Source organism: Hippopotamus amphibius, chromosome X (genome assembly GCF_030028045.1).
Source record: "Hippopotamus amphibius kiboko isolate mHipAmp2 chromosome X, mHipAmp2.hap2, whole genome shotgun sequence".
NCBI classification, from domain to species: Eukaryota; Metazoa; Chordata; class Mammalia; order Artiodactyla; family Hippopotamidae; genus Hippopotamus; species Hippopotamus amphibius.
In genome coordinates this window covers 46,725,634-47,013,991 of record NC_080203.1, presented here as the reverse complement: position 1 = coordinate 47,013,991, position 288,358 = coordinate 46,725,634, and the positions used below count along the sequence as shown (strand labels likewise).

The 288,358-nt window shown below is 38.2% G+C and overlaps 5 protein-coding genes across 10 annotated transcripts; 3 read left to right on the top strand and 2 right to left on the bottom strand.

Moving 5' to 3' along the window:
* The first annotated feature begins 48,310 nt into the window (after nt 1–48,310).
* BEX5 (brain expressed X-linked 5) lies at nt 48,311–50,542 on the top strand. 2 transcript variants are annotated; one of them, XM_057717441.1, is made up of 3 exons: nt 48,311–48,464; nt 49,580–49,646; nt 50,081–50,542. In XM_057717441.1, the coding sequence occupies exon 3, from the start codon at nt 50,110–50,112 to the stop codon at nt 50,446–50,448; it is 339 nt and encodes a 112-aa protein (XP_057573424.1). In that variant the 5' UTR covers nt 48,311–48,464; nt 49,580–49,646; nt 50,081–50,109; the 3' UTR covers nt 50,449–50,542. The 2 variants fall into 2 exon arrangements, with proteins under 2 accessions (XP_057573424.1, XP_057573425.1); XM_057717442.1 differs by lacking the exon at nt 49,580–49,646.
* A 20,247-nt stretch (nt 50,543–70,789) lies between these two features.
* Nucleotides 70,790–71,900, top strand: TCEAL2 (transcription elongation factor A like 2). The gene is made up of 2 exons (XM_057718802.1): nt 70,790–70,818; nt 71,185–71,900. The coding sequence occupies exon 2, from the start codon at nt 71,211–71,213 to the stop codon at nt 71,889–71,891; it is 681 nt and encodes a 226-aa protein (XP_057574785.1). The 5' UTR covers nt 70,790–70,818; nt 71,185–71,210; the 3' UTR covers nt 71,892–71,900.
* An 18,760-nt stretch (nt 71,901–90,660) lies between these two features.
* On the bottom strand, nt 90,661–92,691 carry TCEAL6 (transcription elongation factor A like 6). The gene is made up of 3 exons (XM_057719093.1): nt 92,557–92,691; nt 91,912–91,981; nt 90,661–91,546 (listed from the first exon to the last, which is right to left on the bottom strand). The coding sequence occupies exon 3, from the start codon at nt 91,517–91,519 to the stop codon at nt 90,917–90,919; it is 603 nt and encodes a 200-aa protein (XP_057575076.1). The 5' UTR covers nt 91,520–91,546; nt 91,912–91,981; nt 92,557–92,691; the 3' UTR covers nt 90,661–90,916.
* A 29,342-nt stretch (nt 92,692–122,033) lies between these two features.
* ZMAT1 (zinc finger matrin-type 1) lies at nt 122,034–283,838 on the top strand. Of its 5 annotated transcripts, none has more exons than XM_057719166.1 (9): nt 122,034–122,103; nt 123,379–123,517; nt 192,554–192,638; nt 265,651–265,757; nt 269,513–269,614; nt 269,692–269,866; nt 271,461–271,745; nt 280,314–280,413; nt 281,653–283,838. In XM_057719166.1, exons 3-9 carry the CDS (start codon nt 192,596–192,598, stop codon nt 282,974–282,976), a joined length of 2,136 nt encoding a protein of 711 aa, XP_057575149.1. In that variant the 5' UTR covers nt 122,034–122,103; nt 123,379–123,517; nt 192,554–192,595; the 3' UTR covers nt 282,977–283,838. The 5 variants fall into 5 exon arrangements, with proteins under 5 accessions (XP_057575149.1, XP_057575150.1, XP_057575151.1 ...); XM_057719167.1 differs by lacking the exon at nt 122,034–122,103 and adding an exon at nt 122,111–122,245; XM_057719168.1 differs by lacking the exons at nt 122,034–122,103; nt 123,379–123,517; nt 192,554–192,638 and adding an exon at nt 251,785–251,876.
* Nucleotides 225,970–226,875, bottom strand: LOC130842507 (glucosamine-6-phosphate isomerase 1-like). The gene is made up of 2 exons (XM_057719171.1): nt 226,737–226,875; nt 225,970–226,637 (listed from the first exon to the last, which is right to left on the bottom strand). The coding sequence occupies exons 1-2, from the start codon at nt 226,873–226,875 to the stop codon at nt 226,006–226,008; spliced, it is 771 nt and encodes a 256-aa protein (XP_057575154.1). The 3' UTR covers nt 225,970–226,005.
* Nucleotides 283,839–288,358: the final 4,520 nt, after the last annotated feature.

The window sequence follows — 288,358 nt, the reverse complement described above, 5'->3', positions numbered from 1 at the left end:
CATAGATGCCAAACAAATCTTTGGGAAACCTCAACACCCATTCATGTTAAAAAAAAACAAAAAACAAAAAAAAACCCTCAAGAAATGGGAATCAGGGATGCATTCTTAACACGAGAAAAGACATATAATTAATTCCTCACGCAAGTATTTTATTTAGTGGGGGACTACCAGAGGTTTTCCAATAATGTCAGGAACAAGAAAAGTATGCCCACTATATCATTCCTGTTCAGCCTTCAAATATAAGCATTAGTCAGCTGACTAGGAAACCAATTAGATCTATAAGAATGGATAACAAGAAGTAAAGCCACCTCTATGTGCAGATGATATTATAGTACACCTGAAAAGCCGTATGGAAACAATGACACATTAAGTAAAATAATAAGAGAAATCACTAGCTATATATTTTACATTTGGTAGTGTATATATGTCTATGCTACTGTATAACAAAGGGAGATCAACTCCATGATGGGTGATGCCTAAGAGGGCCAGGATAGGGAGGGTGGGAGGGAGTCGCGGGAGGGAGGGGATATGGGGATATATGTATAAATACAGCTGATTCACTTTGGTGTACCTCAAAAACTGGTACAAGAGTGTAAAGCAATTATATTCCAATAAAGAGCTAAAAAAAAAAAAAGAGAGAGAGAAATCAGCAAGGTAATAGGATACAAAGTTACATACAAAACTCAAAACTCTTTGTGTACACACACACACACACACACACACACCTGGAGGGCACTTTAGTAGAGAAAATCCCATGGACAATAGCAACAGCAAAGGTTAAATGCATAGAAATCAACTTCATGAGAGCATCTATATGAGGAAAACGACATAGAAGGAAAACTGAATAAGTAGACAGACACTCAACATCCTTGGATAGAATAACTCAACATTAAAAAGATGTCGATTCTCCCTAAACTAGTATATAAATTTAATATAATCTCAAAAATATCAGCAAACGTTTTTATGGAATTAGGCCAATGGATAATAAAGTTAATATTTTTAAGAAAACATACAAGAATAGCCAGGATATAAGTGCAAAAGAAAACCGATAAGTGGAGAGTAATGATACCAGACATTAAAGCACATTATGAAGCCTCGGTAAGCACAACACTGTGGTACTGGTACATGAATAGACACATAGTCCAGTGGCATAGAATCGAAAACCCAGAAAAACACCAATCATTATGTGTAAATTTTAGTATATGATGAAAGGGCATGTAAAATCACTGGGGCAAAGATGGACATTCAATAAATGTTGCTGGAACAACTGAGACATTTGGGAAAAAACAACGTAGATCCATATCACACACCATACACAAAAATAAACTGTAAACAGGTTAGGAATCTAAACAAATGAAACCATAACAAAGTCTGGAAGAAAATATGGCAGAACTCTTCTGTAACCTCAGTGTAGGAAAAGGCTTTCTAGCTATGACTCAAATTTCCAGAGGCAATGAAAGAAAAGAATGCTCTACGTGACTTTACAAGAATATTTTTTTTAACGTACGGCAAACACATCATAAAGAAATGAAAGGGCAACGAACAAACTAGGATAAAGTATTTGCAGCATACCCCCACAGACAAATGAATAATAGCCAAAGTATATGTAGAACTCTTAAGTGTCGAAGGACAAAGGGCTAATATTTCTACAGAAAAATGGGAAACGATATGAACAGATAATTCACCAAAAATATATAAAACAGTCCTCAAAACGTAATGAGTCAAACTTTCTCATAATTAGACAAATGCATACTAAAACAATGCTGAGATATCATTTCTCACCTACCACGTCAACAAAGGTCACAAAAGTAGGGCAACATGCTCTGTTAGTGAGGCTGTGGGAAAACAGTCACAGGTGCTAGTGGGGATGAAAACCAGTACAACCCTTCTGGAGAGAAGTTTGGAAATGCCTAACAGAACTACACACGCACTTAATTTTTGGCCCAACAATCCTACCGCTGGGAAGAAAACTTGAAGATCCATTTCCACCAACACAACAATACTTATGCCCAAGGTTATTCACTGCAGCATTGTTTGTAATTGCAAAATATTGGAAACAACTTAAATGCCTCTCTATAGGCCAGTGGAGTCCAGTGCAGCTGTAAAAAAGAACAATGAAGCCCTCTAATGGGATGAAGAGCTATGTTATACAATGCTGTACACTGAAAAAGGAAAGCGCCAAGGAGCATTATAAAGTGCTGTCCTTCCTTTAATAAACAAGGGAATATAAGAAAACATATATGCATCTGTTCATTTGTGCAGTGAACTCACACTGAAATACTGGTTTCTAAATGTCATTTTCCAAGAAAAGGAAACATGGCTCTTTGCAGAAGTGTTTTGATTTCAGGGCTGTGTTGGGGAAAAAAACACAAGATGAACAGGAATACCTTATAATGCCAGCAAGGAAGTACACAAAAGAGGATCAGATCATGCTGAAAGAACACAGACCCCACCAAAAGGAGCTTGCAATCATCAAAGCTGCAACAACTCAAGAAACTAAATAAGGATATAATTTGATTATGTCACAATATAACATAGGTATTCATGATTCAGTACTGACATAATTTGATTATTTGATTCAATAATTTGAAATAAATTTTATAAAAGTTTTCATAAATAATTTGAAAATTTATAAAGAAATAAATGGGGGAGAAAAAACAGCTCTTCAGAATTCCAATGAACCAATGTAGCAGGAAAAAGGAAATAGAAAGTCACCATTAAGTCATAATTGTAGGCAAGATCAACAGATGGATTGTAAAATTAGTGAATAAAAGTCTGAGAAGAAATAGGATACTTTCGTAGTCTGAACGTACTTCCTACACGATATTTATTACTTCCAAATAGGAAAACAGGACCATTACAATGGAGTAACATAGCTGTCACTACCTTAATCAAGTGTTGAAAATGAATATCATCATTAATACAATATATGGACATCATGTACCCCTGAGATGATGCTTGGAGAAGGGAACGGAATCGCTTTTGCAGTGCTGTGGTATGAGACCTAAAATTAAGGCACAATGACATGTATGCCTCGACATCTGGGGGAAAACCCAGAGGGTCTCAAGTGGACTAACCACAAGTTCCCATCCCCCTTTTGTGCTCCCAGGAAGAAGGTCCCCTAGCCTAAAAGCCAGCCTGATCATGGGAACTAGCCACAGTGCCTGCTTTTGCCCCTGACTATCTATCGGGTTTCAGTTCTCCACCAGCTCACAGAAGTATTCCAACAAGCCTGTCGCATCCTCCCACGTGAACCAAGGGTCACCTCGTCCTCTTGTTACTACAGACTGCCTCCCACAGCCCCTGCTTCTTCACTCTCTTCCAGAGCATGACTCCTGTGAGTTACTAACAGTAAACGTTACTAATAAGTTTACTAATAATGCTGCTGTGGGTAGCACATGTCCAGTGTCGGGTGTCGTGTGTTCAGCCACCCCCCAGAACACTAGGGTGGAAACCCCTCCATCGCCAGTGGGATGAAGGGGAGGAGAATAAGACAGGTGCTGTTGCCAAAAATGTGTAACTTTAATCATAAGAACACAACAGACAAACCCAAACTGACAGACATTCTATAAAATACCTGACCAGTAGCTTCAAAATCGTCAAGGTTGGGGAAGACCCAGAAAGCTTGAGGAACTGTCAGCCTGGAGGAGACTGAGGAGAAATGATGGCCAAATGCAATGCAGTATCTGGAACGGGATGCTGGAATAGAAAAAGGAGATTACTGGGACGAATGGTGAAATTCAAATAAAATATGTAGATTGGTTAATAGTACTGCATCAATGTCAATTTCCTAATTTTGATAATTTTTCTATGGTCATATAAGATGTCAACATTAGGGAAATCTGGGTGAAGGCTTTCTATACTATGTTTTGCAAACTTTCTGTGAGTCTAAAATTATTTCAAAATAAAGAATCTTAAAAAAATTCAGTGGTTAAAGGAATGGTTATTGTATAAATGACACTGTTTAATAATAGTTTAACAGAAATACGGTTAGGAGCATGGATTGAAAGATGGGTAAATGTTCATGCCACATCATCCATTAAAAAACTATTTCAAACTGCTTTAGAGAGCCCATTAAAATAAATGAAAGTGCAGTCATCACCAAGATGCAGATGACTATTTATCTCTCTTCAGAGGAGAAAACTTACTTATATTTTAAGTATAAAATAAATGAAATACCATATATATGTATATAAAATACACACACACACACACAGACATTTCAATACTTAAAACAATTTAAACTTTGGGGTATCAAAACGAACCGCAAGCAAAACTAAGATGCAAAAGAGAACTACAATTTTTTTTTTAAGAAGCAGAAGGCTGATCGAGGGATTTTAAAGAGAGAGCATGAAATGATTAGCCACACAATTGAAGCGAATCACAGGTGAGGAAAAAGGGATTCACGCGGCGTGGACAGGAGAGAGGACCCTTGAGCAATCCATTCAATTGCCTTTCTTACTCATCCCCAGACCTCGATCCTGAGTAATTTAATTTAGGTCAATAGAGGCACAGTTTATAGAACGAACACTGTTGTAATTTACCTGATTGGAAGAAGAGTTGGAAAAACCTTGAGCCGTCCAGGACCCCAGGAATAGGAGCACGTTCCTCCCTCTCCCGAACCTCGCAGCCAACAAGCCTCAGTGTCGGCGGTGCCTGGCGTCTTAACGGTTCCCGCTCCCACACGCTGGAAGTGGACTTGGATTGGCGCAGCTCAGGTCAGGTGGCCCCCTATCACGCAATCATCTCTGCACTGGGAGGCGGGGCCACATTCCCGACCCGCCCAGAGGGACCAAGCGGAGAGAGGCTTATGGGTGAGAGGGTTCCGCTCAGGCGCCAGCCCCACCCTCCTAGATCTCCTTGGCACAGTGTTTCTCTGTGGGGCCTGGGCGCCGCCTGGCCAGGGTTTCTGCCAGGCCGGGTCTCAAACCCAGAGAACTGATGTCCAAACTGATGGGCTACGCAACAGAGGGTGTGAGCTTCAAAACGAGCGGCCGCTGGATGGCAAAAAGTCGTCAGACTTTAGTGGCCCTGGGGCTCTGCTACATTACACAAGCGGTCGGGTCCCCACCAGAGAGAGGAGAAAACCTACTCTGGCCTCTGTGCAGTAAAGCCAGCATAGCGTTTACATTGACATTTGACAAAAGCAGCGTAATGGAGAAAAATGCCACCTGCTAATAACTGCCTATCAATTGCAAGGATAGCTAATAGTATTTATTTCCAACCCTCTCCCTGGACTCCTGATTCCACTTCTTCCCTGTCTGTTTCCTTTTCTGTTACAATTGTTTACCACCTTTTGGAAAGGATACATTTTATTCACATGCTATTTTGTAAATTGGCCATCTCCTGTGGTGGAAAAATATAAATTCCAGGAGGGCAGGCATCTTTGTTTATTTGTTCATTAGCATATCCTGAGTGCCTATGGTAATGCCTGGTGCAATGGGTACTTGAGTATTTGTTGAATGATTTTTTTCTGCAGGCACACTAGCCTCTTTTTTGTGCCTTTAACCCTAACTCACCAAACATGGTCCCCTACAATTGTGTGTTTTCCTGTAACAGCCTGCCCCCAGATATCCCTGTACCACCTTCCTTACTAAATTCACATCTCTGGGCACTTTATCAGACAAGTCTGACTTTTCTTCATGACACTTAGCATTTGATCATAGCTTTGGTGGGTTTTTTGTTTGTTTGCTTTGCTTTGGTTTAGTTTGGTCTAGTTTTTATTCTGTTTTCTTTCTTCAGCATCTCTTCCTTATACCCTAATTGCAGGTAAAGAAGTAGACCAGCCACGGCTGTTTTAGCTTTTGCAGTACAATGTCATCTTTCAGTAGGTGGGGAAATGGCATCAAATATCTTAAGACTGGATCCCTGGTTTCATGGCTTTACCACTTACCACTACGGGATCTTGACCAGACGTGTTAACTCTTCCAAGGTTTCATTACCCATCTTCAAAAGGAGAATGGCAATTGATGTGACTTCTTAAGACTGTTGATTGGGTTCCATTCAGATAACACATATATAGGGCTTAGCAGAACACCTGACAGTTTTAATATGACCAGTTTTACACTTGGAAAATGGTACTTGCCTCTTTTAGGTCTTTTCTGTCTTTAACCGCCCCCGTCTCCATCTCAAGGCCCCCTTCCTAATTGCAGCAATAATCTCTTGAGAAGCAATTATGTAATAAAATGTCCCAAATCTTAAAAAAAAAAACAATTATGATCATTATCATTGACTGTATGTTGTCAGAATTGAGTGTCAAGAGAACTCGGGTTCTTCCTAGTCTCTATTGCTTAAAAATAGTTTGCGATTTCCAAGAAGTCCCCTTAAACCACCCTGCGCTTTAGATTGTGTTTCAGTCCGAAGGAATAATAACGCCTGCCAATACTATCTACCAAAAGTGGTTTAAGGAAAATCTACGTGTTTAACTCATCTCGAATGCAGAATCACTTTTTTTTAATGGGTAATGGCCAATTGAAGTGCTTAGGGTGTCCAGAAAAATTTCTAAAGAACCCCAGGCAAGGATCATGAGAAAGCATGTTCTCCCTCCCTCAAAGGACAAGACATTAGCCCAGCCTAAGGTCAGGTTCTGCCCAGAGAATCCTGAGCAGAAAACAACTGAGGTCAGATTGGAGTGCCACCTATACAGACGGCAGCCGGGCAGGGTGCAATGGTAATGCACTTAACATTTTGTCTAGGTGGACCATTGCTGGGTGAAGATCAGAACAGCAGAAACTTTTCAAAAGGAGAAATTTAAGAGAATGTTTTCCCTCTCATATCCCCTAAAAGAATTTTGAAAACAGGTTTCTCCTATTTTGAATTTGCAAAGGTTGTGATTTCTGGTATATTGTAGATATACACCAGGTAGATGTGTTTTAGATATCATTTTTTCCAAATCTTGGCACTACAAGTACAGTTCACTCAGTTTATGGAAAATGTTCACCATATGACTGAACAATTGGAAGTCTAGTTATCACTGAAAAAGAAAGTTCAAGTATGAAGAGAATTACGGTTTATAAGTAAAAGCCTGACTTCAATTTTCAACTTCAGTAAATGTATAAATGACACTCTGTGGTATCTTCCCTCTGAATTCCAAATCTAATATTGATCGGTGGATAGTAAGATAGATAACAAGGTAGAAGAAGCCCACTTTGCTGTCTCAGAACTATCTCCCAGAATCTACGCAGTTTCAGTAAGAGATACCCTATTTTTGAGTTCTATGATTTCCACTTGTTCTCTCTTTTAACTTCCACTTCTTTGCTGAGCTTTTCAATTTCTTTCATTCCTTTTAAGAATTTGTAGCTGCTTGATAATTACTTTGAAGATGGTCACTTCGAAATTCTTGTCGTTATTCCAACTTTATGCACTTCATGTTGGCATCTGTAGACTGTCTTTCGTTACTCAAGCTGTGATATTCTTGATTCTTGGTATTGTGACCTCTATCATATCCTGGGCATTTTGAATGCCACATTATAAGACTCTGAACCCTATTAATCTTTATTTTCTGCATGATTCTTGGGTGTAACACAGAGTGGTATGGGTTATATGTTCAGATTCCTGTTCTGATTCCACCCTAGCAAAAGTGGATTACTGACTCACACTGCCTCAGTGGTAGCTGAACTCCCACCCCAGCCCTGGCTACCTTTCCAATGAATGAGAGGCACCAATTCACAACAGTTTGTTGCCTCAGAATGGGAGTATAAGCTCAGTTCCCCTCTGGACGCTGCTGACACCATGGAAAGGGGAAGGGAATGGCAGACTGAATAATTTGTGGCTGGCGGCAGGGCTGGAGGAAGACACTTGGCTAGCTTGCCACCGGTCTCTGAGACATCAAGGGGAAAAAGGGGAAAGCTGAGTGCTAAGCAACCCTGCCTCCCGCTACAGGGTTTTGTCTTGATGATGGGTGGAGGTGAGGTAAGGCTCTCAAAAGGGCCCAGCACACAAAGCGGGGTGAGGGAGAAAGTGGAGCGTTGAGTAGTCCCACCTCACACCACCTATTAATACTGGGTGGATATGGCGGTTCAGCTAACCACTGGCATCACTGACACCAGAAATGGGCATAGATGGGATGCTTACTAGTCCCAGTCTGCACTGCCTCGTTCACTGTCACCGTTGTTGCGTGCAGGTGGAGCCTCAGCTTGCTGCTGGACCCCTCTGACATTACCCTGACAGGTGAATTGAATGGTCATCACCTGCTTCAGAGAGGCAGGGTGGAAGATTAGCTACTCCACCCCACCCCCACTCCGGCCTCTGAAACCTCAGGGGTTGGGCTGAAGTTTTTCCACTGGTGTTTGTCTGGAGAGGAGGTACATTATTACCAAACCGGTTTTCTGTGTTTAGACTACCCTTTTCATGGTCCTGTGGCTAGGGAAATAGACTTTTCCTAGAGCTTTGTGTCTGTCGTTGCTGGTGGTTCTGAGTTAGAGGCTTCTGCCTCGCCCTATGTGGGACATTTGGGAGGAAATAAGAAAAATGAGGGAACTCACTCTTGTGTCCTTGTTCAGCTCCCAAGGACACCAAGCAATTCGTCTTCTCCTTTCTACCGTTTACAGTTTCCTTTGCTTGTGTGCTATGCTATATCCAGGTTGTTCTGATGTAGAGAGACTACTCAAGCTTGGCCGGCACTGGAAGTTTCGAGCACATTGATTTTTATCATTATATTTTGATGACAGTAGTGAGCCTACCAAAATCTGCTCATCTTTTGATTGCCCACTGTATTGGAGAGCAGCTCCTCGGTAAGAAAATATAACATCGTTTTCCTTTGAAGTCCTTTGGTGCTGCTTGAACTTCCCGATGCCTGAGCTGCTATGGTCATGATGGGCTCTTTCTGACATGTGGCAGATCACATTCATTTTCTGTGTTTTCAGGTTTCCAAGTATGATGCTCATTTAACTCTCCCAGTTATATTTATCTTTTTAAATATGTTTCTCCAAGTAGTGAGAGAATACTAGTGGCAAACCACTGAGCTTTGCTTATCCAAAAGTTTTCTTTACAAGCCTAAAAGTCTAAAAGATCTGGCCTGGTGTGCTGATGGAATTCATGAATGAAAGTTTCAGCTACAGAGAAGAGACTGGTAAACTTTTCTTTCAGTGTAGAGACTGGTGTCCTAGTTTTGAAAACGAGGTTCGAGACTGGAAGCCTGTGAAAGCATCAAAATGTGAAAAACAGTACTATGTTTTTTTGTTTAATGAATTGCATGGGTTAGGAAGGAGGGTGGGTCACGAAATTCCTGAGTAAATGGGAAAGAATGGAGAGAATACTATGTGAAGAACACATATAGTTCCTACGCAAATAAGTAAAAAGGCCAAGTATTCATTCTCTGTCATCTCCTTGCAATGATTATTATTATTTTTTTCCCTGCAGAGCTTGTTTGCATATGTATTTGTATCTGACTTTGCTTTAGACTCCTTGGGAAGGTTGTGGAGCCAAAGCTGTGAGCTCTCTGAGTGTCTGTGAGTCTGTAAATGAGAAGCCTTTCCTCCTAAGGTGGTGAGAGTGTAATATTTTTATACTTAGAAGGATTTAATAAATCTGATTATTTTCTTAAACTTAATCATATCCCAGCTTGTTTGGATTGTTGCATCTGAAAAATTTTTTAAATACTTTTAATAAAAAGAAATACAATAAGTCCCAGAAAAATACCTGATCTTCCACTACTTTAAATTTGCTGGCCTTTCAATATAAGATCAATATACAGAAGTCAATCGTCTTTCTACACACTTCCAATGAACAATTTAAAATGAAATTTAAAAAAAACAATTCCATTTACAATGGTATCAAAAAGAATAAAACACTTATGAGTTAATTTAACAAAAAAAATCACAAAATCTACATCTGAAAACTGCAAAATATTGTCGGAATTAAAGAAGATCTAAATAAATGGGAAAATATCCCATGATCATGGATCAGAACCCTAAGTATTATGAAGATGGCAGTACTCTCCAAATTGACCTACAGATATAACGCAGTGTCTATCAGAAGCTAAAGAGATTGCTTTGTAGAAATTAACAAGCTGACTTAAAAATGCATAATATGGAATTGCAAGGAACTCAGATTAGTCAAAACAAAGTTGAAAAAGATACAGCAAGAGGACTCCCAGTTCTCTATTTCAAAGCTTATCGCAAAGCAATGGTAATCAAGATACTGTGATACTGGCACAGGGATACACATACAGCCCAGCAGAATGGAGTGGAGAGTCCAGAAACAAAACCAAGCATCTTTGGTCAACCAATTTTTGACAAGGGTTTCAAGGCCATTCCATGGGGTAAAAGAAAAGCCTTTTCTGCAAATGCTGCTGGGACAGAGAGCCACATGCAAAAGAATGGAGTTGGAACTTTGCCTCACACCACATTTACAAAATTTGACACCAAATGGATTAGAAAACTAAACGTGGAATCTAAAACCATAAAATTCCTACAAGAAAATATAGAGGTAAATCCTGATGACCTCGGATTTTGCAAAGAATTCTTTGACACACTTACAAAAGCACGAGAGAGAAAATATAGACTTAGCGTCTTTATCAGAAGTGAAAATTTTTGTGCTCCAAGCAAGTGACAGTAGCACACACGGAATTGAGGGAACTGTTTGCAGATCATATATCTGACAAGAGACTTGTATCCTTAATATGCAAGGAACTCTTACAACTCATTAATAAAAGGACAACCCAGTTTCTGAAACTGGGCAAGTGATCTGAACATACATTTCTCCAAAAACATAAAAAAGGGCAATGAGATGCTCGACATCATTAGTCATTGGGGAAAACTCAAATCAAAACCACAATGAGATGATACCACTTCAAACCCACTAAAGTAGCTGGAATGAAAAAGTCAGGTAACACCAAATATTAGTGAGGATATGGAGAAATCGGAACTCTCATACACTCCTGGTGGAAATATAAAATGGTACAGCCACTTTGTAAAACAGTCTACAAGTTCCTGAAATGAACAGAGTTACCATACAATCCAATAATTCCACTCTAGGTATATATCCAAGAGAAATGAAAACGTACGTTCACACAAAAATTATAGATTAAAGTTTATAGCAGCATTATTCATAATGCCCCAAATTGGAGACAATCCAGTTGTCCATCAGCTGACTGACAGATAAGCAAATTGAGGTATATCCACACTACAGACTATTATTCAGAAATACAAAGGAGTGATTTACTGATCTATCCTACAAAACGGATCAACGCCACAAACATTATGCTAAGTGAAAGAAGCCAGTCACGAAAAACCATATATTATATAATTTTCATTCACACCAAATGTCCAAAATAAGCAAATCTATGAAGACAAAGTAGATTATTAGTTGCTTAAGGCTTAAGGGATAGGAGTATAAGGGGTGACAGCTCAAGGGTTGGGTGTTTCTTCTTGAAGAGATGAAAAAGTTTTAAAATTGACTATGGTGATGGTTGCTGTGGATATCCTAGAGACAGTTGAATTGTACACTTTGGGTAAATTGTATAATATGTGAATTATATCTCAATAAAGCAGTTAAATACGCAAAACAAAACAACCCCCCCGAAAGACATAAATCTATGCATTTCAAACTTCAAATATATTTGAAGTAGACAATCTTTATAAGCCTGTATCTGTTAAAGAAATTGAATCAATAATTAATACCTTTCCAAAACAGAAAGCATCAAGCCCAGATGGCTTCACTGGTGATTGATACCAGCACATTTATGTAAGAAATTAGACTAATTCTCTATAATCTCTTCCAGAAGATAGAAGCAGAGAGACTATTTCCTAACTCAGCCTATGAGGCCAACATTACCCTAACACCAAAACCGGACAATGATGTTACAAAAGAAGAAATCTACAGACCAATATTTCTCATGAAGATAGATGCAAAAATCCTCAACAAAGTATTAGCAAATAGAATCTAACAATATATTAAAAAATTATACACCATGACCATGTGGGATTTATTACAAGTATGCAAGGTTGATGCAACATTTGAAAATCAATTAATGTAATCCTTCACGTCAACAGCATAAGGAAGAAGGCTCTCATGATTATATTAATGGATCCAGAAGTATTTGACATAATCCAACACCCATTAATGATGAAAACTCTCAACAGACTGGGGATAGGGGATGATTTCCTCAACCTAATAATGAACATCTGTAAAAACCCTACAGATATCATCGTACCTAATGGTGAGAAGCTAGACGCTTTCCTGCTAAGATCAGGAATGAGACTAGGCTTTCCCCTCCCACTACTCATTTTCAACTGTGGACTGGAAGTCCCAGATAATGCAATGAGGCAAGAACTGAAAACTAAAGGTATACAGATTAAGATGGAAGAAATAAAAATGTCTTTGTTCACTGGAAACTCTGAAAGAATCAGCAGAAAACTCCTGGAACTAATAGATATAGCAAGGTTTCAGGATACAAGATTAAGATACAAAAGTCAATCATCTTTACAATATGAAGAAATCTACAACACTCTGATGAATAAAATGAAGAACTACATAAATGAAAGTATTCCATGTTCATGAATAGGAAGATTCAATGTTATCAATATGTCATTTCTCCCAAACTTTATCTATGAACTCAACACAATCCCAATCAAAATACCAGAAAATTATTTTGTGGCTACCAGCAAACAAATTATAAAGTTTATATGGAGAAGCAAAAGACCCAGAATAGCTCACATAATATTGAAAAAGAAGAACAAATTTGGAGGACTAACACTACTCAGCTACAACACTTATAAAGCTACAGCAATCAAGCTACAGTGAGGAAATGGTGAAAGAACAGCCAAATAGATCAAGGGAACAGACTAGAGAGCCCAGAAATAGACCCACATAAATAGAATCAACTGATCTTTGACAAAGGTGCAAAGACAGTACAATAAAGATTGTCTTTTCAACAAATGGTCCTGAAACAACTGGACAGCCACATGCAAAAACTGAATCTAGACACAAACCTTACACTCTTCACAAATATTAACTCAAAATGGATTACAGACCTAAATGCAAAAGGAAAAAGTGTAATATACCTACAGTATAACACAGGAGAAATTTTAGATGACTTTGCACTTGGCAATGACCTTTTAGATAAAATACCAACAGCACAGTCCATGAAAGAAATAATTGATAAATTGGACTCCATTAAAATTAAAAACTACTACACTGTGAGTGACATTGTCAAGAAAATGGTAAGACAAGCCATGGACTTGGAGAAAATATTTGCAAAAGATATATCTGATGAAGCACTGTTATCCAAAATATACAAAGAACTCTTAAAACTCAACAAAAGGAAAATAAACAGTGTGATTAATAAGTGATAAAATATCTGGACACTTCACCAAAGAAGATATACAGAGGGAGAATAAACTTGTGAAAAGATCCTCAATACACTATGTCATTAGGGGATTATAACTTAAAACAGCAATAGCATACTACTACACAACTTTTGGAATGGCAAAAATCCAAAACCCTGGCAACACCAATTGCTGTCAAGGATATGGAGCAGTAGGAACACTCTTTTATTGCTGGTGGGGATGCAAAATGGTAGAGCCACTTTGAAAGCTAGTTTGGCAATTTCTTTCAAAACTAAACATACTCTTAACCATATGATTCAGCAGTTGTGTTCTTTGGTATTTACCCAAGTGAATTGAGAACTTATACCCATACAAAAACATGCAAATAGAAGTTTTTAGCAGCTTTATTCCTGATTGGAGGCAACCAAGGTGCCTTTGGTAGGTGAATGGATACATAAACTCTGGTACATCACTATGATGGCATACTTCTTAGCACTAAGAAGAAATGAGCTATCAAGACATGAAGAGATGTGAAGGAACCTTAAATGCATATTATGAAGTGAAAGAAGCCAGTATTATAAAGCTGCATAATGTATGATTCTATTTATGTGAGATTCTAGAAAGGGCAAAACCATGGAGACAGCAAAAAGATCAGTGGTTGCTAGGGGCTGGGAGGGACAAAGGGATGAGCAGGTAGAGCACAGAGGATTTTTGGGAAAGTGACATTATTCTGTATCATACTATAATGTTGTATACATGTCATTATACATTCGTCCAAACCCCACAGAACGTACAATACAGAGTGAACCCTAATGTAAACTATGAACTTGGGTAATAATGATGTGTCAATGTAGATTCATCGATTACAAAAAAATGTACCACTCTGATATGGGATGTTGATAGCAGAGGAGGCTGGGGGGTGGGAGGTATATGGGAACTCTCTGTCCTTTCTGCTCAATTTTGCTGTGAACCTAAAACTGCTCTAAAAAAATAAACTCCATTAAAACTACATTTCACAACTTCAAATTTGAGATCTCTTCCTCAAAACTGAACAAAACAAAAATAGAGACAGAAGAGAGGTAAAATTATATAGAAAAGTGAAAAATACATTTGCAATATTCCAAAGAGAAAGTATGAAATTATGGAAACAAGCTGTGAATATAAGAAAAAATACTCTGAAAGGATATTGAGAAAGTGGAAGAGCCAATGGCATTGACCTGGAAATCCCAACTGTATTGAAACATAATTATGAGTAAGCACTTGAGCAAGCCAGTTTGAAGGAGCAAAGGCTATGGCCAGAGAATGGGAAGTTTGAATTCATTGTTTCAGAGGTAATGAAGCAGTTTTGAGTTATTTTCATTCACTCATTTAATACGTTTTTATCAGATGCCTAGTATGTGTCAGACACTATTTAAGGTGCTTGAGATACGGTAGTAAAACAAACAAACAAAAAAACAAGCACATAAAACAAACAAAAAAACAAGCAAACAAAAAAACAAAGATTTATGCCATCGTGGAGTTGACATGTTGATAGCCTTTTGCTTCCTGACAAATTACTTCAAAATGTGTCAGCCTGCAACAATAAACATTCATTATTTTACACAGTTTATAAGGGTCAGGAACTCAGGGGAAGCTGAGAATCTTTCATGAGGTTACAGTTCATATATCTGCCAGGGCTGCAGTCATCTGAAGGCTTGATGGGCAAGAGGATCTGCTTTCAGCTTCACTCACATGGCTGTTGGAAGTGGCCTCATTCCCTTGCTAGCTGTTAGCCAGAGGCCTCATCTCCTCACGATATGGGCCTTGGCTACAGGGCTTCTCATGACAAGGCAGCTGGCTTGCCCCAGAATAAATGATATGCAAGAGAGTGAGAGAGAGAAACCGAAATAGAAGATGCAAGTTCTTTTAGAACCAAATCTCAGAAGTAACGTACTAGCATATCTGTCACTTCTAGATACTGGGGATGCAACAGTGAGCAAAGAGGTCAATACCCCGGGCCTCTTTCAGGAGAGTCAGCAGGCATGAGGGCCTAGAGATGTACACACAGTTATAGTAGCTCCAGAGCAGATGAATTAGAGGCAGTCAAGGCATTCTCTTTAGACTGGGTAAATTTGGAGGAGGGAAGGCTTTGGTCATGAAGATTTCTCTATGCCCTTTGGTATTCAGGCCCCGGATCTTAACCTTCAGAAGGATTAACCTCTGAAGGCTGGGAATTGTCAAGTGATGGCCCAAATAAGATCAAGGACTTATTGCTGTCCTAACACAGAGGTGAGGCATACCCTCATCCCTAACTACAGTTTATGATCAGTCATAAGCTCTTATTTATTTATTTATTTTTTGGCTGCATTGGGTTGCAGCATGCGGGATCTTCATTGAGGCATGTGGGATCTTTCGTTGTGTCACACAGGTTCTTTGTTGTGGTGCCCGTGATTCTCTCTAGTTGTGATGTGCGGGTTTTCTTCTTCTAGCTGCGGCACGTGGGCTCCAGGGCACATGGGCTTTGTAGTTTGCGGTGCACGGGCTCTCTTGTTGAGGTGCGTGAGCTCAGTAGTTGTGGTGCACGGCCTTAGCTGTCCTGCGGCATGTGGGATCTTAGTTCCCCAACCAGGGTTCGAACCCATGTCCCCGGCATTGGAAGGCAGATTCTTTACCACTGAACCACCAGGGAAGTCGCCAGTCACAAGCTCTTTAAGAACAAAGCTTCTCTCTGTCTCCATAGTGCCTAACACAGGGAAAAACATTTATTGAGCACAATACAATGTGGAACATGAGATTGTATGATCCATTCCACATATTAGATGCCCCACCAATATTTGGTGGACAAATGAATCAATGAATGAAATCCAGTAATGCCTACATAACTCCTACATAACCTGTCTCTGCTGCATCAGAGAAGAACCCAGAAAGGACAGGCAAGATGAAGTCTCTACGTGATTTCACGAAGTGAATGAGGTGAGCTAGGCAGCACCACTGAAGCTGTCTTTTTGTTTAGGAAGTCCACTGAGACAAAACGTAAAATATAAAAGTGAGTTGTTACCATACACTTAATTTTATTTTTTTCAAACTATCTTTATTAATATGGTCCACATCAATATGTTGCAAAACGGTGGGGAACATATTAGCTAGAGCCACTAATTTAAAGATTTGTTGGCCACAACCTATAACAAAATTGACATTGGAATGTAATTGGCATGCCTTTAGAGTTCTAACTCTAGTAAACTAAATATGCCAGAAATATCAAATACATCTCATTTGATATCCAATTATCATCTCCAGAAGTATTTTCCAAATCAGATTGCATTGTCTAGTAAAATAATATATTGTCTCCTGAGTTCATAGATCCTGACTGGAATTTTCCTTACAAAAACATTTTGATATGAATCAAAACTACACTTTGAAGTGAATCAGTTTAAAGATATTCAGTAACCTTATCTGTAATAAAATAAATAACAACTGAACCACTTTTTATATAGCCACATTTGGTGGATTTTCTTTGGATGTAAACATTTCTCAATGTATATAATCATGTGATTGCAAATAATTTTGTTATTAGTATCTATGTTAGTTCAGGTTCCCTGAGAAGCAGATACCAGGTTGAGGCTTCCAGGAAACAGATTAATTGGGGGAAAAGCTTGAAAAAGATAAAAGGGAAAGAGTGAAAGAGGGCAGGAAGAGCCTTAAGACCACAATGCAGAGATGATATCTGTGAAAAGAGAGAAAAAGGATCTGATAGGAAAACTCTCAGACCGCCACACTGTTGTAAAGTTTCTGACAGGCTAAAGGGGGTACCATGAGCCAAAGTTGCCTGTTAGAGGAGTCCCCATCCCCAAAGAAAGGACCTGCATTGGTAGCCCCCACCTATACTATTACTTCCCACTTAGCGATCATTCGGGAGCAGTTCAAGGGAAGCATGGCTTTGATGCAAAGACAGTGGTGGATGGAGAGGGGCAGCAGCTGAGGCTGTCAGTCAGCTAGGCTCCAGCCACCAGACCTCGTAAGATCTGAATGGCACATTTTCTTTCTTCTTTTTTTTTTTTTAAAGCTCTTTATTGGAATATAATTGCTTTACACTCTTGTACCAGCTTATGGGGTACACCAAAGTGAATCAGCTGTATTTATACACATACCCCTATATCCCCTCCCTCCTGCGACTCCCCGCCACCCTCCCTGTCCCCGCCCTCCAAGGCATCACCCATCATCCAGTTGATCTCCCCTTGTTATACAGCAACTTCCCACTAGCTATCTATTTTACAGTTGGTAGTCTATATACGTCTATGCTACTCTCTCACTTCATCCCAGCTTCCCCTTCGCCCCCCGCCCCCACAACCCCGTGTCCTCCAGTCCATTCTCCGCATCTGCACCCTTATTCTTGCCCTGTCACTGGGTTCATCAGTACCATTTTTTTTTTTTTTTTAGATTCCGTATATCTGAGTTAGCATACAATATTTGTTTTTCTCTTTTTGGCTTACTTCACTCTGTATGACAGACTCTAGGTCTATCACCTCATTACATATAGCTCAATTTCATTCCTTTTTATAGCTGAGTAATATTCCATTGTATGTATGTGCCACATCTTCTTTATCCATTCATTTGTTGGTGGGCATTTCGGTTGCTTCCACGTCCTGGCTATTGTAAATAGTGCTGCAATGAACATTGTGGTACATGTTTCTTTTGGGATTATGGTTTTCTCTGGGTATATGCCCAGTAGTGGGATTACTGGATCATATGGTAGTTCTGTTTTTAGTTTTTTAAGGAACCTCCAAACTGTTTTCCATAGTGGCTGTACCAACCTACATTCCCACCAACAGTGCAGGAGAGTTCCCTTTTCTCCACACCCTCTCCAGCATTTATTGTTTCTAGATTTTTTGATGATGGCCTGAATGGCACATTTTCATAGCCACCACCGTTCATCTTTGTACTGCACAGATCTTCTCCATGCAGGTTTAGAGAACAGCTCCTCCCTCATTCTTGCAGTCCTGACTTCATGAGGAGAACCTTTGAAGGGAGAGGTTAATAGGATAAACTACTGCTGCATTTTGTCTTTGGGAACTGGTAATTATTCTCTTCCTTTTCCACTATCCATTTTAAATTTCTCTCACCTTCAGTTATTATCTTAACAAGTCTTGGAAGCTTATATAGTTGTGTGAACCAAACCTTCGTTCCTGAGGGACCTGAACCCTTAGCAATAATATTTACCTCAGACTGGGATTGCTGCATAACCATTAAGTTACAATAGGGCAACAGAGTACCAGGAGGCACCAAAGTAGATCACCTGGTTCCACATGCATTTCTCCCTGACCCATTGCATAACAGCAGCCCTACTTCCTCCTATTGATCACAGTCGATTATTCCTGCCACAGTGTGATTTCTCTTCTTGCCTGCAAGTCCAGTGCTTATCATTCAATGGGATACCTGCTGTGACCCCATGGATCATTTTGGTGGGAAGTAGAGACTCCTGCTTCCACTCTTGATTCCAGATCTAATTCTTCCAATTAAGGCCAAAGCCCAATATTGTGGACTATATACTGCATCCTAGAGAATGATACCTACATTTTTCAGTGTTACTTTTGGTGCTTTAGCTGTGCCTTTAAACGTGGTCTATGTGGTCAGGTGCTTCTGGATAGTGTAGCATGTTATATGACCAATGGATCCTCTTGTCATGGACCCATTTCTGCACATCCTTTACTGTGAAGTGGCTACCCTGTGCAGAGGTTATACTGGGTGGGATTCCATGACTGTGGATCAGGCACTCAAAAAGCCCCCGGTTAGTGGTGCTTACTGAGGCTGTGCAAACAGAAAGCAAAATCTCATACCCTGTCAGCATGATCCTCTGATCCTTCCAGGATAGAATGGGTGCAATGCAGTCAAATTGCCACTAAGTGACCTGTTGGTCTCCTTGAAAATAGTGATATATTTGGGAAGCAGCCTTGGCCTTTGTTGCCACAGGTTGAATATTCATAATGGGAAACAGCTAGAATATCTTGGTATATACATTTTTATGCTATTGGGCCCATATATAGGCTCCGTTTCTGCCACCATGGCCACTCCTTTGAGGTGCCCATTATGCCACTCCTGAGGTAGCCAAGATGGGTGCTGGTTAATGTCAATTAGCCAAATCATTTTGTCTACTTAGTTGTCCAGTTACTCTTTTATGCTGGATGGTTTCAAGTAGCCATTAAAGTAGAACTAATACAAACATCTTCTCATTTCATGACCACTCCCATGTGTCCATTCACGTGCCTCTACTCCAGACTACCTTTTATCTGACCTTTTCTTTCCAGGCTCCTGATCAGATGGCCAGATCATTGGTTACCACCTATAAATCTATGTAGACTCTCACCTTGCGCCACTTCTCCTTCCATACGTAGTGAATGATCAGGTGCACTGCTTGTAGCCCTACCCACTGGGAACGTTTTCTGTCTCTGCTGCTTTTCAGGACCACCCCTAAATGTGGCTCTAATGCATTCACTATCCATTTTTACTTGCATCCACATACCAGGCTGGTCCACCTATAAACCAACCTTGAGCTTTTCTTCCTTCCTCCTTCAGCAGGTTATATGGGTCCACACACTCTCCCCCTGCCCCCATACAGCTAAAGGTACAAGCCAGGAGAGAGGCACTGGTGCAATTGTGGTGGGCAACATGGAGATCTAGGCTACCTGCTCATTCACCTCTCCTGTGCTTTCTGGTCCTCTTTGCACCTAATTCAGATGTTCTGTTTCCAACTTATGATGGCCTGAAAGAATTCTGTGGATACTGAAAGAATCCACATTAATGGGTAATTCCATATGTATGGCCACTTGGTGCTGCATGGTCAAGCACTCTGTCTACCAGATCCTGGTACCAAACCAGGAGCTCTCTCTCAAAAGGTATATCATTATCAGCTGTGGATGGCATGGCTTTACTCTAGAATCCTGGGACTTCCCATAAGGTCCACATTGCATTCTTTTCTACCCAAAGCACAGAGACTACAGAATCACGTGGCCCCAAAAACAAAGCTGATGGCAGCATGGGCTGGACCTACTGCAGAGACCCTTCCTGCACAGAAGACCCCACTGAAAGCTGGAAGCCTTCTAGGTCACCTAGGATATGGGCCAGAGCAGTATACCTAAGTGTTGCTTCCAAAACCCAAAGAGACCTCCTAAGTGCTGTGCTTCCTTATTTGTTGGAGGGGATGCAAGGTGCAGCAACTTGTCTTTTACTCTGGAGGAGGTATCCTGGCATTCTCTTGACCACTGTAACTTGAAAAATGTTGATAATGTAATAAGTCTCTAAATCTTCTTAGGCTTTCTCTCTCACCCTCTAGAGCACATGTGTCTTACCAAGGCCTAGTGTAATAACCCCTATTGTCCTTCCTGTCCAATCAGTATAATGTAGTGGATATAATGGATCCGTGTGATGTTCTGTGAGATGGCTTGGTGGTTCAGATCTTGCTTGTGGTGGGCAAAAATCTATAAATAAATATTGTATCTGTTCCAGAGGTGAATGTGAAATGTTTCTTTTTCCCCCAGATTTATTGAGATATAATGGACACGTAATGTTGTATGAGTTTAAAGCTTACAACATGGTTATTTGATACACTTTTATACTGAGAAATGATTACCACCATAGAGTAAGCTAACATCTCCGTCACCTCACATAATTACCATATTTTTAGAGTGAGAACATTTAAGATCTAGTCTCTTGGCAACTTTCAAGTATATAATACAGTATTATTAACTACAGTTACCATACTGTACATTAGATCCAGAGAACTTATACATCTTATAACTGGAAGAGTGTGCCCTTTGGCACATCTCTACATTTCCTCCCCACGCCAGTCTTTGGCAATCACCATTACACTCTCTGTTTCTATTAATTTGGCTTTTTTAGATTCCACGTGTAAGTAATAACATACAGTATTTATCTTTCTCTGTCTGACTAATTTTACTTAACATAATGTCCCCAAGTTTCAATCATGTTGATGCAAATGGCAGAATTTCCTCATTTTTTATGGCTGAATAATATTCTGTTGTACATATACACCACAAAATCTTTAACCATTCATCTTCGACAGACAGCTAGGTTATTTCCATGTCTTGGTTACTATGAATAATGCTACAACGAACATGGAAGTGCAGATTTTTTTTGAGGTATTGATTTCATTACCTGCCTTTGTGAATTGATGGTTTTCCATAGTGGTATGTTCTGATCCCCTTAGCTTTATCTTTTGTGTACCTTCTGGAGGCTTTTTGCTTTGTGGTTACCATGAGGCTTACATAAAATACACTTATAGATATAACAGTATATATTAAACTGATAGCAATTTAAATTCAACCACATACAAAATCCAGTGAAGTTATCTTTCAGAAATGACAGTGAGGTAAAGACTTTCCCAAAGTTAAGAGAGTTCATCATCACTAGACCAGACTTACAAGAAATGCCGAAAAGGGTTCTTCATGGTGAAATGAAGGGACACTAATTAGTAACATGAAAACATATTAAAATATAAAACACACTGGTAAAGGTAAGCATATAGTCAAATTCAGAATACTCCAATACTGTAATATGGTATTAGGTTAATCATTTAACTATAGTATGAAGGTTAAAGGACAAAAGTATTATAAATAGCTATAGCTAAAATAATTTATTAATGAATCCACAATATAAGAGAAAAAGTGTGATGTCAAAAACATGAGATTGTTGGGGGATACATTGGTAGAGCTTTTGGATGTGGTTGAATTTAAATTGTTATCAGTTTAATATATACTGTTATAGGGAGAGAAAAGATGGCGGCGAAGTAGAGAGACGTGGAGTGCATCCCTCTCCACAGATGCATTGGGAATGCACGGAAGGACGCAGTAATTCCCACAGAGAACCAGCTGAACACCAGAAGACGGCCTCGGACACCAGAAAGGGCTGCGGGGAGCCCGACATAGCCGGTAGGGAGGCATCTACAAGGGCTCAAAGAGGGTGAAGCGGCGGAGCTGTGGCAGACGGCAGAGAGTGAGAAACATACACAGGGTCCGCAGCGCAGCTCAGCGTTCCCGGACCGAGACATCGATCCGCGGCTGAACGGAGGGTCCAGGAGCGGGAGCGTGGGAACCGGAGAGCTGGTTCAGGGTGAGAAACATTGTTGCCGGTAGGGTGACGGACCAAGAGGACAGGAGGGAGGAGGTCCGCGGAGAGGAGTGCCCGTCCCTGAGAGCTGCCCGGCCATGATGGCGGCTGGAGGCTGCAGGCTCACGGGCGGGGGGGAGGAGCCATGCACGTAGCCTCTCCCTCTCTTTTGGCGCCTCTGCAACAGGCAGTGGAGAGACACCCTGCGGGCCACCTAAGGTGCTCAGGGATAACAAGCACCCTCAGGCACTCGGGCGGGGCTAGATTAAAACCCCTTGCACCGCCAGCAGCAGGGAGGCTGCCGAGAGAAAAAAAAAAAAAAAAAACAACAACAGCATCAAAAAGAAAAAAACCCCGAGAGAGGCCCAACTCTAAGACTTTCTGTTTACGCCTGAGCCACCAGTGCCCTCAGCAACAGGCACCTCCAAGCCTGACTGAAACAACAGTGCGCCACTGCTCACTCACTCCCAGGAGAAGGAGCCACTATTGTACCCTCTCCCTCCCCACACACTAACGCTTACAGACGAACAATAAAGGAACCTCTGCTGGTCACAGAATAATGCAAAAAAAAAACCAAAGGCAAGGAGAAGGACACTTACAGCTGAGATGCTAAGGAAAAAGAAATAGTGGTATCAATACCTATTGAACTGGTCCATTCTGGGATCAGTTCTGGATTTTTTTTTTTCTCTCTCTCTCTCTCTCTCTTTTTTTTTTTTTTTTTTGATTTATTAAATACGATCTTAGCCCTAAGGGATCTACAAGTTTTATAACATAATTTTTTAATGATTTTTTTATTCTTTTTTTTTTTTGCCTTTTTATATACTTCTATATCTAGCTAAGTTTTTGGTAGTATGGACAAAATATCTCTCATACTTTCCTTTCATCCCTATCTTTTATACATTTCTATTCCTTTCTTTTTCTTTGCATATTTCCAACCACATTACGCTCTTCTGTTCCCCTTTCTTCCAGCCATTTTAAGTTTATTTTATCTTAACATACTTATAAGCAACACTAGCAGTCTGCTCAGACTCCTTGCTTTATTCTCCAGATGACGCACTGCCTTGGTATTTAATATTAGGCTTTTGTCTTTATCTTAGTTCTTAGTACAGTTGTCTAATTACATTCTGAGAATCTCCATTCTCTCTGGTGGTACTCCAGCTCTTTTCTATATTTGATCCTAGCTTACAAAATCTCCCTGGATTGATGTTTGTATGTGTAGGGTGTTATTTGTTGCTTGTTTGCTTTTGCTTTTGTCTCTGATTTATTCTGTTTCAGTTGTCAATTTCTGCTGGGTTTCTCTTTGAATATCTGATAGCACACTGGGGTTCTGTCAGGTCTTTCTAGAGCCTTATGTCCTAACGGATTCAGTAATTGTGTGTTTTATACATGTATGTGTTTCCTAGACTGAATATTCGTTTAATCCAATACTTGGACATTAGTCTGAGGCTTGGACAGTCTTCTATAAACACCTCTATCACCAGGACAAGCAACCCCAAAAGTTCGGACAACCATGAGGAAACAAAGAAACACCATGCAGGCAAAGGAGCAGGAAAAAAACCCACAAGACCAAATAAATGAGGAGGAAATAGGAAAAATGCCTGAAAAAGAATTTAGAGTAATGATAGTAAAAATGATACAAAATCTCAATAACAAAATAGAGAAAGTACAAGAAACAGTTCATAAGAACTCAGAAAAACAAACAGCAATGGATAACAAAATAACTGAAATTAAAAATACTCCAGATGCTATAACCAGCAGAATGACTGATGCAGAAGAACGAATAAGTGAGTTGGAAGATAGAATGGGGGAAATAACTGCCACAGAGCAGGAAAAGAAAAAAGAATAAAAAGATTAGAAGACAGTCTCAGAGACCTCAGTGATAACATTAAGTGTACCAACATTCGAATTATAGGCATCCAAGAAGAAGAAGAAAACAAGAAAGGGTCTGAGAAAATATTTGAAGAGGTTCTAGTGGAAACCTTCCCCAACATGGGAAAGGAAATAATTCACCAAGTCCAAGAAGCACAGAGAGTCCCATACAGAATAAACCCAAGGAGAAATACACCAAGACACATATTAATCAAACTAATGACAATTAAACACAAAGAAAAAATATTAAAAGCAGCAAGAGAAAAGCAACAAACAACATATAAGGGAAAACCCATCAGGATAACAGCTGACCTTTCTACAGAAACTCTGCAGGCCAGAAGGGAATGGCAGGATATACTGAAAGTCCTGAAAGAGAGAAACCTGCAGCCAAGAATACTCTACCCAGCAAGAATCTCATTCAGGTTTGAGGGAGAAATCAAAAGCTTTCCAGACAAGCAAAAGTTAAGAGAATTCAGCACCACCAAACCAGCCTTACAACAAGTGCTAAGGGAACTTTTCTAAGTAGGAAACACAAGAAAAGGAAAACACCTACAAATACAAACCCAAAACAATTCAGAAAATGGTAATTGGAACACACAATAATCACTTTAAAAGTCAATGGATTAAATGCTCCAACCAAAAGACACAGACTGGCTGAATGGACACAAAAACAAGACCCTTCTATATGCTGCCTACAAGAAACCCACTTCAGACCAAGGGATACATATAGACTGAAAGGAAAGGGATGGAAAAAGATATTCCATGCAAATGGAAGTCAAAAGAAAGCTGGAGTAGCAATACTCATATCAGACAAATTAGACTTGAAAGTAAAGACTATTAAAAGAGACAAAGAAGGACACTACATAATGATTAAGGGATCCATTCAAGAAGAACATATCACAATGGTAAATATCTATGCCCCCAATATAGGAGCACCTCAATACATAAGGCAAATGCTAGCAGCCATAAAAGGGGACATCGACAGGAACACAATAATAGTGGGAGACTTGAACACCCCACTTACATCAATGGACAGATCATCCAAACAGAAAATAAATAAAGACACACAAGCTTTAAATGACACATTAGACCATCTCGACTTCATTGATATTTATAGGACATTCCATCCAAAAACGACAGAATACACTTTCTTCTCAAGTGCACACGGAACATTTTCCAGGATAGATCACATCTTGGGTCACAAATCAAACCTCAGCAATTCAAGAAAATTGAAATCATATCAAGCATCTTCTCAGACCACAATGCCATGAGACTAGATATCAATTACAGGAAAAAAAACTGCAAAAAATACAAACACATGGAGGCTAAACAATTCACTCTTAAACAACCAAGGAATCACTAAAGAAATCAAAGACGAAATCAGAAAATATCTAGAAACAAATGACAAGGAAAACACAACAACCCAAAACCTATGGGATGCAGCAAACGCAGTTCTAAGAGGGAAGTTTATAGCAATACAGTCCTACCTTAAGAAACAAGAAAATGATTGAATAAACAACCTAACCTTGCACCTAAAACAACTAGAGAAAGAAGAACAAAGAAACCCCAAAGGGAGCAGAAGGAAAGAAATCATAAAGATCAGAGCAGAAATAAATGAAAAAGAAAGGAAAGAAACCATAAGAAAAATAAATAAAGCTAAAAGCTGGTTCTTTGAGAAGATGAACAAAATTGATAAACCATTAGCCAGACTCATCAAGAAAAAAAGGGAGAAGATGCAAATCAACAGAATTAGAAATGAAAAAGGAGAAGTCACAACAGACACCTCAGAAATACAAAACATCATGAGAGACTACTACAAGCAACTATATGCCAATCAATTGGATAACCTGGAAGAAATGGATACATTCTTAGAAAAATACAATCTTCCAAGACTGAACCAGGAAGAAATAGAAACCATGAACAGACCAATCACAAGTACAGAAATTGAGGCAGTGATTAAAAATCTCCCAACACACAAAAGCCCAGGACCAGATGGGTTCACGGGCGAATTCTATCAAACATTTCGAGAAGAGTTAACACCTATCCTTCTCAAACTCTTCCAAAATATTGCAGAAGGCGGAACACTCCCAAACTCATTCTACGAGGCTACCATCACCCTGATACCAAAACCAGGCAAAGATGTCACAAAAAAAGAAAACTACAGACCAATATCCCTGATGAATATAGATGCAAAACTTCTCAACAAAATACTAGCTAACAGACTGCAACAGCACATTAAAAAAATCATACACCATGATCAAGTGGGGTTTATCCCTGGGATGCAAGGATTCTTCAATATATGCAAATCAATCAATGTGATACATCATATCAACAAATTGAAGGATAAAAAACATATGATCATTTCAATAGATGCAGAAAAAGCTTTTGACAAAGTTCAACATCTATTTATGATAAAAGCTCTCCAGAAAATGGGCATAGAAGGAAATTACCTCAACATAATCAAAGCCATATATGACAAACCAAAAGCCAACGTCGTTCTCAATGGGGAAAAACTGGAAGAATTTCCTCTAAGAACAGGAACAAGACAAGGGTGTCCACTCTCACCACTATTATTCAACATAGTTTTGGAAGTTTTAGCCACAGCAATCAGAGAAGAAAAAGAAATTAAAGGAATCCAAATTGGAAAAGAAGAAGTAAAATTGTCACTCTTTGCAGATGACATGATATTATATATAGAAAACCCTAAAGACTCTACCAGAAAACTGCTAGCACTCATTGATGAGTTTAGTAAAGTAGCAGGATACAAAATTAATGCACAGAAATCTCTTGCATTCCTATACACTAACAAAGGAAGAGCAGAAAGAGAAATTAAGGAAACTCTCCCATTCACCATTGCAACCAAAAGAATCAAATACCTAGGAATAAACCTGCCTAAGGAGGCAAAAGATCTGTATGCAGAAAACTTTAAGACATTGATGAAAGAAATCAAAGACGACACAAACAGATGGAGGGACATACCATGTTCCTGGATTGGAAGAATCAACATCGTGAAAAGGACTGTACTACCCAAAGCAATTTACAGATTCAATGCAATCCCGATCAAATGACCAATGGCATTTTTCACAGAACTAGAGCAAGAAATCTTACGATTTGTATGGAAACGCAAAAGACCCCGAATAGCCAAAGCAATCTTGAGAAGGAAAAATGGAGTTGGTGGAATCAGGCTTCCTGACTTCAAACTCTACTACAAGGCCATAGTGATCAAGACAGTATGGTACTGGCACAAAAATAGAAAGGAAGATCAATGGAATAGAATAGAGAACTCAGAAGTAAGCCCAAACACATATGGGCACCTTATCTTTGACAAAGGAGGCACGAGTATACAATGGAAAAAAGACAGCCTCTTCAATAAGTGGTGCTGGGAAAATTGGACAGCAACATGTCAAAGAATGAAATTAGAACACTTCCTAACACCATACACAAAAATAAACTCCAAATGGATTAAAGACCTACATGTAAGGCCAGACACTATAAAACTCCTAGAGGAAAACATAGGCAGAACCCTCTATAACATCCATCAAAGCGCCATCCTTTTGGACCCACCTCCTAGAATCATGGAAATAAAATCAAGAATAAACGAATGGGACCTCATGAAACTTAGAAGCTTTTGCACAACAAAAGAAACCATAAACAAGACTAAAAGGCAACCCTCAGCATGGGAAAAAATAATTGCCTATGAAACAACGGACAAAGGATTAACCTCCAAAATATACAAGCAGCTCATGCAGCTTAATACCAAAGAAGCAAATAACCCAATCCACAAATGGGCAGAAGACCTAAATAGACATTTCTCCAAAGAAGACATACAGATGGCCAACAAACACATGAAAAGATGCTCAACATCACTAATCATCAGAGAAATGCAAGTCAAAGCCACAATGAGGGATGACCTCACACCAATCAGAATGGCCATCATCACAAAGTCTGGAAACCACAAATGTTGGAGAGGGTGTGGAGAAAAGGGAACTCTCCTGCACTGTTGGTGGGAATGTAAGTTGGTACAGCCACTATGGAAAACAATTTGGAGGTTCCTTAAAAAACTACAAATAGAACTACCATATGATCCAGTAATCCCACTCCTGGGCATATACCCAAAGAAAACCATAATCCCCAAAGAAACATGTACCATCATGTTTATTGCAGCACTATTTATAATAGCCAGGACATGGAAGCAACCGAAATGCCCATCAACAAATGAATGGATAAAGAAGATGTGGCATATATATACAATGGAATATTACTCAGCTATAAAAAGGGATGAGATGGAGCTATATGTAATGAGGTGGATAGAACACAGTCTGTCATCCAGAGTGAAGTAAGTCAGAAAGAGAAGGACAAATATTGTATGCTAACTCACATATACGGAATCTAAAAATGGTACTGATGAACTCAGTGACAAGAACCAGGATGCAGATACAGAGAATGGACTGGAGAACTCGGGGTATGGGAGGGGGCAGGGGGTGAAGGGGAAACTGAGACGAAGCGAGAGAGTAGCACAGACATATATATACTACCAACTGTAAAGTAGTCAGTGGGAAGTTGTTGTATAACAAAGGGAGTCCAACTCGAGGATGGAAGATGCCTTAGAGGACTGGGGCAGGGAGGGTGGGGGGGAATCGAGGTGGGGGGAGTCAAGGAAGGGAGGGAATATGGGGATATGTGTATAAAAACAGATGATTGAACCTGGTGTACCCCCCCCCAAAATATATATATATACTGTTATATCTATAAGTGTATTTTATGTAAGCCTCATGGTAACCACAAAGCAAAAAACCTCCAGAAGTTTTGATTTTAGTTCCTCTAATAATTAGTAATGGTGAGCATCTTTTCATGTGTTTACTGGCCATCTGTATGTCTTCTTTGGAGAAATGTATATTGAGGTGTTCTGTCTTTTTTTGATCGGGTTATTCACTTTTTTGATATTAAGCTGCATGAGCTGTTTGTATATTTTGGACATTAATCCTTGTCAGTTGCTTCGTTTGCAAATATTTTCTCCCATTCTGAGGGTTGTCTTTTCGTCTTGTTTATGGTTTCCTTTGCTGTGCAAAAGCTTTTAAGTTTAATTAGGTCCCGTTTGTTTATTTTTGTTTTTATTTTCATTACTCTAGGAGGTGGTTCAAAAAAGATCTTGCTGCAATTTATGTCAAAGAGTGTTCTGCCTATGTTTTCCTATAAGAGTTTTATAGTATCCAGTCTTACAAAATGGGTCTTTAATCCATTTTGAGTTTATTTTTTTTGTATGGTTTTAGGGAGTGTTCTAATTTCATTCTTTTACAGGTAGCTGTCCAGTTTTCCCAGCACCATTTATTGAAGAGACTGTCTGTTCTCCATTGTATATTCTTGCTTCCTTTGTCATAGATTAGGTGACCATGGGTGCGTGGGTTTATCTCTGGGCTTTCTATCCTGTCCCATTGATCTATATTTGTGTTTTTGTGCCGATACCATGCTATCTTGATTACTGTAGCTTTGTAGTATAGCCTAAAGTCAGAGAGCCTGATTCCGCTAGCTCCATTTTTCTTTCTCAAGATTGCTTTGGCTCTTTGGGATCTTTTGTGTTTCCATACAAGTTGTAAAATTTTTTGTTCTAATTCTGTGAAAAATGCTGATGGTAATTTGGTAGGGATTGCATTGAATCTGTAGATTGCTTTGGGTCATATAGTCATTTTCACAATATTGATTCTTCCAATCCAAGAGCATGGTATATCTCTCCAACTGTTTGTGGCATCTTTGACTTCTTTCATCAGTACCTTATAGGTTCCTGAGTACACGTCTCTTGCCTCTTTAGGTAGGTTTATTCTTGGGTATTTTATTCTTTTTGTTGCAGTGGTAAATGGGATTGTTTCCTTAATTTCTCTTCCTGATCTTTCATTGTTAGTGTATAGGAATGCAAGAGATTTCTCTTCATTAACTTTGTATCCTGAAACTTTACCAAATTCATTGATTAGCTCTAGTAGTTTTCTGGTGGCATCTTTAGGATGTTCTAAGTATAGTATCATGTCATCTGCAAACAGTGACAGTTTTTCTTCTTCTTTTCCAATTTGGATTCCTTTTATTTCTTTTTCTTCTCTGATTGCCATGGCTAGGACTTCCAAAACTATGTTGAATAAGAGTGGAGAGAGTGGACATCTTTGTCTTGTTCCTAATCTTAGAAGAAATGCTTTCAGTTTTTCACCATTTGCCATATATGTCAAACGCACACCACACTTGCTGTGCGTTTGACATATATGGCCTTTATTATATTGAGGCAGGTTCCCTTTATGCCCACTTTCTGGACAGTTTTCATCATAAATGGGTGTTGAATCTTGTCAAAAGCTTTTCCTGCATCTATTGAGATGATCATTGGTTTTTATTCTTCAGTTTGTTAATATGGTGTATCACATTGATTGATTTGCATATATTGAAGAATCCTTGCATCCCTGGGTTAAATCCCACTTAATTATGGCATATGATTCTTTTGGTGTGTTGTTGTCTTCTGTTTGCTATTATTTTGTTGAGAATTTTTGAATTTATGTCCATCAGTGTTATTGGTCTGTAATTTTCATTTTTTGTGGTAGCTTTGGTTTTGGTATCAGGATGATGGTGGCCTCATAGAGTGAGCTTGGGAGTGTTCCTCCCTCTGAAATTTTTTGGAAGAGTTTGAGAAGGATGGGTGTTAGTGCTTCTCTAAATGTTTGATGGAATTCACCTGTGAAGCCATCTGGTCCTGGACTTTTGTTTATTGGAAGATTTTTCATCACAGTTTCAATTTCAGTACTTGTGATTTGTCAGTTCATATTTTCTATTTCTTCCTGGTTCAATCTTGGAAGGTTGTATCTTTCCAAGAATTTGTGCATTTCTTCCAGGTTGTCCATTTTATTGCCGTATATTTGCTTTGTAGTAGTCTCTTATGATCCTTTGTATTTCTGCAGTGTCAGTTGTAACTTCTTTTTCATTTATAATTTTATTGATTTGAGTCCTCTCCCTTTTTTTCTTGATGAGTTTGGGTAAAGGTTCATCAGTTTTGTTTATCTTCTCAAAGAACCAGCTTTTAGAACCAGCTTTAGAATCAGTTTTTTTTTAATTAATGTTTTTTATTGTTTTCTGTGTCTCTATTTCACTTGTTTCTGCTCTGATCTTTGTGATTTCTTTCCTTCTACTAACTTTGGGTTTTGTTTGTTCTTCTTTCTTTAGTTGCTTTAGGTGTAAGTTTAGGTTGTTTATTTGAGATTTTTCCTGTTTCTTGAGGTCGGATTGTATTACTATAAACTTCCCTCTTATAACTGCTTTTGCTGCATCCCATAGGTTTTGGATCGTTGTGTTTTCATTGTCATTTGTCTCTAGGTATTTTTTGATTTCCTCTTTGATTTCTTCAGTGGTCTCTTGGTTATTTAGTAGCATATTGTTTAGCCTCTATGTGTTTGTGTTTTTTGCAGCTTTTTCCTGTAATTGATTTCTGAGCTCATAGCATTGTGGTCAGAAAAGTTGCTTGATAAGATTTAAATTGTTTCAACTTACCAAGGCTCTCTTTGTGGCCAGCATGTATGTGGTCAATCCTTATTGATGCTGGTGCCCCTCTTCCAATACATTCCTGATAGTCTAGATGAATGATGTGTCCTCTGGGACTTTATCCTCAGCTGCATCTTTTCGTCTCCCATAAAATAGACATTCCATCTTGGCCACCTCCCTGAGACTTTGTATTTTTTCCTCTATTGTATGCCAGGGTGCCTCAAGCATTTCTACCTCATTAAGCATATGTCATTGTGTTCTCCAGTCTTCTAGGTATCACACCAACAGCAAATTTGCCCTGTCTCCTGGGGTCCTTGCTATTCTTAAGTCCCGTGTCCCTAGAAAGTGTTCCCAAGTTAATGAATTCTTGCGTATCCAGTCTTATATTCAGGTCACCTTGATCAAGTACCTGCAAAATCCAATTCTGGGAGTATATCCCTGACTCCTGCTGGTACATGCTAGGTAATTCTTACATGAAGCAACTTTGAGGTATAATAGCTTTTCTTCCTTATCATTCCTTCCTCATAATGTCCCCAGATGGGTCATTCTGTGAGTTAACACTAATTAATTTGAGGCAGTAAGGGCAGGTCCTGAGGGTAACATTTATTGCATTGGTAGGGCAAGGACTCTGTAGTATAGGGGAAGTGCTTATGCTTACTAGACAATCATGGGCCATCTCTACAACTTCTGAGGGTTCAGAGTAATCTGCAGAACCAACATCCTCAGGGATACCATCAGGGACATCAATCCAGATGTACCACCCCCCCATGTTTCCATATTTTGGATTTTTTTAACCAGGGTCCTGACATTAATATAACACACTTGCTCTGGTTGAGTACTTAAATGTCTCTGAAGCTCTGAAGCTCTATCAGGGCCCAAGTCTGCTGTTCATCTGTTTCTGCTCTTCTACTGAAGGTGATAAGAGCCTCTTTAAAAGCTACCAGAAAGGACTCAGATTCTCATACTTAGCTTTAATTGCTTGTTGATGACCTTCAGTTTCTCATTATCCTTCTGCAGAGCATCAGTAAAACTTAGGCAACTATTAACAGCCAACTCCACTCTCCTGATAGACATTACCCCTCTTCTATCTTTTAAATGTCTGTACACCAGTAAGGGTGGTCTCATACAGGATTTGTTTCCAGCTCAAGACTAATGATATCTCTGGCCATTTGGCCAGCATCTTGTGCCAAGGACTGTGTCCCCATACCATTCAGGATATTGTTTGATTTGCCTATTGGGCACTAAGTGAGCCAGAACACAAATTCCACCTTACCCTCAATTTTCATGAACAATTCCTGACACCATTTTTTAAATTTTATTTATTTATTTATTATTTTGGGGGGGGTACACCAAGTTCAATCATCTGTTTTTATACACATATCCCAGTATTCCATTCCTCCCTCGACTCCCCCCCCACCCTCCCTCGAGTCCCCCCCACCCTCCCTGCTGACACCATTTATGTTAGCACTGGTCCTCTGAGAAGTAGCCACCCAAATGGGAATAGATAATCAAGAGATTAATTGGGGTAAACACCGCTAAGTGTAAAAGGGAAGGAGTGGGAGAAGGTAGGGAGAGACTTTGGATGGCAATGCAGATCTAACATTGATGAAGAAGAGGAGGAAAGGATGGAGGATTTAATAGGAAGAGGCTTAGACTGTAGTACCATTCTAGGGTTTCATCTAGGCTAAAGGGGAGTCCTGGAGCCAAGACTCTGGTTAGAGAAGTCTCACGTCTCACAGAACTACAACTACATTAGTACAATTTATCTGAAAAGATTAGCCCATGGGATGCATGGCCTCAACATGATTGTGGTGGTGGATTCAGAGGGTCAGCAGCTGGGGCCATCAGTCAACAATGCTCTCCATCATAGGAGATCTGTGGTGCATTTTCATGGTTGTTAATAACAGAGGTAAAAAAAATAATAATAAAAATAAATAAATAAATAAATAAATAAACAGAGGTAAAATTCCTGTTATATGGCTACTTCTACTTATGATTCCTTTAGTTTTTTCAGTTTATATTTATCAATGATGCATTATTCCAATCTTGTAAGAATATCTAATGTATTTATGTGTGAATTTACATTTGAATTAGCCACCAAATCGTACATGAAAATCATCTCATCACAGATATGACATAAACTAAAGGTGTCATAAAAGCAATACTAGAACTTTTATCAACTTGGATTATAAAATATATACCAGATTATGTGTGTTCTATAGCAAAATAAATTCAATGAGATATTGTGTTATATGTTGTGATAATTTTAATTTATTCAAGTTTTAAACCAAAAATCTTATGCACCATATCCAGATTGGCTGGTCATATGTTATTTCAGCAGATGTTATGCCATTTTCTCTTTTGCCACACAATATGGAACTACATATGGCAATGATAAAATTTTCTCACAACAGTCATTTAGCAATTAGGAAGAAATCTAAGAAATCCCAACATGTTCATGTCTTTTTCATTTTTGGGTAGTATATGCAAGGCTTATTGACAAGCTTAGCCTTCTGTGTTTTCAGTCATTTTTAAATTTTGAAGGCTTTGAATGTTCATTTGTAGAAATACCATTAAACATATGTTAAGGCCTTCATTTTCTTTGGGTTTTGTACATTTGAGAAAGCATGTTTTAAATAATTTTAATATAAGCATGTATTTTTTAAGGAATGATCTTCAAAGTTGAAGTTTGCTGTCTATATGGGAAAATGTCCTTGGTGTTTTGTTTTTTTTTTTAAATTTTCTCATCCAAATCCAGAATTTGAACACGAGTGTGCCACTTTATTTTTTCCTTCATCATTAAAATCATCCAATATAAGGATATTTGTATTAATTAAATTAAAATGTTACTGAGTCTCAAACATGAAAAACATCCCATTTGATAAGCCTCATTTCTTAAAAACCCTAACATTTCAAAACTGATATGTTGCCAAAAGTGGGGGGAAAAACCTCCCCCACACTTTACTTCACAAGTAACTGAATTGTGTTAATGAAAATCAGACTCTGCCTTTTTAATTCTCCCATTAAAGTGATGTTTAAATTGAAAAATAGAGACACTAATGAGCATCCTATGGAAAAGCAGGCATTTATCATACCACTGCTTTGAGTCTCTCATTGGCTTAGATGTCTGCAGTATTTGCTGCAATGTGCACAGTTGTTGCCGCACCTGTAATGATTTCTAATTTTCCCCTTTTCTATTGTTTTAGAACAAAATCCTAGTCATCACCTGCTACTTTGGTTTAATGGCCCACTAATGGGTCTCAACTTGTACTTTTGGAAAAGTCTCTCCTGGAAAATGGACTACAAGTTGCCAGTGTTTGGCAAGCTAGTATATCACTTACATTTAGGAGAAGGAATGCAGGTTTTCCTGGCAAGGTAAATAAGTGAAAATTGGTTAAATAGGCTTCTACTATACTTCTATTTAGAAGGATTCTTCCCCCGCTTCTCCTCTGGCTAGTGTCATTCTGGGGATGATATCAAGCAACAAAATAAATAAACTCATAACAAACTAAACCCAGCAATGGTTAAAACAAATAATACAGGATGACAAAGTTGTGCTTATCCTAAGTGTGCAATGTTGATTTAACATTAGTGAATCTATAATGTAATTTGCCACATTCATAGAATAAATGAGGGGAGGAAAAGATAATTTTCTAAAAAAAGCAAAATTTCTATAAAAAAAGGTATACAATGAAATTAAACAACCATTCTTTATTAATAAACAATTTAAAAACAACAATAAACTTCAGCAAACCAAGAATAGAAGGCTGGTCTTTAAAATGATAAATGGACAGTAAAAAAACTATAGTAAACACCATACTTAATAGTGCAATTAGAAACATTCTCTTTAAACAGAAGGATGACTGCTATAGCCATTTCTGTTTAACATGGTACTCAGTGTCCTAGCAAGTGCAGTAAGACAAAATAAATATATGTATAACATAATACATTATGAAGTGTATAAAAGTGAAAAGAAAGCTGTCTTCATATAAAACTCAAGAAAACCTACAAAGAATTATAATAATAGTATACATTAGTAGCTTTCTGAGTATGACATATGCACAAAACAATTGCAACAAGTACAACTTTCATTGTGAATATACCATTTACAATAGCAAAAAAAGTTTTTTAAAGAATTTGAAATATACCATGAGTTAGCCCACTTGGAAGCTATTCCAGCCCTCTTATTTGCTTTCTTATACCATAAAGTCTGGAAAGCAAAAAATAAGAGAGTAGACCTATATGCGTGAGTGTGTGTGTGTGCATGTACAAATTAACCAGAACCCCTTACAGATGGGGTTCTAAACGCGATCTCAGTTGTATCAAGCATATGCACCATCCTGAGACTTGGAGGGGTAGCTGAATGACATGGGAGCCACGTGTGGCTCAGTGACATGTCCAACTGTGTTTGATGGGAGGAGTCTCTGGTGCTCATGCAGCAAGCAGTCACAGCAGAGCACCTAGAATGCATGCATGTCAGCACGCAGGCTGCAGTGGTGTTTCAGCTATAACAGTCCGATAGCATGAAGGGGCTTCCCCTGGCTGTGTAGCATCCTAGCCCACTTTTCGCGCCATCACAGAATTTTTGTCACCTATGTAATGTATTTTATTAAGGACATCTTATTTTTATAAAATAGCTATTAGAATGAATAGCTGGCATAGGCAAGTAGGAACTTTGATTGATAGGAGTACTTGACACCAAAATTGGTTGCAAGTCAAGGGCCCTGAAGGAAGTGGGTATCTGAGAAAAGTTATCTGCCTTGGGTGGATCTGAAGACAGTAGAATCTAACTGACACTAGAGGATGAAATATTGGCCCTCCATGGCACACAATGGTGGAACACTTGCAGGAGTTGTCACCTGTGGTCACTTGAATTGAAATGTCTTTGAAGTCAATGTGTTGGTGGACCAAGCAACTGCTGTTTGGGACTCAGAGGACACTCTCTTCCCCACAGCATTGAGAAACACATTAGTGCAGAGGGCATCATATTTGAAGTGTTCTGAAGAAGCTGACTTGTGTAGGCCACAGATGAGATGGAAGAACCTGCCATTGACATGGTCACCCTCATTTCAGTGAGGATGATGGAATATAGAACAGTTCCATCAGGTCAAAACATTTCCCCATGCCACTTTGTAGTCACAACCTCTATCCACTGGTCAGTTTTCTATCCCTATAGTTTTATCTTTACCAGAATGTCTTATAAATGGAATCATAATATGGCTGTTTTAAATGTGTCAACCTGGATAGAATGGACTACATTTTCTAGGATTCACTTACCTGTATGTCTGTGATTAGAGTTAGTCACAAGAGAGATTATGATGGGAGATTTTGAGGGTGGAAGTGAAGACATTGCCTCTTTGTAGTTCAAAGACATTGCTAATTGGCTGGCTCACCTCAATGGTGTGAGACATTGGCCAAGCCTGCAACTGCTCCAAATTTCCCCTAGATCCTCTTTGCTTTTCTGACTCCTGGGTCTGGAATGTATATTTAGATATATGTTTAAGGGCCCCAGATTCTGTTCTCAAGGGCTCTAGCTTGTGCTTATGCATTATGGCTTGTTCTTGTTCTCCCCCAGGTTATACCTAGCTCCTCTTTCTGACTGTTTGCACTTTTGTCTTCAAGCTTCAGCATCAGATGTGAAAAGACAGCCTTACAGAAACTACTTAGCTCTCACAGTTGTGTGAGGTCAAATATCTGTAGTGATGAGCTGATTGCAAGGAACACCAGCCCTGAAGAGACACGCAGTAATTTCTCCAAGTTAGCACCCACACCTTCCTCCAGTTCCATGCCTGTCTTCTCCCATGAGCAGCTAGAAATGGTGCAGGCTATCTCCACTCAGTCTAAAATAAAATTTGTTTGGTGTTAGAAGAGAGTGATAGGAATATACAGGGATAGGAGTGAGTTGGGAGGAGGCAGGGGAGTAAATAATGGGAACTCATAGATTTTTTAAAAATCTTTATAAATACATCCAAATTAAATTATAATATATGTAAGCAAATTTTAAACTAAAAATATATCCCACTATTCATACTACTATAGTCATTCCCTTTTTCATCACTCAGTACCCAGAACATACTTCTCTCTCGGTACAAATTAAGGTACCTTTGTGCTCTGAATATGTGTACAGTAATGTTCTGAATTCCATGGACCCTGTTCCATGATTGACATTTAGATTTACACAAGTTTTTCCCCAATGCACACTGTGCCACAGTGCCCATTCCAGGGTATATGTCACGCAAATTTGAAGGGATGTTTTTGTCACATAGATTAGGAAATGGCACTGTGCATCTCCACTTTGGTCCTAATGGATGCTGTCTGTCCTTCATCACTCCAGATGCCTCATGACAACCACTGGACTACCTCAGAGCTACAAAATTTCCTGCTCTGCCCAAGGTGAGATCTGGGAATTGAATTGAAGAAAGTGGAGGTTAGATGGCTTAGGGATGAAACTCAGGGCTCCTGGCACTGATGATCCCTAACTCCCTCCTTTCACTTCCTACAAACTATAATCAAGGTCCAAGAAAAGGCTTTCATGAAATGATCCATGGTCCTGAAAACAAAAACTCTAAAAGAAGTGCTGGACTTGTAATCATCATTCTAAGCTTTCTTTTTTCTGTGGCCTGTGACTGAAGTGAGAGGTACAACTTGTCCAGAAAGCAAAAGCTTACCTTGGAGGACTGACACTCATCCACCCAAAATGTCAGCTGTTTTGTGTATTTGTTCTACCCAGAATCCCTACTTCTTTTCAAAATAGTGATGTTTTTTGTTCTATAAGTGATATTAAATGTTGTACGTTGTATATCCTGGATTACTTTTTCCAACCATGAGCCAACAGGGCTAGGACCAAAAGGGCCTGCCTCACCACTCAAACTTGGGCAATCCCTAGCATTCACATTACTTTGGTGTAGTCCCAGAGAGTTGTAAATAAAACCTGATGAACGAGGACACACCTTGTTCTGGGGAGGAGATAAAAGTCAGAGTTTTATTATGTTTTTGGCTTGTAACTCCTCTTTTTTTCTCCCACCATGATTTAAAAGACAAATGCATAAAATAATCATTATAAATCTATAGTAATGGGCACAAAATGTATGTAGATATAATCTGTGACAATAACAACATAAAGGGAAAGGATAGAATTGTGTAGAAGCAAAATTCATGTAAACCATTGAAACTAAGTTGGTATTAATTCAAACTAGATTGTTATAAATTGAAGCTACTAATTGTAATCCCCACAGTAACCTCTATGAAAAAAAAATGTATGTAAATTACTTAAACAGAAAAGAAAGCAATGGGGGAACTGAGGAACAAAAAAGGCATAAGATATATAGAAAACAAATAGTGAAACTACAGAGAGAAGTCCTTTCATATTCATAATTACTAATTAGTAACTAGTAAATGTGAATGGACCAAACTTTCCAATTAAAGTACAAACATTGAAAGAATGGGTAAAATAACATGATCAAACTATATGCTGTCTACCAGAGACTCATTGTAGATCCAAAAACACAAATAGTGTGAAAGTAAAATGACAGAAAAGATAATTCATGAAAATAGTTACCAAAGAAGAGCTGGGTGGCTATGCTAATATTAGACAAAATCAACATTAAGTAAAAAGAAAAATTACAAGAGATAAAGAAATATATTGATAAAAGTGTCAACACATCAAGAAGATAACAATTATAAACATGTGCACACCTAACAAAAGAGCCCCCAAAATATAACAAGGAAAACCTGATAATTGAAGGGAGAAATAGCTGTAGAATAATAGTTGGAGAATTTAATACTCCATTTCCACTAATGGATGGCAAAACTATATAGAAGATCAATAAGGAAAACAGAGGACTTGAACAACACTATAAAATCCAGTAGGCCAAACAGATATATGCAGAATACTGTACCCAACAACATCAGAATATGCATTCTTCTCAAGTGCACATTCTCCAAGAAAAATTCTCCAAGGTAGACCATATATTAGGCCAGAAATGCTGGAGAGGCTGTGGAGAAAAGGGAACCCTCCTGCACTGCTGGTAGGACTATAAAGTGATACTGCCACTATGGAAAACAGTATGGAGGTTCCTTAAAAAACTAAAAATAGAACTACCATATGACCCAGCAATCCCACTACTGGGCATATACCCTGAGAAAACCATAATCCAAAAAGATACATGTACCACAATGTTCACTGCAGCATTATTTACAATAGCCAGGACATGGAAGCAACCTAAATGTCCATTGACAGATGAATGGATAAAGATGTGGCACATATATACAATAGAATATTACTCAGCCATAAAAAGGAACGAAATTGGGACATTTGTAGAAACATGGATGGACCTAGAGACTGTCATACAGAGTGAATGAAGTAAGTCAGAATGAGAAAAGAAAGAGAAAAACAAATACCGTATGCTAATACATATATATGGAATCTTAAAAAATGGTATTGATGAACTCAGCGGCAGAGGAAGAATAAAGATGCAGATGTAGAGAACAGACTTGAGGACACGGGAAGGTGGGGAAGGAGAAGCTGGGACAAAGTGAAAGGTAGCATTGACATTTATATACTACCAAATATGAAATAGATAGCTAGTGGGAAGCGACTGCCTAACACAGGGAGATCAACTTGATGATTGCTGATGACCTAGAGGGGTGGGATAGGGAAGGTGGGAGGGGGCTCAAGAGGGAGGGGATATGGGGATATATGTATAAATATAGCTGATTCGCTTTATTGTACCGCAGAAACTGGCACAACAATGTAAAGCTATTATACTCCAATAAAGATCGAAAAAAATCAAAACATTTAAAAAGATTAAAATCATACAACATATCTTCTCAAACAACAATGGATGAATCTAGAAATCAGTTTCATTTTCAGGAAAATGAAAAATTTACAAGTATGAGGAAATTTTGAAAAGCACTTATAAAAAACTAGTGGGTTAAAGAAGAAATCACAAGGGCAATTAGAAAATATTTTAAGAATGAAAACAAAAACACAATATAGCAAACTCATGGGATGCAGCTAAAGCAGTGCTGAGGGAAATGTACAGCTGTAAACACGTACATTAAAAAAGAGGGGCACACTAAACCCAAAACTAGCAGAAAGAAGGAAATAATAAAGATTATATTAGAAATAAATAGTGACTAGAAATCAATCGAATAAATCTTCAACATGGAATTACCCTATGACCCAGAAATACCTTTCCAGACGTACACAAAAAATAAATTGAAAACACGTGTTCAAACAAGAATTTGTATACAAATTTTCATAGCAGCACTATTCCTGATAGCCATTAGATGGAAATAATCCAAATGTCCATCAGCTGCTGCACTGATAAAGAAAATATGGCATATCCATACAATATTATTCAGCCATAACAAGGAATGAAGTAGGGATACTATATAGGTGAACTTTGAAAATATAAAGTGAAAGAAACCAGAAACAAAAGGTTATATATCGCATGATTCCATTTATATGAAATATCAAGAAAAGGAAAATCCATAGAGACAGAATGTAGATTCGTGGTTGCCAGAGGTTGTGGGGAGGCAGTAATGAAGAGTGATTGTTTAATAGATATGGGATTTTCTTTTGAGGTGATGAAAAAATTTCTGGAACTAGACAGGGGTGATGGTTGCAAAACTGTCAGTGTAATAAATGCCACTGAATTGTACACTTTCGAATGGTTAAAATGTTGAATTTTATGTTAAGTGTATTGTATCTCAATTTAAAAAGAAAAACGGTTTAGGTACTGCAGTAGAGAGAATTCTAAGATTCCCCCCCCACACACACACACAGACAAGATTCCTGACCCCCGGTTATTCTATCACATGCTAATCAAGGTACTTCTGCAATTTGATTTTGCAATGTAATTAAAGCCCAAATGAGTTGACATTAAAACGTTAAGATTATCTAGTTGGATGGGACTTAATCACATGAGCCATTCAAAAGTAGACAATTTTCTTCAGCTGGCAGCAGAAGTGGAAGTCAGAGCAACACTAAGTGTGAGAGGGATTTGAAGTAAGGGCAGTTCTCTCTTGCCGGGATGGAGGGAACCACAAGGTAAGATATAAGAGCAATCTGCAGTTGCTGAGAGCAGTCCCTGGCTGACAGCTAGTAAGAAAACTGAGATTTCAGTCCTACATTCCCCAGAAACCGAATTCTGACAGTAACAAGAATGTGTTTAAAAGTAGATTTCCCCTAGGTTTGTCACCAGATGAGGACACAGCAAGCCAACTTCAGTCTTGTGATTCTCTGAGCAGGAAACCCAGCCATGTTGTGCCTGATTTCTAACCTATAGAAACTGAGATGAATTTTGTTGTAGTTGTCCCTAAGTTTGTGATAATTTGTTACACAGCAATAGAAGACTAATAGATGTTTTACTATATTTACTGAGGTGGAAATATGTCCAAATATATTGTTAAGTTAAAAAAAAGTCTCAGAAAACTATATGTGGTTTAACTAAAATATGTGCATATATATTGTGTTATTTTAGTAACATATTTTAATAAAGAAAACAACTTTTGTAATGTGTTTAAGATGGGGAAAGCCATTAGAATCGCCTTTATTTCTACTACAGAAGGGAGATTTATCTTAAAACATTCTTATTAATAGTATCAAGAAAAACTGAGTTTTAGTAGCATATGGGTACAAAGCTTTCTTTAACAAAATCTTACTAAGCTTAACAAAGGGACACTTTATATTAGCTGATAGAATTTTTTAAATAATAATTTTCCCAGTAAATCTTTGCTGTATGACTCATGTTGTATTATAATGTTTCAAATTTTTAAAGCATTTGAAGTTAACAAAAGAATAATCTTTTATGACCATGAAATTTTTACAACTTTTAGCATAAGAAAAAAATTGTAATCATAAAAAAAAACTTAGTTGACTGGTGAACAATAGTTTCTTGTGCTGAGTAAATGGGGAAAAATGTAGTAATTTAAAACTTTATTTTTCTTCAAACTTTCATCTTGCTGTTAAGTATAGTTCTGCACCTTTCTTAAAGGAGAAGCTTACATTTATATGTCTTCCCTGATTTAATAACATTTTCCTTTATATAAGTATATGCATAGAAAATGATTTCCAATAATATATACCAAAGTGGATGGTTTTATTTCTGAAAAGCAACTCAATCATTAAAATTAAACAATTTAGAAAGAACAGAGACTGAAATAAAAATAGAAGAAATGGAAATTACAGATCAATGAGAGATATGTGTGTGTGTTTGTGTGTGTATTAACCAATTTCAGGGCTTACCAAAATAGATTGTTTGCTTGCACAGAAATCTCAGGGAAACATATTCAGTTTGAAACTTTTCCTGTCAACCTAAAAATCTGTTAAGTGTTACTCTATTCAGAAGCTATGTATTAAATATTAAAGAACAATTTTAAGTATTATTTCATCCTTGCTTGAGCAAAGAAAGTATTCCTATATATAAATATATACAAAATAAAACTTCTGAAAGAATGTATAGCAAATTCATGCACTTTCCACATTATTCATGTCTGTATTACTTCACTTTTTAAAACACAATCATTAAGGATAATAAAGATATTTAAAAACAGAAACTGAACCACACTAAGAATTAAAGAAAATAAATCAGCAAATTAATGGGATGATTTTTGAAAACCCATCAAAGTGTTTCCCAAAATAGCCTGATCTTATAAATTACCTGGGGTACTTCTTAAAATACATTCTCAGGTCCCATACCAGACTTACTAAATTAGAACTTCCAGAGGATGAACCTGTGTATCTAGGTGTTATTTACATACCTAGAATGTCATCCAAAAAGGGGCAGATTTGGAAAATCCTGGCAGATGAGGCTTAACAACAACAACAACCCTAAAAACTAAAAACAAATAAACGCAACAAAAACAAAACTTTGCTATTTAAATAAAGGAAGTACAAAGGAGTCATACACAAGGATGTTTACTGAAACTATGCCTGTATTAGAAAAAAATAGAGAGAAAAATCTAAATGTGCATCAATAGAAAAACAAAAAATGAATTACAATACAATTATACAATGGAATACTATACTGCTGTAAAAATAAAGGACCTACATCTATATAGAGATCTACATAGATGAATCTCAAAACATGATTTCTAATAAAAGTAGGTTGTATAAGAAAAGTGTGTTGTGTGTTTGTACATGTATATGTGTGTATATATACACACATTTAAAGTACATAAAATAACCATGTATGTGTTTATATATATATGGACACACATGTATGCATTTACTATATATATTTTCAAACTATATATACTATAAAAGCATGGATATATGCTACATTCTCTCAATCTAGTTTTATATGATTCCAATATTTCATAAATTAGTATGATTGATTACAACCTGTGTTGATGAGGGTGTGAACAAACAGACAAATTTTTTGGAGGGCAATCTGCATATACACATTTATTGAAACAGTACTAGTAACTGTAAATATATGGAAATAATACCCATATGAATCAATTGAGATTGGTTAAATAAATTATGATAATTTGAACAGTTTTGAGACATTAAAAACAGGACAGTAGTAAAATTGTTACTAACCTGAAAATATTTTTCAGCAAATAAATAAGCAAGTAACAGAACAGCTTATGGTACATTATTCCATTAAAATAGAAGCATAAATAAATTATGTATAATAGAGGACACGGGGTGGGGGGGCGAAGGGGAAGCTGTGATGAAGTGAGAGAGTAGCATTGACATAAATACACTACCAAATGTAAAACAGATAGCTAGTGGGAAGCTGCTGCATAACACAAGGAGATAACTTGACGATGGGTGATGACTTAGGGGACTGGGATAGGAAGGGTGGGAAGGAGTCGCGGGAGGGAGAGGATATGGGGACATATGTATAAATACAGCTGATTTACTTTGCTGTACAGCAAAAACTGGCACAACAGTGTAAAGCAATTATATTCCAATAAAGAGCTTAAAAAATAGTAGAGCACACTTAGTAAGATTATACACTAAAATGTTTTTATACAAGTTTTTATATATGTATATATATTTTTAATTTTACATAAGAAATCTCCAAAGACCAAAACACAGACTAATCTTTAAGAAAATTTTATATGGAATAAACTGAAGTAAATATTTTTTTAATTAATTTTATTTATTTATTTATTTTTTGGGGGTACACCAAGTTCAATCATCTGTTTTTATACACATATCCCCGTATTCCCTCCCTTCCTTGACTCCCCCCCCTCGAGTCCCCCCTGAAGTAAATATTTTTAAATGACCATTTGATCTTCAACTGACACAAATGGTTTAGAAAAAAATAATATGTCTTTCTACAAGAAGAGAGAATGATAAAGCAAATGTAGCAAAATGTTAAAACTGGGGAATACAGTGAAGGACACATGGGGGTTGTGTGTGCTATTTTCAAAACCATTCTGTAATTTTGAAAGTATTTCGTATTTTTTTTAAACAAACTACTACATAACAGTGGGAACGTTTTTGTTTGTTTCATTTTGAGTTTTTTTGCCTATGGCATCGATTCCCAACTCTACCTAATGTTAAGAATTGTGTAAAAAACCTAAATGCAAGTTCTCAGGCCTGGCTCCAATCTACTTAACTAGAATCTTCAGAGAATGGTCTGGGAATCTTAATCTCAGGTGTCTGTTATGATGTGACAGGTATAGAAAACATTACCTGATGACTTTGGCAACAGTTTTTAAAGAATAAATGAATAAGACAAAATGAAACAAAAAATAAAATAAAACAAAATTTAAAAAATATAATAAACCAGCGTTGGTGAACACATAAGAAAACAGGAATGCTCATATATTATAGATGCAAAATTGGGACAATATTTTTCAAGGCCAATTTCTATGACAGTTAAAAAGCATCCATAGTCGGATGGACCTAGAGACTGTCATACAGAGTGAAGTGAGTCAGAAAGAGAAAAACAAACATCGTATATTAACACATATATGCAGAATATAGAAAAATGGTACAAATCAACTGGTTTGCAAGGCAGAAATAGAGACACAGATGTAGACAACAAAGATATGGACACCAAGTGGGGAAAGCGGGGAGGGTTGGTGGGGGATGAATTGGGAGATTGGGATTGCCATATATACATTACTAATAAGAAAAAAATTTCAAATTGTACACTTTAAATATATGTAGTTTATTGTATGTCTGCCGTATCTCAATAAAATTTCTTAAAAACAGTCAGTTACAAAAACAAAAAAAAAGCATCCATAGTCATATACAGCAATGACCATTCTAGGAATTTAATACCTTCATATTAGTATCAAAAATTTATGTACAGGGACTTCCCTGGTGGTCCAGTGGGTAAGACTCTGTGCTCCCAATGCAGAGGGCCCAGGTTCAATCCCTGGTTGGGGAACTAGATCCCTCATGCATGCCACAACTAAGAAGCCAGCATGCCCCAATGAAGATCCCATGTGCCGCAACCAAGACCAAGTACAGCCTAAATAAATAAATATTTTTTAAAAATTTATGTACAAAGGAGTTCAATCGACATTGTATCTCATAATGAAAATTATGAACAGCCCAATATCTATAAACATTGGAATGGATGTGTGTGTGTATTATCTTTATTTTGAAGGTAAATATTTGGATTGATTTAGAGTAAAATGTGAATAGTATAATTCTTGAGACAGGGATAAAGATGATATTATCCTTCCACTTTATCTTATTTCTAAATTTTGCTGAGGGCTTTTTCTGGCACCTTGGGAGCTTGCTCAGCCCAGGCTTAGGACAACCTAGATGTGCCAGAGATTTTAATATTCCCAGGGTAACATCCCCCAATAAAGGACCCACATCTGTGGATAAATACTCCACTTTCCCATCTCTAATTGGGATAATTCTGAGGAGCATTTTACATGGTTCCTTAGACCTAGAGAGTCCCCAGCAGGATTGGACCAATTGCCTTTTGGCTATGTCTGTCTCTGGTGCTATATTTAAAAAAAAATTTTCATCCTAAAATTATACACAAAATAACATTTGTTGTACACTATTTCAATGATTTATGTCTTTTTATCTAAACATTTAGTGTCCATATTTAAGTGTATAAGAGGAATAACACACTTCATTGTTTTTCCAAATAGCTAACTGATTATCCCAGCACCATTTCTTCAGTAATCTAAATTTTCCCCACAGATTCAAAGTATTGCAATCAGATTACTAATATTTCTCCATATCTGGGTTTGAAAATTGGCTTTCTCTTCTGTGTCATTTGTTCTATATTTATTCTGGTATAATATTGTTTTAATGTTGTAGCTTCACAATACTTTTTACCTGTCAGCAAATTTTTTACTTTCCCAAATTATTGTTCTGAATTGTTGGAAGACCTCAGTGTTGCTCTATTTTAGGGGCTATGCTAGAGTCTTTTTGTAAAGTGAAGTTGCACTAATATAATTTAAATATAATTTAGAGGAGATGACAAATTTGTCACAGGTTCTCAAGATCTGAAAACCCACCATCAAGACTCCATTAGACTCACTGTCTCAACTCATAAAAGGACTGCACAGAGGCCCTTCATAAGGGAAACCAGCAGCTTAGGTTTATATTTCAAAATCCTTAAAAGGGAGTGAGGGTGCTGTCCGAAGGGTCTATATTTGTAGGATGCTTCAACAGCAGAAACAGATTGCCAATTTTTTGCAACTTGAATCTTAGTTTTCAGATGAAAATAACTGTATTGTCTAATTATATCAACCAAAAAATGAATGTATGCTATGGAAAACAGAACAAAAACAATCACCCACCCCTTCAAAAAAATAAACAGGGAAATAATTAGGGTGAAAGTTTTCTTTTTTTTTAAATGTTTAAAATGTTTTAAAAGATCTCGAGGTTTGGGGGGGCGGGGGGGGGGTGAAGGGGAAGCTGAGACGAAGTGAGAGAGTAGCATAGACATATATATACTACCAACTGTAAAATAGCCAGTGGGAAGTTGCTGTATAACAAAGGGAGTTCAGCTGGATGATGGATGATGCCTTGGAGGACTGGGACGGGGAGGGTGGGGGGGAGTCCAGGGAGGGAGGGGATACGGGGATATGTGTATAAATACAGATGATTGACCTTGGTGTACCTCAAAAACTGGTATGAGTGTAAAGCAATTATATTGCAATAAAAAAAAAATGTTACCTCCTATTTTCCAGACTTCCAAGCCTCGCACCCCACTCCCCCATCCCGGTTCCAGCCTGGGACAAAATCAACGAGACTGACAGGGGAAATTCTAGGCTTTGCTTGCTGGGGAGTGGAAGGGAGAGAAGTGCGCATTTAATATTATAGAAGAGAAAGAAGCAATTCTTTAAATGCTCCAGCTGAAATCAGGAAAAAGGCAAATACTAACCAGAAAATATTATGACCCGTTTGGTGTTGAAGATGCTAAATAGGAAAATAAATAAATAGATAAACAAACAAATAAATAAATAACGGATGTGTACTACCCAGTGGTATTGGTGGGGAGAAGGTGGGAATGAGGAGAAAGGTGGCCCCGCCCGGCCCCGCCCACGCTCCCGCCCCCAACCCACTGCAGCAACTCAGGTACGAACCATAACTGGGGATCTGAGCTCACAGTGACGTAGCCCTTACCAGACCTAGAGCCCGCGCTTAGATTAGTCTCTCCTCCCAGTTGCAGTTCATAGTCATTTGTGGCTGTGCGCCGGCTGGCTATTGCCTTGAAGGCGGGCGAACCTATACCCAGGAAGGAGGAAGTTGTAGAAGCTGACCCCGATCCTTGGCAGGTTGTATGGCGCTGTTTGGGGAGGGGAGCGGGGGCCTTAGGGCAAAGACCAGAGCGGGTCCAGGACTGGATTCTCTCTACCCTTTCCCCGATGTCCACACGTTCGGTTCAAGAAATGGAGGGCTTGGTGGGAGGAGATCAAGAGGGGCCACGGGTTGAGAATGGGTACCAGTTGGTATCTCCAAGGAAGTGGGCGATCGGGCGACGTCTGGAAGGGAAGGGCCAGAAAAGGAGACAGCGAGGAAACGGCCTGATTCCTGCAGGGCGACGGGGAGGGGCGCGCAACCGGTGAGGTTGAGGATGGCGTACTCTGCAACGGGTCTAGGCCTCCGTTCCCAGTATTTGTTCTCCACCCTCCTTCCATTTTGGAACCGGAAATGCTGGACTGCGGGAACTCCTTGGAGGGGTAGGAGGCGGGGACCCGGGCGGCTACTGCAGAGGATAGGGTCAGGGATTAGGTCTGGGAAGCGCGTCCCTTTTGTGGAGGAGGCAGTCGATCGGGCGGGCTACCGACTTTGGGATAAAGGCGGAGAGCGAGAAACAGTTTCTGGTCCCTGCAAGTCGGTGTAAGCGTGGGCGCTGTGCAGACCCTGGGATAAGCCTGACAAAGCGCTGACCCCGCAGCGGAGACAGGTTTGCAATGCCCAGGTTACGTCTTCGCCCTTCGTCCATCTTGATGCATAAAATGGTGGGCAGTGGCAGAAAGTCCACTAGGTCCCAAAAGGTCCTGACTGATACCCAGATTGAAATTCTTTATAAATGAACCACGTAGCCACCCAGCAAGCTCTTCGGACTCCCCTGCCTGGCAAGTTGTCCATCCGCGTTCAAGAAATGGTAATTAGATGGCGGGAAGGACAAGACAGTGGAGATAAGGGGCCTAAAGAAGAGGTGAGGCTGGTTTGGAAATAATCAGCTTTGATGACAATGCCTGTTTCTGGATGGCAGGATAGCGCGCCACAGGGCCGGAAAAGAAGCTGTGAGGCAGGATAGAGGAGAAAGAGAAGGCAGCAACATATTTCTAGCAGAGTCCTAAATCAGCAACGGAGCTGGTGCCCCCCTATACTGATCCTTTAATCGAGTGATCAGTCCTGGCCATTGTCGCATTTCTGCCTGCAGGTCTTTAGGTCCGTTGGTGCAGCAGATTTCAAGGCTAAGAGAGGAAGACTGCTTCTGATCCTAGCAGGTATGGGAGGTGCCCTGGAACCCTCTGGTGTAAGGGGTATCAGGGATCTGAACAGACTCTGAGGGACTCCCAACCCTCCCTACCCGAGTTAAGTGCAGCAGAAACCAGGCTGAGTCTTTAGAAACTGTGGGCCTGTGGCTGGTGAGGGAAGAAGGGAGTAGAGGGGCAAGCTCTGGTGTGCCCCTGGAGGGCTTATCAAGATCCCTGGAGGCTGAGGCCTGTTCTTTCAACCATGGTCCAGCCCACCACCTGTCCTATGTTTTTGTGCCAGGAGTGGCCCTGGGAAGGATTTTCAGGGAAATTGGTGGGCTTCGGTGTAGGGCTGGATCTGGGGTGCCCCTTAGAGGGCACACAAAGTCTCTCAGTGGGAAAACCTTTGCCCACAGAGCTCTAAATCCTGTTGTTACAAAGCATTCAATCCTTTTATCTACTAGGAAGAAGAAGCAGGAAAAAAAATCTCAAAATGGAAAATGCCCCCGAGGAAAGCAGAGGAGAGGAGCAGGCTCCAGTGCAGAATGAAGATGCCCACCCTTTGGGAGGTGGTGAAGGCCAGGAACCTGGAGGAAACATTAGAGGGGATTGGGCTCCACCTGCCCAGGATTTTAGAGAGGATATGCCCAATAGGCTTGTCAATAACATTGACATCATAGATGGAGATGCAGATGATATGGAAAGGTTCATGGAGGAGATGAGAGAGCTAAGGAGGAAAATTAGAGAGCTTCAGTTGAGGTACAGTCTGCGCATTCTTATTGGCGATCCTCCTCACCATGACCATCATGATGAGTTTTGCCTTATGCCTTGAATGCTGAGGTTAATAATCATAAATCCCCTGCTTCCCAAACGTGCATTTTCTTGATGTACCCTTTACTGTGAACCTTTTGTGTTCTGTCATTTTTCTGATTGGAGATTTCATTTTCACTTTTAACTTTAGTCTGTAAGTTTTTCTGTCAGCAGGGGAGATTTTATCAACTTGCATGGATAGATGTCTATTACATATTGTAAAGCTAATAAAGCAGTTTAAAAAGCAGTCTGTAGATATACTATCTCACTTGAAAGCATGCATATTATTTACACATATATATATATACACATCAGAATGTGTTTTTTCTTATTTTCTTTATTTTTTCTTGATTATCTGTTTTCTTTTCATTTTTCCAAAATGAATACACGTGTCAGGAAGAAAAGGTAAGACTTAAAGAACTTACCATCAGCTTATAAAGGAAATGGAGACAGTTAATAAATACTTGAGACACAATTTAAAGACATAAGTCATATTATCTCTGAATCTCTTATTTAGAAGCACAAACCTGGTAATTATTACAGATACGTTTCTGTAAAATCAGCCTATTCGTCAATGAAATGAAGATAGTACATGCTTTACAGAGCTACTGTGGGAATCAAATGAGGTAATGACTGAACTTGTGGCTGGCTCAGTCGACACATGCAAGGCCCAACCTTCTAGGTGTTTTTATTTAGGGATGGATCCAAGGAGTATGTCTGCCAGCAAGTCCAATTGACTGCCAGGTAGGAGACGCCTTTCTACACCTATGCTGCTGTGTCTTTTCCCTGGATAATGCCATGACTGCTAGACACTGCTTCCCCTTCTGTAGGTTTTCCTCCCTCCCCTGGCTCCCACCACTGCTGATGTGCTGGAGTCTTAAAGCTGACAAAGACCCACTGATTTTTTTGGAGCCCTCGGTGGTCTGAATCCCCGGTTTGCCCAGTCATCACTGCTCCCTAGACTGCCCTTCTCACAGTAAATGCATTGTCTCATTTGTCATGGTACCCTCAGTGCCTAGCACAAGGTCTGATAAGTTGTAGGGCACCACAGTTAATCATAACCAAGTTGAAAATCCTGCAAGCTGAGCCCAAGTTTGTCTCTGATCATTCGTGAGCAAGTGACTTCTTTTCTCTGCAGACTGTAGCTTGCAATTGAAAAAGGAACACAATGGAGAAAGCAGTATACATCAGTTTCAACACATGGACATTGTAGTATTATATATGTCAGTGTTTATCAACATGTGTTATACACACCAGCTGCATCAGACTCACCTGTGAACTGGTTAAAAATGCAGGCAACTAGGTTTTACTCCACACCCACTGCATCCTACAAGTGTGTCATACATCTCTGGACTTAAAAGGGAGGCCCCAACTTTAGTTCAAGTTTGGACACCCCCCTCCTCATTACACACACACACACACACACACACACACACACCAGACTTTATTTTACCACTAGGCCATCCCCTCTTTAAAGAGACAACTGTTTTATTTTCATGCTGTTATCTTTAGTACATAGGTTGTAACCTTGGCTGCAGACTTCAGTTACCTGAGATTTTAAAGTAGAGCTCAGGACCCAGATCCAACCTTTTGAATCAGACTCATTAGAAGTGAAATCAAGGGATCATTACATTGTAAAAGCTCCCACAATGATTCTGATGTACATGTAGAGTTGAGAACAACTGGATATAATTTTCCACTAAAATATCTGGTTTATTTTCTCTGCACTACCCTTGATTGACTGTGTAAGCCTAAGGAAGTCATTTCATTTATCTAGAATATTTTTCTTGTGAAAGACACATCAGAGAGGGAGAATTACACCCCAAAATCAACACAAGATACTTTTAAGATAGTAATGTCATTGCCCCTCAAAGTTTGCTAGCCTATCAAATGCTTCAGAAGCACTTGTGAAGCTTACTTAAAGTACAGAATCCTAGCCCCACAACGAAGAACCACACTTAGGTAATGGTGCCCAGGTAACTGCATTGTTAACAGGCTCCCAGGTAATTCTGATGCACATTGGAGTTTGAGAATTACCCATGCATATATTTTTATCCCAAGTATATCAAGGACAAACCAATAAAATAATTAAAAGAAAATACAAATATATGTTAATCTGAATCCAGGGAAAAGATCATAGAAGAGAAGGCCTATCTGAACATTAGAAAAATAAGAAAAGATGAAACCATAAAGGGAACAATTGGTATATACTATGTAAAAATATTAAATATTCTGTAAAGCAAGACTATGAAAAGTTCAAGGGGAGGGTCTGTATGTCTTAATAAGATGAACTGAACACCATGTAATGCCTTTCACTCCCATTACAATATGGGGAAGTATAAACAATAAAATTAATAAAAATCGCATTCCTCTTGCACATTTAAAACCTTGATTGTAAAAGTCTGTCCTAGCCATTTTGAATTTATCCAGTAACAAAAGAAAGTTTATCTGCTTGTCTCAGGTAAAAGGTAGTAAGGTGAAAATAAGGATGAATACTTATTTGCCACAGAGCCTGCCACTCACCATTGGTATTGGTTTCCTGTGGCTGCTGTTAAAAAAAACAAAACAAACAAACAAACAAAAACCACAACAGAAATTTATCCTCTCACAGTTCTGGAGAATGGGAATCAGAAATCAATATCTAGGCAGGGCCAGGCTCCCACTGGAAGTTCTACAGGAGAATCCATTTGTTGCAATGTAACCCCTATCAAAGTTACAATAATCAAAACAGTGTGGTAGTAGCATAAAGAAAGACATATAGGCCAATGAAATAGAAGAAAAATCCCAGAAATAAACTTGCACAGATATGGTTACATGATTTTCAACAGGGTGCCAAGAACAAAGGACAGTCTTTTCAACAAATGGTGTTGGAAAAACTGGATATCCACCTGCAAAAGAATGAGGTTGGACCCTTATGTTACACCATACACAAAAATTATTTCAGAATGGGTCAGAAACCTAATGTAGGAGGTGAAACTATAAAACTCTTAGAAGGAAACACAGGGGGAAAGCTACATGATATTGGATTTCTCGCTTTGGGGAAAAGAATGTCTATTTTATGCCTGTCACACCATTGAATTTGGAAGCACATAATTTCTTAATTTCACAGGTTCATGACTTGAGAGGAGTTTTGCCTCAGAGTGAATTATACCTCAAGTCTCACCCAGACATGATTTAGATGATACTTAGATGAGACTGAACTTGGAGTTGATGCTAGAATGAGTTAATGCTTGGAGCCTGTTGTGATTGGATGAAGTTTGTTGTTGTTGTTGTTGTTGTTTAATGAAAAGGACATGAATATTGGGGAGCCAGAGGGTTAAGTGTTAGGTACTGAATTATGTCCCACAAATTCATAGGTTAAAACTCTAACCCCCAGTGTAGCTGTCTTTGAAGATATAGTCTTTAAGGAGGTAAATAAAGTTAAATTAGGTCACAGGGTGGGGCCATAATAAATTGTGCCTAGTATGCTTGTAAGAAGAGGAAGAGAAAAAGGCCATCTGAGGGTTTAGTACGATCTGGAGAAAGCAAATCTGCTGACAACTTGATCTTGGAGTTCCAACCTCCAGAACTGTGAGAAATTAATTTCTGTTGTTAAAGTAACCTAATCTGTGGTATTTTATTATGGAAGACCTAGAAGACCAATACAAGATATAACACAGATTGGTGGCTTCCAGGGACTAGGGGGAGAGGGTAAAGGAGGAAAACTGCTTAGTGAATAAGGGGTTTTACTTTGGGGTGATAGAAATGCTTTGGAACTAAATAGAGGTAGTGGCTGCACAACATTGTGAATGTACTAAATACCACTGAATTGTTCTCTTTAAAATGGTCCAATTTTTTGGATATTTTTATTGTGGAAAAATACACATAATACAAAAATTACCATATGTAAGTGTGCCTTCAGGGGCATTAAAGTACATTCACATTGTTGTGGAATCATCACCACTATTCATCTCCAGAAATTTTTCATCATTCCAAACTGAAACTGTGTACACATTAAACAATAACTTCCCATTATCCCCTTCCCCACAGCCTCTGGTAACCACTATACTACTTTCTGTCTATATGAATATGACTCTTCTAGGGACCTTATATAAGTGGAATCATATAATATTTGTCTTTTTGTGTCTGGCTTATTTAACTTGGCATGTTTTCCAGGTTCACCCATATTATAGCATGTAGCAGAATTTCATTCCTTTTTAAGGCTGAATCATGTTCTATTGAATGTATATACCACATATTATTTATCCATTCATTTCTCAGTGAACAATTGGGTTGCTTCTCCCTTTTGACTATTGTGAATAATGCTGCTATGTACATGGGAGTACAGATATCTGTTTAAGCTTATGCTTTCAATTATTTTTTGAGTATACACCCAGAAGTGGAATTGCTGGTATATATGGTAATTATATGGATTTTTTAAGGAAATGACATGTTTTCCACAATAGCTGCACCATTTTACATTTCCACCAGCAGTGTACAACTGTTCCAATTTCTCCATATCCTCACCAACACATTATTTTCTGAGTTTTTTTTTATGGTAGCATCCTAATGGATATGAAGTCATATTTCACAGTGGTTTGGGTAATCATTTCCCTAATGATTAGCCATGTTGAACATCTTTTTTATGTACTTTGGCCATTCATGTATCTTCTTTAAAGAAATGCCTATTCAAGTTCTTTGTCCAGGACTTCCTAAGTGGTGCAGTGGTAAAGAATCCACCTGCCAATGAAGGGGACATGGGTTCGAGCCCTGCCCTGGGAAGATTCCACATGCCACGGAGCAACTAAGCCCGTGCGCCACAACTATTGAGCCTGTGCTCTAGAGCCCGTGAGCCACAACTACTGAGCCCATGTGCCGCAACTATTGAAGCCCATGCGCCTAGGGCCCATGCTCCACAGCAAGAGAAACCACTACAATGAGGAGCTTGTGCACCGCAATGAAGAGTAGCCCCCACTCTCAGCAACTAGAGAAAGCCCGTGTGCAGCAACGAAGACCCAATGCAGCCAATAAATAAATAAAAATAAATTAATTAATTAATTAAAAAAAAGTTCTTTGTCCAATTATTAGTTGGGTTCTTTTTGTTGTTGTTGAGTTGTGCGAGTCCTTTACATAGTCTCGGTATTAACCCCTTATCTGATATATGATTTGCAAATATTTCCCAATCCTTTTTGTTGCTTATTCACTCAATAGTGTTCCTTGATGCACGAAAGTATTTAATTTTGATTAATTCAACTTGTCTTTGTCAGTCCTGCTTCTATAACAAAATACTATAGACTGGGTAAATTAAACAATAAATATTTTTTTTTCTCACAGTTCTGGAGGCTGGGATGTCCAAGATCAAGGTTTTGGCAGATTCAGTGTCTAGTGAGAGCTCTCTTCCTGGTTTGAAAATGGCTGCCTTCTTGCTGTATCCTTACATGGTGAAGAGAGAGAGAACTCCTGTCTCTTCCTTTTCTTATATGGACAGTGGGCTCATTATAAGGGCTTCACCTTTATGAACTCATCTAAATCGAATTACCTTCCAAAGGCCCCATCTCCAAATGCCATCACATTGGGGAATAGGGCTTCAATATATGAATTTGGGGAGGACACAAACATTCAATCCATAGTATCGCACCCCTGGCCCCTCAAAATCTGATCTAAATAGTATCTAACTGAGATATGGGTGAGATTCTAGGTGTGATTCATCCTGAGGCAAAATTACTATGCATCTGTGAAACTGTGAAACCAAATAATTTATGTGCTTCCAAAATACAATGGTGGAACAGGTATAGGATAGACAATCCCATTCCAAGGGAGAAATACGAAAGAAGAAAGGAGGGATGGGTCCCAAGCAGGTCAAATCCTAGCAAGGTAAATCCCATTACATCTTAAGGCATGAGAATAAATCTCTTTTGTTCCATGCTCTATCCTTTGAAGTTTTGCTATTTTTGTGAAAAGTTCATCAGCCATTGTTTCATGTTTATTCCTGCACTGTGTCTTCCCAAAGCACTTGTTTAATTATTTTAGTTTTGAGTGTGCTCTTGCTGTATTCTGTTCTAAGGTACAGACTTTAAATTGGAAATGCATATGGACACCAAGTGGGGAAAGCGGGGAGGGTTGGGGGGGAATGAATTGGGAGATTGGGATACCAAATTGTACACTCTAAATATATGCAGTTTATTGTATGTTAACTGTATCTCAATAAAAGTTCTTAAAAAACAAACAAACAAACAAACAAACAAAAAACGGGAAATGCCTGAGAGATCTCCTTCCTACCCCTCCTTGTTACTTGAATGTAACCTCAATAGGTTTCCAATCTGTTCACTTTCTCTCTGACATGGGACACAACACTCGGAAAGGTCCTCCTGGCATTGAGGGACAAAAGACCACTGAATCTAGTAAAACCTGACTCTTGATCAGTAATGCTTTCAGAGAGAAATTTTGATCAAAAAGGTGGAAATGTGAAAACTAAGAAATAGAAACCTCTTTTAAAATGGAGTCAGGAAGCCAGAACAGAAAGCTCTCATGCCCTACCACTCAAAGTCAAATGCAGACCCAACAAAAAGAGAGCTACCTTTACATCCCAAATAGGCAGAAGGTTACTACTTTACTACCCAGCATGAAAAAAGAAGAATTTCTCCTTGCCTGGTAACATCTCAGCCCATGAGAGGTTTTCACAACTCAGTCATCGAAAAGCCACTACACTTTGAACTCCCAATTTCCTCCAAAGGACTCTTTATATATAACAGCTCCTCCCAACTCCCCTTTCTACTCTATAAAAGAACATTCTTATTCTCTGTTCTCTAGACTTTGCCTGTGGTTTGCCATAGCTTACATGCCCCAAACTGCAATTCTTTGCTATTCCGAATAAATCTATTCTGTTGCTACTGGCTGTTTGGGGACTTCTCTGGTGGTCTAGTGGGTAAGACTCTGCACATCCAATGCAGGGGGCCCAGGTTCAATCCCTGGTAGGGGAAGTAGATCCCGCATGCATGCCACAACTAAGAAGTCTGCATGCCGCAACTAAGAAATCTGCATTCCACGACTAAAGATCCCACATGCCACAACGAAGATCCTGTGTGCTGCAACTAAGACCTAAGACCCAACACAACCTAAATAAATAAATAAATAAATAATTAAAAAAAAAAAACTGGCTGTTTTATTGTTTTAGGTCAACAGTACCAGTTATCTAATATTTTTATCTGTGCTTTGGGTTTCATAGTCAATAAATGATTGCCATATTCAATGACATGAAGTTTTTCCTACCTTTTTCTACCTTGATGTTCAAAGTTTTAGTTCTTATGTTGAAATCTTTGATCCGTTTTGAGTAAATTTTTTAAATGCTGTAAGGTAAGGGTCCAACTTCATTATTTTGCACATGGATATCCAGTTATCCCAGCACTATTTGTTGAAAAGACAGGTTTCTCCCCCATTGAATATAAAGTAACTGGAATGAGAAATTCACTAGAGCACCACAACAGTGGACTGGCTGATGAAAGAATCAGTGAAACTGAAGATAGGCAAATAGAGATTTCTGAGTCTGAGAAACAAAAAAATAAATAAAAATGAAGAAAAGTACAGAGACACAGAGAACCCTGAGACACCATCAAGCATGCCAACATAGACATAATGAGAATCCCAAAAAGAGATGAGAGAGAGAAAGTGTCAGGAAAATACGTTCAAAGATGCAATAACCAAACTTTTCAAATATGATGAAAAATACTAATCTATAGCTGACTTCTAATAAGAAATCATGGTGGTCAAAAGACAGTGGCACATCATTTTCAAAATGTGGAAATGAAATGACTATCAACCAAGATTTCTTAACCAGAAAACTCTCCTTTAAAAATTAGGGATTAAGACTTTCCCAGATAACAAATACTGAGAGAATTTTAAAATATATAGTACTGTTGTATAAGAAATACTAAACAGAATCCTTCAGGTTGAAATTAAAGGACACTGCATGGTAATTTGAATGCACATGATGAAACGAAAAGCACTGGCAAGGTAACTAACTAGGTAAATATAAAAGACAGAGTGGTAGGCCAAATAATGGCCTCCCAAAACATATGCATGTCCAAACCCTGTAATCTATGAATGTTACCCAATATGGCAAAAAGGGACTTTACACTTGTGATTAAGTTAAGGATCTTGAGATACAGAGATTATTTGGATTATCTGGGTGGGCCCTAAATGCAATCACAAGGGTTCTTAGAAGAGAGAGGTAGAAAGAAATTTTAAGCAGAAGAGGAAGAAAGTGATGTGATGATGGAACCAGGGAGATATTTGAAGGTGCTATGCTACTGGTTTTGGCAATGGAGGAAGGGGACATAAACCAAGGAATACAGCTGTAGAAGTTGGAAAAAGGCAAGAAAATGGATTATCTCCTAAAGCCTCCAGAGGCAGTATAGCTCTGCTGATACATCAGTTAAACTCCAAGAAATTATTTCAAATTTATGAACTCCAGAATTATAAAAGAATAAATTTCTGTTGTTTTAAGCCACTGAATATGTTGTACTTTGTTACAGCAACAGTATAAACTTAATACAGACAGTACAAATGTATATTTGTTTATAACTCTTTCCTATTTGATTTAAATAGGATAATTATAAAACAGTGTTCACGGGCTTATGATGGCTAAAGACGTGGTTTCCGTGACAATAACAGCACAAAGAAGGAAGGAGAGAATGGAGGTATTATCAGAACAAACTTTTTTATACCATTGAAATTGTTAGAATTGAGAAAACTAGATTGTTTTAATTTACAATGTTAATTTTAATCCCTAGGGCAATCACTAAGAAAATAATTTTTAAATATTGTAAAAGAAGCATCAAGAGAATTAAAATGGCACAAAGATATTTTTATATCTTTAAAAAAGAATCAATAGTGGAGAAATAGACAAACAAGAAAGGCAGGAGACATATAAAAACACATAGTAAAATGGCAGATATAAATCCTACCTTATCCATGATTGCATTAAAAGCAAATTGATTAATGCTCCAGTCAAGGGAAAAATTTATCAGGAAGGGGAAAAAAAGCATTATCTAATTGATACTATCTACAAGAGAAACATTTTAGATTCAAAGAAACAAATAGAATTAAAGTGAAAAGATGGAAAAATATATACCATGCAAAGGGTAACAAAAAGAGGAGTGGCTATTTTTAATAGCAGACAAAATAGACTTTAAGACAAAAAAATGTTACTGGACAACAAGAAAGGTGTTTTATAATGATATCAAGGTCAAACCATGAGGAATATAAAAATAAGAACATATATGAACATCAAAATACATAAAACAAAACCTGACAGAATAAAAGGAAAGGACATTTTGATGATAACAACTGGAGATTTCAAAATGACACTTTCAAAGTTCGATGGAACAAGTAGGAAGAATATCAACAAAGAAATAGGACAATTAAATAAAACTACAAGCCAACTAGAATAACTGCCACCTACAGAATACTCTAAGCAACATCAGACTATACATTCTTATCAAGCACCCATGGAACATTCTCCTGGATAGATCATATGCTAGGCCATAATAAAATCGTATAGAAACATAAAAGGATTGAAATCATGCAAAGAATATTCTGTGACCATAATGGAATTAAATTAGTAATCAACAACAAAAGGAAATCTGGAAAATCTACAAATACATAGAAATTAAACAATATACCTCCATTTGATCAGAAGAAATCATGAGAGAAATTATAAAGTACTTTGAGATGAATAAAAACAAAAATTCAACATACCAAAACTTATGGTATATAGTTAAGCAGTGCTTAGAGGGAAATTTATAGCTTTAAATGCTTATATAGGCAGTGTGGGGATGCTCTAGACCAAATACTGCCCCCAGTGTCTTTCTACCTCCTCCTCCTGCAGTGGCAGCAGCAGCACTTGGCAGTGGCAAGTTGAGACTGCACCCCAAGCAAGCCCTCCCAAGGGTGGTGCTCAACTGACAGAGGGGCTCAGTGCCCAGAAGGGGCTGCCCCTCCAAGAGCAGAGGTAACAAAAGGACATGGGTGCACTGGTCCACACAGGGAAGCAGTAGGTATGGAACCCAGCACCACCTACTGGTCCTCCCTCCAGGGAAACCAGGAAATGAGAACTAGCAAGAGCTTGACAAACAACTGGATTCAAATTGGAAGACCATTCACCTGCCTATTGCTTCATCCCTGGAAATTGCACTGCAACTAAGTAAGAAAAAAAATACCTGAAAGAAAAAAAACAAAGAACAAAATACCCCAGAATTCCTAAAGAACAAGAGAAGGCCCCTTCAAGAAGGAGACATTTGAGCAGAGACATGAAGGAAGTGAGAGTGTGATCTACACCACTGCCTGGGGGAAGGAGCTTTCCTAGCTAAGGAGACATTTTTAAAAATGTGAGACTAGGATGGCTGTGGAGTAGAAGAACATGGAGTTCGTCTCTCTCCACAGATGCATCAGGAATACACCAATAGATACCAGAATTCTCACAGAAAACTGGCTGAACACTAGCAGAAGACTGTGGACACCAGAAAGGACTATAAAGATCCCAGAATAACTGGGCAACCTGTGGGGTCTTGATTCCTCAATGAGAGGTCAGGCCTGAGGGTCTGGGGTGGGAGCACCAAGTCTAGGATGCTGGACCACTAGAGAATGCCCAGCCACAGGGAATATTAATTGCAGAGAGCTCTCATGGAGGCCTCTATCAGGGTCTAAGACTGGGCTCTGCCTGACTGCCTACAACTGCCAGAGCTGGATGCCTCACACCAAACCAAAAACAAGACAGGAACACAAACCCATCCATCAGCACACAGACTACCTAGTCATACTAAGCTCACAGATACCCCAAAACATACCACCTGACACTGCCATGCTCATTACAGGGAAAAGACTCAGATCCAGTCACCAGAATGCAGGCACCAGTCCCCCGCATCGGGAAGCCTACTCAAGATGCTGGACCAATCCCACCATTGGGGGCAGAGAAACGAAGCAAAAGGAATTACGACTAGGCAGCCTAGGGAAAGGAGACATCAAATACTGTTAAATAGACAAAATGAGAAAACAGAAAAAAATCTTGCTGGCAAAGGAGCAATATAAAAACCCACAAGACCAAATAAATGAAAAAGAAGTAGGCAGATTGCCTGAAAAATAATTCAGAGTAATGATAGTAAAGATGATCCAAAATCTCAAAAACAAAATAGAGAAAATATAAGAAACATATAACAAGGAACTACAAGAAATAAAGAGCAAACAAACAGTAATGAACAACACAATAATGGAAATTAAAAATACTCTACATGGAGTCAACAGCAGAATAACTGAGGCAGAAGAATGAGTGAGTGAGCTGGAAGACAGAATGGTGTAAATAATTGCCACAGAGCAGAATAAAGAAAAAAGACTAAAAAGAATGGAAGACAGTCTCAGAGACCTCTGGGACAACATTAAGCACACAAACATTCAAATCATAGACATCCCACAAGAAGAAGAAAAAAAGAAAGGATCTGAGAAAATATTTGAAGAGATTATACTCAAAAAGTTCCCCATCATGGGAAAGGAGATAGTTAATCAACTCCAAGAAGCACAGAGAGTCCTGTACAGAATAAACCCAAGGAGAAACACACTGAGACACATATTAATCAAACTAACCAAAATTAAACACAAAGAAAAAATATTAAAAGCAGCAAGAGAAAAGCAACAAATAACATATAAAGGAACCTTCATAAGGTTAACAGCTGATCTTTCTGCAGAAATTATGTAGGCCAGAAGGGAGTGGCAGGATATATTTAAAGTGGTAAAAGGGGAACACCCTATACCCAAGAATACTCTACCCAGTAAGAATCCCATTAAGATTTGAGGGAGAAATCAAAAGCTTTACAGACAAGTAAAAGTTAAGAGAATTCAGCAACATAAAACCAGCTTTACAACAATTGCTAAAGGAACTTCTCTAGGCAGGAAACACAAGACAAGGAAAAGACCTACAAAAACAAACCCAAAACAGCTAAGCAAATGGGAATAGGAACACACATTTTGATAATATTTTGATATTCACCTTAAATGTAAATGGATTAAATGCTCCAACCAAAAGACACAGACTGGCTGAATGGATACAAAAACAAGACCCATATATATGCTGTTTACAAGAGACCCACTTCAGACCTAGGGACACATACAGACAGAATGTGAGGGGATGGAAAAAGATATTCCATGCAAATAGAAGTTGAGAAAAAGCTATAGTAGCAATATTCATATCAGACAAATTAGACTTTAAAATAAACACTATTACAAGAGACAAGGAAACACACTACATAATAATCAAGGGATCAATTCAAGAAGAAGATATTACAATTGTAAATATCTATGCACCCAACATAGGAGCACGTCAATCCATAAAGCAAATGCTAACAACCATAAAAGGGGAAATTAACAGAAACATAATAGTGGGAGACTTTAACATCCCACTTACATCAATGGACAGATCATCCAAGCAGAAAATAAATAAGGACACACAAGCTTTAAATGACACATTAGACCATCTCGACTTAATTGATATTTATAGGTCATTCCATCCAAAAATTACAGAATACGGTTCTTCTCAAGTTCACATGGAACATTCTTCAGGATAGATCACATCTTGGGTCACAAATTAAGCCCCAGTAAATTTAAGAAAATTGAAATCATATCAAGCATCTATTCCAAACACAACACCATGAGATTAGATATCAATTACAGGAAAAAAAAATCTAAAAAATACAAACACATGGAGGCTAAACAATACGCTATTAAACAACCAAAAGATCACTGAAGAGCTAAAAGAGGAAATAAAAAATACCTAGAAACAAATGACAATGAAAACACGATGACCCAAAACCTATGGGATGCAGCAAAAGCAGTTCTAAGAGGGAAGTTTATAGCAATACAATCCTACCTCAAGAAACAAGAAAAATATCGAATAAACAACCTAAAGTTACAACTAAAACAATTAGAGAAAGAAGAATTTTTAAAAACCCAAAGTTAGAAGAAGGAAAGAAATTATAAAGATCAGATCAGAAATAAACAAAAAAGAAATGAAGGGAAAAATAGCAAGTATCAATAAAACTAAAAGCTGGTTCCTTGAGAAGATAAACAAAATTGATAACCATTAGCCAGACTTATCAGGAAGAAAAGGGAGAAGACATAAATCAACAGAATTAGAAATGAAAAAGGAGAAGTAACAACTGATACCACAGAAATACAAAACATCATGAGAGACTACTACAAGCAACTATACGCCAATAAATTGGATAACCTGGAAGAAATGGATACATTCTTAGAAAAGTACAATCTTCCAAGACTGAGCTAGGAAGAAATAGAAAATATGAACAGACTGATCACAAACACTGAAATTGAGACTGTGATTAAAAATCTTCCAAAAAATAGAAGCCCAGGGCCAGCTGGCTTCACTGGTGAATTTTATCAAATATTTAGAGAAGAGCTAACACCTTTCCTTCTCAAACTCTTGCAAAATATAGCAGAAAGAGGCACACTGCCAAACTCATTCTACAAGGCCACCATGACCCTGATACCAAAACCAGACAAAGATGTCACAAAAAAAGAAAATTATAGGCCAATATCACTGAAGAATACAGATGTAAAAATACTCAACAAAATACTAGCAAACAGAATCCAACAGGACATTAAAAAGATTATACATCATGATCAAGTGGGGTTATCCCTGGAATGCAAGGTTTCTTCAAAATATGCAAATCAATCAATGTGATACACCATATTAATAAATTGAAAGATAAAAACCATATGATAATCTTAACAGAGGCAGAAAAAACATTTGACAAAATTAAACACCCATTTGTGATAAAAACTCTACAGAAAGTAGGCATAGGAGGAAACTACCTCACCATAATAAAAGCCATATATGACAAACCAATGGCCAACATCATTCTAAATGGAGAAAAACTGAAAGCATTCCCTCTAAGAATAGGAACAAGACAAGGGTGTCCACTGTCACCACTATCATTCAACATATTTTTGGAAGTTTTAGCCACAGCAATCAGAGAAGAAAAAGAAATAAAATGAATCCAAATTGAAAAAGAAGTAAAATTGTCACTCTTTGCAGATGACATCATATTATACATAGAAAATCCTAAAGATGCCGCCAGAAAACTGCTAGTGCTAATCAATGAATTTAGTAAAGTAGCAGGATACAAAATTAATGTGCAGAAGTCTCTTACATTCCTATACACTAACAATGAAAGATCAGAAAGACAATTTAAAGAAACACTCCCATTTACCATTGCAACAAAAAGAATAAAATACCTAGGAATAAACCTACCTAAGGAGGCAAAAGACCTATATGCAGAAAACTATAAGACACTGATGAAAGAAATCAAAGATGATACAAACAGATAGAGGGACTTACCATGCTCTTGGATTGGAAGAATCAACGTTATGAAAATGACTCTACTACCAAAAGCAACCTACTTATTCAATTCAATCTCTATCAAATTACCAATGGCATTTTCCACAGAACCAGAACAAAAAATTTTATGATTTGTATGGAAACAAAAAAGACCCCGAATAGCCAAAGCAATCTTGAGAAGGAAAGACGGAGCTGGAGGAATCAGGCTCCCTGACTTCAGACTATACTACAAGGCTACATTGATCAAGACAGTATGGTACTGGCACAAAAACAGAAATATAGATCAATGGGACAGGATAGAGAGCCCAGAGATAAACCCATGCACCCATGGTCACCTAATCTATGACAAAGGAGGCTAGAGTATACAATGGAGAAATGACAGCCTCTTTAATAGGTGGTGCTTGGACAGCTACATGGAAAAGAATGAAATTAGAACACTTCCTAATACCATACACAAAAATAAACTCAACATGGATTAAAGACCTAAATGTAAGGCCAGATACTACAAAACTCTTAGAGGAAAACATAGACAGAACAGTCTATGATATTAATCAAAGCAGGATCCTTTTGACCCACCTCCTAGAAGAATGGAAATAAAAACAAAAATAAACAAATGGGACTTAATGAGACTTAAAACCTTTTGCACAGCAAAAGAAACCATAAAAATGCCAAAAAACAACCCTCAGAGTGGAAGAAATACTTGCCAGCAAAGCAACGGACAAAGGAATAATCTCCAAAATATACAAGCAGCTCATGCAGCTTAATACCAAAAAAGCAAATAACCCAATTCACAAATGGGCAGAAGACCTAAATAGACATTTCTCCAAAGAAGACATACAGATGGCCAACAAACACATGAAAAGATGCTCAACATCACTAATCATCAGAGAAATGCAAGTCAAAGCCACAATGAGGTATCACCTCACAGCAGTTAGAATGGTCATCATCAAAAAATCTAGAAACAATAAATTCTGGAGAGGGTGTGGAGAAAAGGGAAGCCTCTTGCGCTCTTGGTGGGAATGTAGATTGATACAGCCACTATGGAAAACAGTATGGAAGTTCCTTAAAAATCTAAAAATAGACGTATCATATGAGCTAACAATCCCACTACTGGACATATACCCTGAGAAAACCATAATTCAAAATGATACATGTACCACAATATTCGTTGCAGCACTATTTACAATAGCCAAAACATGGAAGCAACCTAAATGTGCATTGATTGATGAATGGATAAAGAAGATGTGGCAAATATATACAATGGAATTTTACTCAGCCATAAAAAGGAATGAAAATGAGTTATTTGTAGTGAGGTGGATGGACCTAGAGTCTGTCATACAGAGTGAAGTAAGCCAGAAAGAGAAAAATAAATGCCATATGCCAACGCATATATACGGAATCTAAAAAAAAAAAAAAATGTACTGATGAACCCAGTGGCAGGGCAAGAATAAAGATGCAGATGTAGAGAACAGACTTGAGGACACGGGGGTGGGAGGGGAAGCTGGGACGAAGTGAGAGAGTAGCATTGACATATATACACTACCAAATATAAAATAGGTAGTGGGAAGCCGCTGCATAATACAGGGAGATCAACTCGATGACTGGTGATGACCTAGAGGGGTGGGATAGGGAGGATGGGAGGGAGGCTCAAGAGAAAGGGGATTTGGGGATATATGTATAAATACAGCTGATTCACTTTGTTGTACAGCAGAAACTGGCACAACAGTGTAAACCACTTATACTCAAAGATCTGAAAAAATGCATATATAAAAAAGATAAAAATCTGAAATCAGTCATTTAAATTTCCACCTTAAAACACTAGAAAAAGAAAAGGAGCTTAAATCCAAAGAAATCAGAAGAAAGGAAGTAGTAATACAGTGGAAATAAATGACATAGAGAATAGTAAAACAATGGAGAATATTACTAAAGCAAAAAGTAGGTTCTTTGAAAATATTTGTTTTAAAAAAACCTCACAAACCTATAGGTAGACTGCCTAGAGGAAATGGATGATGATTGAAATCAACAAAATCAGGAATGAAAGAGTGGACATCACTCCCAATTGTACAAGTTTAAAAAGGATTATAGGGTAATACTGTCAACAACTTATGACAACAAATAAGACCAGATAGATGAGATGGACAAATTCCCATAAAGACAGAAACTACTAAATGTGACAAACAGTATTTCTATTTGAAAGAAAAGTAACAGTATTGAAAATGGCAGGGTATGAGACTCCAGGACTTCATCTCATGCCCCTCAAAAGCAATTAATAAACTGGAAAAAACTATCAGAATCAACTTTTTCAGAACTCTGGAATCTAGTCAAAAAATTACAACGGGGGAAATTTGGTGAAGAAAGAAGCTCCTGATTTGTGGTAAGGAAATTTTAAACTGTCTATGTACCACCTCCCACACCACAAATTGGCAGTAGTTTGTTGATGGCAGCCAACCATCCTGGTTAAGATTGCTAGTGCCAGCGGGAGAAATTTGGATCTTATTCTCATAGAATTGTGGTTATGGATCTTGGTCTGTCTGGCGGCTGTTTCAAGGACCAGCACAAACATTTCCCTTTGGCACAGCAGAGTGAGAGCATTCCCAGGACTGGAGCTGGAACAGTAGCTTCCTGGGTGGCATTTGCTAAAAGATTTAAAGTCATAGGTATTGGCCACAGCAGTCTGGGGCAAGGAACAGCATTTGGGATTAGCAAGAGACGGACTGAGAAGCCTAGGTAGGAAGAGTTAGGGAAAAGAGATACAGGGGGAATAAGCACTTTTAAACACTCACATATATTGGAGAATCAAGAAGTTTATGTATATGGCCAAGATCGGACACATGCTCAGGAAAGGCCAGAGAAGACCCTAAGCATTCACCTTGGGCGCCTGGCCTTCAGGATTTCTGCACAGGCAGAAAGTAAAGCATTTAAAAAGTGCTCCAAAAGCCAAAAAATAAGTAAATAAATTTATTTTTAAAAATTAAAAACATAAAAAATAAATTTAAAAAAAAGTGCTCCAGCTCAGAGCTCTCATGTAAAGGTTGGGAAAGAAGGGTTTGTTTGTTTGTTTTTCTTCTGTTGGCTCTAGGCATTTAAAGTAACTCTGTTCAAACACCAATTGACCACTGAGCTAATGAAGCACAGACTTCTGTGGCCAAATATGACCAAAAATGCAGAATTTAAAAAAGTATTTTTTAAAAGTCACTCAACAATGAAACGGTAACCTACAACAGAGAGCAAAAAATCCTGTGAAGTGGGGGACTCTGATTTCTAGAGTTGATACTTTGTAATATTAAAAATACTTAGATTCCAACACAAATTGTGAGGTATATAAAGAAATGAGAAAGTATGGTCCATTAACAGGAAATTAAAAAAATCATTAGAAACTGACTGAGAAAGTTCAGGTACTGGACTAACTAGTTAAAGATTTTAGATGAATTATCTTAAATATGCTAAAAGAACTAAAAGAAACTACAGACAAAGGACTAAAGAAAATGAGGAGAATGCCTCAGAAAATATAGAATGTCAGTAGAGAGAATATAAACAGAACAAATTTATGAAAAGAAACTAAACGAAATTCTGGAGCTTAAAAGTACAACTACAGTGAAAAGCTCACTAGAGAGGTTCAACAGCATGTTTGAGCAGGCATAAGAAAGAATAAGCTAACTTGCAGACAGATCAATAGAGATTATTCACTCTGAGGAGCAGAAAATGAAAAGAATGAAGAAAAATTAGCAAAACCTAAGAGACCCATGAGACACCATTAAGCACACTAACATGTTCATGATGGGAATCCAAGAAGGAGAAGAGAGATAGAAAGGGGCAGAAAGAATATTTGAATAAATAATGTTTGAAAATTACTCAAATCAGAAGAGAGACAATAATTTATGCATCCAAGAAGTTCATTAATTCCAATCAGGATAAACGTAAAGAGATCCAAACCAAGACACAGTATAGTCATATATCATTAAAACCAAATATATGGCACTGCACTGCAGCAACTATAATATTTTCAATTTTCTAGTTTTTGAGTTGGATCATGGTTTTACAAGAGTGAAAGAAGAAAGGGAAGAGATGGAAGGAAAAAAAGAGGGACAACAGGGGTCGATGGCAAGAGTAAGTTGTGAAGCAAGGATTTTTTTTTTTTTTTGGGGGGGTTTGCCATTTTTGCTTTATCGCAGGACAAACAGAGCTCCCACTAGAATTTAAGCTTCTTCATGGCCAGGGTTTTGTTGACAGTTGCATCCTGTGGATCTAGATGCCTGGCACATAGGAGGTGCTCAGTTAATATTTGTTGCCTGAGTGACAGATTCTCAGCTGGTGTGGTTTCATGGACTTTGGGCCCTTATATCGTACATCTGAGGCTCACAAGAGTTTCCTCTGTGCTCCACTCCCACCCCACTCACACATCCCAGGCACCCATGGGGGGCTGTGTCGGGTGGGCCTGGCGGTCTGAAGCAAGGATTTTGATGAATCTGTGCATCAGTGGTCCACATTTTAAAATGTTTTAAGGCTTCCGTTATTTCTTTTTTAATTTATTTGCTGTCTGAAATTTTCTCTAGATGACAACAGGTCAAATGTTGGAATGCAAGTTTCCAGTGTGGAGAGAAGAGAACAGAGAAGGTGAGAAGGAAGTTGGTACAATCAGTTTGGGTTATATGGATTTTTGAGGTCCCTCAGGCACATTCAGGCAGTGGTGTCCAATAGACAGCTGCAGAGAAGGTCTGAGACTCAGGCCAGGGAATAACCTGGATGTGTAGATTTGGGGATCATCAGTGTTTAGAGGGAAATGAACAGAGATCAGCCAGGGAGAAAGAACACGTGGACTGAGAAGAGCAGAGGCTCAGGACATAGCTACTCAAGGTAGCAGCACAGCTTCCTGGCGGGCACCACCACCAGGGCTCTGGAGCCAGGCGAAGCTGGTCTTGAAAGCTGGCTGTAGGGCTCCATGTGGAGTGCTCTCGGCGAAGTCGCGTACTCTCCGTGTGATCAGCTGTCATAACTAGGGATAATGGGCATCTCAGAGGGATGCTGAGCCTGAGATGAGCCAGGTAAAGCACCTGCAGTCGGGAACCCTCCCCCCTCCTGCTCTGTCGGCAACTCTCCCTTCTCCAACCCCCCTCCCACCGTCCACAGCTGTCCGGTCCCTCTGGGATGGGGGTGAGGGGGCGGGGCTGGGACGGGGGTGGGGTGGGGTGGGATCGGAGGGGGAGACCGAGCTTGAGTGACGCGGCGGTCACGTGACCGGCCAGGAGCCCTGTAGTCGGGTCCCGGTGCCGTCTGCCCGCGTCACCCGCGCTGAACCAGCTCCCTGAGCTGCCCGGGCGGCGGGCGAGGGGCGAGCGGGCTTAGGCGAGTCGAGGAGGCGCAGGCCCGACCCGGGCCCCGCAGGTCAGTGTGAAGGTGGGCGCTGCTGGTGGCCCGGGCCGGGGATGGAAGCGGGTGGGACTAGGATCCGGGAGCAGCGGGGAGGAGCGGGGAGGAGCGGGGAGAGGGGGAGGGGTCCCGAGAAGGGTGAGGAGGGGCACGGGGCGCGGCGTGGGCAGGTGGGAAGGGAGGATCCTGCAACTGGCCCCGCCGCCTCCTCCACGCCCCTTCGCTGCGCCCTCATCCATTTTCCAGTCTGAAACGCGGTTGGAGGGGCGGGGTAAGCAGTGCGACTGTGAAACGGAGACAAATTCTGGAAATAACCCCCCTCTCACAATCCAAGCCTAGGAGGAAATATTGACCTCCGCGTAAAGGGTTGGGGGTGGGGCGAGTTGCTTGCAGGGCAGGGGTCCCAGAGACCCAAACAGCTTGTAAAGCACCCTGGTCTGGTGCCTGAGGCCCGACAAAAAGATTTGGCGACTGAGCTGGGGGGTCAGGGGAGGTCGGGGAGGCATTGGTGAATGAGAAGGGCCCAGATTGCTTCCTAGGAGCTCCCAGCCCCTTCTCCTGTCTGTCTGCAGGTCTGTGAGGCTGTTGTTCCCAGCGCTCTGGTAGGCTACAAAAAGAGGAGAAACTTGTCAAGAATCCCCGCAGGTCAGTGAAGAAGGAGGTCACTGGACAGGGACCCAGAGGGGTGGGGAGTGTGGAGGGCACAGCCCTGGGCAGAATCGGGGGCCCCACTGCTCTCTTCCCAACACATTTATACACACTCTGCCGCGCTGAGCAAGCAGAGGGAAAAATGGCAGGGCCTGCCCGGGAAATGGTTGGCTCAAGTGTGCATGAGGAGTGGTGGGGTAAAGGGTGGGGAGAAGGCACGGTAGGAGGGCCGGGCCAAGTCTGGGGACCCCTGACAAGGGGCAGGAATTGACGACTACTACTATCCGGACCTGCAGTCCATCCCCAAGCCCTCAGTCTCTCTTGTTTCCGCTTTGTCTTCTCTTCCCCCTGCCCCACCCCCAGGACAGGTAAAGGAGGGGACACTCAGCATGGAAAAACTCTGCAGTGAAAATGAAGGAAAGCCTGAGAACCAAGGCAAGATGGAAAACAAAGAACAGCCACTGGATGCGGGAAAGCCAGGGGTAGCTTGTACTATGGAAGACAAGAAAAAGTTAGAAAACAAGGGACGGACAGATCACAAGGAAAAGACAGAAGATGAGAAAATACTAAAGGATAAGGAAAAGCCAGAGAGTGAGATAAAGCCAAAAGAAGGAAAGCTGGAGAGCCAGGGAAAGCCAGTGAGTGAGGGAAAACCGAAAGAAGGAAAACCAGAGAGCGAGGGGATGCTAGTAATGGAGGGAAAGCCAGTTAGCGAGGGAAAGCCAAAAGAAGAAGCTCCAGCCAGCGAACCAAGGGCTGCAGGAAAGCGCCCAGCTGGGGATGATGTCCCCAGGAAGGCCAAAAGAAAAACCAACAAGGGGCTGGCTCAGTGTCTCAAGGAATACAAGGAGACCATACACGATATGCATCTGAGCAATGAAGAGATGATAAGAGAATTTGATGAGATGGCCAGGGTGGAGGATGAGGTGAAGAAAACCAGACAAAAATTGGGGGGCTTTATGTGGATGCAAAAAAGTTTACAGGACCTCTTCCACCCGAGGGGCCCGCGGGAACTCAGGGGTGGCTGCAGGGCCCCACAAAGGGGCTTTGAAGACATTCCTTTTGTGTAGTGCCCCTGGCAGGCATTCGGAAGGCCTTGTGCTTGAAAGTTTTGCAAATACTTTGCTTTAGGTGTCACTCTTGTTATCAACAACCTTTTGATCCAACTAGTGTACTCTGTCAGCAGGGGATTTTTACACATGTGAATTACAAAAGACATTATGATTCTTGGAAAAATAAAGCAGCTTATAATATCATCTACAGAATTGGTCCACTTTTGTAAAAGAACAGAAATTTATGTAGTACATCTATGCACAGGAAAAATAGAAAAGTTTGTTCACTAAATGGTTAACAGTGGTTTTATGAGTTGTGAGATTGTGGGTGATTTACTTTGTTTTCTTTATACTCATCTGTTTATTTTTTCCTAAATAACACAGATTACTTTTCTTATAAAGAAATACTAAAATATAAAAAAGGAAAGCAATACATAAAAAGCAATACAAAGAACTGTTTACTGAGTTTATGAAGGCACTTTTAAGTGGAGACACTTAAAATTCTTGTTGTCAGAACTTAAAACGTTGTGTAAAACACATTACTTCTGGACTTGTATCTGGAGGAATCAACTTGTCAGTTATAATAGATCCATTTCTGTAAAGGGCAGTCTTGTCATCTGTGAAATGGGGATAATATTTGCCTCACAGGATTGTGGAACAGATTAGATGAGGTACTGAGTATGTAAGCTGTGTTAGGCTGGCTTCTACTTTTCCCCCATGCTAGCAGGACCAAGACCCCATCAGACACTTGGAAGAGTGTTGATATACATCTCACCTGTGCCCAGGAATAAGTTCCAGAATGCCAAAAGGTGGGTACCACCCTCCCTTGGGTATTGCCATGTCTACTGGGCACTGTGCCTCTTCTCATGAGTCCTGCACCTCTTATGGTCCTCATTGCTGGTGATGGACTGGTGTCCTCAAGGTGACAAAGCCCAATTGATTTCCCTGGAGTCCCTAGTAAGTAAGCCCTAAACCTGCCCCACCCCATGACACCTATCGAAGTGAGGGTAAAGCCCTTTTCCTCACTGTAGAGTTATACTTATGCAAGTGGGTAATACCTCAGTGCTGCTTTGGTCCCTAATGGATTTCAGATTTTTATGTACAGCCATCTTTCCACTAGATTCAGATATGGGAAGCTGGGATAAAATTTGAGTGGCACACACTGTGCTTTTCTCATCTGTCAGTATCTTATCAGCTCCATTCCTCTTTCCTTAGAGGAAATTATCTCCTAGGAGATTCCTGCCAGGTCCTGCATTACAAGGTGAGCACACCTACGCATACTTGTGGTTTTTAGAGCATTGTTAGTCAAATAGTGGTCCATGGACCAGCTGCATCAGCATCATCTGAGAGAGAGAAATGCAGAATCTCAGGTCCCCATCCTAGACCTACTGATTCAGAATATTACAAGATCTTCAGGTGATTTCTGTGCACTTTAAAGTTTGCGAAGTACTGGTTTATAAGGAGACTCTCCTTAGCCTCCCACTCCCACCATCACGTGAAATAGGTGCCTAGAAGAATAAATACATGTGCTACATAAGATACACCCCACAGATTATTAAGTAGGCCTATGTGTGTCAAACTGCAGTTCCACATCCCCAACATTAGTAGAACGTGAAACAAATTCAATGAATCAGTACCTGCAATTTTAAAGTGGGGTAGAATGTCATTGGTTAGAGCCAAACAGTAAATATCAGATTGTGTCCCAGGTAGGTAGGGTGAGTACTGTTTCGTGCAATTTGTATTTCACTTATGTATGTATGTGTGTTTGTACACCTTGAGTTGTGATGAAAAATAAATTTCTGATTGTGGCCTAAATTTATTTTAGAACTTGAGAAACACTGCTTTGGACACTGCTTCTCAAAGCACAATCTCTCATTTTTATCCTGGTACCTCTAATGCCTAGCACAATGCCTGTCAAGTAATAGGTTCTTAATAAATTTGTAAATAATAATAGCTGAGTTAGTTATTCTTGCCTGAGATCATTCCGAGTCTAGATAAATAACTGTAGACTTTATTTCTCTAGCAGGGTTTACTTGTAGTTCCAAATGAAACACCATGTAGAAGGGTTTGTACTACAAATTTGACCCTATCTCATTTTATTAATGCATGTATGTTTTTAAAGTGTGCAAATTTGCCACATGTTAGAATCACCAGAGGACTTTGTTGAAAATGTGAACTCCTGACCCCCACCTCAGATCCACTGAGTGGAGTGCTGTAATCGCCATTTTTAACAAGCTTCCCAGGTGATTCTGATTCACACTAGACGCTAACGTCCGCTGACTTATATGTTCATTATGCTTGCAGTTATATTAAGCGTAAACCACCATAAGGTGAGCAGAAGAGTTGTAACGTTTATTTGGTGGGTGGGAGGGGGGAAGCTGAAGGCTTTTGTAAGGTATAAAAGTTTGGGAGTGGGGAAAAAAAGATGGCGGCGAAGTAGAGAGACGTGGAGTGCATCCCTCTCCACAGATGCATTGGGAATGCACGGAAGGACGCAGTCATTCCCACAGAGAACCAGCTGAACACCAGCAGACAGCCTCAGACACCAGAAAGGGCTGCGGGGAGCCCGACATAGCCAGTAGGGAGGCATCTACGAGGGCTCAAAGAGGGTGAAGCGGCAGAGCTGTGGCAGACGGGAGGGAGTGAGAAACATACGGAGGGTCCGCAGCGCAGCTCAGCGTTCCCGGACCGAGACATTGATCCGCGGCTGAACGGAGGTCCAGGAGCAGGAGCGTGGGAACCGGAGAGCTGGTTCAGGGTGAGAAACATTGTTGCCGGTAGGGTGACGGACCGAGAGGACAGGAGGGAGGTGGTCCGCGGAGGGGAGTGCCGGTCCCTGAGAGCTGCCCGGCCATGATGGCGGCTGGAGGCTGCAGGCTCCCGGGCGGGGGGGAGGAGCCGCGCGCATAGCCTCTCCCTCTCTTTCCGTGCCTCTGCAACAGGCAGTGGAGAGACGCCCTGCGGGCCACCTAAGGCGCTCAGGGATAACAAGCACCCTCAGGCACTCGGGCGGGGCTAGATTAAAACCACTTGCAACGCCAGCAGCAGGGAGGCTGCCGAGAGAAAAAAAAAAACCAGCATCAAAAAGAAAAAACCCCGAGAGAGGCCCAACTCTAAGACTTTCTGTGTACGCCTGAGCCACCAGCGCCCTCTGCAACAGGCACCTCCAAGCCTGACTGAAACAACAGTCCGCCACTGCTCACTCACTCTCAGGAGAAGGAGCCACTATTGTACCCTCTCCCTCCCCACACACCGAGGCTTACAGACGAACAATAAAGGAACCTCTGCTGGTCACAGAATAACCCAAAAAAAAAAAACCCAAGGCAAGGAGAAGGACACTTACAGCTGAGACGCTAAGGAAACAGAAATAGTAGTATCAATACCTATTGAACTGGTCCATTCTGGGATCAGTTCTGGATTTTTTTTCTTTTTTTCTTTCTCTCTCTCTCTCTTTTTTTTTTTTTAATTTAATTTAATTTTTTTTTGATTTATTAAATACGATCTTAACCATAAGGGATCTACAAGTTTTACAACATAATTTTTTAAGGATATTTTTTATTCTTTTTTTTTTTGCCTTTTTATATACTTCTATATCTAGCTAAGTTTTTGGTAGTATGGACAAAATATCTCTCATACTTTCCTTTCATCCCTTTCTTTTATACACTTCTATTCCTTTCTTTTTCTTTGCATATTTCCAACCACATTACGCTCTTCTGTTCCCCTTTCTTCCAGCCATTTTAAGTTTATTTTATCTTAACATACTTATAAGCAACACTATCGGTCTGCTCAGACTCCTTGCTCTATTCTCCAGATGATGCACTGCCTTGGTATTAATATTAGGCTTTTGTCTTTATCTTAGTTCTTAGTACAGTTGTCTAATTACATTCTGAGAATCTCCATTCTCTTTGGTGGTACTCCAGCTCATTTCTATATTTGATCCTAGCTTACAAAATCTCCCTGGATTGATGTTTGTATGTGTAGGGTGTTATTTGTTGTTTGTTTGCTTTTGCTTTTGTCTCTGATTTGTTCTGTTTCAGTTGTCAATTTCTGCTGGGTTTCTCTTTGAATATCTGATAGCACACTGGGGTTCTGTCAGGTCTTTCTAGAGCCTTATGTCCTAACGGATTCAATAATTGTGTGTCTTATACATGTATGTGTTTCCTAGACTGAATATTCGTTTAATCCAATACTTGGACATTAGTCTGAGGCTTGGACAGTCTTCTATAAACACCTCTATCACCAGGACAAGCAACCCCAAAAGCCTGAACAACCATGAGGAAACAAAGAAACCCCATGCAGGCAAAGGAGCAGGAAAAAAACCCACAAGACCAAATAAATGAGGAGGAAATAGGAAAAATGCCTGAAAAAGAATTTAGAGTAATGATAGTAAAAATGATACAAAATCTCGATAACAAAATAGAGAAAGTACAAGAAACAGTTCATAAGAACTCAGAAAAACAAACAGCAATGGATAACAAAATAATTGAAATTAAAAATACTCTAGATGCTATAACCACCAGAATGACTGAGGCAGAAGAACGAATAAGAGAGTTGGAAGAAAGAATGGGAGAAATAAACGCCACAGAGCAGGAAAAAGAAAAAAAAATAAAAAGACTAGAAGACAGCCTCAGAGACCTCAGTGATAAACTTAAACGTACCAACATTCGAATTATAGGCATGCAAGAAGAAGAAGAAAACAAGAAAGGGTCTGAGAAAATATTTGAAGAGGTTCTAGTGGAAAACTTCCCAAACATGGGAAAGGAAATAATTCACCAAGTCCAAGAAGCACAGAGAGTCCCATACAGAATAAACCCAAGGAGAAATACACCAAGACACATATTAATCAAACTAACGACAATTAAACACAAAGAAAAAATATTAAAAGCAGCAAGAGAAAAGAAACAAACAACATATAAGGGAAAACCCATCAGGATAACAGCTGAGCTTTCTACAGAAACTCTGCAGGCCAGAAGGGAATGGCAGGATATACTGAAAATCCTGAAAGAGAGAAACCTACAGCCAAGAATACTCTACCCAGCAAGAATCTCATTCAGATTTGAGGGAGAAATCAAAAGCTTTCCAGACAAGCAAAAGTTAAGAGAATTCAGCACCACCAAACCAGCCTTACAACAAGTGCTAAAGGAACTTCTCTAAGTAGGACACACAAGAAAAGGAAAACACCTACAAATACAAATACAAAACAATTAAGAAAATGGTAATTGGAACACACATGTCAATAATCACTTTAAATGTAAATGGATTAAATGCTCCAACCAAAAGACACAGACTGGCTGAATGGATACAAAAACAAGACCCTTCTATATGTTGCCTACAAGAAACCCACTTCAGACCAAGGGATACATATAGACTGAAAGTGAAGGGATGGAAAAAGATATTCCATGCCAATGGAAGTCAAAAGAAAGCTGGAGTAGCAATACTCATATCAGACAAATTAGACTTGAAAGTAACGACTATTAAAAGAGACAAGGAAGGGCACTACATAATGATCAAGGGATCCATCCAAGAAGAACATATCACAATGGTAAATATCTATGCCCCCAATATAGGAGCACCTCAATACATAAGGCAAATGCTAACAGCCATAAAAGGGGACATCGACAGTAACACAATAATAGTGGGAGACTTGAACACCCCACTTACATCAATGGACAGATCATCCAAACAGAAAATAAATAAAGACACACAAGCTTTAAATGACACATTAGACCATCTCGACTTCATTGATATTTATAGGACATTCCATCCAAAAACGACAGACTACACGTTCTTCTCAAGTGCACACGGAACATTTTCCAGGATAGATCACATCTTGGGTCACAAATCAAACCTCAGCAAATTCAAGAAAATTGAAATCATATCAAGCATCTTCTCAGACCACAACGCCATGAGACTAGATATCAATTACAGGAAAAAAAACTGCAAAAAATACAAACACATGGAGGCTAAACAATTCACTCTTAAACAACCAAGGAATCACTACAGAAATCAAAGAGGAAATCAAAAAATATCTAGAAACAAATGACAACGAAAACACAACAACCCAAAACCTATGGGATGCAGCAAAAGCAGTTCTAAGAGGGAAGTTTATAGCAATACAGTCCTACCTTAAGAAACAAGAAAATGATCAAATAAACAACCTAACCTTACACCTCAAACAACTAGAGAAAGAAGAACAAAGAAACCCCAAAGTGAGCAGAAGGAAAGAAATCATAAAGATCAGAGCAGAAATAAATGAAAAAGAAAGGAAAGAAACCATAAGAAAAATAAATGAAACTAAAAGCTGGTTCCTTGAGAAGATTAACAAAATTGATAAACCATTAGCCAGACTCATCAAGAAAAAAAGGGAGAAGATGCAAATCAACAGAATTAGAAATGAAAAAGGAGAAGTCACAACGGACACCTCAGAAATACAAAACATCATGAGATACTACTACAAGCAACTATATGCCAATCAATTGGATAACCTGGAAGAAATGGATACATTCTTAGAAAAATACAATCTTCCAAGACTGAACCAGGAAGAAATAGAAACCATGAACAGACCAATCACAAGTACAGAAATTGAGGCAGTGATTAAAAATCTCCCAACACACAAAAGCCCAGGACCAGATGGATTCACAGGCGAATTCTATCAAACATTTCGAGAAGAGTTAACACCTATCCTTCTCAAACTCTTCCAAAATATTGCAGAAGGCGGAGCACTCCCAAACTCATTCTACGAGGCTACCATCACCCTGATACCAAAACCAGGCAAAGATGTCACAAAAAAAGAAAATTACAGACCAATATCACTGATGAATATAGATGCAAAACTCCTCAACAAAATACTAGCTAACAGACTGCAACAGCACATTAAAAAAATCATACACCATGATCAAGTGGGGTTTATCCCTGGGATGCAAGGATTCTTCAATATACGCAAATCAATCAACGTGATACATCATATCAACAAATTGAAGGATAAAAACCATATGATCATTTCAATAGATGCAGAAAAAGCTTTTGACAAAGTTCAACATCCATTTATGATAAAAGCTCTCCAGAAAATGGGCATAGAAGGAAATTACCTCAGCATAATAAAAGCCATATATGAAAAACCAAAAGCCAACATTGTTCTCAATGGAGAAAAATTGGAAGAATTCCCTCTAAGAACAGGAACAAGACAAGGGTGTCCACTCTCACCACTGTTATTCAACATAGTTTTGGAAGTGTTAGCCACAGCAATCAGAGAAGAAAAAGAAATTAAAGGAATCCAAATTGGAAAAGAAGAAGTAAAATTGTCACTCTTTGCAGATGACATGATAATATATATAGAAAACCCTAAAGACTCTACCAGAAAACTGCTAGCACTAATTGATGAGTTTAGTAAAGTAGCAGGATACAAAATTAATGCACAGAAATCTCTTGCATTCCTATATACTAACAACGGAAGAGCAGAAAGAGAAATTAAGGAAACTCTCCCATTCACCATTGCAACCAAAAGAATAAAATACCTAGGAATAAACCTGCCTAAGGAGGCAAAAGATCTGTATGCAGAAAACTTTAAGACATTGATGAAAGAAATCAAAGATGACACAAACAGATGGAGGGACATACCATGTTCCTGGATTGGAAGAATCAACATCGTGAAAATGACTGTACTACCCAAAGCAATTTACAGATTCAATGCAATCCCAATCAAATTACCAATGGCATTTTTCACAGAACTAGAGCAAGAAATCTTACGATTTGTATGGAAACGCAAAAGACCCCGAATAGCCAAAGCAATCTTGAGAAGGAAAAATGGAGTTGGTGGAATCAGGCTTCCTGACTTCAAACTCTACTACAAGGCCATAGTGATCAAGACAGTATGGTACTGGCACAAAAATAGAAAGGAAGATCAATGGAATAGAATAGAGAACTCAGAAGTAAGCCCAAACACATATGGGCACCTTATCTTTGACAAAGGAGGCACGAGTATACAATGGAAAAAAGACAGCCTCTTCAATAAGTGGTGCTGGGAAAATTGGACAGCAACATGTCAAAGAATGAAATTAGAACACTTCCTAACACCATACACAAAAATAAACTCCAAATGGATTAAAGACCTACATGTAAGGCCAGACACTATAAAACTCCTAGAGGAAAACATAGGCAGAACACTCTTTGACATACATCAAAGCAACATCCTTTTGGACCCACCTCCTAGAATCATGGAAATAAAATCAAGAATAAACGAATGGGACCTCATGAAACTTAAAAGCTTTTGCACAGCAAAAGAAACCATAAACAAGACTAAAAGGCAACCCTCAGAATGGGAAAAAATAATTGCCTATGAAACAACGGACAAAGGATTAACCTCCAAAATATACAAGCAGCTCAGGCAGCTTCATACCAAAAAAGCAAATAACCCAATCCACAAATGGGCAGAAGACCTAAATAGACATTTCTCCAAAGAAGACATACAGATGGCCAACAAACACATGAAAAGATGCTCAACATCACTAATCATCAGAGAAATGCAAGTCAAAGCCACAATGAGGGATCACCTCACACCAATCAGAATGGCCATCATCACAAAGTCTGGAAACAACAAATGTTGGAGAGGGTGTGGAGAAAAGGGAACTCTCCTGCACTGTTGGTGGGGCTGTAAGTTGGTACAGCCACTATGGAAAACAATTTGGAGGTTCCTTAAAAAACTACAAATAGAACCACCATATGATCCAGTAATCCCACTCCTGGGCATATACCCAAAGAAAACCATAATCCCAAAAGAAACTTGTACCATAATGTTTATTGCAGCACTCTTTACAATAGCCAGGACATGGAAGCAACCTAAATGCCCATCAACAAATGAATGGATACAGAAGATGTGGCATATATATACAATGGAATATTACTCAGCTATAAAAAGGGATGAGATGGAGCTATATGTAATGAGGTGGATAGAACTACAATCTGTCATCCAGAGTGAAGTAAGTCAGAAAGAGAAGGACAAATATTGTATGCTAACTCACATATACGGAATCTAAAAATGGTACTGATGAACTCAGTGACAAGAACAAGGAAGCAGATACAGAGAATGGACTGGAGAACTCGAGGTATGGGAGGGGGCGGGGGGTGAAGGGGAAACTGAGAAGAAGCGAGAGAGTAGCACAGACATATATATACTACCAACTGTAAAATAGTCAGTGGGAAGTTGTTGTATAACAAAGGGAGTCCAACTTGAGGATGGAAGATGCCTTAGAGGACTGGGGCAGGGAGGGTGGGGGGGACTCGATGGGGGGGGCGTCAGGGAAGGGAGGGAATATGGGGATATGTGTATAAAAACAGTTGATTGAACCTGGTGTACCCCCCAAAAAAAAATAATAAATTCTCTGACAAAAAAAAAAAAAAAAGTTTGGGAGTAAGAATCTATAAAGGCAAGGATTAATATATCTACTGAAGAGAACCTGAAAGTGTCTTTAGAGCAAATCATGACTATAAACAAAGGCAAATGGAAGGCGTCTCATAGGTTGGTATATTTCCTTTGTTAGATGCTGTGATAATTACGACGGCTAAACCGTTCCATTGCTAGAGAAGATTCATGGGACCTCAAATGTCAATGCTTGCAAATTCATAGTTTAGCACAGTGGGAAAAAAGGATGCAATATAGCAACAGCATTGAGGGTATGCCTCACAGCCAGGAGCTGTCTCATACCCAGGGGTCTAAAGTGGCCAGATGCAAGCTCCAATTGCCCTCCCTCTCTATAAAAGCCCTGGAAATATGCACTTCTTTTGGAATAGGAACCACTGATGTATTCACAGATACCTTAGAACCAGAGAGCACAAAATAGAGTCTTAACCCAGGACTCACGTGCAATGATAGTTACGTAGGCATATTCTTGCTATGTACCTGGCTTCAACAGCAGAGGTCTTGGTGGGGAGGTTCACCAAGACCAGGTGCAAATGATCAACCTTTGTGTTACCAATAAGCAAGGCTGACAAACTAGTACAAGCCACCCAAATTCCTCAGACCCATGGTTCTACAACAGCACTCTTAGTATGTTTCATGCCTTTACCATGGGTCAGTAACTCACAGGTGCATTTCTTATTTTAGTAGAACACCTTGGGCAAATCCCGGTCTTGCTGGAATTAGCCCTCTAAGAACAATATGCCTTTTACCCTCCTCCTTACAGTGTAATAAAAGCTGAATAGGGAACAACACCCAGTGAGTACTGCTGACATGGCACTCTTATTTGCTAGAAATCTCTCTGTCTTCCCATCAGGATTCAATCTCCACCCTTCTCCACCCTGCTCTATATCCCAGGGAATCTGACCTGTATTGACTATATCAAAGTGCTCTCTTGTCCTTTGGGAGTCGATGGTGGACGATATGGTCAGGAACTTTTCTTCCCAGCTCGTTCCCTGTAGTGTCACCAGATGCTGAGTATCTTCTCTAAAGTTTCCTGAGGGGTTGCCCTCTCCAAATAGGCTCTGTATCTTTCTTCAGCTTTCAATAACCCCTCTTTCCCTTTGTCCCTCAGGCCTAGGTAATCTTAGCCATGGAGTATTGCACTATCCCTTGTGTTTCTCCAGGACCCTTCCCACATCTTTGTGTATTGTATTTTAAAAAGTCTCAAATTTTTAAATGCATATGGGCTCCCTATTTCTTGTCATGCACGTCTCAGATACAGTAATAGATACCAGAAGTTACCCCCAAAATTGGGTTACTAATTTGAGGAGGGAAAAAATAACCTCTTTATAATGGGGGTAGGGAGAGTGGGGATAGATGTCAGGAGAGGTTCCTTGGTACATGGCATGTAGTAGTATCACACTTACTCAAATTAACACCACAGGTGGCATGGAAAATGAAGTACAGGTGGAATCCAAAGGTTGGGAAATCAAGCTGCTGTGTCATTTAAGCACTGTGTCAAAAATATCCAAAAGGTGGAGTTTCCTGTGTTCATCTGATGGTCCTAAAGAGTATGCATAGGAAAAAGGAAATTGTAAGCTACGAAAATACAACAGAAAACACGTAGAGCGCCAGAAAGCCTGCATGGCATGTTTGAAGAAGTCCCTCATCTTATGGATGGAAAAAAGGCTGAGGACCAAGCTCAGGTCCTCATAGTGTCACTAAGTTCTGCTGCCAGTTAAATGCCCTACCTGCTGTGGATTTTACAATAAGGTAAAGACACTAGTAGGGAAGAGTGGAGCCCTGATATGTGGGATAGGGGTATTTGTGCAGACATGCTTCAAGGCATTAAAAATCATTGGTGAGAGAGTCACGGACATCTTTGAAGACTTCTGTGAGCCTGTGCTCTGTAGGCTGGAGGTGATGGTGGAGAATGCTGCAGTGGAATCGGGCTGCTTGATCTTAATGTGAATGAAGGGATCCCAGAGTGGTAGAGGTCAGGTGACAGTGCTTAATCATATGTGACAAGGTGAGTGCAACTACTACAATGAGCCACAGAGATGAAATGGTAGTTAGAGGACGTTTGACCCACAGAGATCTGTGGTGATGGCTAATCAGAGCATTCTTAAAAATGAAATAATTGGGCAGCCTATAGGATGTTGCCTGGCATATTCAGGCAGAAAACAATTCTAGGTCTGCTGTTTCCCAATTCGAGTTGTTGTAGTGGGGTTTTTCAACTTGTCACCCAACTGAGGGGGAGGCAGGGTACCTCTAAGGTAGGACCTGGCAGCCACTGGTGTATACTATGAATCTTACATGAAATCTTTTCCAGTGGAACCTGCAGACACTTTTCAGGTTGACTGTGCCCTAGGTAAATAGAAATACCAAGACCTCCTGAGAGTTACTAGCTAAAGGCTTTGAACTGGTGCTTATCTCTAGACTGAGGGAGAGGGAGAGGCAAAAGGATAGACAATACAGAAAAGATTGTGACAGACTAATGGGATATGTTGGAGAAAAAATCTGATGTATACACAATTGACCCTTGAACAACATGGGTTTGAACTGTTTGGTCCACTTATACACAGATTTTTTCAATAGATATACAAAAATATATGTGTAGAGCATTGTGTGCAAGATTTATGTTGAAGTGGGTAGCCTATTCTTACATAGTGTAAGGTGAGTAATATAAAATTAATAATTTTTAGTTTTCTTACTGTTTTATAACTTTGGTTTCAAAGAATTACATTACCATACAGTATACCTATTTCTGTCTCTCTCATGATTGGAGAAACTGTGTATTAGCCTATTATCATCACAGATAAGTATCTTTCTTTAATATAATGATGTTTCAATGCTGTATAATGAATATGACTGAAATACTATATGCCATAAAAATTTTATAATCATTGATTCATTAGTGTATAGGCTAGGCTACTGTGAAACAATGGTATTGATTACACTATGCTACTGTAAAGCAATCATATTGCACCTCTTTGTTATCAATGCATGAATCCTTATACCTGTAAATAAATATGAAGTTCTTTTTCACATGATCTTTTCATTTTTGAAGTCTAGTGTTAGTAATACATATAAGAGCTACAGTGTTTTGTATCATATAAGACAATATTGATGTAGGCATTGATAGAGTGTAAACAAACAACGTAAACTACAGTATTGATAAATACAATACAGTACTGTACATGTATTTTCTCTTCCTTGATTTTCTTAATAACATTTTTTCTCTAGCTTACTTTATTATAAGAATACAGTATATAACACATATAACACAAAAAAATGTGTGTTAATTGACTGTTTATGTTATTAGTAAGGCTTCCATTCAACAGTAGACTATTAGTAGTTAAGTTTTGAGGGAGCCAAAAGATATACATGGATTTTCAACTGTATAGGGGGTCGGCACCACTAAACCTTTCATTGTTCAAGGTCAAATGTAAAATCAAAGTCTCCAAAGAAGAGGAGAGAGAAAATGGTGATGAAATACTATGACGAAATGATGGAAGGCTGATTTCTAGCATGGCAGGATGAGGAACCCCACTGACCTGATCCCCAGTGAAAGTAGTAAAGATCATATTTTAAAAAATGAAATCAGCCATTAAAGGCCTTTGGAAGTGGTCCTAAGGACAAACAGCACACAAAGAAATAACTGCTCAAGAAAATCCACAAAAATTCAGTGAGAAAGCTAAAAGCCTCTAATATTTGAACCAAGATTGCTTCCTCCCCACTTTCCAAGTTCAGTGAGGTGGATACTCCATTCCAGACTGCTGTAGCCAAAACACAGGGCTCCCTCTCCCCCACATCCCAGCTATGTGAGACACTGTCAGGTAATAAATGAGTGTTGTTTTAAGCCACTAAATTTAAAGTAATTTGTTGCACAGTAATAGAAAACTAATATAGATATTGGCATTGAAAGTACCAAATACCAAAAAATGTGGAAGTGGCTTGGGAACTGGGCAGTGAGTGGAGGCTGGGAGAATTTTGAGGAACGTTATTGCTTTGAACCACCTGTAAGTGAAAATATACACCTCATAGACCCTTCTAGTGCAAGTCCAGAAGAATGTGAGGAGCATGTTATTGGAAACTGGAGGAGTGAGACCCTCATGTGCAGTAGCAGAATGATTAGTGAAATTATGTCTTACAGTTCACTAGAAAGCAGAACTTGTAAGTGATAAACTTGGACATTTAGCTGAGGAGATATCCAAGCAAACTGCTGAGGTATGGCCTGGTTTCTTTTTACTATCTATATCAAAATGTGGCAAGAGAGAGACAAATTGAGGGAATATCTGTTTAAACAAAAAGAAAATAGGACTTGATGATTTGGGAAATTCCCATTCTATTCAAATGGCAAAATACACTAAAATTAAGATATACCTTCTGAAAGAATGACATAGAGAAAAAGCTGAGGGTGTAGCTAGTATAAGCTTTTGCTGAAACCTCCAAAAATTAAAAAAAGTCAGAGTACTCAGTCACACAAAGCTCATTTTTCAACAAAACCCGACAGCCTCTAGGAAGCTTAAGGGGTCTACAGGTCAGAGAAAAAGAAGTCAATGATTTGAAGTATGAGAAGGATTTAATGTGTCACTACTGGCTTAGTGATGGAGGGCACCATGTGGCAAGGAATATGCACATCCTTTAGGAGCTGAGTGCACGCACACTCAGCCACCTCAGCAGGAGCCAAAGATAGAGAAAAATGATCTCAAATAATTGTGTGTAGATTTTGTCCAATGGAGTAAAACTCAGTGCAATTTATTCAAGACTAACAAGGTTCTTAAGAAAATTATATCAACAGAAATATTGTCAACTTGGAATGAAAGAAATAGAAGAGTACAAAATGGAAGATTATCTGACCTCCCCAAATTTTTCTGGTGGGATGCAGCCTGATAAAACTGCTTAACTGGGAACACATGCTACCTTAAATAAAAAAGGAAGGATGAATCAGAGGACAGAATCAAGAGCTCAGAATACAGTGCTAAGACTCCAGAGTCCAGAGCCAGGAGCACAGAGGGTGAAGCTAAGAGTCACAGAGGATTATTCTCAGGCCTTGAAATCTAATAATGGAAGTGCAGCTCTTTTGGCTTAGTGACTCCTTTTTATCTTCCATTTTCCCCATTTTTGTCCATAACTGTTATCCTGTGCCTCTCCCATCATCATATGTTGGGAGTTTTGTGGGCAGAAAATTTTCTTTAGTTTTATAGGTCCACAGAGGAGATGAATATCTTCAGAAACTGCACTTAATGGATTATGCCCAAGATTCTCATCCACATCTGGCTTAGATAATTTAGATGATGAGATTTTGACTTTTGAGCTAACACTGTAATGGGATGGGATTCTTGGGAACATTGGGAGAAGGTTAATGTGTTTTACATTTGAGAAGGACATCAATCTTTGGGGAGCAGAAAGCAGACTGTGGTAGGCATAATTTTAAGATGGCCTACCAAATTACCAGCCGATAGTGTATACATACTTTCTTCCAGTTATTCAGTCAAACACTAATCCATATATTTCTGTGAAATCATCTTATAGATGTAATTAGGGTCTTAAATCAGTTGACCTTAACATAGGAAGATTATCTGAGTGGGCCTTACCTAATCATATCATCCCTTTAAATAAGAGGTCTAGAGTTAGAGCGATCAGAGATAAGCATGAGAAAGAGTCAATGTGCAATTGCTGGCTTGAAGATGGAGTGAATCTCATGGTAAAGGATTCAGGTAGCCTCTACAGACTGAAAACAGCCTAGCTGACCGCTAGCAAAATAATGTATGACCACAGTTCTGCAGCTGCAAGGAACTGAATTCTGAAAACAACTTAAATGAACTTGGAAGCAGATTTTTCCCCCAGAGTTTCTAGAAGAGAATTTGGTTTGGCTGACATCTTGATGTTAACCTTTTGAGACCCTAAGCAGAGAAAACACAACCATGGTGTGCCAGACTCCTAACCTACAGATATGTGAGCTAATAAATGAGTGATTGGTTAAGCTGCTAAATGTGTGGTAATTTGTTGTGTGATAGTAAATGATTATATCTTGAGACATAACATCTGTACCATCGTGCCCTTTATGAGTGGCCATCTACAAACCTATTCCTCAGACATCCTCATCATTAATTTTCCAATTTAATTCTCTCCAAGTCCCTGACCAGTCTTTCAATCATTGCACGTGAACCAGAGTAGATCCATACCTACAGTCATGATGTCTTCACACAAAAATTCTACCCATTTGGTATCGTTTCTCTTTGCCACTATTTTCTGAGTCATTCCTGAGTGGGGCTGTAGTGCAGCAGACATCCATTTGCATCTACTGTAAACATACCAAGAAGATACATCCATTAACTGGAACACTCTTTCATCCCTCTTTTTCTAACTGGTCTTGAGGAATTCCCCATGAGACCACATATGTTGTTTGAGAGAGAGACAATGAAATAACAGGAGTAGGTCTGTAATTTACTTGTGCCTTCTTGACTTACTCAGACCCTGTCCTTTAAGTCCATTTGTAATTAATGGTGGAAAGCTGGTGTTCACTCACACCAAACTTTATTATTCAAAAGAGTATATAGAAACAAGTTTATAATGGATGTCTCATTTGTGCAGAAAATTAAAACCTCACGATCAGATGTTGTCTTTACCAAGGACTGGTAGCAAGCTACAAGCAGTTTCTCAAATGGAGACTAGTTGCCAAGAGAAGAGGGCATGTTTTTTTCTCTAAAACACTAAGATGTGTATCCTAATTCTACTATGGGGCTTTCTAAGGCTTCATACACTCTTTCTAGCAGGAATACAATACAATCGGGTCTGCAGCGCCATGAAGCTGAAGTGTCAGAGAAACTTGCTCTACAGCCTGGACCTACTGTAGATCCTTTTCTTGCTCTGGGTACCACTCAAAACTGGAAATCATAGGGAGTTCAAGCACAAAACCAATATGATATATGTTGTCTCTAAAACCCGAGGCCTTGATTCCCCCAGGCTAAGTGGAGAAAGACCACCTGCTGGTAGCTCAGCTGCTATCCCTCCAGGGCAGCCCCTCACCCCTGGCCTCCCACCCGAGCAGGCATGCTTCTGTTCTTTTGTGAGGCTATGCTCCTGTGGCACACACAGAGACCTTCACTGGGCCCCTTTACAGCACAGATTCCACAGCTGTTTAGTTTCACTTTGCAGAACTTGTCCTCCTGGGCTTAAGAAATTCCACTTTCTCCAGCCCAGGAGCTCTCCTTGGTGCTGCTTAGTGTATATTTCTTTTACTTATGACAGCTCTAGCTGTGAATTGCAGTAGGTCCTAACCAGCCTGTGAAGCCCATGGCTCCTGGATCCTTTTGGAATTGTAAGTAACCCATGTTCGACAACTGAAGTTATTTTTCCAAGGTCATTTGTGTAGACAGAGCTAAACTTGGAGAAAAATTTGAGTTCCTGAATTACTCATTATTATTTACAGTTTTCATAAGTACCTACTATTTGTCAGGCACTTTGCTGGGCACTAGGGGTACAAATATGAAATGGACTGGATATGCTTTGCGATGCAAAGAGTCCAGTAACGAGTTTCTCAGTTGTTTAAAAACCGCAGCCTAAAGTCAGATATATATCTTTCATCACAACTCTTGGTGCACACACATGCATACATACATAACTAAAACACAAATTTCACAAAACAATAGTCACCCTAACTACCTGAAATTTAAAATTTTATATTTGACTGTATTCAACTTTATTCTATCTTCTTTCATTAAAAATTACAAGTCTTGACCCAGTGAATTAATTTCAAGAGCTACTAATGCATGGGGGGAGGGGTAATTGTAGTTTGACAAACATAGGTCTGTTTAATAATCTATGATTTGTATCTTATGTGGGACATATATTTATCCTTTCAGGCACATCTTTCATGTGAAGGTGGGAGTGTGGAGCCTGAAAAGAGTCTCCCTCTAAGCCAGTGCTTCTCAAACTTTAATGTGCATAGGAATCATCTGGGGAGCTTATTGAAATGAAGATTCCAAATCAGTAGGTCTGAATAGGTCCTGGGATTCTGCACTTCTACTTAGCTCGCAGGTTATGCTGATGCAGCTGGTCCATGCACTACATATTCACTAATAAGGATCTAAAATTCAAATATATTGATGGGTCTGCTGAACTGCTAACACAGGGCCTGACAAGAGTTTCCTGGGAGAGGATTCAACCTAGGAAAGAGAGACTGCAGATGAGATTTTAACCTGTGAGAACAGCACAGCCTCTACCATGCAGATATTTTCCCCCTGGTCTAACCTGCAACATCTGAATTTGGTAAGGATGCTTATATATGCAAAAACACACAAACCAACAAAATACACATAAATGATCATTTTGCTTAAAAAGAGTCTGAAAGGTATTAGAGTCTCAAGTAGCACTAGGAGGATACTCACAGGTAAGAGGGTAACCATAACTCTAAAGTGAAGAGAGGGCTTTATCCACACATCTATAGAGGTCAAGGGTAGGTGGGCATTGACTCCAGAGAAATTGATAGGGCTTTGGCACCTTACGCCCTCCAGCTCATTACACAGTATCAGTAATGAGTACAGGACACAGGAGAAGGGGCAGAGTGCCCAGCAGATATGGCAGTATCCAGGAGAGAGTGGCACCTATCTCTCAGCTGCCTAAAGTTGTTCCTGGGCACAAGTGAGACCTCTCTCAGTTCTCCTCTAAGTGTCTGATTCCATCCACATACCTGCTACTGCATGAGAGTGGTATGGGAACCATTCCTCCCCCGGTATCTGGTGAGGGCTGGGTTACAACACAACTCATATAATCAGTACCTCATCTGATCCACTTGGCAGCCCTGCGAGGCAAATATTATCCCCATTTTACAGATGACAACATTGACCCTCACAGCAGTATGTCTGTTATAACTGCCAAGTTGATTCCTCTAGTTCTGAGTATGAGTTAATATGTTTTACCTATTATTGTACATTCTAACAACAAGAGTATCAAGTGTCTTCATTGCTCTCATAAACTCACTGAATAGTCCAATCACTTATCATGTATTGTTTTCTGGTCTTAGTTTTTTTTTTAATGACTAACGTAATCCATATCATTTAGGAAAAAGCAGAGATGAGTGAGCAAAGAAAAGAAAGAAAAAGAATCACACATAGTGGGAGCCACAGGATGTTAAAGGACTCAGATAAGGGGTAGCAGTGCCCACTGACATGGTTACAACTAGGGGAAGACATGGGGATGGGCATACCTGCAGAGGAATGGCACGGAGGTACCATCAGGTGATTTAACTTATTTTTGAGTGCAGGTGAGACCTATTCTTGGCTACCATGCAGGAAAAAACCATCACCTAATTTTCAGAGTTTTCTCCCTGCAAAAATGCATTATGCAAACATTTATACTTTCACAAAAATGGTTTGATACTATATATTCAGTTCTGAAAACTTTTTTCTTTATTGTTATTTTACAGTGTACCATGAACATCTCTTCCATGCACGTGGGTGAAAATCCCCTACTGAAACACAGAGAGCACTACGGTTGGATCAAAAGGCTGCTGGTAACAAGAGTGACACCTAAAGCAAAGTATCAGCTTAAGGTTAAAGCACATAGCCTGGCAAATGCCTGCCAGGGAAAGCAGGGTCAATGATATTCTCATCAGGGAAATCAGAATTGAAGGTCAAAGGCATCACAGATATGGGATATCATGTAAGCCCCTTTGGCCCCTACCTCCGCCCCTCATTCCCCTCACACCCCGTTGCCCCCTTGGGGTGAATGGATCCTGTACATCTCTTTGCATCCAATGAAAACCACCCATTTTCTGTCTTTTCCTTAGCTCTTCCTGAGCCCTTGACATATCTCCACATTCTCTCATCATCTCCTCACTGCCCAGATGCCTTTCCTGTAAGTTGTCCTGATAGTCCCTGGTGGAATCGTCTGTCCCCCTGTCCGTTTTTCTTTTTGCTTTCCGGGGCACATAATCTTCAGCGGGGCACTTTTCGGCAGCCCGCGGCTGGCTGGCTGGCTTTGCCTGGGATTCCGGCTTGCCCTCATCGTGCGGTTTTCCCTTAGCTTCGGACTTGCCCTGCTTTTCTTGCTTCCCCTCATTTTCCGGTTGTCCCTCACTGTCTGGCCGTCCCTCACTCTGGAGCTTTTGCTCGTGTTCTGATTTCCTCTCCACTTCCGGCTTTTCTTCCTTATCTGACTTTCCTTCATCTTCTGGATCTACTTCATCTTCTGGCTTTCCCTTGCTTTCCAGCTTTCCTTCATTTTCATTGCAGAATTTTTCCATGTTGAGATGTCCCCTCCTTTTCCGGTCCTGGGGGATGGGATAGGGTTGGGGGAGAAGAGACAAAGAGGAGACAATGGAGACTGAGAGCCTGGGGGTGGAATGCAGGTCCGGATAGTACTGGCATCTCACTCTTGTCAGGGTTCCCCTGAACTGATCCAGCATCGTGTGCCTTCTGCCCACCTTTTACCCCACCATTCCACCTGCACTAAGAGCCAACCATTTCCCGGGCAGGACCTGCCACCTTGTACCATCCTTCAGCGTGGCAGGAGGTGCGTATATTATATGTGGTGGGGGAATGGGCAGTGGGGCCCTCAAATTCTGCCCAAGCTGTGCCCTCCACATCCAGCCCCCATCCTCTTTCCTGTCCACTGCCTCTCCCCTCTTTCACTGACCTGCAGGGATTCTGGACAGGTTCCTCCTCCTTTTCTAGCCTTGCAGAGTGCTGGGAACAGACACTCAGACCTGCAGACAGACAGGAGACAGAGAGGGGCTGCACGGTCAGTGGACTGAGGTCCCTTTCCTGAATCCAAGCCCTCCTCATCCAACAGTTCCCCCCGACCTCCCCTGACCCCCCAGCTCAGTCGCCAAATCTTTTTGTCGGGCCTCAGGCACCAGACCAGGGTGCTTTACAAGCTGTTTGGGTCTCTGGGACCCCTGCCCTGCAAGCAACTCGCCCCACCCCCAACCCTTTACGCGGAGGTCAATATTTCCTCCTAGGCTTGGATTGTGAGAGGGGGGTTATTTCCAGAATTTGTCTACGTTTCACAGTCGCACTGCTTACCCCGCCCCTCCAACCGCGTTTCAGACTGGAAAATGGATGAGGGCGCAGCGAAGGGGCGTGGAGGAGGCGGCGGGGCCAGTTGCAGGATCCTCCCTTCCCACCTGCCCACGCCGCGCCCCGTGCCCCTCCTCACCCTTCTCGGGACCCCTCCCCCTCTCCCCGCTCCTCCCCGCTCCTCCCCGCTGCTCCCGGATCCTAGTCCCACCCGCTTCCATCCCCGGCCCGGGCCACCAGCAGCGCCCACCTTCACACTGACCTGCGGGGCCCGGGTCGGGCCTGCGCCTCCTCGACTCGCCTAAGCCCGCTCGCCCCTCGCCCGCCGCCCGGGCAGCTCAGGGAGCTGGTTCAGCGCGGGCGACGCGGGCAGACGGCGCCGGGACCCGACTACAGGGCTCCTGGCCGGTCACGTGACCGCCGCGTCACTCAAGCTCGGTCTCCCCCTCCGATCCCACCCCACCCCACCCCCGTCCCAGCCCCGCCCCCTCACCCCCATCCCAGAGGGACCGGACAGCTGTGGACGGTGGGAGGGGGGTTGGAGAAGGGAGAGTTGCCGACAGAGCAGGAGGGGGGAGGGTTCCCGACTGCAGGTGCTTTACCTGGCTCATCTCAGGCTCAGCATCCCTCTGAGATGCCCATTATCCCTAGTTATGACAGCTGATCACACGGAGGGTACGCGACTTCGCCGAGAGCACTCCACATGGAGCCCTACAGCCAGCTTTCAAGACCAGCTTCGCCTGACTCCAGAGCCCTGGTGGTGGTGCCCGCCAGGAAGCTGTGCTGCTACCTTGAGTAGCTATGTCCTGAGCCTCTGCTCTTCTCAGTCCACGTGTTCTTTCTCCCTGGCTGATCTCTGTTCATTTCCCTCTAAACACTGATGATCCCCAAATCTACACATCCAGGTTATTCCCTGGCCTGAGTCTCAGACCTTCTTTGCAGCTGTCTATTGGACACCACTGCCTGAATGTGCCTGAGGGACCTCAAAAATCCATATATTGGGAGTCAAGGGAGGGAGGGAATATGGGCATATGTGTATAAAAACAGATGACTGAACTTGGTGTACCTCCCCAAAAATAATAAATAAATAAAATTTTTAAAAAATCCATATAACCCAAACTGATTGTACCAACTTCCTTCTCACCTTCTCTGTTCTCTTCTCTCCACACTGGAAACTTGCATTCCAACATTTGACCTGTTGTCATCTAGAGAAAATTTCAGACAGCAAATAAATTAAAAAAGAAATAACGGGAGCCTTAAAACATTTTAAAATATGGACCACTGTTGCACAGATTCATCCTGTGACCCATGTTTGTCCCTCTTCCTTCTCTTCCATTACCTTTCTTTTCTCTTTCACATTTGTGAAACCACCACCCAACCCAAAACTAGAAAACTGTCAATATTGTAGCTTCAACAGTGTTATCTCTCTCTCACACACACACACACAGTGTATACGTGTGTCTGAGTGTTCATATGTGTAGATATGGGACACCACCGTTTCTATTGTGATTTGCAAAATACCACATGTTGTTTACACAATTATTAATTACATGTGTGACACAACCAATTTTAATTATATTTCTGATGCATGTGTTTCTTAATTTAGTAAAATATTAATCTTCCTTCACTTTGTTCCACCAAAATGTGTATTCTTATTAACACATTAACACCACACAACAAGTAATTTTGTCCTCAATGTTGAATTTATGAATTGAATTCACAATGCCATTAATAACAAGGCTAGATGTTTCCCTTTCAGCAGCATGAACTTCCAAAAAATATATTACTGTTATATTATTATTCCATTAATTTGATGAAAGTAATATAAAATCATTTTGCTATTAACTGATTTCCTTTTTAATCTCCTGATGATGCTGTTTTTAAACTATCAATAATTATTTCCTAACTTCTTTTGCTAACAGAGGCAACATATTGAGTTATCACTCCTATTTGTGAACATGTGCACAAAAACTTGGGATTCAAAATTTGAATAATTAAATTAGAAGAAAAATAATTTCTAAATTAGAAGTTCTGTTCATAAAATAAGTCAATACAACTTCTGCATCTGTATGTGCTTAACTGACATATTCTTAAAATAACTACTACCTTCTGAAGTTGATGCAAATGTTTTTTAAAAGGTTTATAGATTTGGGTTTTCTTTTTTTTTTTTTTTTAAGCTCTTTATTGGAAAATAATTGATTTACACACTTGTACTAGCTTTTGAGGTACACCAAAGTGAATCAGCTGTATTTATACATATATCTCCATATCCCCTCCCTCCCGTGATTCCCTCCCGCACTCCCTGTCCTGGCCCTCTAAGGCATTACCCATCAACGAGTTGATCTTCCTTTGTTATACAGCAACTTTCCACTAGCTATCTATTTTATAGTTGGTAGTATATATGTGTCTGTGCTACTCTCTCACTTCATCCCAGCTTCACCTTCGCCCCCCCGCCCCCCCAACCACGTGTCCTCCAGTCCATTCTCTGCATCTGCATCCTTATTCCTGCCCTGCCACTGGGTTCATCAGTACCATTTTTTTAGATTCCATGTATATGAGTAAGCATATGGCATTTGTTTTTCTCTTTCTGGGTTACTTCACTCTGTATGACAGACTCTAGATCCACCCACCTCATTACATATAGCTCCATTTCATTCCTTTCTATGGCTGAGTAATATTCCATTGTATATATGTACCACACCTTCTTTATCCATTCATCTGTTGATGGGCATTTAGGTTGCTTCCATGTCCTGGCTATTGTAAATAGTGCTGCAATGAACATTGTGATACATGTTTCTTTTTGCATTATGGTTTTCTCGAGGTATATGCCCAGCAGTGGGATTACTGGATCATATGGTAGTTCTAGTTTTAATTTTTAAGGAACCTCCATAGTGGCTGTGCTAACTTACATTCCCACCAACAGTGCAGGAGGGTTCCCTTTTCACCACACCCTCTCCAACATTTATTGTTTCCAGATTTTTGATGATGGCCATTCTGACTGGTGTGAGGTGATCCCTCATTGTGGCTTTGACTTGCATTTCTCTAATGATTAGTGATGTTGAGCATCTTTTCATGTGTTTGTTGGCCATCTGCATGTTTTCTTTGGAGAAATGTCTATTTAGGTCTTTGGCCCATTTCTTGATTGGGTTAAATGTTTTTTTTGATATTAAGCTGCATAAGCTGCTTGTATATTTTGGAGATTAATCCTTTGTCCATTGCTTCGTTGGCAAATATCTTCTCCCATTCTGAGGATTGTCGTCTTGTCTTGTTTATGGTTTCTTTTGCTGTGCAAAAGCTTTTAAGTCTCATTAGGTCCCATTTGTTTATTTTTGTTTTTATTTCCATTCTTCTAGGAGGTGGGTCAAAAAGGAACTTGCTTTGATGTATGTCATAGAGTGTTCTGCCTATGTTTCCCTCTAGGAGTTTTATAGTGTCTGGCCTTACATGTAGGTCTTTAATCCATGTTGAGTATATTTTTGTGCATGGTGTTAGGAAGTGTTCTAATTTCATTCTTTTCCATGTTGCTGTCCAATTTTCCCAGCACCACTTATGGAAGAGGCTGTCTTTTTTCCATTGTATATTCTTGCCTCCTTTGTCAAAGATAAGGTGCCCATATGTGCTTGGGTTTACCTCTGAGTTCTCTATTCTGTTCCATTGATCTATATTTCTGTTTTTGTGCCAGTACCATGCTGTCTTGATCACTATGGCCTTGTAGTATAGTTTGAAGTCAGGAAGCCTGATTCCACCAACTCCGTCTTTCCTTCTCAAGATTGCTTTGGCTATTCGGGGTCTTTTGCATTTCCATAAAATCATAAGATTTCTTGTTCTAGTTCTGTGAAAAATGCCATTGGAAATTTGATAGGGATCATGTTGAATCTGTAAATTGCTGTGGGTAGTACAGTCATTTTCACAATGTTGATTCTTCCAGTCCAGGAACATGGTATGTCTCTCCATCTGCTTGTATCGTCTTTGATTTCTTTCATCAGTGTCATACTTTTCTGCATACAGGTCTTTGGCCTCCTTAGGCAGGTTTATTCGTAGGTATTTTATTCTTTTTGTTGCAGTGGTAAATGGGAAAATTAATTTCTATTTCTGCTTGTTTGTTGTTAGTGTAGAGGAATGCAAAGGATTTCTGTGCATTTTGTGTCCTGCTACTTTGCTTAATTCATCGATTAGTGCTAGCAGTTTTCTGGTAGAGTCTTCAGGGTATTCTATGTATAATATCATGTCATCTGCAAAGAGTGACAATTTTACTTCTTTTCCAATTTGGATTCCCTTTATTACATTTTCTTCTCTGATTGCTGTGGCTATAACTTCCAAAACTATGTTGAACAGTAATGATGAGAGTGGGCACCCTTGTCTTGTTCCTCTTCCTAGTGGGAATTCTTTCAGTTTTTCACCATTTAGAATGATGTTGGCTTTTGGTTTGTCATATATGGCTTTTATTATGTTGAGGTAATTTCCTTCTATGCCCATTTTCTGGAGAGCTTTTATCATAAATAGATGTTGAATTTTGTCAAAAACTTTTTCTGCATCTATTGAGATGATCATATGGTTTTTATCCTTCAATTTGTTGATATGATGTATCACATTTGATTTGCATATATTGAAGAATTCTTGCATCCCAAGGATAAACCCCACTTGATCATGGTGTATGATCCTTTTAATGTGCTGTTGGATTCTGTTAGCTAGTATTTTGTTGAGTATTTTTGCATCTATATTCATCAGTGATATTGGTCTGTAATTTTCTTTTTTGTGACATCTTTGCCTGGTTTTGGTATCAGGGTGATGGTGGCCTCATAGAATGAGTTTGGGAGTGTTCCTCCTTCTGCTATATTTTGGAAGAGTTTGAGAAGGATAGGTGTTAGCTCTTCTCTAAATGTGTGATGGAATTCACCTGTGAATCCATCTGCCCTGGGCTTTTGTTTGTTGGGAGATTTTTTGTTGTTGTTGTTAATTTTTTTAAGAGCTTTTATTGAGATACAGTTAACATGCAATAAACTGCATATATTTAGAGTGTGCTATTTGGTATCCCAATCTCCCAATTTATTCCCCCCAACCATCCCCGCTTTCCCCACTTGGTGTCCATATGTTTGTTCCCTACATCTGTGTCTCTATTTCTGCCTTGCAAACCAGTTGATTTGTACCATTTTTCTATTTTTCACATATATGTGTTAATATACAGTATTTATTTTTCTGACTCACTTTACTCTGTATGACAGTCTCTAGTTCCATCCATGTCTCTACAAATGTCCCAGTTTCATTGCTTTTTGCAGATGGGTAATATTCCATTGTATATATGTACCACATGTTTTTTATCCATTCATCTGTTGATGGACGTTTAGGTTGCTTCCATGTCCTGGCTATTGTAAATAGTACTGCAATAAACATTGGAGTGCATGTGTCTTTTTGAATGATGGTGTTCTCTGGGTATATGCCCAGCAGTGGGATTGCTGGGTCATATGGTAGCTCTATTTTTAGTTTTTCAAGGAACCTCCATACTGTTCTCCATAATGGCTGTATCAATTTACATTCCCACCAACAGTGCAAGAGCATTCTCTTTTCTCCACACCCTCTCCAGCATTTACTCTTTGTAGATTTTCAGATGAAGCCCATTCTAACCAGTGTGAGGTGATACCTCACTGTAGTTTTGATTTTCATTTCTCTAAAAATTAGTGATGTTGAGCATCTTTTCATGTGTTTGTTGGCCATCCATATGTCTTCTTTGGAGAAATGCCTATTTAGGTCTTCTGCCAATTTTTTGATTGGGTTGTTTGTTTTTTTGATATTGAGCTGGATGAACTGTTTATATCTTTTGGAGGTTAATCTTTGTTGATTCGTTTGCAAATATCTTCTCCCATTCTGAGGGTTGTCTTTTCATCTTGCTTATAGTTTCCTTTGCTGTGCAGAAGCTTTGAAGTTTCATTAGGTCCCACTTATTTGTTTTTTTTTCATTTCCATTACTCTAGGGGGTGGATCAAAACAGATCTTGCTGTTATTTACGTCAAAGAGTGTTCTTCCTATGTTTTCCTCTAGGAGTTTTATAGTGTCTGGTCTTATATTTAGGTCTTTAATCCATTTTGAGTTTATTTTTGTGTACGGGGTTAGGAAGGGTTCTAATTTCATTCTTTGACATGTAGCTGACCAATTTTCCCAGCACCACTTACTGAAGAGGCTCCCTTTTTCCCATTGTATATCCTTGCCTCCTTTGTCATAGATGAGTTGACCATAGTTTATCTCTGGGCTTTCTATCCTGTTCCATTGATCTATATTTCTGTTTTTGTGCCAGTACCATACTGTCTTGATCTCTGTAGCCTTGTAATATGGCCTAAAGTCAGGAAGCCTGATTCCACCAACTCCATCTTTCCTTCTCAAGATTGCTTTGGCTATTTGGGGTCTTTTGCGTTTCCATGTAAATTGTAAAATTTCTTGTTCTAGTTCAGTGAAAAATGCCATTGGTAATTTGGTCGGGATTGCATTGAATTTGTAAATTGCTTTCAGTAGTATAGTCATTTTCACAATGTTGATTATTCCAATCCAAGAACATGGTATGTCCCTCCATCTGTTTATGTCATCTTTGATTTCTTTCTTTAGTGTCTTTTAGTATTCTGAGTACAGGTCTTTTATCTCCTTGGTTAGGCTTATTCCTAGGTATTTTATTCTTTTTGTTGCAATGGTGAATGGGATTGTTTCCTTAATTTCTCTTTCTGATCTTTCATTGTTGGTGTATAGAAATGCAAGAGATTTCTGTGTGTTAATTTTGTAGCCTGCAACTTTACCAAATTCATTGATTAGCTCAAGTAGTTTTCTGCTGGCATCTTTAGGGTTTTCTATGTATAGTATCATGTCACCTGCGAACAGTGACAGTTTTACTTCTTCTTTTCCAATTTGGATTCCTTTTATTTCTTTTTCTTCTCTGATTGCTGTGGCAAAGACTTCCATAGCTATGTTCAATAGTAGTGGTGAGAGTGGATATCCTTGTCTTGTTCCTGATCTTAGAGGAAATGTTTCCAGTTTTTCACCATTGAGGATGAAGTTAGTTGTAGGTTTGTCATATATGGCCTTTATTATGTTGAGGTAGCTTCCCTCTATTACCATCTTCTGGAGAGTTTTTATCATAAATGGGTGTTGAATTTTGTCAAAAGCTTTCTCTGCATCTATTGAGATGATCATGTGGTTTTTATCCTTCAATTTGTTAATGTGGTGTATCACATTGATTGATTTGCATATATTAAAGAATCCTTGCATTCCAGGGATAAACCCCACTTGATCATGGTGTATGATCCTTTTAATGTGTTGTTGGATTCTGTTGGCTAGTATTTTGTTGAGGATTTTTGCATCTAAACTCGTCAGTGATATTGGTCTGTAATTTTCCTTTTTTGCAGTATCTTTGTGGTTTTGGTATCAGGGTGATGGTGGCCTCATAAAATGAGTTTGGGCGTGTTCCTTCCTCTGTAATTTTTTGAAAGAGTTTGAGAAGGATAGGTGTTAGTGCTTCTCTAAATGTTTAATAAAATTCACCTGTGAATCCATCTGGTCCTGCACTTTTGTTTGTTGGGAGATTTTTAATCACAGTTTCAATTTCATTACTTATGATTGGTCTGTTCATATTTTCTATGTCTTCCTGATTCAGTCTTGGAAGGTTATACCTTTCTAAGAATCTGTCCATTTCCTCCTGGTTGTCCATTTTATTGGCATATAGTTTCTTGTAGTAGTCTCTTATAGTGCTTTTTATTTCTGTTCTGTCGGTTGTAACTTCTCCTGTTTAATTTCTAATTTTATTGATTTGAGTCCTCTCCCTTTTTTTCTTGATGAGTCTTGCTAGAGGTGTATCAATTTTTTTTGTCTTCTCAAAGAACGAGCTTTTAGTTTTATTGATTTTTGCTATTGTTTTCTTTGTTTCTATTTCATTTATTTCTGCTCTGATCTTTATGATTTCTCTCCATCTACTAACTTTGGGTTTTGTTTGCTCTTTTTTAGGTGTAAGGTTAGATTGTTCATTTTGGATTTTTCCTGTTTCTTGAGGTAGGATTGTATTGCTATAAACTTCCCTCTTAGAACTGCCTTTGCTGCATCCCATAGGTTTTGGATCATTGTGTTTTTGTTGTCATTTGTCTCTAGGCATTTTTTGATTTCCTCTTTGATTTCTTCAGTGATCTCTTGGTTATTTAGTAGCATATTTTTTAGCCTCCATGAGTTTTTGTTTTTTACAGTTTTTTTCCTGTAATTGATTTCTAATCTCATAGCGTTGTGGTCAGAAAAGATGCTTGATATGATTTCAATTTTCTTGAATTTACCAAGGCTTGATTTATGAGCCAAAATGTGATCTATCCTAGAGAATGTTCCATGTGCACTTGAGAAGAACGGGTAATCTGCTGTTTTTGGATGTAATGTCCTATGGATATCTATTAAATTAAGCTGATTTATTGTGTCATTTAAAGCTTGTGTTTCCTTATTAATTTTCTGTCTGGATGATCTGTCCATTTTTGTAAGTGGGGTGTTGAAGTCCCCCACTATGATTGTGTTACTGTCAATTTCCTCTTTCATAGTTGTTAGCATTTGCCTTATGTATGGAGGTGCTCCTATATTGGGTGCATATATATTTATATTTGCTATCTCTTCTTTTTGGATTGATCCCTTGATCTTTATGTAGTGTCCTTTCTTGCCTCTTGTAAAATTTTTTATTTTAAAGTCTATTTTATCTGATATGAGTATTGCTACTCCAGCTTTGTTTTGATTTCCATTTGCATGGAATATCTTTTTCCATCCCCTCACTTTCAGTCTGTATGTGTCCCTAGGCCTGAAGTGAGTCTCTTGTAGACAGCATATATACGGGTCTTGTTTTTGTATCCATTCAGCTAGTCTGTCTCTTTTGGTTGGGACATTTAATCCGTTTACATTTAAGGTGATTATTGACATGTCTGTTCCTATTACCATTTTCTTAATTGTTTTGGGTTTGTTTTTGTAGGTCTTTTCCTTGTCTTGTGTTTCCTGCCTAGAGGAGTTCCTTAAGCAATTGTAAGACTGGCTTGGTGGTGCTGAATTCTCTTAACTTTTGCTTGTCTGTAAAGCTTTTGATTTCTCTGTCCAATCTGAATGAGATTCTTGTTGGGTAGACTATTCTTGGTTATAGGTTTTGCTCTCTCAGGACTTTCAGTATATTCTGCCACTCCCTTCTGGCCTGCATAGTTTCTGCAGAAAGATCAGCTGTTATCCTTATGGGTTTTCCCTTATATGTTATTTTTGCTTTTCCCCTTGCTGTTTTAATATTTTTTCTTTGTGTTTAATTTTGTTAGTTTGATTAATACGTGCCTCAGTGTATTTCTCCTTGGGTTTACTCTGTATGGGACTCTCTGCACTTCTTGGACTTGATTAATTATTTCCTTTTCCATGTTGGGGAACTTTTCCACTATTACCTCTTCAAATATTTTCTCTGACCCTTTCTTTTTTTCTTCTTCTTCCGGGATGCCTATGATTCAAATGTTGGTGTGTTTAATGTTGTCACCAAAGTCCCTGAGACTGTCTTCCATTCTTTTTATTCTTTTTTCTTTTTCTTGCTCTGTGGTAGTTATTTCCCCCATTCTATCTTCCAACTCACTTACTCGTTCTTCTGCCTCAGTTTTTCTGCTGTTTATACCATGTAGATTTTTTTTAAATTTCAGTTATTTTGTTGTCCATTACTGTTTGTTTGCTCTTTAGTTCTTCTAATTCCTTATTAACTGTTTCTTGTATTTTCTCTATTTTGCTGTTGAGATTTTGGATCATCTTTACTATCATTACTCTGAATTCTTTTTCAGGCAATGTTCCTATTTCCTCTTCATTTATTTGGTCTTGTGGGTTTTTCCCTGCTCCTTTGCCTGCATGGTGTTTCTTTGTTCTCTCATATTGTCTAATTTATAGGATTTGCTGTCTCCTTTCCCTATGCTGCCTAGTAGTAATTTCTCTTGTTTCTGCCCTCTGTCCCCTGAGGTGGGATTTGTCCAGTGTCTTGAGTAGGCTTCCTGGTGGGGGGGTCTGGTTTCTGCTTTCTGGTGTGTGGCTCTGTTTCTTTTCTCTCTGTTGAGCAGGGTCATGTCAGGTGGTGTGTTTTAGGGTATCTACAAGGTTTATATGGCTTTAGGTAGTCTGTGTGTTGATGGGTGGGTTTGTGTTTCCTGTCTTGTTTGTAGTTTGGTGTGAGGTGTCCAGCACTGGCAGTTGCAGACAGTTGGATGAAGCCGGGTCTGATACAGGGCTCCGTGAGAGTTCTCTGCAGTTAATCTTCCCTGTGTCTGAGGACTCCCTAGTAGTCTAGCATCCTGTATTCAGTGCTCCCTCCCCAGAGCCTCCTAGTTGACTTCTAATGGAGTAGCCCAGACTTCGGAGGTTGTTTGTCCTGGCAATAAAGGGGTTTAAAGACAACTGTCCAAGCCCCAGACTGTTTGAGGGGATGGCTCGGTACCACCCGGTCACAGAGCTCCTGGCAGTCTGCCACGTCAGAGTCAGAGCAGGGCTTAGACTTCCCCACCTGGGTTTTCTTAAGGTCAGTAATATCACTACAGTCCCCTTGGTGCATACTAAATGTCCACAAACATTTTGTGGGAGTTAAATATTTATCACCAAAGAAAAAAAAATTGTTACTAATTTTTCATTCAATTTTGTTCAAAGATTGAAGAATCATTTCCAACAATAAAATATAGATGCAGATTTACACTGCATAATAAATGACAAAACATTGTATCAAGGATGTTCAAGCTCCATGGCAGCACAGCTCAGCTTTTACTTCCCTCACATATTTCACATACATTTTCATGCATTTTGAATGTCCTTGGCATTGTCATGGCACAACTAGCTAATCACATATAACTAGCAGAGGTAGCAGCATCAAATCAAGACAGAAAGGGACTGGCTCTCTAGCTGCTCCTATATAAGTTTACTTCATTTTAACAGTGAGTACCCTGCATGCTGTCCTTGAAGGGGGTATGTTAGTTATCTTGAATTAGGAAAGAGACTTTGCAAATGTGATTAAGAATTTTGAGATGAGAAGAATAGCCCAAATTATCCAGGTGGGCCTTAAATTTGATTACAAGTGTCCTTATAAGAGGGAAATAAAGGGAGATTTTACTAAGAAGAAGGTAATATAACAACTGAAGCAAGGTGCTAAGCTGCTGGCTTCAAAGATGGAGTAAGAAGCCATGAGCAAAGGAATGCAAGGAATGCAGCTCTAGAAGCTAGAAAAGGCAAGAAAATGGATTCTTTTCTAGAGCCTCCAGAGGGAACACAGCCATGTCAATAAACTTGATCTTAGCCCAGTAAAACTGATTTTGGGCTTTTGACTTCCACAACTGTAAGATAATAAATGTGTATTGTTTCAAGCCTTCAAGTTTGTGGTTATTTTTTACTGTAGCATTAAGAAACTAATAAAAGAAAACAAGGTCTACTAAACCCATTCTCGCTTACTTTTGTAACAAGGAAGAACAACTCTTACTCCGTATTGAACCTATTTTAGTTCTTACCTTTGTATTCTGTTTTTAGTTGCCTTCGCTTAGTCATGCTAGTTCTGCACATAAGCACATTAATCACTGAAGGAATCTTGCCTGCAGCTTGGGGTGTAGGTGAGAGCCCCCTTTTGAAAAAACTTTACCTCCCCTGAGGTGATAAGGAAATAAGAACAAGAAAAATTAACGTTTGTCTTATCTAGTTCTGCAGGAACATCTTGACCAGACCCAACTAACGTCAACAGGAGTCAACTGACCTTGAACAAAGAAGTTTCGTAACCTCCCTCAGACCACCACTGGTGTCCAGCTGCTTGAGGCTATTCCTCACTGCCTGATCTTACCTCCTCCTGCTTCTCCCTTTGCTAGCATAAAAGAAGCTTGAATTCTACTCCAGATTAACATGGTTCTTTAGGACATTAGTCGGCCACCTTCTCAGTTTGCTCCCTTTCCAAATAAAGTCGATTTTCCTTGCCCTGACACCTTGCCTCTCATCTTATTAGCCTGTCGTGCGGCAAGTGGTGTGATCTTGGACTCAGTAACACTTTAATGTAAATATCAGCAATAATAATAATACATTGTTTAACAGTGAAGATTTTTGGACAAATACTAAACTGTATGCAATGCCGTGTCAACAGGTAACCCTTCTGTTCAGGGCAGATCTGGAAGAATTTTAATCCTAGAGGTAATTCATATAAAGCCACCTGCCCCACTTCCTGACACATAGCAAGTGTTCACTTGGGGGTGAGTTTTCTTAGTTCCCTAGATGAGAAAAACCATGCCTTTTTAAAAACTATTTTTAGACAATTGTAGATTTATATGTAGTTGTAAGAAACAGTAGAGAGAGATACATTATGCCCTTTACCCATTTTCCCTCAATGATAACTTGTGTAGCTACAATAAAATATCACAAACAGAAAATTGACATTGATATGATGAAATAAAATTCATAGTTTAAGGTAAAGGTAAGACAAGAAAAATTTAAACATAAATTTTTTTCTCCACTTCTTTGGTCCCCCTCCCTCTCCTCTAGTGTGCCTTGTGCATCTGCGTTATGCATTGACCAGACCTCACCAACAGCAGAAATACCTGCTCAACCACAAAGGGAAACTTTTCTTTTTCTGAGGTCAGCCATGTAACTCCTTAGAAGATAACATTCCTTTTTCAATCCTGTAAAGGGTCACGATGACCTACCATTCACCTTGTATGTGCAAACATCTTTGGTGAACTTTATGTACAATGCCAATATATCATTTCCCTTAAAGATAGTGATTTTGAAGAACAGTCTGGTCATACGACCTGAGGAGATACTGGGTGCCCCACCTAATGGAAGGTCTTAGCTTAAATACTTATGACCTTATTAATATCACTAGGTATATTACTTGTATTCTGCCTATTTTATAAGATGGTTTTTTCTTGCATTACCAAATGTGAGACTGAGTCTCCAATAAAGATAACGAAGACTAGGTGATTTGAAACAATATATCAAATATGTAATTCTATATGAGAGTAATGATTGTAATAGTGTAACTCTAGATATATGAAAAAGCCACAAGAGGGAATCTTTTCCTCGACCATAACAGACTAGTAAGACAGGTGGTCTAGAGAGTTTTGGCTACTGTTAATAGGGCCTAGTCCAGTAACAGCACATTGAGTGGCCTGTCAATGAAATCCTGGCCTGGCCTGGGAATGAGCATTCCTAGCACCATGGGACAAAATGGTCATGAAATGTCTCCCAACTTTTGGTCATATTTATGACTATGAGGGAGCCCTGCCAACTAAAGAACCACTAGGTTCTACAAGTCTCTGACCTTCAACACACCCTGAAAGGAGTTCAGGATGAAGATCAGGAATGAGGCACTCTGTGACCTGGGAAAAGTGGCAGAACTGGCCTTCAGAAAGCTAGATAGTTTCAGGAGAAAAATTTTATGATTCCAGTTTCTTGCATCTTCTCGTACTTAGAAAAGCACTAAAATCATTAACTAAGATATCTGTTCCTTGAAAATAGCAGTAACCTTCTCCCAAGATGTGTGCTTGATTATACATACCCCTTTTCTAAAATCACATATATACTGGTCTCCCCTTTTACCTCTTTGGAACAGTACCCAGCATTTTCTGAAAAACTGGCTCCCAAGTTGTAATCCTCAGGTTGGCTTGAATTAATTTTCCATTTCTTTCTTGGATTGACTATTGATTAATTTTTTTGTTGACAGATATAACCCACCAAGCTTATGCAGATTTCATCATTTTACAGGCACACATTTCTGTGTGAGTGTGTGTATTTAGTTATATGACATTTTATCATATGTGCTTTCCTAGATGGGCTCTCATTAACCTCTACATCTACATATATCCAAAAAACAACCAGTACAGGGGAGATTACTTACCCAAGACCCTATGGTATGCCTGGTTCCCAATGTTCTATTGCAATGCTCCTCTGCAAAGCCTCTTCTTTGTGGGTCACATTGTGCACATTATTCTTGAGAAAATAACATATAATTAAAAAGTAGGATGCATAAGTATATGAAATAAAACGGGATGGGGTGAAGGTTTTCTTTTGCAAAGCCTATGGAATAGGCCCAGTGATTGTTTTTCTTTGTTCTAAATCATCCGAGAAATCACTTCCATACATAGAAATGACACTGAAATTAATACTTAATAGAAATTTGTACATTTTCTTTCTAATTAACATTTCCACACAATTAACATGTAATCATGGTATTTGGATTATGTCAAAGGAGTCTTCTTTAAAGGAGGGACAGATGTGAGAAAGGAAGGGGATGAATGCCTGTTGAGTATCAAATTACCATATACTGTGTATGACACTTGAAATATTTTGCTTTTTTGCTTCTCACAATTGTCTGATATAGATACAATTATCCCCATTTTATAAATGAGAGGAAGAAAACTCAGAAACATCAGGTAATTTTTAAACACCCTCCCATATGTATAGTGATCGGAGAAAAACTAATCCTGAACCAGTGGTTCTCAAATAACACACTAAATCCTTTTTATTTTGTGGTCATGTGGGGCTTAGGGATAAGTGTTTTTGAAATGCGTACGTTCTTGTTGACAATTCATACATGTATGGATGCTTACTAATACTTTTCTTTCTTCAGGTGGGCATTTCCGATAAATATAAGTATCTAGATCTCAGAAGAAAGATCTGTAACATGAATTTTAGCTGGAGTGTCTGGCAAACAATAAACACCCAATAAATATCTGTTGAAATAATACATCTATGTATCAATGAAAGATATTAGCCTTAATCACTTAAAAGTCCCTATAACAAAATAGGAAAATGGACAACATTTTTAAACAGTGCACAGATGAAGAAATGTAGCTGGTCAATAACTATAAGAAAAAACTTCAAACTTACTAATAATTTAAGGAATGCAAATAAAAGCATCTAAGTAAACTTTTATCACCTATCATCTGACAGAAATTAAGTATAGAAAGACCCCCCCAAAATGGGCCAAAATTTGCACAAGAAAAAACTTTAAAACTGGCTCCATATGTGGGGAGAGAGAGAGAGAGAGAGAGAGGCAGGTTTAATTTCAATATGAATTGGGGAAATAGAAACATACTTATCAATTTAAGTGTGTTTAAACTCACCTAGACATGAGTTTAAATATTTTGGTGACGCCAGAAATAGAGGTGAGGTGAAGAAATGAGAATTTTCATACACATTTTGAGAGAGTTTAAATTATTGAAGTAAATTCCCAGGGAATATATGTGTGAGCATGTAATATGTGGAAATTTTCTCACGTGTACAAGAATAAGCTGGCAAAAGGATATTCACTTCAGCATTGCCTGAAACAGAAAACAAAAAAAGGGGGTGAAATAAGCAGTCCAAAAACCTTTGTCTATCTATCTATCATCTATATCTATCTATCTATCATCTATCTATCTATCATCTATTTATCTATTCCTTACTTGATAGATGATTTCAACTAGTTCATGATATCTATAAATTATGACTCACCAAGTCCATACCTCATTCCTGATATGTAGGTAATAATATTTGACCTGCTCTGCAATTCACTCTTTTCCCTTTAAAATGTGTTTCAGAGAGCTTTCTGTTAATGAACATGCTTCACAGTTTATTTAAATATTCTACTTCTTTATGAAAATTTAGACTGTTTCCAATTTTCTTTTCCTCTACAGTACACAGTTACACTACATTGTTTAATTTCCCTTGTAATTATGTGAAGGCCACGTGTAGCAAGCAGTTTTGGTGTCTCCTATCATATCTCCTTGGCATACATCCACATCTATCATGGACAGTTCCCTGTGAGCTCACAACAATAGCAACAGCGTACTACTTCAAGCAGGCCGTTTTCATTAATTTTCCTGCTTCAGATTCTTCTCATTCAACTCAAGCAGCCCTCATAACCCCTGCACAAGCACATCCTTGAATTACAAGGGAATTAATGCCTCCCAGAGCAATCCTTAACCAAAAGAACAGGAGTGATAAGTAAAGCTTCTGCCCGCCCCCCCAACTTTTTAGCAGACAATTCTGGGAGACATTTTGTATGCTTCTCAGAGGTCCCAGCTAACCCTAGTCCCCATTACCTACCTACAGCAGTAATGTCCACATACCATTGTATTGGCTTTAACTCTTTCTTGACTCAATTCTGGCTCTTACCTCTTTGTTGCTTCCTGGGATCACCTGCCAAATAAACTATCAGCACCCAACTTCTGCTTTGGGGGGAACCCAAACTGAAACATTGAGCAATGGAGTTCTATCCAATGGAATGTGGATAGAAGTGATATTTGTCACTCCTACATCTGGCTTCTAAAAACCTCCCAAGGAATACTCCATGTCCTCACTCTCTGCCAGCAGAGAATTGGTCATAGAACACTGAGTCTCAAGGGAGTGGCAAGGCCACAAGATGGAAGATCCTGGGTCCCTGTAAATGCTTTGCAGAAAAGGTATCCATGAAAAAAAACCTGACAACACCAGTGTTGGACTGTTTTATGAGAGAAGAATAAACTTCTATTATATTAAGTCAAAAAAAATTAACATTGTATGCTATACCATCTTGAAAAACACAATTGGGTACCATCTTTTTTTTCCATTGGTGGCAGTTTAGAAGTTATAAATCTTTTCTCATTGTTTTCTCATAATGAGAATGCAGGCATCCAGATGAAGGAAGCAAATATCTCTCTGATTTGTCTTAAGTTGAAAGGTTTGGGGACAGAGGTTCTTTTCTTTCTTGGGTGATTCACAAACTCATAAAGACTGTTCCACATTGTGCCTCTGAGCAGATCCAAATCTAGTTCCCCACTCTGGGAATACAGACTTGCCTTTGACTCACCTGGTGAGCTCAGTGAGAGATGGCACCAAGGCAGCGAGATGTGGTGTTTGCCTAACTGCTGCCCTGGACTGCTCTGTATATTAACACATTTATAGGGAAATTGTGGACCCACCCCACAGTCACCAGTGCAGACATCCTTAGACCATGCATTATCCAGCTACATCCACCAGGATTCCAGCCACCTGCTGCCTCCCTGAGAGGCAAAAATCTCAAAAGAACTAGCACTTTTAGATACATGAGTACCCATTTTTTTCTATTCACTAATAAGTAAATGTATATTGAGCTTAAGAACCATAGTGTTCAATAGAGGCGTCTCATTAAATCTATAGTGGAATTAGGAGGAAAAGAAGGGAAATTAATATACGGGAAAATTCAAGGATTAAATTTGAGAAGAGATGACTATTTCACATTAACTTTTAAACTTACTCAAGTTTCAAGGTATTGAAGATTTAAAAAAAAAAAAAACCTCTCTTTGGACCCCTCGTCCCCATTCAGCTACAGGATATCTCTCTCTCCTCACCCCCAATGTCTGTCTGTCTCTCGCACACTCTCTCTCCCTCTTCAAAGACATTTTCTGCATTCCCTGTTAACATTCTTCACTTCCAACTGACTCATTATCCCACTGCACTATGGACTCTGTCACATGCTCTCATAATGGTCACAAACCACCTTTTTGTCACTAGGTCAAGATATTTTGTATAATATATTAACATGCTGAATGCTACTTTTAATGATCTCCTAATATATGTATGTTTGTGCAGACTGCTCCAGTCACTTAACAAATCTTTTTGAACGTTCCCCAGGCTCTGGGGCATGAGGTGCTGGGTACAAACCCAAGCTGCCCTGCTCCCTAAATGTTCGGTCCTCGGTCAAGTCCTTTTACTCCCTATCCCTCAGTTTTTCATCTATAAAATGAGGATTAACACCATATCTACCTTATACTGGTGCTGTGATCATTAAATGACTCAATACATAAAAAGCACTTGGCACATAAAAATTTTAGTCATTTTAGTTTTCTCTATCTTTATCAGGCATTAGTATACCTACTATCCATATGGTATAGACTGATGTTTATTCACAGTCACTGACTTTGAGGAATTTTACTAGTGAGACAAGCAGGTTACAAAACTAAATGTAATGCACACATGCATAACTATATAAATTCCTGCATAAGGAAACTACTAGAAGAATACAATGCAGCTGAAAACATTAGTGGTTATTCTGGGTTGAATTGTATCCCCTGAAAAATGTATGCTAAATCCCAATCCCAGTTATTTCAGAACATGACCTTGTTTGCAAATAGGTCTTTACAGAGGTAATCAAGTTAAAATGAGGTTATTAGGGTGGGATCTAATCTGATATGACTGGTGTCTTCATAAAAGAGGAAATTTACATACAGACAGACACACACAGAAGATAATATGAAGAGACAGAGGGAGAATGTCACATGAAGATGGAGGATTGGGTGTGATGCATCTATAAGCCAAGAAACACCAGAAATTGCCTTCAAACTACAGGAAGCTAGGAAGAGGCAAGGATGAAGTCCTATATGTTTCAGAGAGAGCATGGCCAATTGATGCCTTGATTTTGGACTTCTAGCCTCCAGAGCCATGAGACAATAAAATTCTGTTTTTTAAGCCACCTACTTTGTGGTACTATGTTAAGTCAACCCTAGGAAACAAATATAGTGGGTATGTTTTAGATGGTATGTTTTGCAGGTAATGTTATTTTATTTCTTTTCTAAGTTATATATTTTCACCTCTAGTACACGTTTATTGATCTTGCAGCAATACAAAATAATTAAATAGTATGGAAACAAATATTTTCCATTCTACCAACAGGAAAGTCACTCAGCTTTAGAATGGTGAACACACCTGAGGCGCAGGAAGGGAGACAAGATGGGGGAGAACTTTCATAGTATAACAGGATACATTTCGCCAAAACTCTAAACCACACTGATTATTATCAATATTTTAAATTTCTGCCTAGTTAACTGGGAAAAAACATGATACCTCAGGTTATTTTACCTTACTTTGCCCTGAATAACAGTAAGGTTGAAGGTCTTGTCATAGATGTATGGGCTCAGAAGCCATATGGCATATCTTACCCTTACCGCCTGCTAGCCCTGTCCTTAGTTTCTTATGTTTAAAGTTGGGCAACAATAGCTCCTCCTTATAGGTTGTGGTGAGGATTAAATGAGTAAGTATAGGTTTAGCACTTATAATAGTGTCAGGCACTGAGGAAGTCAGCAATAAATAGTAACCATTGCCATCATTATTTTCATACCTGAATTGACCATTAGTATTTCCATTGTCATTTTAATTATGTGGTATTGATTGGCATGGATTGACATGCATAATACAATGTTTAAATAAATCAGTTTACAAATCTGTAAGTAAGATAACATCTCATTGCTACTCAAATATGGTTGTGATTAAATATGTGGTTATAATCACATAGAATTCTGAAAACAATATGTATGTTCAAATGATAACAGTGCTTACTCAAAAGTAGTAGATATTTAAGGGTTTCTAATGATTTTTTTTCCTTTGTGCATTTTCCATTTTTATCTACAATGAAAGTATCTTGGTTTTGGAAGTGAAAAGATAAATAAAAAACTTCCTAGGCTTTTCCATAGGAAAGTGGCTCAGTGTCATAATGGGGAACATCTCTAAGCCAAGGCTACCACCTGACAATCCTCATTTGGCAGCTTCAAAGAAATTGCAGAGGTCTAGGGGAAGAGCAAGCACAATCATGTCTCTCAAATAAACCTACATTCCATAGTCAGACAATATCTCCACTTCTCTGGATATTTGTGAAGGTCATGAAGTGAAAATAGTTTCACAACATGCTTTTTTTCTGTTCTCTCCCAAATAAAGCCCCTTGAATTGAGACTGTGTTTAACCACCCATTTGGCCAAGTTGTGAGTGCCACAGGGGAGGGAAACGGTTTGCATGAGATCACCCAGTACTCGGCCCCACAGCTTCTAGAAAGGGAGAATTCTTAAACAGGGGCTTTCACAGTAAAAGTTTAATCACAGTCTCTTTCAGCCTAGGACCCTAGGGCAATTGACAAAGGCAGATTAAAACACCTTTGAAATATTTTCCCTGTGCAACTAAAAATAATAAAAGGAGAGAAAAATACAGTTGTCCTTGGGTATTCACAGGAGATTTGTTCCAGGATGCCCCACAGATAGCAAAATCCAAGGATGCTCAAGTCCCTTATATAAAATATATGAAATAGTGTAGTACTTGCATATAACCAATGCACATCCTCCCTCCCTTATACTTAATTTTTTAAATTAGTTTTTATTGAAGTATAGTTGTTTTACAATGTTGTGTTAGTTTCTACTGTAGAGCAAAGTGAATCAGCTGTACGTATACATATACCCCCTCTTTTTTTGATTTCCTTCCCATTTATGTCACCACAGAGCACTGAGTAGAGTTCCCCGAGCTATACAGTAGGTTCTCATTAGTTATCTATTTTATACATAGTATCAATGGTGTATATATGTCAATCCCAATCTCCCAATTCATCCCACCACCCCCTCATTTCCCCCCTTGGTGTCCATAGTTAGTTCTCTACATATGTGTCTCTATTTTTGTTTTGCAAATAAGATCATCTATACCATTTTTCTAGATTCCACATATATGCATTAATATACAATCTTTATTTTTCTCTTTCTGAGTTACTTCACTTTGTATGACAGTCTCTAGGTCCATCCACGTCTCTACAAGTGACCAAATTTCATTCCTTTATTCCATTGTATGTATGCACCACATCTTCTTTATTTCTCTGTTGATGGACATTTCGATTGCTTCCATGTCCTGGCTATTGCAAATTGTGCTGCAATAAACATTGGGGTGCATGTGTCTTTTTGAGTTATGGTTTTCTCTGGGCATATGCCCAGTAGTGGGATTGCTGGGTCATATGGTAGTTCTATTTTTAATTTTTTAAGGAAGCTCCATACTGTTCTCTATAGTGGCTGTACCAATTTACATTCCCACCAACAATGCCATAGGGGTTCCCTTTTCTCCACACCCTCTCCAGAATTTATTGTTTGTATATTTTTTTAATGATGGCCATTCTGATGGGTATGAGGTGATAGATACCTCATTGTAGTTTGATTTGCATTTCTCCAAAAAATTAGTGATGTTGAGCATCTCTTCATGTGTTTGTTGGCCATTTGTATGTCTTCTTTGGAGAAATGTCTATTTAGATCTTCTGTCCATTTTTAAATTGGGTTGTTTGCTTTTTTGATATTGAGCTGTATGAGCTGTTTATGTATTTTGGGGATTAATCCTTTGTTAATTGCTTCATTTGCAAATATTTTCTCCCATTCTGAGGGTTGTCTTTTCATCTTGTTTATGGTTTCCTTTGCTGTGCAAAAGCTTTTAAGTTTAATTAGGTCCCATTTGTTTGTTTTTGTTTTTATTTTCATTACTCTATGAGGTGGGTCAGAAAAGATCTTGCTTTGATTTATGTCATAGAGTGTTCTGCCTATGCTTTCCTCTAAGAGCTTTATAGTGTCTGGCCTTCCATTTAGGTCTTTAATCCATTATGAGTTTATTTTTGTGTTTGGTGTTAGGGAGTGTTCTAATTTCATTCTTTTACATGTAGCTGTCCAGTTTCCCAGCACCACTTACTGAAGAGGCTGTTTTTTTTTTCTGTTGTATATTCTTGCCTCCTTTATCATAGATTAGGTGCATGGGTTTATCTCTGGGCTTTCTATCCTGTTTCATTGGTCTATATTTCTGTGCCAGTACCATACTGTCTTGATTACTGTAGCTTTGTAGTATAGTCTGAAGTCAGGAAGCCTGATTTCTCCAGCTCAATTTTTCTTTTTCAAGATTGATTTGGCTATTCGCCTCCTGTATACTTTAAATCAACTCTAAATAGCTTATAACATCTAACACAATGTAAATGCTATGTAAATAGTTGTCAGTGTATGGCAAATTCAAGCTTTGCTTTTTTGGAACTTTCTGGAATATCAAATATTTTCCACTCCTAATTGGTTGAATCTGCAGATTTAGAACCCATGGATACAAAGAGCCAACTGTATACACATGACCAGCACTTGTAATGGAAAATCAGCTCAAGTTCAAAATGGGATATATCTTTATACCAACTTAGGGTTATGGGTGTTAGTCAGGACACCAGAAAACTAACTTTCTCTGATCAGTCTTTTTTCCCCAGGATGGCCAAGATTAAGTTCTGGATATACAGGCCTAAAGGAGTAACAACATGAATAAAAGACAGAAAATTAAGCCTAGACAAATATGAAGATGTTTCATGTTCAGAATAAATTGAAACAGGGAAACAGACTTTGAACACATCAGGAAAAAAGTGCTTGCAAATAGTATGTACAGATTCTGTTAGTGCCTCCTTCAGCTTATAAACTGAAAAAATAATGGGTGTGTCCATTTTAGAAGTTCTGACAGAGAATACACATTGCAAGGAAGGCATATATACAGGTCATACTGTCAAGCTGTTATGTGTATTTGTTCTCCTTTTTTTTTTTTTTTGTTCTTCCTCCTTTTCTATCATTCATCCAGGCATCTACAGATAAACACATGCAACAAAATGGTACTATATTTCACTTAGGAATATATACATATGTAATAAGACTATAAAGAAAGTTTCCAAGAATGAAACAAATTCTTTATAGTAGTTACCTCTGAGGAAGAAGGAGACTAATGTAATCATAAAAGACTTCAAAGTGAGTTTCAACTGCACATGTAATGTTTTATTTCTCAAGTTGAGTACATAGAAGTCTGTTTTATTCTTTTCTATAACTTTTTGAATATCTGAAATATTTAATAACAAGTAATGTTCCTATAAACTTTAATTTTTTAATCAATTAATTAACTAATTAATTTATTGGCTGCGTAGCCAGATTTCTCTAGTTGCAGAGAGCAGGGGCTACTCTTCGTTGCAGTGTGTGGGCTTCTCATTGCGGTGGCTCCTCTTGTTGCAGAGCATAGGCTCTAGGCGTGCAGGCTTCAGTAGTTGTGGCACATGGGCTCAATAGTTGTGGCTCACGGGCTCTAGAGCACAGGCTCAGTAGTTGTGGTGCACGGGCTTAGTTCCTCCGCAGCATGTGGGATCTTCCCGGACCAGGGCTTGAACCCATGTCCCCTGCATTGGCAGGCGGATTCCCAACCACTGCGCCATATAGGGAAGCCCCTATATGAGCTTTAATTTTGATTTTTAAAATGATACGTACCAATTTAGAAAAGGTGGAAAACATAGTAAAGTCCAGAGATAAATATGTAATTAATCAGTAACACTACTACTCATTAATTTTTTAAAAGTGTGTACTGTCTGGCATTTCCTCTCATTATTGTGTTTATGCATGCATATAACAATGAATACACATACATCATTTATAAGATTAAGATCACGTACATAATTTTTAGCATCATGCCTTTTTCACTCATCATGATAGCCTAGGATATTAACTTGAATTTCTTTATCTGCTGTAATTTGGTATATTTTGGAAAGTTTTATCAGTCTGTATATTGCTTTTTTATGTGAATTATCTGCTGATATCATTTGCCTATTTCTCTATTCATTGTGTATACATACACAATATGTACATATACACAAATATATATAATTTGGTCATATCAAATACATGTAAATGAGTTTAACTAATCTATTAAAAGAAAAAAGTTTCTCATATTACCTATCGAAGCAAAATCCAACACAATGCTTTTTCAACAGATATACCTAAAATAAAGAAAGTCAGAGAGGTTAAAATTCTAAAATAATACATACCAGGCAGTTACAAAGAAAAAAAAAGAAAGGGTTATAATCTTGATGTTTAAGGAGTAAGAATTGAGGTCACAATGGATTAAGAGATTTTTAAAAGCACACTTGATAACTGTAAACACTAAAATTCACAGGGAATATGTTATTAATATTTATGTACACAGACACATAAAAATATTCATAAAATAAAAACCACAAGAGGTGTAAGGAGAAATAGAAAAAAAAAACACCGACTATATATAATTCTACTATACTTGCCTCAATCCAAGAATATTCAAGTGGACAAAAAATTTCAGTTAGGTATAGGGAAGCTCTAAAGAACATAATCCAAAGGGTAGATCTTAGGTATTGAACATTGATGCCTGCTATTAGAGAACAAAACTACAATTCAGATAAACATGGAATATTTATGAAAATTGACTGTATCTGGGGCTCCTGGACAAATTTGGGACAAAGTGGAAATAGATTAAATTTGTACAGTTTGATTACAAAAATGATAAGGAAAAAACAACATATCAGAATCTACAGCTAGAGCGGTCGTCAGAGGGAATTTTCATAGCATTAAATAACTATATCAGTAAAAATTAAAATAAATTAATATTCAATTCAAAAGGCTGATAAAGAACTACAATTTAAGTTTAAAAATGCAGAAAGAATCATTAAAGGTAAAAGTAGAAATGAATGAATTAGAAAAAACTACAGCAGAACTTATGCAGGTCAACAAAATGAACAAATCCCTGGGTAAATTAATCGAGACAATAGGGGGAAATGAACATATACAATATCTAAAATGTCAAAGGAGAAATAGTCATCTAATTTTATTTATTTTATTTTATTTATTTAGCTGCACCACATGGCTTGCAGGATCTTGGTTCCCTGACCAGACCCTTAGCACCAAGTCCTAATCACTGGACCACCAGGGAATTCCTGAGAAACAGTCATCTAATTAAAGGAAATTTTCAAGATTCTTAAGTAATTACACAACTCTATTTGAATACATTTGAAAACACAGATGGAATAGATAAATTTCTAGGAAAATGTAACCTATAAAAATTTACCCCAGTAGAGACAGAAAGTTCAAACCAACCAATTACATTGAAGAAATATAGAAATTGGTTAAATTTCTCCCCTGAAAAATGTAGCAGGCCCAGATGCCTCAATGGGAGAATTCTACAAAACTTTTGTTTGTTTATTTGTTTGTTTTCTTTCTTTGTTTTCTACCAAACATTTAAATGTAAGATAATCCCAATGCTACTTAAACTATTCTAGGGACATAGAAAAGAAGAAACACTGCTAAATTCTTATGATGAAACAAGTATATAATTGATTCCAAAACCTAATAAAGATTGCATTAAAAATGAGAATTATAGAACAGTTTCTTACATGAATATGAAGAAATATTCTTAAGTAAAATATTAGCAAACACAATCCAACAGCACATAAAAAAGTAGATCATAACATGTGGAGCACAAGGCTGTTTCAATACCAGGAAATCCATTAATATAATCTAGTGTAATAATAGAGTCAAGGAGAAAAATGCCCATGTCTATAGATGCAGGAAAGATATTTGAAAGCACTAATACCCAATAGAACTAATAAAATGTCAACAACAACAGACAGTGATGATATATCTGTAGCAAAAAATTCTATACGGAGAGATATACTCAAAAAGACAATAAATAAATAAAATTGGAACTCTAAAATTTGTTCAAGTAACCTATAGGAAAGAAGGGAAAAGAAAACAGAGAAACAAAGGAGAAGGAACAAATAAAACAAAAAATAAAATTACAGACAATCCATTACATAAAAATAATACATTAAATGTAAATCATTTCAATATACCAGTTACAAGACAGATGTTGGCAAGGTGCATTAAAGAAAAGAATGTGACCCATCTCAATGCTGCCTATGAAAAACTCACTTCAAATACAATGATAAAGGTTGTTTGAGAGTGAAAGGATGTAAAACGATAATGACAGGCAAATTTTATTGAAAGATAGCAAGAGTGGTATTTGCATCAGATACAGTAGACTTCAGAGCAAAGAAAATTACCAGACACAGAGAGGGATATTACATAATGATAAAGGGGTCAATCCACCAAGAAGATATAACAATCCTAAATGTGTATTCATTAAACAGCAGAGCTGCAAATTATAGATATATAAACATATATCTATGTTTCAGATAGAACTGAAGTAAAAAAAATCCAAGGTTTATTTAGACTTCAAAACCCCTTTCTCTAAAATTGATACAACATCTAGACAATCTCTGTCATTTAATTGGTGTGTTTAGACCATGTAGAATTACAGCAATTGTTAAAATAGTTGAATTTCTGTCTACCATTTTATTATTCCTTTTCAGTCTGTTCCCTCTGGTTTTCTTTCTTCTGCTTCTTCTTTGCCTTCTTCTGTCTATGTGAATGTTACTTGATACTTCATTTTAATTTTTCTATGTCTCTTTGTATAACATTTTTAGTGATTGCTATAAAACTCCCTATTCAACTTTTCAACGTCTGTTTAAATCAATATTTTACTACTTCAAATCACATGTAGCAACCTTACCATGTTGTAGATCCCTTTGCTCTCCCCTCTTAAGGTTATGGTTCTCTAATGTATTTTACTTACATTCACTGACATGTCGTCAGAAATGTTACTATATTGTTTGCTTTCAATGATTAAAAAATTTTAATGAACTCAAGAGATGAGTAGTCTATTATATTTGCCCAGATATTTACCATTTCTGTTGTTTTGCCTTTGCGAATAGTCATGATATTTTAAAAAACTAAGATGTTTCCTCCCTGTAATATTGTAACGTGCCTTTATTCACTACTAATATATACTGAATGCAATTCAGTGTCACTAATCTGACATTTACACTGTAGGTTTTAGTGCTTGCAAGAAGATTAATGCTCATAAAAAATGAAAGTATTAAAATTAGCTGCCATTTGCTTTGGATCAAGTAACAACATTTAATTCTCACATCTACACCGTGAGATTGTTCATCTTTTTTTTTCCCTTTAAAAATCACATTTTATCCTTTACATTTCCCTTTGAGAAGTTACACATAGTGGTATCTAAATGCTAAATTACATAAAACAAAAGGATCTAAAACAGTGCCATTTTCTTCACCACTTGCTATTATACGTTTTAACATTTAAAAACAGCAATTACAGCACACGCTCAATTTCTCAAATTCAGTCAGAAGAATACTCAAATTACCTCAGATAAGCACCTGATTGTAATATGTCCCAAGAAATTGTTTGCATATCAGGAATAAATGTACAAGTATAATGAAACAACTAAAAGAGAATAATTTCCAAAACAATAAAATCATTAGTAAATTATCTCTTAATCTTTTTAAATGTCACTTTTGTTTTAAAATTTTTATCTTCATATGATGTCCTGTTTATAGTAGTTCAAGCAATATAGAATTATATTCTGAATATTAAATTTATATATTTATTTACATATTATGTATAAATTTACATATTTATAAATATATATCATAAAATGATATCACCTGAATTGCACTCTTGCCTAATTCTCACACTCTGAGCCAAAGGTGTTCAATATCAATAGGTTGTTGCATGTTCACCAAATGTTTCTTTGTAGGTGAATTATTATCATATAGTCACAGATACACAGAATACACATACCTTTTCTTCAATATTAGAATCAAATTATCCCTATTGCTCTGCAACATGCCTTTTTTCATCTAAAATAGTATATCTCCAGTTTTCATTTGCACTTCATTAGATAAACTGTTTTAAAATGTTTGTTGAACATGTATATTGCTCTTTACATGTATTCTGTGATTATATATGTATTAGTTATCTATTAATGTATAACAACATATTCCAAAATAAAAGCAGTTTGAAGTAAAAAATATGTATTAATTTACCATTTTGGGGGTCAGGAATCTGTATATGGCTTAGCTGGGTGCTTCTGGCCCAGAGTCTCTCACAAGGATTCAATTAAAGTATAGGCTGGGGCTAGAGTCATCTTAAGGGTCAGTTGGTTGAGGAACCACTTCTAAGCTCACACTTATGTCTGTTGGCAGGCCTCAGGGCCTCCCTGGTTGCTGGCCAGAGATATCGGTTCCTTGACATGTGGGCAACACACAGCATGGTGGCAGGTTTTCCTCAGGGTGAGCATAAGAGTGTACCTCAAATGAAGCACAGCTTCTTTGTAACTAATCTCAGAAGTAACATCCCTTCAGTTCACAAGTATCCTATTCACTAGAAGCAACTAACCCCAGCCCACATTCTAGGAGAAGTGATTACAAAAGGGCATGAATACAGAGGTGTGGATCACTGAGTGCCCTCTTGGAGGCTGCCTACCCTTTCATTTGCCCATCTGTTATATATCACAAGAATTAGCCTCTTATCACAACATTGTAATTCAACTATACTTCAATAAAAAATAAATTAAAAAAAGAATTAGCCTCATATAATTTGAAAATAGTCTAGCCTTTTCAGGCAAGCTTTGATAATTTTTTTTGTCATACAGAATGTTTTTAATTATAATACTATTTTAATTTAAAAAATAATACAATTTACTATAAAATAAATAAGCAGCATATTGGATGGCATTGATCTCCCAGATACAATGGGAGAAGCTTTAGAGTAATTCCAGCTTTAACTACTGAAGTTTCCCTAATTTACTTAACCATCTCTAAACTTACTATGATCTGAACCAAATTATGGATTTAATAACATGTAATTTGAATAAATGTTAAAATTAAAGGAGACACAATTTAGAGTTCCGTTTGCTTTCCGCTTGCTTACTTTAGTTTTAAAAACAGTAATGTTCTACTCTCCAGACCATCTTTTCCAGAGGAAACACCTATTCTTCTGACTGAGCTCCTGTCTGCCTTCTTAAAAACTAGTCAGTTCACACTGTCTCCATACCCAGGTCCCTTGACCCCAGGAACAGGATTTCATTTCCTCCATCATCATCATCATCACCATCATCACCACCACCACCACCACCACCACCAAGATTGGCTGTTGAGGAGTGAGCGTCAGTGAGGGAGTGTAAAATGACCAGTCCATAAGCCCTGGTGGCCCATCATCTACATGTTAGGTCATTGAGTATATGCAATGTTTCTCAACCTTCTTTCATTATCATCCATTTTAGGGAGGCTTTTTAGACACTTTTCCTCCTAATCATTGCCCCATCCACAAAATGTGAAATTTTTAATACCAGAGATGTGGTGTATATCTGTTTATGTATCTTTATCTTTCTGAGAGCAACAAAACATAGTACTATCTAAAATCTCTTCACCTGTAAGAATCAATTTTCAGTTCCTTAGGGGTGATGTTGCTTCTGTTAAGAATGAACGGTATATTGTGATGTGGGCAAAAGTTGAACCCCCATTTTTGCCCCTAACTTCATGTATGATGCTGGAATACTTGCTTAGCCTCTGTAAGCCTGCCCTTGGTCATCTGTAAAGGAGACCCACAATGTCTCTCTTACAGAACTGTTATGAGGTGCAAATGAGAAATCCTGTACAGAGTGTACAACACGGAGCAGGACTTCAACAAATGTTAATCTTAGCCCACCTTTCTCCTCTCTCCCAGAGAAAAAATGACTTTGACCTAAACCAAACAGCATAACTGCCATGAAGACCACCTGGAAAGGTAGCATCAAGATGTAAACTGTGTAGAATGTGTAGAATGAAGTTTCAGGACCACTTTTGTTTTGCAGGATGACTTTTCTGAGGTATTTGTGGTAAAAGAAGATCATCAAACCATCTTTTGGTGTTCCTACATCATCCAGTCACATACTTATAGACAGTCTGTTAGTTTTCTGCCACATTAACTAACTGCTTAGCATGGCCTGTGATTGTACATGTTCAGCCTCTGAGGGCTAGCTCATCTCCAAGATCCCTAGGATAACTTCCTGGGTCTCTGTGTACAGATAATACTCCCCTACTATCTCTTCAGAGCAAACAAAATTCCTGACAGCAGGTACACACTCTGTTCCACCAAACTAGGCAGAGTTTCACCAATTGCCCGGATCCCAGCCTAGGTCTTCTATTTATTACGATTTCTCACGTGGTAGCCTGAAGAGCGATGGTGTTTTGCTTTCAAGCGAAAAGCCTGGGGGTGGAGGAGTGTGTAGAGGCATTTCCGGTGTGAGAGACTAGCCTGCGCCTCGCAGTTGCCATAGAAACCTGACGTCAACATGGCGCCCGTGACGACTTTTCTGCAGAGACAGACGTGGCCTGACGAGAAGAGTAGGTCCCGCCTTCAGGTGTTTGGGACTCAGCTAAGAGTATGAGTCCTGGCAGTGAGGGCTGAACAGCCCTGGGGTGTGGGGAGACAAAGGGATCCAAGTCGTGTCTTTCCTGCTTTGGGAATCGGTGTCCCGGCTGTCTGGTGAGGCAGATATGATGGGTCCTTGGGGTCCCTCCCGGCCCCAGTGAGTGTGGTGTCTTGCTCCAGGGGTGTCCTGCAGCTACTTTCCTTTTAAAAACAGGGGCGAGGGAGGATAAGGCAAGGTCTTGGGTAGTGAGAGAGAGAGAGAGAGAGAGAGCACGTCTGTGCGTGCGCGCGCGTGTGCTCGCGCCTATCCTAAATTCCTAGCACATATTAGGAACCAAATTGAGTTGTTTCTTTTTCGCAGCTTTCCTTGGCCAGCTTGGTTACCATGGTGGCTCAGTGACTGCTGTGGGATTTAGTGCAGTCAGGTCATCCAGTTTTGATTCTTGCCTGAGTAATTTGTTAACTATGATAGTTGTCAAGTGTTGCTTTTCTAATTCCCTCATACCTTCCAGATTTATTAGTTGGCATTTGAGTGCAGGGTAGAGCTTTTCCCTCCCCCGTATTTATGTATTTATTCATGTATTTATATCTGTATGACTCACAGATTACTACTTTGCTCAAAGGGTTGCCCTTTTTACATATGTTACTTATCATTATGTATTTTGATGCTCAAATTGTCACAGAATTGACCAGTGTTAGCCCCTTCAAGTTGGTTTCTATGTCCATTGGTGCCTCCCTAGAATTTTTTGATCATGTACATTGCTGTCAGAGCCTGACAAATCTCCCTGTCTGTAGAAAGGAAATAATGATACGTATCTCAGAGAATTGCTTTGAGGATTTGAAGAACAAAGGTCCAAAAATCACAACCTACAGTGTATAGTATCTAGTAGGCCCTCACCAAATTGTATTTCTCCATTCCAACATTACCTCCTTCATATTGTCAATGTGATGCCTCTGATATTACCATAGTAGCATGACCTCCAGAGAGAATACCTGGACATGTAAAACAAGCAGGGATAAGCATACGTGTCCATGATGTGAGAGCCTCAGTATCACTGCTGTGTGTGGAGGGTGCTGTGTGATGGAGCTGGGGAAGAGGAAAAGCATCACTGCACAGCTTCCAGTGAACTGAATGGGGACAGGCAAGCACATTCTCACCCCCTTCCCCTGCATTCTATGTGCTTTCCCTTCCTTTCACATTCCTCTCTATTCCATGTGCTGTCTTATCCTCTTACTCTTCCTTACAGTGGAACATCAGAAAAGGTGTGGACTCTGAGCCCCAGAAACAAGAGCACATAGAGAAGAACCAAGTGTGATATTGAATCTGCTAGACAGGTTCTTGGAGCAAGAGTGAAGAGATCAGGCCCCATCACCGGGACACTTTAGGTAAGTCACCACCGTTCCCTCCATTGTCTTCTGTACAACAGGATAACAGTACCCAGTGCTTCTGACCACCCAGGAGTATTGTGGAGTTTAGGTATGAGCCATGTGGGAAAGCAATCTGTGATTGTAGGAGGGAGAGAAGGACCAGTGCCCTTTCAAGTAATAACATTAATAGATACACCCTAGGTATAGAATTCTGCATGGTAGGCATCAGATTAATGCTACACAAATGTCAGCTGTTTAGCTCAGGATTTTTCCAAATGTGGTCCATGGACCACCTCTTCAAAACTGTCAGATGATGCTTGTTAAAATTGCAGATACCTGGGCTCACCCTAGGTCTGCTGAGTCCAAACCAGGGAGGTGGAGTGGGAGGTGTCTGCTTTTGAATAATTTCTTCTATTTATTATGGTACTCATCCAAGTTTGAAAAATACTACTATAGACTTGCAGCAATATCTTCTTAAAATTTTGAATCCTTTGATGTCTAATTTTGTTGTCATTTGTTCCTGACACTTAGCTTTAAATATCTGCTCCTGTGTCAACTAGGTTAACAATTCCTTGATTTAAGTAATATTTATTCAATGATGTATATGAGAGGCACTGAATGGGGCACTAGGGACACCACACAGAGAACAAGACAGGCAGGATCCCTGGAACTTTCATTCTAGTTTGGGAAAACTGGCAATAAGGAGGTAAATCAATAAATGGGGCAATTTCATATGGGGATTTGCGCTTTGAAGAAAACAAACATAAATAGAATAGAAAATAACTGGAACAGGGATTATTATACAATAGATGGGGTTGTTAGTGAATCTCTTTATAAGGAAGTGACATTTGAGCTGAGTCCTAAATGACAAGAGGAAACCAAGGTAGACCTTTGGGTATGTCACCCTGTGATGTGAGTTAAACCAGTTGTTCCAGGAGCAAAGGACAACCCCAAGTGGCAATTGTTTGGCAGACAAAGTGCAGACAGAAGCCACGTGGTGTGGCCTGTGTAAGGAGTTTGGAGTTTATTTTGAGGGTGAAGGGTTAGAGGGAGGGAGTGACATGCTCTGATTCATGTGCTCACAAGGTGACTCTGGCTGCTGTGTGGGGAATGGACTGGACAGGGACAGGATAGCTGTGAAGATAACCATTAGGAGAATTTGCAGGGTCCAGGGGACAGATGAGGGTGGATTGGCCCTGAGCTGCAGCGGTGTGCAGAAGACAGGTGGCCTGGACAGGGTGTGTTGGAGGTAGGGCAGGAGGGACCAGCAGTGGCTGTGCAAGGGGAGTATCTGAGGATAAGTCAGGATCCTGGATGGGGCCTCGGCTTTATGTTTGGCCACGTGCAGAAATGGTTGTGTGTTTCCAGAGATTAGTTGTTCCAAGTACTTTTGAGATGTTCTCAAAACATTAGGTCATGCAACAGTGGTTATAGTGAAATTTAGTGATTTAAATATGCATCAGTTGATGAATAGGATTCAGTTGTTAAATCATTAAGCTTTCTTAAAGACACATGCAAACTCAAACTGTCAAAATTATAAAAATCTCAACTTGTATTTCTAAAGTTCATTTAGCATTTATTGAATTGTTATTGTTTGTCTAGTACTATTTTAAGAGTTTTCATGTATTAATTAATTCTCAAAACAACCACCCATGAGGTACAGTTGATTGTTTTTACCATTTTACAGAAAAGGAAACTGAGAGACTTTCACTCTCCCACAATTACAGAGAATACAATATTCCAGTGTCTCTGCAGTTGAATTTTTAAAATAATGTGATTCTTGATCATTTATCCTTGTACAAACTAAAACACAAAGAAATATTTTTAAAACCTTTCTTCTATGGTCAGTACAGTAAGTCCCCTACATGCGAACAAGTTCCATTCCAAGAGTGCGTTCATAAGTCCAATTTGTTCATAAGCCCAACAAAGTTAGCCTAGGTAACCAACTAACACAATCAGGTGTATAATACTGTACTGTAATAGGTTTATAATACTTTTCACATAAGTAATACATAAAAAACAAACAAAACTTTAAAAAAATTTAACCTTACAGTACAGTACCTTGAAAAGTACAGTTGTACCGTACAACAGCTGGCATACAGGGGCTAGCATCGAGTAAACAGGCAAAAAGAGTTACTGACTGGAGGAGGGAGAGAAAGTGGGAGATGGTAGAGCTGGAGGATCATCAGCAATAGGAGACAGAAGGCAAGCAGCAATTTCACTGACGCCTGATGTTGATGGCACAGGTTCTGGTTCCTTGCTGGATTCAATTCTATCTACCCTTTTGAAAAAATGATCCAGTGATGTCTGGAAAGTAGCTCTTTTTTCCTCATCATAGATGACACGGTAGCACTGGATTGCATTCTGAACTGCTGCTGCAACCTTCGTGTGCCAGTCTACATTTGGGTCCTGTGCCTCAAAAACTGACAGTGCCTCCTCAAATAAAGAAAATCCCCTTGCCATTTCTTGCGTCATGAATCTCTTCAGTTCTTCACTTACTTCTTCTTCCTCTTGTCTTTCTTTGTCCTTTCTCTGGGCCTCCAATTCCATGAGGTCTTCATTAGTAAGCTCCTCATGTTACACAGCAACAGTACTGTACAGTAAAGTACACAAAAGCACAACCACTTGTAGAGGATGCACACACGTGACAATGTACGCCAGGCACGTGAATTTACATGATTGGACATGTGAACACACGTTTGCATCTTTGAAAGTTTGCAACTTGAAGGTTCGTATGTACTGTACTATATAACCCTGGTTTTGCATATGAGACAATTGAGTGACTGTAGGGTGAAATAAAATTATTCAAACTTGCACAGTTTGTAAGTGGCAGAACTAGTGGTACGACTCTCTCTGGAACCCACACTGTGAAACAGTACACTTAGGAAGAAGGAAAAAGACCTTTCTTGAACTATCTCAGCCCATGGTGGTTGAGGTTAGGCCAGGGTCCTATCTCTTTGGAAATTATGCTTCAGGAGTTACTATGTCATGTACTAGAGTTTTAAGAAAAACAAAAAGGGAATAATTATAAAAACAAATGCATTGTGTGGATATTTCACAATATCTTTATTTGTTATGGAGATTTGGGTATTTTCCAGTTTTTAGACTTATTGAATAACAGGGCTATGAACTTTCTTGAATGGACATTTTCTTTTCATTTCTTGGGTATGTACCTGAGTGGCATTTCTGAGTCAAAGGGTATATATATGTTCACTTCAGTAGATATTTCCAGTGAGTTTTTCAAAGTACTTGTTCCAATCTATATTTCCCCCACAGCAGGATATAAGCGTTCCATTTGCTCCACATCCTTGCCAACACTTCGTATTTTCCTCCTTTTTTATTCTTGTTCTTCTACTGCGTGTGCGATAGTAGCTCATGTGATTTTAATTTTAAGTTCTGTGAAATGTCTCTTTTTATCTAAAGAATGTCTACCCTCTTTTTTTTTTTAACCTTCCAGTTTATTTGCTTAAGAAACTATAACTTTTGTCCTGTGGAGTTTGCTGTTTGGATTTTGCTGATTTTATCCCTATTGTGTTATTTATTATGTTCCACTGACCCCCCTCCTATTTCCTTTAAATTGAGAAGTAGATTTATAGGCCTGATCAGATTTAGGTTTTTTGGGAAGAGTACCTCAGATGTGGTGCTGTACTTCCTGTCATCTTACATCTGGGGGCTCATCTTGTCTGGTTGTCTCTCCTTCTGTGTTGTTAAGATTCATCATTGGGTCTTAGGTGTTGTCAGCCTGATCCATCTGTTTTCAGATTTTGCATCTGCTTTTCATCACATATATTTTGCAGCTTCTGAAGATCATTGCCTAGATCTGCATTTCATTAAAGGTTTCAGAAAGGTGATGTTTTAATTCTATACTTTTGTCTGCATTTATTAGCTGGAATTCTTCTATAAAGTAACTATGAGGTTGCACTGAGGTATGGTACACACAGGTAGGAGGAATGTATGTATAATTCTTTTGCATTATTTCCACTTTTCAATTCTTTCCCTGGGATCCATCAAAGGTGAGCAGTGAGTTTGTTTGTTCATTCGTTCATTTGTTTTAAGTGATATAATGATCTCATAGATGCTTATATATTTGATGTGGTTTAACCCATTGTAGTCATTAATCATTTTGATGTTCAAGTTGTTTTCTTTGTCCAGTGGGGGCCCCTTTAGGTTGGCTTGGGTCTTTTTGATGTGCTTTCTGGTATGAGAGTTTGGTCTAGACTTGCCTGGTATATTCCCTACCCAGACCTAAAAGGAAGCCCGATTCCTTTTAGTGGGAAATGTTTTCAGATGATTCAATGTGGGGACTAGAATTGGGTATTGCTACTGGGTTGGTCATTGTTTCTTGACCTTTTCAGTGCATGGAACCTGTAAACATTTATTATGTTTTTAAGAGAATACACATCATTGCCTTGTATCATGGCCTGCTCCTCTATCTGCTCATAGATAATTATTTTTGTCTGTTGTTTTAACTTTCCATATTTTAAATATGCAAACAAATGAAATATGTGTATTAGTTTCCTTCCCCATCCATATGTAGAAAGTGGCACATTCTTCACCAGCACTGTCCAATAGAAATTTCTGCAGAAGTGAAAATGTCCTGTGTCTGCACTAACACTGTAGCCACTAGCGACAAGTGGCCGCTGAACACCTAAAATGTGGCCAGTAACAACTGAATGACTGAATTCTTAATTTCATTTATATTTTTAAAAAATTAAATTTATGTAGCTGTTGTGGCTAGTGGCTACCATATTGGACAGCAGCAGCTCTATACATTTTTTATGCACCTTGCTTTCTTCACTTAACAATATATCCTGGTGATCACTCCATAACAGTCTAGAGAGGGAATCCTCATTTGCTTTTTATGGCTGCATAGTACTCTCTGATGTAGATGTGCTTTAGATCACTCAACCACCCCACTATTGGTGGACATTTGTCTTGTTGCTAATCTTCTGTTGTTATGGATTCTTCTGTGAGAAATGGCTTTGTTCTTATTATGACTTTGTATTTTTGCATTGTTTTGGGGGGATAAATTCTTAAAAGAGAGATTACTTGTTCCAAGAGTGAATACCTACGTAATTTTACTAGATAGTATCAAATCCCCTCTATAGGGCAGTATCATTTTATATTACCACCAGCAATATATGAGAATGTCTGTTTCTTCACCGACTTCTGATTGGTGAGAGGTATCGCATTATAGTCATTTTTTTTTGCATTACTTATCATGAGTTAGGTTGATCATTTTTCTTGTGTTTAAAGACCTTTTTTTACTCTTTCATCTACATCTTTTTGGTGAAATACCTGCTTGTATCCGTTGCCCCTTTTTTTCTCTCATGTTGTTTTTTGCCTTCACTTTTTCATAAGACATACATATTAGGGATGTAACTGTTTGTTATCTAAATTATAAATATTTTTCCCAGTTTTTAATTTTTAATTTTACTTTGCTTATGGTTTCTTTTTTAACCTTTCAATTTTTAATGAAAACACAAGTCATGCATATCACTCTTTCCCCTTATTACTTCTGGAATGTACATCATAGTTAAACAAATTTTCTCTACTACCAGGTCATAGAAGAATTTCTCTGAGGGTGTACTTTAATAGGCAGGATATAGAGGAAAGAATTTGAATCATATTGGGGTGTTGGACTTAAGAGGAATGCTGAGGGGAAGTGTCCATCATGTGAGAAGTCTACAAAAACCATTCCACTAAATCAGAAGATTTAGATGTTTAGATCAGGGCCCCAGTCCTATGCTTGTATTTGAGAACTTGGTCTCTACCCTTTTCCGTCTCCGGTGGAACTTGGTCCAGGCCTGCTTACTAGTAGAGAAGCTCTTACTTGAAGCAGAAACTCCATGTCACCTCACATGAACCTCTCAGATGACTAAATGGAAGGGACCACCCTCCTAGGGATAAGGCAGACACGAAACCAGTTCTGAAATCAACCACCAGACCTAGCCAAGGAGTAAAGAGAAAGTAAAACCCACGAGGAGAACCAAGACTGAAATCACACAAGGGTCACTGCGTCCTTCACTCTGTATCTGAGAGTGAGTTCCTGTCAGCAGGTAGTAGCCCCTTAGTACTATGCAAAAGGACAGACATGAGGATTATAAAATGCCTCAGTTTCCCAAGGTGGCAAACTTTCCCCATTCAACTGCATCATTTCCTGTTAGATGTTGGGTTTCCAGGACTCAGGCTGAAGCTTGGACTGCATTTGCTTGGAATAGAGTCTGTATCAGGTGGGCACTAACATCCATCTTGCTCCCTGTGGGCATTTCTAGTTATGCAGGTATAGATATCAAGAGAGGGAAGGTGTGGGATGCAGATGTGGAACCAGACTGACAGTGCCTGGCACACAGTAGACAATGCACATTAATAAATAAGAAGAGATGTCAATGCAGATGTAGATGTAGGAAACAAACTAAGTATACGTCCTCTCAGTCTTTTAAATACATATAAATTTTTCAAAGAGAGTTGGAACTACACTGTACTTATTTAGTTATCTACTTCTCAGAAGCTATTTTGTTTCTATTTCCAAAAATTATGCATTTGGGGGGAAAATAATCCATAGAAAATGGAGAAAGATGCCACCTGATGATGTGTGTCAGAATTGCAGGTATGAAAGTCACCTAAGGGGCTTGGCAAAAGATGAGGTTATGGAAGGGGGATTGAGGGAGATGAATGAATTCCATTGTATAGGCCAAAGCTTTCTGGAACTTTCCACATACTGGTGGTGATCCCTCTATATTTGTGCCCATCCTGGGATTTTCAAGCCCTAAGGCTAGAAGTCCTGTCCCATATGAACTAAATGGAAAACTGCACGATTTGGTATATGAGAAATTGGTATGAAGTTTGAGACATAGAAATACACAAATAGAGAGAAGCAGTGTCAAATAAATTGTTATAATCTGCTTCTTTTACTCATAAAACAGTATACTATGAACATTTCCAAAGCAATAACTATATGAGCGTGATATTTATAACCAGATCATAATTGTTATGTTTTTAACATTTTATACAATAAATGTTCCATATTTAAAACACTATGGAAATGCAAATTTATAAAATGAAAGTATCCTCTCTCCCATCGACCCACGCACATTGAATTATTATCAACGAAATCTTTTTAATGTGTTTTAACACAACAGTACATGCAGATGTTTCTAAATCAATAAATGGATCTCTGCACTATCATTTTGTGGCTTGGTTTGTAAGTTTTCCTATTTTACAAAACTTTATCTCAATAACTTTTTCAAATTATGAGTTAATACTTTTTGTTTTTTACCAAGCATTGAACAATATAGAAATGTATATTAAGAAACTGAAATTATACCATCTCTCCCTTCTGCCTCCATCTTCTGCTCATCTTTTAATTTATTGGTGCCTGCTCTCCAGATTTTTCTCTGTATGTGATGCACTAACATATTTGATGACACGCACATACCCATATTGATGTGTAATCTTTTGCAGAAATGGGATCATATTCTACATATTTTATGACTTCCCTATTTCATTTAATAGAATTTATTTTTGTTTCATTTGTTTATTTGACATGGAATATTTCTGAGTATTTATTGGGAATTTATATTGCTTTTTATGCACATTATCACTTATTGTCATTGACCTATCTTTATCGTTTGCGTATTTTGCACTTCAAGGATATAAACCTTATGTCTGAATATAAGTGGTAAATAATTTTCCCAACTTTTCACACACATTTTGATTTTTAATTTTTGGTATTCACATGGTATTTTATATTTTATAGTGATTTTCATGATTTAAAGAGTGCTTCACTCCATTGTTTGAAAAAGTATAACCGAATAGTAATGCTTTGAGTCTGAATGATAGCTACAGGGCAGAGGGGGAAAAAGCTTTGTCTTTTTGTCATTTTGGGTTTTGATTCCTGGAGCAGTAATTTATAAGGTTGTTTCCATAGGTCAGGTTGCTTAACTTTTAACTTCTGTTCCCTTAAATGATTATTTGGGATAATTATTCATCTTAAATAGAGTTGTTAGCATTAAATGAGATAAAATGTAAAACACCTTTCATATAGTAGTTGTGTACATGTTAATATCCTACCATTCAAGTTCTCTTTCCAAAGGGCAACATCTTATGCTGCTTCCTGGGTCCAGTTGAGCACCTCAGCAATCAGCTAGTCATTGTGACCCCCACACTCTTGGCCCACAGAGTAGGATTTCATCCCCACCATCATCTTCATGTCCAACAGGGAACATGATACAGACCAGATTCCACATCAGGCGAGTTTTCCATTATCAGTCTTTAAGCCCTGGAATTCTATCATCTAAACAGGAGGCTGCTAGTTGATTTGTGTAGAGGGCAAAGGGTAGACATTTGACCCTGGGAAATTTGCATATCTCTGAATCTGAGGTTGGCCATCTGTAAAATGGGACTAAGGCTGCCTATTTACAGACTTGTAAGCAGAAAAGAGAAAAAAAAAGACACCTCAAAGAATGTCTGGCATGTAGCAGGTCTTTGAAATATATTACTCCCAGCTCACCCTGCCTCCTCTGTCCCATAAAAAGAAGATTTGAATCGGCATCTGGAATTGTAGCAGCAAGAAGTGAACTTTGGTCCCATCTCATCATTTTTTTTTTCCACGTGCTTTCCTGTCTCCTTATTTTCCTTCTAGTTTGGTATGAGTGAAGAAATTTCTTATTGAGCCCCAGGAAGAAGAAGTAGTGCAGAAGAGAAAGAATAATAATGTGTCAGCTAGACAGATGAGAATCATCAAACATGTGTCCCAGTAGCCAGACCTATCAGCAGAACACAGGACCTTGGGTGAGTCCCTTCCCCTGTGCTAGCCTCAGGCCTGATATAGAAGGGCACTAAATATAGAAACAATGGTTAGGGGCATGGGCTTTGGAGTCAGAAGGACTGGGATTTGACACTGGGACTCATTACTTGTTGGTTGCATGATCTTAAGCAAGCAATTTATCTATTATGTGCTCTATGATCATTGTTGTCTCTTATTATTGCTTATTATTATTGTTCTTATTATTATTATATTATTCCTACCACCCATCCAAAGGGTGAATGATAGGAGTGAAGATTATACTGCCTGGCATTACAGTGTTCCACAGAACTATGATTTTATAACTGTTGGGTGGCGTGATTGACACACAGATAAAAGGAGGTCTTTAGAAAGCTCATGAGCAGACCCAGACAAGTAACATTATTTAAAATGCTACAGATATGGCATTTCCAATCAGGTATATTGTTCAAGAGTTGCAGCTGGGTCAACTGGTAAAGGCTTCATTAAAAATCATAGTTACATCTCATCTTACACCTTGTCATTTAATCAGAATACTTTCTCCACATGCTAGTACTCGACAAGAATTAAGATAAAAGCAAAACCAAAATAACAACCAAAAAAGGATACTGAACTGTATATAGAGTAAGATAATAGTTATAAGAAGAGTGTGTATAATACATGTATATTACGTTTGCATATGTCCATGCAGAGGAAAATAATGGAACGAAATAGCATAGTGTGAATTTCAGTGATGATGGGATTGCTAGGTATTGATATTTCTTAACACTGCACTTGACTCAAAATATTACACATTTGCTAAGTGGAGTATGTATTATATTTATGATTAAAAAAACTGTGCCCCCTAAAAGTGCTACTACTTATGAAGGATTTCAGATGAAAAGCATAGAGCTATAAAATCAATCCAGACTAAGAATTTTACTCCTGCCTGATTGTATCCCCTTCCTTCTCCCCTAGAGATAATTACTATCCAGAAAGGGATAATTATTATTTTCATGCATTGCTATATCTTTTTATTCCATATAAGAACTTTCCTAAACAAATTGTAATATTTTTCTGCACATTGGCGCTACACACACACACACAAAGTGTGTTCTTATCATCCAGGTTGCTCATTTGTTTAATATATAACATGCATGCACGCACACTCACATATACACATATGTGTATGTGTATGTATATATAGGTATATATTTATATGCGTGTTTCTGTGTCTGTCTCCTGGTCCTTACACTCAAAGGAGTGACGTGAGGAGTTCAAGGGAAAAATTTCATCAAGATCCCAGCACAGTATTTGGCACATTGTCCACAACACCAATGTTTGCTTCCTTATTATCCTAACTTCCGATCTTTAATAAGGATGTTGTTTATTAACCTCAATAGCATTACTACATTTGAGTGAGTATTTGAGGCTGTCAGAATAGGAAGGAAACCACACACTTAACTATATTACATAGGAATTTCAGTGCCATCTCTGTGATATAATGGAGTTGGGCTGGGAAAAAATCCTCATCCTTTCCAGCAAATAATAGTGCTTTTCCCATCCTCCCTTGGTGCTCTCTGTTCACATCAGGCATGCAGATGACCTGAGGGTCTACTTGAAGTTCTAGGAAGAGGTGACTGGGGGTTTGCAGGGAAGGACACTGGGGCAAGAATCAGGATCACTTTCTGGGTCCCAGAGCCTGAAGCCACCCAGGGTGAGTTCCTTCCCCTACTGTGGCCTGCATACAGGTGTTATGAAGCATGTGTCACTATTCATACCTCCAGTGACTCAGGGGCTACAAAGGTCATGTTTATGGTTTCACATATTCTTGTTCTTTGCTGTATTATGGTCACCTCTGTAGAACCCCCTTAATTTATAATGAGGAAGTTGTCAGAGACTCCTCAAAGAGGAGCTGGGTCTGGGACAGTGGGCAGGACTTAAGAGGGCTGGATGGGAGAAAGGGGGCAGGAAGTCCATCCCGAGTGGAGTGAAAAGTGGGGGCTCCCAAGTGAGCAGACAAGGCTCAGAAGTAACTGATGGGATAATCCAGGGGCCTGAGGCCGTCCAGGTATAGGACTGATTGGGGAAGGAACACATTTGCTTCCATGGGACACTGCATAGCCCCTTTGTACATTGAAATGGCATAGCGATGGTAAGGAGGAAAGTGCCCTGCATGTCTGTCGCTGGTCCACGGGGGTAGAGAAGAACGAGGAGCGCTGACAGTAGGGAAGCTGAGTTGATGCTCAGTTCCCTAAACCTCCATTAAAGTAGGAAGCAGACAGCAAGGGGAAGGATTTGCAGCTAATGGATCCCCCACGCCGTCTGGAAACCATGCACACTCTTTAGTTTCTCTCTGACCCCAGGTCCCATGGACTCCATCTGCCAGCAAGGTTCTGCCTGCCTCCTAGAGTCACATTCTTAACCAGAACACTCTGTCCACCTGTTAGCTCTTCCGACGCTCTCATTTGTTTCATCTCTGCATCGTCCCTGAGATCACTCAGGCTTTTCGCCTCTGTTTTTGCCTCAGCTGCTTTCATCAGCTCAGTAAGGTATATCACAACACAGCACTGCTCTGACAAGTTTAGGCTTTTTAAAAAGAAACACACTTTTCTTGTGCACTTATCATTTCTGTGCAGTTAAGATCTGACCCCTGCTCCAAACAGATCTGTCTTTTTTGATAAAACCCCTCCCCCCTTACTCTTGGCTAACTCTGTGTTGTTGTAGACACATGAGCTCAGCATATTTAAATGTGCCATCATCCATACTTCCTGACCTTTTTCAGCTCTGTTCAGTAGAATCTCTGCACAGGATTTCTCTTGGGATATAATGGTTTGTTTCTGGATTTAAACTGTGTCACCTGCACAAGTTCTTTCATACACAGTTGGTCCTATCACTTTGGATCCTTTTTGGAGAGCTTCAGTAGTTTACCATGTGGGCCCACAATGCCCCTTTCCTTGTCTCTAAATTCACCTCTCTGCCAACGTGCTGAAGGTAGGAATTAATGAAGAGGCAGGGTACAATTCTTAGACTGCCTTGATTCCCTTGACATTGGAATAGAAGCATTTAATAACCGGGGAATGGATATTACAGAATGCAGTTAGTGGTGTTGGAACAGATTTGAAACATCTGAAAAGCACTGCATTCCAATAGAGATATTCTGTAAGGGCAGAGGAAAGAACGTGATACCAAAGTATGTGAGTGTTCATGGGGATGATGTAGAGATCTTAATTATCATTTAGAATCTGAGGAATATCTGTGCACTTTTCCTAGGATATCATATCATTCATTCACTGATTCATATCTACATGGGTAATAGGTAGCTCAAACAGTGGTGAGTACCTGCATGCCCGACTTTTTCCATTGTGTGGTCAGTGAAGTTCCTTTATTATCCACCTTTTGTAGTAGAATAGTCTTCAGTATTTCCTCTACATTCATTGAGAACCACATCATAATACTTTTCGCTTCAACCATTCAACAGAATTTTAGAAATTTCAAGAGGAGAAGGAAAAGCTACTATGTTTATCTATATTTTTGCTCTTTCCTTACTGGCTTTCCAAGAGCACTTCTATTATCAATTCCTTTCTGTCTTAAGAACTTCCTTTAGCCATTCTTTTAGTTTACATCTGCTGGTGATAAATTCTCTTCATTTTCCTTCATCTGACAGTGTCTTCTATACCCCTCCTTTCCTGAAAGATAACATAACCACCAGATATAGAATTTTAGGTTAACTGTTCTTTTCTTTCAGCACTTGAAAAATGTTGTGCCACTTCCTTCTATACTCTGTGGTTTCTGATGAGAAACTTGCTGTTATTTGAATTGCTTTTTTCTTATAGGTAATGCATCATTTCTCTTTCCCTGCTTTCAAAACTTGGGGGGTTTGTCTTTAATATTTTGTGAAGTTTGATCATGATGTGTGTTTTCATGAATTTCTTTAGAATAATTCTTTTTGGGGTTCACTCAGCTTCTTGAACCTCTAGGCTTATGTCTTTTGCTCAGTTTGAAGTTTGTTAGCCATTATTTCTTCAAACACTTTTTCTCCGATGAACTTTTTATCCTCTCCTTCCAAGAAAAAAATGACATGAGTATCACATCTTCTGTTAATTGTTCCACAGGTCCCTGAGGTATTGTTCTATATTTTTAGTATATTTTTCTCTGTTGTTAAAATTGGGTTATTTCTGTTGTTCTACCTTCATGTTAACTTTCCTCTTTCCTCTCCATTCTGCTGTTACATCCATCCATTGAGTTTATAACGCAGTATGTTTCAATTCTAAAATTTCCATTTGGTTCTTCTGTGTATCTTCCATTTTTTTGCTGAGTCTTTCTATATTTTTCATTTGTTTCAAGCGTGTTTGTATTTACTCATTGAAACATTTTTTGAAACATTTTTATGATGACAACTTTAAAATTCATGTTAGAAAATTCCAATATCTATTATTATCTTGGTGTTGGTGTCTGTTGATTATCTTTTTTCACTCAATTAAGATTATTTTTATTTATTTTTGGATAGAAGAGAGTTTTGATTATATCCAAGACATTTTGGGTATCATGCTATGAGACTCTGTGTCTTATTTAAATCATCTGTTTTAGCAAGGCTTCAGTGACACTATGCCAGTGGGGGAAAGGGGTCACAGCCTCATAGCAGCCAGGTGGGGATGAAAGTCCAGGTTCACCACTCAGCCCTCTCTGACTCAGGAGTTGGAGGGTAGAGTGGGAGGGGAAGGGGTGCCTCATTAGTGCTTGGTAGAGGCAGGATTTCAGGCTCCGCACCAGGCCCCCACCTACACTATCCTGGCTGGGAGAGGAAGCACACCTCATTGCTGTTCCCCAGGTGGCCTCCACTGACACCACGCCAAGGGGAGGGGGTGTTCATTACTGCCAGGTGGGGATAAAAGTCCAGGTTCCCCACTCAGCCTCTGCTAACATGGGGGATGGGGCAGGCATTGGGGTGGAAGGGAAGTGGCAACTTGTTACTGCTTATTGGAAGAAGGATTTCACTCCCTACCAGGTCTCCTCCGACACCACCCAGGTAGGCGTTGGAAGGCACCTCCTCTTACCTGCGTTCCTTGTGTCCTCTGTGAACACTGTGGAGGGTAGGAGGCCTCTTTATCATTTGATCATCATGAACATTCCATTCAGCTTCTTGTGACACCAGCCCAGAGAGGGGAAGGGTGCCTGGCCTTCCACCAGAGAGGAGAAGGGGAGCCTAATTTTCACTGGGTGAGGGTGGAAGTCAGGCTCCCTGCATGGTTTCCACCAACACCATGGGTAGGGTGTGTGCTTATTTCCACCAGGTGGGAATGAAAGTCCCTCTTTCTCATGGGGTCTTCTCTGATACCACCTCAAAGAGTGGGGAGAGGTACCTGTTTACAGTCAAGTTAGTGTGGAGTCCACAATTCCCACTCAGTCTTTGCTGCCATGGTGAGGGCACAGCAGTGTTTCAGTCTGTGATGTTAGGGCAGTTGTTTCCTAAAAGCTTTGTTTCTTGCTAGGCTCCTCCTTTTTCTGGTTGTGTGTGTAGATACAGCAGGCTTTTCTTGGAGCTCTTTTTTTCTTTTACTGTTGGTGTTTTAGGGTCTCCTTTTTCTCCAGCACCCTGTCTGGCATGTAGGAGGCAAAAATAAAGCCAGGGAATTCACTGCCTTGTTACTTGGATCTCAAAGTCCCAAGCCAGTCTGCCTTTTTTCTTTCCACTTTTCAGAGGCTTCTTATATTTGTTTTGCCTAGAATATCCAGGATTTTTAGCTGTATCTAGCCAAAGTAATAGGAAGAAGTATGTCTATTAAATCATGTCCCCCGAACAAAGTCCTTTCCTTTTATTTTCTAATATAAGTAAAAGTGTATATACAGTTGACCTTTGAACAAAACAGATTTGTCCACTTATACATGGATTTTTTTCAATAGTAAATACTGCAGTACTACTTGATCCAAAGTTGGTTGAACCACAGATACAGAACCACAGATACAGAGGACCCATGGATACAGAGGAACTGAGTATATGGAGGGCCAACTATGAGTTATATGTAGGTTTATGACTGTGTAGAGGGTCAGTGCTCCTGGCCCCTGTGTTGTTCAAGGGTCAACTGTATTTGCATTCCCCCAGTTCTTAGATTAAAAAATACCATTCTATATACCTTTGTGTATATTGACTTTTTCCTCTTAGCAGTATATCCCGAAAGTCCCACCATAGCTTTATGTGGAGATATTCACAATTCTTCTTTGAGCTTACTTGGTATGTACTGTGGTTGTGTGATAGTTAGTTCATCCAGCACACAATTGACGGATATTTAAGTTGCTTCCATTTTTTCTTATACAAATAGTGCCTCGATGAATATCTGTATTTATATTTATTGTCTTTTTGTGTCATTACCCATCTATCTTTAGTATATAGATATAATGTTTCTGGAAATGGGATTTCTTAGTCAAAGCATAAGAACATATATAATTTTGCTAGGTATAATCAAGTTCCCCTTTATATGGTTGCATTACTTTCCTATAGCTACTGTAACAAATAACCACAAGCCTCATATGTATAAAAATCAGAAATTAATTCACTCACTGTTTTAGAGGTCAGAAGTACAAAATTAGTTTCACTGGGCCAAACTCAAGGTGTCAGCAGCATGGCACTCCTTCTGGTGGCTCTAGAGGAGAATCTGTCCCTTGCCTCTTCAAGTTTCTCTTGGCTGCTGTCATTCCTTGGCTTGTGCCTGCATCACTCCAGCCTCTGCATCCCTGTTCACATTGCCTTCCTCCTTTTGTGTCTGTGTCAACTCTCCCTCTGCCTCTCTGTTTTAAGGACACTTGTGATTGCCTTTAGGGCCTGGATAATCAGGATAATCTTTCCATTTAAAAATCCTTAACTTCATCACATTTGCAAAGACCCTTTTTCCAAATATAGTAGGATTTATAGGTTCCAGATATTGTGATCTAATATCTTTGGGAAGAAATATTAAGCCTACTACAATAACTGTAACCTTTTGCATTCCTGTGAGCAGTATGTGAAAGGAGATGTTTTTTTTACATCCTCATCAAATGAGTGTGTTGATAAATCTTTTGGATTTGCCAATCTAATAGTTTAGAAATGGTATGTTACTGGAGTTTTAATTGTATCTCTCTTATTAAAAGCAAGTTTGAACCTCTTTTACATATGTTTAAAGGCAGTTTGCATTTTTTCCACTAATTGCTTATATTTCTTCCTTGTCTCTGATAGGGTCTTTTTTTTAAGCTCTTTATTGGAATATAATTGCTTGACACTGTTGTGCCAGTTTCTGCTGTACAACAAAGTGAATCAGCTGTACTTATACATATATCCCCATACCCTCTCCCTCCCACGACTCCTTCCCACCCTTCCTATGTCACACCTTTAAGTCATCACCAATCATCAAGTTGACCTCCCTGTGTTATGCAGCAGCTTCCCACTAGCTATCTATTATATATTTGCTGGTGTATATATGTCATTGCTACTCTCTCACTTCGTCCCAGCTTCCCTTTCGCGCCCCGCCCCCTCGCCTCACCATGCTGTGTTCTCAAGTCCATTCTCTGCATCTGCATCTTTATTCTTGCCCTGTCACTGGGTTCATCAGTACCATTTTCTTGGATTCCATATATATGTGTTAGCATATGGTATTTGGTTTGCTCTTTCTGGCTTACTTCACTCTGTATGACAGACTCTACCTCCATCCACCTAGCTACAAATAACTCAGTTTCATTCCTTTTTATGGCTGAGTAATATTCCATTGCATATATGTGCCACATCTTCTTTATACATTCATCATTTGATGGGCAGTTAGCTTGCTTCCATGTCCTGGCTTTGTAAATAATGCTCCAGTGAACATTGTGGTACATGTTTCTATTTGGATTATGGTTTTCTCAGGGTATATGCCCAGGAGTGGGATTGCTGGGTCATATGGCAGTTCTATTCTTAGTCTTTTAAGAAACCTCCATACTGTTTTCCATCGTGGCTGTACCAGTTTACATTCCCACCAACAGTGCAGGAGGGTTCCCTTTTCTCTGCACCCTCTCCAGCATTTATTATTTCTAAATTTTTTGATGATGGCCATTCTGATTGGTGTGAGGTGATACCTGATTGTGGCTTTGACTTGCATTTCTCTAATGATTAGTGATGTTGAGCATCTTTTCATGTGTTTGTTGGCCATCTGCATGTCTTCTTTGGAGAAATGTCTATTTAGGTCTTCCGCCCATTTGTGGATTGGGTTATGTGCTTTTTTTGGTATTAAGCTGCATGAGCTGCTTGTACATTTTGGAGATTAATCCTTTGTCAGTTGCTTCGTTGGCAAATATTTTCCTCCATTGTGAGGGATGTCTTTTTGTCTTGTTTATGTTTTCTTTTGCTGTGCAAAAGATTTTAAGTTTCATTAGGTCCCATTTGTTTATTTTTGTTTTTATTTCCATGATTCTAGGAGGTGGGTCAAGAAGGATCTTGCTTTGATTTATATCATAGAGTGTTCTGCCTATGTTTTCCTCTAGGAGTTTTATAGTGTCTGGCCTTCCATTTAGCTCTTTAACCCATGTTGAGTTTATTTTTGTGTATGGTGTTAGGAAGTGTTCTAATTTCACTCTTTTATGTGTAGCTGCCCAGTTTCCCAGCACCACTTATTGAAGAGGCTGTCTTTTTTCCATTGTATACTCTTGCCTCCTTTGTCATAGATTGGGTGACCATGGGCATGTGGGTTTATCTCTGGGCTCTCTATCCTGTACCATTGATCTATACTTCCTTTTTTGTGCCAGTACCATACTGTCTTGATCCCTGTAGCCTTGTAGTATAGTCAAAAATCAAGGAGCCTGATTCCTCCAGCTCCATCTTTCCTTCTCAAGATTGCTGTGGCTATTCAGGGTCTTTTTTGTTTCCATACAAATCATAAAATTTTATTCTAGTTCTGTAATAAATGCCATTGGTAATTTGATAGGGATTGCATTAAATCTGTAAATTGCTTTGGGTAGTATAGTCATTTTCACAATATTCTTCCAATCCAAGAACATGGTATATTCCTCCATCTCTTTGTATCATCTTTGATTTCTTTCTTCAGTGTCTTATAGTTCTCTGCATACAGGTCTTTTGCCTCCTTAGGCAGGTTTATTCCTAGGTATTTTATTCTTTTTGTTGCAATGGTAAATAGGGGTGTTTCCTTAATTTCTCTTTCTGACCTTTCAATTTTAGTGTATAGGAATGCAAGAGATTTCTGTGCCTTAATTTTGTATCCTGCTACTTTACTAAATTCATCGATTAGTGCTAGCAGTTTTCTAGTAGCATCTTTAGGGTTTTGTATGTATAATGTCATGTCATCTGCAAAGAGTGACAATTTTACTTCTTATTTTTCAATTTGGATTCCTTTGATTTCTTTTTCTTCTCTGATTGCTGTGGCTAAAACTTCCAAAACTAAGTTGAATAATAGTGTTGAGAGAGGCACCCTTATCTTGTTCCTGTTCTTAGAGTGAATGCTTTCAGTTCTTCTCCATTTAGAATGATGTTGACTGTTGGTTTATCATATATGGCTTTTATTATGTTGAGTTAGTTTCCTTCTATGCCCACTTTCTGGAGAGTTTTTATCATAAATGGATGTTGGATTTTGTCAAAAGCCTTATCTGCATCTATTGAGATGATCATATGGTTTTTATCTTTCAATTTGTTAATATGATGTGTCACATTGATTTGCATATATTGAAGAATCCTTGCATTCCAGGGATAAACCCCACTTGATCATGGTGTATGATCTTTTGAATGTGCTGTTGGATTAAGCTGGCTAGTATTATGTTGAGGAGTTTTGCATATATATTCATCAGTGATATTGGCCTGTACTTTTCTTTTTTTGTGACATCTTTGTCTGCTTTTGGTATCAGAGTGATAGTGGCCTTGTGGAATGAGTTTGGGAGTGTTCCTCCTTCTGCTCTATTTTGGAAGTGTTTGAGAAGGATAGGTGTTAACTCTTCTCTAAATGTTTGATAAAATTCACCTGTGAAGCCATCTGGCCCTGGGCTTTTGTTTGTTGGGAGATTTTCTTTAAAGAACTTTTATTGAGATACAGTTAACATACAATAAACTTCATATATATTTAGAGTGTACAATTTGGTATCCCAATCTCTGTTGGGAGACTTTTAATCACAGTGTCAATTTCAGTGTTTGTGATTGATCTGTTTGTATTTTCTAATTCTTCCTGGTTCAGTCTAGGAAGATTTTACTTTTCTAAGAATTTATGCATTTCTTCCAGGTTATCCAATTTATTGGCATACAGTTGCTTGTAGTAGTTTCTCATGATCTTTTGTATTTCTGTGGTGTCCGTTGTTATTTCTCCTTTTTCATTTCCAATTCTGTTGATTTGCATCTTCTCCCTTTTTTTCCTGCTAAGTCTGGCTAATGGTTTATCAATTTTGTTTATCTTCTAAAAGAACCAGCTTTTAGTTTTATTGTTTCCTTCATTTTTTTGTTTATTTCTGATCTGAGCTTTATGATTCTTTCCTTCTGCTAACTTTGGGTTTTATTTTTAATTCTTCTTTCTCTAATTGTTTTAGGTGTAAGTTTAGGTTGTTTATTCAATGTATTTCTTCTTTCTTGATGTAGGATTGTGTTGGTATAAACTTTCTTCTTAGAACTGCTTTTGCTGCATCCCATAGGTTTTGAGTCAGCATGTTTTCATTGTCATTTATTTCTAGGTATTTTTTTATTTCCTCTTTTATTTCTGAAGTGATCTTTTGGTTGTTTAATAGCGTATTGCTTAGCCTCCATGTGTTTGTTTTTTTTACATTTTTTTCCTGTAATTGATATCTACTTTCATGGCATTGTGGTCAGAAAAGATGCTTGATATAATTTCAGTTTTCCTAAATTTACTGAGGCTTAATTTGTGACCCCAGATGTGTTCTATCCTGGAGAATGTTCCGTATTCACTTGAGAAGAAAGTATTCTGTAGTTTTTGGATTGAATGTCTTATGCATTTCAATTAAGTCCACCTGGTCTATTGTGTCATTTAATGCTTGTGTTTCCTTATTTATCTTCTGTGTGGATGATCTGTCCATTGGTGTTAGTGGGGTGTTCAAGTCTCCTACAATTATTGTGTTACTGTCGATTTCCCCTTTTATGGTTGTTAGCATTTGCCCTATGTATTGAGGTGCTCCTATGTTGGGTGCATAGATATTTACAGTTGTTATATCTTCTTCTTGGATGGATCCCTTGATCTTTATGTAGTGTCCTTCCTTGTCTCTTGTAATAGTCTTTATTTTAGAGTCTACTTTGTTTGATATGAGTATTGCTACTCCAGCTTTCTTTTGACTTCCACTTGCATGGAATATCTTTTTCCATCCCTTTACTTTCAGTCTATACGTGTCCCTAGGTCTGAAGTGGGTCTCTTGTAGACAGCATATATACGGGCCTAGTTTTTGTGTTCATTCAACCAGTTTGTGTCTTGGTTGGAGCATTTAATCCATTTACATTTATGGTAATTATTGACGTGTATGTTCCTATTACCATTTGCTTAATTGTTTTGGGTTTGTTTTTGTAGGTCTTTACCTTGTCTTGTGTTTCCTGCCTAGAGAAGTTCCTTTAGCGATTGTAAAGCTGGTTTGGAGGTGCTGAATTCTCTTCCCTTTTTTTGTAAAGCTTTTGATTTCTCCATTGAATCTGAATGAGATTCTTGCTAGATATAGTATTCTTGGCTGTAGGTTTTTTTGTCTTTCAAGACTTTAAGTATATCCTTCCACTCCCTTTTGGCCTGCAGAGTTTCTGCAGGAAGATCATCTGTTAACCTTATGGGTTTTCCTTATATTTGTTGCTTTTCTCTTGCTGCTTTTAACATTTTTTCTTTGTGTTTAATTTTTGTTAATTTGATTAATATATGCCTCAGTGTGTTTCTCTTTGGGTTTATTCTGTATGGGACTGTCTGTGCTTCTTGGACTTAATTGACTATTTCCTTTCCAAAGTTGGGGAAGTTTTTGACTATAATCTCTTCAAATATTTTCTCAGACCCTTTCTTTTTTTCGTCTCCTTCTGGGATATCTGGGATTCGAATGTTAGTGTACTTAATGTTGTCCCTGAGGTCTCTGAGACTATCTTCCATTCTTTTTATTCTTCTTTCTATTCCCTGCTCTGTGGCAGTTATTTCCACCATTCTATCTTCCAGCTCACTTATTCATTCTTCTGCCTTAGTTATTCTGGTATTGATTCCATCTAGAGTATTTTTAATTTCAGTTATTGTGTTGTTCATTACTGTTGGTTTGCTCTTTAGTTCTTCTAGGGCCTTATTAAATGTTTCTTGTATTTTCTCCATTTTGTTTTTGAGATTTTGGATCATCTTTACTACCATTAGTCTGAATTATTTTTCAGGCATTTTGCCTGTTTCTTCTTCTTTTATTTGGTCTTGTGGGTTTTTATCTTACTCCTTTGCCTGCAAGATGTTTTTCTGTTTTCTCATTTTGTCTGATTTACAGTATTTGATGACTCCTTTCCCTGTGATGCCTAGTAGTAATTCCTCTTGTTTCTGTTCTCTGCCCCCTGTGGTGGGGTTGGTCCAGTGTCTTGAGTAGGATTCCCGATGGGAGATTCTGGTGCCTGCTTTCTGGTGTGTGGATCTGAGTCTTTTCCCTCTGATGAGCAAGGCCATGTTGGGGGGGGTGTTTTAGGGTATCTGTGAGTTTAGTATGGCCTTAGGTAGTCTGTGTGTTGATGGGTGGATTTGTATTCCTGTCTTTTTGTAGTTTAGTGTGAGGCATCCAGCACTGGCAGTTGCAGACAGTCAGGTGAAGCTGGGTCTTAGACTGTGATAAAGGCTTCCATGAGACCTCCCTGCAATTAATATTCCCTGTGGCTGAGGATTCTCTAGTGGTCTACCGTCCTGGACTTGGTGCTCGCTCCTCAGAGCCTCAGGCTTAAGTTCTCGTTGAGGAATCCATTCTACACAGGTTGCTCGTCCTGCAATAAAGGGGATTATAAAAGACTATCCAAGCCCCAGACTAATGGTAAAAGGTTAAGTCAAACAAACTAATACTGAATCAAGGAAACATGTACATGCACAAGAAAAAAAAAACAGAACCCTGTAGAACATAAAGCCCTAGAACAACCAGACAATAGAACCCAAGAACACACTCAAACAATTAAAGAGATAACCAACAAAAAGTGAAAACCAGAAAAAAACAAAGCCTAAGCAGAGTGCCAACTAAAGACTGATGCAAAGAAACATAACAACCAACATGCATGGTTAAAAAAAGAGAGAGAGAGTGAGTGAAAGAGGAAAGAAGACAGTACAACAGAAGAGCAATGTTTGATATAGAAATATGTAAACAAAATTTAAAAAGGAGGAGAAAAGGGAAGGAAGAAGAAGAGAAAGAAAAAAAAGAACAAAGAGAGGGAAAAAATGACAAAGAAAACCCCAGAGGAATTGTGAAAATGAGGACTAAATAGGAACCAAATAGAAACAAGGACCAAATATAATAAAGAGCAAGAGAACAACCAGATAGGCTGAAGATCCCCAAAACAAAATCAAACAATTATAATTAGAACTGAGATAAAGACAGATCCTAAAAACAAAAACCAAAACAATGTGTCATCTGCAGAATAAAGCAAGGAAACAAAGCAGACCAATAATAATGATTAAAAGTATAATAAGATAAAATAAAAAGGAATAGCACAGAGAGCAACAGAAGAGCATAATATGACTGGAAATATAAATAGAAAAAGAAAAAAATAAAATAGAAATGTATTAAAGATAAAGAAGTAAAAAGATAGGGGAGATGAACTCAGCACTACAGAAAAGCTAGCTAGAAATAGAAATATATAAAAAGGATAAAAATAAAAATAAAAGTAAAAAATAGAATGAAAAAGTATGTTATAAGATGTGAAGATCCCAAAAGACTATGTTCATAAAAAGGAAAGCCAGAACTGACAACAGAATGGATCAAATCAATAGAATTAATAATAATAATTCTGTTTCCTTGGGGTCTCAGCTGTAAGTGTCCTTGTATATACCTTGAGCCACAGGACACCTTCACCTCCCCAAGAGTCCCTCCTCTGCCTGTGGGTTGCACTCTGCACCTGCTGTGGGCTCTATGGGGTCCACTTAGGCTCTGATCTGGCCCAATTCCTGTGTGTGCTTGCTCCCACAGTCCTCAGCTGCCAGAGCTAGACCTTTTTCATTTGTGGGAACATTCATTGTCAGCTCAGATTAGTCTACCTAGCTGATCATGGGGATGCAGTCTTCAGCTTGTATAGCTGATGGAAAGATTTTAGAACCTTTTCCTTAGTCCCCCATCCCTGGTGTTCAGCTTTGGTTTTGTCCCCACCTCTGCATGTGGTCCAACTGCACAAGTCTGGTCCTGAGGCTGCCTTGGTGCTCTTGGGTCTGCCTCAGTGATGGCTTCCTTTATTGTTCATCTGCAGGTGCCAGTGTGTGGGGAGAGAGAGGCTTTGATAGCGGCTCCTCTCCCTGCATGTGATTCAGCAATAGCACCCTGCTTGGATTGCAGGAGCCCTGAGGGTGACGCCCAATGTGCAAGGATGCCAGTGGCCATGAGTATAGGATATCTGGCCTTAGTGTGGTTCTTTACTGTTGCCTGGAATAAGGTACATGAAGGCCAGCCCTCAGGGGGCTTTTTGTATTACTCTGTGACCAACGGAGCTTCCTTTATTGTTTGTCTGCAGTCGCTGATGTGGGGGGAGAGAGAGGGCACAACAGTGGCTCCTCTCCCTGCATGTGAGTCAGCAATAGCTCACTGCTTGGATCGTGGGAGTGCTGGTGGTGACACCAAATGTGCAGGGATGCCCAGTTATGCCAGGATCTTTGTAGTTCTTTCCAGTATCCAAGGTCTTCTGCTAGTGTCCAGCAGTTTTCTGTGGAAATTGTTGCATCTATTGATGTATTCCTGATGCATCTGTGGAGAGAGATGCACTCCACATCCTTCTACTTCGCCACCATCTTTCTTTCTCTGAGTTGTTGTTTTTTAATGACTGATAAGCTTCTATGTAGAAGGAATATCAACAGTTTGTTACATATTAGTTACACATATTTTTCTTTTGTCTTTTTAACTGTCTAGCATGTTTTATGCCATGCCAAATTGTTATTGTTATTTTTATGTAGTCAAATTTACTAATCTTTTTTCCTTAATATGACTGAATTTTGAGTCATAGTTAGGAAAGTTCTCCTTCACATAAAAAAGACTTTATAATGAATATCTCATAGAGATCAATTGAATTTGAAGCAGAAGGAAATAAAACATATGCATATTTATATAGTGGATAAGCTTTGGTGCCACTCTTATAGGATGAGATACCTGAGGATGTTGAGGAAGAGGAAGTAATCATCCTTCCAATACTATTTTTAAACAATAATGGAAAAAAAAACAATAATGGGACTTATTTAACAACAAGTCTGGCAGAGAGACAATTCCATGATTGGTTTAATATAGCTGTTCCAACAGTGTTATCTAGGACTCAAGTTCTTTACATCTTCATTGTGTGTTGGTTTTTCTGGCTCTCATGATCTCAAGATGACTGCCATAGTTCCAGACTTCACACCCTATCAACAACATCCAGAGGCAGAAAAAGAGTGTCAGCCTGCTTCTTTTTCCTACCCCCCTCTTTTTTTAATTGTGGCAAAATATACATGACAAATTTATCATTTTAACTATATTTAAATGTATAGTTCAGTGGCATTTAGTGCATTAACATTGTTATACAACCATTACCACTTCCCATTTCAAGAACTTTTTTATCATCCCAAACTGAAACTGTATGGATTAAACAATAACTCCCTGTTACCTCCTCCCCCAAGCCCCTGGTAACCACTATTCTACTTTCTGTCTCTATGAATTTGACTATTATGTATATTTCATATAAATGAAGTAATACAATATCTGTCCTTTAGTGTATGGAATATTTCACTTATCATAATGTCCTCAAGGTTCACTCGTGTTGTAGCATGTATCAGAATTTCATTCCATTTTAAGGCAGAATAATATTCCATTATATGCATATACTGCAATTTGTTATCCATTCATCTGTCAATGGACATTTGAGTTGTTTCTGCCTTCTGACTATTGTGAATAGTCTGCTAAGAGCTTTGTTGTACACATATCTGTTTGAGTGCTGCTTTTAATTCTTTGGGGTATATACCCAGAGGTGTAATTGCTGGATCATATGAAAATTCTTTGTTTAATTTTTTTGAGGAACTGCCATCCTATTTTCTATAGCAGCTACACCATTTTATGTTCCCACCAGCAAGGCACAAGGTAATGATTTCCCCACATCCTCACCAACACTTGTTAATTTCTATTTTTGTTTGTTATTTATTAATTTTTAGTTGAAGTGTTGTTGATTTAGGATATGATTTTAGTTTCAGGTGTACAACATAGTGATTCAGTATTTTTATAGATTATACTCCATTTAAAGTTATTACAAAACAATGGCGGTATTGCCTGTGCTGTACAATATTTATATCCTTATTACTTATCTCTTTTATACATAGAAATTTGTATCACTTAATCCCATACCTCTCTCTTGCTCTTCCCCCCGCCCTCTCCATGCTGGTAACCACTGGTTTGTTGTCTGTGAGTCTTTTTTGTTATATACATTTGTTTTATTTTTTAGATTCCACATATACGTGATAACATAGGTTATTTGTCTTTTTCTGTCTGACTCATTTCAACAAGCATAATACTCTCTAGGTCCATCACATTGTTGCAAGGGGCAGAATTTAATTCTTTTTTATGGCTGTGTAATTTTCATATATATATTCATATATATATATATATATACACGCACACACACATACACACACACACACACATACACACACCACATCTTCTTTATCCATTTATCTGTTGATGGACACTTAGGTTGCTTCCATACCTTGGCTATTGTAAATAATGCTGCTGTGAACATTGGGGTGCATGTATCTTTTCAGGTTAGTGTTTTCATTTTCTTCAGATATATATCCAGGAGTAGAATTGCTGGATCAGGGAATTCCTGGCAGTCCAGTGGTTAGGACTCTGTGCTCTCACTGCTGAGAGCCCAGGTTCCATCCCTGGTCAGGGAACTAAAATTCCACAAGCTGCATGGCATGGCCAAAAAAAAAAAAATTGCTGGATCATACAGTAGTTCTATTTTTAGTTTTTTTAGGAACCTCCATACTGTTTTCCAAGATGGATGCACCAATTTACATTCATACCAACAGTGTACAAGGGTTCCCTTTTCTCCAAATCTTCACTAACATTTGTTATTTGTAGACTTTGATGATAGCCATTCTGATAGATGTGATGTGATGTCTAATTGTGGTTTTGAGTTGCATTTCTTTAATGATTAGTGACGTTGAGCATCTTTTCATGTGTCTGTTAGCCATCTGTATGTCTTCTTTGGAAAAATGTCTACTCTCTGGTTTTGGTTTTTTTTTTAAATGATAGACATCCTAATGGGTGTAAGGTTGTTTTCATTGCAATTTGGATTTGCATTTTCCTAGTGATTAGTAATGTTGAGCATCTTTTCAAGTACTTGTTGGCTATTTGTACATGTTCTTTGGAGAAATGTCTATTCAAGTTCCTTGCCCAGATTTTAATCAAATTGTTCATTTTGTTGTTGTTATAAGGATTCCTTATATGTTCTGGATGTTAATCCCTTATCAGATATATGATCTTCAAATATTTTCTCCCATTCTGTGTGTTGCCTTTTCACTCTGTTGACAGTCCTTTGAGACACAAAAGTTAATATTGATGAAGTTCAATTTATTTGTTTTATCTTCTGTTTCCTGTGCTTTTGGTGTCATTTTTAAGAAATTGTTGCCAAATCCAATATCATGAAGCTTCTCCCCTATATTTTCTTCTGAGGTTTATAGTTTTAGTTCTCACATTTAGGTCTTTGATTCATTTTGAGTTAATTTTTGTATATGGTGTAAGATAAATGCCCAACTTCATTCTTTTGCATGTGGATATCAGTTTTCTCAGTACCATTAATTGAAAACAGTGTCCTTTCCCCATTGAATGGTCTTGCACCCTTGTTGAAAATCATTTGACCATATAGGTGAGTGTATATTTCTGGGTTGTCTGTTGCATTCCATTGATCTATGTGTCTGTCTGTATGATAATAGCACCCTTTTGATTATTATATTTTTGAAATGTTTGATATGAGAAATTTGTGTCCTCCAATTTTGTTCTTTTTCAAGATTGTTTTGGCTAGTCTGCATCCTTTGAGATTCTATATGAATTTTAGGATACGTTTTTAAAATTTCTACAAAAACATCATTGAGATTTTGATAGAGATTACACTGAATCTGTAAATCACTTTGGGTGGTATTGACAATTTAACAATATTAAATGTTCTAATCCATGAACACAGGATATCTTTCCATTTATTTATGTTCTCTTTAATTTCCTTCAACAATGTTTTGTATTTTTCAGTGTGCAGGTCTTTTGCCTCCTTGGTTAAGGTTATTCCTAGAGTATTTTATTCTTCTTAATGTAAGTGTAATTGTTTTCATAAATTCCTTTTTGGATTATTTATTTTTAATGTATGGAAATATACCTTGTTTTTGCAGGTTGATATTGTATCCTGCAATTTTGCTGAAATAACTTATAGTTCTAATAGTTTGTATGTGGAATCTTTAGAGTTTTCTACATATCAGATCATATCATCTGTGGACAGAGATAGTTCAATTTCTTCCTTTCCAGTTTGGATACTTATTATTTCTTTTACTTGCTAATTGCTCTGGCTAGAGTTTCCAAAACTATGTTGCACAGTAGTGGTGAAAATGGTCATCTTTCTCCTATTCCTGATCTTAGTGGAAAAGCTTTGTTTTTCACCATTGAGTATGATGTTAGTTGTGGGTTTTCCTATATGGCATTTATCATGTTGAGGTGGTTTCCTTCTGTTCCTAGTTTGTTGAGTGTTTTTATCATGAAAGGTGCTGAATTTTATCAAATGCTTTTTAAACATGAATTGAGATTATTATGTGTTTTTTACCTTCATTCTGTTAATGTGGTATATTACATTGTTTAGTTTTTGAATGCTGAACCACACTTGTATTCCATGAATAAATCCCACTTTGTCATTGTGTATCACCCTTCTATATGCTTCTGAATTTGGTTTGCTAGCATTTTTTAGGATATTTGTATCAATATAAGGGATATTGGCCAAGTATTCTTTTCTTATAGTGTATTTGTGTGGTTTTGGTGTAAGAATAATATTGGTCTTACAAAATGAGTTAAGAAGTGTTCCCTCCTCTTCAATACTTTGAGAATATTTGAAAACAGGCTATTTTCTTATAGCAGTTTTAGGTTCCCAGCAAAATTGACAGAAAATTAGAGTTCTCATACGACCCCTTCCCCAGCACATACACAGCCTCCCTCACTATCAAAATTCCACACCAGAGTGGCACATTTGTTACAATCGATGAACCCACATTGACACATCATTATCACCCAAAGTCCATAGTCTACATTAAGATTCACTCTTGGTGTTGCACAATCTGTGGGTTTAGGTAAATATATGCTGACATATGTCCACAGCTGTAATATCATACAGAAAAATTTCACTGCCCTAAAATTCTGTTCCCCACCTATTCACCCCTCCCTTCCCCAAACCACTGGCAATCACTGATCCTTTTACTGTCTCCACATTCACGCTGTTGCCAGAATGTCATACAGTTGGAATCATACAATGTGTAGCCTTTTCTGATTGACTAGTTTAGTAATATGCATTTAAGGTTCATCCATGTCTTTTCAAGGCTTGATAGGTCATTTCTTTTTAGCAATAAATAATATTTCATTGTATAAATGTACCACAGTTTATCCATTTACCTACTGAAGGACATCTTGATTGCTTCCAAGTTTAGGCAATTATGGATAAAACTGCTATAAATATCCTTGTGCAGGCTTCAACATATTTGGGTAAATCCTAAGGAGTGCAATTGCTAGATCATGAGGTCAGAGTATGTTTAGCTTTCTAAGAAACTACCAAACTGTCTTCCAAAGTGGCCATACCATTTTTCACTTCCACCAGCAATGAATGAAAGATCTTCTATTTATTCATGATTTGATTGGTAGGCTGTGTGTTTCCAGGAATTTGTTCATTTCATCCAGGTTATTCAGTTTGTTGGTGTACAGTTGTTCATTGTATTCTCCTATAATCCTTTTTATTTCTGTAAAATCAATAGTAATATCCCCACTTTCATTTCTGATTTTAGTAATTTGTGTATTCTCTCTTTATTCAGTCAGTGTAGCTAAAGATTTGTCAGTTTTGTTGATATTTTCTAAGAACCATTTTGGTTTCATTGATTTTCTCTTTTGTTTTTCTACTTTCTATTTTTATTTATCTCCACTGTAAACCACACATATTATTTCCTTCCTTTTGCTACTTTGGGTTTAGTTTGTTCTTTTTCTGGTTCCTTAAACTGTAAAGTTAGGTTGTTAATTTGAGATCATCTCTTTCACATAAGCATTGATACTTTTAAATTTCTGTCTCAGCACTGCTTCACTGTATCCCATAAGTTTTGGTTGTTACCTTTTCACATATATTTGTCTCATGTTATTTTCTAAATTCCCTTGTGGTTTCTTCTTTGCCCCATTGGTTATTTGAATATGTTGTTTAATTTCCACACAGCTGTGAATTTTTTCAGTTTTCCTTCTGTTATTGATTTCTAGTTTCATTCTATTGTGATTTAAAAAGATAATTTGTATGATTTTGATCTTTCAACATTTATTAAGACTAGTTTTGTAACTAACATATGGCCTATTCTGGACAATATTCCATGTGCAGTTGAGAACAATATATGTTGCTATTGTTGGTTGGAGTGTTCTGTATATGTCTGTTGAGGTCAGTTGGTTTATAGTGTTGTCCTCATCCCACTCACTTCATGTTATTTGTACCACCAATTACATTTTTATGCATTGTTTAACTATTAAAATAGATTTGTTATTTTTTGATGTATTTGTCTTTTAAATCTTGTACAAAATTAAAAGTGGATTTATAGACCAAAATTTTTTGAATACTGATTTTTATATTTGTCCATGTATTTACCTTTATCAGAGATCCTTATAGTTTTATATAGCCACGAGTTATTGTTTAGTGTCCTTTCATTTCAACTTGAAGGGCTCCTGTTAGCCTTTCTTCTAGGGCAGGTCTAATGCTAATAAACTTCCTCAGCTTCTGTTTATCTGGGAATGCCTTGATTTCACCCTCATTTTTGAAGGATAGTTTTGACAGATATAGAATTCTCATTTGATAGATTCTTTCTTTCAGTGCTTTAAATATATTATTCTACCACATTCTGGCCTCTAAAGTTTCAACTGAAAAATCAGCTGATAATATTATGGAGGATCCCATGTGTGTGATAAGTTGATTTTCTCTTGCTACTTGCAAGATTCTCTGTCTTTTCCTATTGACAGTTTGATTTTAATGACTGCTGGTGTGGGATTGTTTATGTTTGTCATACTTGGGGTTTGTTGAGCCTCCTTTACTCATACATTTACATATTATGTCAAAGTTGGGAAGTTTTGGGCCATTACTTTTTTCATGTAATCTTTCTGCCACTTTCTGTCTCTCTTATCCTTCTGGGACTCTCATGATGTGTATTTTGGTCCTCTTGATGGTATCCCATAAGACCTTTAGGCTCTGTTCACTTTTCTTCATTATTTTTTCTTTTTGCTTCTCAGACTCAATGCTTACAAATGTCCTATCTTCGAGTTTGCTGATTCTTTCTTCTGCCTGATCAAATCTACAATTGCACCATTCTAATGAATTTTTCAATTATATTATAGTATTTTTCAGCTCCAGAATTTGTTTGGTTCCTTTAATAATTTCTGTCTCAGCTGATATTCTCATTTTATTTATAGTTCTGTTTCCTGATTGCCTTTAGTTCTTTGTTTTCCTTTGTCTCTTGAGCATATATAAGACAGTTGCTTTAAAATCTTCATCTAGTAAGTCCTATGACAAGGCTTCTTTGGGTGGAGATGGTTCTATCAGTTTATTCTGTGCCTTTGAATGGGCTATATTTTCCTGTTTCTTTGTATGCTTTGTCATTTTTAGTTGCAATTTGAACATTTCAAATAACAACTACCTCTACCAGTCTTTGCATACTTGCTCTCTACAAGGGTAATCCTTTACCAATGAGCTGAACTTAATGTGATCATAGGAATTACCCTGAAGTGAAATCTTAAGATCTTTTCAGGACTTTTCTGCCTATGCATGTTTTGTGGGCCTGTGTGTGAATATCTCAGTTCCCCTTTATACGTGACTACTTTTAAATGTCTTAATTTCCCAGAGAGTCTCATTCCAGATTCTTCTTGGTCTACTGTATGCCTCCACCTGTAAATCTCTTATCTCAGCTTTCTTTAGGCCTGTAGTCTCCTTGTGCCTTTCACAAGCACTGTCTGTTGCCTTTCCCACCTGTCTTCAAAATTAGGAAAAACAAGGAGGAGTCCTTCAGGCAGCACTCAAACAAGTTAGAATATTGGAAATAAGGTCTACTGTACTTCCTGTGGTTTGAAGGAGGGACTGGGAACTGGGCTGACAAACTGGGCAAGTGGTAAGGAAAGGGTATGTAATGCCTGAAAACTTTTCCTACCATTTTTAATTATATCTTTTCCTGATTGGGTGTTCCTTAGTTGCTGTAGACCTTTGACTATTCTCAGATCTCTTATAAAGTTTATTTATCAAGTCTCCAGTTGTTTTTTATCATGTTTTTGTGGGTGAATGAGGGCCTGGAACTTCTTAGTCTGCCATTTTGCTGACATCACTTCTCTTGTTATCTTTTAATGTATTTTCTTCTCTTCCCCTTTTATCTCCCATTTTTATATTGGAATAGCTTTAACCCATTGAACCCCAGAAAGAAGAAAGTACAAAATAACAGAATATTAAGAAAGGTCTGCTATATAACACACTGAAATCAGGACACCTTGTCCTAAATACCAGATTCATTTTTTTATAGTACCAGGGGTAGTCATTTCCCTTGTGTTGGCCTCATCCATAACAGAAAATGTTTGTATATCCCAATGCTTAGCAACATGGGCTTTGGTGTCAGATAAAGTTATGTGTGAGCTGGGAAAATGTAATTACTGATTTCATTTCTTTATAGTTAATATTGAGCCTCCAGAGATATGAGACCTATATGTAGTATATAAGCATTATATGTACATACATGGAGAATATTATTAGAGTAAATGCACAAACATCATACATAATTTTTAAATCACTGGTTATTTATTTATCTCTGGACTTGACTATTTTCCACAATTTCTAAGTTAGTAATGAATCATTTTCATGGCAGAATTAAAGCTCATAGAAAGAGTGTTTGTTATGAAAAATTCAAACATAGATTTATAGAAAATAATATAACAGATATAACAGATAATAAATATTCAAATTAAGAAATAAAATATCACATATGCAGTTGAAACTCACTTTTAAGTCTTCTCTGATTATATTAGTCTCCTTCCCCAGAGGTAATTTTTATCAAGATTTGGGGTTTTTCATACTTAAGACTTTTTAGTTTATTATATATGCATATATATGTATACATTTAGTTTTATTACATATGTATATATCCCTAAGTGAAATATGGTATTGTTTTCTTGCATGGTTGTATCTATAGGTGCTGGCTACCTGATGGAAAGGAGGAAGGAAGAAACATAAGGAGAACAAATACACATTCACATCTCAACATTGTGACCTGCCATAATTGCCTTCTTTGCCATGTGTATTCTCTTGCAGAGCTACTAAAATGGACACAATCATTATTTTTAGTTTATGTGCTATAGGGAGCACCAGCACATTCTGCAGATACTATTTTCAACCCTTTTTCCCCTGATGTCTTCAAAGGCTTGTTTCCCAAGTGCCATCTAGCTCAAAGTAATTTCTCAGTATATTCTTAATATGAAATATCTTTCCATTTGTACAGGCCTAATTTACTGGCTTTCATTCAGTTACTCATGTAGGCCTGTGTATCTAGAATCTAATGTGTAGTATCCTGGTGAAGTTTAGTTTTTCTGTTTCCAGACTACTACCCATATCCATTGATTGGCTTAAAGATGCATCCCATTTTAACTTGATCTGATTTTGTATTAAAGTGCTGGGCATATGTATATTTTCCTTTCCTTTTATTATTTTTAATTGCACAAGGAAGGTGATTCAGTGGTGTTTTAATATGCATGTGTTGATTGCTCCTGAATGAGCCTGTGACTAAACTTTAACCCTGAATCCCACTGTTTAAGGTTTTTCCCCCTCTGGATGCTGTGGAGCTGAGCTCTGCACAATCTCATGCAGACCATCACCCTTTTACTCCCCCATGGCATTAATTGCTTGGATTATTGGGAGATTAAGCTGATGAGCCTTCTTTTAATTCAAGGAGCTTTATTGGGAGAGTACATAAAGTATGTTGTGAAACTACTTTTTTTATCTAAAATCCAGGGAAGTGGAGATGTCATCTGATTGTCAAATATAAGGTTTAATTGAGAGACATACTTGTCCTTACCCTAGGCATTTATATTTTCTCTGAAGCTGCCAAATGGGGGCTGTTATGTGGATAGAGTCATAAATTAGTTTTGTGACCACCTTATTACCTAATTCCCTTGGTTTAGGAATGTTCTTTATCTGACATTGACCCACTTTCCTATGGAATGGCTGGGGATACTTATATTTCCTCTTTATTCTTTTTGATTCAAAACCCAAGTGCTTTTGTTGTAGATAAAAATGGGAAATGCAGGAAAGGTTAAAAAAAAAATTAGAAACCTTTTAAAAGTCTACTACTCATGGGTAAGCATGTTTAATAGTTGAATATAATATTTTTCAGAAAACAAGACCTACTCCTATATTGTCTACAAGAAACTCACTTTAAATGTAAAGATTCATGTAGATTAAAAGTAAATGGATGGGGGAGTGAAGGGGAAGCTGAGATGAAGCGAGAGAGTAGCACAGACATATATATAGTACCAACTGTTAAATAGATAGCCAGTGGGAAGTTGTTGTATAACAAAGGGAGTCCAACTTGAGGAGGGAAGATGCCTTAGAGGACTGGGACAGGGAGGGTGGGGGGGACTCGAGGGAGGGTGGGGGGGGTTGAGGGAGGGAGGGAATATGGGGATATGTGTATAAAAACAGATGATTGAACTTGGTGTACCCCCCAAAAAATAATAAAAATAAAAAATAAAAATAAAGAAAAAAAATTTAAAAAAAAGTAAATAGATGGAGAATATGCCAACGTGATAACACTAACCAAAAGAAAGCAGGAGTAGTTATATTCATTTCAGACACAACAGACTTCAAAGCAAAGTGAGTTATCAGGCATAAAGAAAGGCATTCTATAATTATTAAAGAGGTCAATTCTCTAAGACATAACAATTTTTAACATTTGTGTGCTTAACAACAAAGTGTAAAAATATGTGAGGCAAAAACGAATAGAATTGGAAAGGGAAATATAATAGATTGATTGCATGATCATATTAACACATTTGACAAAAGCATTTAACAAAATGTGACACTCATTCATGATTGAAAAAAAAATCTCTCAGTAAACTAGGAATAGAAGAGAAATTCCTCACATTGATAATGAATATCTACAAAAAACCTACAGCTAACATTATATTAATGGTGAGAAACTTAAAGGTTTCCCACTAAAATCAGGTACAAAGCAAGGATGTTCACTCTCACAGCTCCTTTTCAGCATCATACTGGAAGTTCTAGCTAATGCAAAAGGGTAAGAAAAGAAAATAGAAGGTACACAGATTGGAAAGGAAGAAATATAATTGTCTTTGTTCACAAATGACATTATTATCTATATAGAAAATCCAAAAGAATCAACAACAAAAATACCCCTCTAGAACAAATAAGCAATTATGGCAAGGTTGAAGTATACAAGGTTAAAATACAAAAGTCAGCCACTTTCCTATATACCAGCAAATAAGAAGTAGAATTTGAAATTGAAAACACAATACCATTTACATGGGCACCTTCCAAAATAAAGTACTTATGTATGAATCTAAGAAAATATGTACAAAATCTATGAGGAAAACTGCAGAACTCTGATGAATGAAATCAAAGAACTAAATAAATAGAGATATTATATGTTCATGGACAGGATGACTCAGTATTATCAAGATGTCAGTTCTTCCCAACTGGATCTGTAGGTTCAATACAATAACCTCTTCCCCAAATCCCAGCAAGTTGTTTTGTGGATATCGAAAATCTGATTCTAATATTTATATGGAGAGATAAAAGACCCAGAATAGCCAACACAATATTGAAGGAGAAGAACAAAATTGTAGGACTGACACTACCCAACTTCAAGACATCATAAGGTTATAATAACTACAACAGAGTGGTATTGGCGAAAGAACAAATAGGTCAATGGAACAATAAAGAGCCTGTAAATAGACCCACATAAATATAGTCAACTGATCTTCAACAAAGGAGCAAAGGCAATAGAATAGAGTAAAGATAGTCTTTACAACAAAATGGTGCTAAAACAATCAGACATGCACATGGGAAAAAATGAATCTAGACATAGACCTTACAGCCTTCACAAAAAAATAACTCAAAATGGATCACAGACCTAAATTTAAAATTTAAAACTATAAAATGCCTAGAAGATTTAGGAAAAAACCTGGTTACCTGTGGTTATGGCAATGACTTTTTAGATATAATACCAAAATTACAATCTATAAAAGAAATAATTCATAAGCTGGAATTCATGAAAATTAGAAACTTCTGCTCTGCAAAGGACAATGTCAAGAGAAAGAGAAGACACGTCAAAGACTGGGAGAAAATATTTGCAAAAGACACATCTGATAAAGGACAGTCATCCAAAATATAAAAAGAATTCTTAAAACTCAACAATAAGAAAATGAACAACCTAATTTTAAAGAAGAAGATATACAATTGGTAAATAAACATAGGTAAAGATGCTCCACATCATATAGCATCAGAGAAGTGCAAATTAAAACAACGAGATACCACTACACATTTATTAGAATGGCCAAAATTTGGAACACTGGCAACACCAAATACTGGAGAGGATTTGTAGCAACAGGATCTCTCATCTATTGCAGATGTGAATGCAAAATGGTTACAGCACTTTGGAAGACAGTGTGGTGGTTTCTTACGAAACTAAACATACTTTTACCACACAATCCAGTATGGTAAAATCACACTCCTTGGTGTTTACCCAAAGGAGTTCAAAATTTATGTCCATACAAAAACCTGCACACAGATGTTTATAGCAGCTTTATTTGTAATTGCCAAAACTTGGAAGTAACTAAGATGTCCTTAATTGGGTGAATGGATAAATATACTGTGGTACATTCATACAGTGGGATATTATTCAGCATTAAAAAGAAATGATCTATTAAGCCTTGAAAAGACATGGACAAACTTTAAATGCATATTACTAAGTGAAAAAAGCCAATCAGAAAAAAGACTGAATATCTTTTTGAATTAGTATTTTTATATTATTTGGATAAATACCTAGAGGTAGGATAGCTGGAGCATATGGTGGTTCTATTTGTAATTTGTTGAAGCATCTCCATACTGTTTTCCATACTGGCTGTACCAATTTACATTCCAACATACAACCTATACATAGGTTCCCTTTTCTCCACATCTTTGCCAGCACTTGTTATTTCTTGCCTTTTTGATAATAGCTATTCTAATAATGTTCATTGCAGCATTATTTACAATAGCGAAGATATGGAAATAGCCTAAGTGCCCGTCAATGGATGAATGGAGAAAGAAGGTGTTACTTACACACACACACACACATGAATATTACACAGCCATAAAAAGATGAAATCTTGCCATTTGTAATAATATGGATGGACCTTGAGGATATTATGCTAAGTGAAATGTCATATGAAATGAGACAAATCCCATATGATTTCGCCCCTATGTGGAATGAAACAATCAAACAAAATAAGTGAACAAACCAAACAAAGGCAGAGAAGGGGGAAGGTAAAATGTGTAAAGGGGATAAACTGTATGATGATAGTTAGAAACTAAGTTTTTGGCAGTGAGCAACCTGTAGTGTACACAGCATTTGAAATATAATGTTATACACGTGAAAGTTATATAGTGTTATAAACCAATATTACCTCAATAAAAAGTGACAAGAAAAAGCTACATGTTATATGATTCCAACTATATGACATTCTGGAAACAGCAAAACTATGGAAACAGTAAAAAGATCAGTGATTGCTAGGATTTTCAAGGAGAGAGGAAAGGATGAATAGGCAGAGAAAAGAGCATTTTCAGGGCAGCGAATAATGATAGGTATATGTCATTATACATTTGTCTGAACCTATAGAATGTACAACACCAAGAGTGAACCTTAAGGTAAACTGTGGACTTTGCATGATTATGATGTGTCCATGTAGGTTCATGAGTTGTAATAAATGTACCACTCTGGTGGGAGATGTTGATAATGGGGGAGGCTATGCATGTATGGAGACAGGGGGTATATGGGAATTCTCTGTACCTCCAAGTCAATTTTGATGTGATTGTACAAATGTTCTTTAAAAAAGTCTTAATTTTTTAAAAATGTTAATGTGAAGGAGCCATGTCATCTTTGAATTTGCCCATAATTCATTTCCCTTCTTACCCTCCTATTTCCAATGTAGAGTTAATGAGATGCCTCTGATGGAACAGTATGGAATTTAACAATATATATTCAGTTATTAGTGAATGGTAGGATGGATACATGTCTGTCATGGAAATGGTAATGATTTGTGGAATTTTGCCTCTCTGGGAGGCAGCCAATGACTTAAGTCCTGGTGTGATGTGGTTGGATGATGCATGATCTGAGGACCCCTGCACTGGTGACTGCAGGGTGGGTCCCAAATTTTCCTCTGAACATATTAACATATGGAGCAGTCCAGGAGCAGCAATTAGGCAAACATCACACCTCGCTGCTCTGGTGCCATCTCTCACTGAGCTCATCAGGTGAGTCAAAGGCAAGTCTGTCTTCTCAGCGTGGGGAACTGGATTAGTATATGGTCAGAGGCATGATGTGCAACAATTCTAATGAGCTTCTGAGTCTCCCAAGAAAATAGATATCCTTTTGTCTTTAAAACTTTGAACTAAAGCCATATCAGAGTGATATTTGCTTCCTTCATAAAGATATGTATCTTCTCATTAGGAGAAACAATGAGAAATGACTTTACACAATGCCTGCCTTAGCCTGGAAGCTCAGGCAGCCCCTACTGCTGTACCCCAACACTTAAAGGGCCATCGAAGTCCCACCACATACCGTACACTCTGGGCAGGTTTTCTCATTCACCCGTCAGGACAGCTCTGTGACACAAGTATCATGAGTCCCACGTAACAGATGCCCAAGCTCAGGCTGACAGAGCCTAGGTCACTTTTCCACATAAGTGGCAGGATGGGATGAGGTTTCATCCCTCACCCTCCCTAGAGGACACAGCGCAGCCTCCCTTTTACAAGATGGGCTTCCAGCCTGGAGAAATGGTCAATCACACTCCCTGTTATTGTGGCCCCATGGGTACTCGTACTCATCAACCCCTCTGGGTGAGGAAGATGACAGAGGAGATGAAATCCTACCCCTTGTGCCAAGAGACCTGGGTGTCTCGGCCACATCCATTGGCTGATCCCTGAAGTGGGGTGTAGGGCTCAGGCAGAAAGCTCAGGTGTTGCCCTTGAGACAGGTGATCTGGTAGGAAGGGAAGTGATATGTATGGAAGTGTTTTAAGAAATTGTACTTTAGGGACTTCCCTGATGGTCCAGTGATTAAGACTCCATGCTTCCACTGCAGGGGGCACGTTTTGATCCCTGGTTGGGAAACTAAGATCCTGCATGCCGCACAGTGTGGCCAAAAAAAAAAAAAATGTACTTTATATTTATCTCCTTTAATCCTAACAACTATTCAAGTTACCCATCATTATGACCTATATTCATACCAGGGTACTGACTTTAGGGGAGTTTATGTAAATCAGGTAGACATCTTTGTTATCTCCAGGTCAGCAGCCAACTGTGGAATTATTCTAAAGTTTTTTTCCACTTTGTCTTGATGCCTCCAGGATTCTGAATGCTCTAACCTCCCTGGAGGCAGATGGTACATGCGCCTCACATTTTTTTCCTGTTTAAATAATACTTGCATTGTCTTTAAGCCACATTATTGAAATTTAAAACACTTTTCTAAGTAGAAAAAAAACAAGGAGTTATGCTAAAAGAGGGGAGAAAACATTTGTAAACTACACCTCATAGTAGGTTAATATCCATGATTTGTGAAGCACACTCAGTAACAAATGATTGGCAACTAATTTTTTTTAATTAATTAATTTATTTATTGGCTGCATTGGGTCTTCGTTGCTGTGCACGGGCTTTCTCTAGTTGTGGTGAGCAGGGGCTACTCTTCATTGCGATGCATGGACTTCTCATTGCGGTCGCTTCTCTTGTGGAGCACGGGCTCTAGGTGTGTGGGCTTCAGTAGTTGTGGCACGTGGACTCAATAGTTGTGGCTCATGGGCTTTACAGCTCAGGCTCAGTAGCTGTGGCGTATGGGCTTAGTTGCTGTGCGGCATGTGGGATCTTCCCGGTCCAGGGCTTGAACCCGAGTCCCCTGCACTGGCAGGTGGATTCTTAACCACTGTGCCACCAGGGAAGCCCAGGATTGGCAAATAATTTCGACAAAGAATTCAAATAAATATATACATATGAAAAATAAACATGTTAAAATGTGCCTAAATCACTAGTGCGTTGAGAAACAGAAACAGTAGGATATATTTTCATATATAAAAGGAGATTCCTCACAAGGAATCTTGTGCAGTTGTGGAGGTTGAGAGGTCCCACGGTCTGGCCTTTGCAAGCTGAAGACCCAGGAAACATGGTGGCATAGTTTAGTCCAAGTCCAAAGGCCTGAGAACCTGGGAAGCTGATGGTTTAAATCCTGGAGTGAGAGCCAGAGAGGTGAGATGAGATGTCAGGCAGTGTGGCAGGAAGCAGAAAGGGGGGAATTCCTACTCCTTCTGCCTTTTGTTCTGTTGAGGCTTTGAATAGATTGGATGAGGCCCATCCACAGCAGGGAGGACAGTCTACTGAGTCCACCAGTTCAAATACTAATCTCATCCAGAAACTCCCTCAGACACACCCAGAATCATGTTTAATCTGGGTACCCCATGGCTAGTCAAGTTGACATGTAAAATTAACTATCACAACTAGAACTAATAAGATGAAAATATAAACCTTAAGAAGAACATTAAATGGGAAAGACAAGATGCAAAAGATGAATAATGTGATTCTTCTTTTGGAAAAGACATGTATGTGTGTGCAGGTGTCTATGAACCTATACCCTAACCTACAGGGACACGTCTGAAGGGGAGGCACTGTTCTATGACAACAGATCCTTTTGGGTTAGAGTCAGGACTGTAAGAGAGGTGAGAAAATGTACTTTCATGTATCATTTGCAATGTATTGAGGAAAAAAAATGCATTTTCATAAAAATTTGTAACAAAATACTGTGAACAGACTGACGAAGGTAATGTGAACATGTATTTATTACTTTGGAAAAGCATTCATTGTTTTCAGTTTTCTGGGGAAATGAAGTAGACTTCCAAATGGAATTGACACACTCTCTCTCTCTCTTTTTGTGTGTGTGTGTGTGTTTGTGTGTGTGTGTGTTTCTAGGTCTCCTCTAGCTCTATCACCCCAAACACGCGCATGCTCACAGTACAGCTTTCTCTTCAGTTCAGGCCAGAGCTGGACACCCTATCTCAGGTTTAGATATCCCAGAAAATTATGGACACAGAGGGATTGCTCACAGTAAGTGCAAATTTCCAGAAAATACTGGCTGCTATCACTAAGCCAAGATTAAAGCCTCCATCCCCCTTATCTCTCTTGCTAAGCCAGTCCCCTGGTCTGAGACTATCGGAGCTTGCAATCATGGGTCTGGCCACCAGATGGCAGCCATCCCCCCTTTTTTTTCTGTTTTAATGAAAAGAAATAACTTTTCCACAACTAATAAATGATATGATTTATTTACTATGATACCAATTCTTTTTGGAAAATTCATATCTATATTAAAACAGTTCCACCTGCTTTTGACCACAAATCTACATCGCGTGCATTTATGTATCTCTTCCCTCAGTGTAAGTTGAAGTGTCTATGCTGTAGAAGGTCCCTCCCAGAGAACACGGCCTTTCACTCTCCGTTACCCCACCCCTGTACAGGCTTCCCAGACCTTCCCCCGCTCCGACCCCGTCGGCTATCCCTTGTCCGTAACACTGGACACAGCTGCCCAAGCATAGCTCCTATGCCTCATCCTCTCTGTTACCTCCCCACTGCGGTGACTTCCACCGGCCTACTGCACACCACCAAAGAATTACTGCCACCTGCCTTCGTGTGCAGTACCTGGGATATATATCTTTACAGTCTTCTTTTACAATGAGGTGGTTTTTTTTTTTCAGACAAAATTAGAATTATTCTGTGCATAGGTTCAAAGCCTGGCTTTTAAGGGAGGGTACTGTATTTTTTTGCTCCTTGAATAAATGTCTTTGTAGAGAAGTTTGATGATAGCGGTACGTTGGTGCCATCTAGTGACAGCAGCGTGAACTGCAGCTTGAATTTACCGGAACTGGAAGGTGGGAGGGAGGGGTTGTGGCCAAAGTCTGGGTGGAAAAGGACACTGACAGGCTGCAGACAGGAAATTCAGCCTCTTACCATGCTGAAGAGAAAGCTGAATGTGAGAACAAAAAGATTTTTATTTTTATCCTTTGAAACTTAAGGACAAATAGCTAGAGACCTGTATAAACAAAAATCCATGTCATTTATGATCTTTGTGAGCCACGTTTGCAGTTACGACATTTTTCCATGCAAATACTTCTATATCATAATATTCTGAGTTATTTTACAACAAAATTTCAGGCTTTTTTTACATCGACCAGGCATTTCATCATATGGATGCTCCAAAATTCATTTCACCAGTATCCTAGTAATGAAAGATACATATACATATCTATCTATCTATCTATATATCTTTGTATGCATTTCTTTGTAAACTCCTGAAATTTTTCTTTCAAAACTATACAATCTGAAAACTTTTAACACGTTACATTCAAAATTCTATTACTAATTTATATCCTATACAATGCCGTATTACGTGCTTATATTTTGCATGTTGGAGATAATTTGAATCATTGCTAATCTAATAGATGACTACTCATCTCTTATCATATGTTTCCATTATAACTCACTTTTAATCCCTACCTTGATGTGACATAATTCTCACAACTTCATGTTATTTGGAATTCAGAATGTTTCTGCTATTACCTGTTATCAACTTTGTGTGGATGGCACGTTTTCACTGTCTGTACACTGGTAAAGGCCAAAATTCAGGCCACTTTTAGAAAGCTATTTGCACTGGAGGGCTGAATTTGTCCTCTTTAACCTCAGTGAACTGTCTGGGGCAAATTCTAGTATTGTTATAAGAGAACCTGATGAGTATGTGAGTGTGTGTGCGTGTGTGTGTGTGTGTGTGTGTGTGTGTGTGTGTCTATGGGAGTGTGCTGACAACTACATTTCCCTCTGCTCCCTCTGCCCTTTCATGGCTTTGCTTCCCATTTGGTCATTTCTGCAGAATTAAGATCTGACCAACCCCACCCCCCCACCCCCGCCAAACATAGTGGCATTTGTTGACAAAACATCCTCCCGCTTATGCCTGGGCAGCTGTGTTGTTGTAGACACAGGGGCTTGGCACATTTAAATGTTCATTTTACTGCTTTCCATACTACCTGATCTGTTTAACTGTGTTCAGTAGAATCTCTGCACCAGATTTCCCCTGGGATGTGATGGACTGTTTCTGGATTTCAATCATGTTATCTGCACATGTTCCCTCATACATATTTAGCTCTACCACTTTAGATTATTTTTGGAGCGCTTCAGTGGCTTATCAGGTGGGCCCATAAATGCCCCTTTCTTTTGCCTCTTAATTCATCTTGTTGCCAAATTACAGAAGGTAGGGATTAGTGAAAAGGCAGGGGATGATTCCTGGGCTGCCCTGATTCCTTTAACCTTGGAACAGAAGCATTTTAATACTTAGGAAGTGAATCTGACAAAATGTAACTGGAGGTGTTAGCACAGTTGGGAACATTTGGAAAGCATTGCATTATAATAGAGATTTTTTTAAGGGAAGAATAAAGAGCATTGAGGCCAAAGTACCTAAGTGTCCAAGGGGATTGTTACGAGTTGAATTGTGTCCCCCAAAATGATATGTTAAAATCCTAATGACAAAATACCTCAGAATATGACCTTGTTTGGAAATAGGGTCATTTCAGATGTATTTAGTTAAATTAAGATAGAGCCATGCTGGAGTATGGTAGGCCTTGAGGCAAGAAAGCAATGTTAAGAAACTCTCTACCAGGTTTCACCTGCAATAAATGCCCTTTATCATGTCTTGGGAAGTTCACCTCTGTTCCTAGTTTGTTGAGATTTTTTTTACCAAAGTAAGGTTGTTGGTTATTGTCAAGTGCTTTTTCTGCATCTGTTGAGATGATCATGTGTTTTTTCTTTTATTCTATTAATAAAATATATCAATTAAGTTTTAGATGTTAATCAAATTTTGCCTTCCTGGGATATGTTGCTGGATTCAATTTGCTAATATTTTATTAAGAAATTTAATGTCTATGTTCATGTGGGATATTAGTTTGTAGATTAATTTTCTCTTGCCACCTTGGTTCAGCTTTTATATCAAGATAATACTGCTATCATTTTCCAAAACAGTTTGTGAATGACTTGGTTTTTTTTTCTTTTCTTTAAATATTGATGGAGATCTCTGGTGAAGCCATCTAGGCCTGGACTTTCTTTTGTTGGGATATTTGTAATTACTAATTAATTTTCACTATCTGTTGTTGGCTTATACAGATCTATTTCTTATTGAGCTAGTTTTGATAATTTGTGTCTTTCCTAGGAATTTTTCCATTTCACCTAGGTTGTCAAATTTGTTAACATAAAGTTGTTTATACTATTCCTTTAAAATCCTTTTAATTTCTGTGGAGTTGGTAGTGATGTGCCCCTTTCATTACTTACTTTTGCCTTTTGTGTCTTTTTTACATGGTCAGTCTAGCTAATAGTTTGGCACTTTTGCATGTATTTTCAAAAAAAAATACCAACTTTTGATTTCACTGATTTTTCTCTATTGTTTTTCTAATGTCCATTTCATTGATTTCTGCTCTATTATTCTCGTGTTGCATTAGTTTGCTCTTCTTGTATCTAGTTTTTTAAGATAGAAGCTTAGGTTTGAGACTCTTCTTTTCTGATATAGGTGTTTGAAGGTATAAATTTATCTTGGAGCATTGCCTTAGTTGCATTCCAAAACTTTGATATGCTATGATTGAGCATTCATTTCAAAATATTTTCTAATTTCCTTTTTTGCCTTCACCCATGTGTTATTAAGAAGTGTATTAATTTCTGAATGTTTGGGGATTTCACAGATTTGTTTCTCTCTTGATGTTTCAATTAATTCTCTTGTGGTCAGAGAAAATATATTGCATGATTTTCATCATTTTAAAGTTATTGAGCCTCGTCTTATGACTTCTTATATTGTTGACCTTAGAGAATGTTCCACCTGCATTTGAAAAGATTGTATATTCTGCATATGTGGAGTGAAGCATTTTATACACACAGGCACATGCACACACACATGCACACCTGTCATATTGGTTGATAATTCTGTTCAAATCTTCTATATCCTTGTTAATTTTCTATCTAGTTGCTCTACCAATTACGATAGAGTTTTGAAATTTTCAACTATTTCTTTTTTCAATCCTGTCAGTTTTTGTGTCCTGATTTTTTGGGCTCTGCTTTTAGTACACATACACTTATAATTTTTTTTATCTTCCTGAGGTATTGGCCCTTTTATCATTATGAAATATTCCCTAATATCCTAATGATATTTCTTATCTTAAAGTCTATTTTTTTCTAATATTAATGAATACATTCCAACACTCTTGTAGTTACTATTTGCAAGACATCTTTTAAGAATCTTTTACTTTCAAACCATTTGTCCTTAAATCTAAGGTGTGTCTCTTTAAGACAGCATATAGTTGATTCTTGCCTTGTTATTCAGTTTGTCATTTGTTTCCTTTTGATTAATGTAATTATTGATGTGTTTCGATTTTCATTTCTACAATTTTTTAATTTCTTTTCTATATATCTCTTACTTTTTTTGTTCATCTATTCTTACTGGACTCTTTTCTTTAGGTTAAAATTATTTTTGGTATCCATTTTAATTCTTTTGTTCGTTTTATGTTTTTACAATTTTTTTTTAGAACTTTTATTGAGATACAGTTAACATACAATAAACTGCATATATTCAGAGCGTACAATTTGGTATCCCACTCTGCCAATTCATTCCCCCCCAACCCTCCCCACTTTCCCCACTTGGTGTCCATATGTTTGTTCTCTACATCTGTGTCTGTATTTCCGCCTTGCAAACCAGTTGATTTGTACCATTTTTCTATAGTCCGCATATATGTGTTAATATACGGTATTTGTTTTTCTCTTTCTGACTCACGTCACTCTGTATGACAGTCTCCAAGTCCATCCATGTCTCTAGAAATGTCCCAGTTTCCTTGCTTTTTACAGCTGAGTAATATTCCATTGTATATATGTGCCACATCTTTTTTATCCACTCATCTGTTGATGGACATTTAGGTTGCTTCTATGTCCTGGCTATTGCAAATAGCGCTGCAATGAACATTGGAGTGCATGTGTCTTTCTGAATTATGGTGTTCTCTGGGTATATGCCCAGCAGTGGGATTGCTGGGTCACATGGCAACTCTATTTTTAGTTTTGCAAGGAACCTCCACACTGTTCTCCATAGTGGCTGTATCAATTTACATTCCCACCAACAGTGCAAGAGCATTCCCTTTTCTCCACACCCTCTCCAGCATTTACTGTTTGTAGATTTTCTGATGATGCCCATTCTGACCGGTGTGAGGTGATACCTCATTGTCGTTTTGATTTGCATTTCTCTAATAATTAGTGATATTGAGCAGTTTTTCATGTGCCTCTTGGCCATCCGTATGTCTTCTTTGGAGAAATGCCTATTTAGGTCTTCTGCCCATTTTTTTATTGGGTTGCTTGTTTTTTTGATATTGAGCTGGATGAACTGTTTATATATTTTGGAAATTAGTCCTTTGTCTGTTGATTCGTTTGCAAATATTTTCTCCCATTCTGAGGGTTGTCTTTTCGTCTTGCTTATAGATTCCTTTGCTGTGCAGAAGCTTTGAAGTTTCATTAGGTCCCACTTATTTATTTTTGTTTATATTTCCATTACTCTAGGGGGTGGATCAAAAAAGATCTTGCTGTTATATACGTCAAAGAGTGTTCTTCCTATGTTTTCCTCTAGCAGTTTTACAGTGTCTGGCCTTACATTTAGGTTTTTAATCCATTTGGAGTTTATTTTTGTGTATGGTGTTAGGGAGTATTCTAATCTCATTCTTTTACATGGAGCTGTCCAGTTTTCCCAGCACCACTTATTGAAGAGGCTGCTTTTTCTCCATTATATATCCTTGGCTCCTTTGTCATAGATTAGTTGACCATAGTTTATCTCTAGGCTTTCTATTGTGTTCCATTGATCTATATTTCTGTTTTTCTGCCAGCACCATACTGTCTTGATCACTGTAGCCTTGTAATATAACCTGAAGTCAGGAAGCCTGATTCCACCAACTCCATCTTTCCTTCTCAAGATTGCTTTGGCTATTTGGGGTCTTTTGCGTTTCCATACAAATCGTAAAATTTCTTGCTCTAGTTCTGTGAAAAATGCCATTGGTAATTTGATGGGGATTGCATTGAATCTGTAAATTGCTTTGGGTAGTATAGTCATTTTCACAATATTGATTCTTCCAATCCAAGAACATGGTATGTCCCTCCATCTGTTTGTATCGTATTTGATTTCTCTCATCAGTGTCTTATAGTTTTCTGAGTACAGGTCTTTTACCTCCTTGGTTAGGTTTATTCCTAGGTATTTTATTCTTTTTGTTGCAATGGTGAATGGGATTGTTTCCTTCATTTCTCTTTCTGATCTTTCATTGTTAGTGTATAGAAATGCAAGAGATTTCTGTGTGTTAATTTTGTATCCTGCAACTTTACCAAATTCATTGATTAGCTCGAGTAGTTTTCTGGTGGCATCTTTAGGATTTTCTATGTATAGTATCATGTCATCTGCGAACAGTGACAGTTTTACTTCTTCTTTTCCAATCTGGATTCCTTCTATTTCTTTTTCTTCTCTGATTGCTGTGGCAAGGACTTCCAAAACTATGTTGAACAGTAGTGGCGAGAGTGGACATCCTTGTCTTGTTCCTGATCTTAGAGGGAATGCTTCCAGTTTTTCACCATTGTGAATGATGTTTGCTGTGGGTTTGTCGTATATGGCCTTTATTATGTTGAGATAGGTTCCCTCTATGCCCACCTTCTGGAGAGTTTTTATCATAAATGGGTGTTGAATTTTGTCAAAAGTTTTTTCTGCAACTATTGAGATGATCATGTGGTTTTATCCTTCAATTTGTTAATATGGTGTATCACATTGATCGATTTGCGTATATTGAAGAATCCTTGCATTCCAGGGATAAACCCCACTTGATCATGGTGTATGCTTCTTTTAATGTGTTGTTGGATTCTGTTGGTACAAATTTTTTTGAGATTTTTTTGTTAGTGGTTGCTCTAGGGATTACAACATGCACGTTAATTTATCATAATCTATTTCAGAGTAATACTAATTCAATTCCAAACAAATAAAAATAATCTGCTCAAATGAAAATCCATTCCATCTGTCCTTCCTCTGTGCTATTGTTACTGAGTCCAAGTTCATACCACTCACTGCACAGCAGGCCAAAAATTGTGAGACAGGATGTTGGGGCAAAGAATAGCAACTTTATTTGGAAAGCCAGCAGACCAAGAAGATGGCGGACCAATGGCCTAAAGAACCATCTTAATTTGGGGTATAATTCAAGCCTCTTTTATGCTAGCAAAGGGCGAAGCAGGAGGAGGTAAGGTTGGGCGGTGAGGAATAGCCTCAAGCAGCTGGGCACTGGTGGTGGTCTGAGGGAGGTTGCAAAACTTCTTTGTTCTTGGTCAGTTCATTCTGATTGATGTTAATCTGGTCTGATGTTCCTGCAGAACTAGATAAGACAAATGTTAATTTTTCTTGCTCATGTTTCCTTATCATTGCAGGGGAGGTAGAGTTTCTTTGAAATGAGGCTATCATGTACACCCCAAGCTTTGCGCAAAATTCCTTTAGTGACTAATATGTCTATGCGCAGGGCTAAGCAGAGGATTATGACTCAGAGGGTAAAGCCACAGAAGAGAAAGATACACTATGGTGTCAGAGTTCTTCCCTATTACACTATTATTGTCATATATGTTACATCTATATATGTTCTAAATCCAACAATAGAGTTATAATTATTGCTTTGTAGCTACTTATGCCTTTTAAAGAATTTAAGAGAATAAATGAGAAAATATGTTGATAAATTCTCTTAAACTAACCAATATATTTACCATTTCTGTTGCTGTTCATTTCTTCCTGAGGATTCAAGTTACAGTCTGGTGGCATTTCCTTTCAGTCTGTAGGACTTCCTGTAGCATTTCTTGAATATAGGTATGCACAACAAATTCTTTCAGTCTTTTTCTGAGAATGTCTTTATTTAACCTTAGCTTTAAAAGGATAATTTTTCTGGGTATAGAAATCTTGGTTGACAGGATTTTTGTCTACCACCATTGCCTCTGACCACATTACTTCCAACGAGAAGTTGGCTACTATTCATATTGTTGATCCTCTGTATGCACTGAATTATTTTTCTTTTGCTGTTTTCAAAGTTTTCTCTTTGTCATTGGTTTTCAATAGTTTAACTATGAGGTGTCTCATTTTAAATCTTTTTATAATTATTCTACTTGGAGTTGGTTGAGCTTCTTGTTATTGTAATGTTTGTCATCAAATTTTGGGAAGTTTTCAGGCATTATTACTTCAAATATATTTCTTCCCTCCTCTCTCTCCTCCCCTACTGCAACTCCCATTACTTGTAAAACTTCATGATGTTCTTCAGTTCTCTGAAACTATTCATTTTTGTCAATCTTTTTCTCGCTGTTCTTCAGAGTGGATAATTTCTCATGATAGTCACCCCTTTTGGTGTTATTATTATTGTTTTTGCCATTTCAAATATGCTGTTGAGAGTCTAGAGAAATTTCATTTCATTTATTATACTTTACAACTTTAAAGAAACAAATAGAAATTTGGTTATTTTCTTTCTTTCTCTTTTTTGGGGATCTCTATATGTTGACTGATTGTAGCCACACTTTTGTATAATTATGTTTAAGTGCTTTCTTTTGTTCTTTGAATATATTTTTAATCACTGTTTTGAAGTGTTTATCTGCTAAATCCAATATCTGGGGAGGCTCAAAGACAGTTTCTTTTGACTTTTTTTCCATGAAAATGTGTCACACGTTCTTGTTTCTTTGCACATCTTGTAATTATTGTTGAAAACTGGAAATTCTCAGTAATATATTTTTGCAACCCTGGTAGTTGTTACTTTCATTGTTTGTTTAGTAGCAAGGCTGGGCTACAACTGTCTCAGCTGTGATATTTGGCAACTGTTGTCTTTGCTCAATTGTGTATTTTTACATATGTGTGTGTATACACACATTTGTTTATAAGGTGCGCTATGTAAGAGTAGCCCCTGGTCTCTGTAGCTTAATGGTCAAACAAAATCAGATAGGGTTTGTGCTCAAATAGCTCAAGCCAGTAAGGTTTCTGACCCCCGTCATTGTATCTGTGTGTGAGTAGAAGAACACATTCAAAGTTTTGGCCATTTTCAAGTCTGTTTGTCCCAGCTTTACTTTTTCTTTAAAGAATGTCTACAGAGTATTATTCATTATACCCCAGACTTAAAAATCCCAAATGCCTCCCATATCACCTGCTTCTTATACAGGAAGGCCGGAGGTACAGTGGGCTTCTGGGTTGGTTGATTCAGCAGGTCAGTGATATAATCAAGGGCCCAGATTTTGTCCACCTCTTTGATCTGCTATCTTAAGTGTTGACTCCACCTGCAGCCTGTAAACAAGAAAGAGGAGAAGTTCCAGCAAAACCTCCAGATACCTGGGGGGTGGCAGGCAAGAGGTGGCTGGGAATGCTGTGTTTTTTTTAAGTGGGTGCTGGTTACACCATGTTTGTGATCTCAATCCCACCTGCCCTGATTATAGCTGCCTTCTCTCCTCAGCAATATCAAAACCTCATGATCATGGCCTTTCCTTCTAGATGGAAGGGCCTTGCCAGGATCCACCTGCATAGCCCAAGTGTGACACCACATACAAGCAGATCCCACAAAAGCACCTTCTAGTTTTTATGGTCCAATGTACAGCTGACCCTTGAACAACACGGGTGCACTAATACGCAGATTTTTTTCAATAAATACATTGGAAGATATTTTGGAGATTTGTGACAATTTGAAAACACTAGAAGTTGAATTGTGTACCCTAGAAATATTGAAAAATTTTAAGAAAAAGTTTGGTGCGTCATGAATGCATAAAGTATATGTAGATACTATTTTATATCAACTACCATAAATATACAGAAATCTATTGTAAAAAGTTAAAATTATTAGAGAAATGTAAATCAAAACTACACTAAGGAAAAAAGGAACTACAATGAGATATCACCTCACACCAGTCAGTATGGCCATAATTAAAAAGTCTACTAAGAAATGCTGAAGAAGGTATAGAGAAAAGGGAACCCTCCTACACAGTTGGCAGGAATGTAAATTGGTGCAGCCACTATGGAAAACAGTATGGACGTTCCTTAAAAAACTAAAAATAGAGTTGCCATATGATCCAGCAATCCTACTCTTGGGCATATATTCGGAGAAAACTCTAATTTGAAAAGATACATGCATCCCAATGTTCATAGCAGCACTATTTATAATAGCAAAGACATGAAAGCAACCTAAATGTCCATCAACAGATGAATGGATAAGTAACATGTCATATATATATATATATGTATATGTATACACACACATACACACACAATGCAATATTAGTCACAAAAGGAATGAAATTCTGCCGTTTGAAACAACATGGATGTACCTTGAGGGTATTATGCTTACTGAAATAAGTCAGACAGAGAAAGGCAAATACTCTGCCATCACTTATATGTGGAATCTAAAAAATAAAAGAAATGAATGAATATAACACAACAGTAACAAACTCACAGATACTGAGAACAAATTAGTGGTTACCAGTGGGAGAAGGGTGAGGGGGATGGAAAAATAAGAGGAGGAGATTAAGAAGTACAAACTACTAGGTATATAATAAATATGATACAAGGTTGTAACGTACAGTACAGGGAACATAGCTAATATTTTATAATAATGTTAAATGGAGTATAATCTATAAAAATATGGAATCAGTATGTTGTACACCTGAAACTAATATAATATTGTAAATCAACTATATTTCAATAATTTTTTAAAATAAAATCAGTCTATGCAGCTTATAAATAGACAAAAAATTACTAGAGTAAATTGCTTAAAAACACATGAGTTAGGAATAAGTATTCTGGCTTTACTTTTTGATGGGCCTTTTCACATCTCCTCTGTCCATTCACACAATCTCAGCATTGGACAGGAGTGTTTGACTAATTTGGCCCTTTCTATTTTCTGTTTTGTGTTCACTATATATACAAACATGATAGCAATGTTGTCAACAGATGGTAGGATTTGGGTAGATTTTGTTTTCCTCTCCCATATTTCACAGTTTTCCTACAAAATATTTCACATTATTTATGCAGTTAGAAATAATGATAACTTGATAGAAATAAAAATACCCATTCACTGTGATAGAAAAGTAACTCAATCCATAAAGAAGAAGACCTCTAAGTCCACAAACAAATTGAGCAACAGTGTGTTGACAGAAAAGTGCTGGTTTGCTTATCTCATTGACTTCTACCAACAAAACTGTCCCAAGTGTGCAACTTAAAATATCATACAAATTTCTGCCTCCGGATATGTGGAATACATGTACTTTTTATTCTTCACTCTAAATTCAACTAAAAACTAAGGACATTATATAGAACACAAACTTAAGAAGATTCTCAAAGGTAGAAAGGAGAAGAGAGACTGACTAAAGACCTCGGGACCCAAGGAATGAGATCATGGTGAGTTCCTTGGGTTCTTTTTTTATCTCATGAAGGAAATATAATAATAAGACAAGAAATTATTTAAGTTGAAAACAGAAAAACAATTGAGAAAATCAAACAAATAGCTGGTTCTTTGAAAAGTTTGATAATATTGACAAACCTCTAGCAAGAATGACAAAACAAAAAGAAAAAAAGACACATTTATCGAGTGAAACAGGAGATAGAGTTTTAGAACCTGCAGACATCAAAAGGATAATAAGAGAATAATTTGCACTATACACACAGAAATTTCATAACTTAGATGAAATCAAAAAACTCCTCCAAAAGCACTAACTACTACAACTCACCCACTATGAAACAGATAATTTAAACAGCCATATAACTGCTAAGAAAATGGAATTTTTAATTTAACAACTCTCCAAAAACAAAATCCCCAGGCCAAGATGATTTCACTGGAAGATTCCCACAAATATTTAAAGCATAATTAACACCAGTTCTACACAATCTCTCCCAGAAAGAAAAGGATGGAACACTTTCAGTTCACTTTGTGAAGCTAGAATTACTCCAACGCCAAAACCAGAAAAATACAGCACAAAGCAGAAAAGAAAATATAGAGTGATAGAAAGTCCATAGATAAACCCACACACCTATAGCCACCTAATCTATGACAAAGGAGGCAAGAATATACAATGGAAAGAAGACAGTCTTTTCAATAAGTGATGCTGAGAAAACTGGATAGCTACATGTAAAAGAATGAAATTAGAACACTCCCTAACACCATACACAAAAAAATAGACTCAAAATGGATTAAAGACCTAAATGTAAGGCTGGATACTATAAAACTCTTAGAGGAATATATAGGCAGAACACTCTCTGACATAAATCACAGCAAGATCTTTTTTGATCCACTGCCTAGAGTAATGAAAATAAAAATTAAAATAAACAAATGGACCTAATTAAACTTAGATGCTTTTCCACAGCAAAGGAAACCATAAACAAAATAAAAGACAACTCACAGAATGGGAGAAAATATTTGCAAATGAAGCAACTGACAAGGGATTAATCTCCAAAATATACAAACAGCTCATGCAGCTCAATATCAAAAAATCAAAGAGCCCAATCAAAAAATAGGTGGAATACCTAAATAGACATTTCTCCAAGGAAGACATACAGATGGCCAACAAACACATGAAAAGATGCTCAACATCACTAATTAGTAGAGAAATGCAAGTCAAAACTACAGTGAAGTATCACCTCACACCAGTCAGAATAGCCATCATCCAAACTTCTACAAAATTCTAGGTGGCGTAGTGGTTAAGAATCCACCTGCCAATGCAGGGGACATGGGTTTGAGCCCTGGTCCAGGAAGATCCCACGTGCCATGGAGCAGCTAAGCCTGTACACCACAACTATTGAGTCTGCGCTCTAGAGCCCGTGAGCCATAACTACTGAAGCCCATGTACCTAGAGCCCATGCTCCACAACAAGAGAAGCCACTGCAACGAGGAGTCCATGCATCACAATGAAGAGTAGCCCCTGCTCGCTACAACTAGAGAAAGCCTGTGTGCAGCAACGAAGACCCAACATAGCCAGTAAATAAATAAATAAATAAATAAATAAATAAATAAATAAATAAACTTATTTATTTATTTAAAAAATTCTACAAACAATAAATGCTGGAGAGGGTGTGGAGAAAAGGGAACCCTCCTGCACTGTTGGTGGGAATGTAAGTTAGCACAGCCACTATGGAAAACAGTTTGGAGGTTCCTTGCAAAACTAAAAATAGAGTTGCCATATGACCCAGCAATCCTACTACTGGGCATATACCCAGAGAACACCATAATTTGAAAGGATGCATGCACCCCGATGTTCATTGCAGCACTATTTACAATAGCCAGGACATGGAAGCAACCTAAATGTCCATCAACAGAGGAATGGATAAAGAAGATGTGGTACATATATACAATGGAATATTACTCAGTCATAAAAAGGAAAGAAATAGTACCATTTGCAGAGACATGGATGGACCTAGAGACTGTCATACAGAGTGAAGTAACTCAGAAAGAGAAAAATAAATAGCATATAATATTGCTTATATATGGAATCTAGAAAAATGATATAGGTGAACTTATTTGCAAAGCACTAATAGAGTCAAAGATGTAAAGAACAAACTTATAGTTACCAAGGGGGATGCATTGGGAGATTGGGATTGACATATACACACTGCTATGTATAAAATAGATAACTAATGAGAACCTACTGTATAGCACAGGGAATTCTGCTCAGTGCTCTGTGGTGACCTAAATGGGAAGGAAATCCAAAAAAGAGGGGATATATGTATACGTATAGCTGATTCACTTTGCTATACAGTAAAAACTAATACAACATTGTAAAGCAACTATATTCCAATGAAAATTAATTTAAAAAACAGAAAAAAGAAAATATAGAGCAATACCTCTCATGAATATAGATGAAGAAAATGCTTAACAAAATATTAGCAAATAGAATTCAACAATATATAAAAAGAATTATACATCATGACCAAGTGGAGTTTATTCCAAGGATGCAAGACTAATTCAACACTTGAAAATCAACAATTAGAAGTCTAATGAAGAAAAATCATGTGATCAATCAGTGTAGAAATAGTATTTCATGGAGTTCAACACCCACTAATGATAAAAAAAACTCTCAGAAAACTAGAAATAGAGGGAATTTCCTCAGCTTGGCAAAAATCATCTACAAATAACCTACAGCTAACATTATGCTTAATGAAAAATAGAATGCCTTTCGCTTAAGATCAGGAATAAGACAAGGATGTCTGCTCTTGCCATTCTTATTCAATGTACTACTGAAATTGCCCCTAATTGCACAAAACATAGTTTTTACATAGGAAATCCCAAAGAATACAAAATTTTAAATGCCCAGAACTAACAGGGGAAGTCAGGAAGACTGTAGGATGTTAGCTAAGCATACGAAAATCAATTTTATTTCTCTATGCTAACAATGAACACATGGACACCAAAATTGAACATACAATGCCATTTACAGTTACTCAAAAAATGAAATACTTAGGTATAAATCTAACAAAACCAGTGTATGACTTATATGCTAAAAACTGAAAAACACTAATTAAAAAATGAAAGAAAAATCCAAATAAATTAGGAGACATTTTGTGTTCATTGATTAGAAGTTTACATGTGGTAAAGGTGTCAATTTCACCCATATTGATTTATAGATTTATGCAATTCCTATCAAAATAAAAATCAGTAAATTGGAACTCATGAAACAAACACTTTTGCTCTGCAAAGGATCCTGTAAAGAGGATGAAAAGATATTTGCAAGCCACAAACAAGACAAAAGACTAGTATCTAGAATACAAGAAGTAGTCTCAAAACTCAACAATAAACAATGAAATAGCACACCTAGAGCCCATGCTCTGTAACAAGAGAAGCCACCGCAATGAGAAGCGTGGGCACCTCAAAGAGTAGCCCCCGCTCGCCGCAACTAGAGAAAGCCAATGTGCAGCAATGAAGACCCAATGCAGCCAACAAAATAAATAAATTTATTTACTTATTTATTAAAAAAATAAAATTAAAAATAAAAAAAAACAATGAAATAATCCAATTAGAAAATGGCTAAAAGACACTAAGGGACATTTCACCAAAGATGGCAAAAAAGCATGTGAAAGATGTTCAGAATCGTTGGCTCTTAGGGAAATGCAAGTGAAGACCATAAGGAGCTATTACTATATCCTTAAGGAATTTCATGATATCATATATCTCTAGGGAATTTCAAATTAAAGCAATGAGATACCACTGCACACCTATTAGAACAGCTAAAATGAAAACAACAATGCCATATGCCGGTGAGAATGTGGAGAAACTGGATCACTCTTACATTACTGGTTGGAATTTATAATGAAACAGCTATTTGGGAAAATAGTTTGGCAGTTTCTTTTTTAAAAAATAAATGTACATGTACCATACTATCTAGAAATGGCTTTCATGGGTATTTATCGCAGAGAAATTAAAACTTATATCCACACACACAAAAAAAGATCTGTAATATCCCCAAACAGGAAATAACCCAGATATCCATGAGTAAATGGTTAGAGTCTGTGGTACATCCATACCATCAGCTACTACTCAGAAGTTAAAAGGAATTAGCTTTTTTTAAAAGCAGATATTTGTTTCTCTTTTCCCCTATTTTCTTACATAAAAAGAAACATACATACATTTTTAAACTTTGATTTCTTCTCACTAAAAAGTATCCTGGAAATAGCTGCATATCATTATATAGATGTCTTTCTCATTGTTTTTTAATAGCTGCATATTGTGTGTACTATAGTTTATTCAGCTAATATCCTTTATTTGGGCATTTAGATATTATTCTGGTGTTTTGTAACTGCAAATAATACTACAATGAATAACCTTTTGTGTATGTGTTCTTATATTGCTAGACTTTTATCTTTAGTATAAAAATCCAATAAGTGGAATTGCTGGGTTTAAGGGCAAATGCAAGGAATGAACTACTGATACATGTAACAACTATGATGGTTTTCCAGAGAATTATCCTGAGTGAAAAAAAGCTGATCTCAAAAGTTTCCACACTGTATGATTCCATTTATGTAACATTCTTGAAATGACAAAACTTTAGAAATGGAGGACAGTTTAGTGGTAGCCAGAGGTGAAGGAAGTGGGGATAGGAGTACAAGGATAAGAAGTTGTAGCTAAAAAAACACTTAAACAACAAAAAAAGCAACAAATAAGATCCTTGTGTAGTGGAATTGTTTGGTATATTTGCTATATCAGTTTCCTATTTGTGATATTGTCCCATAGTTTTGTAAGAGGTTGCCATTGGGGGAAACTTGGTTAGTGGTACATGGATTTCACTGTATTATTTCTCACAACTGCTTGTGAATTTGGAATCATCGCAAAAGAAAGTTTAATTATTTAAAAAAAAGGATTTTACAGGTGCCTGGGAGAAGGAAAAGTATGTGACTCAAACAGGTCTTTTATTCTATAGGCAAATAAGTACTTTACTGCTTCCTGGATGTTTAAAGAGTATCATGAGAGATGTTTCATAATGAGTCTCCAAACAGATGCAAATCAATGCCCTTGAAAGGAAATCAGACTTATATCCAATAACCCATTTTGTTATTCAAGCTGTCATTGTATTAGTCAATTAAGGCTGCCATAACAAAATACCACAGACTAGGTGGCTTAAACAATAGGAATTTATTTCTCACAGTTCTGGAGGCTGAGAAGTCCAAAGATCAAGGTGCCAGTGATTCAGTTTCCCAGTGAGGGCTCACTTGGTTTTCAGATGTCATCTTCTTACTGTGTCCTCACATGGTGGAGAGAGAGAGGAAACAAATTCTCTGGTGTCTCTTCTTAAAAGGGCACTAATCTCATTATAAGGACCCCACTCTTATGACTTCATCTAAACAGCACAAAGGCCCCATTTCCAAATACCATCATATTGAAAATTAGGGCTTCAGCATATGAATTGGGGATGGGGGAGCGGGGACACAATTCAGTTCACAGCAGTCATCAATGCAGTTTCATAACAAACAAAAGAATTCAGGTAATAGTTTGTACAAAGAACAACTCACTCACTGTGCTCTCTCACTCTCTCCTACCCTCAGGATGATTGAGCTTAGGTCCCAGGTGCACAGATGCTATATAGTAACAATGTGAATAAAAGATATTAAAAAAAAAAACCCTGATACAAAACAACATGGATGACTCTCACAGGAATAATGTTGGTCAAAAGAAGCAAGGCACAAAAGATATACACATTATAAGGTGCCAATTATATAAAGTTCAAAATCAGGCAAAACTAACCTATGATGTTAGATGTCACAACAGTGGTTACCCGTTTAGGATGGGCCAGTAGTGATGGGGAAGGGAGAGCTCATAAGTGGCTTCTGGATTTGAATATAGTGTCTTGTTTTGTGATCTGGTTGCTGATTACACAGGTGTGTTCACTTTATAAAAATTCTTTGAACTGTACTCCTATGATTTGTGTACTTTTCTATATGCATCTGACACATCAATAAAAATTTCTAAAAGAACCATGTAAAAGGAAGGTCTGAATGAATGGAAATCTATACCATGTTCAGGATATATTGTTGAGGCATCATTCTACACTGGAAAACTTTAGAAACTTGAGCTCAAATAGTTAAAATATTGAGAAAAATTCTTAATTTAAGTTCCTGATACTTAATACTTAAATTTAAGTTCTTGTGATATAGCATATGAGCTAAGAGAACAGGTGTGTGTGTGAATTCTGGAAACGTCTAAGATGGAAAACCATATGTAGCAGTAGATTCTTTTTTTTTTCTTTAAGAACCTTTATTGAGATACAATTTGTAGCAGTACATTCTTGTGAGATGTTATTGTTTACTTTGTTTCCTTTTGTTTTTCTCATATCCTACCCCTTTTCCAGTAGGAAGCTTCAGTGGGGCATTGTGGCAGGGATGGAAGCAGAAATGCTTACAGTCAGTGAGTCATGCTATTATCTGTAACGCATTGAATAAATTTTGTGTCCCTGGATTGCAGGGGAAAACCTTGGAGGATACTCTTCCATCTGAAGACCTGATGGTGGCTCCACGTGGGTCTAGGGAGGCTGGGCAGCCAGTCTTGCCAATGATTCACCAACCTGGAGTGTGGAACTGAAAGAATAGGGTCACATGAGCCAAAGACATTATGCCAGCCAGATTAAAGTTTATCTCTGAACTATGTGGCAAGACTATCGATACCAGCAGGGAAAGGTACAGGATTCGATACTAGATAAACCCAACAGTATTGACTCAGACCAGACAGCCTATCAGCTTGGCAGGAATGAGTCTCAGGTTATTTTCAGTTCATTTGAAAGCCTTCTCTGATCGCTTTGACCCCTACAGTTTGGAATCAATTTTACTTCCCTTTGTTTTTCCACATCATTTCACTTGTTGCTACAGAGGATAGGGCATATTTCCTACTGTGTGGCTAAGGACCCATTCCTATGGCTTGTGATTATGTGTGTGTGTGTTTATGTGTGCGAGAGAGAGAGAGGGGGAGGAAGACAGAGAGAGAGAGGGAGAAAGAGATGTGAATGAATAAATGTTTTAGACTATATCCTTTGCGGTTTTAAGTGGAAATATAAACCAAGACAATCAGGTTGAAAATTTTTATACAGATAAAATTTTGGTAAATTTATATTAATAAACATTTATATTCTTATATATGACAATTCTTATTTTATCAATACACTGATGGTAATGCACATCAAATTTGTCATTCATCTCTGTTTTATTTCTACAGAATGAAAGGTGTGAGAGAGGGATCTAGCACAATGAATTCTTACATTGAGAGAAATACATGGTGTTTCCCTGTTTTATAGATGAAGACAGCAATGGGGCAGAGACTTACCCAAATTCCCAGAGCTAGTGATGATTCAGGCACCAGCACCCAGATCTCTGGATTCCCCTTCAATGCTTTGACCAGAAGCTCCATTATTATGCTTAGAATTTTTTCACAGGAACTTCTCATCAAGGGTACATTTGTCTTCCAGGGGCTTGAAATTATTTATAGATAATGCAGTTCACAAACATCCTGATGTCAACCTAAAGCACAAAACAAATCAGACAAGAAAGCACAATGATTAAATGGCAGGATTCTTAAGCAGAGTATCAGGAAAAATCACAAAAATGTTTTCTGCTTTGGGTCCTGTTACTCTTTTGGCTAATAACTAATCTAGCCTCTCTAAGCTTCAGGTTGTATTAAACTGAAGTTGGTGGATCAGATAACCTCTAAGACCATTACATTTATTACAGTCATAAAGCAGATGAAGGACTTGGCTACTAAGCAGTTTTTGTCATCTATAAGATGAGTGAAAATTTCCTGGTGCTAATAGAGAGGTAAATTTCTTCACTACACACTGGAGGAGATTTGAGACACCCTGTAAACTCTGTCACATATGGTTTCAGCATTAGCCACAGGCGTTTAATCATCTAAATAGTATGAACATAGTTGTGTACTAATCACCCATCTAGTCCTAGTGTTATGTCGATGAAAATTCAATTAACTATCAAGTTAAAAAGAAAAATAAGGGAATTTTATTCGAGCCAAACTGAAGATAATAACCCAGGAAGCAGATTCTCAGAAAGCTCTGAGAACTGTTCCTCCTGTTAGAAGTCAAAGGCACAGTCATACACATTTTCAATACAAAGGATCGTACATCAAAATGACATATTGATATTTTACATAAAGTTCACCAAAGATACATAGTCCAGGTAACCATGTACAAAGCAAGAAGCAAGTCACTATGACCCCTTACAGAGTTGGGAAAGAATGCTATTCTTTTAAGAAGTTACATTGCTAGCTTCAGAAGAAAGAAAAAAAAAGTATTTTATGTTTAATTTTTCTTGTCCTGCCTTAAAATATAAATTTTATTTCACCAGTTCGAAGCAGAGTATGAAGGGAAGGGGGAAATGACATCAATTGAATGTAAATGCTGTATTGGGCACCTTAAATTGGTTGTTTCTTTAACTACTCACAATAATTCACATATAAGAATCATTGCTCACATTTTACAAATAAGTAAATAGGTACAGAGAGGTTAAGGACATTTTTAAGGTAACAGTATTAATAAGAGGCATAATACGAATTCTAACTCACATTTGACACTCAAGCCTAGACTGTCCCTCTACCACACTGCCTCTTAGAGTGCATGGTACTGAAATAATTACATAACTGCTTTTCCTCTAGACATTCATTCTACTTTAAAATACAGCAAAAGCAGTTTGTGTATACTTATTTCATCACACAGAATATTAAAAGTACATATCCTCAATGGTTCAGCTCTAATAAAATAAATTTTAACTGCTTCATATACGATATTCTTCAGTGAAGTATTTTTGTTTTCTTTTACTATGAATATTTGCAGTTGAAGAATTAATGAATGCTAATACAGTGTGATGCCACAGCTTTGATTCATGCTCAGGTGTCTTTTCCACTGTTTGGATATTTGCCTTGATGACGCAAAAGGAATGGTGGGTAAAACTGGAAATCAGGTTGCCAATAAATTTAGGAGTTTATATAAAATGGGAAAAAATTCCTTGAAAAACAAAACTATCTACATGGATTCAAGAGGAAATAGAAAATCTGAATAGTCTCATATGTATTAAAGAAATTGAATCTGTAATTAAGAACCTATCTAGGGCTTCCTAGGTGGCACAGTGGTTAAGAATCCACCTGCCAATGCAGGAGACACGGGTTCAATCCCTGCTCCAGGAAGATCCCACATACCGCGGAGCAGCTAAGCCCGTGCACTACAACTATTGAGCCTGCACTTTAGAGCCCGTGAGCCACAACTATTGAGCCCATGTGCTGCAACTAGTGAAGCCCACGCGCCTAGAGCCCGTGCTCTGCAACAAGAGAAGCCACGGTAATGAGGAGCCCACGCACCACAACGAAGAGTAGCCCCCACTCACCGCAACTAAAAGAAAGCGTGCGCACAGCAAAAAGACCCAACACAGCCAATTAAATAAATAAATAAATAAACAAACAAATAAATAAATAGACAAGAACCTATCCAAAAGAAATCTCCAGAACCAGATAGCTTTACTGGTGAATTCTTCCAAACATTTCAAAAAGAAATGATACAGATCATACATAAATTCTTTAAGATAGTAGAAAAGAGAAAATGCATCTCAACTTGTTTTTGTTTTGTGAATCTAGCATATTCTTCATACCAAAACTTGGAGAGGAGTTTATAAGAAAGGAAGATCATAGGTCAATACCTTTCGTGAACACAGATACAAAAATAAAAAACAAAATAGTAGAAAAGGCTGTTATATAAATAGAACCTTCTTTTTGAGAATGACTTTTTCACTCAGTATAATTTCTTTGAGGTTCATCCAAGTTATTTAATGTATCAATAGTTCTTTGTTTTGTTTTTGTTGAGAAGTATTCCATGATATGGATGTGCCACAATTTGTTTGAATAATTCTCCTGTTAAATGACACCTGGGTTTTTTCCAGCTTTTGGGGTTTATGAACAAAACTGCTTTGAACACCTCTGTGCAGGTTTGTGTGTTAAGATAAATTTCCACTTCTCAGGGATAAATAACCAAGAGTTCAATTGCCAGGTCATGTGATAGTTGCATATTCAGTTTTTAAAGAAGCTTGCAAAGTGTTTTCCAGAGTGGCTTTTTACATTCCCACCAGCAATATATTAGAGACCCAGTTTCTCTATATCCTCACCAGTATTTGGTAGTGCCCCTATTTTTTATGTACGCCATTCTGATTAAGTGTATAGTGATATCTCACTGTGGTTTTAATTTGCATTTCCCTAATGGTTAATGATATTGAACATGTTTTCATGTGCTTATTTGCCATCTCTATATCCTCCTCAGTGAAATGTCTCTTTATGTATTTTGCCAATTTTCTAATTGGAATTTTTTTTTACTGTTGAGTTTTGAGAATTCTTTATATATTCTAGAAACAAGTCCTTTAATGAATATGTGGTTTGTAAATATTTTTCTCCCAGACTGTAGCCTACCTTTTCGTCTTCTTAACATGGCCTTTCATAGAGCAAATATCTTGATTTTCATGATGCCAGTTTATCAGTTTTTGCTTTTTAAAGCTTTATTGAGGTATAATTGATATACAAAAATGCACATATTTAATGTATACATTTTGGTGAGTTTGGACATATGCATACACCCATGATACCATTACCACAATCAAGGAAATAAACATACCCATCAACTACAAAAATTTTCTTGGTTTTTTAATGGTTATTTTTGTGGTAATAACACATAACATGAAATCTATCCTCAACATGTTTTAAAGCTCACAATACCATATAGTTAACTATAGGCACTATGTTGTACAGCAGATCTCTAGAACTTATTCATCTTGCATAACTGAAACTTTATATCCATTGAGCAACAACTCCCATTTCCTCTCCCCTACCAGCCCCTGGCAACCACCATTCTATTTTCTATATACTTCTATGAGTTTGACTATTTTAGGTGCTTCATTTGTAGTATTTGCCCTTCTGTGACTGACATTTCACTTAGTACAATATGCTCTAGTTTCATCTATGTTGTCACAAATGGAAGGATTTCCTTCTTTTTTAAGGCTGAAAAATTTTCCATTACATGTATATACCACATTTTCTTTATCCATTCATTCATCAATTGTACATTTGGGTTGTTTCCATATCTTGACTATTGTGAATAACATTGCAATGAACCTGGAAGTACAGATATCTCTTCAAGTTCATGATTTCAATTCTGTATTCCCAGAAGTAGGATTACTGGATCCTATGGTAGTTCTGTTTTTAGATCTTGCTTTTGATATCATGTCTAAAAAGACCTGTACACTAAAATGTATAAGATGCTGATGAAAGAGATTGAAGAAGATACAAACAGATGGAAAGTCATCCCACGTTCTTGGATTGGAACAATTCATATTGTGAAAATGTCCTTACTACCTAAAGTGATCTACAGATTCAATGCAATCCTAATCAAAATTCCAATGGCATTTTTCACAGAAATAGAAAAAATTATCCTAAATTTTGTTTGGACCCATAAAAGGCCCCAAATAGCTGAAAACAATCCTGAGAAAGAAGAATGAAGACGGAAGCATCACACTACCTGATTTTAAGCTGTATTACAAAGCTATAGTAATCAAAGCAGTATGATACTGGCATAAAAACAGGCATATAGACCAATGGAACAGAATTGAGAGCCTAGAAATAAACCCACACATATACAGTCAACTAATTTTTGACCCAGATGTTAAGAACACACAATGGGGAAAGGACAGACTCTTCAATAAAAGGTGCTAAGAAAACTGCATATCCACATACAAAAGAAGGAAACTGCACCCCTATCTTACACCACTCACAAAAACTACCATATGATCCAGCAACCCTGTACTTGGGTATATATTTGAAGAAATTGAAATTAGTATTTTGAGGAGATATCTGCATACCTATGTTCATTTCAGCATTATTCATAATAGCCAAGATATGGAAACAAATATCCTTCAATGAACGAATGGATAAAAAAATGGGAATATTATAAATATACATATATACACACATGTACATATTCCATTGTGTTTGTGTACACAAACACATACACACAATGGAATATAATCCAGCTATAAAAAAAGAAGCCCTGCCATTTGCAACAACATTTATTCATCTATGTTGCATAATGAATCCAGAGGGCATTATGCTAAGTGAAATCATGCAGACAGAGAGACAAATACTGTATGGTATCACTTACATGTGGAATCATTTTTTAAAGAGCTGGTTTCACAGAAACAGAATAGGATGGTGATTGCCAGTGGCTGGGGAGGGGGGAAATGGGGAGATGTAGGTCAAAGGGCACAACATTTTAATTATAAGAAGAATAAGTTCTGAGGATCTAATGTACAGTATGGTGACTACAGTTAATGCTATGCTATTATATACTTAAGTTTGCTGGGTATATATCAAGCATTCTAATCACAAAAAAAGAGTTACTATATTAACTTTGTGAGGTGGTGGATATGTTAATTATCTTGATCTTGGTAATCATTCTATAATGTATATGTATATCAAATAATCACATTATATACAATTATATGTGTTAATTATTCCTCAATAAATTTTTAAAAAGTAAATATACATCCCTTAGACTAAGGAAAAAATATTTTCAAATCTTGTATATAAGAAACTAGTATCTGCAATATATGAAAAACTCTTACTGCTCAATAACATAAAGACAACTCAACTGAAAAATGAGCAAATGTTTGAATAGACATTAATCCATGGAAGATATACAAATGGTCAATAAGTACCTGAAAAGATGCTTCATATCATAGTCATTAGGGAAATGCAAATCAAAACTACAATGAAATACCACTTCACACTCCCTAGAATGGCTAGAATCAAAAAAATAGGTATTAATAAGTGCTGGTGAGGGTGTGGAGAAATTAGAACCCTTGTAAACTCTTGATGTTAATTTAAAATGGTGCTGCCACTTTGGAAAATAGTCTGGCAGTTCCTCAAAGTTTGAAAATGGTGTTACTATATGACTCAGCAATTTCATTCCTAGGTATATACTTAAGAGAAATGAAAACATACGTCCATACAAACACTTGTACACAAGGTTCACAGCAGCATTATTCACAAGACCAAAAAGTAGAAACAACTCAAATGTCTATCAATTGATGAATGAATAAATAAAACGTGGTATGTGCAGTGGAATATTATTCGGCAATAAAAAGAAAGGAAGTCTGATGCGTGCTACAACATGAATGAAACTTGAATACATTATGCTACATGAAAGTCATTGGAAACACAAGTTCAAATGGATTGTTTGATTCCACGTATATGAAATGTACATAATAAGCAAATCCATATAGACAGAAAGTAGATTTTGTTTGCCTAGAGATGAAGTAAGTCTTGGAGGGAAATGGGGAGTGATTGCTCAGGAATGTATGGGTATGAGAGTAATGAAAATGTTCCAAAATTGACTGTGGTGATGGTTGCACAATCTTGTGAATATAGTAAAAATCAATTATTTTAAATTGTTGAATTATATATGTGAATTATAGCTCAATAAAGCTGTTCTAACAACAAAAAATATGAAAATATATGAAACAAAAAGTTAATGTTTTTTTTAAGTTCCCACTTCCAGAAATTACCATTGTTAACAGTTCTGAGTATATCCCTTAAATTTGGCTGTACATTTTAATATGATTTATGCAATAATTGTTCTTTTAATAACATATCATAATAGGTATACTGTTCTTCAACTTGCATTTTTCAGTTAGCATTAATACCCACTGCTTTATTATCTGATCGTTTTTCTTCTTAATTCCCATAACAAAAGAAAATAAAGCCCCAAACAAAAAAATCAAGGCATAAAAAGGGGAAAAAGAACCTAACCCTAACAAAAATCTCTTAATACAACACAAAAACATTCTGAGGTATGTAATATATTGTTTGTCCCTCTTGGGAAGTCCAACTTTATCTTCCTAACAATGTAATTATAAATACGCTGTAGCAGGTATTCTGTTTCTCAATCTCTCTCCCTACAATTTTTGCCTTAAATATATCCTAATCTATTGATTGCCTGAGATACCGACCTAACACATTTCTATCCCTTTAGCATTCATTTTGATGAGAAAGCTCTGGTCTTCAGTGCCCTCAAAAATGAAGTGGCAAAGCTGTTAAATAATATTGTATATTGCCTCATGGAGGAAGGGTCTCATGCACTTATGAAAACTTGAACACACAGCTTTAGGGCTATTTTGTGTTTTTCTGGGAGAGATCACAGGCATGGTGAATAGACAGATGAACTTTAACTGCAAATGAGAAGCTAATGTTCCTCTTCTTTATTACTTAGAAAATAAAAACATTTGTCGTTTACAGTATTAGTTGCAAATGCTCTTTAAAAATTTGGATATTTATTAAGAAAAGGATACTCATATTCTTGAACAACTTTACATACCAATAAAATGTAGTTCATTGCTTGTGCCTACTGCACAGAAGTTCACTGTAAGCCTGTATTATAACTCACTGAGTAAACTTCCTAATAATGGACAAATTTTCTGTTTCCTAGTGTTGGCTCTTACAAACAATGCTGCAATAAGCATCTCCATGCATGTATTTCTGTCAGCAGGATTCTTAGAAGAGGATATACTTGATAAAAAGGCATGAACATTATAAACTTTAATGGATGTAAGGTGTTTGAAATAATAACAGTTATTTTAATATGAATATATAATCATTTAACATTTTTGGAAAAAAGAGAGGAAATAATGTTAACCATTAGCACATATTCCCAAAGGTAAAAATTTATTTTCTCACTGATTTGAGATGACATGGTGGAGCCATGCCTTGAAGAACCCAGAGTTGTCTGACTCCAAAGATTATGTTCCTAACTATTTCTATTAATATAAAGGTTTATTCTCTTTTATACCAGTAGAAGGGACCTAATTTATCCCAGTTCTTCTATTCAGCTAATCAGTAGCACCTCAAACTTTTAACATTTATTCCAGTTTCCTGTTCAGTAGAGCTAGCATTAAGCTATGCTTTCCTTTAGTTACTTTGTATCTCCTGGCATTAAAGAAAAGGTGCTTCTGTGATATGAATCTGGAAGATTAATTAAAGGGACAAAAGACCATATGAAATGTCTAAAAGCGAGGTGATAAATTTCTACCACTGTCCAAATCTCCACTGTGTAGTACTTAAGTCACACAGAAATGGAGGGATCATGCCCTTTCTTTTCCCCAGTCCCATATGATGAGATGGTAGTGACTGACTCCTGAGCCAAGGGCTGCCTCTACCCTCCTCTATCCCTGCCCCCTTCCTATCACCTTTTCTCCCAGCTTTGATAATTCTAAGTGAGTGTGTGTTGGGGCATCTAGGGCGGGGTATAGGAAGATATAAGGTAGAGGCGGTTATTAGATGAGGTCTCAGAAGGAAAAATGTGAGGGCAGATATATGACAAACCCACAGCTTTACATTATGAAGAACAAAAATTGGGACTACATGTATGAAAGTGCCTGTTCCTTCCACACACTTGCCAAGATGATCACCACCAATTTTTGAAAAATATTTGCCAGTCTTAAAGGTCAAAAAATAATTTCTCTTTGCTCAACCTAATTTATTTTAATGGTTGCCTAAAATTCCATCATTCATTTAGACTTGCTTTAATTAATTTAAGACATTTCCTGTTCTGGATATTTAGTTTCCTTTTATAATTTCCCTGCTTTAACTATGCTCTGCTAAACATTTTTACACTTAAGTTCTATTGAAAAAGGATATGGTTTTATGTGTAGGCTGAATAGGCTCAGCTAAACTTTTTCCCCTCTCTACCTCAAACAAAATCACAAAACCTAATATGAAAATCCATGAACATCTTAGTAGCAAAAAGCTGAGCAATGGGTATTTGAGTCTGGTGCTTCTCTATTGGTGTTACTCTCAGGTATAGGCACCGAGATGTGTATGTGTGTGACCTCTGGGAGCTCCTAATGACAGTAGGAGTGCCTAGAAAAGGGTTTCTCAAACTCGGCATTGTTTTTTTTTTTTTTTTTTTTTTTAGTTTATTGAAATTAGTAACTTCTGTTTAAAGGAGACACCAGTAAGAAAAAGAATATGCAAAGCACCAAATGGCTTTTGCTACGTATAACTAACAAAGGGTACATATCCAGAATAAAAAAAAATATTATCAACACAATGTTGACTGAAATAATCCATATTCAAAAGAGTACCAACTATATAATTCACATTTTATAAAATTCAAAATAGGCAGTTAATCTAATTTACCAGAGTTAGAAATCAAGATACTTACCTCTGGGGAGGTGGGTGGTGATACTGAATATAAGAAATAAAGGAAGTTTCTGAGAGCTTGTAATGCTATTCATATTGACCTGTGTAATGGTTATAACAGGTATTTTCACTCTGTGCTCATTCACTATTATTTTTATTGTCCGGGTCAGAGAATCACTTCATATCACATTGGACCTTCTCCTAGCTTCTTGGTCGACTGAGTCCCCTCACTGTCGTGGCCATCTCTCTATTATGAGCTTCACATGATGACTACCACAAAGCTGAACCTCAGCATTATTTACACTCTGGGCTATATCATTTTTTATGGTGGGGGCTCTCCTGTGCATTGTAGAAAGTTAACCAGCATCTCTGGCCTCTATCCACTAATTGCTCATAACACAACTTCCAACCTGATCTGTGACAACCAAAAATGTCTCCACACAGTGTCAAATATTTCCTGGGAGGGGGTGAAGATAAGCCCCTGTTTGGCAGGCTTCAGTAGCATAACCCTGATTTAGAAATGGGCCCAGTGGAGGGGAGGGAGACTTACTTAAGTCCTCAGAATCAGTGATGGGTCGGACACTGGAAGAAACAGCTCTTAACTCTCCTTCCATTGTCCTTCCCAGCAGACCTGTTATCACAGTTTGTTCTTCTGCTGTAACTTAAAACCTAGTGGTTCAAAAGGTATTACCGATATCCAGTTTGGAAGTTTCTCTTACCTAACCTAAAAGGCAAAAAATAAAATAAAAATAAAACAGGAAAGCATACCAATTAGTTTGAAGGAATACATTTAATCATGAAATCTTACCAGAGTTTTTCCAGTCCTTTTTAGGTCTTAATTTCTTCTTTTATAGATTGTGGCTGATAATCTCTACCACACAGGAGCATTGTGAGAAATGCATATGATGACAAACGCAAAGTGGCAGACACTCAGGAAAGGTAAGTTCCCATGGTTCCTTGAGGCCAGTAATCCTCCAGTTAGCCACAAATTGACATTCAATTAAAAATAACAAAAACACTTAGTCTATTATTGAGTTCATCCAATGCAGAACTTGATGATACCTGCAGTGTAAGTTGGAAAGTAATTAGTTGGCAGTCACTGCTTTATTTTCCCATCTGAGAACCCAAAATGCTTTTCCAGATTGAACTCCTTAGGTGACAAGGAGGCCCGTGGAGGCCAGTAGAGGAGAAATGTTATATTTGACAGTAACAGCACAAAAAAGGCATGTGGGAATAAAACTGCATTGGAGTAAGAAAATAACACAACATGGTAATTCAATCTATAGGAAGAAATGAGGAGAATCAGAAATGAAAATTTAGATGGCTAATATACCAAACTCATAAATATATACTTGTTATTTCTCCTCTCAGCTTCTTTAAAGACAGAAAATTATATAGAGTGAAGGAATAATCATGACAATATATAATTGGGTTTGTTTTATATATATATAGGCAACAAGTATAACATTAATAACAAAAAGTAGAGGAGTGAATGCAGCCATATGGGAGTAATGTTTCTATATCTCACTGAAATTAGTATAAATCTAAAATAGATTCTGATAAATTAAGATGCCTTTTGTAGGCCCTAAATCACTATTTTAAAAAAATAAGATCAGCAAGGAAATGGAGATCTTAAACACAATGATCTAAATATGTCAAAGGACATATATGTGAACCCTACTGGGCCCAAATAGGCCACAATTCGATAGGAAAGAGTAAGTATTTTCCCCACCGAGACTCCATCAGATAACTCATTCTGTAATATTCTATATAGCAGAAATGCCCCTGAATCTATTATGTAATATACATGAATATGTTTGTTTTCCTTTCTCTTATAAAATTTGCAAATATTTTCTAAGACACAGTAATAATATTGAGGTTAAAATAATATCTCTCTTAAAGAAAGGAGAGATGGAATAGGAAGGAAACATACATTTGCTGCCAGTCTATATGTCCCAGATATTCTGTTTGGTATCAGAATATCCTTTTACGTATTATAAAAGTAAAGCTCAGAGAGGTTAAGTCCATGTTCCAGGGTCACACAGCTACTAAGAGAAAGAGCTGCTATCATAATCCTCATGTTCCTGACTCAAAGGCCTGTGTTTGGAATCCGGCACTCAGTGTCCTCTTTCGATGGACAATGTAGAGCAGTGGGAACTCCCATACACACTGGTTGGATTGTTACCTGGTACCTCAACTCTGCAGAGCAATTTGGTCATGTTTAGCAGATTGCATCTATCTGATGACACCTCAAATGAACCCACAAATATATACCCAGAATTCCTGGCAGCTGTGCCCAAGGAAACCTATGCAAGAAAGGACAACCATCAACTAATAGTGCCTTCATTCAAATTCCAGTTTATCAGACTCTAAAGCCCACAACCCTGACCACAAGGTGATAGTGAGTATGACACTGTGTTACGGCTGAGGCCAGCATAGGATAAGACTCATTCAAGGTCCCGAGGTCAGTGATGGGTCTGCTTGGGGCTCTTGGGACCCAAGTATCCTGGCTCCAGTCTTCTGTCCAGCAGACCCTTTATTAGGTGTTGTTCCCCTCAAATGTCTCTTCTATCTAGAGTTCATACAGAATCTGTTTTTCTCACATTCAGCCTACAAGGTACAGAGACAAGAAAAGGACACTTAACATGAGATTTACCCTCTTAATGCACCTAAAAGAAGATTTTTTTTTAAAGAAACAAGCAAAGGATTACACATACGACAAAAAAAGTAAAATAAAAGGCATGATGATTTTCCTCCATTATCTCAACTCAATCAAAGAATATATTCTAAAACACAGAAATGGCACCAAAGCTCATAGGTTATAGAAAAGTGTGTGTGTGTTTGATTTCCTGATGCTACATTCTACATGCTATCTATGATAGCTATACCCTTTGTTTTGGGTCAAAATCATCTCTTTCAGGAGAGAGAGGAGGCAGGGTGGGGAAAGAACAAGCATTTGTTGAAATCCTATTATATAGCACACATGTTTCCTTTATTTTAACATTTTCCTTTCACGAAGGAGAAAGTAACCTCATTTCCAATGTACAGATGATGAAGCTCAAGCTCTGAAAGAGTCATACTCTCCAGGGTCGAACATCTATGGGAGACTGGATTGGGTCTCTATCTCTTGCCCACTCCACAGGACACTCAGGACCCACAGTTTTAGACAATGAGATTCCTGGCTTAATTTTAAATACCACCTGGGTGACGAAGGTGGCAGTGGAGATGGGATCTTGCTCTTTGGGCCAAGAGGCCAAGATATGGGGCCGAGGGATTAGCTGGTTCCTGGGGCTCAGGCATAAATAGAGGTATTGTTCTTTCCTGAAAGAAAACCAGGAGAGAAAGAAAAAAAAGTCACAGTACTCCTTTAAGCAAGAGATATTTTACATTTTATCTGCCTTAATCTTAACAGCTATTCACACTACCAGTGATTATTCCCATTATTCAGATAAGATTATAGCAGTTAGGAGATGGTTAGGGAAACAGCCTTGTAAATGTTTGTGCAGTAGTTAAAAATGTAATCACTCTAATGCTTTTCCATTGTGTTCTGAAGGCTCCAGAGCTCTGAATGCTCTAATCTGGGTAATCGATGATGGCTAGGGTATTGCTCAATTTCTATTACAATGATCTGTATTGCTTTAAAATCAACAAATTAATGAAAAAATTTTCAACACTTTCTGTTTGGAAAAATAAGTAACAGTTAACTGAAAATCTAAGAGAAAATATCTGCAAACAATGTAAGGTTCATATCAATAGTTTATAAAGCATGCTTACTATTAAACAGGGAGAGATCAGCAGGTGATAAGAACAGGGTATCTATTTAAAGAATAATCAATATTCATGCCCAATAAATATCTGAAAGTATTCCAAAACATGTTAGCTAATGAAATGCAAATTAAAATCCTGAGAATATAGATGAGATTGCAGTATAGAAAAATAATATGCGAATGTGAATACATATTTGTGTATATGTAAATACAAAGTAATATATCATTTTCAGAGAACCACAAGTACATCTGGAGAACATGCACCAGTCTACTGACAATGGACAACTTTAGGTCAGGGATGGAGATTAGGCAAGCAGAGGATGCAGGATAATTTTATTTTATAAATATACATTTCTACATTGCTTGAAATATTGTAATTAAGAAAATTAAGATAAAAATTCAAAACAAAGAAGAAAATACTTTAAAGAAATGTACTCATGATGTTATTGCTTTGGAAATATATTGAAAGTAAATTTTATGGGGAAAAGAAGCAAATTTAACAAATTTATTTGAAAACAGGTATTTATGTGTGATTATTTACCTGTGTCTGTTTTTATGGTAGAGATTTATCAGAGAATCTGTGTGTGTGTGCATGTGTGCACATTTGTGTGTTTATGTTTCTATGTCTTAAACTCTTTCACCTCAAATACTGACATGCTCATATATGCAGCTTTCTCATCAGTGCTGTATTTCATGTCTGGAGTTTAAACATCAAACATCTTAGAAAGTCATGGATTTAGAGGGATTGTCGCCTATTGGTGGAAAATTCCAAAAAACTCTGCTGATGTAATCAAGCAAGACAGTTTTCTCACTCCCACACCCTTTGCTGGACTCCTGGTCTGAGACTCTCAGAGCTGCAGTTCTGGTGCTGACTGATGTATGGGCTCAATTTTCTACATGTTTTTTCCTCCAATTTCTACATGTTTTCCCCCCAGTGAAAATGAATATTTGGAAAGAAAAACAAAATGATAACTCTGAACCCAAAATTTCAAATAGTACTTACAGTAGAGTTCCCAATTCTTTTTGAACAAGTGCTGACATGTTAATTTCTCTGATGGGATATCACTCCCAGACAGAGCTGGATGCAGAATGAAAGGTAAGGCAACTTTTGGAGTGCTTTGATTCTCCCTGATCTTCAAAGGGCAGGAACAAGAAGTTTCAGATACACTATTGTTTAGGTCTTTGCTGGGTCATGGGTCAAAGTGGGAGAGATTTCTGGCCTGGTTTTATGCGTGTCTTATCTCTAGAAGAGTGACTCCTTCCATTTAGGCTTCCTATTATACTCTATGTCTGAACCATCACCCTTGACACGGCATGGAGTTTCTTCTTAACACATCAACTCTTCTAGTTGTGGAGCTCTGGGTACAGAAAGACACATAGATGAGCATATGTGAGAACAGAGATGAAAAAGATCATATTGGAGGAAGTACTCATGTGGGTACTCACTCACCAACCCCTCTGGGTGAGGAAGATGACAGAGAAGATGAAATCCTGCCCCTTGTGCCAAGAGACCTGAGTGTTGGACCACATCCCTTGGCTCCCCACTGAACACTCACAAACTCACAAGTGCAGCTTTCTCTTCAGTTCGGGGCAGAACTGGGCATCCAGTCTCAAGTTCAGACATCTCAGAAAATGATGGACACAGAGAGACTGCTCATAGCAGGTGCAAAATTCCAGAAAATACTGGCTGATACCACTAAGCCAAGATCCCACCTCCTCCTCTCCCTCTCCCTTGCTGGTCTGAGCCTCTTAGAACTGCAGTCCTGCATCTGGCCACTAGATGGCACCCCCATACCCATTTAACTTTAATGAAATGGAGCACATTTTGCAAAGAATAGCGTATGTCTTGGAATGGTTTGTTTACTATGATATCAATCCTGTTTAGAAAATTCATATGTATATGAAAGCAGTTACATTTGCTGTTGACCTCAAGTCCACTTCGCCTTCATTAGTGTAGGTTGACTTGTCCACACTGTAGGGGGGGTGGGGGTGGGGGAGGGGGGGTCCCTCCCAGAGAGCAGGATGTTCACCCTCCGTTAGCCGACTCCCGTACAGGCTTCTCACCTGCCTGTCCCCCATCCGCCGTCGAGAACACAGGACACGGCTGCCCAGAACGGCTCCGGCGCCCGGTCACCTCCCGCCTGCTCTGCACTGCCCTTCTCTTGTCTACTGCCGACTACAAAGGCGCTACTGTTACCTGGTGTTTCATTGTATGCAAGCTCCAGAGTACATGTTTTTACAGTCTTCTTGTACACCCATTAAGTTTTTTCAGACAGAAATAGAATCATTCTGTACATTCGTTCAAAGGCTGGGTTTTAAGGGCAGGTATTGTATATTTCTACTTCTTGAATAAACTTCCTTGCAGAGAAATTTTAAAATAAAGGTGTGTTGCTGCCACCTTGTGACAGAAGCCTAAACTGCAGCTTGAACTGGAAGGTGGAATGGAGGGGCTGTGGCCAAAACCTGGCAGTCAGAGCTTTCTGGAAATCTGAATGGAAAGGTGGGAGTGTGTGGCCAGTGTGCAGGGATACTGACTGTCTCCAGACAGAAAGATCAGCCTCTTATTATGCTGGAGAAAGAGATTTATATAGGAAGAACAAAAAGATTTTTCTTTTGAGACCTATGGATAGAGACCTATATAAGCAGAAAATGGATCTCTACCACTTATAATCTTTGTAAACTGCATTTGCACTTATTATCACCATCTTTCCATGTAAATACATTTAAAATACCTTTCTATGATAGCATTTTTAATTACTTTATAATACAATTTCAGGTTTTTTTACATCAATATAGTGGTTCATCATTATGGATGCCCTCCCCAATCTTTTCATTGGTACCATAGTGATGAAAATTTATTTCATATTTCTATTACAAAGATACATGTCTTCTCACTATGTCTTCACATGGTGGAAGGAGAAAGGGAGCTCTCTAGGGTCCCTTTTGTAAGTTCATTAATCCCACTCTTGAAGGCTGTACCTTCATGGTCTAATCACCTCCCAAAGGCCCCCACCTCTTAATACCATCACATTCAGGGTTAGGATTTCAACATATGAATTTTGAGAGGGACACAGACATTCAATCCGTAGCTGAAGGATTAGTATATTACCTATGTTTTGCCATCACAATTGTCCAAATTGCTCAGCTTCAAAAGAGCAGAGAAGCAGGGAAGCCACAAGATGAGCTTGGAATATCTTGTTGTGTTCTATATGTATGTATGATTTGAATTAAACCAGTTTGTGCTTTGGCTAAGGGTAGATTCAGATATTTGTGGTAGAAAGATGAAATGAACAGTGGTGTAACTGCACAAGCTAATAATCTTAAAGAAAAGAAATCTAAAAGTGGGCGATTGGTTCCACTGGTTCCATGAAATGGCTAGTGATCCAGGCTCCCTGCATTCGCTGTTAGGGGGCAATTCTTCACAGCATTTCTACGTCTTAGGACAACTTTTGTCTAAAAATCTGTTTTCAAGGTTGTTTTCAGAGCAAATAGCCTTGGAAAATGGGAGAGAGAACAGATTCAATTCCTGGACAGGATAGTAAAGATAATGCCTCTCTGCTGAGCAAAGATTGGTCAGATTTGCCAGCAGTATCCTTATAAAGTTGGGGTGTTCCTAAGCTCAGTGTTCCTTAGCTGTGATGCAGAGCCACTGGATATACAGTATCAACCTGGCTGCTTCACATCATCCCCATGGGACTTGGCAAGGGAAAACAATGCTAACATGAAGCTCTGCTGTGCCAAAAGTAAACAACGATCTAAATCCATTTAGACAGTTGTCTCCTTGTCTTCTTACCTAATCTGTGAAAGTGTACCCAGCCAATATAGCGGCTGCAGTAGCTTCTGCTGTATAGGAATTGACTGATCACTTGAAACTCACTACACTGTCACATGTGGTGTGTGGCCCTCATCCTCATGACTGAAGTGATCTCATCCACCACATGAGGATGGAGGAAAGGGAGAAAAAGAGGCAGTGGCACATGCCACCAAGGCACTGTCTTGGAGCTGCCACACAATGTTTCTACTTACAACCAATAACCCCAAATTATCTGTATAAATATGCAAGCAAAGCATACCAAACTCTTAAAAGCAGTTGTCACTGGAAAATGAGAATATGGGAGTGGGGTGTGTTTTCTCACTATCTACATTTTACAGTCTCTGTTTAAATTGAAGTGTTTATAGCACACATGTATTGTATTACCTTCATACCCTGCAAAAGCATTGGAGTTACACCCTTTAAAAATATTAAGGGAACTTGAGGGAAGATAAGTGACATCGTTGTAAGGATGGCTTTCCAAAGCTCCTTTCATATATACATGAGTCCCTGAATCTCTACCAGTCTGCAGTAGGTGGCAACATGATTAGAAATGGATAATTCCATATTCATCTCAAATTTTTCTCTCCTGGATTAGAACTACCTAAGGGAAAAAACTAAAGGCAGAAAAAGTGAGAAGTGAGCAGTAACCTCAGCCCTGGCCTTGGCAGTTAAGACTGGATGGAGTGGGAGGGGAGGTAGTAGAATCCTTCCATTGGAGAAGTTGCAAGAACTGATAGGGACCCGGCGACTGGAATCGAGGCTCCAGTGCCATTCCGTTTCCTCATCTCTACCTCTTCCTCCAACAAGAACTTTCTCATTTCTGATCTCAGTTTATTCTCTTACTCCAATAAACAAGGATCACTTCCACTTGTACCTAGATGCATAATCTTAAATCTGTATGATAAAGAAACACAAATATAAACAAACAAGCAAGCAAGCAAACAAACAAAAAGAAGGTTTCTTTCCAATCCCTGGGGTGGAAAGTCCCATGAGGGACTTTATTGTTTCATTTATATCACACATCTATTCTTCTGAGGACTCACTGTGGCCAGCAGTAGGGAAAGGTCAAGTGTTTTATTGGCTGAGTCTCTGGAGAGTGCAGTGTGCCCTACTCTTATTGGTCTGCTGTGTTCTTTTTTCTTCCATACTGCAGGTTAGGAAACACTTGTTAGTCAGGAATAGCATATTGGGGTAAAAAAAAAAAAAAGAAATACAATAGGGTAGAAAATAAAATGACAATAAAATGTAATAAATTAGACAATCTCTTATTAAAGTTCATGCTGTTTCAATATTTTATTTATCTATTTTGTGCAATATGTATTTCTCTGTGCTGCCTGGGTCTGTTTAAAAAATGTTTTTCTTAATGTGAGTAGTGGTAAATAAAACCTCGGAAACCTCTGAAACTGAAATCTGCAGAAATTTAAGTGCTGTCGGTGGAATCTTTTCAAAGTGTTCTTGCTGGAGGCCAACTCAGTTACTTTACTAATAGCCTCTTGCCCTCTCATTGTTTGATGCCAGTAAGAGGACTATCCACTCAGAGTTGAGCTGGGGTGTCTTCTTTACATGAATCCCTGTGTTGCTTTTAATCCAATCAGGCTTTGGGTTAACCCAATGCCTCTTTCGAATGTTGTCTCAGTATTCCAGAGCCCATGCTCTTTTCTTCCAAGGCAGTCTCAGGTCCGGTTTATCGTGCCATAGGGCTTCATAAAACACAAGACGACCCCAAATCCAAGAAGAACAAGAAAGGTAAGAGGAAAAGATGTAGTGAAAAGAGCTTTGGTAACTACTTTTATGAGTTTCAAAAGCAGGTTCCCCAACACAGAAAGATTTTCCAAGGCCGTGTGCCTGGAGAACTGCTTTGAGCACGTTGGATCTGACCCTTTATCACAGACCAGACACCAGACAACACCCTCTAGGAAGGGCTGGATGTCTGTGAAGCTGCTGCTGCCAGGAAACTGGTTCAGATCACCATTTCCGAGAACACCAGCACCTACATCAAGCTCCTAGTAAACCCTGGAGGTAGGATGAGGACCTGTTTATGGAAACTGAAGGCCCTTTATGGAGCCACAAATAGTGAGATGTGGTCAGTTAATGTGGTTTTTGTTCATTTTGAAACTCCCTCGGTTGTTCTTGGGGTTACCTTGCTTGTAAATAATTCACTCATTCCATACCCTGTCATTTTTAGCAGAAAACATTTTATTCCTCATATAGTGCATAATTTTCTGTATCAATGTCTTAAATCTGCTTAGAGTTTTTTCTTGTTTTTGTTGTTGAAGTTTATATATGCTTATGTTGTATGTATCTTTTACCACACAGACTTTTTCTAAACTCAGCCAACCAGGATTTGCTGCAGTAGTAGAGTTGAGAATAATTTTCTGTGTAGGTGGGACTTTTTTCCTTTGTAGTAACAACAATAATTTTTATTAAGTTCTAAAACCCACTTAAGCTTGTTCTGATTGATTATTGAAATTTCCTCTCCTTGCACCAAGAATTTTCATCATTCTTAATTTACTCTTACTTTACCTCATGGACACACACACACACACATGCTTAATGCTCCATGAGAAATTTTACACTAATTGATTTAAATTCATTAACTAATAAGGGTGAGATTTGATTATTTTTTTTCAATCCTGGGTTTTTCTCTCTCAAGAAGTAGATCAGGACTTCCCTGGAGGTGCAGTGGGTAGGACTCTGGCTTCCACTGCAGGGGGCTCAGGGTTGATCTCTGGTAGGGAAGTAAGATCCTGTGCCGTGCAGCCAAAAAAAAAAGCAGGTTCAGGGCTTCCTAGGTGGCGCAGTGGTTAAGAATCCGCCTGCCAATGCAGGAGACACGGGTTCGATCCCTGCTCCAGGAAGATCCCACATGCTGCGGAGCAACTAAGCCCATGCGCCACCACTATTGAGCCTGTGCTTTAGAGCCCATGAGCCACAACTACTGAGCCCATGTGCTGCAACTACTGAAGCCCATGCACCTAGAGTCTGTGCTCTGCAAGAAGAGAAGCCACGGCAATGAGGCACCCGTGCACCACAATGAAGAGTAGCCCCCACTCACCACAACTAAAAGAAAGCCCGCACACAGCAAAAAAAGACCCAACACAGCCAATAAAATAAATAAATAAATAAATAAATAAATAAATTCATAAAAAAAAGCAGGTTCATTTGTTCAAACCTTTTATATCCCTTTTTTAAGACTTTAATGTTTTCATGAATACACATTTTGCTTGAAAGTTTCCATCTGAATTGTATGTAGAGCTGAAGCTGTTGAACTCTGTGAAGTAATATTTTATTGACCTGTATCTGTTATTTCTGCCTCCCTCCCCACACCCCAACCAGGGTTTTCTAGGCATGCGGTCGATTCCACTTGAAAATGCCACTTGTGTCATCATTCTGTAGTTCCTTTTTTTGCCTAGATGCATTGGCTAATATTCCAGAGTAATCATAATTGATATTGGGTACAGGGGGCTTCCTTGCCTTACTCCTAATGTCAGGGACCCTGTGTGTGACCGACCATTGGTGTTGGGGCTGCTTTTTCCCTTTAGAAGCGATTCACTGAGTTAGAGAATTATTTTAAAACTTCCAGTTTTCTAAGGGTATTTGATTACCATAAAATATTGAATATTAGCAACTATATTTTTCACGTCTGCTTGAGATGAACACTTTTTTTTCCTCTTTGACTTATTAAATGTTGAATTTTCTTTACATTCTTGGAAAGAATCATACTAATGCCATTGGGAAGTACTTCAACCACAAGGGAGCAGCATATCAACTGAATCCAAAAAACATGTTAAAAACCAAAATGAGTTTCCAGAATAAGTGCTACAGTCAACTTAAGTAATATATTTTTTCCCTTTTTGTGATTTACTGCCTGTAAATTACCTAGCAAACCAAAAACCAATTTGATATCAAAATGAATGCTTGTCATTTCTATTTACTAGTCTTGTAATGCACATGCTTATTCTCTGATGAACCAGGTTTCATTTCAATTATATATATATATATATAAAATGTGTGTATGTATATATATATACATATATATTTAGAAGATATATATATATCTTCTGAAAGCTTACAGAGATGGACTTTATCCTTGTTTAGGACCTGGAGTCAAGCAGGCACTTTTCCTCCAAGTTTCACTTCATCAGCTTCTCAAGGAACATTATCAGTGCCACTGCAGTGTTTTTATGAAATTTTGTGGGGATTACCATATAAGTAGGAGTTGAGAATGGCTACAAGGAAGAGTGATCTTCACAGACAATCCTGTAAGTATTCCTGACTTGCCCAATGGGTGTTTCATTAGCAACACTCTTTTTTAACATAAATGCAGCATCTTTAGGACTGAGTCTGCATTTTGAAGAAGCGGTCCGGGCTGTCTCACTTACTATTGGGATATTAGAAGGCCTGAGAATGCAAAAAGCTGAGGACCTTGGGAAGTTGAGCATGGAAGCATTATGCAGGTTTTGCTCCATTTCTAGCCAGCTGTAGGCTATGAAAAGAAGTTCTTCCCATAGTCCAGACACCTCCTCTTAGGACAAAACTATGGGATTTGAGTCCTAAAAGTCAGTAGCAATGAGGGGTCCTTTTGATGCCACAGATGAATGATTTATTGAGGGCAGAGTAATGTACGTGCAGTCTTGAGTTTCTGCCTCCTCTCTCTAAGACATTCTTATGTTCTATAAGAAATGAACACCAAAGTCTGAGAGCCATATTTCTGGCTGGATCTCATTATCTTCATTGATTTTCCCTGGTAACAATCCTTCTTCCTTAGCATTCAAACTTCAACACCACACACATGGTTGCCATTGGTGCTGCCCTAAACATGGCCAAATATCTCACCCTGCCCCAACATGCTAGTAGGATTGCAGCCACTGCTCTCTTGTCTGGGCTCTGACACACCACACCAGGCTGAGTCACTGCCCCCTTAATGCAGACACCCTTGTCATCCCAGTTAGACCTCAACATTCAGCTCCCAGTTATCTCTACCCACTCCTACATGGCCAACTACCCTGCTCAGTCTCCCTAATTCTTTTTTTAAATTAAGTTTTTATTTTGAAATAATATATTCACAAGAAGCTGCAAAAAGAATGCAAAGAAGTACTGTGTACCCTGTTCCCAGTTTCTCCCAATGGTAACATCTAACTAAATATAGTATAATATCAAAACTGGGAAACTGACATCAGTACAATCAACAGAAGTTATTCAGATCATCACCATTTTTAACGCAATCATTTGTATTTGTGTGTATAATTCTGTGCAGTTTTACCAGATGTGTAGTTTCGTGTAACCACTACCACAATCATGACAGAGAACTGTTCTATCACTCCAAAGATCTCCCATGGTATCCCTTATAGACACATTCATCGCCCCCTCCTCACACCCCATTTTTTTTCTTATTTAATAAAATATTTTATTTTGTATTTTTATAATGTAGTGATTCGCTATTTTTGTAGATTATATTCCGTTATAAGTTATTACAAGATTATGGCTATAATTCCCTGTGCTGTACAGTATATCCTTGTTCCTTATCTATTTTATACATAGTAGTTTCTATCTGTTAATTCCATACCCCTAATTTGTCCCTCCCACCTTCCCTCTCCCCTTTGGTATCCACAAGTTTGTCTTCTATATTTGTGAATCTTTTTCTGTTTTGCATATATATTCATTTGTATTATTTTTTAGATTCCATATGTAAGTGATAATCATACAATATTATCTTTCTTTGTCTGACTTATTTCTCTCAGTATAATGACCTCAAGGCTTACCCATATTGTCACAAATGGCAGGAGTTCATACTTTCTCGTGGCTGAATAATAAATATATATATACACACACACACATATATATATTTATATATGCCACATCTTCTTTACCCATTCAGTGAGGAACACTTAGGTTGTTACCATATCTTAGCTATTGTGAATAATGCTGTAATATCTCTTCAAGATCCTGTTTTCATTTCTTTTAATATATACCAGAAACGGGATTTCTAGATCATATGTTGGTTCTGCTTTTAATTTCTTGAGGAAATATTGTTTTCTAGAGTGACTGAACCAGTTTGCATTCCCACCAACAGTGCACAAGAGTTCCCTTTTCTCCACATCCTCACCAACATTTGTTACCACTTGTCTTTTTGATGATAGACGTTCTGACAGGTGTGAAGTGATATCTCATTGTGATTTTGATTTGCATTTCTCTGAAGATTAGTGATGTTGAGCATGACGTGTTTTAAAAAGGAAAGAATATGAACTGGAAATGACTATAATCAAGTTAAAATGAATGAATTAGAATATTAAGAGTCCAGTGAGCTTGGAGAGGACATTGTTTGAATATTTGATTTAGATATTTTTGTGCTGCTTGGGGGTCCTTGGTTATGTATTTAAATAAATTCCTTAATATAGGTCCTATTGGAAAAAATGGGGTTATATTTGTTTTATTAAATTTATTTTCCTTCGCTTGATGCTGATAATTTTTTATTTACTGCAGTAAGTTTTCTCCCTTTCCTTTTATTTATTGTTTTTAAAAAATTATTTTGTGGTAAAAGCACTTCACGTAAGGTCTACACTCGTAGCAAATTTTTAAAAATATAATATAGTATTATTATGCATAGTTACTTTGATAAGACCAGAGGCAGTGGCTGGTCAGCAAGGTCCCTGGTTTTCCAGAAGCACTATGCTTCCTCAAGTCAGAGAGTTCCTCTTCAAGCCAAGGTGGCCCAGAACCCAGACAACAGTGGGACTCTGGATCAGAGGACAAATGGCCCAAATGTAGCCAGTGTCAATCCTCTGGCATTATGGGTTATAGAGGTCAGACTTTTTCAAGGATTGAAGGACATCTCTACAGTGTTGGTGCTATAGAGGCATCATTTCAAAGTTCTCTTGGTGGAGTCCATAGCAAGCTCCTAGGCTTCTTGCCTTCTAATTGGCTCACACCAGTTAGGGGGACTACTAGTCACATCTAATGTGGTGTGGTTTATTGATGGGCTTTCCTGCATAGCATTTTATCCAACTAAATTATTAAGTTTACCCAAGACCTCATTTGAATGTGGGGCCTATATATGAGACCCATCCTATCCCTAACAATCATTCTCTTTTTTCCAAGGGACTAGAAAGATGTTACCATCATGCCTGAGCTTTCTGCTAACTTTTCTATGTTTAGCAAAAAGTGTTCCAAGAAAAGTGCTTCTAAATCCCAGTAAAAGAAAAAAGATGTGAATGAGACACTGCTACTGAGTTACTCCACCTATATCTACAAGGTTCTGAAGCAGGTTTGCTCTGACATGGGCATTTCATTAAGGGCCATGAGTATCATGAATTCTTTTCTTTACTACATACTCAAGAGTGTCTCAGACAAGGCCTCCTACCTGGCCTGTTGCACAAGGTGCTCAAATGTCAACTCCAGGAAGATCTAAACAGCCCTGTGCCTGCTACCCATAAAGGCAGTTGATTACACTGTGTCTGAGGACACCAAGGCCATCACCAAGTACATCAGCCACAAATTAATTAATTGCCCTCAGGAGGATATGAGTAGCAAACACCAAAGGCCTTTTTCAGATCCACATAGTTTTAAAAAAAATAGTAATAACTATAACCCAGTAAAGTTTGATCTATTTTATTTTTTGGTCTTGTGGCATTTTGCTGATTTTACAATGCCATTCTTTTTTTTTTAAGAACTTTATTGAGATACAGTTAACATACAATAGACTGCATATATTTAGAGTGTACTATTTGGTATCCCAATCTCCCAATTCATTCCCCCCCAACCCTCCCTGCTTTCCCCACTTGGTGTCCATATGTTTGTTCTCTACATCTGTGTCTCTATTTCTGCCTTGCAAACTAGTTGATTTGTACCATTTTTCTATATTCCACATATATATGTTAATATATGATACTTGTTTTTCTCTTTCTGAAGATGTCATTCTCATAATGAGCTAAATATTATCTGATCTCAAGTTTAATATATCTGTAGTGAACTTTTTCAGAAGAAAATTATGGGTTTTGTCCAATAATATTCCATTTTACTGCTTTATGAAAAGGGCAGTTCTGGCAGTTATTTTCCTAGATAAGCCTTTAAGGTGTTCTGTAAGGTCAAAACTATTTTTCATAATGATGCTATTGTTTTTTCACACCCATCCTTCCATGAGTGTACAGTGGAATTTCCGGAGATATATTATGTGTGTGATGTCAATTAAGTCAAAAGCAAACAGAAAAAACAAACATCTCAAGTTAATGATTTTAGTGCTTTTCTATGTATGGGAAGATGCAAGAAACTGGGCTCATTGAAATTATTCCTTAGATATACATCTTAACTATCTAGGGCCAGTATCCAGAGCACAGAATATTTCATTTTCTCCATCCTGAATTCCCTTCAGGGCACACCTGTGGGGGGTGGTTGCAAGTGGCTGATAGCTTGATGGCTGACAACATTTGTTGTTTACTGGAATGGCAGGCAGCATTTTTTGTCCACACATTTTTTTCATATGAACTTGCATTTTATGTTATCATGTAATTAGTTTGCCAGATTTAGCAAATAAAAATACAGAATACCCAGTGAAATTTGAACTTCAGATGAATGATGAATAATTTTTTAGCATTAGTGTGTTGCATGTAATATTTGAGCTAAATATTTTGGTTACCAAACCAAACTTGGGACTGCTCGCTCACGAACAATAAAACCAATCTACTGACACTGGATTGTGGTGAAGGAAAGTGCAGCATTTATTGCAAGGTGTCAGACAGGAGTCCAGGGCAGCTGATGTTCAAAAAAACCTGAACTCATTGATGGGTTTCAGGGAAGCATTTTTAAAGGCCAGGTGAGGGAGGGGAGTTGCAGGGTATGTGATCAGCTCATGTATAATTCTCTCATTGGTTGATGGTGAGGTAATAGGGCTGTGTCACAGGGATTAACGTTATTAATCCTCAGGCTCCAGTAAGGCCAAGGGCTATGTGTTCATGGTAATCAAGTAGTTAATGTCTTCCATTTGGTGTGGTTTTAGCATCTGTAAAACATCTTGGGAAATGTGCATCAGATACAGTTATCTAGGTACTTCAGAAAGATTCTGTGACTGGCATAAGACTGATTTACTGTTTAAATTCCTACCAGTTCCCTTGGCCCAACTGCTATTTTTGTCTTACATGGTCACATCCTTTCAATCATTTATTCTTGAGCCAGGTTTTTGTGACTCAGGGTAAGACTAGGAAACTACAACTTTTCTACAAACAAGAGGCAGGCAGACAACATTGGTGGGGGTGGGGAGTGGGGGTGGGGTTAGGGAATTGGGGGGTGGGGGAATTGGGCGGTGGGGGGATCCCTGACTTGGGAAGGCCGCATAGGGTCATGCTCAGTAACATTTTCAGTTGATCCAATTGCATTGCAAGTAAGTAAATAGCTGGAGCATTTTTTTTGTTGTCTTTCAGTGATTAAACCTTTTTAAACATCATTTTCCTAATGTTTTGTATGCTCTCAAATAATAATGCTAATGTTGAACTTTCTTGTTGCATTGACTCTAAGAACATTTCTTCAGCAAAGATGGTATTGGGCTTTTTTGAGGTCTATCTGTTCAAAATAACATTTTTATATTTCTAAGCATCTTACGTAATTTAAGAAACATCAAATATTAACACGTCCTTTTAGCAATGTTTGAGATGAAATTTTTTTTATCTTTTAGTTTACTCAAATAAATTACACTTATGGTTTTCCAATATTAAATCATCCCAGCATTCTTGGAATGAAATCCCTTATTAGGCACTTGAAGAAATGGAGGTATGTTGTGATTTGCTTGCTAAGTGGCTGATGTCATTTAAGCCTGCAATACAAACAGAGGTGTCTTGGAAGTTGCAAGTTTATCTGAGATCTGTCATTGCTTTTAATGCAATCAGTGTTCACATCTATTTCTGGGCCTCATTTGAATACATTCCCTACATAATCATCCTACTTCATTCTCCAAATCACATCTCTTTTTCAAAATGAGGTTGTCATAATGCCTTGAGAAATGATTTTGCTCCTCCCAAGAAGGGCCTAGAATGCCTGACCAAGAAGAAGAATGTCACTGTGTTGCTTGGGGCCTGCTAGGACAGCTGTTCTACCTACCTGTAGAAGGATCCTCTGCCTTCTCCATTCTGCTGTTGAGCCCGTTCATTGAGATTTTTTGCTTTGCTGACATGTTACTAAGAAAATTCAGCTCAATAACAGCCTTTCCTCTGAAACTATGACCGTCACATGTACCACTGTCAGTGACATTCTCCACTATTAGGGAGAACCCAGTCAGTAGATCCAATGATTTTTTTGAGTCCTATGAGTTTATGAAATAACCGCTATGATAAATTAAAGTGCCTCTTTTTATTGGCACTCTATAAGTGTTAAATCACAGAGTGAGCCCACAAGGTTCTCTCTCTTTCTTTTTCCATTTTGTTATACACATGCTCTAAAATTTGTATTTTTTTGCCCATATATTACCTGATAACATTTTCATTTATTCAAATTAGACTTAACATGGTTTCCAAAGGTTTCTTGTTTTCAGATATTTTCTCACTTTATTTTCCATTTTCATCATATTCTACATCTCACTTATATCTTACTTTATAATTTATATACCAAATCTATTAGTTCATTTCTTCTTTATACATTTTCAGAATATTTCTGCTTCCCTTTCATAGTGTTCCAAGTTTCAGATTGTGTTCTATTTTTTTCAAATTAGAAAAGAAATACAAGTCTAGAAATTTTCTAATAGGAAAATCTTTTGGGATTGCTTTGATTTCACAGATTTATCAATAGGCAAATTCACATTTGAGTCTTCCTACCCAAAAAGGCTTGTTGCTGACTCTCTTCATACTTCCATTTGAAACTCCAAGCAGATTTATATTTTTCTTCATTATAGTTCATACATATTTTTCATTGAGTTCATCTCTAGTGTTTATTAAAGGATAATTAAAGGATAATTTTCAAAAAAAGTAAAATCATGATTCTCATAGAATTACAAAATGAACACATCTTAAAGACTTTATTTTACTCATAATGAGGAAGTTGGGTAGGTGTTATAACTTGTTCAAAAGAGAATCCAAAACACAGACATATTTATAAATCGAGAATATTGAAATAAACGTTTAGACAAAAACAAAATCAGCTTTTTCACTGGAAAGGAGGATTGTTCTCTCAGGATAAAACTCATTTTCACGTCTATAGACAAAACTTATTTTTCATTACTGTATGTTTTCAGGGTTGTAAAATAGCTTCCATAGAATCAGAATGAGATAATGTAGAAATTGTACTATAGACAATGCATAGTTTTCCTTTGAAGCATAATTTTTTCCATATAGTCTCTTCTTGCTGATAAAATTAATCTCAAAGAAAGATTATTCTTGACCACAAAATAAGGCTGGATTCATTAGACTAGGTCTGATTATTTTCATAGGTGCAGGAAGAAATTTAATTTACCAGACAGGCCTCCTTTAGTTTGCTTTGCCAAAAATTTCGTAAGGATTCTCAAAATGCACTTTTAAAAGCCTTTTATTATTTCCTTATCCTGAGGCTAGGAATCATATCTAAGAAACTCTCCTTACCAGATTTTATCTGCAGTAATTATAAATTGGATGATTTCTTCTTTTCTTGAGTACACCAAAATATACCAAGGGAAGGCCTTAGTTGCATAAATGATTATTCCAATTATGTCCTAATAAAAGGAGAGAGCCTTTCAATGAGCCATGGCTATGTCCTCATTTTAACTTGATTACCTCTATAAAGTCCTTATTTCCAAATAAGGTCACATTCTAAGGTACTGGGGTTTGGACTCCAACATACTTGGTTGTGGCAGGGCGGGACGGGGGGAGGGGACAAAATCAACCCTTAACAAGAAATGAGTATCAGATCCTATATCGTAAAATGTGAATAGGTAAAAAAAAACAACCTGATGACACAGGCCATCTCCCTAATCTTTACATATGAGGAAAACAAAGCTCATTAGTGTGAGGGAAGGAACATAGGCCCACTGTGTCTAGAACTTAAAATGAGTATTCTGGTGATACCATGCCATAGAACAATAGGAAAACATCTCCCTCTCCTAGACCTATAATGGACAGCTAAGGGACTAAGGGGTGGAGACTAGGATCAGGTGTTTAGGATGAGAGCCTTGGTACCAATCCCAGGTTTCGCACTGAAGGATCTTAGAAAAGACTATAGGATCTTAGAAAAGAACTTCACAGCTCTGATTCTCACAGAATGAAGATGATATTTCCATATCACAGAAGACTGTGGTGAAGTATCTGTGGAAACCTATATCAGGCACACACTTAGAATTTCCAGGTTCCTGACAAGGCAGACACCTGATAAAGAGCCCCTGTTTTGGAGGCTTGTATCAATGGACTTTTATAAAAATAGTTATGATAATAATATTGATTATGATGTTTATTTACATCAAGTTTAAGTTAATTTTAATTGATCAAACATTTCAGTAATAATATCAGCATCAATTCATAGTCATTCTTTCCACTTTGCCAAATCCAAAATTATAGTTTACCCCTATGTTTTTTTCTAATAGTTTTATAGTTTTAGCTCTTATGTCTAGGTTGTTGATCCATTTTGAGTAGATTTTTGTATATGGTACAAGGTAAGGGTACAACTTTGTTATTTTGCATGTGGATATCCAGTTGTTTCAGTGCCATTTATTAAAGAGAATGCTCTTTCCTCATTGAGTGATCTTGTACCCTTATCAAAAATCAACTGGACATAGATATATGAATTTATTTTTGAAATCCCAATACTATTCCATTGGTCTATATTTCTCTCATGCCAGTACCACACTGTTTTGATTACTGTAGCTGTGTAGTCAATTTTGAAATTGGGAAGTATGCATCCTCCAAGTTTATACTTTTTCAACACTGTCCTCACTGTTTGGAGTCCTTTGCAATTCCATATGAATTTGAGGATTGGCTCTTCCATTTCTGAAAAAAATAATTATTGGAATTTGACAAAGATTTCATTGAATCTGTAGATTGCTTTGGTAGTATTTCCACCATAGCAGTATTAAGTTTCTAATCCATGAACACAGAATGTCTTTTCATTTATTTAGGTCTTCTTTAATTTCATTCACAAATGTTTTATAGTTTTCAGTGTACAAGTCTTTCACCTCCTTGGTTAAATTTATTCCTATGTTTTATTCTTTTGGATGCTGTTCTAAATGAAACTGTTTTCTTAATTTCCTTTTTTGGATTGTTCATTGCTGGTGTAGAGAACTACAGTGGATTTTTGAGTGTTGATCTTTTACCTTGAAAATTTGCTGATTTTTTTAGCTCTAGTAGATTTTTTGTGGATGCTTTGCAATTTTCTACATATAGATTCATGTCATCTGTGAGTGTAGGTAATTTCACTTTTTTTCTTTCCAATTTGAATACCTTTTATTTATTTTTCTTCCTTAAGGCTCAGGCTAGAACTTCTACTACAATATCCGATAACAGTGGCAAAAGTGGGTGTATTTATCTTGCCCTGATCTCGGGGAAAGGCTTTCAGTCTTTCACCATTTATTATGCTGTTAGTTGCATGATGTTAGTTGTACTGAACTGTATTTAAATGTTAGGAATGATGTTAGTTGGAATTTAAATAGATATAAATATTTTAATGTTATTTATTGGCAAAAACCTTGAAATGCAAACAAATGTGTATACTTTGCTTGCAGGATTGAACTTTTAATAATTTATCTTCAGGAAAAGATGGAAATAAATGCGAAGAATGTATTCGTGGTTGTGTCCATAGTGCCGTGCTTTTCTTTATTTTTTTTTTCAGGTGTTAGTGTGGTGGAATTATGAACCTCTTCCATTTTTACTATTATAAAAATGTTTTTTAAATGCTCTTAGAGATGACACTTTCAATTCTGAAAGAAAAAGAGTGCATAATAATAGTTCCTGCTTCCACAGTACCTAGCTTTCATTTCAAAGGCTCAGGGAATACAGAATTCAGCCTTCTCAAGCCATGACACTGATAGTGGAGATTTTGGCTATGGAGACACCATCCAGGCAGACAGGTACTCTCTCTAGGACTTACGTTTGCCTGAAAGGAAGAATCAATAACTCTGGGTTGTCACAAGTTCTTCCTAATGCATCACTTAAATTAAGGAGTGAGTGTGGTGGCTCATCCCTGGATAAGGAATCAAGTGATAGGTTCAGGTCTTTCTTTGGTCCCTGACTTGCTATGTAATATTTGAATCACTTTTCTCATCTGTGAAAAGTGTAGATCGAAAATGGCTTTGGAATGGGTATAGAAAAGTGTCGATGGCAACAGGAACTGTTGCGCATAGCTGGTGGCAATACAAAATGGTACAGCCATTTTGGAAGACAGTTTGGCAGTTTCTTACGAAACTAAACATACTCTCACCATATAATCCAGCAATCACACTCCTTGATATTTACCCAAAGGAGTTGAAAATGTTTGTCCAAAAAAAAAAGAAAACCCAAAACAATAACAACAAAAAAACCTGCACAAGGATTTTTATAGCAGCTTTATTCACAATTGCCAAAACTTGGAAGCAACCAAGATGTCCTTCAGTAGGTGAAAAAATAAACTGTGGTACATCCAGATGATGGAATATTGTTCAGTCCTAAATAGAAATGAGCTATCAAGCCATGAAAAGCCATAGAGGAAACTTAAATGCATATTACTAAGTGAAAAAAGCCAATCTGAAAGACTATATACTGTATGATTCCAACTATATGACGTTCTGAAAAAGGCAAAACTATGGATATTTGCCACAAAAATCAGTGGCTTCCAGGGGGGTGGGGGGCGGGAAGAGATGAAAAGGCAGAGCACAGAGGATTTTTTGGGCAGTGAAAATGCTCTTATGTTATTATAATGGTGGATACATGTCACTGTACTTTTGTCCAAACCCATAGAATGTACAACACCAAGAGTGAACCCTCAGGGAAATTGTGGACTTTGGGTGATTATGATGTGTCAATGTAAGTTCATCTGTTGTAAAAAAAAAAAAAATTCTAACAAATGATGTTAATAATGAGGAAGACTATGCATGTGTGGAGGCGGGGGGTGTATTTCCCTCTCAATTTTGTTGTAACCGTAAAACTGCGCTGAAAAAAATCTTTAAAAAAGTACAAATGTGAGTGCAGGCATGCCTAAGAACCACTCTGCTCTGTTGATTTGTCAGAAGACCCTCTGTCCTTAGTCTCTATGAGGTATACTGGGGAAGCGCCTATACTCTCAATGAAAGCTTGTCTGTTGCGTTGTTCCTAACAGAATCTGCATAGCAGAACTGAAGGGGCTCTCAACCCTGTAGAGCCTATTAAAATCATATTCCTGGGCCCCATCACAGACCCATTCAGATTATCTGAAGATTCTGCCAAGGACACCAGATGATTCTGATGTGGCAAGACTTTCAGTATTTAAGAACCATTCATCTAAGCCATGGTATCTTCACACTCTAGGGCTTATGGAGACTTCAAGGGAGCCCCAAAAGGGGCTGGACACAGTAAGTGTTCATGAAAGACACGTTATTATTGAAGAATAATATTCCATTGTATGGACATAGCACAGTTTGTTTATCCATTCATCAGTTGGACATTTGGATTGTTTCCAATTTGGAGAATTATAAATAAAGCCATTATAAACACTTATGTATAAAATTTTGTGTACAAATATGTTTGTATTTACCTTGTATCTCCCTATCCAGAGAAGAGCCACCACAACCACTGGTAAATTTAAGAGATGCATTGGGAAGAACTTGCTGAAAGAGACAACCCAAGAGGGTTATTGATTCTTCCTCCCAGTTTAAGCAACACTAGGTTTACCATTTAGTGGAACTGCCAAAATATTTTCGAAAGTGACTGCATCATTTTACATCCCCACTAGCAATATGTAAGGGTTTCATTTCCTCCACATCCTCACCTATACAAACAATAGTCTATCTTTTTATTACAGCCATTCTAGTGGGTGGAAAGTGGTATCTCATTGTGGTTTTGAATTGCATTTCTCTGATGACTAAAGATGTTCAGCATCTTTTTATGTGTTCACTGGCCATTTGTATTTATCTGGAGTGATGTCTGTTTAAACCCTTTGCCGATTTGTAAAATGGGTAATTTGTTTTTTATTGCTGAGGTATGAGTTTTTTATACATTGTGCTTTTAAATATTGTGGTTTTTATACATTGTGGTTGCTTGTCCCCTATGAGATACATGATACAAAATTTGCTCCTAATCTGTGTGTTATCTTTTTGTTTACCTGTGGTGTCCTATGCAACACAAAATATTTTTATTTTTATGTCCAATTTAACTATTTTTCTTTTGTTGTTTTGCTTATTGGCATGACTAATAAACCATTCTGAGAGTTTTAGAGTTGTTGATCTTAAATTTAGGTTGATAGGTTGATAAACCATTTTGAGTTCATCTTTGTATATGATATGAGGTAGGTTCCAACTTAATTCTTTTTTTTTAATTTATGTATTTAGTTTTGGCTGCGTTGGGTCTTTGTTGCTGCGTGCAGGTTTGCTCTAGTTGTGGCGAACGGGAGCTACTCTTTGTTGCAGTGCACAGGCTTCTCATTGCAGTGGCTTCATTTGTTGCAGAACATGGGCTATAGGCACACAGGCTTCAGTAGTTGTGGCACTCGGGCTCAGTAGTTGTGGCTCGAGGGTTCTAAAGCACAGACTTAGCAGTTGTAGTGCCCCATGAGCTGTGGGATCTTCCTGGACCAGGGCTTAAACCTGTGTCCCCTGCATTGGCAGGCAGATTCTTAACCATTGCACCACCAAGGAAGTCTCCCAACTTAATTCTTTAACATGTGGATATCCAGTTATCCCAATATCATTTGTTGAAAAGACTATTCTTTCCCATTTAATAGTCTTGGCAGCCTTGTTGCAAAATCAATTGATCACAAATGTAAAGATTTATTTCTGGATTCTCAATCTATTCCGTTGATGTACGAGAGTGAGTCAAAAATTATCTGCACTCCGGCTGTAGAATTTATTTTAATTAACTTTTAGAAAAGACAAGTACATCATTTTTCAACATAATCTCCTTGCTTTTCAATAAACTGTCCATCTGTCAACAACCTTTAATATTCCCTCATTAAAAAATGTTTTAGGCTGAGCTGCAAGCCATGAATGCATGGCTATCTTCACTTCATCAGAAGGGAATCTTTGTCCTCATAGGGATGATTTCAGGGGACCAAAGAGGTGAAAGTCCAATGGAGCAAGATCAGGACTATAAGGAGGATGCTTTAACACCTCAAAATGAAGTTTTTGCAGAGTGTCAACAGTGTGGGCAGAAGTGTGCAGATGTGCATTATCATGAAAGATCACAACACCCTTAGATAGCAGTCCTCTGTGTTTAATTCATAGTTTAGGCTTCAGCTCTTCAATAAGCATCTCACTGTAACGAGCACTGTTGATTATTGAACTTTTTTCCAGATAATGTTCCAATACTAGCCCTTGAAAATCCCAGAAAACTGTAAGCATCAATTTTCCAGCTGATGATTGACTTTTGAACTTTTTCTTGGTCAGTGATTGAAGATGTTTCCATTCCATACTCTGCCGTTTACTCTCAGCTCATAGTGATGAATCCATCACCAGTAATGAGTCTCTTTAAGAAACTTGCACGTTCCTTAGAGTATCGGTCCAAATTTTGTTTGCAGATATCCAGATAGTTCTGTTTATGCTCTTCGGTGAGTTGTTTTGGTACCCACCTTGCACAAACTTTTCAAAACCTAAGTCTGTCATGGATTACTTCGTTTTGAGGTGTTAAAGTATCCTCCCTATAGTCCTGATCTTGCTCCATTGAACTTTCACCTGTTTGGTCCCCTGAAAGCAGCCCTACAAGGACGAAGATTCACTTCTGATGAAGTGAAGACAGTGGTGCATTTGTGGCTCACAGCTCAGGCTAAAATAATTTTTAATGAGGGAATATGAAAGCTTGTTGACCGATGGACAAAGTATATTGAAAAGCAAGGAGATTATGTCAAAAACTGATGTATTGTCTTTTCTAAAAGTTAATTAAAAAAAACACTTCATCCGGAGTGCGGATAACTTTTGACTCACCCTCATATATATCTGTACTTATGCCAATACCACAAAACCTTTATTAATATACCTTTCTAGTAAGTTTTGAAATAGGGAAATATGAATCCTCCATCTTTGTTCTTTTTCAATATTGTTTTGGTTATTCTGGGTCCCTTGTATTTCCATGTGAATTTTAAGGTTTCCTCGTCAATTTCTATATAAACATCTGCTGGGATTTTGGTAGGGATTGTGATGAATCTGTAGATTGCTTTGGTTAATAATGCCATCTTAATGATATTAAGTATTTCAATCCATGAACATGGATTTTTTTTTTCAATTTTTATTGAAAGAGGAAGCAAATTCTTTTTCTCAGCTAACTTTTTGGTGGGGCATTGTAAGATAATAACTTACTATGTACCACAGTAAGTACCATTGTAAGTACAAAGATTATTCTAAGAAATTTATATGTATTAATCAAATGTGTCCTTGAGAACTCCTATGAAGTAGAATTACTATTATCCCTATTTTGCAGATGAAGAATCTGTGGCAAAGGAGATTAAATAATTTGCCTGAGGTCACATGGCCAAAAAGTGGTAGAGCCAGGATTTGAATCCAGGCATTTTGACTCTAGAGTACATGCTCTTCAACTGCTACACACTACTGCCTATTACCAAATGTCAGGAGCTTTTCATGGAAGACGTATCTTTAGAGATAAAAAAGTGAGGCCAACCCACAGAGGTGGCAGATATAAGAGACAGACAAAGGGAAACCTGACTCTACCTCTTTCTAAGAGCTAGCAGGATCTTTTCCCTTCCAGAGAATTACCTCAAGTATCTGGTTAAGAAACAAATCACTCTAAGGTATTTTAGGTACAGAGGGATTTAATGCAGAGGATTGGTTGCAGAGATACTACAAAGGGTTATTGTAGCAAAAAGGAGAAAGAGGTGTTACCCAGAGATAAGAAAGCTGTTACCACTTTTGTTGAGCTCTGGATGTGTCCTACCACAGCTGCCAAGCAGGAGCTTCCTCTACCAAGTATTCCATGACCTTATCCCATGACCTTATTTTTCTGTTGTTTCATCACAATGTGTTTCACTATTTCACATTGTGTAATCTCTTTATACTTATTAGCTTATTTCTGTTGTCTATTATTTGCTTATCTCTGTTATCTACAAAAATTAACAAATTATTAGTTTAATTTTCTGTTGTCTATTCTCCACCTCCATCTACAGTAACATGGATTCCATAAGGACAATGACTTTATCTGCTTTATTTACTGCTATATTCCCATGTCTAGGAGTCCCTGACACAAAGCAATCTGTTATATTTTTGGATAAGTGAAAGAAAGATTTAATAAAGTTGGTATCTGCATTTCACAGCAAGTATGTTAACACAAATCTTGCCTGTAACAATAAGTAATGTGTACTCTTTATCTTGAATGAAGTCACGGAACAAATGAATCTTCCCTGGTATCCCTATTAGGGGCTAACAGATGAGCTAGTTGGATGTGTCAATTAAGAGGTTTGGTTTCAGGAGATGGAAACCAATTTGAGCTGCTGTGATCAGGATATATTCTTTCCACTGACCCAGTTTGAGGGGCTCAGTTCTCTGTAAGCCAACATACAAGGTTCAGAGCTCACTCTTACCACATTTCCAGGTGTCTAAGTGTCCCCTTTGAGCTGAGACTTGTCCTGAAGACCCTGAGAAAACCCTCTTTTGTGACAACCAGAGGGACAGAGGCAAAGGCATTGGCCGGACAGGGTACTGGAGGCTTATGTGGTGCATTCCCGTGAAGAAAGGCAGGGCTTATGTTACAGACCATGTGAGGTCTCCAGTCATGTGAAAACTAGAAAATAGGTAGCAGGGATTCTGATCCATCTAACACTATTGCTGGTACTGAAGCTTATTGCATGAATTTGATTCAGTAGGGAGCAAACAGAAAGCAATTTTATTCTTTCTCCCATTGAAACTTTAAATCTGCTTAAGGGAATTATTTCCTCCTCCTTAAGAAATCTTGGGGAAATCTCACAGCTTTGGGGATTCCTTTTCCATGTAATAAGCTTGATTTATGTCACTAAAATGTTACATCAAGTGTAATATGAAAACTCAAATTTTTAGTTTGAAACTTCACTCTCTTAGCTCTGGCCTGCTTCAGGCTGAGAAAACCACAACTGATGGGAGGGGTAACATTGGCCTCTTCACTCTTTCCTTTCTCCACTTTCTTTCCTACTCACTAAGTACTCCTTTGAGCACCTACAGTAATGGAGAGGAAAGAGGAAGGAGAATTAAGAGAAGAACAGGGCTTGCTGGCTGGTACAGTTGCCATCTGACATCAGGACCTTCAACACAGTAGATAAATAGTTGGTGACTCCTCTCACAGGATGTTTTAACAGGCTCCTTGGTGATCCCTCACTGGAAACATCTAACTATGGGCCATGCCCCTTCAGTAGTTATTTTTGAGTCCTCCCTCAGCCCCGAGTTTCTTATGGTCTTCTTTTCCACTGGAATCTTGGTGCTCTCTGGGCAGTCTTCTTGGAGGAGGTCCATTGTAAGATTACCACAGAAGAGTCCCCTTCTGTTGGAAGTATACTTTGTCCTGCTTTCATTGAAAGTGCAGTTTGTTCCCAACACAGCCATAGTATAATTTTGGCACCAGGCTGAGGCCAATTTGGCCACAGCTTCTTCCCTTCCATCTTCCACAGGCAGAACTCAAATACTGATCTCTTTCAGCCCTCAAACTCCAGAGATCTGGGTTAAGATTTTCAGGTGTTTTTTATGAAACCTGCCCTGTGGCGAATTGTGGATGTCCAGAACACTGAAAACTCTCCCTACTGGCACTCATTGCAAGCCTTTTTATTGCCATTTTTTCACATCCTTGAGATGCATGATTAGCTAAAAATGCTGGAGAATCAATATTACTGTCTGCACATCTTGCCCTTGTGTCTAGAATCTCCTAGACGGAGTGGTCATACTTGGTAACCACAGTATTATTCTCAGCCGAGTAAGAATGCTCAGCTGAAATGTAACATCCATGCTCTTTCTCACCTTATCTGGCATCTCCTAAGCAGCGCCCAAGCTCTGCTGGCCTAGGTGCCCTCTACCTTAAGCTGCTCTGTCTTCTTCCCTTTTCCTCATTTTTTCTGATCTCCATTACCCAGACATACAAAAGAAAGATCCTGGATGCTTTAACACTGCAAATCTTTAATAACCATAACTCCCTCTTTTTTGAGGGAAAGAAGGTTCTTCCACTGAAACTTGATTGTCTAGCTTGAGTCAGGTCGAGTCAGCCCTAACTAGGTAGGCAGAGTTATTTAGTGTGCATAGCACTTCTCAGGGGCCCATTACTGTGAGACGTGAGGGTCAGATATCAGATAAAGGTAAGGGTCATGGATTGGACAATATAGTGGGCCATAGATAATAACCAGAGGGGAACTTCTAATTTCCATAGCTACCTCCTTATTTCAAATACCCTATCCCTTCTTCACAAGGTAGCAATTTACTACATCATATTTAGTCTTTCACTCCTTCACTCATGCTCTCAAAACAATCTTTTTTGATATAATAAAATCACAAAGCAAGGAGTCCTGGGGAAGATGGTAGAATCCCAGAAGTGGAAGGAATCTTAGACTGCATCTAAAGCCGAGTTTCCTGACCTAAAGTATGTTATGACTAAGTTATCTCAATACTCTGACTTGTACTCTAGGAAAACATAAGAGTAAGAAGGGGACAAGAATATTTGAGCTTCAAACTGCAGAGAATAAGCAAAGAATTAGGGGAGAGAGTAAATCTATGTTACTGTACACTCTTCATGAATCCCAGGCATACTTGGAGATACTGCAGGTTCTGTTCCAGACCACTACAATAAAGCTAACATCACAATAAAGCAAGTCACAGGAATTTTTTGGTTTCCCAGCGCACATTAAAGTTATGTTTACACTATACTGTACTGTAGTGGCTGACAGCTTGATGGCGGGCAACAGTCATTGCTTACAGAAGTGGCAGGCAACATTTTTTGTCCACAGATCTCTTCATTTTGGGCCTCTGTACTCATTCATAAAAGGAGAAAGTTGGAGTAACTTATTATTGGTTCCTTCAGGCAATGACAATTCTATGATGTCACCAGTTGCCTTTCTTATTCTTATGATTTATGCCACCCTGATAATGCCATTAAAATGCAAGCCTTTCTGACTCATTCGAAATCTTAAATTGGCATCAGTTTTTTCCCTGAACTCCTTTATATATGTACATGTAAATATGGATATAGTAAATAATATAATTTTAGCTTGTCCTCTGTGTGTTACAGCCACTTATGGTTTTTTTTTCTCTATTTGTTTCTAGCTTCCACCCATGCATTCCACATTGGAGATATTTGCCAACTCCTCAAAGTTGAAAAAGCAACCTTCTTCCTCCTTCTTTGGCTCCTCTTCTGCTCTGCCTTGATCCCAGTTCCCCACCTCCCTGTTTTCCTTCTGTTAGTTTTGAGGCTCCTGGTCAGAGTCCAGTTATCACTGCCTGAACCCTTTAAGTCATGTCCGTGCATCAGAAAAAATGTTAGCCTTTACTCTAGTTCAGACCTGGAGCAAACTAGAGGAGCCCTCTCTTCTCAGAGAGGGAGCCTGTTTTGTATAATCTACGAAAAATATGCTTATTAATGTGTTAATAATAACCACTCAGCTGAGTTGTTTGAAAATGTTGGCAATTGACTTCTTTTCAAATTGTGATTCACTTCCAGTGGTTGAAGTGATATGTTCTCTTACAACAAATTTGAGCAAGATCTGTATTAGTGTCCTAAGTGCATGGCTAGAAGGTTCATTAAGAATTTTGAGATCTGAAGATGATGAGATTTGCAATATGTAATTATTGCCGAAATCTCAGCTCCCTGTGCACCAATGCCAAATCAAAATATGGAGACAGAGTTGTGGAGGGTAAAGAAAGAGTGGCTTTGTTTCTTTGCCAGGCAAAGGGGGAACACAGTAGGCTAGCACCTGTAAGAACTGTGTCCCTCTTCACTGGGGAATAGGAAGAGGTTATATAGTCAGGGGTAGTGGTCAGAGGTATGTGATAAGGATCAAGGCAGTAACAGTCTTGCATTCTTCTTTCTTCTGCAAAGATTCAAAAGGGTGTGGTTGCTGACAGGATTAGGTGTGTGCCGGGTCTTAGGTGGTCCAGGTCTCCTAATCTTGATGAGCTTCTCTAGTCCTTTTAATCTTGCCTCAGGTGGTTTCACGGCAGCTCCTCCCTTGATTAGCAACTGTTTGTGAATCTGCCCTTTGGAACTCAGGGAAGGTCATGGAGGCTGGAGTCTTGCCTAAAATAAATGGGGGAAAAACAAAGCCCTCCATGTCCAGGAGCCCCACAGGGCCCTGGTCAGCATCATAATCATAAATATGAGTGATTTCTGAGATCTTGCACTTGGGTTACAAGGAGATGTTGTATTAAAGTAAACATGCAGACTGTCAGATGTGAAAAGCATGTCTGGAATACCAACCATAACACTCTGCATGACCTTTTCTGACAAATGGCCTTGATACAAATGAACTTAAGAAAGCAAAAACACTCATTGAAATGACTTGTCTGAAACAAAGTAATGATCCAACTTAACAGAAGGCTAAATCATTACTCTATTTAGTGAATTTACTGTTTTTCTCTGTAGACATTTGCCAGTTTCTAAGTAGTTGGTTGTTTTAGGAGTATGAATGAATTCTCTAATACTTGTGGGAAAAGGCAACTCCTAGACTTGTTTGCCCCTGGGATGCTGTTGGAGAACTTAGGAGCAATCTTAACTTACTAGTGGTCAGTGTGTTAATGTGAGATCTGGAAGATAAGGTTTCCTGAGTCTTTTCAGCTCTATGCTGCCTTTTAGGAAGCTCTCATAACTGCTCTTTGGTTCTGAAGTCCCAGTGTTGTCAATGACAAAACTACCTGTAAGAGTAAATAAAAATCATTGTGTCTCTTTTTAATGGGCAGATAGATCTTTTGCCCTCTCCTTCTAAGAATCTTTCTTTGGGAAACCCAATTCAACCAGAGTCATTAATCTAACTTCTGAAATGTAAATAATTCTCTTCAAGGGTCTGGATTTCATCCCCTTTGAAATGTAAACACCTAGCAAAGTCTTCCTGGCACCTTGATAGCTTAACCAGCTGTCTGTTTTAGGCTATAACCATTTGATTATAGAGGAGATAAAAGGATTTACTATTCCTATGGGTGAAGGCAATTAACTAGAACAAATAGCTATCTCCATTCTCAAGAGAACTTACACAAATTGTCCTGTTAAGGCCTCTTATAGGAGACACAAGGATACCACAAAACCTGAGGAACATGTGTTACATATGGCTGCAAACAGTCTATATAAATGTGTGTGAAAATGCCCTGACTGTATAGTTTTATACAAACTGCCTATGCACACATAACTTGGATGTTTATTCAAAAATAAAACTTCGTTCTTTCCTTTCTACACTTTGTGGTGAATACTCTGCATTGTTAGTAGGATTTTTATTTCCACAGTACTATAGACATCCACAGGTTTGAGGTAGTGTTTAAGAATGGGCTAGAAATCAAGCGTACAGGCCATGGTGATCCAGGCAGGGAAATAGATGGAAACCTGAAATCACACCCAAATCAAAGGTCAAGGCAAAGATCAAAACCAGGCCTGCAAGTAAAGACATAGGATTGGTAGATGCATGTGATGGGGAAATCCTGAGGACAGGCACAGGTAGTCGTGCTGAAGAAATCCAAGGAGGACCAAAATATAGAAAGACAAGGTAAAGAGGATATTCAGAAGTTCAAGCACAGTCAGGAACTTTATAGAAGACAAAATGGGTGTCATGAGCTGAAGAGCAAACATATTGTCCCTTACATTCAGAGAGCTGGCCCCAAAGCAAGCTGTCTGGACCAGAGCATTCACATATTTTCTGCAAGATGAATGCCAATTGTAGAGCTGGCCAATTGTAAGAGCAATGCCAATTGTAAGCCAAAGCAAGTAGAAAAAATATGAGGGAAGATTTTAATTTCCTCTACAAAGTAAGATTGTTTTTATTCTATTGGAACTGATGCCTGCTCTTTTGTTACTTTTTGGTAGTTTGGGGAGACTGAATTTACAAAACAATGTGTGCAGCAAATCTAAAGAGAACTGTTGAGTCCAATTCTAATTTAAAAAAAAGGACATAGGGAACTGGTTAAAGTATGCTAAATTATAGAGTGAGAAATTACACAGCTATTAAAAAGTATAATGTAGATCTTTTTTATTGATTTGGAAAATATCTACAATATATATAATTTTAAAAATTCAACTGGTAAGGCTACAAAATACTTGTTGTTTATGACCAGTGTCTGTTCTGTTTAATATCTGTCCTATACTGTTTGTTATTTTTTTTTACTTGAAAATACTGGATTTAATAGAAAATAACATTGTAAACATTGATCAATTAGCTTAAAACAGAATGACAGCACAATCACGTATAAAAGCTAGAGATGAAATGCTGGTACCAAACACAGCACTTAAAGAGAGGCCTGAGCCAGGCTCTGAAAGATCTTTCCCAGAAAAAGAGGCAGCAGTAGCTTCAAACAGGCACAAAAATTGGGAGAAGGAGGCAGCATCCAAACCATCAAAAGGCATAGGAGTGAAAGGAAGGCAGAGCAGTAGCCTCATCTTGTGAACAAGGAGTGAAGGATAAAGGGGCAAAAGCACTGTATTTCCTGATGTTCTAGGAGCATTGGACCATGCCACATGAACCTAGGAGGGTTAGAAGGGCAGGGTATTTTAAGTGAGGAAAGGATATTAGGCAACTTTAGAAGTAGTTGGTATGTCTCTTGGCACTCAGCTCTTGGGGACGTAGAACATGTCACTAGTGTCTTTCTAAACTCAACTGAGCTGCTTGCCCTGGCTCCATCACCTTGACTGAACACAACGTTGAACTTGACAGTGTCTGTTGCCCCTGTGGACCTCCTACTTATGAAAGAGTATGTATGAGAGGTGCCACAGTGAGACCTTGGAACAAAAACAGGGATCTGGTGGGAAAAGGGTTTCCGCCTTCTGCCTGGTGCTGGAAGGAAGGGGAGTTTGACGTGGCTGGGCCCCTTGAGGCTCTGAGTTTACCAGCAAAAGCCTTCTCTTTAGGACCACCCACCCAAATCCTCCCTTCAAGGTGTCCTCCGAGTTCACAGAAAGGCCAACTGAAAGAGCAGAAAAAACTGGGGAAAGAAAGTAAGGGATAGTTTCCTTCCCATGGCACTTGTTACTGACCAGAGGGACTGCTTCCTTATACTGATTTTGGACATTGAGAGTGTTTGTTCCTTAACCTAAAACAATGATTCTCAAATAAGCGGCAGGCCTGCTCAAGAGGGGCTCTCCAGACTCTCCAAAGAGGTTTTGTCCAATATACATAAGCCTCTAACTCCCTCCCAATTGAGAATCAGTGCACATAATGATAGAACTTACTGGCGGGAGTGTATTGTACATGTGAACCGTGTCAGAGACAACAAAAAGCTAAAAACCCCTAGTCAGTGGGGCAGACATCAAAATTATGGAGTGATTTTTTTTTTCTGATTAAGACTAAGTTACAAACAAGTAGTTAAACTCCATGACTAGACTCCACACTGCATAGCTAAGAACAGTACGTTCACTCACTTATCTGGAGTAACTGTAGTAGATTAAAGAAATACAATTCTGTCTTCCTAAAGACAATTTCCAGAAAGACCCGCCTGTCCCAATGAGGTACTTGACACGAGGGTTAGCACAGGCTAATCACTGTATGGTTTCTTAGAAGACTGGCTTTTCTCTGTTTCTTTCTCTTTGATACTGTACAAGGGGTCCACCAACTTGTTATGAACAAGCATTAAACCTTTGAAATACTTGACAGTCTTCACTTTCAGCTCCAGGGTGGCATCCTCGTCACACACAAACACTGTGCGGGGATGCTTCTGGAAGGCAGACATTGTCCACATGTGGTTCACCCCCTCCTCGATGGCCTTGTACAGAGCAAAGACCTTGTGAGCGCCTGTGATGAGGATCATCACCTTTCTAGCATCCATGACAGTGCCTACACCCACCGTCAGGGCCATGGTGGGCACCTTAGCGAGATCTCCATTGAAGAACCTAGTGTTAGCCAGGATGGTGTCCATGGCTAGCATCTTCACACACGTCCTGGATACCAGACTGGATTCCGGCTCGTTGAAGGCAATGTGTCCATCAGGGCCGATGCCTCCAACAAACAGCTCAATCCCACCTGCAGCCTTGATCTTCTCTTCAAAGGCATCACACTCAGCCTGCAGGTCAGCTGCATTCCCATCCAGAATGTGGGTGTTTTCTGGGTGGATGTCAATGTGCTTGAAGAATTTGTTCCACATGAAGGAGTGGTAGCTCTCCGGGTGGTCTCAAGGAAGGCCCACATACTCATCCATGTTGAAAGTCTTCACATATTTGAAGGACAGGTCTCCATTCTTATACTATTCAATCAGCTTCTTGTAGCAGCCAAGTGGGGTGCTCCCAGTGAGAAGCCCCAAGGTGAAGTACTTGTCTGGCCCTGGGTTAAACTGGATGATGTGGTTCCTGAGGTATTTGGCTGCCCACTCATTGGCCTGAGAAGAGTAGTCCAGGATGATGAGCTTCATCTTGTCCCTTTAACTCTTCCTCAATAAACAGAGAGGTCATGGGATCATCTTGGATCACTAAAGCAGGTGGGCGCCTGAAGAGGTATGTTTCAGTCCCATCGGCCGGCCTTACTTTGTGGATCCTGTTTCCCCCAAAGAACACGGGGTAAAGGTAACGCTCGGGAAGGAGGTGGTTTATTCCTCCCTCCCGCACTGCGATCAACACAGAGTGGGAAAGCCCGAGGCTGAGGTGGCCGGATCGGTGGTCCGTGGGGTACAGGAGTTTTTTCCCCCACCCCAATGGCGATCCCATCGCCCTCCCGGGGAAGGGGGTCGAGCTGATCGCTGGGGGTTCCGGCCCTGGAGTGCCGGAGACTGGGTAGCCCCCGGACCCAGGCCGCGAGGAGGGTCCCCACGGACCCCGCTCCCCACTTACGCGGACGCCTCCCGCGGCTGCTGCAGCGACTGCCTATACATTTTAAATATCAGCATTTTGTATATGCATAGAATGTTTACCAAAAGTCTAACTCTGGTCATCTCTGGGGAGGGGCAGATTTGAGAAATTCTACGTTATTGTCCTTTAGACAAACAAACATGCTAATTCATTTTGCCCACTTGCAGCAGAGTGTAGTAAAGTGAATTTCAAAACTTACAGTGTATCAGAACCACCAGACCTTTTAAAAATTACAAATGCTAGGGTCCCATTCCCAGAGATTTGTTTTAGTTGGTCTTGGGTAAGGATATGAATATATTTTAAAGGCTCTCTGGATGAGTTTAATCAGTACTCAGGACTGGGAATGAGCCAAGATTAGGAACACAGGATGGGGAGCTGAACTGCCTGGGTTTAAATCCTGGCTCTGTCACTTACTCTTCCTGTGATAGTGGGCAAAATAATTAATCTCTTTGTGCTTTAGTGTTTTCGCCTGTAAAAGAATGAGAATTTTAGTAACATCTAACTCTTGCGGTTGTTGTGGGATTACCACACACACACACACACTTTTATAAAGTAGTACAAAGTATGCTTAATAGAGTTTGTTATTATTATTATTGCTACTGAGTCCAAGCTTGCTCTGCTTGCCACACGACAGGCCAATGAATCAGAGATGAGGTGTTGAGGCAAGGAATACAATTTTATTCCGAAAGCTGGCAGAAGATGGCAGACTAATGTCTCTGAAAAAGCCATCTTATCGGGGTCTGGATGCCAGTTTCTTTTATAGCATCAGAAAGGGATGGAGGGGTTAGTAAAGTAAAAAGCGTTATCAGTCTTGCAAAACATCTCCTGGAATGACTGGCCTCTGTGAAGGGATGTGTTAATTTCTTCTTTTCTGCAGCCATTCACAGGTAGGTAGGGTTCCCTGAGGCAGACCATTATGTATGATTACAATAACAAAAGCAGCATAAAGCAAAGGTTAAAGTCAAAGAAACAGATCCAACATGGAGTCCGATTTAGCGCTTCCCTGTTACGTTATTATGCCAATTTATTTTTTTAAAACCTGGCACTTATCATGTCTCTCAGAAGCCATTCCATATTTCCCTACTGCATACCGGACTACATGAGAACTTCTCACCCTGACATATCAGCTTTCTCTCTCCTTTTACTTCACATATACTATATCTTAGTTAAATAGGAGTAGGGATTTCCAAACCCTTTCAGAACATTCCCACATATAAAACAAAATGAGTGCTCCGTGTCATGATCAAATATGCTCAAATAAGCATCTGCTCTAAAGCAATAGTAGATAAGACTGATGACTCATCTGGGTTGTGAAATTATGTTTGAAGTACCTGTACACACAGGAGCCAGCATTTTCCCACTCAAACATCTATATGCTACCTATCCTGAGCGTTGTTCCTGAGGTCTTTTCCTACCTTCAGGCATTGAGAAGGTCTCAGACTATACCAAGAGGATGATGAATGTGTCCATGAAAATAATCAATAAACAATCAATAATAAGAATAGAAAAGAGTTTTATTTGAGCCAAACTGAGAACTAGCCCGAAAGCCTGCTTCCCAGATTACTCTGAGAAACTGCTCCAGAGAAGCAGGGTTTTCAGCACAGTTTTATATCTTGTGAGAACAAAGAACATTAAATAAGCCAGGGATACATTTCTTCAGTGTTTAAACAAAAAACAGACCAGCACATACAATTTCAGCATGTACTGTATGGCCTGTGCAGCTAGGAAGGGAGTCTTATCATCAAAGGAGCACCAGCATTAGCATCCCAAAAAGAGGAGCATTTAATCTATATTTTTAACATGGGCATTCTTTACTTCCAGTCAGTGTGCCCTTTTCTCTAATAATTAAAGCAGATGCACAATGTATGTTCGGTAGGCCACAAACAGGCATAAAATTCAAGTTAACTCATGCATAAGCCAGAAAGACTTCCCTATATCTCAGTGTGTAAAAATTTCTTTTATCAGATGGTTACATATAGGTCATGATCATAGGTCCTAGACAGTCACTTATAAGTGTGTCTATCCCAGAGACAGCAACTATATAGCATCCATATAGCCACTTCTTCCTACACCCATAGTAGCATCAATAATTGAACATGGTTCTCTTTACCACTGAGCCTTTTATACCACAGTCCTCTGAACAGCTAGACCAAGCAAATCAGATATGGTACCAGAAAATATGGCAAACCATCCTTTGTCTTTGCAAAATCTGCAGCACATCCATCACTTTGGTAGCATCTTCTGCTTTGATTTCTTTAAAGGGAGGTCCAGCTTTATTTTAAGGGATTGGAAAAGTTTCTTCTTTCCTTAACAATCACATAGAAAGCCCTTTCATTTTCTAGAGACGACATAAAGCAAGAGTACTTTTTTTGGTTAAAAAATATGAGCTGTCAGCCAGGAACAGTAATACACTGTAAAATGCAGCACTCATGCCTTCTCTCTTCCATTTTCCTCTGTTGCATTTTGTATTCACATTGCCACGTGAGCTTGCCTTCTGGCCAAAGGTGTTAGTTGATATGAGAAGGTTCATTTCTTTGAGAGGTTATTAGATAAAGAGCTAAAAGAAAGCACTACCAAGATAGCACAGAGAAAGTAAAAATACAGATCTGTCCCTCCAAAAGTCTGGCACTTCTTTTCCCGTAAGGATTTCATCTGAACTTGGAAACAGCATGTTGGGAGCTCTCAGAAGCATCTTAGCCCTGTCTCTAGAATATTTTCATGGAAAACAATTAAAATTCAGGGGGAAAAATAACCTGAATATCTTTCACAGAATGGAATTGTTTTTTCACCTGCTCAACACCGACTAATAAGTGATTGAAACAAGATTCAAGTCCTGTCTGTCAGGCTCCGAAGTCCACTATAAGACATAGCCTGCTGTTAAAACAGACACAACACTGCCTGATCTGATATATCTCAACATATTTTCAAGAATGGAAAGACAGAAGGAAAAGAAAAATAAAGCTAACATTTATTAAGTGCCCACTAGAGGCAGGCTCTGTAGGAACTACTTTACATAAAGCACTTTGTAAATAGCAAAGCAATTTTCAAATTTTATTCATTATACTAAAGGGTGAGATTTGTTTTTATCACCTGTGAGTACTGTCCTTTTTCAGCATCCCAGTACTCCCTTTAGTACTTCTTTAGACTTCATTTCTCCAGTTATTCGATGCCTTTCTTCTGTTCCCTTCGTTTTCAGGCAGAAACTCTGGTGTCTGCACTGGTCTGCCTTTTCCTAGTTGTAGATCTTTCCCTTCTTTCTCCTCCTTATTAAAAATGACTTTCCTATGTCTCATCAACTAATTGCTTAGCTAATACATTTTATAGCAGGATTTCTTTTTGTGCAAATGAGTGATGGAGACAGATAGCTTAAACACCTGAAACTAACCCAACATTGTAAATCAACTATACTTCAATAAAAGAAAAAAAAAAGGCAGATGGCTTAACACAAAAGCTGTAGCAAAGGAAGTTACTATTGATGGACTTGCACTCACTGCAGTAGGCCACTGGAGGAAACATCTTGAGGATGGTAGTGAGATTTTGCAGTAAGAAAGACATGGGTTAGATTCTCCGTTCTTTCACTAATGAGCTTTACGTTATTGGGCTAGTCACTTTTCCTCTGGTTATCTCATTTTCTTTGTATATAAAAGGAGTGACAAAAAAAGATTGTTACCATCTCTTTTAGCACTAAAGTTGTGTGATGTTATTAGTAATGGATCTTCTTAACAAAAAGTTATAAGTAGAAAGAGCATTATAAATGGTATATTATGCTGTCTTTTTGCAGTTCCCATTAAAAGCAGGTAAAAAAAGGCAGTTGCACAGTGATTTAGGAGCTACAACCTGGATATCTGCATGAGAATCTTGGGTCCATCACTTAATAGTGTCACTTAGCTGTGTGGCTTTGGGCAAATTGATCTCTCAGTTTCCAGATCTGAAAAAAAAAATGGGGATAGCATTAGTATTTTTAATTAAATTGTTGTATGATATAATGCATAGGAAGCACCTGACAAATGCTAGCTATTACTGTTATAAAGATGTGTATAAATCCCAGTATCTTAATCTGTTACAAGAATTCTTGAAAAAAGTAGAAACATCCATCAGAGAGAGGTAGTACAGAAAAGGATGTGTATTAATGTTTGTGTTGGGTGGAGGGGAAGACATTAAGTAGTAGTAATCCATGAACTGAAAGTGACAGGGTGGCAGTGAGTCCAGATTGATTCTCATCCATATCTTGTGTGTATTTAATGGACTGTTGGTCTTTCCTGTCTTTCACCCATTATCCTTTGCCAGTCTCTGTTTTGACTTGGAATACACAGAGCCTTGCTGAACAGGATGGATGATGTCTAATTTCCTTAGATTAACATGGAATTATGATGAAGAGGTTGTTGTTTGCAAAGGGTACTGAAATCCTTTCTAAGTGAGGCTTTGGCGGAAGTGAGTGGGTGCTCTTCGTAATCTTCCAGAAGCTTCATTTTAAAGTCTAGGTCTTAAAAATAATTTCAGAAATATCTCTTGAAGCAAGATATTGTCTCCCCACACCCACCCTTTCCACCAAGATTTGTGGGTTTTTAAAAATTATTTGAGAGCTATTTGGACACTTTTCATATCCAAGACTCTCTTGCAGACTTCTTGGATAATTATGGGGTCTGATCAGCGGTGAAGCTGAAGGAAAACCTTAGAAGTACACATGTTTGATGATTAAGGGTGCCAGCTGAGGCAGCAGAGTTGAATTTCTGGGGTTTTATAAGATTATATATGCCAGGGTGGCCTTTATCATTTTAGCCCATATCATAGGTCCTCAACAAACATTTCAATGGTTATATTGAACAAACATTACTTCTACATAATTTCTTCCATGGCATCCCTCTCCAATTCTTTTCACTCCTTAAGGAGCTGCTGCTCTTTTTGCCAGAAGGAATCATCTACTCAGGTCCACTGTACAACTGAGTAAGGATATTTTTAGAATTGTAGCCAATCTCTCCCCATTTCCTGGCAGGCTGCTTTTGTTTCTCTGCTAGTAGCAAGGGTCTTGGGATCAATTGATTCAGTTAGCCTGTTACTCTAAATTAGAAATTTTTCTGAGACCTCCAAACATTTCAGCAAAGCCATCTTCTATCTGCCTTTCTATTCTACACCCCCTGAGACCACACTTTTTCCTGATTTTGAAGTTGGGTGGTCCCAACATACCCCATATCTGTTACCTCTGCCCATAATGTTACCTTTTCCAGTTACTCATATTTTTATACCCAGAATACTTTCCTTCCTCTGAACCTTGCCTATTGCATGAAGACTCCATTACAATCTCCATCTCTTGGCAGAATGCTTGCAATCGACACTCGGCCCTCATGTGAGGACATTTCCTTTTCTTGCGGCTTTTATGGGAAAATTGATAGTTCTTTCAAGCCCTCATATTACACTCCTAGAGATGTCTCCGAGACCCAGTTGCCACTTCCAAAGCATTATTTTTATACCCTCATATAAAAACTTCCTCTCATGCCATCTGATTGTATATAATCAGCCACCCTTCTTGATCATTACTCTCTGCCAAGCCCCTAGTCATTTTCCTTATATTCATGTCCTTACTATTTATCCTATCCATCTCATCTTCACTGACTTCAATATCCACTTACACAAGTCAGCTAACTCCCTAACTTCACCGATTCTTGGTTTCTTCCATACCAGGCATACCCCTTCATGGCCACATCCTAGATACAGTCGTAATTCATAATTTCTATACTTCTGACATTTTAAACTCTAGTGCTACTTTCTAATTAATACCTCCTACCTTTTCACCTATCTTTCCTTTTTTTCCACTAAAATTAGTGTATAATCTCATAGAGACCTCAAGTATGTGACATTCTATTTTCTCTATCAGCGATCTCCCACCTTCATGTCGTTCCTTGCCAATTCATAACTTTAACCACTTTTTTGCCCATGCACTCAACTCTGTATTCTTCTTGACCATTCTATCCCTTTGCTTGGTATCATTCAACCCCAATTTTATTTAACTGTCTGTTTTTTTCCTACTTCACCTGAGGGTGCTAATCATAGCTTTCCTTAGTTATTTTTCTTAATAGCATATCTCCAAGCACACGTGCCTCTACAAGCTCCAGTTCTACAGTCTCAACTTCGCCTTCAGTGCTAGCCAGAAATGCTTCAATAGATTGATTTTAAAAAAAAGAAAAGAATAAAGATATGCTTCTATGTGTCCCTCACTGGCTCTCTCTCCCCTTTATCTCAGTGATTATTTCAGACATTCACTGCTGTCCTTGAGTCCTCTGTTTTCATCAAATGGCTTCATCTACTTGTCAGAGAAAACAGAGTCCAGAACATGTGATTCCCTAAAGTTCCTCCTCCCACCCTCATGACAATATCTATATCTGCACGCATCCTTACAATCTTCCCTAGAAGTTTTGTGGAATGGGAGACCTCCTTTTTCAAAACTAAATCCTACATCTATGTTCTGAAATTCCCCTCCCCTCCTGTGAAATTAAGACCTTCCTCTTTAAATTGTCCTTTCTCCTCCCTGGATCTTTGACATTTCAATATCCGCTGGCTTTTTCAACGCAATCAATAAACAAGATGGAGATTCTTTGGTCATTGTTTTCACAACCAAGTATTTTTTAAAAGAATTGTCTCTTACAGTTATCTGCACTTTTTCCTTTCCCATTCCTTCTTGAACCTACTGTAGACCACAGGTCTCTCATTCCTCCAGTAAAATGGCTTTTAGCAAGGTTAATTCCAGCATATTTTCAGTCTTTATCTTATTTGAACTTTTCATCAATTGATACATCCTGCCCTTGATTCTGTGACACCACTTGCTTTTAACTCTCATGCAATGTAGCTAGTGCATCTCAATCTCCCTTGCTGGCTTTCTTTCTCTAACTGCCCCTGTGGTGGGCTTTATTTTTAGCTCATTCTCATTTCACTTTATACAAGCTTGTTACATGAGCCCTTAGCCTTAATGGCCACGTATAGGCTGATGATTCACAAATCTCAACCTCCTGATCTTTTTCCTGAACTGTAGATCTACACACTCAATTGTTTCTAAGACACTCTTCAGAGCTCATCAAACTGGACATACAAAATAAAAGTCTTCCTCTTTTTTTCTTTCCTTTTCTTCCACCAAATCTGTTTCTCTCTCTCTCTCTCTCTCTCTCTCTCTCTCTGGTGTTTTCTATCTTATCAAACAGCCACATGATCCAAGTCAGAAATTTGGGAGTCATTTTTTAGCACTTCTTATCATTCTCCTTCATCCACTTAGCTGCAGAGTCCTACCTCCTAATTATCACTTGGATTTGTTCCCTCCTCTTTATTCCTATTGGCAATGCCTTAATTTTAGCTATTGTTACATCAGTAAAACTATGGATTACTGCTAAATTCTTTTAACCAGCCTCTCCCCTCTCCTGCTTAAATTGCTTTCCACAGTGCTGTCAAAGTGCTATATCTCAAAAACAAACCTAATTCTATCACTTCCCTGCCTTAAACTCTTCAGTGACTCCCACAAACCAAAGAATAAAATCCAGACCCATTGCATACCACCGAGACTCTTCATGATTTAACTCCTAACACTTCTTTCTTTAGCTTCTTCTCTATGTACTCCCTATACTTCAGCTAAATCCAATCACCCGCTGACCTTTGAATGGACTATATTTTCCCATGTTTCCCTGACATCATAAATGCTCATCTCTTTTGATTTCTGAAATATTATCTCTAAAATATCCTCAAACTGTTCCACTCCTTTTCATCCTTAAACACCAGTTTAGAAGTCACTTCTTTGTGAAGCCTCACTGAATCCTCTATATTCAGTTAATTACCCAACAGGGATTTCTCTCCTTTCATCCTGGAATATTCTTGTAGCACTCTTTACATGTATCTTAAGCCTGATTGCTTGTCTGCCTACTCCATCAGACTATAAACTCTCTGAGGTCAAGGAATATTCTCTCTTATTCACCTTTCTTTCTCCAACATCTAATACAACTCCTGCTACAGAGTGGATATTTAGTAAATGTGTGTTGAATTAAATGGATGAATTTGCTTATATCATAGCAAAATTCTTTCCCTTGTTTTTTGGCTTTTCTCTCCAAAAAGACAAAATTACCCACCCACCCCCCATATTTGGTTTTCCTCTCCAAAAAAGACAGATTTTTCAGATTATAACATATTCATTATTTCTCAGAGTTCCCATCCTCCTCTTCTTCATCCTCTGCCCTATTGCTTAAATGGATGTGTATGTGAAATGGTGGTGGTCTCCCTTTCCAGGCTTGTTGCATTGAATGATATGTAATGGAGCCTGGGCACAGTGTATGGGAGAAGAGGCCTCTGGTAGGATTCAGCTGGGCACATGTACCTGCTTGCCTAGGTAAACTCAAACCAGTTGGAGGAAGGAGAGCCTATCCCGATTGTTTTGCCTATTGTGGAGGGTAAATAAACCATCTTGTTATAGCATCCTGACTGTGACATCTATAAAAAACAAACAAACAAAAAAAAAACCAAATAAATGAACAAACCAAATTAAAAAAACACATAGATACAGAGAACAGAGTAGTGGTTACCAGAGGGGAAGAGATGGGAAGGGCAAAATGGGTAAAGGGGATCAACTCTATGGTGATGGATGGGAACTAAATTTTTGGTGGTGAGCACACTGTAGTGTATACAGAAGTAGAGATATAATCTTGTACATATGAAACTATGTAATATTGTAAACCAATGTTACCTCAATAAATAAATAGATAAAAAAGTATTAAAAAATAAAAGCTCCTTGCCTGTAAATAGTAGGTTCAGATACTGAAAATCAAGACAGTAATTCTTTGGTACAATCAAACAAATATGTTACTCACACAAGTGGGGAAATTCTGAGGCAAGATGCTAGGAAGACGGTTATTTGGGAAAAAGTCTGGGAGAGAGAGAGAGAGTGAGAGAAAGAGAGAGAGAGAGCTCACAGGCATTTTATAACTAATGGTTACCAGAGGGGAGAAGGATGGAGGGAGGGGCAAGATAGGGGAAGGAGATTAAAAAGTACAAACTACTAGGTATAAAATAAATAACATACAGAGATATAATGTACAACACAGGGAATATAGCAATATTTCATAATAACTTTAAATGGTATACAATCTGTAAAAATGCCAAATTGCTCACTATGTTGTACAGCTAAAACTAATATAATATTGTAAATCAACTATACTTCAATTAGAAAACATGGAATCCCCACTGGCATGAAATTTAAGAGACAGCTATTAGCACAAAATTTAAAAGAGGCATCAAGAGGGTGCAAGAGCTTGTGGAGTATGTGTATGAGCAGGGTAAGCCTTATCAGGATGCTGAAGGAGGCAACATACATAAGTAGGAAATGTGGCCTAGAGATTGCTGGTACTAAATCAAACGTCAGCTAGGATTCAAGTTTTTTCCAGTGATCTTCACAATCTATCCCTGATGTCTGAGTTCGTACAGCAACCTACCACATTTCCTGTAAATAAACTTATGCTTGAGAGAGATCAAATTTGCAAAACCAACTCAAAATAATCAGACCAGCAATTATTATAGCTCCCTGAAAGGTAGTACAGCACCATCACTGCAGGCAGAAGGAGACATCCAGGAGAAGAAATCAACCAGAGCCCAGGGAACCTCTTAGAGTACTTTGTAATATTATTTATTATTTTGGTTTGTTCTATCTGTTGGAATATTCCAAAGACCTTTCCTGTACTATTGGCCCACCTTTAAAGCACAAACTTCACCTTGATATGACAAGAGGTAGTCCAATGCTAACTTTTTAACAGTTACCATAGCAGCTGGAGAGATTTATGCCACGTTACAGGCTTCTAAGGCTTGATCTGCTTGATATGCATGGTCTTCTAGGAGTGATGCCACTGTTTGGGTGGCCTGTGTGAATTGAGTTTGTGTTAATAAATTGAAAATACCTAAATTTGTGCTTGTTATACCAAAGATTTTGAAGAGGCCCAATATAATAGGTAAAAAGATAATTTGCTGCTTCTTTTTGTGGGAAGGCTAGATGAGAGAAGTTGATTTTCTAATTGGATATAGAGAGACCAGATACTAAATATGCATAAAACAAAGGTCAAGGTGCATAAGGCAGAAGGGGGAGGAATGGAGGAGTAGAACATGCTACCCTACTGAACAGGAGTGGTACCACAGGAGAATGAGTAGCCCATGGGGGCTTGGGGAGTGGAATTTCTGATGGGAAAATTTAGATCAGGGCAGACATATGAGGGTCAAATAGTCTTAATGGATGGACATGGCTGTATATAATATTGATTGATGGTGGGAGACAGGAAGGACATACAGTCCATGAAGGGAAATTTAATGAGGGCAAGAGAATGCTGGGAAGAAGTGCAGAGACCAGATAAGGAGAAAATGATGAGTAGTCAATATGGACATCAAACACCTCCAAGGGGACAAGGATCAGTTGCATAAGTGGTCGTCCAGGCTGGAGAACCATGTAGCAGACCCTACATTATTAGAGATGTAGCTCTTAGGTAACATGTTAGATTAATATTATCTAGCAAGCCAAAGAAACAAGGAAGGGGGAATGATGACTGCGAAACAGTGGAGAGTGAAATGTGGATTGTTGGACAAGGGGAAATCATAGCTACTGCAGTTGTCAGGGTCATGATGGAAAATTATGTGGGAACAATTATAGGGACAGTAATCGTGGTCAGGTCCCAATTGCTATGCATAGTAATAGGTAGAGTTTTAGGCCTTTGTGGAGGGATAGTGGAGGTGAGGATCTCAATTCAAATTTTAGGTACCCAAGAGGAGAAATTAAATGATGTGGCACCAGTAGGAGTAAATCAGCTAACTTATAGGGTGCTAGTTTACACCAAGCAGGCAGTTCATGAAGATGGAAAAGAATGGGTCAAGAGCAAATCTAAATAATTTACAGGGAGTTCTTTGATGCAGCAGGATAGATAATGGGGCTTGCCAATAGGCTTTAGTTCCTTGCAAGATACCCTTACATGGTATAAGAGAGGATATGAACTCGTAGAGATGTAGGTAAGTAGGATGGGTAGGATCTTCAGTTAAGCAGTTGACAATAACCTGGTGGCACTGGCATCATCTAAGTAGGGAACAGAGGCCTGCATAGATTGAAATTGAGGGATAAGGTAGGAGGAGAGAGAAGAGAGGGCAGTTGGGGAAATTATAGGGAATCCAGGTGTGTATGTAGGTGGGGCCAAAGAGCTAGGGGTTGAGTCTGGGAACAGAGAAAATAAGTCTGGTCAGAATCTTTATTTGGTGGGTTTTGGCATTGAATTGTGGTGGCAGAACAACTTGTGGTGTCAGCATCGAGGCTAGGACTGCCAAATTGTGCTGAGATCATCATTTGAGATGAGTTCATCTACTGGGCAGAAGTCATCATCTTGAAAGTGTTGGGCTGCTGGACTGATGCCATCATATCTGAGGTGATGATTTGTTGTCTATGTCCTTGTATATTACTGGCCTGTGGGTGATACCTGTAAGAAGCCTAGTGGGGCAGGTGACCAGGAGCCCCTGACATGAATCCTGAGCTACATTTAAGACTTTAAAGCAAAGTTTTACCTTTGAAAAAATATTACAAAAGTGGCTGAATATTTGCTTTTGCCCTCCAGGTGTTACAGAGTAATTTCTTACAGGGAAACTGTGAACTGATTGAATACTCCAAACAAGTAGGATAAAAAGGGGCCCAAGTGGTTTGGCATTGAGCTGAAGTGGTGGAATCCCACATCCAAACCATGAGCCAAATAAGGCACAGCCAGAACAAGCAGAACTAGAATGTTCCACAACTTTGGGCCTTTGGCATATAGTCCCTGGTGTGCTGGGAGTGCCTGGTTATTATGATGAGAGTCACGGGCATTGTCATCCCAGATCCTGTAGTGGCTCCTCATTCAGTGTCACTGTAGTGAGGTGGATCCAGAGCTGGTATCCTTTTTAACAATACTGGCCTGGAGAACTCAGTTAAGATCTTTCTTCTTCACTGGAAGAGCCACACAATTGGAAGTAGTATCAAGTGTGGAGACTTCTATTCCCTGGAAAGAGGAACCTCCAGTTAACCAGACTTTAAAACCATCTTATTGGGAAAGGACAGTAGACTTTTGTGGAAAGCTTCCTTGTGGCGTACAAAATAAACTTTTGGGGTGGGGGCAGACTCAATTTTTGGTGAGTCTCATTCTATTATTTGCCCCTTATCCAGGCACTAATTCAGCATGCTTTGTGCCAGAATAGAAAGGGGGTAATAGAATGGGGATATATCATTAATTTGAAGGTGCTGTTACATTTGGATATTGTATACCTAGACTTATAAGTGAGAAGTGCCCATTTGTGGCTAGAAAGGGGATGACAAATGGTTCAGGAATAAAATGGCATGTTCAAAAAGAGATCCAATATATAGACATATTTAATAAAAACCTGATTTCAAACTTCTTGCTGGTTGCATGATAATTGGCCAGTGTTACGTATTTTCCCTAAACATTTATTTCCTCATCTGTGAACTAGAAGTGGAAGTACACACCGTATAAAAGTGTAGTGAAGAATAAAAGAGAGAATGCACATAACTTAAGCAGTATTGATCCTGGCATTTAACAAATTCTCAGTATATATTTGCTGAATAAATCATTACTTGTATTCCTCCCAACCAACCGGAAAAAGAATAAAGGTTAGTGGTTGGAGACTGGGGAAGTTTAATGCATTTTGTCCAATCCAGTACCCTCCCTCTGACACTGTTATATGAACAGACCCGCATAGACCCTCTGCTGGGAAATGGATGGTCTCAGAAATTTCTTGGTGGCTGAAGTGAAACTGATCAGCTCTGGCTGTGGGTAGTTGACATCCTGGCGTCTGCTGCTTCAGTCTGTTTCCAGGCCACTGTGCTAAGGTCCCTAACTAAGTCCCTGCACAATGTCGATTCTGCTCTGTCTGCAGGCCTTTTATATCTGCCTACCCTATCAGCACCATGTGATAATACAAATGCAAAATTGTATTATTTGCATTCATAATAATAATGTAAGAGTGAAGAAAAAGGTTATCACTGAATATGGCTATTAATTAGGGCTTTTTCTATACTTTTTCACAATCTATATTTAAAATAGATTGCAATATGTATTGTTTTTAGTCACAGGTTAGTGCCATCTGGCGAAAACACTCAATATTATAGCTTGGATGTCACATAACAGGTAACAAGGAGTTGAGGGGGCATGAAGGGGTTTTATGTGGTACAGGAAATCAGGCAGAGCACTCAAACACTGAATCACATGACAAAAAGTATTCTTTAGATCCTCTCTCAGCTAACAAGAAAGGTGTGTGTGTTTGTATGTTTGTATGTGTGTGTATTTGTGTGAGACACAGGGAAAAGAGAGAGAGACAGAGAGACAGAGAGGTGTAAAAAGTGTTCAGGAGCTAGTGAAAATGCAGGTAAAAGGTGCTTATAACCTCATTTTTTTTTTCTGTCACTGATATGCATTTAACATTTTTGAGTGTAAAAGAAATAAATTTACAGAAAATAATTTTTAAGAACTTTTATTGAGATACAATTGACATACAATAAACTGCATATATTGCACATATTTAAGTGTATAATTTGATATTTTTTCTTATTAGTAATGTATATATGGCAATCCCAATCTCCCAATTCATCCCACCCAAACCCACCCCCCCCACTCTCCCCACTTGGTGTCCATATGTTTGTTCTCTACATCTGTGTCTCTATTTCTACCTTGCAAACCGGTTGATTTGTACATTTTTTCTATATTCCGTCTACATGTGTTAATATATATTTGTCAGAAAATAATTTTTTGATTCAATTTAAAACCCCATTTCTTACATTTAAAAAATATATATCAAGTTCTTTTCCTGATGACCAAATTAATATATTTGAGGCAAAAAACAACAACCATTGGAAAATATATCTGTATAAGAGGAAATTTTTATGTTGTTGCCTTTTATCCTGCCATATCACAAGAGAAACCAATAGCAATATTTGGATGTATAGTCTCCAGATGTGTGTGTGTGTGTCTACCCCAGGAAATGTAATTTACCTCCTACAACTCAGGTATTGCCCATCTTCAAAATGGGAGCGATGGATCCTTCCTTACATGATCACTGGGAGTAGAAAATGAGAAAACCTGAGGAGGTTTGTCACATCGGGCACATTCAGAAACTGGCCTCACTCTGCTTTCTCCCTCACATAAAGAAGTCATTTTACTACCTACTGTTCCAGTTGTCTATTGCTGTGTAACAAACTGTCATAGAATTTAGTGGCATTAAATATTTCTTTTGCTCACCAACTCAGTGGGTCTGGAATTTAGACTGGGCAGTGCAAAGACAGCTTTTCTTTGTTCCACAATATCTAAGAGCTTAGCTGTAAAAAATCAGAGGTTCAGAGTGACTTGATGGCTGGGGCTGGTGTCATCTGAAGTCATCTAGTTGATACTAGCTGTGGGCTGAGACCTGAGCAGAAATTGCTAACCAGAACATCTGCATGTGACATCTGCATTGGTCTAAGCTTCCTCACAGCATGGTGACTAGCTTCCAAGTGCAAGCAACCCAAGGCTTGTGCCCAGAAACTGCCATCACCACTTCTGCCATATTCTAGTGGTTAAAATAGGTCGTAAGTATGCCCAGGTTCAAGAGGAAGGACCATAAACCCCACCTCAAAGAATTTATGGACGTGATTTAAAATCACCATGCTTCTCTTTGTTTCTTTTTATCCTACTGACTTTTCTCAATAAATACCAACAAGAAGTATTATTTTTAAATTATTTTTGTTGTTGTTGTTGATCTTTAATAAGTGCCCACTGGTATTTGCAAGAATTGAAGAAAGTTTACATGGTCGTTATACTCTGGAAAACCCAGGGAATTCTGCTTGACTGTTGTGTGCAAGGCACTATACTTGCTCCTTGACATAAATTACCCCAGTTGTCCCCTACAACATAACTCTGATGTGGAGTATTAGTATTTCCATTCACTAGATGAGGTCTTGGGTAACACAGTCACTGTATGAAAAAATTGATACTGTAACCCAGGTCTTTATGATATTATATTCAATGTTATTCCCTTTAGCTTGGAGCTATCTTTGAAAAGAACTCCTGAGGTAAGCTCAATAAAAATATGACTCCATAAGTCATCTATACTGTATATATAAATGTCTAATATGGCAGTATATTAATAAAGAAAGGGCTACAGAAAGACATTATGTTCTGTAAATTATACGGGTTCTAGAAATGGAAAATATGGTTTGATTTTGTGTTGGAAAAACAGTTGAAAAAAAAGATTGAGTGTATTGGCTATGTTTCTGTGATCCTGGTGCTCTTGTGCGGGTCACACACTGGTTGTCTTGGGATCTATGTTTTGATCAATGACAACTTCATTGCATAGGTGTGTGGTATCATGGGAATGGAGGCCTACTTGGAAGAGCAATCTTGGTTTACATTTTAAATTCTGTTGTTGGTAAAGGACAGAAATGCACCTCATTTTACTTCATTGCTACTTGAGTGTAGCAAAAGGGCCTCCAGCTGAAAGAAGGAAGACACCATGTATAATCTAGGAGGGAAGCTGGTAGCTCTTAAGGCAATGGACACATGCTGTTTGATGGGGAATTGGGTGGACTCTCACTGGATACGATGCTAAACTGGATTTCATTTTTTGTGGAAAATGATAACAAGTATGTTAATTCAGGGTGCTTTAAGGCACTTTTATAAATTTCTCATAAAGCTGGAACCCCTACCTGGGGCTACTGAACCCAAGGCCTTTGCTATTGGTAATAATTGGTCCCAAACAGCCTCTTGATGCCACCATGCTTCAATGTCATGAACCAGAGGGCATTTAATTAAAATAATTCAACTAATCCTCACATTCTTCTCCTGCACAAACCTGGACATTTGACAAGCATGACAAGTGAAATTCAGGCTCACAGGTGAAGTAAAGAAGACAGGTGAAGGGATTTATGTGAGGTTGTTAAAGAGTTACTGGGTTAGGTCTGATACCAGGACCCAGAGAGGTCTCCTGAATTCACTCCAGTGGCCTCTCCAGCAGCCAAAGTACTGGTTTTATTCCCTACTGGCTTTGTTTTTTGCTGAGTGGTATCTCATCTTTCAAGGAAGCTGCGTGTGTGTGTGTGTGTGTGTGTGTGTGTGTGTGTGTGTGTAGAGAGAAAGAGAAAAAACCCAGTGCAGTGGTTAAGATCTTAGACTTCAGAGTCAGACAGTTATGCATTTGAGACCCAGTTCACATTATTTTCAACATTCAGTGGTTATAGGATAAATTATCTAATGGAGATGGTAAAGAAAATTATAATTTTTATCATTTTCCTTTCTTTCATGTATTTTCCTAAACCCTGATTTTATTGTATAGTATGATTTAGGAGAAAATTTCCCATTGATTTCCAAAAGGAAAAGATGGTACAGACGGACAGAGCATAATAGTGGGACTGCTAAACAGAGAAATGGATTCAGGAGACACATACTGTTGGGCCCATATAAACCTACATCCTTTTCATTAATGAACATTAATTTTATTAATTGATTAATATAATTCATTAATTATATTAATACTCCCTTCAAGTAACCATTTTGCTAGCACTATAGTAGGCTTCTAACAGGAACTGGCTAAGGTGACCTAGCTAATTTATTCTGTCTACTTGATTGTTTAGTACTTCTTATGTGGTAGGTACTCTTTACTGGGTGTTAATATGCAATACAAAGATGTTCACTTTTTGCCTACTCCCATTAGTCCATCCACATGCCTCCTCTCCAGATTTTCTTGTACTGGATATTCTAACTTTCTCCTTCCAGGACCCGGACCAACTTGACAAGTCATTTTCCACTGCCTGTGAGTTCATATATATTCTTACCTTGGGCCAGTTCTCTTTGAACCAAGGTGAATGACTAGATGCGCTCCCCATAGTGCTGCGCATTGGGAAAATTTACCCTTAAAATGTATGTCTTTCAAGGCTACCTCTGAGTGAGGCTTAGGGCAGCAGCATTCCGTTTTCAGCTTGTACCTGCATACTGGGCCAACCCATACATGTTTCTTTCTCCAAGCTGGTCATAAGGAATCTCCCATGGCCACAAGTGTGAGCTGAGACTTGAGGCTCTGATGCAACAGTTTTGATAACTTGGGAGCCTGGGCCACCCATACCAGTAGTTTAATTGTGCTTTTGGGACCTTGCCAATGCCCAATCCCAGCTATACCACTTCCAATTTACAATGAATCATTGCTGGACCCACTCAAGTTTATGATTTTGTGGGTCTGACAGTAGTCAGCTCACAATGGGAAATTCTAGCTGTATATTCACTTAGTGTCAAAGGATCAAGTGCTCATCTCTATCAAGGCCCAATAATGTGCCGGGGCGGGGGGTCTTTTTTGAGTGGTATCTAATTCTTCATTGTAGATGGCATGGTCTTGCTCCAGGACATCAGAGATTATATTGTAAATCTCCTGTTGAGGCTTGCCATAAAGTACACATGTCATCTATTCCCTCTACATGTACCTACCTTTACTACCATAGGATCTGTTGGGTCATATGGCCCAAGCAACAAGGCTGCATACACCCCAACTTGGACCTACTACAGAGCCTTTTTTCAATTAAGCCCAACTCAAAGTTGGTATTCTTGCATACCACTCAGTAAATGGATCAGAACAGTATTTCCAAGTTGGAATATGCTGCCTCCACAATCTGAAGAGGTATATCAGGTGTCTCATTTATCCTACTTGATGGTGGATGGCTAAAAATGCTATAATGCATCCTGTGTGTTCATAAGATTGTTCCTGTATGCCCAAGACCACTAGACCCTAAAAATTTCCCTGATGTGAATCTCTGATGGTTTTATCTCCCACCCTCTGGAACATTATGTGTTTTATTAAGGACTCAAATGTACCTGCCAGTTCTTTCTCATCTGATCCAATTAACAGGATATCATCTAAATAGTGGACCAAAGCAATATTATGCAGAATGTCCACATGTTCCATATCTCTTTAAACTATGTTATAACAGAATTGGAATGTTAACATATCTCTGGGACAAAGCCATTACATTAATTCCGTTGTTCAACTCATGTGAATGCGAACTGTGCTTGGACATTCTTCATGGCAAGGATGGGAAAGAACTCATTTGTTAGATTAGTGGCCATGTCCTATGTACTTAAAGCCATGTTAATCTGCTCTAGCAAAGATAACACAACCAATACGGCAGCTGCAATTGAGACTAATTACTTGTTTGAGTTTGTGGTGGTTTACTCTCCTCCTTCATAGTCCCTCTGGACGTTTTTATGGCCCAGACTGATAAATTAAGTGGGAAAATGATGGGCATATTACCACCGCATCCTCTAAGTCTTTAAGGGTGGGGCAAATTTCTGCCACTCTCCACAGGATTTTTTTAAATTTACTGTCTTGACCAGAGTGGTAGCAGAGTGGTTCCAGAGGCTTCCACTTGGATTTCCCTAGAATAATAGCTTTTTCCTCACAGGCTAAGGAACCAATGTGGAGGTTCTGCCACCTGCCATGTACGTTTATTCTAATTATGTATTTGTGGATCAGGGAGATGACAAGCAGATTGTTTCATAGACTTATTAGAACCATGGTGAGTCAGACCTGGGGTAATTCATATGATCCCTCTCAGAGAGCCATGAATATGCTTTAGGTCTTCAGGCATCAATGTCAGCTAGAACTCCATGTCCAAGAGCCTAAATATGCCTGGGTAATTGTTCCCCAATGTACAATTAGTTAAGTAAAAGGCTTCAGGTGTTTCTGGGGGAAGGACTCTGTGAACTATTACTATATAAACTTGCTAAAGACGTACAAGATCCTTCCTTCTGGGGACCTCACATCTATGCTGTCCCTGGAGGCTGACAAGACAAAATACTCAGGGGAGTAGGTCTGTTGGATTGAGTGCTAAAGTGAGAGCCAGCAGGTGTGTATCCCATAGTCAGACCCATCAGTCTTTGTAGAACCTGAGGTAGGTCACATCCTCTGTCATCAGGTTCAGCACCCAATAAATGTCAACTCATTATTATATTGAAGTAAATATGCTGTGGTGTTTTTGAGTAGTTTTACAAGACCCTGTAAAAATATTCAGACCCCCAACCAAACAATTCCAGAATGGAGCTATTTTAAAAGAAAATCTTTCTTGAAGAAAAGACTTATGGCTCTGCTGAAGAGAACTTCAGACATGGATCTGGTCTATTCAGTACATGCACACGTGCGCGCGCGCACACACACACACACACACACACACACCCACACACCCAGATACCAGCAAACTAAATTCTGAGACACTTCCTGTACCATAAAATCTCTCTATAATAGTGCTAAATATTTTTTAAATGCCCACGTGAAATATACCCTTTAGCAATAACAAAAAATGGCTACAGTGAAATTTATTCTGACATTCTTTACACCCAGAAAATAATTATTGGCTGGGTGGTAAGATTAGCTCTAAATTTAAAAAATTTTCTAGCACATACTATTACTTATACAATCACTTTTATTTAACTTCATTGTCATTTTAATGCTGAGCCATTTTTAGCTGAAAGAACAACTCTAAGTAGGACCTAAGAGGGCAGTTAATGTCTCTTAAAGCAACAGCTGCATGGCAATGTAAAGAGGATGGATAACATAAAATGTAAAAATCAGAAGTCAGGAAAGCACATGAAACAAATGGAGATGGGTGCTGAAATTTGTCCCTGACTCCAAACTCCACTGGGTGATTAAGTGACCAATACCTAAACTGCTCTTCCCTTAAACATTCATAGAAGATAAACTTAGGTTTAGGAAAACATTCCCCTATAGTTCTCAAACAGTGAGAATTTTCTGGAATTTTCTACTTGTTTATGTAGCATATGGAGCATTAAGATTCTGGTAAAGATCTGGATGCTAAATCACATGGTAGTATATTCCCCTCAGACCCTCTCTAGGCTGACAAGAAAGTTCTGTGTGTGTGTGTGTGTGTGTGTGTGTGTGTCTATGTGTCTGTGTCACAGGGGTGGGGAGCAGAGAACAAGAATGAGAATATACGAAAGTGTATACTGTGAGACCAAGACATTAGGCATACACAGTTATATTTTCTGTAAAGTCTTGGTTTGACTTCCTTTTCATTTTACTGTATAGATATTTGAAAACTTTCATATTAATAAATATACACTTTTATAACAATTCCTAATGCGATACAGCCTATGCTGTCATAATTTTATCTACATAACTATTACTGCTTCAACAATGGAGAAATATGATATACTCAGTATTCTGCAGATGCATTTTCTGTGTTTGTGCATAATTCAATTGTTATATCTGTATGTTCATATGCATATATTTTTGTTTAAAACTGTCACATTATACATGCTATTTTATGTCTTTCTTATTTGTACATATCAAAGTGTCTATTTGCTTTTCTTTAATTTTACTGTTGTTGAACACCTTGGATATTTGATTGCCATTGTTTTTCAGCTTTATTTGTTGATAAATTAGAACATCACTGTTCTACTTAGATTCATTTTTATGTCAATCACATTAGCTATATGACACTAAATTATGTTCTAATTATTTCTTCCACTATCTGATATGTGTAAGTGTATTGTGTTTGGCAGTAATGAATTTTTAATTTTCCCATATTATTCCAAACAAAGCATATTATATTTCACTGTAGAAATAGTAAAATAACAATTGATATGCTTTTTTCTTATTGATTTCTCAAATATTCAAAGATATGCTCCTTTATTTCTTTTTGGCACCTCTGACCTCCACCTTGGACCCACTTCCACACATCCCTACCCCATCTTCTTTCTGTGATTTGAGGAGTCAGTAGTTAAAACTCATTTCAGCCAATGCTGTCCTCCTGCCTATGGTTCAGTGATATAAACAGATCATTTCAATCACTAAATTGAAAACCATGGAAAAGTTAGTTACATCCATGAGGCTGAGTGCATTCTTTAAATGGGGTTAATGAGCCCAATGTAACATCACTGTTGTGGGACAACTGGGAAATTATGGGGAAAGTCTAGGCCATAGCAGACTTTCATCAATTGTTACTCTCTGCCACATTCCACCTCCTCTCTCTTGTGAAAGAAATTACTTTGGCATTCACTTAATAGCATTACTGTCATAGAGAGCAATGAGAAGTATAAGAGGAAGACAAGAAAGTAGGTGCTTATTGTCATAGTGTATGACTCAGATTCGGTGGCATTTTTGTTTTATGGCATGCCACCAAACGGAGCTGGGGAATGGGGAGAAAATTAACTACTTTCTTTTATTTCACACATTATCCTCTCTCCTCTTTTTACTATGTGATTGAACAGCAGACACATAATTTTCTATGGAGCCAAAGAGGGAAGAAGTAACTCTATAATTTAACAAATATTTGTTGCCTGATATAGTCCAAAGACAGGAAATTGTAACGGCCACATAGAGGTCAGCGGGCTCCAAAAGACCATTACTAATCTTACAGGTCCTCCAAAGCCTTTGGGTACAAGCCTTGCAGAAGAATGTTAAGGCCACCACAAAAACTCATGTTTTATATCTGTTGGAGTACATGTAAAGAATGGCTTTTATCTCCATTCTATTCTAAAATGTTTACCATTGGCGACACCTAAACCTCATTCAGAATCCTGCTGGCCAAAAAGTCTGGGAAATGTAATTCATAGGCTTCCAGCTTCTGGAACACAGGGGAGAGCATAGAAGGGGAGGGAAAGGCTATACATTACTAGCTGACAATATTCAGAAAAGTCCTCTGAGTTATATTCCTCTAACTTTTCTGATTTTTAAAAAAATACCTGATTCCCTATATTAAATCATTTATGTTTGAAAAACCTAGTGCAGTTTCTCTTTTGCTGACTGAATCCTGAGTGATGCACACTCCCCAGAGATTCTGATTTAATAGTTCTTACACAGCGGACTGTGATTCATATTTTGAAAAATAGTGCATTTGAGGGATTCCCCTTCCAACATTGGAAGTAATAAAATTACACTCCTTTTTATGGTTACCTTGTCCTACTGGCTATTTCAGTGGAATATTTCTTGTGCATGATCTTTCCAGTAGTTTCTTTGATGAGTGAATGTTGCACTAACTTAGAGAAGGACAGGAAAGAGCATTAGAGATTACCCAATGACAGGTAATCTTGGGTAAATTACTGAACCATAAACCAACATAAAAAATGTCCTTAAGAGCCTAGCACTCCAAGTCTCTGAATTTGCTGTTCAGCTCCAGCCAGTTGTTGCCAGTCAGGAATATACAACCAATACTGCCAAATCTTCAAATGCTTTTAAGAGACTTTTTCTTTTGTATGAAATTCCCCTCTCAAATGTTGACAGGGAAGTAAATAAGTAATTGTGCAGTTAAAACATATCTGCGGACCAGATCTAAGGACTTAAAGACCTAGGCTTAGGGACCACTGATTTTTGACCTTTGCCCTAGGACTTTACTGTTCTGGACCATGAGAAGTCAGAAATAAAACTGTCTTTTGTCTCAAAATGGTCCTAGGCTATGGAGAAGAGAGGCACACAATAAAAATATGCACAAAATATAGGTATAGCACAGAGGAGGGTGGAATTAAGTCTAAGCAGGGACAGGACATTACTACCTGGAAGAGGTGATGTATTTTTTGGGTTTCAAGGGGTGTATAGGGATTCAGTAGGAAGGTGCCTAATGTGAGGAAAGGGGTATTTCAGGAAGAAGGAGCAATATATACAATAGCATTAACTTAGGAAATAACAGTTTTACAGGAATCTTTAAAAAGATTTAATACTGTTAAATAATAAAGTAAAAGCAGTTTGGGGAGGTGGGGACAGTGGAAGAGGATGAGATAAAGAAGGCGGGAGACTAATAGTGCAAAGCTGTGTCCTTTGTCTAACAAGCAAATGTGAGCCAGTGATATTTTTCTTTTTTTTTTTTTTTATTTTTTTGGCACACGGGCTTAGTTGCTCCGTGGCATGTGGGATCTTCCTGGAGCAGGGATCGAACCCGTGACCTCTGCATTGTCAGGCGGATTCTTAACCACTGCGCCACCTAGGAAAGCCCCGTGAGCCAGTGATAAATGGCAGCAATATGGAAATAGATTGGAGGGATTGAGATCAGAGAAAAGGAGACCAGTGGGACAGATGTCATAGTTCCAGCAAGACATGATGAGGACTTGAAATAGGGCAATGGAAGTGAGACTGGAAAGGAGAGCATACCCAAGAGAAACTTTTGCACAGATTCACCACAACCCATACCCATCAGCAGAGAAATGGATGGATACTGTACAGCATTGACAGTGAGTGAACTACAGCTACATGGATGAATCTCAGAAAAAAATTTAGTGAAACAAGCCCCAAAATGCTACCTAGAAAAATATATAAATTTTTTTGTTACATTTGAAAACAATAAAAACTAAACAACATGGTTTAGGCATACATCTATGTGCTAGAATATATGTAAAAAGAGTATGGAAATAATTAATATAAATCAAGATATTGGTTTCTTTGGAAGTTGGGGAAAAGATGGTGAGGAGATTCAAGTTTTAAGTAATATTCTAGCTTTTTGATTGGATACTGAGTTCCCAGGTTTTTATTGTAATTTAGATGGGTAGATCCACATTTAAGCAGGACTTCAGGGCGCCTGATGAAAATGCCTCATGACCAAGGCTTCTGCTTATTTCTGTTCACTGAGGGCTGTAAGAAAGGCAGGGGAAGATACATTTTAGAGCTATCTTGGGGGTGGAATAAATTGGTTTCCAGACATTTTTTTCCTTAAATTGGTTTTAGGTCAACTCCTCCAACGTAAAAGTCCTCACTATTTGAGGCCCACGTGCTTTTACCTCCCGCGCTTTTTGCCCTTTGCCCTTGGCCACCGTCGCTTCCGCGCCAAAGGGAGGCGAGGGATGCCGAGCCTTGGGGTGGGGAGGGGTGGCCCGCGGGTCTGAAGCGTTCCTATTGGTCGAGAGAAGGAACGAGAACGAGGCTTGAGCCCAGGCGAGAAAAAGAGGGGCAAGGGGGCGGGGCTAAGAGGGAGGCGTGGCCAAAAAAGCTTAACGGGAGCGAGGCGCAAGTGCAATTGTGCGCGCCTCGCTGCGATGGCGGCGGCGCAGAGCACAGTCACACTGCTGGCGGCGGAGTCTTCCCCTCAGGAAGCTAGCGTTTCTGCCGCCTCCTCCTCCTCCTACACCGCCTGCGCGGCGGCGGCGGCGGCGGCGGCGGCGGCGGCAGCGATTGTGCCTGCCTCCTCCGCCACCTCCACCCCTGCCTGCCCGCCTGCCGGTGGCTGTGGCGACGGCGGCGGCGGCTTTGGCGGCTCCACTATGGCGGCGGCGGGGAGGGGGGGCAGTAGTTTTAAAGTAGACACCCGCCCTTGCCTCAGAGAAGGTGAGTTCCCGTCCCGGGGTGTGGGGGCGGCCCCATCTCCTTCGCTGCCTCTCTCCAGCCCTTCCGAGATCGGACTGGGCGCGGTTCGCCACCGCCCCACCCCCCACCTGCTGTGGCGCAGTAAAGGCCAAGCTCGCCCCGCCCCGCCCCGCCGTGCTAGCCCCGAGTGTGCCAGACGGACGAAGCAGAGCAAGGCTTCCGTACCTCCCCCTGCCCCGAAAAGGATGGGGGCCCTCAGGAAAAGGAACTGCAGGTATTCATAAGGCAGGAGTTCGAAGGGAAAAAAATAACACATAATTTCTCTCCCAGCCAGGGCGCTTTAGTATGTTCTCTCTAGTAAGCTGAGGTGTGATTTCGTGAAAGGAGAGGAGGCAAGGTAGAAAAGTGCGGTGGAACTAGAAGGTCAGGAAAGGGAAGGGTGACTGACGGAGAGAGGGGGCAGAGATGATAGAGAAAAGGCCAAAGAAACGAGAGGCAGAAAATCACCCTTTGGGGAAAGTCAGCATCCTACAGTGTAGAAACTTGCAGTAGTATATTTGAGAGACGAGATTAGACATTTGGGGAGGTTAAAGTGTATATTGAGCTCTAAGGTAGGATCGGTTGGATTTTAGGATCGTAGGTTTGGTGGAGGGGGTTGTACTGAGGAAAGAAGCGAGTGGCAGAAACAGTTTGCAGAATTTTCTTTGGCTATTTGAGGGTGTGACCTTGTAAAGCAAGGTTTTCATGCCCATCTTTAAGGTGGTTTTGGTTTTAATAAGTGCCATTATACCTACCAACACATATTACTCCTAACAAAAAGATATTTCTTGACTATTTCAGTAGAAGTGGTATTTAGTTCACACAAAGTATATTATATACTTGTAAACAGCCTACTAATAGCAAACTGTAAAATTTTCCATTGAAATGTGTTTTAAAGCAGTTTTGGAAATGCTTCTTAAATGCTCGGTTTAGACTGAGTCCACGGCAGAAGATCTCAGTAAAGCATTTTGCCATCGTAAATTTCATAATTAATTTCCAGTATATTCTGTGCTACCATATGCTGCTAATTTGCCTCCGAAGTGAAAAATCGTGGACGCCAAAATAGAGTAAAATAATCTAAGTTACTTTTTCTTAGGAGGATACTCATTAAAATTATCCCATAAAAATAATTTTCTCTTCACATTCTTAAGTGATATATCTCATAACCTTTGACACCTTTCACTTTGAAGGAATGGCAAAGCAGTAAAAAAAAAACCCTTATATTATTTGTCATAGGCACATTACATAAATGGCACTTACTAAATATGGAAGTTAGAAATACACTGTAAATGATGTTTTTTAAAATTTATTGACTCTCTTACTGAAGGCAACTTTTGAAAGACTACCTAGCGCCTTCAGTCAATTTGGATTTGTAGAATTGTTCTGGGATGAAAGTATGAAATCTCCTGGATTTTTTGTTTTTATACCAAAGTTTCTGTCTATAACCAGCACGAAGGAGAGAACAGTTTTTCTGGGGTCAAGACCACAATTCAGTTTGGCTCTCATGGCCTTTTCGCAGTAAGGTTTAGGACCAGCATCTCATGGAAAAATGGCTTTTTGCCTGTCTCTGTGACTGGCTTGGCTGTAGTATCTTTGAATATGTGCAGGTATTAATGGCTTTAAGAGATACAAATTCAGAAAGTAGCAGCAATACCCTGTCTGTACTACTGCTAGCTGGTAAAAATGAGGAGACCCTTTGAATAGGAGTCTGGTGTAATGATTCTAGCTTCTATTGTTAGTTTATCCATTAGATTTTTCTGACCCTGAACAGATCCAAAGCTTCCTGGATTTGGGTCTTGACATTTCTGAAACAGAGGTATTGGGGTGGCCAAACTCGAGGTTACTTTCAGATCTGAAAGTATGAACCATGATCTTGCAGTTCTGCATTAATTATCTTTCGGTGGCATTTCCATGGCTGTGCACTAGAATAGTGATTCATAAGCCATAGAAACCTTGATTGAGAGTTATGACATGACATTCAGTGAGTAATGAAATCTGTGTTGTTAGTGTTGAGACAATTTACTAGGATATGAGAAACCTAAGAGAAACCTTGCTACCTAAAAATTCTCTCTTACCGTTTCATTCTGGGTAAACATCCTTCATTAACTGTTCAGTCCAAACCAAAACTCTTAACTTTTAACTTAACAAATGATACACATTTGATATAGTACACTGTCCAAAACACTATTAGTTCTCAAAATATTTTTGTTCAGGTATTTATAAAGGCCATAAATGGTTACCAGTTATGGTAGTAGATAGAAGAGAGAAAAATGTTTCTTGGTGGTGTGCCAGTATCTTTTGCTTGTTTATTTTTTAAGTCCCAGTTAGGAGATGGCTCTAACAGGTGGCAAAGAATTGTCAAGGTGCAGATTATTACAAATCCACTCCAGATAGGACCATTAAAAGTTGTTTGATAAAGCATTTGCTGATCCATTTTCAATTATAGTCAATACTCCTGAGGAATTCATCTGTCTTGGGGCTGGTAATGAGCAAATGTCAGTGTAGGTTAGAAATTGCCAAGCAGGGACGATTAGAAGCTTTGAAAGATTACAGGTGGGAAATTGGGCAAAAACAAATCAACGAATAAAAGAAATGCCAAGTGAACACACATATGAAAAAACACATACCTACCCCAAATTTATGGCAAGGGGAGTCATGAGATTTTTTCGGACCCTTCATATTTCATTCAGTGAAGTTTTGGAAAAATGTTTAATAGCTCAAAGCTGAATTTTCATCAAGTATTAATGTTGCTATGTGATCATAGTAAAAATCAAAACAAAAATAAACAAAAACCCTCTTGTTTATTTCTCTCTTCCTTTTAAGAAAAAGGAATTATAAAATGGATTCTGTTTTAGATGGGAGGACATCCTGGCATTTTATTTAGTTAATGATCTGTTTGCACAGCAATTAGCTAACAAAGCTTTCCTTTGTCTCGATGTTACTCAGTAAAGCTTCAAGTCCAGCATAAGAAAACCTAGTTAATAGCCTTTCCTTCATTTATTCAGGAATCATTCATTGAACACCTGTGTGTGTGTGTGTGTGTGTGTGTGTGTGTGTGTCTGTGCATCTGTGCATGTACAGACTTGTGCCAGGCACTTGGCTCAGTGCCCAGAATATACAAGCGAAGTAGACACAGCTATATTATAGAGCTCAATAGTAGTGCTTGATAGTAAAATTATAAAATAAAAAATAATTGGGGAAAAAGCAGTTTTAAGTGTAACTAGTCAGACTCCTAAACTATCAAGGCCGCACCATTGTTTATTATAAATCTGTACTTTGCCCATCGTATCTCAAATACTATAGGCACACTAAAACACATTATATTATACATCTAATGTTGGTACTAAGGAAGAATAATTAGCCAACTGTTAGAATTTATTTTTAATTCTCTGCATTTGGCAAGGTTGGGATGTCTGGAGAGAGGTTAATGATCTTTTCTTAGTTTCTGACCCTCTGTGTTTATTAGGTGTCAATATGTGAAAATATTGACTAAACATCTACTATATTCATCACATATATCTGTTAGGATATTAACTTTGATTCTTTTCCACCTGAAACCAGTCTTGCAGATCCATTCACATTTACTAACCTGTTGGAATGAAGGGCATGGTGACTTAGTGATGCAAAGTAGCTGTCATGGGATCAAGTAAATTAATGCATTTACACAGGACTTGAATTCAGTTTCTAACGTCACAAGCATGACTCCTGAGCTAGCTAGCTACAGAGTGCTTATAATTATGAAGGTCAAGGACTTAGTTTTAATAAAGACAAAGTAAATATTAAACATATAATAGTACCCCCAATTATTTTAATAATTCTATTACATTTTATAATTGTTAATATGCCCTGAGAAAGCCTTCATTATTATTTTGATTGTGATAATCTGCGTAAATAAAATTTGCCAAACTCATAGGTCAGGTACTAATTTTATAATCTGAGAAAGTAAGGATACTAGATAGCTTTATAGCTATGAGTGTTTATAATGCTGACAGGCACAGATCTGCATTTCTGGCACAATTAATATATCTGAAAACTCCTTAAATGGAGTGTGACCTTTAGGGAAAAAAAGAGTTAAAACTCCTTGGCAAGGTTAACACCATCAGTTCCCTAGTGTCCTATAACTTAGAGTTGAGCTCTGCTCATTCTTTCCTGAGATTATGATGGTATTAAAAGATTGCAAAGGTCAAATCAGCTGGTTTTTAAAAATCCTTTTTAATCAAGAATGTTTGAGGGAGCTTATCTCCAGAGGTACAATCATGGAGAATATAGCACATATGCTCCTTGTAGAATTAAAATGTTTACTTCTCAAATCTCTTAATGGCTCCTGATTTCAAATCTGTGACTGAGAATGAAATATATGTTTATAGTATTGCAGTCAGCCCTTTTGAGGTTTGCTCCATTCTTGTCCCTATTAAAATATAATTCTTTACATTGCTAGATTTTTTTTTGCATCAAGATCAGTTGGACTCTGAAATTCCCAGATCAGTAAAGCATTAGAACAGTTAATAGCTAGTTCTTGCCATAAACATCTGATGGATTGTCTTGAGGATATTTGTTGTTTTGTACAACTAAATTAATTGTCATGTAACAAATGCAGGTAAGATTCATTGTAGTAAATATAGCCATTTATGGAGGCCCCTAATTTGAGTAAGCTTAGACTTCTTATCAGGCTAACCAAAGAAAATTTAACTGGAGTAAACAGAGAAAGGTTCTCTTACTAGAACTAAAGAGATGTGATAATTTCCTGGTTCCTTTCCTCAGAGATCTTGCAAGGCTTTTAATTCCATTAGTAAGAATGGACCAAATTGTAAGCACAGATTTCATTATTCTTTTCTGACTCAAGCCATAAATATTATTCTTTTGTCACAGAAAAATCTATTTCATCCTAAACTATCTGGTGTTGTCTAATAGTATTAGAAGGAAGTTTCAAATATGATAATTTGGATTTCACACTCAATTGCATTTTTGTATACAGAAACTTTAGAATAATAATGCAGCTATTTGGAGTAGGCACAATCCAACAAAGGTCCTTAAAAAGTGAGTTTCTGGCAAGTGAATCCTCTTTTTTTTCTTTTTTATCATCAAAGGCACATATTCTGGTACAAGCTAAATTGCATGTATTTATATCAACACAGGGGATTTTAGTAATTCCCAAGTACATAGTATGTGCATTTTTAGCATTCACATTTGTATTTCACTGATTTAGGAACATCCCTCTGCTATTACAAATGTCTTTCCCCAGACTACTGGAATTTTTTCATGGTCCAAATCCATCTATATCTAGAATCATATCTTTAAATTTTTAGCTTCCCCAGTCCTTTATTTCCTATAATCTGAGACTTAGCTTCCTCATTTTGAAATGAGGACAGTGGACTAAATCAGTTATAAACTGGAGGCAGTTTTGCCCCAAGGGACGTGTAGCAATGTCTGGAGATATTTTTGGTTGTGAGAACTGGGGAACGCTACTAAATTCTAGTTAGTAGAGGCCAGGGATGCTGCTAAATATCCTACAATGCATAGAACAGCCCCTCAAACAATGAATTATCTGGCCCAAAGTGAAAATAGTGCCAAGACTGAGAAACCCTGGACTAGATTATCTCTAAAATGACTCTGATCTGAAATAAAATGATTATGTATAATATTAAGTAAAAAACTCAAAGCTTCTGGATTAGTAAACAAACATACTTTAAGTGCCTTTGTGTGTTAAACATTCTTAAAATTTTATTTCATATTCACCACATCCTGGGAGAAATACTGTATTTCTGTACTTTTAGATGAAGAAACTGGCTCAGTTTATATAGTTTTGAGTAGAGAAAGGTCATTTTTTCCTACTACCCAGTGCTCTACTACTTATTTTTTACTGCTACCCATTCCAAGTTATTATGAAACTTTTATTTTCTCAAGTCATGTAGACATTCCCTGTAGGAAGGAAGTAAAGAGATTAAACACCTTCATTAATAGAAAATTGGTTGATTCATTCTGTAAGCAAAGGCTACAGCCATACATAAACATAGTCAAATTGTAGGAGCATCAAATACATGAACTCTTTTTTATCAGATCCCATTTATAATTTGTCACAAAATCACTCTTTCATTTAAAATAGCCTTCATAAATGTTCTTCAGAAGAGGATCATTTAGGTCATGGTAGCAAAAAAAAAGGTTTATTACTTGTTCATGCAGTTTCCTGAGTGACAGATTGACTCTGCAGGTCAACGGCCCTTTATGCCATGGTGGTAAAATATATATAATGTAAAATTTTCCATTTTTGAGCATTTTTAAGTGTGCAATTCAATGACATTCATGTTGTTATGCCACTTTCACCACTATCCATCTCCAGAACTTTTTCTTTGCCCCAAACTGAAACTTTTCTTACATGACCATATTTCTACACTCTAGAGAACTTGCTGATGTGTCTAATTTCTGGAAAATAACATATTTAAAAGTTATTCTTAATCTTTCCCATATCCTGTCAGTTTAAGCCCTCACTCCATTGTCAGACGGGTTCTCTTCCCATTTTGAACCTAGTTTTTGACAGTACTTTCTTATCCCCCATTGCTTTTGTTTTATGTTAAAACACAAAGAAGTGGTATCAGCTTCAAAGACAGTATATCCCAGTCCATATTTGAGAGCATACCATTGTATCATTAAGATCTCACTATCAATCTGAACTAACCTGTGCTTTGATTCAGAGTATAGTCTTGCTTCCCTATCCATATTTTTTTCCAGGTTTATGATAGCATGCAAAATATGTCAGGGAATGAAGAACATTTGAGAAGTGCTATGCTAGGAATATTAAAACAATATACCTAAAATTAACTGGGAGATATTTACCTTCCTATGTTTAAAGGAGTTTATTTGCTGCATATGAAAGATGAAGTCACATTTCACAGCATTCAGTATTTTTCATGTTACTCTAATATGTAATCTATATTTTTTAACCCTCGCTCTCCAACCAAATTAGATTGAAAGATGCAGGGCCATCTGCCATAAATTTGGTGTATTCATTGTCATTGAAAACTGAGCCATTTATACCTAAATTATAACCAAAATAATACTTCAGTTTGCTAAAAAGACATTTTTCTTTCTGACACTAGCTATAATGACTAAAACCTTGTATTTGTTAATAGAAATGTGTGTGTTTTGCAAAGAAATATTTGAGAAAGAACCAGCTTTAGGGTTAGGACATAGACAAGGAGATGCTAATAATGGAGTAGGGGAAGAAATATTGGGACCTTTTGAACTTTTAGTCCCATAAAGTCTGTATGAGCTGAACAGCTGCTTAATACTTCAAATCATCTTTTGTGTTTTCCTAATAGGCTTATTATTTAGAAACAGAAAAGATATTTGGGTCCTTCTGTAAGTACCCTACCAAAATTTTGCTTCTGTATGTATTCTTTCTAAAATACAAGCTTTTCCCATGACGAGCAACCCGTATATAGTTATGTACAAAAGAAACTTTAGAAATGGAGATCTGAAAGGTTATGGTATGTTCTTAGTTATATAGCTAGTTAATCGCAGGGTACAGATTATAATGTAGTCTCTCATTCTAGTGCTTTTTACAACTCTTACTGCTTTTGGAATTAAGAATTGGTATAAGCCCATATTTTAACAGCCAACCAATAAAAATATATTTGTTTCGTATTCTAACTAAAGAAAAAAAAAGGCATGGTGAGAGAATAAAGAAGGAAAGAAAAGAAAGGAAGACACAAATCCCCAAGTTTCTTCAGCTATACCTTGGTCCCCCTTCCTACTAGAACCAGCTCCTGAGCCCCAGTTCTTTGAGAGAATACTTCAGTTCCTGGCCTGTAGTGATTTCTCAGTAAACATTAGTTCTAGTCTCAGCCATCTTCCTCACAGCCAATGTCATTTGCTTACCTGACCCCTAATTTAGCATCTACTCCCTGAAATTGACCTTCCCTCTGAGACAGGCTGAAAAATATCTGTACTACCACCAGTTTACTCTCCCACTTCCAGAGTTGGCTATAGGCTATTTATTTCTGGATGTCCAAAAATCATGTTTCAAATAGTGGATATGGGGATAGAGTGGGGCCTAAAGGAATATTTATTTAGTATCTCATACGAGTCAGATACACGTTTCTTACATATGCCAAACCTAGAGAGGAAGTTTCTCATTTGAGACTTCAGCCTTTTTAAGAGCCAGCTTCAGGGAAGTCTTGGGCAGACTTAGGTTTGGATCCTGGCACTGACACTTACTAGGTGTGTGACTTTGGGACAATTGCTTGACCTCTCCAAGCCTCAGATAGCACCTTTAGAAAGTAGATATCATTACAGTTACATCACATTAGGGGAAACGCAGCTTGAGGAGAATGGGTAGTAAGGAGTGGACTCTGAAAAATAATACCCCATCACTTGTAATTGCTCTCAGTAAAAAGCCACCTTCCACAATCCTCCTGTTGACAGATTCAGGATCTAAAAAGATCTTGAAAGGCCAGAATGATTGGTAGACTCTAACAAGGTGAAATTTTAAATGTAACAGATATGAATGTATATGGGGTCTTTTTGGGGGTCCAGAGACGTTTCTATCTATATAACTATGTCCTAGAGGTACAGAGTTTATTCAGTTTCAGGTGAAAAACTGTATTTTAGTAAAAAATTAGCATGAGATAACAGTATGATGTGACTACCCAAAAATGGTGAAGCAGTCTTAGGCTGCATTACTAGAAGAAATACTCAAAATAAGGAGGAGAATATACTTAACATTACTGAACTGTACACTTAAAAATGGTTGAGATTGTAAATTTTATGTTATGTGTTTTTCTAACCACACTTTTAAAAATTGAGGTGATCTCATTTTACTTGTTTGTTCTTATTGTGACCCCATTAGCGTGATTGTGTTTGTGTTACACTTATGAATAGCATGGATTTGGGCAAACTAATGCAAGAACCAGAAGTCATGCTGCATGACGGAACTGGGATCAGCTCAAAAAAGGCTAAAGAGGATGGGAAGGAATAAAAACGTAATGGTTCTCTAAAAATATTTAAGGATTGCCATTTTAGAAGAAAGATTATGCTTACAAGGACTTCAAGGAATAGAACTAGTACTAGTTGAAGCTCTAAGACAGTGGTTCTCAAAGTGTGGTCCCCAGACCAGCAGCATCAGCATCACTAGGGAACTTCTTAAAAATGTACACTCTTGGGCCCCTATCCCAAGACTACTGAATCAGAAATTCTGGGGTGGGGCCCAATAATTTCTTTAAACAAGCTTTCCAGGTGATTCTGATGCATACTAAAGTTTGAGACCCCCTACTCTAGGAAAACAAATTTCAGTTCAACAAAAACAAGTGAAAATTTGGCTGCTAAAAATGTTTGCAGTGATTCTCAACCTTTATTTTGCAACGGAATCACCCATAAGGCTTTAAAAAACAAAACAAACAATAAACTATGACTGAGAACCACTTCCAGAGATTCTGGTTTATTGGTCTGGGGTGGAGCCTAGGCATTGGGATGTTTTGAAAATGTGCAGCCTGGGTTGAGAATTACCTCGGTGGCAGACTGAACAAGGACCACTAGATTGGCTGTTTAAATAGATTACTTGGGGACCCTGTTTACAAACACAAATTCTTGGGCCTCAAGAGAGGCCCTGGAGATTTAAATAGATTTGAAGTAGTGCCAAAAAATATTTTCTTTTTCTTTATTCCTTCCCTCCCTCCCTTCCTCCCTTCCTCCCTTCCTTCCTTCCTTCTTTTCTTTTTTCAAAAATCTCTTAAGGTTAGACTAAAGCTCAGTTAGCTTAAGTATCATTTTAGATGACAAGACCTCTATATCAATCAGCTTAGTCACTAAAAAGATATTGGACAACCATTATGTGTAAGGATCTAAGTCTGTCCTGTAGGACAGTGATTCTGAACATGCTTGATCATGAGAATCACTTGTGAGTGGATGGGACCACCCACAGAGATTTTAATTTTGATTCAGCTTGCTTGATTTGGGAGCTTTGCTTATGAATTTTATGTGAAACCTTGATTAAGAATGATTTTTACATGAAAATTTGTTTCTGAAATTTTGAATATAGATTTAATCATCTTTGAATTAGGAAAGCATGCCTAAATAGTAAAATAGGGTAGTCCTTTTTTTTTATAAATTTCTTTATTTATTTGTTTATTATTGGCTGTGTTGGGTCTTCATTGCTGCACACGGGCTTTCTTTAGTTGCAGTGGGCTTTCTCTACTTGTGACAAGTGGGGGCTACTCTTCATTATAGTGTGTGGGCTCCTCATTGTGGTGGCTTCTCTTGTTGGGGAGCACAGGCTCTAGGCGTGTGGGCTTCAGTAGTTGCGGCACATGGGCTCAATAGTTGTGGCTCATGGGCTCTAGAGCGCAGGCTCAATAGTTGTGGCACACAGGCTTAGTTGCTCTGTGGCATGTGGTATCTTCCTGGGGCAGGGATCGAATCCATGTCCCCTGCATTGGCAGGTGGATTCTTAACCACTGTGCCACCTAGGAAGTCCAAGGGTGGTCCTTTTAAGTACATTTTAATGTGCATCATCACTCTGATATCTTCTTTTTGAATTTTAGATTTTTGTGTGTTTTAATTTTTGATTCACTGAAGTCAGAACATCAACATATTCATTATATTACACCCACAAGGAGAATTTGCTATTGAGAAGTAATTGTAGATGAATTTATTGGATGTAAGGTCAGAGTTCCACTTCTTTCATCAGGAACAACATTGCTTAAGCTTAAATGCAATAGATCTAAAGGGTTATCATATCCATAGCAAGTTTTAAGCTTATGCCTTAATATCCTGTAATTTCCATAGACATGCCTTTTATATTTGCTCCTTGTTTTCTGTGCCTGCTACTTTCTTCTGGTTCACACTTCATGACCTTTTGCCTGCAACTGATTCCTAACTCACATCCCTGTTTTAAGTCACTTCTTTTCCCTTATTGAATGCAGAATTAAGTCCAAATGCCCTAATGAAGCCGATTATGATTTGGCCTCATTCCACACTTTCAGTTATTGCCCTTCATACTCTTGTCTCCTCCCAGATACCTTTATTCCACTCTTTTTATCTGAATTTTATACATCTTTTTAAAAAAATTTGTTTACTTTTTTTATTGGCTGTGTTGGATCTTCGTTGCTACACACGGGCTTTCTCTAGTTGCGGTGAGCGGGGGCTACTCTCCATTGTGCGCAGGCTCCTCACTGTGGTGGCTTCTCTTGTTGCAGAGCATGGGCTCTAGGCACATGGGCTCCAGTAGTTGCGGCACATGGGGTCAATAGTTGTGGCTTACGGGCTTAGCTGCTCTGCAGCATGTAGTATCTTCCTGGGGCAGGGATCAAACCTGTGTACCCTGCATTGACAGGCGGATTCTTAACTACTGCGCCACCTAGGAAGTCCTGAATTTTATACACCTTTTAAAGTTTAGTTCAAAACCTGTTCTCCTCTAGAAAGCTATTCCCAAACTTCTCAGCAGGAACACACTGTACCTTATGTCTTATTATCACTTACGACATTTTGATCTTGGAATCGTAGTTTTTTTTAAATATTTGTTTATTTATTTGGCTGTACTGGGTCTTAGTTGTGGCATGCAGGATCTTTAGTTGCAGCATGAGAACTCTTAGTTGTGGCATGTGGGATCTAGTTCCCAGACCAGGAATCAAACCCAGGCCTCCTGCATTGAGAGTGAGGAGTCCGAGCCACTGGACCACTAGGGAAGTCCCCATAGTTCTTTCTGTACACACCTTCCTTACCAAACTGTAAATTCCTTGAGATTAGGAGTTATTCACTTGCTGTGTTATTTCCAACATGTGGGACAGTTATGTATGTATAATGGGAAAAGGTCAAGATAAAGTTTAAGTTGCAGCTCCACCAAGTAATATATGTGACAAGTTATTTTGATTTTAGTGATCCTAATTTCCTAACCTCCAGAATGTGGGAAATATCACTTACCTTGCAGATTTGTTTTAAGGACTAATGGGGTAAGCTGTTATCTTGTTTACACATATAAGGCCTTCAATAAGTGCTCATTCTTTTTTCTTATCTCTTTCCAAAATGTGTACCATAGTACTTCTTTGAAACTAACCTCAGTAAATACCAATAAAGCTAAATGATGCTCAAGACATTGAGGGCCTGAACTAGGGTAGTGTTATGGGGAATTAAATGGAAGATATGGATCTCAGATAACGTTATAAGCTAGAATTGACATGAGACAGTGATTTGCTGGGGAGAAGAATGGCTGAGATTTTGAGTCTGGAATATTATGCCATTTAATAAAGAAAAACAGACCAAGAACTTATTTGAGAAAATGAGTCAAAGGCAACAAGTCTAGGCAATACCATTCTAAAGGAAATGTTGTAGGGGTACCAGCAACTTCATGGGGTTCATGGAGATGATCTGGGTCACCAGTAATAAAAGGCTAGGTTAAAATACTTAGCCTTCATATTTCCCAACTTGAGTGTCAGTGTCAAACTTTGACTATTAGAAGAGGGGAAATCTGGAATTAAAGGTTGATCTAGGAAAGAAATGAGTGTTACATTTTAGGAATTGTTGAACCTCTAAATTAGAAGTTTCCTTTTGTCTTCTTAATGGATACTTTCCCTCTGTGACAAGTTATATTGCCACCAAATGTTAATATTTACTTATTATTTTGATAGGAAGCTAAATATATTATCACTATGCTCAGCTTGCATATAGTAGTTAATTCTGAAACAAGGGAAGTCCTGAAATACATTTTAAACTAAACTCTTTACCTTGCTGACTTTAGAGTCAAAGTTAGAGAAATCATATATTTTAAAACAACCTAAAAATAATTCAGAGAGGATACTATATATTATAGGGATAAATTTGTAACTGTTCATCAACTTGTTTTTGACATGTTCCTAGTTACAATTATTATTATCTTGAACATGCAATTTAAGTAAGCCTTTTTAGTCCATACAGTGGAAAACTAAGCTTAGTTAAAGATATCCAACATAACTTTTAAAATAAATACCTCTAAACGTTTTAAAATAGAAAGTCCTACACACTTCTTACAAAAATTGAAAGGAAACGGTTGTACAGAAAATAAAATGTTAAATTTTCTCCCTTTCTTTTCAGTCCCACTTCCCAAAGTTAATCACTTTTAAATTTAATTTATATCTTTCCATATTTTTATATGTGATGTATATTTAATTTTTGTTAGTGTTGGAAATGGAAGTTTTATATTTATTGTTCTACAGCTTTTTATCCATTTAATATATCATTGGCATTTCCCCCATGAAAGTGTGTGTGGTATCAGCTTATTCATTTAAATAGTCAAATAGCAAGCAAAATTTTGATGTTTTGTGATTTATACCTTACAGATACTCTAATAAATTTTGGTGGTATACATTACAGCTGTTAAGAAGTTTAGATAGAAGTGTGGACCTCAAGTGTAAATTCAGAAAGTTTTGGCATGTGTTATTTATTATAGTGAGAAACATTGTAGCATTATTTCTAGATATTATTATATGAGCATTACTTTATAGCTTTGGTGGCTTGTGTGAGACTTGTTTGGCCAGATGAGTGTGCTAATGTTTGTACAAAAATGGAAAATGTTTTCCTACTATGAGCAAAGTATATTTGTGGGTCTGTGTGATTTTTAGATAACATTGGAGCCATAGCTCCAGGTAAGTGACAGTCTTATAACAATGCCTTTTTAAGGATTGTCTACTGTAAAACAAAATTCCAAGGCTTTTTTTTTAATCCTGCCGTTCATTATTGGTGCCCCAAATCATTCTATGAAGCTCATGAAGTTACTGGTACCCCCATAACTTTTTGTTTGGAATGGTATTGCCTAGGCTTATCATATTAAATAAATAACTCTTGTCATATCCTACATTAGAGTCATATTTATTATGCTCATATTAAATTGCATACTCAATAAGCGAAAAGCTTTTACTGTAGCCTTGTAAGCACTCAGATTTGAGGTGGTATATGAAACAATATGTAGTTGAAGAATGAAAATGATACTTCTGGATATTCATTGATATGCTATATAGTCTCACTATCCTTTATTTTATTCATAGATATGACTTGGAAAGAACAGGAAAAGACTGAAGTTTTTACAGATAATTTTTGTAATGTATGTGGAGTGGTGCTGCAGTTTGAATCACAAAGAATTTCACATTATGAGGTAGGTTAAGAATAATAGGAATAGAGTCTAAAATAGATTTTTAAATGTAGCAGATAAACTTCATGTATTATCTGTGTTGATTCTTATGAGAATCCTGTGTATTATTTCCCTTTGATGGATAAGGAGCCTGGCTCAGAGAAGAACAGTAACTTTCTAGCTTAAGTTTGGGGAATTCGGGTTTAAACTCAGTCTTATTGACTCCAAAGCATGTTTTCTTTTCTTCACATCATTCTGCCTCCCTTTATATCTATCAAGCCACTATATCCTTCATATCCTTGTAGTAAATATAAGGGAAGTTTTATATAGGTTGAATAGGAAACTATTAATGTGAATAAAGGGATATTATTGAACTCCAGAGTTTTCCTTTACAGTAAATGAAGGATAAAAACAAAATGAACTAGTTTTGCACTTGATTTAGCTACATGTTTTTAAGCACAGTACCATAGAATTCCAGAGCTAAAAGAGGGAATGTTTAATGTTCTTACTTCTTTAGTTTATTGATTAGAAAACTGAAACCCAGAGAGATAGTGATTCTCCATAGCTAATCTTGGCGTGACTAAGCTTAAAAATGATTTCTTCTGATTTCATATCCAGTGCTCTTTCCTTTCATTTAGTGTTGTCTCCCATTTCTACGTCACATTATGAACTATTGGATTTTTTTTTTCATATCTGGTATCCATGTTAACAAAAGTACTAGATACATTTACTTAAAAGAAATGAAATGCCAGCTCTTTTTTAAACATCTCATCTTGTCTTGCCCATTGCTAATCTTATTTACAACTATATTTCAGTCCTAATGTTGATTGGGATTCAATTACTATAATTACAAATAGTGAAATTGTGTTGACTGTGGGTTGAGAAGACCTAGCTAGGTTCAAGTCTTAACTCCACAATTGTGTAACGCTGGGCAAGTCACTTTACCTCTCTGAGCATGTTTCTTGAGCCTGCAAAATGGGGGCTTTCTCAAAGATTTACAGTTAATAAAGACAGACATAATCAAGGGGCTCTCTGATAACTGCCATTGGAGCCATTTGCATTTAAATTTGAAAAGTCGCTTTTATGGGCTTATGAAGTACTATTCAGTGTAGAAAATATACAAAAATACAAGAAAGTATGAATCAATCATAATTCTATTTCTTGTAGGTAAGCGTCATTTAATTAACTTCTCTTTAGCTTATATGATTCCAGTATGCTTTCTAAACGCACACACACATTTTTACAAAAGAGAATTGTATGTTGTTTTGCACTTGCTTTTTCATATAAGAACATACTCTGAACACTTTGTCCTATCATTATATCTTTTTACTTTTCTATAATATTTTAATGGCTGTAAAACATGTTATGTAATGTAGCACATTTTTAAATTTAAATTTCAGTGCCATCTGTAAGTTTGCTGCTTAAGCTTGTTAAATAATCAAATCAAAACTATACATGACATTCCATATGTTTGAAAGCACTTCTGCACAAATATCCTACTTGAAAAGGTGATTTTTTTTCTCTTTAGTATGCAGCTTGGTTAATACTGTCAGACTATCTCAGCATAGCATTTATTGTACATGTAAAGTAGGACAGTACTGCAGAAGTTTTGAATATTAATGAGGTTGCACTTATTAATATTCCCTTTTGTATTTATGCTTACATGTTTAAGAAACCATTCTCTGTACTTCTGTCATATATATAGTTCCCTCTATTTTCTTCTAATACTTTTAAAAGTTTTATTTCTTAGGTTAAAGTGTTTGATCCATCTGGTATTGATTTTCACATATGGAGGGTGATAACATTGTCTTCCATACAGATAGCCAGGTATACTAACACTATTTATTTAATAGTCCATCCTTGCCTCACTGATTTGTAGTAGCATCTCTATCATAAATCTTCATATATACATATATATATTTATTATGTTTTATTGTATTGTTCTGTTTGCCTGTCTCTAAAATAATTTCACCTTATTACTATAGCTTTACAATATGTCATGATATCTGGTAGGGAAAATTTATATGACAAAAAACTTATTATAAAGTTAAAAGACAAGCCACAGATTGAGTGGTATTTATAACCCATATAACTAACAAAGGCTTAGTATCTAGAATGTATAAAGAACTATATATCAATTAGAACAAGAAACAACCCAATAGAAGAATGGGAAAGTGTTATAAACAGGCTATAGAAGAGAGATTTAACTTCAGAAGTGATCATACGGGAAATGCAAGTTAAGGTGATAACTATTTTATCAAACCATTATGCTCGCAAAAATTAAAATCTAATAGCACTTAACACTTAAGGAGAATATAGGAAGACAAAAACACTCATATATGCTACACTGGAGTAAACTGCTTTGACATCTTTGGAGAGAAATTTTATAATACCTATTAAAGCTGAAAACCGTCATATCTTATAAGCCAAATAGTCTATATCTAGGTATCTACTTTAAAGAAACTCTTGGACATTATATTAGGAGATATGTTTACAGATGTTCAGTGCAGAAAGGCTTGTAATAGCAAAATAAACAGAAACAAACATAACTGCCTTCATTAGGGGACTTGATGGGTAGCATATGGAGTGGAATATTATGCAGCATGTAATATGAATGAACTAGAGCTACATCAATGTGGGAAAATCTTATATAATATTGAATTATGAAAAGTTGAAAAGGATATGAATAGAATGATTCCATTTTCATAAAATTTTTTAAATGACAGTAGTACATAATACTGTTTATGGGTACATGCATATCTAGTAAAAGAATAGAAGCATAGAGGAAATGATATAGACCAACTTTAAGATAGTGATTACCTATGGGAAGAGACTGAGGAGGAAGGGATTGTTGGCATGAGGAGATAGGCTTGTATGTGTAAAAGTTTACCTCTTGTGAAAAGGAGACATGAAAGAAATATAGAAAAATGTTAATAATACCTGTTAAAACTGGGCAGTGGGTATGTACTTCAGCTGTATTATTTCCTGTGTTTTTCTACATGTATATATTTCACAATTTAAAATACTGTAGAGAGAGAGTAAGTAGTTGCCTCACAGTATGTGCTCAGGAATGTTAGTTTCCCTTCTACTGACACCAACATTTTCATTATTATGTATTTTGTTACACATTTGTTCAGAGATTTTTCTAATAAGCTTAACCTAGAAGGGTTAATTTCCTCACATAGAAGAATTTGAGAGGTAAGCAGTACAGGGCTGATGTGACAGTTCCATAACATTATCAGAGATCTAGGCATTTTCTGTCTTTCTACTCTGATGAACTAGCTTCTGTCCGCAAGATCCCGCGTAGTCCCAGGTAACCTTTACATCTTAATTCCAGAAGTAGGAGGGAAGAAGGTTAGAAGAAAGGTTCATCCCCCGTCTTCTTAGGAGGCTTCCCAGAAGTTCTACCCAACATTTCAGATTACATCTTACAGGCCAGAATATAGTCACATGGTTACATCCTGCTGAAAGGGAGGGAACATGCAGTCTTTTAGTTGGGTATATTGCATAAGATGAGTAAGGAAGAAGAGGAAATTTGATATTAGGCAAAAACTAGGAGTCTCTGTCAAAAACAAAAACCTGAAAGTTATTGGCCTCTAAATTACAACAGTATTTTCATTTTAACTGAGATTTAGAGGTTTGAAAGCATGTGAAGCCTTTTTATAAACTTGGTACACACTAAATATATTCCAACTCACAGGTGCTGTCCTCACATTCGAAGAGGTGTAAATTTGGGGTGCCTCTGTTATTGAATAAAAAAAGTTATATCTTTTTTTCAGAGTGAAAAACATGCTCAAAATGTTAGGTTTTATTTTCAAATGCATGGGGAACAAAATGAAGTGCCTGGTAAGAAAATGAAGATGAATGTTAGGAATTTTCAGGTGAGTGGCCTATGTTGATGTTGTAATTCGAAACTTTGAGTTATTGAATCTTTTTAACAAGATTGTGCTTATTTCAGGTGCATAGGAGTGAAGTAGTGGACAGAAACAAATTTTGTGATCTCTGCAACATGATTTTTAGCTCCCCAGTTGTTGCTCAGTCTCACTATGTGGGGAAAGTACACGCTAAAAAACTGAAGCAATTAATGGAGAAGCATGATCAGGTATCTCCATCAGGATTTCAGCCAGAGATGGGTAAGATGACATTCACCTCTTTAGCTTCAGTACAGGGTCTCTCTATAGTTTGTTCCCATTTCTGCCATCCATTTTTTTATTGGAGAGACTTTTATTCTGCTGCAGTAACTTGGTTCTTCTTCTGCCCATTTAATCTCTTTGTGTCCTTGTCATTTAATATAGAGATCATGATTGCTAGCTGAATTTTAAGAAATGTTATGACCTCTCCTTTTTGGTATATTAAATCCAAATAAAAGCAAGTTATTTGCTATGTTGCTATAAAGAAAGAACAATAAGCAACCTGAGCTCTCCAGTTTCTAATCAAATTATACAGTGTTAGCACCTTCTTACTTCTTTCCCTTGGCATCTATCTCATTCTTTTTTTGCCTTAGTACTTTCCAAAACTATATCTCATAGTGTGTGTTCGGAGCAATGTCTTCACCATAATATAGTTATGTTGCATCATTTTCTGACTGTAACTATAGGCCAAAAAAAAAAAAAAAGTATGGAATCTTCTGCGTGATAGCTCATTCCTTTCTTCCTGTGAATATAAAGAAAAAGTACCACTAGCATTATCAGTCAGCATTTATTGAGTGTTTATTTTATGTTACATGCCAAAAATACAGAGAATTGTAAAACATTGCTGTTTCCTCCTTCCAGTGATATTGGGCCACCAGCGCATGAGAAAACTGACCCACAGATCTCACTTCTGGCCTGAAGTGGCAAAGTATACCCTGGAAAACCCATCCTGTATTTTGAAAATGTTGTGTATTAGAACAAAAAATAGATGATTAATCCTCTGGAATAAATAATTTACCACATTCTCACTAGCTTCAATACTTTAGGAATAAAGCATGCCTGGCATGGAAATTTTACCAACATTAATTTCCAACACATAGCGTAGGCCTCATCAGCATTAAAACATATTGTTTTCTTAATAAATGAAACCAGAATTATTTTTAAATTTATTCTAGTCTCTCTAATTTTTGTATATTTGTTTTTCTGCCTCTCAGTCAAGAGGGACAGAATCAGTGTGTCCTACAAGAGAAAGCATCTTGTAAAGCTTTATCTTTAGTCCCCAAAATTCATAAATTTGGGCTCAGAGAGGAGACTAAATGAAAGAGCTCTGAAATAACTATAATTCTGGAAACATATAATTTTATAGCCTTAAACAACTGCATAAATTTTCTTTTGGTACACACACCACAAATCTGGACTGAATAGGTGATTTACTGTGCTAGTCAAGAAAGACACCAACTTAGAAGTTGGTACCATCTCTTTTACCCTCACTAATTTCAAGAACCATCCTAAGACATCTCTTATACCTTCATTGATTTTTCAAGTGAATATAATTCATTTGAAATAAATGCCTAATGCTGAATATTCCTTCCTGTATCTTTGTTGGAGAAACTTGGTGACAGACTTGTATTCAAATTTCTATTCTCACAGAAGGAAATTCTTTTTTAGCCTGACTACCTTTATCCAACATCCCTGTGTGGAAAAAGTCAAGAAATAGTAGGTTTTTAAAGAATTCTAACTTTCCCTAATACTTTATAATGAATGCAGCTCTAATAGCTGAACACAGGTTGATCACTTTTCATTACGACTATTTCAGCAGGTGTGCCTATTACTACTTCTGCAGAGTCAACTTTTATGAAGCCCCTTGCTGTCAAGCCTTCTCCAGGTGGGATTGAAGACAAGACTATGCCTTCCTCTTCCAGCAGTGCTTTGGATTTGAATAATCCAAACAAGTATTGCAAGCTCTGTCCTGCTTCCTTTAATAGTCCATTAATGGCCCAACAACATTATATTGGGAAAAAACACAGAAGAAATGAAGCTAGGAAGAAATTTGTAGACAAGATAAGAGAGAAACCTCTTCCAGCAAAATCAGTTGCAAATGGTAAACAGTAAAAATATCCCACATCTCTTTCTTAGGAAGTTTATATTTTATAAAACATACTGGCTTATGTATATACCATTTTACTGTTATTGAATCGGAGGTTGATTATACTATGGGATCATAGAATTTTCAATAAGTAAGGACTTTTGAGTCCATGTAGGTCTGTCTGTTGGTTTTCTAGAAAATGAGACCCAGAAAGGCTTAGATGACTTTCATTAATCAAATATAGGTATTACCATGGTTTCATGTTATATCATAGGTACATAAGGAAGTATTTTAAATTAGTATCATTAGTAGTTCTATCATTCAGTCACTAAGTATGGCTTAAGTGTCTCTTAGGTGCTAGACTAATCATTCTTGAGAATACGAATGAAGATATACTGTTTTCCCTGAAGGGGCAAGTGTATAAGCTACTTGGTTAATAACACTTCACTGCAAGAGGCTGCAGACATGGATTTTTGTGTACTTATTTTTGATAACCAGAGGAGTGAAACATCATGGTTCAGAAAATCTTTATAGAGGAAGTATATGATTTAGATTGATAGAAGTGGGAAGGAGAGAGGATGAACAAAGGAGCTGAGAAAGAGTGGTAAGAATTCAGGCACAAAAAAGATTCTGATCCTGACTGGAGTGATCCACTTGCTCTTCTAACCATATTTTTTTTTTCATTTTTTTCCCCCACAGGCACCTTCTCACTACTAGTGTATTTTATTCCCTTTTCATATTCTCTCTTCCACCCACTTCTTTTCCTCTACTCACTATTATTTTTTCATTTCTTTCCTTTACTAGACCTTTCTGCTTAATGTGAAAATGTTCATCGCTCCCTCCTTGAAGCTCTGTTCTTTGTCATATGTAACTCCTTATGCTCTTGTTCTTTTCCTGTGTTTCTATTTCTTTTCTGTTTTCTTTGGGGGTTCTTTTTTAAATTCATTGTCTAAATGTAGGTGTTCCCATGGTTCCATTCTTGACCTTAATCTCTAAACATGATCTAATCTATTCCCCTGATTTCATGTCTCATCTGTATGCTTATGACCTTGCTGTAAAGCTTTAGACTCCTATATCTAAAGAGCAGCTACCTCTTCACATGGCTACCTCATAGCCATTTCAAATCCACTCAGTCATTCAAAGTAGAAACCTGTAGTTAACTGTAAATCCCCCAACACGATGTACTTCACTTTCTATATCTAACGATGCATCAAGCCATGACTGTTTTACTTCCTGAATCTTACTGTTAACCTTTTCTTCAGCCATGCTTTTCCCACACTAGTTCAGGCCCTCAGCATCTTTTCTAGAGCTTTGCTACTCAAAGTGTGGTTTGTGGCCAGCATCATCAATATCACTTGGGAGCTTGTTAGAAAAAAGAATCTCAGGCCTCACTGCAGACCTACTGAATCAGAATCTGCATTTTAACAGGATGCCTAGGTGATTTGTACTCACAGTAAATTTTGAGAAGCATTGTTCTAGAATATTGCCGCGGCCACTAACTACTCTCCTTGCCATCAGTTTTTGTCTCCCTAAATCCACCCTCAATTTAACCTCTAGAGTGTTTCACCTAAAGTGCACATCTTCCCATGCCATTCCCCTGCTTAAAAGTCCTTATTTCTCTATTTTTTAAGGATAAAAATCTAAGCTTCATAGCTCTCTACCATCTTGTCCCCGTCTCCCTTCTCCAGGCTTCCTACTATGATCTATGTGGGTCAGAACCTGCAAACTGCTTATAGGTTCCAGAAACCGTTACCCCATTTCTTGCCTCACTTCCCTTCATGCTGCCATTTTGCCTAGAACATTTTCATGTCCCTCTTCTCTTGACCAATTCCTACTCATTCTTTAACATGCCACTTCCCTGTAAACCTTTTCACTTCCTTCAAGGCTTATCTTCTGTGCTTCCTTAGCCTGCATATCTAATTATCTCTCCCTGTGTCCTTATCTCCCATTAGAATGTAAGGTCTTTGAGGGAAGGGACTTCATCTAACTCATCTATATTTCCAGTACTAGAGATAAAAACTGGCACAGACTAGGCCTACCTCAATAGAGATTAGTTTAATATATGAATCAGTGAACTATTAACCTTTATTTATTGAGTGCTGACCCTGTGTTTGTACTGTTAAGCTTTCTGCTTAATGTGATTCAACATATCCCCAAAAGTTACATAGAGATCTGTGTTATTATCTAGGATTTTAAAGAACGTTGATTTAGGCAAGTGTAGAAGTAGAAGTGGTAGGGCTTCTGAAATTCATAGATGTTTGGAGAAATGACAGACTTCCTTGTTAGGGTATTTTTCCTATTGCTTTGCTGAGGGTTATCTGAAATAAGTGGCTTCTAGTTTAATGGCATTAGGTAAATTGGAACTGAGAAGTGTGTCAGCTATGAGAAATGTGTACACTCTGGTTACTTCTAAAAGGAGGGTCATTTTAGTACTCTGAAGTTTCAAGGTTATTAGGATGAGAGAAGGAGGATTTTGGTGAATTTTCATCTGGCTGGGGAGGGTGGTGCTGATCATCAGCATAATTTAATCCGTTCATTGAAGTCATTCTACACTAGCCTCTGAAGCTGAAGCTCAAAGAACAGATTTTCAACCCTGCCTTGACTCTTTCATTTTGATAACAGCAAACATTTGAGGATTAAAAAAATAGCTGGAGAATTTAAATTAGCTGATGAGAATTTCAAAGAACAGCAACAGCAGAAGCCGATATTATAAGTGATCAAGTGGTAAGACAAAAACAACATGTGCCACTTTAACTATTTTCACTCTTCATCTATTTTCTCCCTTCTTTCTGTCTCTGCCTTCTTTTCTATCTGCTACTGTTTATATGTTTCTACTATATTTAATCTCTTTCTCTTTTTCTTTATCATTCTTACTGCTCTCTTCATGTCCCTCATTCAGTCCAGATCTTATTAGCACAGGAATGGCTACCATAACGATATGGAACTAAAGTATGTATGTATTTTTTATTTATTGTATTTGTTTTGTTTATTTTACTAGTCTCTAGCCCCATTATTGCACTTAGATGTCTCACCTTCACCTGTAACTCAACATATCTAAAATTGAATTAATAATCTTCCCTAAAACCATCTTATATTTACCAAGTTTTCTGTCTTTGCCAGTAGTACCACTATTTATTAGTCACCGGCGCTTGAATTTTTGAGGGCATCTTTGACTAAATTTCCCTGTATCCTGTCCATCCACAGTCTTATCAGGTCTTAGAACTATTTTCTCCTTCCTGTACCTGTCCATTGCATTTTCACTACCATCATCTCACACTTTGATGCTGTAACCAGCTTCTGGAAGACTTTACTTATACCTCATTGTTATTCTCTCACTACCTAATAGCAAGATTTTAACCCAGGATCAATTCCACAGTCCATTTGTTCTACTTTTACATTCAGAATACTGAGTGATGCTATGGAAAATTATATAAGGCTAGAGATTGGGCACCTCTACAGAGTCTTAGTATCCAGTCTCTGTGGCCCTGTAGTCCTACTTAATATTTTTCCTTCACTTTCCTTTCAGCAGTGATTTTGAAGCCTACACCACTCTCTAAGACTCTCTTCTACTGTTCAACACTTCCCTTCCTCACACCCTTCAGGCAAGCTTATTCCTTATTTCATCAAGAAAAATGTGGCCATCAAATGTGGATACCAAGTATCTTGCCTTAACCAAATAATCCCTTAATCTTGAGTTTCCCTTTAACTACTATACTTTCCCCTTTTCTTCTTAGCCCAGTTTTTTTGTTGTTATTGTGTTGTTGTTGTTGTTTTCAAATATACTCTTACTGTCTTTACTGATATTCACTCCTCAACTCATTGCCATTTGTTGACACACGTTCCCCCAGCCCTCCACACCACCACTGTACCATTCCACTGAAACTGTTCCTCACAGGGTTATTGTGACTTCTAAATTTCTAAATCCAATGGACATCTTTACTCCATTTGCTAAACATTCCTCCTTTGACATTACTCTTTGCTGTTCATCCTTACAACTCTGTCCTTTACTTCTTGATTTTTCATGGACAACCCCCCCCCCCCACCATCTAGTTTATAGAGTGGCACTGTCCAGTGTTTTTCTCATTATGTTGGTGTTCCTCTGCCCACCCATACTTTGTCCTCAGGAGATCTCATCCACTCTTATTGTCTTAAGTACCCCCCATCCTCTGACTTCTCCAAAATTACTCTAACCTGTCTTCTGCCTTTCAAATTTCCATATCTAACTGCCTGTTGGGCACCTTTACATGAAAATCTCACAGATATATCAGACTCTGTGTGTCCAAATTCAAACTCACCATTGCTTATTCTCCCACCTCCTAAAATAGTACTTCCTTATGAAGTTCCAATTTCAGTTAGGATCACCACCCACTCAGTTGCCAAACTATGCTGAGAGGTATTTTAGACTTCTCTAGATTCATCCTTCTCCCGTATCTCCCACACCGTCATTAAATTTTGTCAGTTTTAATGATAAATATTTCACCAATATCCCTGTTCCTCTCTACCCCGACTGTGACCTTTCTAGCCCGTGTCCTCCTTGTCTCTTGCCTGGTATAGTATATTTATGTAACTGTCGTCTCCTTACTTCCAGGCTTGTTCCTCTTAAAATTACCCTCCATATTGCAGTTAGAAGAGAGATTTCTCTAAAACACACAGCTGACCTTGTTACTTACTACTTAAACCACTTCAAGGTTTCCTGGCCTACAGAATAAAAAGTCTAGGCTCCTTAGCATAATATAAAAGTCTTTTTGATCTGACACCCTTTTGCCTCTCCCATCTCATCCCCTTATATTTTGTTCTACAACAATTCCAAATTTTAACAAGTTCGTGTAAACACTTCTGTGCTTTTTTTCATGCTGTTTCCTCTGCCTAAAGTACTCAACTCTTTCACCATTAACTATTTTTCATTTTTCCAAGTTTAACTAAGGCATCATTTCTTCCAGTTGCCGTCTTCAGACCCCCTTATTGTACTAAGTGCCTCTGATTCCTTGAATTCCCATACCTCTTTAAGCATACTTCGCTTACCTTTTACCAAATCAGGTTGAAATCCTCTGTTCATGTATCTGTTTCTCACTTGGATTTGTGAGCAACCTGCCCATTTTATTCATCTTGTACCCTTAGCATCTAGCATGATGCTTGGTGCCACAGAGGTGTTTAGTCTTTGTCGAACAGATTATTTGAATTCAGCACATCATGCTCATTTCATTCTCTTTCATAACTGGTATTGTTTTCATCACCTGGAATGCCCTACCTGCTTTCCTTACAATTCAAATTCTTCTTTTCCTTTCAAAGTACATCACAACTTCCCTCACTTCTCTAGCTCTTGGTATTTTCCCCTTCCTCTGATTTCTCATAGGCTTTACTGTTCATTGACAGTTGCATTAATTATAGTCCCTTAACTGAATTGGCCCCCTTGAGACAAGGGATTGTATTTTATTCTGCAATATCCTTCTCAGTGCTTTGTATGGGAATGAGTATATGGTTTTTCCCAATATTTGATAATTGTGTATTGAGAGGCAATGTTGTGTAGTGGGATAAACATAGGTTTGGAGAAATGTTTGAAGTCAGTTGCCCAGTTGCACCTCAGATTCCTCAGATATAAAATGAAAATAAGGCTACTTCACAGGGTTGAAAAAGGATGAAATGAAGCAGTATATACAGTACCCATCACAGAATAGGTCAACAAATGTTAATTTTCTTGAAATATTTTGTTTTCCTATCATAATTTAAAAGCATAAATTGCACATTTTCTATTTTTCTTCATAATCTAAATCCCACGTTAAGTTGTATTTTTGCTTACATGTAGCTCTGATTTTCAATTACATGTAATTGGTTTTCCCCATTTAAGATATTAGACCAATGGTTCTCATTCTCGACTACATACTAGAATCATGCAGAGAGCTTTTAGAAATCCCAATGCTCAGGCCACCCCTCAAATCAATTAAATTAGAATCCCTGGAACCCACACATTAGTGTTTTGTTTTCTCTTTTTCAACTCCCCAAGTGATTATGATATAGAGCCAAGATTGAGAACCAAAATGTTAGACTATAAAGACATGCATTTCTCCAGTCTATCCTTTGAAAACAAAGACCTTAGTCCGGAGAGTTATGAGATAGGGCTGTGATTAGGAGAAAAGTGGGCTCCACAAATGTTAGGTTATAGGTGATTCTGAAAGTTACAGGATGCAAAGAAGCTTGAGTTTCTGGGTTAAGTCAGAAACAAGGAATCCTAGCAGGGCTGAGGGAAGCAAAACTTGGCAGGCTCAAGGAGCAGACTCAGATAAAAGAATGGACAGTATAAGAAACATAATAGAGGCAGGTTTTAGTAGGATTAGACCAGGAATTTTGATCTTGGGGCCAATAAATAGGCTTCATGTCTTCGCAGAAAGGGTTTACATGGTTTTTTTATATTATTTTCTAAGATGTCTGTATCCTAGAAAAAGATAAAGAATATTAGTATGTGAAAAAAGACTAGGGCTAAGGTAATAGAAAGTAGACCATAGTTCCCGAACTATGTCTGGATCTTTCATATGTGACCTTCAGCTCCTCTAAACTACCATATTGCCTATATTATAATCTTCTGATATATTTGTGAAGAAACCAAGGAGGAACTGAGGAGAACATTGTATACAATATACTCTGTAAGCACTAAACAAATATGTAAAACCTATATAATCTGAGTTTATGATCATAGTGAAGATCATTGGCTTGATAATCTAGGCAGTGGTGCTCAACAATGGCTGCACAGAATAATCATCTAGAGTGCTTTCAAGAACTAAGAAAGCCTGGTTCTACCCGTTAGAGATTCTGATTAAATTAGCCTTATGTGGAGCTGTAACATGAATATTTTGAGTTCTCCACATGGTTCTAAAGTGTAACTAACATTAAGAACCACTAGTCTAGAGGAAACCAGGATTCCTGCTTGTCTTGCATAACTTGGGTGCCCTCAAAATACATGGTATTGGTCAAGTGAATCTGAGCCTTAATTTTCCCACCTGTTAAATAAGGTTGGTAATAATTTCCTGAAAAGGGTTGTTATGAGCATGCAGAGTCCTGGATTTAGTCTTCAGCTTTGCAGGAAGTCCAGAATCTTCAGAGGTGATCAGCCTCAAATCAGGGACTCCCCAAAACAAAAGCAAAATTGTAAGATGCTGATAAATAACCAAGGAACTGGAAAGGTATTCCTTTAGTGCTTTTTCCACACATTCTCTGACAATAATTAGCTGGGGTATTGTTAAAATACAAATGCCCTGTCCCAGTTAATCATGTGCTCCAGAGGCGGGGGTCTTGGAATCTATAAACTCACACTCCAGTTGATTCTTATCAGAGAAGTCTGGGAAACATTGTAGTTTAATACATTGTCATTCTGGTATTGATTTATGGTAGGAGGAGAAATATATATTTCCAGCTCCCAGGCTTTTAAAAAAAAATATCTGTCATCTACAGCATCCTCTTTTTGGTATCAGTAATATGGGAAACCAAATTATAATCAGAGTGACTTGGAAAGCACAGAATCAGAGCATAGAAAGAGAGGATAGTTTTGAAGAATTATTTATTCAGACTTTGGTGTGACTGGCTGTGCGCTCCTGGGCCCACCACAAAGTATATGTCAATAGTGAACATAGTCTTCAGGTTCTTCAAAGTCAGAATCTTTCTCCTTGACAGTAGTCTCCTGTTTCTGTGAATTATCTTTGCTTAGACAAGGCCAATACACTTAGTAATAATTAATTTAGTGTCCTTTAAATGATTAAGTTGCTGTTTGATTTAAAAGAAGATGGCCTTGCCTGACCCTCAGATTCTCTGCAGCCATCGATTTGTTGCCTCTTCCTTAGGGTGAGATTGTTTTTCTATTTAGTTAATGAAATTTATTAATTTGCTTCTTCGGACCAAAGAGAAAGTGGAAGGATGATAAGATTAAGAAAATAAAACAATCTGTCACCTGCTTCCAGTTCTACCTGTGAATCAGAATAGAGAAGTAGCTAGTATAATTATTCTGTAGTTCTTAACTCTTATGAAGTGGTAACTAGTAGTTTTGTTTTAGAATTTTGCTTTCAGCATTTATCCTGAGAGTGGGGCTCACTGAACCTCTCTCCTTTCTAAAATCTGTCTGTGGAAATAACTTTTGGTAAACTAATGCACTACAGTGATTTCAGGTAAGAGAGTAAAAATTTGCTTTTATTTGTCTTTAATATTTGGGGATGTTTCAAGTTTTCATTGGGTAGAAGGGGAATTGGGGGGAAACAAAAACAGGTTGATTGAGGGATTAAGAGGCAAAGATTGATTGGGCATGCTATAGCAACAATAAACAGGCAGATAGCAGTTTTTTAGGAAAGAGGCAAAGGTTAGAGAGGCAGTGTGGTGTAGTGTGAAGAATTTTGAACTTTAACTTAAGAGCCATGGGGTATGAGAGGATATCTCTGTTACTAACTGGCTCTGTGATTTTGACCAAGTCATTTGACCTCTCTGGGCCTTATCTTTAAATTGGGAAAATTCAAGTAGATGATCTCTAGTAAATTCTTGTCCAGCTATGTGATTCTAGGTGTATTCCTATTGACCTTCTTAACTTGAACTCTCTGTTTTTTTCAGCATTTAGTATGAGAACCTACGTTTGTCATATTTGTAATATCACCTTTACATCTTTAGAAATGTTCCGGTTACATATGCAAGGAAGTGAACATCAAATTAAGTAAGTATTTCTTGCCAAAATGCTCCTATGACACCAAAGGTCAGGGCTTCTCTCAAGTACCTTTGCATGTATTTTACAAACTTTCTAGACATTTATTTCTCTAAGTGTTGATCCTGGGTATGGTTGGTAACATTTGTAACATATTGTATGCTAGTTCCACCCCTGAGGGGGTTCTCTAGCCATGATAGTATATTGACAGAGCTGGCTAACTGGCACCCCTCCTGACCAGACAGCATTGTCCTTCTTTGGAAAGATGCTAAAAGATCATTCTCAGTAGCCATATAAATGCAGATAATCCCTGTAATCCCTGGAAGGCTGGCTAGTTCCAGAGATTCAGTGATCATCCTTCTAGTGAGGTATAGTGGTTAAGAAAAAAGGTCTTGCTGTTAGACAGAACTGAATTGGAATACCAGCTCTATCTTTCTGCCAAGTGTATAACTTCGGACAACTTTGACATAAAGTGGTTATAATGAAATAAAAAAATATGTGCAAGGTGCCTGACCTGGCACGTAGTAGGAGCCCAATACACACTTATTCCAATCTGTTCTGTTATTTTAAGTAGGAGAGGATTGAGTGGACAATTGGGGACCGGATAAGTCAGATAACAGGACAGGGGGGAGCTTAACTATTGTATATTTGTTTTGTTGCCTTTAAAATCAAAGCATAGTGTTTCTGTTACATTATTCTACTGGAAAATATTTATATTATTGAGTCTGAATACTAAGTAGCTAAATTGTCTCACTCACCAAATTAACTTTCATTTAGACTCTTTTTTAAAATCTCAGTGTTCCAGAATAAATAGCTGTCACATTTATAGATCTGTTTAAGGAACTGATAATCAAAAATTTTAAAGCATTGTGACTTTCAGATCAGACCATCTTTAGGGCATTAACTATTATTGGTCCTTTCCCACACATCCCAACATGCCTTACATTTTTAAGTACTACAGAAGTGTCAGATATGTCTGCTTCTTTGTACCCATCTTCCCTTTCATCCCAGGCCTGAAAATGTTTTTATGTCTAAAAAATTGTGAGGTGCCTAGGAGATATCTGACTATCCCTGCTGCTTCTCTTTGGCATACAAAAGTCACAATTTATAGCTTTTATATTGAGGTAGGTTTTAAAATTTTGTTTGGGCCTCTGTAGTATTGGTTTTTTCAAACTAATATTTTTGAAAGCAAAGCAAATATTCCAAATAAAATAATCTAGTAACAAGAACTTTCTACTGTCTTGTTTGCAGAGAATCTGCTGTTATCAAACTATTGAAGAATTCAAAGAAGCCATCAGACTCTTACCAAGATGAATGTACAGATTACATCAAAGTACAGAAAGCCAGAGGACCAGAACTGAAGACTAGTTTCAGAAAGATGGAAGAGAGTTCTGTGGAAGTCCATGGGTACAGAGAAGCAGATGATTCCAGATCCAGACGTAGAATGTTTGAACAAAGACTCCCATGTGAGACTTTCCGGACATACCCAGGATCATACAATATTTCACAAACAGTGGAAAACCAGTTACCTCATTGCTTACCAGCTCACTCAAAGAAGACATATGACTCTTTCCAAGATGAACTGGAAGATTATATCAAAGTGCAGAAAGCTAGAGGTCTAGATCCAAAGACTTGTTTCAGAAAGATAAGAGAGAGCTCTATGGAAACCCATGGGTACAGAGAAGTTGATTCTGGACACAGACCAAGAATGTATGAGCAGAGATTTTCCTTTGAGACTTCTCAGACATACCAACGACCATACACTACTTCACCAATGGAAAGCCAGTTACATCACTGGTTACCAACTCATTCAGAGAGGACCTATGACTCTTTCCAAGATGAACTTGAGGATTATATCAAAGTGCAGAAAGCCAGAGGACTAGAGCCAAAGACTTGTTTCAGAAAGATAAGTGATAGCTCTGTGGATACCCATAAATACAGAGAAGTGGTTGATTCCAGACCCAGACATAGAGTGTTTGAGCAAAGACTCCCATTTGAGACTTTCCAGACTTACCCAGGATCATACAATATTTCACAGGCAGTGGAAAACCAGTTACCTCATTGCTTACCAGCTCATGACAGCAAACAGAGATTAGACTCTGTGACCTACTGTCAACCCACCAGAGACTATTTCCCAGAAAAACCAGTACCCCTGAGCCTTAGTCAGCAGGAAAATAATTCTGGCCCATATAGTGTAGAATCTGAAGTTTACAAGCACCACTCCTCAGAAAACAATACCAGTGACCATCAAGCAAGTCATAAGCGGAAACATCAGAAGAGAAGAAGGCATCTGGAGGAAGGTGAAGAAAGGCCACAGAAGGAGCAGTCTAAGCATAAAAGGAAAAAGAGTTATGGGGATACTGATGTAGACAAGGACAAGAGCATCCAGGAAAGGAAAAGAGAGGGAGGTAAAGTCAGTGTCAGTTCAGGAAAGCTTAAGCATCGAAAAAAGAAAAAACGCCATGGTGTACCCTCTGAGAAGGAAGAACGTAAGCACAAGAGAGAGAAAAAGAAATCTGTGGAAGAAAAGACAGAAGAGGAAATGCTTTGGGATGAGTCTATTCTTGGATTTTAAACTTTTAGCTTTATTTACCCAAGGAGAAATCTGTTAAGAATAGGGGAATTTAAACAAAGACAGGAACATCTAATGAAGAAAAAGAGAGGTGAATACAGTCAGTGTCAGTTTCAGGAAAGCTTAGTTTTTTGTGTGTGAAGATTGAAATTGAATTGAAAGAAGAGACAAGCCTAAACCTAGCTTCTGAGAAAGAAGAACCGAAGAAGAACCTAAGAACACAATAAAAACATAGGAGAAAAGGAAGCCTATTGAAGAAAAGGCAAAAGTGTCAGTGCTTTAGGATGAGTCTTCTCTTATATTTGAACTTTTCAGTTTTGTTCCCTTAAAGCTGAATTGAAGAAATAGGTTGAAGAGTTTGGTTTCATGAAACTTATGTTGTTGAATTTTCCTAAGTTGACAGTTACTTTAACTGCTAACAAAAGCCAAATGAAATAAGAGTATTCAATATGCCTTTTCCTCAAGTTATTTTTCCTCATTTCTTAAAGTGAAAGAAAAATTACATGTTTCCTGCATATAAAGTAATTTCCCTTAATGAGGCTGCTTCTATTCCTATTCATCAAATTGCTGTGATGGTGAATTATTTACCTATGGGAGATAATTTATTTTAAATGAGAGAATTACCAGGCATTACAGAATTCATCCCTTGTTTCAGTTTGCATAAGTGTTAGTGGTATTTTATTATTGTTATTGTGTGTTTGTTTATGTTTCTTAGTTTTCTCCAAGGAAAACGTGTGAAGCAATTTAGACTGATTTTTTGTTTGTTTGTTAAATCTAATTTGCAGTGTATTTTTGTATTTTCTAGTTCTGGAAGTGGAAAATGAAAAAGTCTATAATAAACTTAGATGATATATAGTTTTAAAGAGATCTCAAAAAGTACTGATAAGAAACCAGTCTATATTCTGGAAATGTTTATATTATATTAAAATGCTTTAATTTCTACATATTGTTTTATGTAAATGATCATTTGCCAGCCGGATATTATTTTACTTTGGGAGTCAGAGGGGAAATAAACAGTTTGCACCTCTGGGGAGATCACATTGTAAAGTTTTAATAGTTTCATTTCTCCTACATCTTGTTAGGAGAAACTGATATTCAGACTTGAGCTCAGTTTTAAGTTAGAAAAATATGAGCAACTAAATACTTGAAATTGAAGACGGAAGAATTTATAAGTTGGAGAGGACCGTAAGGAGGGGAGATACCTTTAATTGTTTCATCTTGATTCTTTTTTTTTTTTCCTCTGGTGCTCCTTCTTTATGTTTTATGATAAATGCCTCCTATAAGCATTTGAGCATCACCATGATATAGTAGAAAGAGTAATAGCCTGGGAATCTAACTCCCAGGAATCTGGTCTTAGTTGTACCATCAAGTTGCTATGTGACCTTGTAGAAATACCATCAATATCCAACATGGAGTCATCAGGAATAGGAAAAGTAGGCTATAGTATTCCCTTGATGTGTTAATGCTATCAAAAAGCAAATAAATTTAGATCGTGATTTATCTGCACTTAGGCAAGGCATTTATTTAATGGTTGTTTTTTTCTTGAGATTTGAATAAAATGGTAAATAGTAACTGTAGTGTAATATGATTGGTTGGGCTCATACCTGGTTGAATGAATAGTTAAAAGGGAGTTAGCATCAGAAAAAATGGTGGCAAAGTACAGGGATGTGGAATGCATCCCTCTCGACAGATGCATTGGGAATGCACCAAAAGATGCAATAAATCCCACAGAGAACCAACTGAACACCAGCAGACAACCTCGGACACCAGAAAGGACCGCAAGGATCCTGACATAACCAGTAGGGAGGCATCTACAGCAGCTCAAAGAGGGTGAAGCTGCTGAGCTGTGGCAGATGGGAGGGAGTGAGAAACACAGGGAGGGTCTGCACCACACCTCAGTGTTCCCGGACTGAGACATCGATTCACAGCTGAACAGAGGGTCCGGGAGTGGGAGCGTGGGAACCAGGGAGCTAGTTCAGGCTGAGAAAAATTGTTGCCAGAAAGGTGACAGACCAAGAGGACAGGAGGGAAGAGGTCCGCAGCGAGGAGTGCCTGCCCCTGAGAGCTGCCCGGCCATAATGGCAGCTGGATGCTGCAGGCTCACAGGTAGGTGGGAGGAGCCGCGGGCATAGTCTCTCTCTTTCGGCGCGTGCAACAGACAGTGGAGGGACCCCTGTGGGCCACCTAAGGCACCCAGGGATAACAGGGACCCTCAGGCCCTCGGGCGGGTCTACCTTAAAACCCCTTGGAGGGAGAAAAAGATGGCGGCGAAGTAGAGAGACGTGGAGTGCATCCCTCTCCACAGATGCATTGGGAATGCACGGAAGGACGCAGTCATTCCCACAGAGAACCAGCTGAACACCAGCAGACGGCCTCGGACACCAGAAAGGGCTGCGGGGAACCTGACATAGCCGGTAGGGAGGCATCTACGAGGGCTCAAAGAGGGTGAAGCGGCGGAGCTGTGGCAGACGGGAGGGAGTGAGAAACATACGGAGGGTCCGCAGCGCAGCTCAGCGTTCCTGGACCGAGACATCGATCCGCGGCTGAACGGAGGGTCCAGGAGTGGGAGCGTGGGAACCGGAGAGCTGGTTCAGGGGGAGAAACATTGTTGCCGGTAGGGTGACGGACCGAGAGGACAGGAGGGAGGAGGTCCGCAGAGAGGAGTGCCGATCCCTGAGAGCTGCCCGGCCATGATGGTGGCTGGAGGCTGCAGGCTCCCGGGCGGGGGGGAGGAGCCGCGCGCATAGCCTCTCCCTCTCTTTCGGTGCCTCTGCAACAGGCAGCGGAGAGACGCCCTGCGGGGCCACATAAGGCGCTCAGGGATAACAAGCACCCTCAGGCGCTCGGGCGGGGCTAGATTAAAACTCCTTGCAACGCCAGCAGCAGGGAGGCTGCCGAGAGAAAGAAAAAAAAAAAAAACCAGCATCAAAAAGAAAAAACCCTGAGAGAGGCCCAACTCTAAGACTTTCTGTGTACGCCTGAGCCAACAGCGCCCTCTGCAACAGGCACCTCCAAGCCTGACTGAAGCAACAGTGCGCCACTGCTCACTCACTCCCAGGAGAAGGAGCCACTATTGCACCCTCTCCCTCCCCACACACCGAGGCTTACAGACGAACAATAAAGGAACCTCTGCTGGTCACAAAAAAAAACCCAAGGCAAGGAGAAGGACACTTACAGCTGAGACGCTAAGGAAACAGAAATAGTAGTATCAATACCTATTGAACTGGTCCATTCGGGGATCAGTTCTGGATTTTTTTTTTTTTCCTTTCTCTCTTTTTTTTTTTTTTTTTTGATTTATTAAATACGATCTTAGCCCTAAGGGATCTACAAGTTTTACAACATAATTTTTTAAGGATATTTTTTACTCTTTTTTTTTTTTTTTTTTTTTGCCTTTTAAAATACTTCTATATCTAGCTAAGTTTTTGGTAGTACGGACAAAATATCTTTCATACTTTCCTTTCCTCCCTTTCTTTTATACACTTCTATCCCTTTCTTTTTCTTTGCATATTTCCAACCACATTACGCTCTTCTGTTCCCCTTTCTTCCAGCCATTTTAAGTGTATTTTATCTTAACATACTTATAAGCAACACTATCGGTCTGCTCAGACTCCTTGCTCTATTCTCCAGATGATGCACTGCCTTGGTATTAATATTAGGCTTTTGTCTTTATCTTAGTTCTTAGTACAGTTGTCTAATTACATTCTGAGAATCTCCATTCTCTCTGGTGGTACTCCAGCTCATTTCTATATTTGATCCTAGCTTACAAAATCTCCCTGGATTGATGTTTGTATGTGTAGGGTGTTATTTGTAGTTTGTTTGCTTTTGCTTTTGTCTCTGATTTGTTATGTTTCAGTTGTCAATTTCTGCTGGGTTTCTCTCTGAATATCTGATAGCACACTGGGGTTCTGTCAGGTCTTTCTAGAGCCTATGTCCTAACGGATTCAATAATTGTGTGTCTTATACATGTATGTGTTTCCTAGACTGAATATTCGTCTAATCCAATACTTGGACATTAGTCTGAGGCTTGGACAGTCTTCTATAAACACCTCTATCACCAGGACAAGCAACCCCAAAAGCTTGGACAACCATGAGGAAACAAAGAAACACCATGCAGGCAAAGGAGCAGGAAAAAAACCCACAAGACCAAATAAATGAGGAGGAAATAGGAAAAATGCCTGAAAAAGAATTTAGAGTAATGATAGTAAAAATGATACAAAATCTCGATAACAAATTAGAGAAAGTACAAGAAACAGTTCATAAGAACTCAGAAAAACAAACAGCAATGGATAACAAAATAACTGAAATTAAAAATACTCTAGATGCTCTAACCAGCAGAATGACTGAGGCAGAAGAAAGAATAAGTGAGTTGGAAGATAGAATGGGAGAAATAAACGCCACAGAGCAGGAAAAAGATAAAAAAATAAAAAGACTAGAAGACAGCCTCAGAGACCTCAGTGATAACCTTAAACGTACCAACATTCGAATTATAGGCATCCCAGAAGAAGAAGAAAACAAGAAAGGGTCTGAGAAAATATTTGAAGAGGTTCTAGTGGAAACCTTCCCCAACATGGGAAAGGAAATAATTCACCAAGTCCAAGAAGCACAGAGAGTCCCATACAGAATAAACCCAAGGAGAAATACACCAAGACACATATTAATCAAACTAACGACAATTCAACACAAAGAAAAAATATTAAAAGCAGCAAGAGAAAAGCAACAAACAACATATAAGGGAAAACCCATCAGGATAACAGCTGACCTTTCTACAGAAACTCTGCAGGCCAGAAGGGAATGGCAGGATATACTGAAAGTCCTGAAAGAGAGAAACCTACAGCCAAGAATACTTTACCCAGCAAGAATCTCATTCAGATTTGAGGGAGAAATCAAAAGCTTTCCAGACAAGCAAAAGTTAACAGAATTCAGCACCACCAAACCAGCCTTACAACAAGTGCTAAAGGAACTTCTCTAAGTAGGACACACAAGAAAAGGAAAACACCTACAAATACAAACCCAAAACAATTCAGAAAATGGTCATTGGAACACACATGTCAATAATCACCTTAAATGTAAATGGATTAAATGCTCCAACTAAAAGACACAGAGTGGCTGAATGGATACAAAAACAAGACCCTTCTATATGCTGCCTACAAGAAACCCACTTCAGACCAAGGGATACATATAGACTGAAAGTGAAGGGATGGAAAAAGATATTCCATGCCAATGGAAGTCAAAAGAAAGCTGGAGTAGCAATACTCATATCAGACAAATTAGACTTGAAAGTAAAGACTATTAAAAGAGACAAGGAAGGGCACTACATAATGATCAAGGGATCCATCCAAGAAGAACATATCACAATGGTAAATATCTATGCCCCCAATATAGGAG

Bases quoted from the DNA above. Each gene is read 5' to 3' on its own strand.
- BEX5 (XM_057717442.1), top strand. From the start codon at position 50,110: ATGGAAAATGCCCCCGAGGAAAGCAGAGGAGAGGAGCAGGCTCCAGTG.
- TCEAL2 (XM_057718802.1), top strand. From the start codon at position 71,211: ATGGAAAAACTCTGCAGTGAAAATGAAGGAAAGCCTGAGAACCAAGGC.
- TCEAL6 (XM_057719093.1), bottom strand. From the start codon at position 91,519: ATGGAAAAATTCTGCAATGAAAATGAAGGAAAGCTGGAAAGCAAGGGA.
- ZMAT1 (XM_057719166.1), top strand. From the start codon at position 192,596: ATGCATATGATGACAAACGCAAAGTGGCAGACACTCAGGAAAG. The intron at 192,639-265,650 runs GTAAGTTCCCAT...TTTTATTCATAG, and splicing joins GTGGCAGACACTCAGGAAAG to ATATGACTTGGAAAGAACAG. The intron at 265,758-269,512 runs GTAGGTTAAGAA...TCTTTTTTTCAG, and splicing joins AAAGAATTTCACATTATGAG to AGTGAAAAACATGCTCAAAA.
- LOC130842507 (XM_057719171.1), bottom strand. From the start codon at position 226,875: ATGAAGCTCATCATCCTGGACTACTCTTCTCAGGCCAATGAGTGGGCA. The intron at 226,638-226,736 runs GCTGCTACAAGA...GCCTTCCTTGAG, and splicing joins CACTGGGAGCACCCCACTTG to ACCACCCGGAGAGCTACCAC.